At 43.5% G+C, this 216,673-nt stretch overlaps 6 protein-coding genes and 1 long non-coding RNA gene across 24 annotated transcripts; 1 reads left to right on the forward strand and 6 right to left on the reverse strand.

Moving 5' to 3' along the window:
- Positions 1-900: 900 nt before the first annotated feature.
- LOC309372193 (vitellogenin-2-like) lies at positions 901-27,388 on the reverse strand (the record flags this gene model as incomplete). The annotated part of the gene is made up of 37 exons (XM_081915490.1): positions 901-1,165; positions 1,952-2,113; positions 2,707-2,857; positions 3,404-3,498; positions 3,850-3,941; positions 4,681-4,867; positions 5,560-5,671; positions 6,297-6,435; positions 7,581-7,723; positions 7,820-7,996; positions 9,079-9,162; positions 10,549-10,599; positions 11,230-11,964; positions 12,333-12,424; positions 12,517-12,682; positions 13,390-13,510; positions 14,164-14,352; positions 14,459-14,528; positions 15,172-15,358; positions 15,444-15,557; positions 15,913-16,014; positions 16,169-16,293; positions 16,746-16,831; positions 17,201-17,418; positions 17,746-17,949; positions 18,493-18,618; positions 18,779-18,956; positions 19,202-19,356; positions 19,474-19,612; positions 20,581-20,735; positions 20,827-20,988; positions 22,327-22,578; positions 23,881-24,029; positions 24,835-24,855; positions 25,504-25,524; positions 27,203-27,223; positions 27,349-27,388. The coding sequence occupies 37 exons, from the start codon at positions 27,386-27,388 to the stop codon at positions 1,053-1,055; spliced, it is 5,334 nt and encodes a 1,777-aa protein (XP_081771616.1). The 3' UTR covers positions 901-1,052.
- Positions 27,389-34,634: 7,246 nt separating this feature from the next.
- Positions 34,635-52,884, reverse strand: SSX2IP (SSX family member 2 interacting protein). Of its 5 annotated transcripts, none has more exons than XM_081914218.1 (15): positions 52,755-52,884; positions 50,209-50,319; positions 49,533-49,666; positions 48,417-48,580; positions 48,053-48,253; positions 45,855-45,965; positions 44,429-44,564; positions 43,616-43,691; positions 43,337-43,514; positions 41,775-41,925; positions 40,789-40,925; positions 39,992-40,165; positions 37,729-37,840; positions 37,305-37,425; positions 34,635-35,561 (listed from the first exon to the last, which is right to left on the reverse strand). In XM_081914218.1, exons 3-15 carry the CDS (start codon positions 49,573-49,575, stop codon positions 35,390-35,392), a joined length of 1,776 nt encoding a protein of 591 aa, XP_081770344.1. In that variant the 5' UTR covers positions 49,576-49,666; positions 50,209-50,319; positions 52,755-52,884; the 3' UTR covers positions 34,635-35,389. The 5 variants fall into 5 exon arrangements, with proteins under 5 accessions (XP_081770344.1, XP_081770347.1, XP_081770343.1 ...); XM_081914221.1 differs by having other exon boundaries at positions 39,992-40,162; positions 52,730-52,873; XM_081914217.1 differs by having other exon boundaries at positions 52,730-52,873.
- Positions 52,885-92,664: 39,780 nt separating this feature from the next.
- On the reverse strand, positions 92,665-118,691 carry LPAR3 (lysophosphatidic acid receptor 3). 2 transcript variants are annotated; one of them, XM_081914282.1, is made up of 3 exons: positions 118,208-118,691; positions 104,632-105,388; positions 92,665-94,477 (listed from the first exon to the last, which is right to left on the reverse strand). In XM_081914282.1, the coding sequence occupies exons 2-3, from the start codon at positions 105,365-105,367 to the stop codon at positions 94,149-94,151; spliced, it is 1,065 nt and encodes a 354-aa protein (XP_081770408.1). In that variant the 5' UTR covers positions 105,368-105,388; positions 118,208-118,691; the 3' UTR covers positions 92,665-94,148. The 2 variants fall into 2 exon arrangements, with proteins under 2 accessions (XP_081770408.1, XP_081770409.1); XM_081914283.1 differs by lacking the exon at positions 118,208-118,691 and adding an exon at positions 107,535-107,571.
- A 6,360-nt stretch (positions 118,692-125,051) lies between these two features.
- Positions 125,052-147,874, reverse strand: MCOLN2 (mucolipin TRP cation channel 2). 3 transcript variants are annotated; one of them, XM_081914225.1, is made up of 14 exons: positions 147,735-147,874; positions 144,785-144,944; positions 140,400-140,573; positions 140,008-140,161; positions 138,980-139,055; positions 138,794-138,890; positions 137,008-137,107; positions 136,353-136,465; positions 135,228-135,377; positions 134,974-135,075; positions 134,636-134,758; positions 133,635-133,841; positions 132,028-132,143; positions 125,052-130,119 (listed from the first exon to the last, which is right to left on the reverse strand). In XM_081914225.1, the coding sequence occupies exons 1-14, from the start codon at positions 147,851-147,853 to the stop codon at positions 130,083-130,085; spliced, it is 1,728 nt and encodes a 575-aa protein (XP_081770351.1). In that variant the 5' UTR covers positions 147,854-147,874; the 3' UTR covers positions 125,052-130,082. The 3 variants fall into 3 exon arrangements, with proteins under 3 accessions (XP_081770351.1, XP_081770350.1, XP_081770352.1); XM_081914224.1 differs by having other exon boundaries at positions 144,785-144,947; XM_081914226.1 differs by lacking the exon at positions 147,735-147,874 and adding an exon at positions 145,232-145,490 and having other exon boundaries at positions 144,785-144,947.
- A 162-nt stretch (positions 147,875-148,036) lies between these two features.
- Positions 148,037-214,758, forward strand: DNAI3 (dynein axonemal intermediate chain 3). 7 transcript variants are annotated; one of them, XM_081914150.1, is made up of 24 exons: positions 160,139-160,356; positions 167,600-167,703; positions 190,062-190,219; positions 191,946-191,987; positions 193,485-193,666; positions 194,564-194,668; positions 194,774-194,920; positions 195,710-195,912; positions 198,231-198,347; positions 198,996-199,186; positions 200,314-200,438; positions 200,563-200,652; positions 201,389-201,478; positions 203,212-203,340; positions 204,186-204,259; positions 205,277-205,424; positions 206,288-206,375; positions 207,492-207,622; positions 207,935-207,998; positions 209,393-209,523; positions 210,383-210,587; positions 211,470-211,561; positions 212,218-212,340; positions 214,257-214,758. In XM_081914150.1, the coding sequence occupies exons 3-24, from the start codon at positions 190,078-190,080 to the stop codon at positions 214,401-214,403; spliced, it is 2,766 nt and encodes a 921-aa protein (XP_081770276.1). In that variant the 5' UTR covers positions 160,139-160,356; positions 167,600-167,703; positions 190,062-190,077; the 3' UTR covers positions 214,404-214,758. The 7 variants fall into 7 exon arrangements, 5 of the variants coding, with proteins under 5 accessions (XP_081770277.1, XP_081770276.1, XP_081770274.1 ...); XM_081914151.1 differs by lacking the exons at positions 160,139-160,356; positions 167,600-167,703 and adding an exon at positions 148,037-148,053; XM_081914148.1 differs by lacking the exons at positions 160,139-160,356; positions 167,600-167,703 and adding an exon at positions 181,987-182,093.
- Positions 153,158-176,020, reverse strand: MCOLN3 (mucolipin TRP cation channel 3). 5 transcript variants are annotated; one of them, XM_081914235.1, is made up of 14 exons: positions 175,826-176,020; positions 171,214-171,446; positions 168,709-168,876; positions 165,754-165,907; positions 164,955-165,039; positions 164,774-164,870; positions 162,935-163,034; positions 161,406-161,518; positions 161,148-161,297; positions 159,938-160,039; positions 159,682-159,804; positions 158,630-158,836; positions 156,605-156,735; positions 153,158-153,741 (listed from the first exon to the last, which is right to left on the reverse strand). In XM_081914235.1, exons 2-14 carry the CDS (start codon positions 171,442-171,444, stop codon positions 153,735-153,737), a joined length of 1,668 nt encoding a protein of 555 aa, XP_081770361.1. In that variant the 5' UTR covers positions 171,445-171,446; positions 175,826-176,020; the 3' UTR covers positions 153,158-153,734. The 5 variants fall into 5 exon arrangements, with proteins under 5 accessions (XP_081770361.1, XP_081770360.1, XP_081770359.1 ...); XM_081914234.1 differs by having other exon boundaries at positions 175,817-176,020; XM_081914233.1 differs by lacking the exon at positions 175,826-176,020 and adding an exon at positions 175,664-175,754.
- Positions 210,307-212,726, reverse strand: LOC309371555. The gene is made up of 3 exons (XR_014169192.1): positions 212,684-212,726; positions 212,205-212,269; positions 210,307-210,502 (listed from the first exon to the last, which is right to left on the reverse strand). It is a non-coding gene; the product is annotated as an uncharacterized lncRNA (long non-coding RNA).
- Positions 214,759-216,673: the final 1,915 nt, after the last annotated feature.

The following is a 216,673-nucleotide window of genomic DNA, read 5'->3' on the forward strand; positions in this document are numbered from 1 at the left end:
GATTGCAGCATTTAGCATCTAGAGATGCTTTGAAGCTCACACCTGTGCTTTGTAAATGTGGTGCCAAGTGATGAGGCTTGGTTTAATCATTGCAGTAGTATCACCTGATTTTTCATATTTAAGAGGTTTTGCACACCCAAAAGGGATGAGTAAATATTACTGAACTCAGCAGAAGTCTTTTTTTCTTTTTTTTTCTTTTTTCTTTTTAGCTGGTTTGGGGTAGCATGTCAATGCTTTGCTTTAATTTTGGTGGAATTAGAAGAATGTCTTTTACTGTTCATTGTGTGGTCTTAAAAACATAAGAATGCTTCTAGGGTGAGGTTGGCAGGGTTGGCATTGATTTATATTTTTATGTGAATAAATATACAAAATGTGTAATTGCATCATTACACATGCTTACAGGCCCACAGATAATTATGGCACAGACAGTTTTGGGTGCTAATCTTACTTCCAGCAAACTAACTCCCAGGAATTCTGATAAGATAATTTTTCAGTCTTGGTTGCATATAATGTTTATAAAAAAGAAAGTATAGTCCTCTCCATGCTTCCTGATGGGACAGAAATTGTTCCTTTTATTTTGATGCATTTAACACTTTTCCTACCATGAAAGAAGGGTGGGAAGTCAACTTTTAAATTATGTATTCAGTTTGATATTAAACTTGATGTTAATTTGGTGTGGTTTTTTAATTGAAATTCAATAAAAATTAATTGGAAAAGAATATTTCCTCCTGCCTCTTTACGATTAAAAAATTAAAACATAGTCACAGTACCCAAATTTCCAATCATTCATTCATGCATACAAACATATCATGTCAACTTTTTGCATAACTAATGAAAGGAAGAAACCACCACTTTATTTTTCTGAATGCAAGTGTTTATTAGAAACTCATCCATTTCATTCATAATTGCCTTTGCTTCTGCAGGGTTATGACTCGACTTCAGATGGCTCAGCAGTGCTTTTTCAATTAACTTCTGTGTGGCTGCCTAGAATTAACATACTGGCCTCCCACAGTAAACGGTATTACGGGCTTCTAATCTGTTCAGTAGGAAAGTTAAGCTTCACATTGTTCTTCAGCACAACTGCATGTTACGTGGGCTTCAACAGAGGAAACCAGGTCTTCTGATTTTGAAGCGAGGGTAACCAGATCAGTTGGCAAGGTTGCCCCTAGAAGAAACAAAAGGAAATAAGTAAAAAAACATGAAAAGGATTAAACTTTTGCAAAATGAATGGTGCTTCTTATGCCTACACCTGAAGGGTTAGCTGGAGCTCCCAGCTACAACTTTCAAAAGAAAAAACCTTCGCTCTAGAATTGCTATTTTCAAAAGGCACTGCCATTGAACCCTTGGGAGGGAAGAGAGCAGTATTGTCCCCCTGCATCCCCCATGTATAGTTTCACTCACTGATGTGCTTCATATGGGGCAAATTCATTTCAAATCATGTTTCCAGTACAGGCTACAATGCTAGACATTCTCCGTTGGACTTATATCTGAGTAAACTTCCTTAGAGATGCTGTTGATGCACTCTAGAGCAATTTTCATTATTATGACCATAGTGAATAAACTTTTATTAACGCAAGCCCATGTTTAACCAGTTATTAATATAAAAGCATATGTTATACACCAATCTGGCAATCCGTGAAAGGATAAAAAGCAAGTTTATTTACAGTGCTTACTGATGCCAGAGAGTTTCAGGTGCTTTAAACACGATACAAGCAAGAGCCTAATCTTTCACAGAAGCAAAAAACCATGAGCCTAGGCTTGCTGTTATAGCACTCTGAACTCCAATAAAATCAGGCTCCTTGCTGCTTCCTTCTTTGATCCCCCTAAAGGAAAGATGTTTTAAACCCTGGGGACATCCAGAAAGGTAGCAAAATGTCATTCTGCAAAATTAAAGCATGACTAGTGTAATTTTAGTGTGTAGTCCAAACCAGTAGACATTACATGGACTTACCAGCTGAGAGACAGTGGAAGCTAGAAGACACCTGAGTTGTTGTGGTGGGTCTGCACTTCTCCTTACAGCTCAACACGGGCAGAGTAGAAATACATTGCATATCTTCTTCTCCAATCCGGATTGGTTTCTCGAGTCTCCTAGTTGAGTGTTTCAGTTTGCAGGCTGCAACAGATAAAGTACAAACCTTTTAAGACGCTGATTTAAAAAAAACAAAAACTAAAAAAAGCCAGAGGTTCTACAGCATAATTCCATATTTAACAGTGATAAAGTCCAACAAAACAATGAACTGGGCTTCATAACCCAACAAGAAAAGCAACGTTTATAGAGTCACCATCTTGATGCTTGTCACTTAGCAGGTATATGGATTCGAGCAATTTAATTCAATGGTTGAAAGTTTCTATTCATTTTCCATGACTATCTGACTGGCAACCTTGGGCACCTGTGGACTCCCCACCACAGTTGCCTACCTCATTTATTGCTGCTGCTGTTGTTATCCTAGTGCTTTGAGCAATGATGTGCAGCTGGTTTTAGCCGCGTTTAAATTTTCCATCTCTGATCTGGCATTGCTCTGGGGCATTATGGGAAATTAAAATGGCAGCTAGACCCAACTGCCTGTTGCTGCCCTCCACTGCTGCAGCCAGGTTAAGTCCACCAAAGCTTACTGATGGAGGAAGGGCTAAATTCTGCATGATCCCTTCAAACCCAGACCTAGCTACCTTAGTCATAATTAAAACAAACTATCAGACTCTACCTACCTCCACCACATTCATCGGGGACCAGCCAGGACTGAGCAAAGCTCTCTAGATCTTTAGCTGAGTAGCCACTTGGTGTTCGTAATTTTTCTGCATTTCCGCCATATACTTCACAAAGACCACAGGTATATCCGATAGTGGGAGTAACAGTTACCTTTATGAAGAGAGGAAAAAAGAGGGGGGAAGTAGTTGGAATTGAGTTGACAATAAGAATTTGGCTCATCCTGCCAAAGCAAGCAGTGAAAATATAATACACAGCAAAGAGGAGCATGTTTCAAATTCAAAGTCTACTAGATCTTTACAGCTATGTGCCTCAGTCCAGCACCACACAGGGTCCTAATGGGGATTTCTCTACCCTCTCTGTGTTAATTCCATAACTGCATTAGTGACACATTCAGTAGCTAGAGGGAAATAATTCACTTTAAAGTTTAAAGTTATCTTGGAGACTGGAGAGACTTAAAACTGGCGTTGATGATTATAACTTCACACATCTGTTCTTCCAGCCACTGCTTATCAGAAAGGCACTGGGAACATCCCAGTTATGTTTTATTGATTCGAAGAGTCTGAGACTGTGAGCATTATCATTATTAGCTGAAGAGGGCAATATACTTTGAAGATCTGATAGGCAAGCACAGGTTTTGTTTTGCTGTTTGCAAATCGTTTTAAAACCTTGAAAGCATTAGCTGCAGAAGGAAAATACCTGAACATTACGTCCATTGTAGATCAGCTCGTGAATACCAAACAATGAAGAAAGTACAATTTCGTTATCTTTGCGGTCTGATTTAATGGTAAACTCTGTAAGTTAAAGAAAAGACAAACTGATGAATCCATTGAGAATTGGGTAAACATATAAAATAAAATATTCTTTGGATTAAGCTACTGATCCTGTTCAACTGAAAATTCCTGTTCATCAATGCCTCCGTTATTTATTTCAGTATAGTTTAAAGTGAGAGAGTATACATTATTATTCTGTTTTTTGTGCATGTTGATCTGTGTAAATACAACATCCTAGCCCTGAATTGCAGGAACAATAAACTCTCATCCAGTATTTATTTCATACTGGTGTTATACTGGTGTTTTATTTCTTTCTTTGCCTGCCACCTTGAGACAACAGATGACTTAACTTCTAAAAATACAATTACATACCTTCATGTCTGACTGGGAGACGTGCCATTGGTATTACAGAACCATCAATTTCTACTATGTTCTTTCCATTGCGATTCTTGAGGGTAATTTCACTTGTTAAAAAAAGGGGGGGGCAGAGAAGCAATTAATGAATTCTCTCTCAATGAGTTTCAATTACTTCCAATAAAATAGTTTATATTATGTTTTTCTCTTATCTAAGTACTATTATTAAAGGGACAAAATAATTGAATCCGCTACTGTGCATCCTTTCATGTTTTTTCTTTCCAGATATTAATTTCATCCAAACCCAATTCTAAGCTCATCAGATTCATTTAAAACTAAAGTTGCATTCTGCTAGCTACTGATTCTTAGTTAGAATATCACTCCCTGTCCTGTCCTGTGATTTGTCATTGTTTTAATTCTTGAAAAGCAAGTAAGCTTATTTGGGAAGCTAGAGAATTGTTTGTTTACAGTGTTAAGAGGAAAACATAGAGAACCAAGGGAGCAATAGATAAAAGGCTTGAACAGACTGCATATATTCCAGAAGTGTTAATACTGCCCAAATTAGCCACTTGGCACCTTCAAGTAAACATGTGAGATTCAGCTTTGGATTCCGTCACCAGCTGAAGCACATAAGGAGTGGGATTGGTAATGATATCAGTCTTGTAAAATGCTCTCCCTTTGAAGGCCCACCCAACCCCTACACTTCTTCTTTTGGAAGAAGAGTAGGGTTAAAATATTTTACAACAAACCGTTAAACATGCACTTTTTTCTTTTGGAAGCTAAAACTTTTCCTTTCACCCTGTGACTGGATTGGATTAGTGCAAAGATACTGTGGTTAAGAGTACTTACCTGCCAGCGATGGTTATCTTGAGTAGGATGTTGTTTGCATTATTAGATTCATATTTCATCAGCACCATAAACTTCTTCTCACAGGTACAGTCTTGTAACAAAGTCATGAAACAATCTGGAGGCAATCTTTTGTCAAAGTTTTGTCCAGTGAAGGTTGTGATCTTTTGACCATCGATTTTGCAGACACCTGATAACAGAGAAATAAATATGAGTAAGAGAGAGAGAGGGAAAAACATTTTTTAAATATTATGTACATCATGGAAGCAATCAATAACCAACATATTGGCCAAGGAGATAATGAGCTTGGAGAATAGCGTGGGCATTTTGTTAGGGTTGCCATATTTCAAAAATTCAGAGCTTTTTTTGGCCAAAGTTGTTCAGCTTTTTTGGCAAAATCACAAAAGAAAATTGATGTTTTTTCAGGAAAATCAGCAAAAACAACACTGCCAACATGGGTGGCCATACGTCCGGATTTTCCCATAAATGTTGCTGATTTCTGCCCTGAAACCCTACATTTTGTATATAATTTTAACAGAAAGATTTTGGTTTTTAATCGTTTGAACATCACCCAGGACAAATCTTGTTAAGTGATAGATTTGAATTAGCTGGCAGTGGACTGGGTTTTAAGTAAAAGGCCTCTGAAATAGGATTTAAAATTATGGAACTATGGTGAATATGCAAGAAGTCTTGGTACATTTTACCCCAGCTAAGAAATAAATACTGAGAAAACTGGATCTTGCAGCTTTCACTGTTTCTTTTCTGCATTCACAATAATCTGAGATAATTGTAAAGAAAAATACTTAGAGGCATTCAAAGAAACTGATTCGCTAAAAAAAATTATTATTATTTTGATGCTATGGGAATGGTTTAGCTACTGACCATTCTGACTAGCAAGTATCACTGAAGGAACATCCCAGAGTTTTGAAGGTTGGCTGGAGTCGCCGATGGGCAGTGAAAATGGAATCATGCAGTCTTCAGCATAGATGGTCACCTGGAAAGGAATAGGAAAACAAATTAGAAATTGGCTGTGTTGTCTTTCTCTTTGTTCTTCAAACAGGCACAAGGATGTGTTATTTTATTATTAATATTTATTAAATTATATACCGCCTCTCATCCGTAAATCTCAGGGCAGTTCACATGTCAAACCCTTACGTTGTTCGCACACAGTTCAGCAACATCCTTATACATGATTGATTTCTCACTTCATCCTCAAGTATTCCTTCCTCTTTGTATGATTGGTCAACTAAGATCATACTGGCCCAATAACTTGTATTGCATTGTATCTCAGAAGTTAATAGCTGAACAACTTTAAATGTACACTTTGGGGACAAATGGATATGTACTAAGTGCACACAGGAAGACTAGTATACAAGGCTTCCTCTTTACACATGACTGTAAAATCAATTCTGGGAACAACAACCAGAGGTCATCTTAAAATGGTCAAGAATTTCACCTCTGGTGACACATTATAAATGCCGCCAGCTATCCCTCTTAATTATGGTCCCAGATCGAAAAACAAAGGGTCATAAAAATGGTGGACATGTACACCCCTGAATTTCATTCGAAATAATACTTTCACACCTGTCACATCTCAAATAATGTCATCTGCAACTCACAGTGGGTGTCCTCATGATCACGGCGTAGCTTCTAGGATCAGTTAGAGCTATAACCAGTGTAACCTGTTGAGAGGGATTTCTTTGAACTTTGTATGAGTAGCCCATCATGTAAGCAGCTCCAGGAATCACTGTAGTTATTCTTTTTTAAAAAAGAAAAGAAAAGAAAATCTGTCTTAATTGGCTGTAGTAACATAAAAGGTGTGATTAGCAGTAATACTATGCATGGGGGTACATATATGAAGAAATAATTAACAGTAATAATGGCCGGGCAAAATAAGCAGAAATAAGAATGTAGTGGACATAAAATTTAGGTGTTATTTAAGAATAAAAAACTGAGAGGTGATGAATCTTGGCCATATAAGACTGTCTTAGACATGAAAAGAAGCTAAAACAACAACAACAACTATAGCAGTCTCATTCAAATAGCCTTCAGGACTAACATAAAACCATCATAGATGACCCACCACAAAGCAAATTCAGGCTTCAGGGCATGTTGATAAATTTAAAGAAGATTTAGGCAGCAAGGGATCCTGAAATTACAAGCCTGATTTACATTTGGTGCTGAGGATTGTGTTTTTGTTGTTCAAACGGTGGGCGGGGAGGACTTTCCCACAGAAATCTTCCAGAAATGTAGACTCTGGATTGTGACTGACTTGATGGGCAAGGATGATATTATCCCAGAATGCTGCACACCACACTAAACGAAATAAGTGTAAGGCAGGCCAAAGAGGTGAGGGACTGAATCTTTGTCACCCCTTCTCTTTGTTTGTCCTTTGCCAATGTACTCAGAGATAGCTGCCTGTCCTGAGATGGAAACTATGGCAACTACTTGGTTGAGCTTTCCAGGGAATGTCTTCATATCAACAGCAACTAGGAGGCTTGCTAGGGCTAAATGTCTCCCATTTTTTATTGCCAGAAAGACATAAAGGGATGATAAGTAGCAATTGTCCATAGCCCTGATTTGGCTTCTGCCCCAAAAGTGTCAGTTTGTGAAGAAAAGCTAACAGCTTTTTGAAGGCTGTTCCTCTTCAGCAGGTATTCACACCCTACTTTCTATGTCCCAGGCCTTCAAAAATAAAAAAGTATAATAATATTTATACCCCATTCATCTGGCTGGGTTTTCCCAGCCACTTTGGGCAGCTTCCAGCAACATGTCTGAGATGGGATTTAGATTAAAACCGGACATCTCCTTTTTGGCCACAGTAAACACACCCATATGCTTGGCTGCAATACACTTAGCAGGGATGTCATAAGTGAATCATTTGAAGATGCACAACTACTCACTGTTCCACAAAGTTCGTCACTACTGCAGGAAGCCTTTTGTGTTTAGCCTTGAACTGAACTGCTGGCCTTTTAGCAAACCAACCCGTCTCGACTTCTGCAGCGACCTGGTAGTCTTTGCAATCCCAGCCTGCTTCTAGAGTGGTCTAAGTAGCAGAGTACAGCACAATTTTGTTAAAAAGCAGCATTAGCATTTGGATTGAATGCTCTGTGAGGGGTCGACACGCTTTGAAGAGACTCACCCTGAGTTTGTGAGGGGTGACCATTATGCTTTCGAAGCAGACAACTGGCTTGCTTGGCCGTGTGATGTTTCTTATAGTCACTTTCAGCATGGAGGAGCCGTGGTAAACGTCGCCGACGATTCCGTATTGTCTCTTATTGCGAGTGAGGCATTTGACAGCAAAGGATGCTACTTTTTCCTGGGACCAAAAAAGAAGGAAAACAAAATTATTTAGATTGTTGGCCTAGTCAAAGAAATTACTCAGACCTATTAGTATCATCTACTAGACAGATGCCAGTGGCTCCAAAACCTCTAGATCGGATTACTGCAAACGCAGGGTTGCCTCTGAAGACGGTTAAGAAACTTCAGCTGGTGCTGGATTCAGTGGCCAGGTTGCTCACTGAGACAAGATGGTTTATTACACCGATTGTGGCCCAACTGCACTGGCTGCCAATTAGCAATTCTGGACCCAATTCAAAATGCTGGTTCTGACCTATAAAGCCTCAAACACCTCAGGACCACAATACCTCAAGGGCTGCCTCTCCCCATATAAACTGTCCCAGACTCTGCATTCATCATCTGAGGCCCTTCTATGTGTACCTCCTCCACGTAAGGTCTGGGAGGGCCTTCTCTGTAGTGGCTCCCCATTTGTGGAATACTCTCCTCTGAGAGGCTCGCCTGGCACCATTATTACATGCCCTTAGGCTTTCCTCTTTACCCAGGCCTTTGGCCATTAAATAATATATGGGTTGTTAAAGCTGGGGCGGGGGGGGGTGTTATTATGATTATTTTATGATTATACTGTTTATTGAGTTTTTATTATCGTGCCCTGTAAAATGTGTTCTTAATGTTGTACACTGCCGTGCCATCTTTCGATGAATGATGGTATATAATCGAATAAATAAAATGTTGGGGGGAGTCAATTGAGTCTCTTCTGAAACCTTTAGAAGGATGATTAAGTTATTTCTTTGGCCCTTTCAGAAATGGCTCATTGAGGTAGCCTCATCATAACAGATTTCTGTTCTGCTCTAGCCTACTCAGTCTAGATACTAATTTATTACTCGGGGTTTTTTTGTATTTTAATTTTAATCTAAGACATATTTTATCAAGAACTACTTTGATGTCCCTACTGAGTGAAAAGGCAATGAATACATCAAAAGATAATTAAGTATATAAAAACCCAAATAAGCTATAAGCGATTAATATATTTTCCAATTTATTCCAACTATGCCCAGCTTGTAAATTTCCTTCAGCCTTGCCATTTTCCAAAGGGATACTGACCGAAGAGCCTTTTGTGTATTCTTCATTGCTGGAGCTAGAGGAGCTGCTGGAGCTGGAGGAGGAGCTACTTTGCTGTTGTCTTCTCTAAAAAAATGAAAAGAAAAAGCATCGTCAAGATTTAAAGTTAGTCCCAGATTAAACAGTGATGAAGGCAGTTTTCTTTGCTGCGGCAACTGGCAGAGGGAAAGGTGGAGAGGCTAACGATAGGTGGAGACGGACATGCAGAGCGAACTCATTCTAGTCCCACCCCCATGCTCCCTGCTGTGTTCTAAAAGGGTGACATTGCAACTAAGAAGGATAAAGCTGGCAGTCAGGGCCTCCTCCTGTGCTGGATGCAAGTGAGGCAGTGTGGCAGGGCTCCATTCACCACAATGGACCAGCCTCTACAGTTTCCTTGTGGGTGTTAAACGCTGTGAAAGTATATAATTGTTATCTCCTGGTCTCCATCACGAAATTGTTTCGGAATATACCACCCTATGCATTTTAACAAAGATGGTGGGAGTGGGAGGGTGGGGGATGAGTATCATTAATGCTGAAAAAGTCACCAAGCACTCCTTCACCCAGAAGATTACACTATCACCTCACACGGGAAAGGGCAGGATTGCAACTGCAGTGTGATTTAAAAATACTAGTCTTAGCAATACTGAGAAATCAGCAATCCAGCAGGTTGAGAATTTCGTCATCTGGCTTTTGCAAGAAAATGGCGTGGACAATTTGGTAGAAATGGTGCAATGGGAGTAGAAAGGTGGTGTTATGAATTGGGGGAACCCCCCCAAAAAAAACCCTAGAAATTGTGGTTTTGATTATTTGGAGTATTAAAGGGAAGATTTGAGGTCAGCGGAAAACTACAGACTAATATTTATTTCCAAGCCAGGGCCTCACCTGGGATAGAGGCATTAACATGACAAGGGGGGTTGATGGCCCATCTGAGAGCCTGTGCTTGGGTTGCCATGGTGATGAGGTATGAGTTTGAGGTGACAGGAAAAGAGAGTCTTGAGCAAGTTATGCCGGGAAATAAAAGGCAGAGAAAAGACATGGCATCCCTGTTGGGCAGGCTGGCTGAAGGCTGGCAGGGAGAGATGCTTTGGACTCCAGGGCTGCACTGCTGTGGGGGACAAAGCCCCTCTTGAAACGACGATGCTTTAAGTTCTGTACTCCCTCCATGCAGACAGGAGATGTAAATAGGTGAATAAACCACATTTCTTAAAGCTACAACAGTCTCCGCCGTGTCTCAGTTCTCCACAGGAAAGCAGACCCTGGGTGAGTGCCTGGACAATAATCTTGCTGCCACTCAGCAGAAAGTGGGGATGGCACCCAACTTTTTGCAACAATTTTTTTTTAAAAAAACTGTATTGCTGCTAGTACAAACGCTCTAGTGGTGCACTTCTGACACCCCTTTCTTTCTGTGTGTGCAATCTGCCTTCTATGTCACCCCATAAATAAAAACGAACAAAAAAACAAAAATCTTACCTGCTGTTTCACTGACAGGAAAGAATATTGAAGAAGTTTGGAATGCCTTCCCTGAGAAAAGAAAAAAGTTTAAGAGTTTTCAAGAAAAGGGATTGCTTTTTTCAATGGCACCAAAACAGAATAACAAAACTTAAAAAAAATAACATGACAGATTTAACCCCATGAACAATGTTGGTTTTTAAAAATTCAACAGTGGGGGCTTCTGAGGATCAACCTCTTGGAAATATTGTCAGAGAAAGTGAATATTCATTAACATAATTAGCAAAATCCAAGCCTTTTCTGTTGGCATATTAGCTAGAAACAGCCAGCCCTGCTTGTTTTGTCACCTGAGGCAGAGCCTGTCGGCACCTTCACCCCTGTTGCCACCACAGAAAAGTCACCTCAAGCATCATTAAGCTTCACCAAAGTCTCCTTTCAATCTTTGTGACATCTCAGGAGACTTTGGCGGATTTGGGGGTGACTTGGGAACAGTCTATATGAGACCTCTCCCATGTGGCTCGGCCTCAGAGTAAGAACAGTGGCTGCTTGGTCTGGCGTGCCAGTTGCTGCCTGCCCTAGCCAGACATGCTGGCGTCCATGAAGCAGTGCTGCTTGCTTTCTCTTTCCTTTCAAATGTGGTGGCTACGGCTGTATTCCAACCACACTCATGCATTCGACTGAGAGCAGTGACAAAATAGTTACCTTTTCCCGGGAAATGTCAGAGCTTTCACTGCTGCTGCTGCTGCTACTGCTGTCGCTGCTGTCGCTGCTGCTGTCACTGCTGTCGCTGCTGCTGTCACTGCTGTCACTGCTGCTGCTGCTACTGCTGCTGTCACTGCTGTCACTGCTGTCACTGCTGCTGCTGTCACTGCTGTCACTGCTGTCACTGCTGCTGCTGCTGCTGCTGTCACTGCTGCTGTCACTGCTGTCACTGCTGCTGCTGTCACTGCTGTCACTGCTGCTGCTGCTGCTGTCACTGCTGTCACTGCTGTCACTGCTGCTGCTACTGCTGCTGCTACTGTCACTGCTGTCACTGCTGCTGCTGTCGCTGCTGCTGCTGTCACTGCTGCCACTGCTGCTGCTGCTGCTGCTGCTGGAAGAACTGTCTCTGGACTTTCTCTGTGGAGAATACTTGGTTTTACGGGGATGTTTATCTTTGATGTCACTGTTGCTGCTATCGCTGCTGCTGCTGCTGCTGTCGCTGCTGCTGGTGTCGCTGCTGTCACTGCTGCTGCTGCCACTGCTGCTGCTATCACTGCTGCTGCTGCTGTCACTGCTGCTGTCACTGCTGCTGCTGCTGCTGCTACTGCTGCTCTTTTTGCTGGGCCATTTTTTAGTAGAACCGGGTGGTGGAGATGGGAAACGATCCGATTTTCTGTAATGCTCATCATCGTGGCCTTTGGCATCCCTTGCATCCTTCTGCGTTTTGTCTCCACGCTGCAGCATGATTCAGAGGAAAGCAAAGCAACACCTCGGTTAAATATATATACATCATGACATCATTCACTTGCTTTCCTTAACAAGGGGCAAATAATAATTGCTGTTCAACTGGCTGTATTTGTTATAACACATGCATAGCTATGTTAGTCGCTGCAGAGAAGAGGAGGTGGGCAAAACAGAGGTGCTCATTTGTTCAGAAATACATTTCATCTCCAGCACCTCCTACCCCATGATTCTTATGTGGACGGCTTCGACCCTTTAAAATGGCGCAGTCCCAATATAGCCCCCCTCTATAGATTGTTCCACAGAAATATTTAGTTTGGACAGTAGAAGTGACACCTTAAGATCAAGTGTCGTTTACGTACCTTTGCTGCTTCAGAAGCTCTCACATCCCTTTTCGTCCTCAGTGCTCCAGAGCCTAGTTGGAACTCGCCTTGAATCTTCTCCAGAGGAACAGCTGTATAGATTAGAAAGCGTGCATAAATGTTAGAAGCGGAAGGCAACCTTGTGGGTGCTTACAAACAGAATGTCTTGGTCATATGATAATACCTGGTACATAGAGAAGCTCCACTTGATGTTCTTCACACAGGTAGTGCAACCAAGAAGTCACTTTGGGCATGTCTTTTGTTTTCTTGATGGTCTTCAAACACAACTGAGTCATACACCAAGGCACCCATATGCAAGTGGGCTTATATTTGTAGGAATCACTTGATTGCTGAATTGAACAGAGGCTTGTCAGTATTTAGAAATATATCCCAGCACATACTCCAAAACCAGAAATGGGCACCATACAATAATAATTTTAAAAAACCCAACCCTGTGGAATCTGGGGGGGGGGGTGTTCTAGGAGGGCTCTGGAAACATTTGATTATTATTATATTACTATTATTATTATTCCTATAAGCCCATCTCATGAGTGTGCGTAGTACCTTTTATAAAATATCACCTGTGGATATAAGTTATGGGAAAGAAAAGCATTTCTTCTTCTCAGAACTATGGCTTTGATCCATAATTAAATTGATTAATTAATGAGTTAAAAGTCATACGATGACTTAAGATTTCTCTGCTCAGGTGACACCTTTAGCCTTTAGCTAATAATTTACATCTTTACCATGGCACATTAACTTTTGCAAAAGGCATGTCTGTATTAGTTGTAAACTTAGCATGGAGCCACCATCATTTGACTTTTACCTGTGAATATCCACAGTGTCCAAGCACTTTCAAGAAAGAATCTAATTTTGCTAAATACACAAGGACAATTTCCCCCAGATTTCTAAACAATGCTAACTAAATAAAAGGAGAGTTATAGAAGAAGAAAAAGACGACATATCTGTGGTTCAGATCAGCTAAATACAAGGACAGGGTATAATGGCATTTACCGCAGAACACATCTGCATGCACACACACACACACACAATTTACCTTAATGTTGCCTTTTTCTGAGTCGAAATCTCCATCCAAAATATCGATTTCAGGTCTTTCTGGAAGTACTGAAGCCTTCTTCTCAGAATGTATGTATCTTGCAACAGTATGTGCCTCATGGCTGTGTGGATATGCAATGAAAACTTTTCAACATGCAAATATGAAGCCGTGCATATCAAAAAAGAACTCATTTGTGCTAGGAACACAGCAAGAGGAGAGAGACTAGCTGAGAAGTAAGAGGCTGACTCTGAAGATACAGGATGCCGGGGCTCAATTTTGGATTCTTGACATTGTTAAAAGATGGTTTGGGCTGCACGACTGGGGCACATTTCTGTCTGAAACCTTGAATTGCTAGTCATAGGAAATGACACTGGGCAAGTTAAGCTTATGGCCTGACCCAATTTAGGGCAACTTCATATATTCATACTAATCCTCCCTCAAAATGGAGAATTATATCGCAAAACAGGATTTTGGGGAAGCCAATAACAGAGAATGATATAAGCCTTGATTTTGCGTCTGGCTCTCAGTGGCGTAGCGTGGGGGGTGCAGGGGGGGCCGGCCGCACCAGGCGCAACATATGGGGTTAGGGTTAGGGGGCACAAATCCACAGGTTATGAGGCACAAATCCACGGGTTAGGGGGCACAAATTACATGCCTTGCCCCGGGTGCTGACAACCCATGCTACGCCACTGCTGGCTCTTACCTAAAAATCTCCTATGGTCAAGTTGTATGTATCCTTACTTATGTGGAAAAATGATAAAATAGCCACTCTACCTTGCCATTGCCAACTCAAACTGATCATCACGGGGTGGGGCAATGTCAAATTTGAAGTTCTTGTTTCTGATGTCCACTGTGGCATTCATGTTGAGTACGCCTTGTGTACGGATCTGGGCTCTCATTTCCAAACCATGTTGCATGTCGTATGTGTTCACTCCCCAGAAAATCATTCCATAGCCCTGGAGGCTAAAAGGCAGTGAGAATGAGAACATTTTAGTAGGCTGGAATAATCTGTCCATTTCGTTTCTCTCGTTTCCTTATTTTTCCAATCTAACAATGTTCATTTACTTACGCAAGTTTGCTGTCAACTTGAAGGTGGATATTGGCTTCTCTGAGATCACCATGAGATAACTCTGTCCTTGCTAGAGAGATAAAAGGAAGACAAAAAATGCTCAAAACAAAGACAAACATCTGTGAAGTTTCTCTTAACCATTTACTAGTGAACCATTTACATTAGTAAATATAGGGCTCTTAAAGATATTTGCTAATGATTTGGTATATCAAAGAAATAGGCCATCAACTGATGAAACATTGTGGAGAAAAACAGAGTGCCTTCTGCTTACAACTCAGGCAGGGATGTTAGTGTACTCTGGTGCTATTAACTAAGTTGTCATGAGCATGGCAGATGATGCTTCAATGCAGCAAAAGACAGACCTTTGTTGTGCTCTCATTACACCTTAGTAAATAGGAAGTAACTTCATTGAAATTAGGCTAGTGTGAAATGCAGTAGATCACATCCACACACCTTAGATTTAAAGCACGTTTATACCAGTTCAACAGCCATGGTTTCCCCCAGAGGATCACAGTAACTGCAATTTGCCCCTCACAGAGGCACAATTCCCAGAACACTTCTGAAATGACACTTCCGATTATTTTCTGGGGGAAGCAAAGTAATTAAGCCTGCTCCCTAAAACCTGGGTCTCAGATCAGTCATGCTCTGTGATTTTCTCCAACGTATGTGATTTCCAACAAACCATTGTGAAATTTGATTATCTCCAAGCTTACCCTTTAATAAACCATGTGCCATGATGATGCTATTGGCTCTTGCTTGGAATGGCAGACCAATAACTGTTGGAACCACATACTGAACATCTAGCATCACAGCTTTCATAATATGTTGGTTGATGTTTTTAAGGCTTTCGATAACCTTATGCAGCATGGGCAGCTGATCTTGTCTTTGCTGCTGCATGTTCTATAGGGCAAAGATACAATAGGTTAAAAGACAAGGAGACAAAGCTGATAAATATGTTGAGGGTGGGGGACACAAACTTCCATACCTTCATAAATGCCTGCATTTCTTCAGTGGTCATAAAGATCAATTCTTGGTCAAACATTTTGACAGAGGCAGATATCACAGGAATCTCACGAGGGAACTCCTTGAATCCCGGCAGCTGAAAATCAAGCCCATGAGGGTTATTCAATACTGAGTTTATTCAAGTAAATTTAAGGAAATAAAGAGCAACAGAAATGGTTTTGCTATTTAATTCTGCAGCCCTCAGTACACTCCCATTGCAAATGCTCACAGCTTTCCTTGATTTCACAATGCCCTCAGAAACAGCTCCATTTATTTAGCTGGGAATGGGTTATCAGGTTATTCACTGCAGCTTTTGCCACGCTGTGGATCTCCATTCGAAGTGGAGAAATGTGGCACCAAATCGAGTGGTTCACTAGTGTAACCACCCTGACAAGGACCTCCTCCATCATTCCCCTATGGCGAATACACTGAGAATCTGGAAATATGCATACTTTTGCTTCAGTGTCCCTTATCTTCTGATATGCAGGGTATTTATCGAATTGGTGTGTGTTCCTCCAGAAGAGTTCCTTGAGGCCCTGAGTTCTCACTCTAACCTTTAAAAAAAAACAAAAAACAGAGGAAAAGTTTTGAGAGCAGTTTGCTAACGTTCAGCACCTATGTAGCAACATGGTAAGATAGAAAACAAACCTCTCAAGCGTCCCCACCTCCCAACCCCTAGAAATGAACTGAATAAAATGTAACACAAACCTCTAGAGGCCGAATAGTTGAACCTGCAAAGTTTACTTCTGTTTTCCAGATTATAGTCGAAGGGAGCATTGTTTGGGGGCTTTCAATCATAAACCATTTCATGAGGAATCCCGCTCTGTGTTTGCCTGCGGTGGAAAAAGCAACAACAATGGGCCATTGCTGTATTATTAATCCTTATGAATCAAAATGGGATCCCTTGGCTACTAATGCTTGGAAAGATTTTCCCTGGCAGAAGCTTGCAACCATCCATAGTTTTTTTATTTGTGAAATTCAACAGGATGTTACTGCTGCCAACACAACAGAATATTTGAAATTTCAGTTTCAAATATTTGGTTTATTTCTACTTTTAGTTAAGTATTTTTATTTATTTGCTTGATTTTTTTGGGGGGGGGGGAGGAACCTGCCACCCCCTGCTACGCCCATGTCCAACATAGTGTGTTAAAGGGTCTTTAAAATCATTGAGCCCTTTGGAATAGATGCTTTCTGTTCCAAAGTGCTAAGGTGCGGGTTGTGATATCCAAAAGATGGTGGCTCGTTTGGATAAAAGCCGGGAAATGAACCATTGTCTGCTACTTACTGCTGAAGCCACTGACAAATAAAACTTTGCTCTGATGGAGGGGTCTGGGGTTCAGAAGTTTAAGAGCCATACTGCATGCAGAAGACCTAAATAAAACAGGTTTGAAATTAGCAGCAAGTAACAGCAAAAGTCTCTACATGCATGTTTGCTTTTTTGTTTGTCTACTTAATGCATTCATGTTCTGCCCTTTGCGCAACAAATCCCAAGGTGGTCTTCAATGAGAATTTGATGATTAAAATACTATGAAAACACATATAAAAATGAAAGCACTTCCCAAATTACAGTGAATTGGATCCAGATTTAGTTATGCTTAGAGCAAACCTGCTGCAATAAATCTTACTAACTTGAGTCCCACTGAAATGTTACCAGTTTAGCAGTAGGACCAGAACTAACTCTAATGAATAACAGCAACAGATTTATTGCATGAAAGGTGATCTGACTGTAGATCGACTTACAGGCTGTAGTACAGTGGGATCCTGACATTTGACCAAGCTTTCATGTGAGAGTAGGCAAAATTGACCAATTGCAAATTGTTCTCTTTGAGCAATACATTGGCAATAGCTGTCACTGTTGGGATGGCAGGGTTGGTTTCGAAGAGGCCAATGCAAGCCATCATTCGGATGGTCACATTATATGAAGGGTCTGCAAAGATCTGGAGGAGAATGCCTTGGACCTACAGAAAGAGAAACACACCATGTGGGGGATCAACTAATAATATTTACCTGGCAGCAGTTGAGTGCATTGGAGGGATGAATCAAAATCTCAAATTTAAATGGATCTGCCTTGGGGATCAACTCACAGACAGGAAAACAATGTATGGGAGAGTTTTAAATAGCTTTGAGAAAGGGGTTGTTGCTGCTGCTGCTGCTGTTTTAAAAAGATCTTTATCAGATGTGACTGTAAGTTTGCAGTCCATTGACAGCGGTAAATCTCAGTCGCTTCATAATGCCAAATACTTTGCAATCAATATATCGAGGTGACTTTCCTTTGCTCTTCTTACCTTTGTAGGTTCCTGTTTGCCAATTCGCGCCATAGTCTGAACAGCAGCTGCTTGAATGTATTCTGCATATCTGTTGGAATCAATCACGGTTTTCACTAGCTTCAGGCTGGCTGGCTGAGCTGCATTGCCGATGGCTTTCAGAGCCAGAATAATTTTGTTTTCATTGTGTTCCCTGGTTGCATCAGTTAGGAAGTCATGCAGAGGCTGCAGACAAATGAGATGAACACTTTTAAATTCCATTCAGAACTCCATAAATGTTGTACATGTCACTATCCTCGCTCAATGAGGAAAAGATGAAGAGTGAGATTGAGAAGGACCATAGATTACTGGAACCGCCTATAAGTGTCTCTATGGTTTCAGAATATGTTAAGTGCTGATTGCAAAAGTATAGGAACGTGGCACTGATGGCACTGAAAAGACTTTAGGGGCCCAACAGTCCATTCACACAAAGAAAACTAAAAAAAAAAAGGCAAGAACTATTTGTTGACAAGCTAACCCAAGATCCCAAATGTTTCACAAGCACACAACTGGCCTTCTTGAAAGGCACAGGGCAAAATTCACTCAAGGAAAACTATACATCATTGTGTGGGAAGCTAAACAAGTCCCTGTGCGGAGCAGGTACGTTTTGGCTATGGTGGGATTTCAAAATTAATAGTTTAAGGTGTGTAATTCTCCCTTCTCTCTGGGAAAGGCATTCTTCTTTTGATTGGGGGGGGGGGGAAATAACTTGGAACAAGGACCATATACCTCAAGCAATTTGCTGGAGCAGGAGCGAGAATGAACACATTGTTTGTAGACGGTGGTACCATATCCCAGGTAGAAAATCTTCACAAGCCAAACTGATCCGGTATTCTTTATTTTGGGGAGCATTTTCTGTGGGTGAAAGAAAGATTTCCAATGAACCAGAATTTGAAGGAAGCTTCTTGTTACTTTGTGATAATTTTTTCTCCTGTAGATTTTATAACTAATGTGATTTCCTATGTAACACATTTTTCATTCTGATACACTCAATTATAATTTTACATGTACTTACGATTAGCACGTCAGCAATTTCTTCAGCTTTATCTACGTTAGGCTTGACAGAGTGTAAGGCTAGGGAAATTGTCCAGTACAATTCCAAATCGTGCAGTTCATCTTTGACAACTTTTTCTTTGAGGAATGTCAGTGATTCTATAGTGCCAACAGAGGCGACTCCAATCAGGAAGGCATTCCTGCAGTGAGCAGAAAAAGAACATTCTGAAAATTTCATTCTTCACTACGGAGCAAACACGGACTGGTTCAGAGTCCATCCACCCTTGTGGACAACAGGATCTAGAATCAATCTAGATTGAAAGAAGCATGCTGATGATGAGCATGAATGATTCAGGATAGGCGATGGGGGAAACCTATGTTTTGGTGCTAGTGTGTTTGCAACCTATGATGCTGCTGTGTCTTATGTGCTAGTCAGCCAACGTACCTGGCGTTAGGTTTGTTCGAAAACTTATTGTAGAGAAGGTGCAAATTTTCCAGATTCAAATAACGGAGCAGCTGGCTAAGCTGTAAGTACTTTTGGGCATTGTCTCCACGGATGTCTTGTGGGAAACGGTCAAGCTCAACCAATAGCTCTTCAATCTGTAACAAGAAGGAAACAGTAACTAGAATATATTCACTGTGATGGAGAAAAGCACACTGCTCTCTTATCGGCTTTATGAACCATAGAACTATTCCATACGCCAACACATTCCCTACCTGTTGCTTAACGTCTCCAGTTCTGACAAGCATTTGGGGAAGAACCTCTGGGAACTCGTAATGAATGTTTACATTCCGAAGCTGAACCTGCGGCAGTTGGGCATGTTCATTTGTCACCTCAGTCAGTGTGAGCCTTAGCCTGGAAGGGAAGAGAAAACCACAGGTACCATTCAGGGGTAAGTGATTTGTGCTCTTGCTCATCCGGGCAGTTTCTAGATCGGCCCAGGGAAAATTAGGAGGAGGACAACTGGGAGATATGGGGAAGCTGATGGAAATGTAGCCAAGACTGAGTCAGAATTGTATCTCTAGTGGATGACGGGGAAATATTTGATTGGATTGTTTCTGCTTGCAGGCCTGACTTCCATTCCATGTGCTCATACAACAAACTTCTGTTGCTAATTTACACTCTGTGCAATGCCTCATTTACTCCTGAATGGAAGTCTGATGTATTAAAGTCTGTGGGGATACTGAAATCAAGAGAACGTAGACCACACAAATGACACCTGTCCCCATGTAACGGCAAGCATTTGATTTCGCACCCCAAACCTTTTTTTGTTTTTCCCTTTGCCATTTGTAGTTTGCCATATACTCAACAGCCTTAATTTGTCTCTTTCCTCCAAATGAATGGCAGGAAACGCGTCATGCTATGTTAAATGTTTCACCAGCTTCCTCATTTCAGTTGGAATTATCTCTCCCTCTCCTCTCCTGCTCAGTGTTCTGGGGATTCTCCTGATACAGGAAGGCATGAGAAGGGCATGGGGTGAGGAACAGAGGTAGGGGGGAACCCATTGCCTAGGTGGAAGTCCTTACACAGGGCTTATGCTGTTAGGACTCATTAGGTTTATTGTCTCCAGGCCCAGGACTTTAAAACTAATATTTCATTGGTGTAAAGCAGTTAAGTGGACATGCACAGCCTTTACCTACAGACAGATAACAGCAGCGATTATTTGGGAGGATTTTCTTTATTTTATTTTTATTTTGCAATGCTGCAAATGCTTTTAGTAGCAACCCAGTTGCTACTAAGACCGACTCTTGCATAGCCTAGCTGGAACCATGGCTCACTTGCAGACTCTTTAAAAAGTTATCATTTAAGCTGTGGCTACTTACGTAGCTTTCATAACTCCGGCACCCTCAGCTCCACTGAATGGAGAAAGCTGGTAGACTTGTTCGGCATCGACTTGCATGATCTGAGCGTCAGCTCCAGAGGGATTATATTTCAGTTTGAAGGTGAAAGCTTCAGTCCCTTGAATCATTCTGTTTTGCTATAGAACAGAAGGAAGCGCCTCTAGTTAGCTTGGCTTTCAGGCGGACGTTACCCTCGCTTGTAAGCAAATCACGTTCCAACATTCTTACCAGCAGGCAGTTGGGGTTACGGTGGATGAAGAACGTTCCAATGCTGCGCTCCATTTTGTTCCTGCAGTTGTTTGAGTCTTTGGTCTTAGAAATGAGGACTGTGCTGCTCCTCCTGTCATCTCGGAAGACGTATCTTGTGTGGCACTCACCTCCAATTCCATCCTGCAAGGATAGATTTAGTCACTCTGTAGAATGGCACATGATAAACTCCAGGGGGTTTTATTGTTTTTATTTTTTAAATGAGAGGAAGGAGGCATGCAAAGGAATTTGTGGAGTGTGTCCCAGGACACTGGAACTAATGTTAGGCATGTACAATTTCCGCAGCTGAGTGTTTCATAGAATCATAGAATTGTAGAGTTTAAAGGGACCACAAGGGTCCTTTGGTCCAAATTCCTGCAATACAGGAATCTCAGCTAAAGCATCCATGACAGATAATGAGCCATGAATGGCAGGATGCACATCCATGACAGCATTCATTTAGTGGCTTCTTAAGGGGCTGGACTTGAGGGCAAAGATCCAGGGCCCCACACAATGGAATGATCAGGAAGGCTGGCTTACCACATTATGAAATAAGTGAATTAATACACTTTAATACACTTTACCGTCTAAATAGACCCCCGCCCTGGTTAGACTATTAAGTCTCCAGAGAATAAGATTACCTAACTGCATGACTTATCTCATTTATTCTGTTTTTAAACACCACATGTTATTTATTTATTGATATTTTAGACAGCCAGATAGAAGTAGGCCTTGCTGTTATTTGAGTAAGCCCCAAACACTGACATAGGCCTGTGGATTTCATGGTGAGGGAAACCCAAACTGTGGGAGTCAAACCCTACCACCTGAAATCCCTGGGAACTTGCTGAAACTCAGTTCCAGCACCTCTCAGGTAGGCACCAGTGCCATTACAAGAGAACAAGGGAGGTGTTTGTGATGAGTTCTGGCATCTCTTTTTCTAGAAAAATAGCACTGTCCAGGGAACCTCAATTGCAAATTCAATTACTCAATGAGAAAGTATCTAACTGAATAGCATTTCTAATTATCTAGGTGGAAATGGGAAATTTGGTGGCTTGGAGTGAGATGGGAAAGGGGTGGCATCACACATTTTGCTTCCTGAGGTGAACAAAATGTTGCCTCCCTCCTCCTACAACATATAGGTGCTGATCAGGTTGGCTTGTTTCAGCACTGGTGACAAGAGGACGAGTGTCCACCTGAGGCCTGCAGGCTAACTTAAGGGGCAGAGGGCAGGCCGTGTGATCCACACAGCTCCACCCTCCGAGGCCTTGCTACTGCTCCCCACCCGCAGCAACTGTTGCCTGAGGCAGCTGCCTCACTCTGCCAAATGGTAGGGCCAGACAGAAAAGCAGAAAACTGCATTCCGGGGAAAAGAAAACAGTGGGGAAAGTAAAAAAAAGTGAGATAGTTCAGTACTGAGGTAAACTAAAGCTGCTCAAAAAGACGAGTCCAAATGCATATTAAATGTACATGGAGAAAACAAACCTCTTGTAGCTCATACTCTTTCTGGTTTTTAATTGACATGGAAAATCCGTTCAGGAAGCCTCTGACAAGATTCACACAAGGCAGAGGTGGGTCTCTTGGCACACGGATGTTCTGAACCTTGCCATTGACGTAGCCAAACAGGAAAGAATATTTGGTGCAGGCAATAAGTGATTCAGGTTGCCTGGGGGGTGCTGCAAATGGAGGCTCTCCCGGAAAGATTCCGACAGCATCTTCAACTTTCAGAGATACGATCTGAGGACAAAGATGAGAGAGAGTAAACAAATTGCTTTTCATTTTGTTTCTGAAACGAAGAACAGTGTCTCAATCCAACTGAAGCGAAGCACCTGTAAATCCAACTGACTTCAGCGGGAGAGATAAACAGTGCCATCTAATACACGTCTACCCAGAAGTAAGCTCTACTGAAGTGTGTGCAGATTGCAGGGCAACAATTATTAGTTTCGGCTGCATCGTGCCCTTTCATGTTATACCAAATAACGTGTTTTAAATACAAACAGGATGCCCTAAAAATGATTATACTATCTTTCCTTTTTTGCATTAGAACTATATACTTTTGCATATAATATCTTCAATATATTCAAGCAATAAACATATTGTTCTTACTATTATTACATTTCTATCCCACTTTTGCTCAGAGGAGCTCAAGGTGGTCTACACAGTTGTTCTCCTCACAACTACCCTGTGAGGTAGATTAGGCTAAGGGACTGTGGCTGATCTGAGTTCACCCCGTGAGCATCACACAGTCACCTAACTCCTAGTCTAACACTTGAGCTACTGCACCATGTTGGTGTAGTAATCTAAATAAAGAGCTAACTTAATTCCCCCTTCTTTCCTTGTAACTAAACTGGCTCCCCAGTTATTAGTTATATAATGTAGTAGAGATAAAGCAAACATGTGCATAGGAACTCTTTTATGAACTATAGCCCCAGAAACAATATTCTGTGAAAACTATTTTTTTAAAAAAGTTGTGTTGTCAAAGAGTGAAATGAAAGCCAACTTAGCTTTCACCTTTGCAATCCATGGGTGATTTTAGTCCCATGTGAACATTTAGTCAATATGATTTGCTGCCCTTTCATGACTCCCCAAAACAGCTGCCTCTCTCTCTCTTCTGCCCAATACTAGGGCTGGTCTAGTTTCACCTCTTCATTTCACCTCTCCTCATTCCTCTGATCGCTCCTTTCTCTGGGCCACCACAATAGAAATTTGAGGAAATCCAAGTTTGAAAAAAATTTAAAATGTTGCTGTTGGTAAATAGCTGCTTCACTTTTTCATGTTTAATCTTTAACTTAAGGTTAATTTAAAGCTCAGCATACATTTACTTTAAGGTTCATAAAGAACGTCACCTACCCTCTCCCCTCCCACCGATTATATTTTGGATACACATTTGATTTTAGGATTGCATGATGGGTGGAGAGCACTGGAGTTTACAGTGAAAGCTAGATGGCACCTCCTTGCTTGCAATGCATCAGGAATTCTAGAGGGGATGCTCTGCAGTCTGATGGCTATTTAAAGGGACTGCATAATGATGACGCTTACCTTGAGCATATTCTCCTGATCGCCTCCATAGATATCTAGCCCTCCAGTCAGTCTCACAACAGATCTTCCCATCTCGTATCCTTGCACTGTGGTGACAACGTCGGCGACATACTTGTAGTGGTAGCGTTTCCCATGTTCAAAGCGTGGCTCTAGAAAAAATAAGAGAGAAAACTATTTACACCTGCTGTATTCCATATATGCACACCCAGTAGGGTGTCAAGATTTAATCAGCTTAATCTATGTTGTGATTAGTTTAACACTTTAATGGATTAATTGCAGGGTGATGTTTCGCTCTCAGGGCTACAATTTAAAATTTTGCCCTGCAATAGGAAACAGGCAAGAAAATGTTTCGTTTAAGCATGAGTGCTGCTTTCGCTTACTACTGTTGCTTTATACTTCCTTCAGCATCTTGAAAATGTCTCCAATCCTGAGCTTTGGGTGAGATGTGGATGCATTTAAATGTCATTAAATGATTAATCTAAGATGTTCAACGTTTAGATAGGACTTGAGCGTTCAAAGCGCTTTAGGTCGTTTATTTTGTAATACTGATTTGGTCAGTATTATTATCCTCATATTGCAGATTGATTCATGGCTGAGGAGCAAATAGGGTGGTGCGCCTAAGGATATACACTGGGAATTTTCAAATTTGTAGCTCAGCTGCACAGTGCAATCCTATGGCTATCTACTCAGAAATATGTAAATTCTCTTGAGTGCAATGGAGCTTACTTCCATTGGTAGGTGTGTATAATAGCAGGGGTGATGCTGGGCTTCAATACACGTCAATGGGCAAGATAATGAGCCTGTGGTCTAAGAAGATCTGTAGGGCCACAGTTTCCCCACCTATAGGACTGAAACTGTTGGCAATATACCAGCTCAACTAATTCCCCCCTCGGGTAGCCAACTGCCCTAAAAGTCATGTTAATCAGTGTTATGACATGTTATAGATAGACTTACTGATTTCGACAGTCTCAGTCCCTGGGGAAAGAAATTGGATAGGTTACAAATTGTGTATAACAGTAGACCATAACCATTTCACTGTGAAATATACAAGTGGGTCCAGAAACAAAATGTTTTGGTGTATCCTCATGTTCTAATAGGAGGGTTCCTGTCTAAGAATCTCGTCAGCCAGCCATGCCCTTCTTTGCCTCACTCCATTCCATTCGCTCTCTAGTTTCCCCACCACCACCTCAAATGGCAGCCAACATTCCATAGCTATTCCAATCCTGATGGGGCTCCTTTAAGGCATGTGTTTTTGTTTGTTTGTTTGTTTTAAAGAATTTGTATTTCTGGAAACCTCAGGGGTTCACCAAACACACTTAATCCCACCCTCTTGTTTCTCTGTTGCCCCATTTTGGTTCCTATTCTGTCACCACACTGGCTGCAGTAACTGATTATCAGTTAAAGAAATTCATGAATTAAAAACATTTCGTATTGTGAATCAATAGTGCGGGGCACTCTATAGTGTTCACATAATGATCTTGCTGCCATCTTTACAACAACTGTCTAAGGCTGGCCTGCACAATTGTCCCTATATTCCAGATGGAGACACACCCGAGTTTGGGGGGGTGGGGGTGGGAATTAAACTGGAGATTTTCAGTTAGTTTAAATTCCTCTCAGACTTACCAGGTTCTTGCGTCTGGCCCTCTGAGGGAAAGAAATCAGATAGGTTAATGTGAGCATAACTGCACAAACATACAAGCACAAGAAGAGTCTGCTGGGTTAGGTCATTGTCCCATTTACTCCAGCATCCTGTTCTCACAGTAGCAAACCAAATGCCTGAGGGAAACTTGCAAGCAAGACCCAAGCACAAGAGCAGCACTCTCCCCTCCTGTGATTTCTAGCAACTGGTATTCAGAAGCATACAACTGCAAATCGTGGAGGCAGAGCATAGCCATTATGGCTAGCAGTTGCCAATAACCCTCTCTTCCATGAAAGTTTTTAATCCTGTTTTAAAGCCATCAAGACTGGTGGCGATTGGCACCTCCGGTGGGAGTGAGTTCCAGAGGTTAACTACTGTATGTGCTGTGTGAATAATTTCTTCTACTCTGTCTTGAATCTTCCAGCATTCAGTTTCAGTAAAGTACAACATTTTTATCTATCATCTATCTATCTATCTATCTATCTATCTATCTATCTATCTATCTATCTATCTATCATCTATCATCTATCTATCTAATCTATCTATCATCTATCTATCTATCTATCTATCTATCTATCTATCTATCTATCTATCATCTATCTATCTATTTATCATGTATGCAGTTCATTATCAGAACTCCTGTTCAGGATTCCAGCCAGCCAGCTATGCACTTTTTCAGGTTGCTGCAGACCATATCCCCTCTCTCCTGGTTTTCCAGGTTTATTTTATTTTCCAACTGACACTCAATATTCTCTGGCATCTGAGCATGCAGTTTGGAGATTTCTTCCCCACACACACACACACACACTTTAAAACACTTTAAAATACCTCTGGGTTTTCCTGAGCATGCTGATAACACTCTCACACACAATGCTTTCCCTGAGCATTGCCCTGTTTCAGCTCCATTTCTTTTGGCACCTACCATCTGAGTTTGCTATTAGAGCGGCTTAGCTAAAGTGTATGCTGGAAAATGCATTCATTACTGGAAAAGCTTTTTGCTGCTCAAATCTATATCCACAAAGGTTCATTTACACCCATTGTGTTTCATAAATGTATTGCCACTAGAACTGCATGCAACAATCGGATTAATTACTCAGTGATGATCACACTAAAACTTCACTTGATTAATAAGGAGAGAAGTTTTAATTAGCAGAGCTGTGATTTATGTATTTGTGAGCCTCTTTGGGCTTTAGTATAACACTGCAATAGGAAACGAAATTTCCTTTGAACAGTGAGTTGTTGCTTCTGCTTATTAATTCATAAATTACTTCATACTTCCTTCAGTATCTTTAAAACGTACTCATATTGAGCTTTGGGTGAGATGTAAGTGCATTTAAAAATCATTAATGAATGAATTAATAAAGCTTAGAATTTAGACAGCCCTCTATAATTTTCAAGCTCTTCTCATAATTTAATTTTGTAATTCTTACAACAAGCCTGCAAGGTAGGTCATAATTATTGTTCCCCATATTTCAGGGCTGAGGCTCAGAAAGATTTAAGCATTTTGGGTCACTTAACAATACTTAAACAAGGAACTTCAAGATTTTGCAGTTCAGACACTACGCTACACAAACTCAACTAATCTCTCCCCACTCTAACCTTAGTGGTTGACTATCATAAATGCAACTTCAACAAAGGTACTATGGTGATTTTAAAATAAGGTTAGAATACTGATGAACTTACTGTATGGAATCTTCTGGCACGCTAGAAGAGAGAAAGTGAATAAGTCACAATGTGAGTACTGACAGCAGAAAATAACCTTCTTCCTTTTTTGCTAAACTCTACAGAGTTCTGCAAAAGGATAATAGTAAAAGCAATTGCTGACTTACCCACAAGGGCGAACAGGAGGGCTAGGACTATTCCCCTCATGGTGAAGGCGAATGATAGCCCTCAGCCACAGTGGGCTTTTTATAGGGAGATCAGCAGCATCACGTGATCCATACTGATCAAGATTTTGCTGAGCGTGCAGATGTTTATCTCTCTCAGCAAACTTTTCTTTTGGCAATCGCTGATTTTTTTAAAAAATAATAATTTTGGGGGTGTAGATTTCCTCATGTCCAGCAGTCATCTTAGGCATCACTTTGACCTGGTCATTCTAACCTAACATATGATGCAATGGTTTACCTACTGACAAATACGGATAAGTTATTTTGAACCTTGCACCTACCATTGTATAGTCAAACATCTGGTTAACCACTGTGAGAGCAGAATGCCATACTTTCCAACATTTCTCTGATGAAAATAGGGACATCCTATTATTATTATTATTATTATTATTATTATTATTATTATTATTATTATTATTTATTATTATTATACCCCTCCCATCTGACTGGGCGGCTTCCACCATATATAAAAGCAGAATAAAACATTAAAAATTAAAAATTTCCCTATAAAGGGCAACCTTCAGATGGCTCAGGGGTCAGATAACTTCATACCCTCCAACATTTATCTGATGAAAATAGGGATATCCTAAGGAAAAGCCAGACATTCTGGTATCAAATCAGAAATTGGGATGGCTTCTGTAAATCTGGGACTGTCCCTGGAAAATAGGGACACTTGGAAGGTCTGGGATGCTGGATTAGATGGGCCTTTGGCCTAATCTAGCAGGACTCTTACTCTGCTATAATAATAATGTTATTATTTATCCCTCACCCATCTGGCTGGGTTTCCCCAGCCACTCTGGGCAGCTTACATCATATTAGTATGACCCTCTCACTCCACTGCAGCCAGAGCTCTGCCAAGACATTTTGGTGCCTTAGGAGAACCCATTCTGCCAGAGAAGAAGGAGCACCTCCTCTTTGCCCAGAGGCAACATTGTGGAGGGAGCTGCTGAGGTGGCAGCAGATGTGGCCTCCAAGGAATGCACCACAGCTGAGATTGCCACTGCAGCAGCAACAGGGGGCAATACATTCCTTAGGGAATGGATCTTCTGCCCCTGAGGCAGTCACCTCACCTTGCCTTATGGTAAGAGGTAGCCTCCTTATGGAGAAGGTGCAGAGCTGTTTGATGGAGCAAGACCCTTTTCTTAACATGTTGAAAGTGGATGGACTGAGAAATACCAAAATATAAGAACTGAAAGGTGTGGCACAAATAGATGGACAAGACCATGGAGGGCTTTGAAGGAGCCTGTGAAAGATCTGGGAGATGGCAAGAAACCTGTGCTGGGAGCTTCCTGGGACATCCTGTAGACTAGACCATCTCCTGTCTGAGGCAAAGGTCAAGATGGTGCTCTATCCACTCCTTGTTCAGAAGCCGGCTGGATTAGCAGTTGATTATTACTTGAATATCTGGAGTCTCTTCCACCACTACTGAAGACAGCAGGTTAGGTTAGGGGGAGCAGGTCAGGCACACAGCTCTGTCCTCTGTCCTCCATTGCTTCCCGCCTCATTGCACCCACCGCCTGAGGCAGCTGCTTGACTCTGCCTGATGGTAGGACTGGCCCTGATCAGCGCAACACAATAATTATTTTGGCTTACGTTCTGGACAGAGGCAAGAAGACTGAGGTGAGCTAATGGATTAACAGAGAGGAGGAGGAGGTTGCAGGAGTCAAGGGTGAGGAATGAACAGGAGATGTCAGTTTGAATGGTTGGTTTTCTTTAGAGGGGTGCTAAGGGAACAGGTGGCGGGGCATATTTTGCTATGTTTTAAGGAGAGAAGTGACAAAACTTGTTACAAGGAAATAGTGGCATTAGACATAGAGAAAGCCAAGTCAATGGTGTTATTCTCAAAAAGGATGGAGAGATGAGTGGAAGCCTTGTGCATAAAAAGGAACGTTGTAGTTTGGGACATAATGAGTCCATACTCTCCAACATTTCTCTGATAAAAATAGAGATGTCCTATTCTATAATAATAATAATAATAATTTTATTATTTCTACCCCGCCTACCTGATTTGGTTGCCTCAGCCACCAAATCTGGGCGGCTTCCAACATACATAAAAAACATAATAAAACTATACAGGACCGCATTCAGATGTCTCCTAAGTGTTGTAGTTACTTAACTGCTTGGCTCAGGGGTCACATAACTCCATACCATCCAACATTTCTCTGAATAAAATAGGGGCATCTTATCAGACCCTCCAACATTTCCCGGTTGAAATTCCTAAGGAAAAGCAGGACATTTCAGGTTCAGGTCATAAACCGGGATGGCTTCTGTAAATCCAGGACTGTCACTGGAAAATAGGGACACTTGGAGGGTTTTTGAGTCGGAGGCAGGCAGTGGACAGGCATTCAAGGACCATGTTAAATGATGGCATGGCCAGGCAACTGCCCAGACCCACAGTCCAAGAATGTCCACCACGGACCATTGGCCATCCTGGCTGGAGCTGATGGGCATTGGGAATTCATCAACATCTTAAAGGAAGATTTGTGCATTAACTTGTTGTTTTTCTAAAGAATGTACTTTAGATCTTCTACAGCATCCCCCTCTCCCCCCAAAAAAGATCCATCAATAGTACTATTGCAAAAATATGAAGATATAGGCAAGGGACAGGGGGGTGAACAGATATTTACATGATTTTAAAATTTGATATATAAATTCATAATCTGCCTCTCTGGGTTATTTTCCTCTTCAGCAACATTGCTGCAATTTGCAGTGTGTCCTTCTATCACCGGTCACAGTGACCAAGGGATTACTTTTTTGTCTACAAAAATATTGACAGTGATGAGCAAATATTGTATCTTCCGTGAATGCCAGGTTATGTAGGTTTCCAGAAGAAAGGGGTATTGGGGCAATAGCAGGTCAGTGAAAGCGTTCTCTGCCCCCCCCCCCAAAGGAAGGTCATTCCAGGGAAGCAAAGAACCAAGACAAACCAGAGTCGTTTGTCCATCCAGCTTCATTGCAGCTGAATATAATTGCTTGCGGATTATTCAGTGTTAATAGTATGGCTAAATTAAAATTCCATCCCAATATACAGGACTCCTGTTAGAAATATCCAACCTTTAAAATGAATGTTTTAACTGGTTGAATTGGCATCAAGTGGGTTCCTTTATTAGATAGGAACATGTTGAGCAGCAATTCCTGAAGGATCTTTAAGCTATTGCATGGGTAGGCAAACTAAGGCCCGGGGGCCGGATCTGGCCCAATCGCCTTCTAAATCTGGTCCGCAGACAGTCCGGGAATCAGCATGTTTTTACATGAGTAGAATGTGTCTTTTTATTTAAAATGCATCTCTGGGTTAGTTGTGGGGCCTGCCTAGTATTTTTACATGAGTAGAATGTGTGCTTTTATTTAAAATGCATCTCTGGGTTAGTTGTGGGGCATAGGAATTTGTTCCTTTCCTTTTTTTCAAAATATAGTCCAGCCCCCCACAAGGTCTGAGGGACAGTGGACCGGCCCCCTGCTGAAAAGGTTTGCTGACCCCTGAGCTACTGTTTCCGAGCACTGAAGGTGAAAGGAAGGAGTTGGTGTCTTGTGCTTAAAATTTACTTCTTGGCATTGATATTGGCTCTGAAGAGGGCCTGAAACGGATGTAAGAGTCCAACTGGAATATTTTGATCGAAGACCATTGTTAGAATTCTGTGCGGTTAAATTTCTCATTTAAATTGATATAATCTAGTACGTGGGAACAAGCATTAGAGGTCATATATCATTTTTGCACTGTGAGACAGCTTCCACTGACTATCTCTAATTCAAGGTTGTGTAAGGAACCAGGGTCATTTCAGCACATGTGGTGGACTTTAAAAAGAAAGAAATGTTGCAGTTTTGTACTGGGGTCTTTGCAGAAATTACTAAAATGCCTGGACAGCAACTACTGAAATCTCTGGAACTGGTGGAGTTAAAGATTTTTTTTCAAAACAACATGGATTGTCATTTCAAACCTCTAATGGGCTGTCTTCTTGTAGCTACCTAGCTGGTTGTTGCTCAATATTGGAATATTGGAAGGTGCCACATTAGCTAGTCGTTCTGGTGGGAGAAGTAACAAATATGTCTGGTTAAAGGAGCGAAATATAAATATACTTTTGTGACGAACTGGCACTCTTTTATTGTTTATACAAGCAAAGATGAGATACAAAGACTTTCTGGCTGGTGTGAACATTCTGTACTTGAATTTTAGTCCTTCCTGATGGGCTGTATTGACAGATTAATGGCCAGGGGTAATGGACCTGTAGCCCACATTTGCAGTCATACATCCTCTACCTCTGGACTAAAGTGTGACTAATTTACAGCGACATCCTACACGTCGATTCAGAAGCAGGCCCCATTCAGTTCATTGGGGTTTACTCCCAGGTTAACTAGATATAGGAGTGCAATCTCAGACTGTAATTCTTAGTGGGGTGGACTGTTGTTGTTGTCAATTACATTTATATACTGCCCTTCATCCATAGATCTCAGGGAGGTTCAAAATGTAAAATTACAATATAAAAACCACCAAATACATAATAAAAATAAGAACAAAGGGAAACCAGTAATCCCCCTGCACTCCCACAAACAGATTTGAAAGGCCATAGGAGATTAATCAGCCAAAGGCCTGGTTCAAGAGGAACATTTTTGCCTGGTGCCTCAAGGTGTATTATGAAGGCGCTACTCAGGCCTCCTTGGGGAGAACATTCCACAAGTGGGAAGCCACTGCAGAAAAGACCCATTCTCATGTTGTTACCCTCTGGATTTTTCGTGGATGAGGCTCATGAAGAAGGGCCCCAGATGCTGAACGTAGGGCCTGGGTAGGTTCAAATGGAGAGGCGTTATTGAGGTCCTGAGCCGTTGAAGGTTTTATAGGTCAAAACCAGCCCTTTGAATTGGACTCTGAAACTAATTGGCTGCCAGTGCAGCTGGACCGGGATTGACATTATATGCTCTGTCTTGCTCCTGTAAGCAACCAGGCTGCTGAATTCTGCACCAGCAGGTTTCCAAGCTGTCTTCGGAGGCAGCCTTATGTATACACGTTGCAGGATTCTAACCTTGAGGTGTGTGGAGCAATGGGATTGGCAACTGTATCTGAAGTCCTACCAGCACTTGCTGGCTAAGTTAAATGTGATGGGGGGGGTTGAGGTGTCTTCACTCACCATGTTTCCATTTACCTTTTGGGTTTATCAAGTTTGCAGATTATCTGAGAATGACCTAAACTGAAAGCTTGACTGATGTCAGTGTTGTGTTGGCAAGTTGGGGTGCTGACAGGTCAAGAAGTGTCAGTTGACCAGTCAACAGATTGCCCGTTGTTTGATCACTGTCAAATATTTTCAAGCATTCCATGAAGCCAAGAATGTCACTATGTCAAAAGCAGGCAATGTGCTCTCTTTATTTAATGTTCTGAATAAGGAGCTTCCCTGAGCACGATGATGGGTGATGTAGCTGCCTTTCCCCCACACCGGAGGGTGAGGCATGTCCACAACACTCTGCTGCCTTGTCTCTTGTGGTGCTCTTTCAAGATGTGGGTGTTATTTTGTGTTACAAGTCACACCCTCACAACTGCTATTCCAAATGTGGTCATTGGCCCAATACAATGAGTGACCTCTGCAGTAGGCATATGCCTGCATGCACACCATTAAAAAAGTACAGTGGTGCCTCGCAAGACAAAATTAATTCGTTCCGCAAGTCTCTTCGTCTTGCGGTTTTTTCGTCTTGCGATGCACGGTTTCCCATAGGAATGCATTGAAAATCAATTAATGCGTTCCTAGGGAAACCGCCTTCAGACCAGGTCCGGGGACAGTCTGTCCCCGGACCTCTTCTGAAGGCTGGGGGGCGGGGACAAGGGCTTTTCTTCCCACCCCCAGCATTTTAAAAAACCTGGGACAGCGGAGGACTTCTCCGCTGTCCGGGGCGATTTAAAAGCCCCTGGGAAGGCAGGCAGGGGGGACAAAGACTTTCGCCCCCCGCCCGCCTTCAGAAGGTGTTCCCGCCCCCCCCACCCTGCTTCGGAGCAGCGTTCCGAAGCGGGGTGGCTGGGGCAGGTGTTCCCGCCCCCCGCCCGGCTTCGCAGCAGCGCTACGAAGCCCGGCGGCTGGGGCAGGTGTTCCCGCCCCCCCCTGCTTCGGAGCAGCGTTCCGAAGCGGGGTGGCTGGGGCAGGTGTTCCCGCCCCCCCGCCCGGCTTCGCAGCAGCGCTACAAAGCCCGGCGGCTGGGGCAGGTGTTCCCGCCCCCCCGCCCGGCTTCGCAGCAGCGCTACGAAGCCCGGCGGCTGGGGCAGGTGTTCCCGCCCCCCCCCCACCCTGCTTCGGAGCAGCGTTCCGAAGCGGGGTGGCTGGGGCAGGTGTTCCCGCCCCCCCGCCCGGCTTCGCAGCAGCGCTACGAAGCCCGGCGGCTGGGGCAGGTGTTCCCGCCCCCCCGCCCGGCTTTGCAGCAGCGCTACGAAGCCCGGCGGCTGGGGCAGGTGTTCCCGCCCCCCCGCCCGGCTTTGCAGCAGCGCTACGAAGCCCGGCGGCTGGGGCAGGTGTTCCCGCCCCCCCACCCCGCTTCGGAGAGACGCGATCTCCCCGCAGCCGCTTGCTTCAAAAGAGGTCCGGGATCTCTTTTGAAGCAAGCGGCTGCGGAGAGACGCGATCTCCCCGCAGCCGCTTGCTTCAAAAGAGGTCCGGGATCTCTTTTGAAGCAAGCGGCTGCGGAGAGAAGCGATCTCCCCGCCGCCCCTTGCTTCAAAAGAGAAGACCCGCTGTCCCCGGGGCAAGCTTCATTTTGCGAAGCAAGCCCATAGGGAAATTCGTCTTGCGAGGCAACTCGAAAACGAAAAAACCTTTCGTTTTGCGAGTTTTTCGTCTCGTGAGGCGTTCGACTTGCGGGGTACCACTGTATATCGGGTCTTCTCTCATGTAGAAAAAATAATTTTGTGTGAATTGGCTCCAAGTCTTTAGAAACCCTGGAAACTTGCAAAAAAGAATCGCGTAGTTCTTGTTTGTTTTGCTAAAATGCATTACATAATGCAAACTGTGTAGCAGGGAGATACCGCAACGCCTTTTCGCGGAAAGAATCGATTCTAAAAATTATGTTGCATACAAATAAACACAACTTTGATTCTTCAAGCATAGATTCATGAGCTGATGAAACACTTAACGCTTAGCTGTTAGAATTCAGAGGCCAGATGGAAAACCTTGGCAAGCCAGAGGGGGCTCCATCGTAACCTACCTCCGATTTGGTACAGTGCTTCCAACTGATAAATAAAACACCAGAACCCATTCATCTGTATTTTGCAGAATACACTTATTACATTTATTTTGCAGATGCATTATAAGGTTCTTTTTCTCTGAGCATTAAAAAAAAATCCCCCACCTGTAAACATAGTATCACAATTTTTTTAAAAAAACACCTCTGTGACAATTGGCATGTAAAATACTATGATTTTTTGGGACCTGTGAATTTAATTTCATGGCATTGACACGTTATAGTGTGTGTGTGTGTGTGTGTGTGTATCCATCTATGTGCAAGCTAATACCTTGCTTTTTAATTTATGAAAAGAGGTAATCCCAAAGTCACACAATAAATATAGAGCCTGCCGTGTTAATCACCTGCAATATGCTGTACATTCAAGTTGGGGGGGAAAAGAGTTTCAATGCCAGTTACACTTGTAGACGCAAGTGAATATTCCCCCATACTAGTGCTAAAAGCACTACTAGTACCTGAAGTAAAAAATACAATTTCACTATCAGAAGATTCAAACATTCCTTCCGTCCAAGAACGTCTTCTGTTCTAAGAATATAATCTGTTTCAAGACATATATTTTTAAACAGCCTTTCAAAAAGGGTACAGACAGGAAAGGTCCAAAGTGAGGGCTGGGATGGGGGGGGGGATCCTTAAAAAGCCACACATACAGCACATACAGCGCTATCAATGTCCGCTGATTGATTCCATGAAAAACAAACACCCTGTTTCGCCAAACGAACGTTTATGGACACATCCAGTTAAGCAAAGAGAGAGAGAGGGGGGGGGGTCCGAGAATCTAAGGCAAGTTATCTATGTGCTCTGTGCATATGTTTGCTGGCAGTGGCATGTGCAAGCTGTCCACATCGTCTTGCGCAACGGGACTGGCATCAGTAGTCTGCATCTTTCTCAACTGTTCTTTTCTAACCTGGCTTGGCTTTCGGTCATCGGGCGTTTTATCCAGAGGAGCACTTGAGGTGAAGGAGAAACAGAAACAAGAAGAGAGGGTCAAGCACATTAATTTGGAGGAGGAGCCCTGGCTCACGCCATTTATGACACCTACCCCAAGCCAGGCACTGTTTACCAATTAGATACGGCAATTATATATGGCAATGTACCATTGGGTTCTTCGTTTTCTACCTCCATGGTGCAAGGAATGGCCCATGCCAAGCAAAACGCAGGGCTGGTGGGATACAATCGGCTTGGTCTACGTTGTGTAGACTTGCCCTGCCCTGAACAATTCCAACGACAGCTCTACGGCCAGGTGTGTGACAAAAAACTTGAGGGACAACAAACTTGAGGGCCGCTGATGGGAGTTTCTGGCCGAAAACATGGGACACCATTGTTAAAACAGCTGCACTGACTGCCCATCTACCACCAAGCCAGGTTCAAGGTTCTTGTATTGATTTACAAATCCCTGAACAACTTAGGTCCACTCCAAGCCAACTCAGGGAGCAACCTGAACCCTTATATCTCAGCTCAGTCACTGAGACCCTATGCAGGAGAACTGCTGACCGTTCCCCAAGTTAGTGAGGTTCGTGTGACAACAACAAGAAACTGAGTTGTGTCATTGGCCCAGTCTTGCGGAATACTCTGTCAATAGAGATTCATCAGGCACCTTCTGTGCCAACTTTTAAACGCCTGCTGAAAACTTTTTTAGTCTGCCAGGCCTCCTGTGCAGGCAATTAAGAGTACTCCCCCCCCACACACACAATGGTTTGTCGCTGCTTGTTTTAAACTCTTTTTTAATTTTATATCTTTTTAATGTTGTAAAACCACTTTCATGTGATTTAGTGGTATTTAAATACTTTTATAAGTAAATACAGTCATACCGCAGAAGTCAAACGCCCTGCGAGTTGAACGTTTTGGCTCCCAAACGCCGCAAACGCGGAAGTGAGTGTTCCGGTTTGCGAACATCCTTTGGATCCTTGGTTTCCAAAAGTTTTGGAAGTCGAACGGACTTCCGGAACGGATTCTGTTCGACTTCCGAGGTACGACTCTAATAAAAAATAAACATATGTTGGAATGCCCCAATTCATTGCAGAATTAACCCATCTCCCCGTCAGACTTCTTGCAAGACCTTGTGAGACTGGAAAACTGTTAGGGAGGGGAAGTATTATATTTACTATTATATTCATACCCCACCTTTCAGAGTTCAGAGTGGCAAACGTGGGTTATCCACCTTCCCGTTTTAGCCTCACAACAACCTCCCACTTGGGCTGAGAGAAGGCAACTGCCTCAAGACCATCCAGTGAGCCTCATGGCTGAGTGAGGATTTGAACCCAGATCTCTCAGATCTTAACCCAACTGTCTAACCATTATACTTGTTGAAACCAGGAAACAGCTAAGAACAGATTACATAAGAGAAAGAACAAGGGTGCCAACTTGAATAAAATATTGTGGGGGCCCAGGGAAGCCCTGTCCTGTATAACCAATCACATGACACAGTGCACACACCCCATTTGGAAATGCCCATCAATTTTATCGGGGGCCCACCCCCTCAAATATTTTGTGGGGGCCAAAGCCCCCAGGGCCCCTAGGAGTTGGCTCCTATGCAAGAGAGCAATTATTACACAGAGTCAAGTGATTCTAACATCTCTTGGAACAAACATCTAATCCAAAAACTTCTGAGGTTCGTGAATATTTCTACCTCACAGCCTGTTAACTTTTTAATGCTGTAGGGAAGGGGAGGCAAAAGTGATAAACGCGGGTACCTGTTCTCAAGGATATGCAGAGCTGCCTGACAAACATCTGAGAATTTGGAGGCATTGGTCATGTGGTTCAGTTTCTTTTGGCGATACCTGAAATTTGCTAATGAATAATCTGAGTCGGTACCTGCAAAACAAATGTTGCTTCTTAGGAAACAATAATGCCAAATGCTGTCAGAGCCGGGAAGCTACTAGAGGTTTGTTGGTGCAGTGAGCAGTTCATTAGAAAGCAAAATAAAATCGTTGCAGTACACCGCATTGTCCTTTATCATGTCCTTTACTTACACTAAGTGTATACAACAGAAATCCAGTAAACAATATCGCACCTATCACCACAAATTTAGTCGTAGAGATTTACAGCTAAAGGTAGGCATTTCTGCTGTTAAAGGGAGAACGAGTTTGTGAAGAGTTTTTTTTATAAAAGTCTTACTTCCCCAGAAGGCACTTTGAGGTTTCGTGTGATCGCATTTATTTTGGTCAGGAGTCATACTCAAGAACTGTTGCTTCAGCCACGTCCCGCGATCCTCCTCAAATGCCTTCCTCTACACCAAGAGAAAACCCAAAATTACCACAACAAATCAACATACATCTTTAACGCAGGCTGTTAAAGAAGATCATAACATTGGCCTTCACCTGGAGGTCCCCTTCTGCTTTGGTTAGTGGAGGTATCAAAGGTGGGTTATCTCCCACTCACACAGGACAGCATGGACCATGCAACTTCAGGCACTGAACCTAAGCTCTCCCCACCCCCCACCCCCACATAAGTTTCACATCATGGCCAAGTCTGCAGCAGAAAAAGTAATTTAATAACATACATAATGACCTGGCTAGGAGACCATGAAAGAGCCTCCTGCACAATTTGGTAGCCAATTTAAGCTTAATACATGTGCGCCCCAAATCAGAAATGAACTTCCCTGCAAGTACCAACATTCCATTCTCTGTTTGGTGAAGGAGTTCTCTCTCCCAAGATGGAATATGTAACAGGCTCTATTAAATACTGGGTGGGCAAGTGGCTATTTACAAAGGGAGGACAACTCTGGGCTGAAAACACTGCCTATGGCAGCAGTTCTCAACCTGTGGGTCCCCCAAATGTTGTTGGACTACAACTCCCATCATCCCTGACCACTGATCATGCTGGTTAGGAATGATGGGAGTTGAAGTCCAACAACATCTGGGGACCCACTCAACACTGGCCTATGGGGAGATGCCTTAGTCCTGATTGTAGCATCTTGTGAAGGTGCTTATCCAAGGACCAAATTGCTGCCTGGCAGCTTTCCGAGATGACAGAGGACAGTGAGGCGGCAGCCACACTGGTGGAATGTGCTCCTATGTTCAGAGGTGTTGGGATGTGCTGTGCTTCATAGAACAAATCTAAGCAGGCTTTGGTCCACCTGGGAATTGCAGGGCTGGTGACCTTTTCCACCAAGGTGGTGAGATGGAAGGAAACAAAGATATTGTCTCTTGGAATGATATGTACGGCAATTTGTGCCAGGTTTTGCTCAGCAGCCAGAGAACATTTGGGGCAACAGAAAAGGTTCAGGACATGAGGGAGTAAGAGCAAGCTCCTTTGAAAAATGTCCTGTGAAATATGGTGTCGACTTCGAAGACGAAAGAAGGATCTGACCTAAGGACTATTCTGCTCTTATGAAAAACACACGAACTGATCATAGTCTTCTAACTTGAAGGACGCAGAAGCTTTAACATCACGGATTTTCATAGGTTCAAAAGATTATAAGGCAAAAGGAAAGAAGAAATGAAAGGTGGAGAGGATGCCTGAGAACAAGCAGCAAAGAGAGAGAATTTGGATCCACTCTGAGCAAGCGCAGGAAAGAGTGAGAAAGGAGCTTCTAAGAGATCTTAATGAAAAGAAGAAGAGGAGGAGGAGGAGGAGTTTGGATTTGATATCCCGCTTTATCACTACCCTAAGGAGTCTCAAAGCGGCTAACAATCTCCTTGCCCTTCCTCCCCACAACAAACACTCTGTGAGGTGAGTGAGGCTGAGAGACTGCAGAGAAGTGTGACTAGCCCAAGGTCATCCAGCAGCTGCATGTGGAGGAGCGGAGACGCGAACCTGGTTCACCAGATAACGAGTCTACCGCTCTTAACCACTACACCACACTGGCTCACTGGATCTAAACTCACACAATCTCTGCTTTCCTGTAGAAAGAGGAATTAAATAATCTGCTTGCGTACCTCCCACACTAAACAGAGAAGGAACGCTATCACAAAGTTTTAGAGCTTTTGCAGAGCTTCACCTGGAACTGTGGTGCTGCTGAGCACTAACTGTAAGCTTTTAAGAGAATCCGAGGTAGATCAGGTCCATGGCTCTTCTAGCTCAACATGCCCTAAGCCAACCTAGGGGAACCCACAAGCTGTAATACTTGGATGGTTGGAATTAGAACCAAAGGCTGACCAGACATCATACAGCAGGCATGTTTTAGTGGAGGGGGGCAGATCTATAAATACAAAAAAATAAATGCAAAGAAGCTGTAGCTATCCGCAGCTCCCCTAAACATGCCCTGCCTGCTTTTGCTTTCAAACATTTGAGTGTTCATGGTGTGGTAAACAGTGGACACAATATGAACAAGGCCTGCTACACAGATCAGCTCTAGTTCCTGGTAATTTGATTTACCTGAGAAGCACAGGAAAAGACCGATCTCCAGCCTTAGAAAGCAGAGAATCATTTTGAGTACCTCAAGTCCTAGCCTGATAGCAGCCTCTGTAAAACTTTTGCGCTCTCTCTCAAAGTTCTTCTTCTGTTCCCGGAACAGTTTCCACTCCTCCTTCAGCCTCTCCTTTTCTTCCAGCAAGTAACAGTCCTTTAGCAACATATTGGTGTCATCATCACATGGAGAAGTTAGCTGCTGCTGCACATAAGCATGGGGAGTAAATGAGAAGTGATTATTTGGAAGCTACTACCTGGGCCAAAATAAAGTTATCTTTAGTTACCAGAAAAAGTCAAAATAAACTTGACAATTAACTAGGTGTTCTACTAGGCCCAAAAGTCAGAAAAAGATGTTTTGGTGGAAAGGAGAACTCTATAAACTGAACTGAGCATAAGAAAAACATTCCATTTCAATTCAGCTGCTCTGTACTTGGAACATTATGTAACCTGCAGCATGCATGAAACTAGTCAATTCAAAGTGCAAGGAAGCAGAGCAGCTAGAGTTTTGTTTTCCTTGCCCTCCTTCCTAAAATTAGTTCTGAAGCACACCAGGATACAAAAGCCTGCATAACCCCCTTCAGGAATTTGTGACCTTGTTCTTTTCCATTTGAGCCAGGATCCAACAATGCACAGGGCAAGGCAGACTTCTTAAAATCATGTTAAAATGTGTACTTTTTAAAACTGTTTGTAGATCCGTATTATTATTATTTAATTACTACAGACCTAAAAGAACATGAGGAAATTGTTAAGTGGAAAGCTATGTCTGAACTACTTGATACCTCTTGCACACTTCATCTAAGACCATGTATCTGATAAGATGCTAACCTGTAAGAGCTGCTGCTGAGTTTTTACCATCTCTTTGCACTGCTGAATTTCCAACTGCAGCCTCTCGACTTCTAGCTCATGGCTCTCTCTTGAGATTGTATCTTTCTCGTTCGGTGACCCAGAATGCACATGCGATACTGCAAGTTTGAAAAGTGCCTTCTGTTAATTTCTGCCTTTTTATTAAGAAATAGTTACGGAATTTGTTCTAGAGGAGAAAAATCTACAATCAACCACAGAAGTCAATAAATTCTGGAGGTGTTGTAGCACAGATCATACTCACCAGTCCTCTGTATAATGAAAATGGAGAAAACCAACACTCAATTGTCTGTTAAATTGCTCAGGTTCTCTGAGGCTACATGGACTCTCTTAGTCATTAGATAAATGGCCAGCATTTCTTTCAAAGCAATTATGCCAAAAGTCCAATGAAGGCATTAGCAAGGCTCCAAAAGACTTGAATGGAATCAGAATGTGATTGTTTACTTAATGTACAAAGGAAAAATAATAAAAAAGATGGACACTGGACATTACTGAGTTTGTTAGGGGCTGTAATATATAGAAGGAGAAAACTTGAGAGATGGAAAGCAGAAGAACACAAAGTGCCTGAAAATACAGGATAACAGAAGCACTATTCTCAAAACTTCTACAACTGAAAGAATTGAGACAAAGTGTTTGGGGACAAAGGGAGACCAATAATTTTCCATTAAAGTCAAACCTGCTAATAATGCTTGTGTGATTATAAAATAAGTGATTTGTAAATAGACAATGATGTAAGTTTTGTTCCCTAATTCCTGAAGGGTATAATGATTTTTTTCTGTCATAATATATCTTAAATAAAATGATTGTATTAAATGCAGCTTTCTTCTAGCTGTTCCCCTGTAGTAAGGAAAATCCAGTTTCTATTGCTTGAGATTTCCATAGCAAGTGCTCAACCAACATTACAGAAGAATTAAAGATGTCACAAGAATGATGCAGATCTCTATTTTTACCTTGGTTGTCCAGGTTTTCAACATGATTTTTCAGCATTCTCCACTGTTTCCGAATGCTGTTAGCAAGCTGTTCACGCACTGTTTCACAAGAAAGTTCCCACACATTCTCTTTATTTGCTTCTCCAGAGTCGTCCTCCATGTCTGAGAGAACCTGAAAGGAAATGCTTGGTTAAGAAGATATCCAGGAAGCAGCAGTGGTTTCCAAAACTGTATGAGCTAATTGTGGGATTGTTTGGTTCATATTATCCTACTTTTAATACTGTCAATTTAGTTTGTGTTTTAACGTAGATGGTTGACTGTAAATATTTAGCTTTTAGTGCTCCTGTCTATTTTGAGAACTTTTTTTGAGTTGAAAAACAAAGATAAATCTTCAAACAAATATACCTAAGTTTATTTCTTGCAGAAATCTCTCTTACTGTTACAACATTATGCTTTCCAGCATAGGCTATTCATCTACACAGCTATTTATATACACAATGTGTACACCTCCTCTAGAAAACCGCTTAAATAAAAGGATATTTCCATAGCCTTTAACCAGCATCTCCTACCAGTTAAGGCAGCTCAGAATTCTAAAATCCTGTTTTTCTGGACACGATGCACTCACAACTGGTTGTGAAATTGCACGGGCTCCAAAAACTTTTTTTTTTAAAAAACAACAACATGTTTATGTCAAATATACTGCAAAGGCAGTTGAAAAGGCAGCATAGAACATTTCGGGAAAATAGTACCTTGGATCATATTTTTTTAAAAAACACACACACACAAAATATGATTCTTTAAAGAAGATACATGAATTCAGTCCCCAAGAATCTCCCAATTTCTCTCGTGCTTTAAGCCTGGCACCCTAGGTCACCAGTTCCAATCCTATAAACCAGGGTGTTTCTCATGGCAAAATAAAGCAATAACTCCATCTACTGAAAGTAAAAAAGAATGACACAATGTGTTCAAATGTTATAGTGTTAAATGTTATGAAGACTGTCAAGTGACGGTTTAATAACTATGGAAGCAGTGAAAGTAACAGGCAGATACAAACAGAATAAGGGGAGCCAAATACCGGGGCAGTTTAGCTGGAGTTAATCTGTTTTGCAAATCTAATCTAGCTCTGAAGTTTGTGTAATAATGGGAAGTATAAAAAAATGAAATGCTGCTGGCAGGAATTTAATTTCTGGTTTAAGAGCAACAATTCCAACATGCCCAAGTTAATGAAAACACACCCGTATATATAAACTATGCTCTCCCACAAGGAACAGAAAACTGCTATTCCTGTCTTGCAGAAAATAAAACATGTGGAGTTAGAGCCTGACTATGGCACATTCTGAAGTCAACAGGAGAAGTTAGGTTACTTGTGAGTAATTCCCATTGACTGTATGGTTATCTTAGTTTGGAACTACTCAAGTAGCACCTGGTGGAAGATGCAAGTCTAACCATTTAAAAGATGAATCACAGAAGACAAAAGTGAAAAACAATTCATACGATCTCATGGTACAACACCTTACGGTGCCATTTTGTTTTTGCTGTGTGTGTGTGTGTGTGTGTGTGTGTGTGTGTGTGTTAAAACTTACAGTTCCATTGCCATCTTCAGCCTTCTCCTTAGGTTTCTGCTTCTGTGATGGAAGGAGAGAGATTATCTCCTTCTTCATTTGCTGAAGCAGCTTTTTGAGCTCAGCATTTTCTATCAGAAGCTGTTTCTGACGCTGTTCGTACTCGTTTAAGAGAGCTTTGAACATCTCCTCTTCGTTTCTGAAAGCAGAACACGCATAGTAACCAAGCATGAAAAATGCAAAAATAAAGCAAAAATAAGGCAGTAATAGCTCTTTAACATTAGACGTTGACCGGCTCACCTCGCTTCTGTTTTCCCAGTTCTCCATGCACCTCTCTTGCCATCAACTCTACCTACATAGTTTAGAACATCCATGGCTGCAAGAAGGAGAAATTAAAAACACATTTCAGACACCCTAGAAGATGACAATTGACCATACATTTTGTACTGCATTACGCTGTGTGAAGTACAGAAGCCCAAGTGAGTGAGACTGTGTCATTACACTGTCCACTTGCAGCCTCGTGCAGATGGACATTGGCAAGTTGGCACTGGTTGTCGTCCTTGCTATGTCCAAACCTAAATGTACCAGAAACATCCATTGCCGTCTACCTGCCAACCCCGAGTTAGGCTTCATATCAAGTTAGGTTCTGAGAAAAGCAATATACAGTCGTACCCTGAATCCCAAACACCTTGGTACTCGGATGTTTTGGCTCCTCAACTCCGCAAACCCGGAAGTGATTGTTCCAGTTTGTGAACATTCTTTGGAATCCAAACATCCGATGGGGCTTCCACAGCTTTCGATTGGCTGCAGGGCCTTCCTGCAGCCAATCAGAAGCTGCACTTTGGTTTCCAAACGTTTTGGAAGTCGAATGGATTTCCAAGGTACAACTGTACTGTGTTTCTTCGAAGGTACCACTTTTCCTGCACTATACATCATGTTTGGACAATGCAACCTGAGGAACAGTCTTCCCTAAACTGCCAGGATTTACCAAAATTTAGGAGTTTCCATGCCTATCAGTTTGGAAACAAAAAAGGGAATGACTGATAAATTAAAACTAGAATGGGGAACAAAACTGACCAGCCCCACCCCTAGAAAAAGATTTAGAAGACATACTCATTTTTTTATCTTTCTTGTTCATAAGAAGTTGATGAAAGCGCTCCTTCAGTTTGTTGTATTCTCTTTCTTTTCTCTTCATATCATGATTGTACTGGGTGGCTCGACTTGCAACGATGCTCTGTAGTTTCTGTACCTACAAAATGCATGTTTTAAAAGAAAAGATTACTCTTGATTTTGAATTAAAATTCCTGCCTAATATGAAACTGCTTAGGTCAGTAATTCTGCTACTGATGCAGCCAGAAAATCCAATTATTGGTTTGGATGCAATTGCGCCACGGCTTCTGGAAAGCTCTTTGATACGGTGGAAGCTTCCTTGAGCCAAATAAAAGGGGAGGGGTGACCCACAAATTCTCTTTTGCCTACACAACCTTCCCTACTGTTCCAAGGGGTCCTTCAAAGTAAGGTTACCAGATTATTTTCAATGAATCTGGAGACACTTCTCAACTTCAATGGATTTTGTATGGGGTCTGATTTGTAAATCCAGGGACTGTCCCTGGGAAACGGGGACGTCTGGTAACCTTACTTCAAAGCTCTTGAGCAGATTTAGAATGAAAAACTAAGATGCTAATAACCCTTGAATCACCTCCATTTCATTTCAGAGTTAATAATCGTGAAAACAACTTGACTACCTTTTGTGTGAAACTGAAGATGCAGTGCAGTTTCCTAGAAATGTGTTTATTTAACACAAAACAGGTGGGCTGCTGGGTTGAGTGAAGGTAAAAGGTAAAGGACCCCTGGACAGTTAAGTCCAGTCAAAGGCGAGTATGGGGTGTGGCGCTCATCTTGCTTTCAGGACGAGGGAGCCGGCGTTTGTCCATAGACAGTTTTCCAGATCATGCAGCCAGCATGACTAAACCACTTCTGGCACAACGGAACACCGTGACAGAAACCAGAGCACACGGAAACACCCTTTACCTTCCCACCACAGCAGTATCTATTTATCTACTTGCACTGGCGTGCTTTCAAACTGCTAGGTTGGCAGGAGCTGGAACAGAGCAAGGGAGCTCACCCCGTCGCGGGGATTCAAACCGCCAACCTTCTGACCGGCAAGCCCAACAGGCTCAGTGGTTTAGACCACAGCGCCACCCGCGTTGAGTATGCCAGCTGTAGCCCCTGGTGAGGTCACCTTCCAACTTGCGGAAGGCAACCATTTGTACTTGTGCGGGAAGCTTTCACATTTTAGAACCCCAGAAAATCAGCAGCCAGTGCTGGTCAGTGATGATAGTTGTTGTAGTCCATCACCATCTGGAGGGCTACAGCTTCCACACCGTCAATTACACAAGCCTGCTGCAAACACAGGTTTCAACAACTCCACACCTAGTGAATTTCCTCTTAAATGATAGGCTGGTAATATTTTTTAAAAGTTCACTCTGTCTAGCAAAAATTATCCATGCCACTGCCATCAACACAGAGGCTGACTAACCTCATCTTTTTCCGTTTTTAGCAACTGGTGTAGATTCCTGTTTTTGCATTGCAACTGCCTGTCCCTTTCTTGAAGTCCAACTATTTCTCTTCTAGAGGTTTCCAGCTGCTCCTGTTTAAAAAAAAAAAGAGGGGGAGCGGAGGTGACCCACAATTCAGTCTCAGAAGTTTACCTGAAACACAACTGGCTGCTGCCAAACTACTGAGATTGTAGTGTTCGGTCACAGAAACAAACACTTAGTACTAAGCGATTGGCTTCATTAGTCTGAACCCCAGGGCATTAGCACAACAGCTTACCTTCACGGAATGCATTGAAATAAAGTTCTATGTTCTTCTGTATTTCAATGAAGTTATTCAATTTGCCTCCAACCTGCAGACCTGGAATAAGGAGGATCTAATCCTAGTTGTGACCATGTGCGTTGCACAGCACACTCTGCCTTCTGGAATTAATCCATTAACACAAGGCTAGAAGTGGTAAGGCTGAGAGCCGTTTATACTGCATGCAAAGTGTGCTGTGTTAACCATGCTGTGTTAAAGAGAGAACCACCAGGATAACTACCATAGCAAGTGGTTTTTTAAAAGAGAGAGAGAGAGAGAGAGAGAGAGAGAGGGGTGACCATGCTCACATAGTGATAAAAGTGCCATGAGTGCCTGCATAAAATGGCTGGCATAGGCAGCAAAAAATATAAATAAAATATAAATGTTCCAGTACTCCATGCCCGTGAATATTGTTGCAAAAAGGCCCTGGCCGTAGCGCTGCTCTGAATTAAATAAAGCGCAGTGCTATGAAGACCCAACCAAAGGGATATGGCAGTAAAAGGCGCCCTGATGTGAAATGCAACTTCAAGAATTTGCTCTAATCGCTATGAGTTTTTCATCTGATATACACACACAAAAATACATGCCTATTTGTGGCACACAGGGAAGCTGAATGTTGCGTCCATGACAAGGCTGAAGTGAGTTCCCTTACAAAATACTGAGGGCATTCTAAGCAAGTCAACTGACATAAAAGCACACATTTAAAATCTTCTATTTACCTGCAATAATAAATCCAAACTCTACTTTAGAAGATAAATAGAAATCAGACCAGGTGATCAGCTCAGTATCTCAGAATAGTCTTCACCTATTGTATGCTACCAAGTCCAATTCAAGGTGTTAGCATCAAAAGCAAAATGATACGGGGCACAAATATTTGAAAGAGCCACCTTTTCCTATTTGTGCCCCTTGCACTAAGGTTATCAGGAAAGGCCCTCTTGATGTTCCATTTCTTAGGGAGCAATCACTGCAGAATGGCATGAGAAAGCACCTTCTCTAAGATGGCACCCTGTTTATGGAGCTCCCTTCTCCTTGGAAAACAGTTTCCACCATTATTAATCTTTTGGTGCCAGATAAACACTGAGTTGCCTGGGCTTTAAGAGGGGGTTGATCCGAGGTGGACTAGTAAATGGTTGGTTGTCCGCTTGGACTACTGCCATGCGCTCTACGTGAGGCTACCTTTGAAGGTGACCCGGAAACTGCAATTAATCCAGAATGCGGCAGCTAGACGGGTGACTGGGACTGGCCGCCAGGACCACATAACACCAGTCCTGAGAGATCTGCATTGGCTCCCAGTACATTTCTGAGCACAATTCAAAGTGTTGGTGCTGACCTTTAAAGCCCTAAATGGCCTCGGTCCTGTATACCTGAAGGAGCGTCTCCACCCCCATCGTTCAGCCTGGACACTGAGATCCAGCGCCGAGGGCCTTCTGGCAGTTCCCTCATTGCGAGAAGTGAGGTTACAGGGAACCAGACAGAGGGCCTTCTCAGTAGTGGCGCCCACCCTGTGGAACACCCTGCCTTCAGATGTGAAGGAAATAAGCACATATCCTATCTTTAAAAGACATCTGAAGGCAGCCCTGTTCAGGGAAGTTTTTAATATTTAATGCTGTACTGTTTTTAACATTTGAATGGGAGCCGCCCAGAGTGGCTGAGGAAACTCAGCCAGATGGGTGGGGTATAAATAATAAATTATTGTTATTATTATTATTATCATCATTATCATTATTATCTGCTGTAATGCTGCATTCTGATACTGTACACAGCATTCCTTTTTACGCGTTGGTGGCGTTTCAATTAATTTTATGGCTGTAACCTGCCATGGAATCAAGAGCAAATGAGCAATCCAAATAAAATAAAACAATTAATAATAAAATGTTGCACCTTTAACTTAGTATAGCTGTTCTGGAGGTGGTCCATGTCACTACCCAGTTTTAGATGCTGGGTTTCTGTTTCTTCCTGAGCTCGTAGAGTCTTGCGCTGAAGCAGCAGCATGTCATTCACACAGTTTAAAACCGATACCACGTTTAACTCTTTGCCTCTTGAGTCTGCATAAAGCGAAGGGAAGCCCAGCGTGGTCAGCTCCTAGCGCAACAGAACAAATTCCTTTTAAACCAATCTCTGGCAACATCCAGATCTTTATCAAACAGAGTACTATTTCTGCCATAAGGAGCAAATGGTGGGTGGAGTGGGGCATTCATTCCACAAAGAGTATGCTTATATTTGCTACACAATTAAGTCAATTTACCCTGTTAAGATAGGAGAGGCTCTGTTCAACATTCTCTTCTGTGCAGAAGGCACTGAAAAAGCTGTGCGCACTTTTGGACAAAGGCAGTGGTGAGCAATGCGTTTGCTGTGCACTTAAGCTTGAGGGCGACATGTTTCTGCCTGAGGTATACCAAGTGATATTATCTGGAGAGGAAAAAGCAAAACATTACAAAAATATTACCAATCGTTTTTGTTTTACTCAAACATGTATAGCCATCATCAGAGACCATTCAGGAGACTGGTTTCAAGGCAAGTGTAATTCCTGCGTAACAAAGATAAACAATACACAATTGAAGAATTTGGATGACTAACCAACGGCAGCTAAACGTTGGAAACCGAGAGCTATGACATCCAGCAAGCTAATTATAAGAACAATTCCAAAAGATTTGTGGCAATATCTCTCACTGTGAAGCTTTGCATCTGATTAAATAATGAATGTACCGTATTTTTTGCTCTATAAGACTCACTTTTTCCCTCCTAAAAAGTAAGGGGAAATATGTGTGCGTCTTATGGAGTGAATGCAGGCTGCGCAGCTATCCCAGAAGCCAGAACAGCAAGAGGGATTGCTGCTTTCACTGCGCGGCAATCCCTCTTGCTGTTCTGGCTTCTGAGATTCAGAATATTTTTTTTCTTGTTTTCCTCCTCCAAAAATTAGGTGCGTCTTGTGGTCTGGTGCATCTTATAGAGCGAAAAATACGGTACTTTCCTTCTTTCTTATGTATAATCAATACGAGTGACCTTGTAGATACAGCGTCTTATGCCTCAACTTTCCCCAACAAAGCTTACTACGTTAGCCACAACACTCTGAACATACAAGACATTACAATAAATTTACTGTTGATTGTTAGATGGAAATACTTAGCTACCTCCCTCTCTCTACATATATATCTCACAATCCTGCAAAAACCAACTTTCTTCAGCAAAACCTGTTAGAAGCAGTTACATAGTTATGCATTTCCATTTTAAAGATTAATTTAACTATTTTGTATACAGACGGTCAGTCTCGACTATCAACTGCTAAGCTCTTTTAATAATTATAATCAACCCTTCCTGCATTAAGACATCCAAAATTTAACTTATGACTTCAATAATTCACCTGGCGACAGTGCTGGCACTGTAACAGTGTTCCAATCTCCCATAGCAACTAACGCATCCAGAGAAACAGATCAGCTGATTCAGCGGAGAAGCATTATGAGCCACTGTGGGTTAAATCTCCTACGTAAGCATCTCCTAAAATAGAAAGAACGTTTTAGATTAACGTGAGTATTTAAATCAAATGAGAGGCTAAAGCAGGCACAGAAGGCATTCTATGTATGTTAGAAGCCACACTCGTTGATTTTCAGATCCATGGGCCTGGCTAACAGTTCATAAATGCATCACCATGCAGACGTTTGCGATAGTTAGGTAAACCTCAAGTTACAAATCAATACTTAATCATCCATGTGAAAAAAAGGAAAAGTAACAGGGTTGCGTTAGACAAATTGCCTTATCATCCGTGTATGACAAATGGGCTCTTATAGGCAATGAAACGGTTTTATACATTCGAAGTTTATCAATATGCAATCACATCAACTCTGTATTCTTCACGGACGGGGAAAAAATAGAAACATTCAGGAATCGGTGTTAATTCCACCCCAAAAAAGTGTGCTGCACAAAGAGGGAAGAGACATTACTGACAATATTTCCATGATTTTCAAAACTAGGAAGAAAATCTGATTCACTCGAGTTCAGAATATCACATCAGAATTGAACAAAGTTGTTAGACGATTTACCTCTTTCTTTCTTTTTATGCTACCAAGCCAATTTCGCGTGGTGATTACTTCATCACTCCATGTAGCAAGAAGTATTGACGGCGTCAGGGTACAAACTTCAGAACTAGCTCCCTGAAGTGGAGAAAAACGTCAGCTTAAGCCACATTCATAGGAAAGAGCAAAACCGCCTTAAGGAAAATAACCCCGTGGTGACTTTATAATATGATAAAAGTGAAAATGGAAATCATGAGCCAATCCTCTCACAAATAAAAGTTTATAGGGTCCAAAGTCTCCTCTACCCAGATACCTCACCTCTGGTTGTAGCAAACTCGCTCATTTACGCAGCCATGCTCAAAAGATGCATAGTGGCTTACCTATATTTTATGTAAGAAAAATGCTTTCTTGACATTGACATGCCAGTAGCTATTACATTTTTAAGCCCACTTCCTCCAAAGAAATCAAATTATAGGTGAAGAGGCAACCACTGACCCATGGTGGCCCAGTACGTTTTGTGGCCATATAGTGATTTGAACCCAAACACTACACCACAGTGGCTTTTAGTATCTCTAGAATGAATGTATAATTTTGCGTAGTACAAAATTCAACCCAATTTAACAGTCACCAGCACTAGATGGTATTTAACTACCGGTACATCTGTGCTGTACTGCCCATCTGAGTTTCCAGTCACTCTATATAACATGCAACACTTGATTGGTTTGCTTCAGTGTGGATTTTCGATTTGTGCCTTAGGATTCACTCCACAGGAATAAATATTTTCACAGAACAGAGTGAACACAGGTAAACACAAGGTTGAATTCAGACTATGAGAGTTGCAAATTTTAACTGTAGGTTTAAAAACAAATTCATATTGACAGCTTTACTGCAAGCCTTTCCATGCAGAACAGCTTGATTATAAGCTCATATGGTGCTATAAATTATTTAGACTTGATAAATAGGTTTAAAGTGAGATTTTAGAACCCCGGCTAGTTCAGAATTAAGTGACAGAAGATAAATAGGTTCCTACAGCACTACAGTGCAATCACATTACACCATCTGCCTTTTCAATACCACATGCTGTGTCATCCCAAAAAAAGAAAGAAAAGAGGCTTGTTCCAAGTTCTTAAAAACACAACCCCCTTTCCACAGCAGCATATGTACCTCCCCTAACAGGGCTCAGATTATTTTGCAAATGTTGAGACAAAGCATCCATAAAAGAGTTGACATCACGTAACTTTATTTCAAGTCATTACAGGACGGTCCTGCACACCATAACTAGAAACAGCACATGGAGAACTGTGTTCTAAGATTAGATTGCAAAGAGAGTTTATAAAAGCTTAAGCCTTTCATTTGGCAAGTAATCTCCTTAATAGACAGCTCTGTTATCCGGATGAAACAAAACCAATTTTGCAAAGGATAATTTAAGGGGCCACAGAAATGATGCAATTATACAACTCTATAACTAACCTTAAAATTTTCTAACAAGCTCTTTGTTTGTCTCTTGTATTTTTATACTAGATGTCTGGGGAAGCATTAGTACTAAGCGTAAGGTAACAAGAGGAGGGGACAATAAACAGCTTTTCTGGAACTGATGGACAATGTCTTTGCGTTATAACAAGAATCAGCATGCAATCTCCGGAAAGATCTGGGGAAATTGGACTGCATAAAGGCTATACAACCACACTTTTAAAAAAGCCTGGTGGATAAAAATAAGTTTAGCAAGTACAACACTATCATTTCCATTTCTCCTTCTAATACTAGATGATGTTGCTATTTTTTTCTTTTCACCAGAGCTAAGAAAACGCACAAGAACCACACTTCGCAGCTCAAGCACAATATGAACTGGAAAACAAACAGGTGTAATCCCTGTGACATATACCAAACTAGCAGACAACCTTGACTATCCCAAGCAATGATTAACCAGATCCACAAACAGCTCGCATCAACTTAAGAGGGGGGCTGGACTTAAATCTCCAAAAGCTCGGGTGGGGGTGGGGGAGGAGAGGCAGGGAATCCAGTTTGGCTACTTACAAGCAGACAAGAGATCAGAACTGGACGAGACAGACAGAGAGAAAAAACAACACGTCACCACAGGGGATTTAGGGATTAACGCTGTAGGCGGAGCCCCACCCCATCCCACCCCGTGGGCGGTGTAAGCGCACGTGGGTGCTTGAGACCCCTGTCCCCAAATTCTTAACCACAGGGTCGTGAGGGTTCTGCGTTGCAAAGAGAGTCCTGCATTGCAGAACGGGGTTGGACTAGATGACCCTCGTGCTCCCTTCCAAAATCTACAATGCAGTTGCAGCTCGAGCTAGCACCCCCCCCCAGGCCCGCTTCCACGTGTGCACCGCCTCCCTATGCATCTGTCTCCCCCTCCCCTCCCTTGGTATTATTTCCTATTCTCCTTCCCTTCCTACCCCCCCCCCACCCACCTCGGGGTGGGGCGGGTGAGCTGCCGCCCCCCAAGCCCAAACCTGCTCCTGGGGCAACTCCGTCCCCTCACCCCACCCCCCGCTGGGCTGAGTGGCAGCTGCCCTCCCCTCACCTGCCAGGCACCTGGCGCTGCCCACCTGCTGCTGCTGCGAGAGGACAGGGGGGCGGGGCAAGCTGGCGACCTCGGCTGCTTCTACCTCTTTCGCCGCCGCCGCCGCCTCCGGCACTAACCGACCTGGCCCCGCCCACGCGCGGGCTAACTGCGCGGGCCCCGCCTCCCCCTTCCCCACGCGGCGCCCCATTGGCCGGGAGGTTGCTAGGAGACCTTTCAACAAGAGGCCCTGGGAGGCTCTGCAGCTGCTGCTGAGGCCGCCGCCGCCACCGCCCACCCTGCGCGCCAGAAGCGCCTTTCTCACCTGTTGCAGCGTTCCTCTGAGAAAAGGGGCCACTTTGCATTGGGAAGCTAAGGCTATATAGAGTTTCCCAGGCTGCAGTCAGAAGAGATGAATGTTCTGGAAGGACTAGGGAGCGTTTTAGGGGGTTTTTTTTGGGGGGGGACCACAGGATTCAAGTGATGGGGGGAGTGGATTTTTATTTAATTTTATTGAGTTTATATACCGGCCTATACCGTCTCAGGGCGGTTCACAAAATAAAATCAAGATGTAAAACCACAAAACACAATAACAAGCCAACAGCCCTCACCCCACAAAAAAGGAATTTTAAAAGGGCATAGGATGTGTATGTGATGTGCTCGCAGTTTTATCATGATTAAAAGCTCTCCAGGGAGAAAGGAGGTGGTGACTGATTTCTGTAACCGAAACTCCTCCCCTCTGAGAAAATTTCTAATAATTTTTGTTTCACTTCCCAATATAAGTACAGTGGTACCTCGGGTTAAGTACTTAATTCATTCTGGAGGTCCATTCTTAACCTGAAACTGTTCTTAACCTGAAGCATCACTTTAGCTAATGGGGCCTCCCGCTGCTGCCGCGCCGCCGGAGCACGATTTCTGTTCTCATCCTGAAGCAAAGTTCTTAACCTGAAGCACTATTTCTGGGTTAGCAGAGTCTGTAACCGGAAGTGTATGTAACCTGAGGTACCACTGTACAGCCGTTACCTTGAATTTTATTTTATTAATTATTATTATTATTGCATTTAATGATAAACTTGTAGAGTTGGACAGGAACCCCCAGGGTCATCTAGTCCAACCCCCTGCAATGCAGGAATCTCACCTAAAGCATCTGTGGCAGGTGGCCATCAACCTTCTTACTGAAAAACCTGAAGAGAGTCCACAACTCAGCCACCCAGTTCACTCTTTCACACATATAAGATGCTTTGCACCAGTTTTAGTACTGGAGCATTGCAGCAAGAGCAAAATGCTGGCCAGATTGCCGACTGTTGCCACTGTGGTTGCTTGCAGTGTAGCGAAAGCAAACACCACTAGCCTGGTGGGGCATTTCTGTGGAATTACTGCTGTGTTACCTGGGCAGGTGGAAAAGTCAGTGCAGTGCAGGCACACTTGTCAGGACCACCAGATTTGGCTCCAGCAGTGTGTTCCCTCCATCCTGACCTTCCCCTGCTCACCTGGTCTCTCAGCATCCAGGTAAGTGGCAGTCACAGCCATGGCAGCTGCTCCTGCATTGGGGGGGGGGGAGTTATGTCCATCACGCTGTTTAACAGTGAGCCCTTCCTCCAAATAACAGTTTGGCAAAACTCCCCCAAATTTCACCGCCCATAAAAAAATGCAGAGAATTTCAGAAGGTTATTTTTTGCTCTGTTCTAAACTGAGATCCAGTTTCTGAAGATCAGGACCACATCCTACTTTTGACCTGGCAACTGAGTTTAGTGTAAGGTAACCAGATTTTTTCCCCAATGAATCCGGGGACACTTTTCAATTTCAATGGATTTTATATGGGGACTGATTTGTAAATCCGGGGACTGTCCCCGGGAAACGGGGACGTCTGGTAACCTTAGTTTAGTGGGAACGACTTCCGAGTAAAGCTGCAATCCTATGCAGTGTTAGGCATGCTGTAGGCTCTGAGATGCATCTGAGACCCACATGTCCATAGGAATGCAATAAGGGTGCCAGCTTTAAAAAACAAAAGAAAAAAACATAACATAACTGTCTTTTGCATAGTGCTTGATCTGCAGCAGTTAGCAGGTGGTCTTGTTTGTCTCCATGCTATGGCAACTTGACTTGCTAATCTCTGTATATCAAACTCCCTATAAGTGGGCAATGCTATTGTTTTCTTTGTTTTGTCTGGCAGCTCTATATATGAGTCACCCATTACATTCTGGAAGAGTGAATAACTAAGGTGTGATCCCTGTTTTCCTTAAGGAACTTTTAGTTCTAGAATAAAGGAGAATGCTTTAATGTTCTTCAGTCTGAGAGCCACCTTCAAGGTTAGCCAATCCTGTGAGAGCTGATGTATGTGTACACACTACATATAGGTTTAAAAAAAAAGGTAAAGGACCCCTGGACAGTTAAGTCCAGTCAATGGGGACTATGGGGTGAGGTGCTCATTTCGTTTCAGGCCGAGTTAGCCAGTGTTTGTCTGCAGACAGCTTTCCAGGTCATGTGGCCAGCATGATTAAACCGCTTCTGGTGCAACTTGCACTGGGTGCTTTCGAACCCCGTTGTGTGGACTCAAACCGCCGACCTTCTGATTGGCAAGCCCAAGAGGCTCAGTGGTTTAGACCACAGCGCCATCCACTCCCCTTACACACTACATATGCACACCACACATATGACACACACACACCCTCTAGCTGGTACTTTTTCAGGGTTTAAAATATTGTAAGTAACAGTACTGTACTTCTCTTGCCACATGTCTGCATGGCATTTAATAGAGTAGGAAAGTGTAGGAGAAACGGCATATTACTTAAGTAAGAAAGGGTACCAGAGAAGGCACTGGCAGGCAAGCAGAGGTGCCTCTGACATTCAAGCAACCTTGTGCTCTGCAGATAAAGACTAATTTGTTTGGTTGTGATTCTGCAACTAGTGTTTCAGTGTTACAGCACTGAGCCTCTGTTATCTTTAAGGTCATGGCTGCTTGTTCTTACAAAACATAAGGGAGTTTACTTTTCCAGAACTTTTTTTTTAAAAAAACCAACAACTCATATAACACTTAATTAATGGATTGCGGACCATACGATTAATCAACTAAGATTTATTTAACTCGTTAATAGTCTTATACTTTGTACATAGCAAATTTCTGCACCACCCCATGGCAGCTGCTTTGTGGCATGTTGCAAGTTCCATCTTGTACCCCATGCTATTTAAAAATCTGCATGAAATCACTGGGTGAGGTAGTCCGGAATTTGGGGGTAAGGTATCATCAGCACATTGCTGTTACAAAGCTCAGCTTCTTCCTTGGTCTCATGAGACCATCTCGGTTCTGAGTCAGGTTAGGGGTGGGCTAGATGAGGTCGAACTGAGTGAAATGTAATCCAGAAAACATGGGTGCTGATGGTGGGAGTTGCCTTGTTCTAGATAGAATTGCATTTGCCTTAGGGAGCAAGTCCACAGTTTGAGAATGTCTGGATCTGGCATTGCTTCTGAATAGCTCACATGGCAATTAGGGCTAGGAACACTTTTCACCATCTTTGTTTGGTGTCTGCTGCTGAGAAATAACGGCCCTCTAATGTCACGCATGCCTTGATATTCTTCACATTAGACTATCGTAATGTACTACACACACACACACATATATATGGCTGCTTTTAAAAACCATTTGGAAACCACAGTTGGTCCAAAATGGGTAAGACATAACAGAATAATCAGTAGCCTTCCTTCTACATACATAACATTTGTGTCTGAATATTTGCACTGGCTCTGAATTAGTTTCAATCAGTGCTTTTTTAAAAAAAAATGCTTAGGGGTACTCTCATTTTGACTCAAGAATATCACCATTTTATAGTTCAAATCGGGAAAAATAAACACAGTAAATGGACAAAAGTACAAAAGATTTGCAAAACGTTTAGGGGTATGCGTACCCCTGCGTCCCTCCAGAAAAAAAGAACTGGTTCATATGCACAACAAACATTGCAGAAGCGGATAAAAGGGAAGAGGTCAACTATGTGAACACAATGTGAAATTTAATCTGTCTCTTGTTCCACACTAGAACTATTAGTTTCTGTTTCTTAATTAAAAACAAAAACAAAACAGAAAATTTGTCAGCATGTTAGTGCATCCCTCCCCCCCCCCCACCCCATACATACATTTATGTATGTGATTCTAAGTAATATACACATTTCGGCAAGCAATTTTCACTAATAACATGCATTATTATATTTTATTTTCATTAATATCTGCATTTTGTGGGCATGCACACTAACTAATACATGCTTTTTTGGTAAATGTTATTTGGCTGAAGAACTGCATCACAATCTGGAGAAGAGCAAATTTCAAAGGATAATTGTGTTTTACTTTCCTAATTCCCACTTCTCCAACCAATATGCAGTTGTTATTAAAATTCCAACCAAATCTAATTTCTTCATCATCACTACTTTCTGCTAATAAAAAGCCTCCACAGAATGCATCTCTGTGGTTATAAAGAAATCCCAGGCTTCCGGGTTCAAGTCAGGATTAGAAATTCAGACTGTGAAGGGTTTGTATTTCACAATCGCTGTCTTAATCTGAGTGTGCATGTTTTATGGTTACAGTTTAACTCTACCAAAACTACCTAGGATTTCGTGCCCCTTGCTGAGACTGTGATATTAGTGATGAGAGTAATTTTGCAGAGGACAAAAAGGATTGTCCAAAAGGCCAGTTGAATAATTATTCCTAACAGAATAGCGCATGAGCAAGATACACTTGAAATAGCAGATTCAGTGAAATGCAATCAGTGCTGGCAAAACAGACTTCGAAAATAAGAGGCATGTGGCACAGAGAACAATTATTAACTGTTCCAAGTTTTCTCCTGCAGAGGCTGAGGTCCTAAACATGGGCACTCAACCATTGAGAAACTAATAGAAGGCTTTTGCATTTAAATTGAAGAAAGGAATCCATATAATCCTGCGAAAAGAATGCACTTTCAGAAAGTGCTATGCTCTGTGATCAGGGGGGTCAGTATCGTTTATAAATGCTTCTGCAGTAATCTAGAAGTCTATGTTCATTTTACAACCCTAGAGATTAAATATATGGCCTCATGGTCTTGCAAATGGAAAATCCATACAGTATTTTGATAGAGTTTTTAATACTGCAGAAATACTAATCTCCTGGAATGGTCATTGGATATTAAATGCTTTGCTCTCTGAACTTACTCCCTGAGCTACACAACATTATAGCTATTCTTGCACCAGAGGCAAGAATTTATGCCCCAACAGTTTGGACCAGCTGGCCTAGTATATTTCTATGAAGTAGGGTATCATAACCTGATTCCTTCCAAAGAAATTTGTGAAAGCCTCACAGTTCATTGTGCTAGTTGTGTGATCCATAGAAACATTCCTTTCTAACCACTGTTATCAGCTTACACTGAAGTGTAAGATTTGATTACCCTTGTACTACAACTGTATGGGAAGCCAGTGAGTTAATACAGTACAATGTGGGAGTGCAACGGGGCATGTGGACAAATGATATAGCACAGCTATAAAATCCAGCTGTGTGTGTGTGTGTGTGTGTGTGTAACATTGCATTTTCCCGCAAAGTATTTTGCAAGTCCTTTGTGTCTTCCGCCTGTGTTCTGTCACACCATAATTATTTCAAATCATACTTATACTTTCTTGTTTTCTACTTCGCACAAAGCCGTTTCAAATGTTTCCTTAACTTTACTGTGTGACAAGGTTTTGTTATTTAAAATAAGCTCTTTATAACAGCCGTTGAAAGAGCTCATAGGTACATAGGTACACTTGATCTGTTGAATGTGGCTGTAGGTGTCTGTCCATGATCACAGCACTGTACTCTGTTCGAAGGCTGTCAACCCAGATGGATGGTTGGTGAAGGAACAGCGGGGGGTGGGGGAGTTGGAAAGATGTAGTGAGGGGGTAACTGTGCCTTAGGGTAGAGTTCTATACCCATTTACCTGGAAATAACGGACCTTAAGTGTTCCTATTTTCCAGGGACACTCCCAGATTTACAGAAGCCATCCTAGTTTCTGATTTGATCCCGGAATGTCCTGCTTTTCCTTAAAGGTAAAGGGACCCCTGACCGTTAGGTCCAGTTGCGGACAACTCTGAGGTTGCGGCGCTCATCTCGCTTTATTGGCCAAGGGAGCCGGCGTTCAGCTTCCAGGTCATGTGGCCAACATGACTAAGCCGCTTCTGGCAAACAGAGCAGCGCACGGAAACACTATTTACCTTCCTGCCGGAGCGGTACCTATTTGTCTACTTGCACTTTGATGTGCTTTCGAACTGCTAGGTTGGCAGGAGCAGGGACCGAGCAACGGGAGCTCACCCCGTCGCGGGGATTCGAACCGCCAACCTTCTGGTCAGTATGCCTTAGGCTCTGTGGTTCATCAGATAATCCTTCCGCCACCCGTGTCCCTTCCTTAGGACATCCCTATTTTCATCTGAGAAATGTTGGAGGGTATGGAGTTATATGTCCCGTCCCCCCCAGAGCCAAGGAGATAAGTAATTATGCAACCGTCAGAAGACATCTGAAGGCAGCCCTGTATAGGGAAGTTTTAAAAAAATGTTTAATTTTTTTAATATGTTGGAAGCAGCCCAGAGTGACTAGGGCAATCCAGTCAGATTGGTGGCATATAAATAATAAAAATTATGATGATGATGATAGAACAGGACGTCCCTATTTTCATTGGAGAAATGTTGGAGGGCATGAAGTAAGCCCTACTGAAAACGATAGGAATTATTTCTGAGCAGGCTTGGATAGGACTGCACTATTAGGAGACAATTCTATACCAATTTACTTGGGACTAAGCCGCTTTCACTTCTGGAATTTCTTCTGAGGGGATGAGTTAGTGAATAGGTTGCTTTCTTCCAAGTTTGGCGTATACTGATGATTTATTTGTATTTTTTTAAGGGAATAAAGTATGGTACATTGTGTGCAATACTCAGCAATATAATAATTAGCAAATAATCTGTAGAGTTTGAGATGGACCAATTTAGCAAAGAAAGGAAAGATCTAGCAAATTAGTAAAAGAGAAAATTTAGAGGATTCAGGAATGACTCGCTGGGGTCACAGACAAGTTATTTGTACAATTCACCATACCTGTAACCCACATTGTGTACAGTATTCTGGAATAATTTGTAAGGTCATTAACACCATTCTCAATGGTGTGGATTAGGCCAAAATGAGCTGCCCTAAACAAAATTGTTTTGGGAAAAGGTGGCATTTCCTGTTTTCCATTAGCTTCTAATATGAAAAGCAAATTAAGATGCCATTTGTATTTTGTCTTCAAAGCTTGGGCTGTTAAACATTTCTAAATCAGCTTTAATTATTGTTGCATAAGTACAGTGCCATTTCTCACAAATAGCATGTATTGTTTAATGTCTCTTGGCACTAAAATATTATCTCTCCCCTCCCCCCGCACACACATACTTTTGACTAGAACATGAGAGGTATTAGTAAGAATTCCATACTTCCTAAGACTTGGCAGGAGTTTGCTAAAAGCATTAGAACGAGAGCCAAAGGCCTGCCTAGCATAGGGATAGGCACCATCTGTGGTGCCGGGGCACCCACAAATTTTCAGTGAAGGGGGCTGCCCCCCCCAAATTCTACTTCAGAAAGAGCTAGTTCTTTCCTGCCACTCCCCAGTTAGTGCATGTGGATCATATGACACAGCATTGTCATTAAATCAAGGTTTGCAGGATTATCTGATGGAGAATGAAGTGTGGTTATGGCCCAATTTAATCATGCAGAAAAGCCCTACGGGTGAACAGCTTCCTAACAAAGATGTGAAACACGGACATGTGAATCCAAGTAGCTACATATAAATGAACTAAAATCACCTCAGACATGCTTCCCAGTTATTTATTTGTTTGCGGAACTGGAAAAGGGGCACCTTCTCTAGAGCAGCATGCAGCTAAGCCTTACCGGGCTGTAGTGTAGGCAGAGGAGGTCCCCATGCAGAAATCCCTTAGGTTACGCAGTAATTAAACAATGCACCCAAATTCTGGAATGTTTGTTGACACAACCTTCCAGATCTTTAGTCACATCCTTAATTGAAGCAGCATAATATACTGCAGATGTCACGTTGTAAGTCCAAAACTAAAATATGAAATATCCACAATATCATAAAATATATTTAATTAAGATACCATGGGTATCTCATACTTTAGTCCTTGGTTTAAGAAAACAAATCAGTGTAGAAAATGGGGGAAACTAAGGAATTTCATACAGAGGCCCAATAACAAGCTGCCAAGGAAACCTTCATTATAAGCTCCCTGGGGCTACGAAGAAACACTCCACAAATAGTTCGTTACCAATTATGCTTTGTGAAAAGAATACATTGTTCAGAAATATACCACCACCACTAACCCAGTTAACAGAACAGTCATTCCTTTGCGAACTTGGCTTCTTACAGCATTTCCTATTGTTCAATTAGAAGTTGCAATAGACACATTCCTCAAATATCTAGAGGTCTGCCACATGGAAGATGGAGCAAGCTTGTTTTCTTCTTCTGGGAGCCAGTGGATTCCAGTTACAAGTAAAGAAATCCTGACTAAACATGTGGGAAAACATTCTGACAGGAAGAGCTGTTCAACAGAGGGACAGTCTCCTTCGGGAGGTTGTGGACTTTCCTTCCTTGGAGGTTTTTAAGCAGAGGTTGGATGGCCACCTGTCATGGACGCTTTAGTTGAGATTCCTGCATTGCAGGGGGTTGGACTAGATGACTCTTGGGGTCCCTTCCAACTCTACAATTCTATGATTCTACATAATGCAGTATTAAACTATTTGGGGGGGTGGGGTAGGTGACAGTGCAAATCTACAATGGGATTTCTCTCCCCACATGCAACCTGTTTTGTTCCACAATCTGCTCCCAGGGCAGGTGGAGAAGAAGGGGAGAAAGTTTGCTTCACACAAATAAATCTGTGTTCTGAGAGAACATTTGCCTGAGTGGTACATTGGATACACACCATACTCACAAAATTACACAGTCAGATTGCAAACCAGCTTTGCACTTGGAATTTTCATGGAAGTGCAACACTGAAGACTGGACGTTCCTAACAACCCTGGCGGCCCTACCATTATTTAATACCTCAGGGCAAAATTTTGTTATGAGTTTTGGGGGAGGGGGAATAGGCTACATGTGAGACCCTTCCAAGCCCTGGATCCAGCAAGTGTTAAAATATAAGCCAGGCTAGCTTCCTTTGTTGAGGTGATTGCCTGAGTGTTGGGCCATTAAGGGGAACAAAGGAAAGGGGCTCTCTGTGAGACAGTGGCGTAGCATGGGGGTGCAGGGGGGGCCGGCCGCACCGGGCGCAACATCTGAGGGTTAGGGTTAGGGGGCGCAAATCCACGGGTTAGGGGACGCAAATCCATGGGTTAGGGGCTGCAAATTACTTGCCTTGCCCCAGGTGCTGACAACCCACGCTACGCCACTGCTATGAGATGGCAAATGGGTGGTTAGTTACAAGACAAAACCAAGGTTTAGAGTTGAGTTGCAGTGATATGACTTAGAAGAAAAGCAGCAAGCTGGAGAGAGAATCTGAGCAATGTTTGAGAGCAATGCTTGATTTCTGTTTGAATCCAAGGCTGTGTCTATGGGAGAAACAAGGCTCTCTAGTGGCATTCATGCTGCGAACCCCTCCATCGTAGGCTCAGGTTGTATATCTGTGTAAATAAACCATTTATCACAAAGACACCACAGTCTCTACTGTGCCTTATTCCAAAGGAGGTTCAAGGGATGAATTCCTCCCTTCCTGCATGCATTCCTATTTCCGACCGTCCCTCAGTGGTTGCTAATTAGATTTCTTTTTTTAAAAAGGTGTTAATTGGATTCCCACAACTAATGCTACGTTTATTTTGGTCCTTGGTTGAGGAATGAGCAATCAATAATATATGTGTAGCTTTGGCTCCGACGTGACAGAACTTGCCGGTAAAAGGTGTAAAAAGTTCTGCAAACAATTAGATCTTTACACTTACACTTGGCAATAAAATGTTTTCGGAAGTGAGAAAAGATGCTTTTATGCATCTTGTTAGATTTGGCATATTTTATCATCTGTTTGTCATGCAGATTTAGAGCAGCAAAATCAAAGCATTGGAGAAAACAGACAATTATTATTCTTATTTTTAAAAAGACCTAACTCCTAGAACAACTAAAATGGTGCTATTAATAAATTTGTACATTGGAAAGGTATTATAACCTAAAACGTGTACAAATCAAACATATCTAACAACTGACCTTTGAGCCTATGACATGTCCCATCATAGTACACATGACATAATTTTGGTTAGTGTTGGAAGATAAAAATACTGTGTAAACAGAATACTCAGGGCAAATTAACTTGGGACAAAGACAAACTTTCAACATCAAAACCTCTGGATACGTTCCATCAAGTTCATTCCACCGATTTGATTGGCAATTGGTGGAATAGCACTTCATATCCATGACTGAAAAAACAGGAATATGTGGAAGCGAATATGCCAAATTTGTGTGTTTAGTTTTTGCATGAAAAAGGCCATTTTCCCCAGTCTGACTTGGGTTCCACTATTGAACAGGGTGTTTAAGATATGCCTGAAGGAATAAGAATACATGGAGTTTAGGAAGGGACCAGGTGTGTGTTCAGCTTCCATCGCCTGCATATCTCTTTCTCCAGATTAAAGATACCCAACCCCTTCCATTTTCCCTCTCATTAGACTTGGTCTCCAAGTCCCTCATCTTATTTGTTGCCCTCTTCTGGACATGCTCCAGTTTGTCACTATCCATCTTAAACTGCAGGGCCCTGAAATGGAAACAATCCTATGATTTGGACAAGGTCTGAACAAAGCAGAATTGAAGGACCTTTTTATTTGGGTATCTTTTCCTCACATTCGAATAGCAACTTACTGCAGTTGGGAAAGTGTTGCTTCTCACCTGAAATTGCACATCCATTGCAATCACAATACTGCATTGACTGAAGCTGACCTGTTGACGAGCGCCTGTGATAGCAACAGTGATCAGAAGGACACTTATTTCGCTACCACCCGGAGTAACTTCCCCCTGCTACCCCCCAAATATTTGGTTGCATATTTCCAGCAGCAGAGATGGTGACTGGCACCCAGATTCCATCCAACCAAATGCATAACGATGCGGTGAGACGTTGCCTATTCGCTTTTTACAGTGACAAAATGAATCTCTCGCAACACACATATTCGCTTCTGCATCTGCAGACGTGGGCAAGCTCAGGAAAATAACCTGTACAACTCATCTATTTTTACTGGAGCAACAGTGGCCTCCTGTGGCCAGCAAGCATCAATGAGGCTGTCCATTCCCCCTAGGGATCGAAGGAAATTCAGGGCCTTAGTCATCATAGCTTCCTGCATACCTCAGCCTCTGCTTTTTAAAATAAGGGGAGCAGACTTTAGACAGGAATGAAAAGGAAGTGATACTTTATTGAGAACGGCAGTTCGATAGAGGTTATCTTTGGAAGAATTGAACATTTGTAAAGGGGACTGTTTCTCAGTTGTGTACTGGCTTCCACTAAGATTAGGTGGAACAAATTTCAGACTGCCAGAAGCAGAGATGAGGGAGAATTTTGATTCTGTTTGCATTTTAATGAGAAACTATTTAGTTTACACTTTTTAAACTGACGTGGGAACCAAATCACAATTATCCTTTGAAATCTTTAAATTTTGCAGTGCAGTTTTTCAACCAAACAATGTTTCCAACCAAAAATACACATACCAGGGAGAAATGTTCATTAAAAATTGGACATGAGTGAAAATAGCATACAGATAATCATTACCTTGAGGGGGGGCTGCTTGGAAAATGTGTTTATAGTCATAAAAGCATGCAAAAAATGTGTATATTGGGATAAATCCACACAGAAAATGCTAGTGAGGATTAATTTACATGTAAATTACTGCAGAAATGGAATGAAAGAAACCATGTTCATCGTCAGTTGGACGTAACACTAAGGAATGCTTGCACAATGGGTGGAGCAAAGGCAGAAGCAATTTTTGTAATTAGAATACAGTGGTACCTTGGTTGTCGAACTTAATCCATTCCAGTAGTTCATTCAACTCCTGAAACCGTTCGAAAACCAAGGCGTGGCTTCCATTTGGCTGCAAGAGCTTCCTGCACTCAAGTGGAAGCTGCGTCAGACGTTTGGCTTCTGAAAAACATTCACAAACTGAAACAGGGTTTGCAGCGTTCAGGAGCTGGTTTGTTCAGGAGCCAAGCTGTTGGAGTACCAAGATACCACTGTAAACCATAATCTGTGGTTTTCTGTGGCATGTGAACTGGGCCACTACTAGGGCCCTTTGCCTCAAAGCGTTGACATGATGCAGATTCCTTGGAGTGTTTGCCCAAATCTCTTCCTCAAAAGTTTTCATCAAGCAACTGTCATATATACTAAAAGGCTAAACAGGCTGATCTGAATGTGCCTCCTCTTCCTAATGTAGTCAATCGGCTTAAGCCCAAATCTGTTTTTCAGCAGGGAAGGAATGCCATTATTGCTTGCTACACCCTCTTATTAGTAACTCTCGCTGAACTGAAAAACAGAGTGAAGAACAGCATGTACTCCCTTCTGCTGAGTTAAAATGAAAATAACATCGGATCATTTGCATCCATCCGTCACAGTTAACATTTGTGAGACTCAACTAAGGCAGCGATCCGAATCTTATTTTGATATCGAATAAAGCAACAGACATGGCAATCTCCTTGCTGCACAGAGTAAGGAAAATTGATCTGACTACACAATCAGAATCAGAGGCCAGACAAGAAAATCATTTTACACAACTTTGAGGGTGTGTGGGAGAGAAGATAGCATAGTCATAATATATGTAATAGTCCTAGTTGTACTCTGTGTAAAAAAAAAAAAAATACCCCAACAACCTCCAAAATGATTTCCCCAGAGTTGTGGAGCTTATCTTTCTGAATCAGAGTTACAATTATCCATTGCTCTTATTACATAAAGAATCAGAGTTTATATTACTTCCCTATGACTGTAAAACTGAGTTGAGGTTTAGTATGGCAATATTCCTTATTTATTTTTAGAGCCCATAAGTATGAACTAATGTTGGCACTGCTGCAGATAGTACCACAATAAAATAGCCAAAAATATAGCAAATTCATGACCCATATGTAAGTGTTGCCCGGAAAGTGCTGTTTATACCTGTTGTCTGTATTATGCCCTTGGACATAACACAATTCCTCTGTTTGAAAGAAATATATTCCCAAACTCTGGCCCTGTGGTTGTTTTTATCAGTTTTAACCTGTTTGTGCTAAGGGCTAGTGTTTAAACAGCCTCGTTCCAGTACACCTGAAGGAGCATCTCCACCCCCATCATTCAGCCCAGACACTGAGGTCCAGTGCTGAGGGCCTTCTGGCAGCTCTCTCACTGCGAGAAGCAAAGTTACAGTGAACCAGGCAGAGGGCCTTCTTGGTAGCGGCACCCACCTTGTGGAACGCCCTCCCATGAGATGTCAAGGAAATAAACAACTACCTGACTTTTAGAAGGCATCTGAAAGCAGCATTGTTTAGGGAAGTTTTATTGTTTGATCTTTTATCATGTTTTTAATATTCTGTTGAGAGCCGCCCAGAGTGACTGGGGAAACCCAGCCAGATGGGCAGGGTTTAAATAAATAAATTATTATTATGATTACTGTTATCCCCCAAACTTTTCATACTTAAAAAAAACACGATTCTTGCATAATATTTGAATTTTACTTAACTAAAAAAATCAAATCAATATAAAAATTGTATTTACAGTATTGAGATGCCAGGTAAACTGTGGAAGTGTCGTTGGCATGCGCCTGAGAGACAGTGGAGTGCTCCTCCGAGGGTGAAGTCAAACTGCTGCGTTAACAGCACCAAAGCAACCACTTGGGGGCGCAAGCCTGGGCAGTGTGATTGGAGGTCCTAGGCTTCCCAGATAACAAGACTCACTGATGATAACTCCTAGCCTCACTGATGTAGTCCAAAGGTAAGCAGAGCCATACGTTTGACACCAGCTTGGCTGCAGGAGTTGCCAGAAGGAGGTGTACAAGACGCCATCCAAGTGTGTTGGGGACTTCACTCTGGTAGGGGTTACTCCTTAGGCTTAGCCTGTTCTTCTCCTGAAGATATCCCTCAAGGCTCCCTCAAGGAGGTTTAGGATCAGAGTTAAACTTTCCCAGCTTGATGAGCCCCATCTGCTGATCACTTCCCTCTACAGCACATGCAGAAAATGCCATCTTGACCATTGACCCCACTATTGATCTCATCTGCTCAATCCACCAGAGCCTGTCTTCACATGCAGGGGAAAGCCTTAGCTCAACGAGGGTTCAAGACTCATCAGCTACCCTCACCTGGTTTTGCTGGCCAGTTCCTGGGGTATGGCTGCTGCTGCTGCTGTTGCATGATGACAGCTTCTAGAAGCCATAGGTGAGAACTGAGTGCAGCTTGAGGACCAAAGATGGACAAACTACCCCACCAGAGGTACTACCCCTCCCCTAACACCCCACACACCCTGTGAAAGTTGTTGCATATATTCCCCACTTTTCCAAATCAGCGAGATGTTCCAACAGAGTCACTACTGTGGAGTTTAATTTCCCAGTAAGTTCAATGCTGATTCTAAAATTATACTGTTTCCCAAGAATCTGCACAAAACACCCACATACCTAGAAATTAAGGACCCAGGCTAAGGCAATATACATGAAAAGGGGGGGTATAAACATCACAGTATATTTATTAGTAACATAATAGAGAGAGGAAATACTGTAGCTACTAAATTTAGCCTGGATGAAGAGTGGGAAATTATTCTCTAGAAAAAGGCAACATGAACATACTTTTTAAAGAAATTAAGCTTAATTCGAGGAAATATTTATTTGGGTCCATGCACTTTGGAAATTATTTCATTTTCGCTAACTGGGAGGGGACAGGCTATGCCTTCTCCTTGCCCAAGCACTGCAGAAACTAAGCTTTCAGTCCTCTGTGGTGCCATGGTGATGTTCAACATATGCATTCAAATAGATTAAATTAGGCAGATAAGTCATAGTCAGAGGAGGAAAATGAAATGTGAGGTTAAAAATAGCAACGTAAGATGAGTTACGGGAACATAACACTACAGATCTATTTATTACCTGCCTTGGTTTCGTGCTTTTTAAAAAATATACTCAAAACTGTGCTATTGCCAATCTCTATGGCAACAAGAAGCAATAGCTCTCAGCAAACTTTTCACAATGCCTTTTAGATTCCTTCAGGGTGACAGGTCTGTTGGTGGCATCCGAACAATAACAGCCCAGGCAATTATGGGGTTAATTTCCAGTACAAAGGCTTCTGGCTCAATACAGACCCTCCAAGTGTCCCTATTTTGCAGGGACAGTCCCAGATTTATAGAAGCTGTCCCAGTTTCTTATTTGATCCCAGAATATCCCACTTTTCCTTAGGATGTCCTTATTTTCATCAGAGAAATGTTGGAGGGTATGGAGTTATACAACCCCCAAGCCAAGGAAATAAATAACTATGCAACCCTTAGAAGACATCTGAAAGCAGCCCTGTACTGGGAAGTTTTTTAAAAAATGTTTAATGTTTTGTTATGTTTTTGTATATGTTGGAAGCTGTGCAGAGTAGCTGGGGCAACCCAGTCAGATGGGCAGGGTAGTAATAATAATAATAATAATAATAATAATAATAATAATAATAATAGGCCATATTTTTGGGGGGGTTACAGAATATTGCATTAAGCAAATGCTCTCCCCACTTCCCAATTTTCCCACCACTTTTGACAAAAGTCCGATTTTAGGGAGAAGATGGTTTATTCTGCAAGAGCACCAAATCATATTCAAGTGTGCAGCCTGAATTCGCCAGTTTGTGGTGGAATCTCACTGAAATTAGTGGCAGTCTGGAAGTGCCCCAACTTTTCAGTATAAAACATTTAGCACCCCCAGAAAGAGCATAGGGTTTCTGTCAAATATTGGTTTGCACTGTTTTTAGATTATTGTCTTGGCACATATTGTTTTTTTTAAAAAAACCAGCCTCTTACTTTGAACACTCACAGCGTTTGGAAAATAAAGATTCAACGTTTTAGAGATGCCAGGTACACATAATTTTAATGGGAGTCAGCGATAGTTGTTAAGTACACATTTGCGTGTTCACACCCACAAACCTCCCCCCTAAATAAATTCACACTTGACTCAAAATTTTGGTTTTGGTGTTTGGCAGAATTTAGGCCACAACTTTATTGATTACAGAAAGTGACTGGTTGCATATGCAGGTAGCGCTAACCCAGGTTTCCAGTATAGGTCAGCCTAGGGTGAATACCTCAATAAGCGGAAAGCCGGGAATGGGCTAACTCTGCCACCCAAATGCCCCCCTGGACTCAGGCACAGGCACAACCCCCTCTCAGGGGTTGACCAAACCATTGAGTCCCTGGATTCCTTTAATGGAATACCCTTCACATAGGGATGGCGAGAGCGTTCTCCCATCCCTATCACCTGAACCAGAGCCTATCTGCAACCTTACAAATTGTGACAATTTGCTATGTGGCAAGTGAAACCCAAATGGCAACAGCCAATCAGCCAAGAGGGCGAAATTCCTGCCGTGCCCCTGTCCCAACGACAGATGACACACAACGGCATAGCAAGGTCAAGCGCAAAGCCCTAAAAGTAGGGAGAGGTGGGCGGGTGTTCCGAATGCACCAAAAGAGGAAGCTCTGGGTCACATGCATGGGCATAAATAGGTCCCTCAAACCATTTGGACTCTGTCCCATTGGCCAGATTGCACCCAGCTTCAAGGGACCTACCAATCAGGTGTTATGCTGACCAATTGTACCCACCCACAACACAGGGTGTCGGTTTTCCAGGTCTCACCACAATATGTGCCCTCTTTAAGGGAGGACCCGATTAATCCCTTCAGATAATTTATGAACCAGAGATTAGCATGAAAAGAGAAGGCAGAGAATACCACATGGAAATTGCGCAACAATGTAAGCTTCTCTCGGAAGTGAATAGCTTCATAATGTCATTTAGAGAACACCAAGAAGTTAACAGATGTGTGAAAAGCTACCAGGCCAAAGTTTATATTTCTATCCCGTTTTTTTAATGTGATACATTACTCAGTGCAACATACAGCAAATAAAAATATCACAATTCTTCATAAAGCTACAGTATAAACCACAAGAAATTACTATAAAATAGAGAAAGGCTTGGGATGCAGGTGGCACTGTGGTCTAAACCACAGAGCCTAAGGCTTGCCAATCAGGTCGGTGGTTTGAATCCCCAAGACAGGGTGAGCTCCCATCGCTCGGTCCCTGCTCCTGCCAACCTAGCAGTTCAAAAGCACGTCAAAGTGCAAGTAGATAAATAGGTACCACTCCGGTGGGAAGGTAAATGGCATTTCCATGTGCTGCTCTGGTTCGCCAGAAGCGGCTTAGTCATGCTGGCCACATGACCCAGAAGTCTGTGGACAAACGCCAGCTCGCTCGGCCAGTAAAGCAAGATGAGTGCTGCAACCCCAGAGTTGTCCGCAACTGGACTTAATGGTCAGGGGTCCCTTTACTAGAGAAAGGCTCAGCAACTTAAAAGCAGTATTTATAATCTAAAAGGTTTAAACCAAGAATAGTTTAAATGTAGGTATTGCTAGATTACAATTCCAGTGGGATGATGGGAGTGGTAGTTTGCCCAAAAGTACCTGGAAGACCACAGGTTCCCCACCCCTGGTGTAGATACCAAGAAGACACTTCTTAATGAAGACACTTTGGAGGATGACCAAAAAGGGTTAAGTTCATTATACAGCCTTTCCCAACCCGGGGTCCTCCAGATGTTCTGGACCACAACTCCCATCAGTCCCATCCACCATGGCCAATGGTCAAGGATGCTGGGAGCAGTAGTCCAAAATGGTGGTGGTGGAGAAGCTGCATTAATGTATATATGTATTCATCTACAAAGGACTATGACAACCGCAAGCAAGGAAGTTTAGGAACCTTTCCCCTTACTTCCATTTCCCTTACTTCCATAAATGTATTATCCCAAAGTCCTCACGAAGCCAATAAGCCTGTTCTTCCTTCAAAATGTGGTGAAGAACACCTTGTGCTAGGCTGGCAGGACAACCAGGCCTTTGTTCCTTTCTCGAATCCATCATTCTGAAAGGCAAAAGTAAACAATTACACCCACTCTCCTTTCCCTGGCAATTTCATGCCGGCCGCCAGGAAGTTAGTCACAAAGTTACATAGAGGATGAATGGCCTTTCGCTTTGCATGTGCAGCTCCCACCATGTGAATCTGTCAAGGCTGCGTTCTCGTTCCTGACATATGACTAGCTTTCCATTCTTTCTGCAGAGGAGCCACCGTCACTGAAACTCCTAAAGCTTCAAAGCTTCTGTCGGGCAAATTCACAATGGAAAAATACATGCACAGAGAGAGATAGAAACACACACACACACACACACATTGTCTCCCATTCAGTATACAGTGGTACCTCGGGTTAAGTACTTAATTCATTCTGGAGGTCCATTCTTAATCTGAAACTGTTCTTAACCTGAAGCACCACTTTAGCTAATGGGGCCTCCTGCTGCCGCCACGCCGCCAGAGCACGATTTCTGTTCTCCTCCTGAAGCAAAGTTCTTAACCTGAAGCACTATTTCTGGGTTAGCCGAGTCTGTAACCTGAAGCATATGTAACCTGAGGTACCACTGTAGTCCTGTTTTAACAATCTCATGCTTAATCAAGTCATTTTTATAAATATTGAACTCGCTATCCTCACTGATGCAGAATGACTGCATCATTCCTTTCTATTCGCATCCCTCGGTTTTAGGTTCCAGTGATACAAATGTTTATATCGGGTGTAAGTTTTAGGCTCTTCATAATCACGAACTGCAACTGATGTAAGCAAAGTTGCATTTACTCAAAACATTCTTTGTTGTTTTCAGTTTTATTTATTTATACTTATTCAAAGGTATTCAAAAACACAGACCCATTGCAAAGTATCTTTTGCAATTTACTGAGATAAAACAGTACTTAATCCAAAGAGAGAGAGAGAGCAAAGTCGGAAGGAAGAAAATACAAGAAAAAGAGAAATCTAAAGAAGGGAGCAGGAGAAAAGCTGCTGTGTCAAAACTGCTGATTAAAATAATTTAAAATATATTAAAATTGTCCCAAAAAACCTTCTGCAGAGACATGGAAGCATGCAGGGTGACCCCCCATGTTCTTTTAGGGTTATGTATGTGAGCAGGTGGGAGAAATAGGTATAAGTGCAGCAACTACATGATTAGGAAATATGATAAGGTTTGCCTGATATCTGTGGAGCATCAAATTCATGTTCTCAACAGGATGAAACTACAAAGGTCTCATGACAGAAATGACCATATGTTGCAGCATTTATTCAAAACAACAAAGAGACAGTTCACAGTATGAATATTTGCAATGAGGTGAAAGCTGGAAGATACTACCGTCCAAAACATCACCGGGTACCAGTGATCTCTGTGTGATTACTTTCCAACAGATGTCGAGGAATGACTATGCCCTTCCGCCCATGATGTTTATCCGAAAAAGAAATGTCAAGCAAACATCCTCTTAGAAGTGGGAAAATTCAGCCTCACCATATTTTCCACCCTCTCCTAGATCTGCCTTCCTCACTTGAGTGTCATCGGGATTGACCTTCATCTTGCATTATGTCTCGTCCATGAGTCATTCTCCTATAAACACTGGGCTACATAATGACTAGATGCTGACAAGAGGTTGTAACGCGAAGGTCGTCAACAGCTTTTGAAGTATTGTCAGACAAATGGCCTCAGGTTAACTCGCAGGGCCAAGGCACTTTGGCACCTGAGGCAGGAAATTAAGTATCTACTAGCATTTAATCCATGGGACGCAGGTGGCAGGTGGGTTAAACCACAGAGCCTAGAACTTGCCGATCAGAAGGTCAGCGGTTCAAATCCCCGCGACTGGGTGAGCTCCCGTTGCTTGGTCCCTGCTCCTGCCAACCTAGCAGTTCGAAAGCACGTCAAGGTGCAAGTAGATAAATAGGTACAGCTCCGGCAGGAAGGTAAACGGCGTTTCCGTGCACTGCTCTGGTTCTCCAGAAGCGGCTTAGTCATGCTGGCCACATGACCCGGAAGCTGTACACTGGATCCCTCGGCCAATAAAACGAGATGAGCGCCGCAACCCCAGAGTCAGTCACGACTGGACCTAATGGTCAGGGGTCCCTTTACCTTTACCTAAAATAATTGAACACAGAAAAGCAGCAGTAATAAACAAACACAGTAAAACAGAAGCAAAACCCACGACTCAGCTTGCATCATATGAACCAGGGATACCTGTTCCTGTTCCTTTTCTATTCCTGTTCCTGTTCCTTTCTTAAACCAGGTTTGTATCTGCTCATTCTGAATGATAGCCTTTTGTCATGTTGCTATTTGGAACCGCCAAGGCTGGCAAAACTTCCTCTGGTGGATCAGCTGTCAGGCAATCCTTCTTAGAGCTAATGCCTTTCCCAACAGCTCGTTGTTTGGGGGCCTCTGATAGGCCTAATGAACCGAGGCTCCCAAGAGAGCTCCATTTACACAGCCACTGAAAACTAAACAGCACTGAGAAAACATATTACAGGGAGCCGTCCATTGCGGGAGGTGAAAAGGAATGGTGAAAAGAAAAGGGTTATTATTCAAATGAATAAAATTCACTTTGATTTCTAATGCTTGCAGTCTTTATGTTCCTGTTGGCTATGTCCAACCTCCAGGTTCAGATTGAAGCAGCATACAGCTGAATATAGGGGACGCGGTTGGTGCTGTGGGTTAAACCACAGAGCCTAGGGCTTGCCGATCAGAAGGTTGGCAGTTCGAATCCCCACGACGGGGTGAGCTCCTGTTGCTCGGTCCCTCCTCCTGCCAACCTAGCAGTTTGAAAGCACGTCCAAGTGCAAGTAGATAAATAGGTACCACTCCAGCAGGAAGGTAAATGGTGTTTCTGTGTGCTGCTCTGGTTCACCAGAAGTGGCTTAGTCATGCTGGCCACATGACCCGGAAGCTGTACACCGGCTCCCTTGGCCAATAAAGCAAGATGAGCGACTGGACTTAATGGTCAGGGGTCCCTTTACCTTTACCTTTATAGCTGAATATCAGCTGCCAGGGAACAATTGCACGAGAGAGCCTTCTGCCTTCATGTCCTATTTGTGTGGATTCCACCAAAGTCATCCATTCAACTATTTCAACATCTTCCACATAGTGCTTCTCACCTCCCTGATTCGTTTGCAAAGGAAACCATACCGAAGCCATTTTGAACCATTGCAAGCCTGCAGGTTGGGACTGTCTTCTTTCAGTTAATTGCCTGGAAGCCACTCTGGGAGTCTTTGGGCCTGAATTGCGGGGTACAAAAGCTCTAAATAAATAAATATAGGCAACAGTGGAGCATCATTCCAAGCTCTTAGAGATAGCAGCCTGCCAACAACAGGGGAATGGCTGTTGCTCATTGGGAAAGAACCTGCCTTGCATGCAGATGGTCCCAGCAGTGGTTTTGCATGGGCTTCCGCTGCCCAAGGCGAGGCAAGCGTTGCACCCCCTAGTGGACGGGGCAGCTGGGGTGGGTGTCTGTGAGCAGAGCCCGCAAGGCACATGGCTGCCACTGCTGATGGCACCTTCTCAGCTTGGTGGCTCTGCTGCCTCCCAGCTCAGCCATCCCAGGAGTGGGGTGTGCTGATGTCCCTTCATTGGCCAAGAGGAGAAGGAAGTGGCGCCCCAGACCTGAAGGCCCAGACTGGGCTCAGCTTGCCTTCCTTTGGCTCTGGAAGGTGGCAGGAGCTAAGCCACGTAGCCTTGATGAGGGGTGCCTGGATGCGCCCCTTTCAGAATTTTATGCCTGGGGCCACCCCCCCTCTGCCCCCACTACCCTGCCACTGCCTAGCTGCATCACACCTGATGTCCACCGAGGACAAAAGTCCCCTGAGCACGCAGGGTGGGTGGGTGGGTTTTGGAAGTAGGCACCCATTACGATGTGCATTGATAGTACATGCCTGCTTCTGGTGCCCCACCAGGCACAAAGAGTGGCTCTCTAGCGGCTATGCAAAGGAACCCAGCGTTCCTTTGTAGTCGTTGAACAAAAACATGCAGTGGTAGACTTTGCCCACTGACTGAACACTCCTGAGTTGAGAAGTAGGAACGTGGCGAGGCGTGAGTGCAGCAGTGACCCTACACCCTGCAAAGGTTATGTGTGAACTGACCCACAACTTGTGATCCATTTTTAATTCCATTAATATGTAAGTATTCTAAAATCTGTTTTGGAGGACGAGAAACTCAAACGTGGATAAAGTTTCTCCAGGTCTTGCTCAAGCTTACAGAGACATCTTGTGGCTAAGGTTGGAACAAATTAGAAAGGCAAAAGATGGTTAGTAAGTCAATAGGTTCCACCCTTATGGTGGAATGTTATGGCACTTTGATTTTTTCAAGAGTTAAAAACTGGATATACAATTAAGATGGCGGTTTCGAAATAGAAGCGAATGAGCAATTCACTCCAAAGGTTCCACCTCTCTTGTTTCCTTGAACATATGTATATTAAGTACAATCTACTAGGAAGATATGGGATGCGGGTAGCGCTGTGGGTTAAACTACTGTGCCGCTTGGGCTTGCCGATCGAAAGGTCAGTGGTTCGAATCCCCGCGACGGGGTGAGCTCCCATCGCTCAGTCCCTGCTCCTGTCAACCTAGCAGTTCGAAAGCACGTCAAAGTGCAAGTAGATAAATAGGTACCGCTCCGGCGGGAAGGTAAATGGCATTTGTGTGTGCTGCTCTGGTTTGCCAGAAGCGGCTTAGTCATGCTGGCCACATGACCTGGAATATGTCTGTGGACAAACGCTGGTTCCGCAGCCTATAGAGCAAGATAAGCGCTGCAACCCCAGAGTCATCCACGACTAGACCTAATGGTCAGGGGTACCTTTACCTTTATTAGGAAGATATGCACATACAAATGAATTTAGTTAGACTGTTCGACGGCTAGGATGAATGGTAGAGAATCAGAGAGTGATCTCAATTAATTTCAATAGGAGCTCTCCAACTCATTATCTGTTCCTATATATTGTTTTATTGTTATATTTTAAGGACAAACCCAGCTTTATGAGTTATGATATACAGGATCTGGGTGTTTCCAGCAAAAGTTTGATTGTCAAGAATTGGCAGATCATCGTAAACACACAGGGATTTGATCATAGAAAGAATAAAATCATAAGATCATGCATCACAGCGACGAACGACAACAACATCTGACATCTCCAAGAAGGTAAATGCTTTGTGTACTTGATAGCAGAGCTCGTTTTGAAATTTCAAGTTGTAGCTAAGAGGATAACGTGCTTTCCACGTAAACAGTTTGGGAGCCAAGAGTTTTAAAGATGTCCCTCTGTTTGTTCTCCTGTAAACAAAGAGGACCACACTCAGCTTTGCTAAATTGAAGAGTAGAAGGCGAACACTCACAGAACCATCGTCCACATTTATTTTTTTTTTTTTTATAATAATATTTTTATTTGCTTTTTTCCAAGGTCAGATACATCGTCAGTTATTCAACAAAGGCAGTTTTACAGAAAGAAAAAGAAAAAGGTTATAAGCAAAAAAGAGATCTTACTTTACAAAACAATTTTTCATGATCTACTGGACTTCCCCACATCTTCCACCCCCTGCATCTTTTTCAATAAAATAAAGTTACAGCAAATTAATACCTTGTTTCCTGTGTTTTGTACTTTCCTCAATTGTATATTAGGTTTAGGGGAAGTATTGTTAGTTCACAATTCCAACCGTCCTCAATATAGAAACTTTACCCTAGACTTTAGTCATTTCATCATCAGAACTTAAATTCAGCAATATCAAAAATTTGAAATCTGAAGCTTGTTGTCTAAAAACTTAACAAATTCTCAACATTCACATAACTTATAATGTTTTTGTAAATAGTCCTTAAATTTTTTCCAGTCCTCTTCCACTGCCTCTTCTCCCAGGTCTCGGATTCTGCCGGTCATTTCGGCCAGTTCCATATAGTCCATCAGCTGCGTATGCCACTCTTCCAGCGTGGGTAGCTCCTGTACCTTCCAATATTTAGCCAATAGAATTCTTGCTGCTGTAGTTGCATATAAAAAGAAAGTTCTATCCTTCTTTGTCACTCTCTGGCCCACAATGCCCAGGAGAAAGGCCTCTGGTTTCTTAGTAAAGGTATACTTAAATACCTTTTTCAACTCATTATAAACCATTTCCCAGAATGCCTTCACCTTCGGGCATGTCCACCAGAGGTGAAAGAACGTTCCTTCAGCTTCCTTACACTTCCAACACCTTTTATCAGACAAATGGTAAATCTTTGCAAGTTTGACTGGGGTCATGTACCACCTATATATCATTTTCATAATGTTTTCTTTCAAGGCACTACATGCCGTGAATTTCATATCGGTGTTCCATAACCTTTCCCAGTCTTCAAACATGATGTTGTAACCAATGTCTTGAGCCCATTTAATCATAGCTGATTTAACTAACTCATCTTGTGTATTCCATTTAAGCAGCAAGTTATACATTCTTGAGAGCACTTTCGTCTTAGGTTCAAGTAGTTCTGTCTCTAATTTTGATTTTTCCACCTGGAAACCAATCTTTTTATCTTTTTTAAACATCTCTTGAATTTGGGCATAGAGAAACCAGTCTCGCACCTTGTCCTTTATTTTTTCTAAACTCTGCAGCTTCCAATTATCTCCAACTTTTTCTATTATCTCACAATATTTAGCCCAACCACTCTCCATGTTAAGTACTTTGGTGGTCTTCGCCTCCGTTGGTGACAACCACCTCGGTGTCTTATTTTCAAATAAGTCCTTGTATCTAGTCCAGACATTAAACAAAGCTTTCCTGACAATATGGCTCTTGAACAATTTATGTACCTTTACCTTGTCGTACCACAAATATGCATGCCATCCAAAAGCATTGTTAAACCCTTCCAGATCTAGGACATCAGTGTTTTCTAGTAGAAACCAATCCTTCAGCCAGCAGAAGGATGCTGCCTCATAGTATAACCTTAAGTCCGGCAGGGCAAACCCCCCTCTTTCTTTAGCATCTGTTAGTATTTTAAGTTTTATCCGGGGCCTTTTGCCCTGCCAGACAAATTTCGTAATGTCCTTCTGCCACTTTCCAAAACACTCCACTCTATCCACGATCTGCAGGGTTTGAAACAAGAATAACATCTTTGGCAATACATTCATCTTTACAGCTGCAATTCTTCCCGACAAGGTAAGTTTTAGTCTTGACCAGATTTCTAAATCCTTTTTAATTTCAATCCAGCATTTTTCATAATTATCTTTGAATAAATTCAAATTTTTCCCAGTCAAATTCACCCCCAGGTATTTCACTTTTTTAGCCACATTTAACTCCGTTTCTTTCTGAAACTCATCTATTTCTAAAGAAGTCAGATTTTTCGCCAAAACCTTTGTTTTTTGTTTGTTCAACTTGAATCCTGCCACCTGACCAAACTCATAAATTAATTCTAAAGCTCTTTTAGTACTAGATTCTGGCTCCTGTAGTGTTAAAACCAAATCATCTGCAAAGGCCTTCAACTTGTATTGTTTACCTCCGACCTGTATTCCTTGTACCTCCCGATCCTTCCTAATCAAGTTCAGCAATACCTCCAGGACCGAAATAAATAGCAGGGGTGATAGGGGGCACCCCTGTCGTGTTCCTTTTTCAATTCTGAACTCTTCTGTCACCACATTATTCACTATCAATTTAGCTTTTTGCTCTGAATAGATTGCTTCTATACCATTTTGAAACGCCCCTCCCACTCCCATCCCTTCCAAATTTCTCTTCATAAATTTCCAAGATATATTGTCAAAGGCCTTCTCTGCATCTATAAAAATTAATACAGCTCTTGTGTTCAAATTTGTCTGTAGTAGCTCCAGAACATCTATAATGTTCCTAGTGTTGTCAGACAGATGTCTACCAGGGAGAAAGCCTGCTTGGTCTTTATGAATTACTTCATTCAGAACTTTTTTAAATCTACTTGCCAGAATGTCAGCAAAAATTTTATAATCCACATTCAGGAGTGAAATAGGACGATAATTCTTGAGTTGAGTCTTTTCAGATTCCAATTTTGGTATCAAAGTGATGAATGCTTCTTTCCACGATTCCGGAGCCCCCTTCCCCTCCATAATTTGGTTACACACCTCCACTAATGGTTGAATCAAATAATCTTTTAAAACCTTGTAATATTTGGAGGTGAGTCCATCTGGGCCTGGGGATTTCCCCAATTGCATGTTCTGAATGGCACTTTCTATTTCCTGCTGTGTTATTCTGTAATTCAGGGTTGTTTGTTTATCTTGGGATAATTTTTTCAATCCGTTACTTTTTAAAAATTGAATAATCTCCTCCTCCGCCTGTGGACCTTGAGTAAACAGTTTTTTGAAATATCTCTGGAAACACTTTCTAATTTCTTCTGGTTTCTGAATACTTTCTCCATCAACCTCCAAGTTGGTAATAGAATTCAATTTGTGTCTCTTTTTCAGCTGCCATGCTAATAATTTTCCACATTTGTTTGCTGATTCAAAAGATCTTTGTTTCATTTGTTTAATTTTCCATTCTACTTCTTGGTTTATCAATTTGGCATATTGTGCTTGATGGAACTTAATTTCTCTTAACACTTCTTTTGACTTTGGGTTAAGTCTAAGTCTTTTTTCACCCTCTCGTATCTTCTCTAAAATCTTATCTCTTTTCCCATTCCAGAGTTTTTTCTTAATAGAATTTTGTTGAATCAGAAACCCCCTCATTACAGCTTTGCTTGCGTCCCAGATTGTTCTCTTGTCCACCGGGGTATTCATATTGATTTCAAAATAATCCTTCAACGTTTTTTGGGCCTTCTTCACAATCTCCTGATCTCTGAACAAAGTGTCATTCATTCTCCATCTGAAGGATCCAGCTGGCACAAGTCTCAGATCCATTTTCAATGCGTTATGGTCGGAGCAGGTTTTAGGGCAGATCTCTATTTTTTTTGTCTTAGGGGCCAGCCCTCTAGTTATCCAAATTTGGTCAATTCTTGTCCATGATAGGTGAGCCTCAGAAAAGAAAGTCCCTTCTTTACCTAGTGGGTTTTTGGTCCTCCAAATGTCGATCAAGTCCATATTGTCTGTCAGTTCAAAAAAAGATTTAGGTAGTCTGCCATCTTTAGTCAAATTTTGGTTTTGTGACTTATCCATATGTGTAGAGACGACTCCATTCATATCTCCCATCAAAATGATGTTAGTGTAGTCTATATGATCCAACATTATCTCATGCAGCTTTTTGTAAAATTCCGCTTTCCCCTCATTTGGTGCATATACTCCTACTATCAAAAATTTTTCTCCTTGTGTTTGGATTTCAATCGCCAAAATTCTTCCTTGTTCATCTTTAAATATCAACTTTGGTGCTAGGTTCTCTTTTGCATAAATCACTACTCCTCTTTTCTTAACTTTGTCTGAGGAAACAAATTCTTGGCCTAATTTTTTGTTAATTAAAACTCTCCTATGGAGCCTAGTCACATGTGTTTCTTGTAGGCATATGATGTCCAATTGTTCCTTTCTCAATATGTGAAAAATCTTTTTCCTTTTCTCAGGGGAATTTGCACCATGAATGTTCCAACTAAATAGCTGCAGAGACATCTTGAATCAAATTGTTAGCCAGTAGGAGTGTCTTTCTTGCTGTCAAGATCTGGAGGTAATGCACCAGGCGGAGGTGGTGGCCAGGCACCTGCTACTCCTTTCCGAAGGTCCTCCCCGTAGTCGTTCAAAAATTTTTCTTGGTCTTCTGCTGATCTAATTCTCACTTTTTTCCCTTTAATGCTGAAGGATAGTCCTTGAGGGAATTCCCACCTATAAGGGATTGTGTTGTTTCTCAGTAGGCTTGCGAGGTCTTTATATGCAATTCTTAAATCCAACAGCTGTTTCGGAATGTCTCTGAAGATTTCTGCAGTTCTTCCCTGAATCACCAATGTATTTTTAAAATGAAGGCCGAGTATGTTATCTTTTTCTTGCTTAGATCTCAAAATGACCAAGCAATCTCTTGGTTTGTCCTTCTTTACTACTCTTCCCAGCCTGAAGGCGGTGACAATTTTAAAGTCCTTGTCTTCTGCGATACCCCAGAACTTTGATATTTCTGCCGTCAGGTAGCTGATCAAATCTTCTTTCTCAAGTTCTGGTATATTCCTAATCCTAAGGTTGCTTTCCCGGTTTTTCAATTCTGCCATGGACAGGTAGGCTTGCTGTTCATTAAGCTGTCTGCTCAGTGGTCTTACTTCTCCTCTTACTTCCTCTATCCTCTTTTTATTTTGGTCTGCCTTTAAATTTGCTTCTTCGGCTAATTTACGATTTTCTGCTGTTGTTGCCTGCAAATTTCCAATGGCCTCTAAATTTTTAGAAACTTGGTCAGTCAATTTGTTGATTGTGGCTGTCACCTGATCAAACTTAGAGGCCTGCTCATCTGCCTTTTTATTTAACGCTGCCAGCTGTTCCAAAATTTCCTTAGATACAGGATCTAGTCCTCCTGCAGCCATGTCCCGAAAAGCTGGCTGTTTAATTTCTCCTTCTTGCAGACCTGTAACTATTGGAACTGATGATCTGCGAGGCTGCACCGGCAAGGTTGTTTGTATTAGCTCAGATTGTTTTGCTTTTTTGGCAGCTCTTGTTTTTGCGGCTCCACTCATTCCACAGCTGTCCATGTAGCAAGGTCAAATTGTAAATCCCATGGGAAAGACAAACCGAAAGGTAAACATCCAGGCAGAAGCTTTACAAAAAACCCTGCAGTTCCCAGAGACTATATATTCCACAATCCAGTAGGGGGAGCTTCCCAAAAGTTAAGAGAAAACAAAAGTGAAAAGTTTCCACCATTAAATTCCCCTCTTTAAAAGTTCCAAAAAGTTCCAAAAGTTAAAGAAAAACCGAAAACCAAGGGGTAGAACCTTCAAAAGTTCATTTAAACTAGCAGAGAGTACGTGTTCTTTACAGTGGTGCATGCACAGTTCCTTATTTGTAACCACAAAAGTAGCCCCAAAGTAACTTTAAAGTCTTATATACAGTTACCGCAGTCTGATGATTTTTGTATCCAGACAGCCCGAGAGCTGTTTTGAAACTTTGTAATCCACACAAAAGAGAAAGGAAGAGGTTGCTGCCTATATCCTCTTGTAAAAAAGAAATTCTCAACTTTTCTTAACTTTCCATGCACTTTAATTCGAATTTGCAAGGTGTACTCCAACTTCTTAAAAGTCCCTCTCAGCGCTTCAGATTTATAGCTCTTTGCTTGGTGTTTAAACAGAGCCGGAAGACGGACTTCCTTTTTAACGTCTCCCGCTTTCAGCCAAATTTCAGAAATTTAGAGTCCCAAATCTCAAAAACCTTACTCACGAGTAAGTTGATTCCAATCGAATGTTCAAGGAAGAAAGGTCAGCGCTCATCAGCAGCAGCCGCGCGGCTTCACTCCCGCGGAAAGAGCGATGAACTCACAGCACCGCTACCCCCTCCACGTTCCGGAGCCCCTTACGGGGTCCCTTCTTCGTTTCCGAGGTCGCTCTTGGTGCCCGCCGAGTCCCACGACCACAGGCTCACTCTACCTGTGGTTTTTCTTAACGGGTCTCCGCTTTGCCGTAGCGGACGACCCTTTTCCGCGGAGCCCCTCTTCACAGCGCGAAGAGGACCGCCATTGCTGTTTCGCGCCGCCTCCGGAAGAACCATCGTCCACATTTAGACATGCCGAAAAGTGTCCGTGGCACTTAAGGAGGAAATGTGTTTATGGCTGTTTGATATTGTGCCGTGACCTCAAATGAACATCTTTATAAACATGCATACATCAATAAATTATCTCTCTCTCGCGTGCTTGCACAAAGATGCGAGTAACCGGGGGGGGGGGGGGAATCCCATCCCTCCTCGGCAAATTCTGTAGCAGCAGGCATATGGAAATTGTATAAGGTTTTCTCTACCATCTCTGGTATGGCCTCCTTTAAGGGGATATCCACAAACCAAAAATAATAAATAAATAAATAAATATTTATATGCTGCCCATCTGACTGGGCTGCGCCATCCACTCTGGGCGGCTTCCAACAAATTAAAACACAGCACAACATCAAACATTAAAAACTTCCCTTCAGATGTCTTCTAAAAGTCAGATAGCTGTTCATTTCCTTGACATCTGATGGGAGGGTGTTCCACAGGGTGGGCGCCACTACCGAGAAGGCCCTCTGCCTTGTTCCCTGTAACCTCACTTCTCACAGTGAAGGAACCACCAGAAGACCCTCAGAGCAGGACCTCAGTGTCCAGGCTGAATAAATAATTCTCGTCGGCCTGCTAAGTCTCCACTCCTGTGGCAACAGGGTGTGGGGGGATAAAGGTGGTTGAACGACCACATCTAATGCTCTACTAGGCTTTTCCCAACAAGGTGAACGTGTGGGTGGAGAAGAAATGCTTTCCCCTCCCCTTCTCATTTTGATATTTCATTCTCAGGGTCATAGGACTGCAACCTAGAGAACTGTTTTTCTGGGCATGTTACAATTGCCTTGAGCTAAACCTGCTGGAAATATATTCAGGATCAAAGCAAAAATAATGGTCTTATTTACTCAATGGGGGGGGCTCCAGAGGAATGTTCTTTCTACGAAACCTCTGGAGTCAATTTGGGGAGGGTATGGGGCGCACATGAGGGAGAAGAATGGTGGAAAGTCGCTCAGTGGTACCTCAGGTTAAGAACTTAATTCGTTCTGGAGGTCCGTTCTTAACCTGAAACTGTTCTTAACCTGAGGTACCACTTTAGCTCATGGGGCCTCCCGCTGCCGCCGTGTGATTTCTATTCTCATCCTGAAGCAAAGTTCTATTTCTGGGTTAGCGGAGTCTGTAACCTGAAGCATCTGTAACCTGAAGCATCTGTAACCCAAGGTACCACTGCATTGTGGTAGAAGTAATCCTTGCAGTAACAGGATGACTTAATTGAATGCTGCTCAGAGAACAGCCAGGATGTCCATACCTTGCTTGTGGACATCTGCAAGTTTCTGGCTAGTGCTCTTGGACACAAACCAATTCCTTTCCATGGACTTTGGGTCTGATCCTGCAAGGCAACTCTTGCGTGAGGAGGGACATTCTTGTTTTTGTTTAGTAACCGTTGGGTATTTGATGAATAATGTGCAACTTGGGAACTATATGGACTGTTGGATTTTATAGATATATTTACTGAGGATTATATTGTCCTCTTGGGGATTTTCCTTTTTTAATGGGAAACTCAATTATGAACATAATAAATACCGTATTTTTTGCACCATAACACTCACTTTTTTCCTCCTAGAAAGTAAGGGGAAATGTCTGTGCGTGTTATGGAGCGAATGCCTGCGGGTGGCAGGAGGGATCTGCTGCAGTCGTGAGCAGAGGATCCATGGTTCCTCTTCCTTCCCTCCTCCGTGGTTACAAAGCATGGATCCACATGGATCCTCAGGATTTTTGCATTGGGCTACTCCAAACTCACTGTCAGATCACATGTCTGTGGCCACAGCATGAACCACCAAAATCATATATCCACTATTTCGTTTAGAATATTTTTTTTCTTGTTTTCCTCCTCCTCTACGTGCGTGTTATGGTCTGGTGCATGTTATAGAGCGAAAAATATGGTATATTACAACAGAAAGAATTTTGGAGTGGCAGATTTGGAAGGTGCAAATGACAAGAGAAAGATCCTAGGGAAACAATGAGAGTCATTGGGGGGGGGGGGAGCAGAGCACCTACTCCTAGAAATGGCAAGGCAAGGATGCAAGAAATGTCCAGAATCAGGGTGTACTACAAAGAGAACATTTTGTGACCACTTCCTGGCCAGGACATGAGACACACATCCCTTGAGTGCACACAAATGTCTCCCTGCATCTCACAGTGCAGACCAGAGCTATTTTCTCACATCCGCATAGCACCGCATTCTTATTTTCCAGCAAAGAACAAAGGGTTTTCTCCCCACATCCTCCTGCTTTTGCTAACCGGCTCCCTGGGCTGAGCTACCAGAACGAATGCCGGACCTTGTGTGGCAAACTCCTGGAAAGGGTTGGCTGCTCTGGCAGGCCTCCCGGTTTAAGAAAGAGTAAGCTCAGCAGGCTTCAACGCTTTTTTGGTGTCTCTCTCTCTACACACACACACACACACACACACACACACACACACACACCATTGCTTCAGGGAAAATTATTACGCTTTGACTTAGTGAAGCTCTGATGGCCAGAGGCCGTGTGCCACATTACTGACTTAAAACACAGCAAGCCTGGTTTCTCTCTCTCTTCTGTGTTTCAAATCACATCTGTATGTTGCTGTACCCACACAGGTAGGCAGAGAGCAGGGCCATCTTTAGCATATGCGCCGCTGGGGTGCAAAGATCCACTTAACACCCCCAAATTTAATTTAAAACAGGTAAAGGGACCCCTGACCGTTAGGTCCAGTCGCAGACGACTCTGGGGTTGCGGAGCTCATCTCGCTTTATTGGCCGAGGGAGCCGGCGTACAGTTTCCGGGTCATGTGGCCAGCATGACTAAGCCGCTTCTGGCGAAACCAGAGCAGCGCACAGAAACGCCGTTTACCTTCCCACCGGAGCGGTACCTATTTATCTACTTGCACTTTGACGTGCTTTCGAACTGCTAGGTTGGCAAGAGCAGGGACCGAGCAACGGGAGCTCACCCCGTCGCAGGGATTCGAACTGCCAACCTTCTGATCGGCAAGTCCTAGGCTCTGTGGTTTAGACCACAGTGCCACCCGCATTATATTAGTGAACTCAAAGTGGTTGAGCTTTTTTGGGCGCTGGGAGAATTGCTCACCTGTAACAACAACGACGCAGCAGAAAAAGCTGCTTTTGTTTCCTGCCTTGTCAAAAATATTTGACACTACAGAGTAACAGAGGGACGGGGGGGCGGGCAGGGACTTTTGCTCCATTGCTTTTCACTGCCGCTGATCAAGAGTGACCGGTATACAGTAGGTATACATTTGGCGCCCCCCAGAATTTGGCACCTGGGTACCCCAAGGTGATGACAGCCCTGGCAGAGAGGGCTTGATAACAACTTCATGTGACTTATGCATTCGTACCAGATCAGATTGGGGGAAATGTATCAAAACTCAGTACTTCTCAAGAAGCTACAGGATAGATGCGGATTGTGGCTAACACTATGTGTACATACTAGTGGTGGAATGAAGAGTAAATTGGGAGTGCCAGAAGCCAGATGTACTTCAGTGGGGAGGGAGTTCCAGAATTTAGGGGCTAAAAGGACTTTGGGAAATGATATATAATGAATTGGAAAAAATGTTTAAGATAACTTTTTCTAAAAGACCAGAAGCCTTTCTTTTAGAAATTGTAGGTGCCAAAATTCCAATGGAGCAGAAAAGACTTTTTATGTATGCAACCACAGCTGTGCAGATGTTATTGGCCCAGAGGTGGGAAGAAGACAAAGTCCCTACCAGAGAAGAACGGCAGATGAAGCTGATGGATTATGCCGAAATGGCAAAAATGACCGGAAGAATCAGAAATCAAGAAGACCAAAATTTTAATAAGGAATGGGGAAATTTTATAATTTATCTTGAAAACCATTGTAAACAGCTAAAATGGTTAGTAGGATTGGAATAACACTTGTAGTTTAATGGTGACCTTTGGAAATAATGGAGATATAATAGATTTGGATTATTATAAAAGATGCGGGAGGAAATGATTAACAACAGGATCCACAAGGGGGAGGAGGAGGAGGGAAGTCTAGGAGATTCTTTGGAATCTTGTTTTCATGGTGTATGTTGGTTATACGATTGTAAAACTTTAATCTGAAAAATCAAATAAATAAACTTTTTAAATAAAGAATTTGGGGGGCTACCACAGAGAAGGCCCTATCGTGGGCGGCTTTTGTGATCCTGAAATTCTGAGGACAGTGAAACTACCAAGAGCAGAGGCGCCAGCTTACAAGGGCGATTAGGGAGGTTAATGTCATATGCGTGACGTCAGGACATTGGGAGGAACTGAGGGTGGAGGTGCCAACATGGCAGCTGTGAGATTTCAACGGCTGGTGGCTCCTCCCCCACCTCCTCCTGGTACTACCACTGGTGGGAGGCTGCTTCAACCCTTCTTCCCTTCCACAGAAGGAGGAAGAGGAGAAGGAGCCAGGCACAAGTCAGCTCTGTGCTTCGCCTCTGCCCTTTTGGAATATTGAGAGGGGCTGGCCCAAACTCAAAAATATAGGGGGGCCAAATAGGCTCAGCCCCCTGGAACTGGTGGCCCTGACCAAGAGGGACCCCTCGGCTACTCTTTACACCATGAAATAAGGCCACCTCTAATAAATTTGATCATTTAGCCATTGCACCTTAAATTCTGCATGTAGCTTATTTATTTTTTTAATATAGCAAACTAACAAACTGCTTGCTCAAAAAAAATATCTCTCTCCAAGTGATGTACTAATCCAGTGCTTATGGTGGAAGAACAATGACAGCATAGCGATCAAAGCTCCCACTCTCTTCGAATGGAAGAATCCCCCACAAATGTATTTGCATGTGATATATATTGTTCCTTATTGTCAGTGAAGCAACAGGGTGATTAAGGCATGATCCCTGCACACAAGTAAAACTGGTCTGGTTGGCGGATTGGATTGCCCGTTTTGGAAGCCTTCTTTTGTTTCATTTTACCTACCTGTAAAATGGCAGAAACTCTGATGGTTCTATTGTGCCCCGTACGTGATTCATAAGCTTGCCTGCAAGCGTGCAGTCCCAACAAAAGCAGGCAGTAAGTTCCAAAACGGTGTCTTGACAACAATGATATAAATTGGAGCACTAACTTAATACTGGCTGCTTGCAAAAGCATTAGGTAACCGAACATCAAACTCTTTGCTCTTGGTTATTTATTTTCACTTAATGAAGGCAGGGAGTCCATGCTTAGATTTCCCACAGAGATCTAGCCAATGAATCAAATGGAGAGGTGCTGTCGAACACAATACACAACCTTCAACGTTTTGCGTTGTAAGCAGACGCAAGTCCTCGGAAGCGGCGTTTGTTTCTGGAACGGCATCTTGCAAATTTGCCTGCAGCGGAACAAAAAAGAGGCAGCGTTTCCCAGGAACAAGGATGAATAAAAAATGGTAAATCGATTATACAAATGTGTCTGACAATACAGGGAACACACGGCTTCCCTCTTTCTCTGTGTCTGTTTTATTCTTTATGGGGCAACCTACCTTTAGAGGCAATACACGCATTCGGCATTGCGAGCCAGATTTATATAGGGGAAATATATTTAGAGCTTGAAGCTAAACAACGGCCACCCCACCGCTTATATTAGGAGTAAGCAAGTAATTCTGTTTACAAATATGGAGCAGTTGCTTCTGCAAATGGAAGCCAATGGCCTCCATGACGACTTGCACCCCGCAAAGCATCTTTCCTAACCGCTAAACTTATGTTATTGTTTTAGAAAGAGGCAGTTTTCTCCTCATCTTCTTGAGCTGCCCTTTAAAAAGGCATGTCTACTGTCAGAGAGAAACGCAGGTGGCGCTGAGGGTTAAACCACAGAGCCTAGGACTTGCCGATCAGAAGGTCGGTGGTTTGAATCCCCATGACAGGGTGAGCTCCCGTTGCTCGGTCCCTGCTCCTGCCCACCTAGCAGTTCGAAAGCACGTCAAAGTGCAAGTAGATAAATAGGTACTGCTCCGGCGGGAAGGTAAACGGCGTTTCCATGCACTGCTTTGGTTCGCCAGAAGCGGCTTAGTCATGCTGGCCACATGACCCGGAAGCTGTACGCCGGCTCCCTCGGCCAATAAAGCCAGATGAGTGCCGCAACCCCAGAGTCAGCCACAACTGGACCTAATGGTCAGGGGTCCCCTTTACCTTTACCCTTACCATCAGAGAGGACTTCTCAGGGATAGGGTTGTGGGAGAAGGGATGGGGGTCTGTGCTCTGCAAGGAGGTAGTGGTGTGTTGGCAGCCAAAGTTCCCACCAGATAGTTTTGCGCACGCACGCACGCACACACACACACACAAACAATTATGCAAGGCATGGTGAAAGCGGATAGAGAAAAACTCTCATAAGACCAGAATTTGGGGACATTAAAAGAATGCTGAAGGTTGGGAGATCCAGGACAGACCAATGAAAGTACTTCATACAGCTCATAAACTATGGCATTCGCTCCCACAGGAGACAGTGAGGGGCAAAAGCTTGGATGGCTTTGAAAGACTAGACAAATCCGTGAAGGAGAGGGCTATCGATGGCTACTAACCTTGATAGATAGGTTCCACTTCCACAGTCACAGGTAGTTTATAGAAACCACAAGAAGAGAAGTTGCTCTTGCACCGAAGTCCTGCCTGCGTGCTTCTGCCTGTAGGCATCTGGTTGGCCGCTGTGAGAACATGGGGCTGGACTGGATGGTGTGCATCGGCCTGATCCAGTTGTCTTTTCTTATGTTCTTACATGCCCTCAAAACTCAAGCTCACCACAGATACGCACACTGCGCATTATTGTTCGGTGGCAGGCAGAGAGACAGGGCTTTGCCGGTTTCCACGTCTAGAGAGTGGTCCTCTACTGAATCAGCACATTGGTCCACCTAGCCCTGTACTGCAAAATCTGACTGGTTACCACTCTCCAAAGGCAGAGCTCTTTCCCACCAGTGCTGATTAGAGAACCTTTTACAGCCCTGTTAGCTATTAACATCCCACAGGGAATAGAAGTGGCAATCAGGAATGGCAAAAAACACAACTTTCTCACTCAAGAAGCATCATTTAAATAAATATTTTCCCCCTCTGTGTTGAATCAACTCCTCTTTTGCCCTAACTTGGACTCTCCAACACTGAACACGCTCCCTTAAACATGCCCATATTTCATTGGATGCCAGGATAAGTCACTCATTCTCCACTCTATTCCAGAGGGAGGCAGTGAGTATCTCTATCATGAACAAGTGTCATGGTGGCTGATGAAGGTTTCTTTGCCAATCATGGGAGACCGGGGTGTGGGGGGGTACATGTCCACACCATTTTGCATTCCTGTCTCATTTTCTGCTCTTTTAAAGATGTAGCAGCCATTTTGTGTGGTGTCACCCGCAGTCCCTTTGTGACTGGCACCTGTGGCGTTATCACAAAATTTCAAATGTGCCATAGGTCCGAAAAGGCTGGCGAACCTTGATCTGTCTTGTGTATGAAGACTTGACTATTTAAAGACCCAAAACAGGATTTTGACAAATCAATGCAAGGAAGTATAAAATCTTTCTGAACAGTAGAGGAGGGACACACACACACAAACATTTAGGACCAGGTGGAGAAGGCTGTTCTGAGGAAGGGAGGTGAAGTGTGATTCCATACCCCGCAAGTGTCTCAGAAAAACTGGAGCATCCCCATTTTTCTTGCAAGATAATAGCAGCCAATTTGGGTGCTGCGTTTTTGGGCACCATGCCCAAAAAAGCGTGAAATCATGCGAGAACACAACTCCCAAAATGGCCGCCGTGCTCTCACAAGAAAAAAACAGGAAGATGGCGTCCAGGAACTTGGTGTCCCACATCTTGCTGGCACGGTACTGGAGGGTATGTGATTCTGTTGAGTAATAAGTCAACAATTCATTAACAAAGAGTGTCGTTTTTTCTCTTAAATAAAGAGTTAGCTCTTGTAGCATGGATATATTTTTATTTCCGCATGCTGCACCATTAGTGTGCATGATGGTAAATCTTGCAGATTTACACAGGCAACATATATGAGCCCCTGCTCCCAAGGAGCTTACAACCTGAAACAAATCACATGGAAACCACAGACAAAAGAAACAACAGACAAGAGAATGGGAGGGAAGAACGTGGACAAGTCTCATTGTTATGTATTTGAAGCTTGGTAAGGAAATTTAAGAAGACAAAGGCCACAGAGAAAATGTTGGTTTTCAGGAGGGATTGAGCCAAGGGAGAGAAGCAAGGCCCTGTATATGTTCATGGAGCATATTTAAGGAACAAGAAATCTTATCACTGGCCAAGGGTAGTAAATGTGGGGAAAGTCATAGGATGGGCCAATTGCTCGCTCCACCCTATACTTCAGCCTTGTTTCTCATCATTAAAAAAAAAGTTTTGCATGCTGGTTGATCAAGAACAAACCATGTCCTCCTACCAGAGCGAGTCCTACATGGCAGTCAGCAGTGATTTATTTGCTGGAAAGCACAGCCAAATATTTGAAATTGAGACTTCCTGCTCCCACCTACACCTGCTGCACAGATTCCAGTGGTAGAGCCCTCCGTGCAGAAAGTCTCAGGATTAGTCCCTGACATCTCCTGGCAGGGCTGGGAAAGACCAGAACCTCCAAGTGTCCCTATTTTCCAGGGACACTCCTGGATTTCTGATTTGATCCTGGGATGTCCCACTGTCCATTAGGATGTCCCTATTTTCATCGGAGAAATGTTGGAGGTTATGCAACCCCCAAGCCAAGGAGATAAGTGACTATATAACCTATGGAAGACATCTGAAGGCAGCGCTGTTTCGGGAAGTTTTTAAATGTTTGATTAAGCTTTTATATAATGTTGGAAGCCACCCAGAGTGGCTGGGGCATGTTGCAGGATACGGAAGACTCCCGCCAGAAACCCCGAAGAGCCACTGCCATTCAGCATGGACGATGCAGAACCTGATGTGCCCGCATCCCAGGATTTGGCAGTGAGGAGTTTGTTCGGGGGTCTTGGAGATTTCACAGGAGCTCAAAGAGCAGAAGCTGTGTTAAAATGGGTCACCGGCATGTAGGGGTGGAGGAAGGGGTTGCGGTGGGGGCAGACCACCCCGGGTGTCTTCACTGAGGTGGGTGACATTTGGCACGCTGCCCACCTGCGACTCCCAAGCCTACCCTGAGCCGTCGGGGTAAGGGGGGAGCTACGCTGCTTTCATGGCGCCATTCCCCCCTTCCACTTTTGTTTTGACAGCTTGGGGGAGGCTTGGGAGTCATGGGCAGGTGGCACACCAAATGTCCGCCATCAGCGGCTTGCTCTGCCCCCATGGGCGGCTCGCTCCGCCCCTGGCTGCAGGGCGCGTGCACCACTCCATGCACCCAAGCTGCTATCCCGCGCCTGGGAGGGCACCCTCTGTGCCCTGCCCCCTCTCAGGTCACGCTCTGCCCCCCTTGGGAGCGCACCCGCCCTCGGCAGTGCGGGCATATGCATGCCCCAGCAGTTTGGAGGCAAAAGGGAGAGGCGTGACCAGGCAGTAGTTAAGAGGATGAAAATCCATCAAGAGAGAGGATGTGATCTTTGTACAGCAGGCACCTGAAACGGAGAGACAGGTTGGTGATGCTACAGGATAATAGTGAGGGATATGGCAGTCAGGAGAAACTGGACCTGCAAGGGCGTGCACAGGTATTAGATGAGAGCAGCAGACTGACACATAGATGTATACAATTTTAGATCTTGGTTACACTAATGCGAGCCAATGACATGCCTAATAAAATAGGAACGGGGCATCCTGCAATTAGGCTTTCAAATTTTCACATTGCACCGTAGGCTGGCGTTGTTGTTTTATTCACTTCTAAGTTAGCTAGCTGTGTGCAACTGGGCAAACTGTATCATGAACAATGTGCATCATTCCTTCAAGGCTTAGCCTTCATCTCCTGGGCCCCAGGAGATCTAACATCAAATTCCGGTCTTAATTCTTCTTGCCACAATGCCCTGGTGCTAATTATTTGGCAGCAGTGACTGCAGATATCTCTGAACACAGATAATGACACCTGCTTGCAAAACGATTGAGTAAGAGAAAAATACTGGACTGATAGACTGATTTAGGCATGCTATTAAGCCAGACCTAAGTAGGCCTGGAACTTTGTTTATTTTTGTTTTCATGCAGGGAGCATGCAAGAGAAAGTGCAGTTTTCTCTCATTTGACATATTATTTTGCAAGCCTAGGAGATGCATAATTTTAAACATTCATGAATTTGATTAAATTAGCACATGCTAATAAGAAGTGGTATTTCTCTCGCCAAGGTAGGCGGCAAATTCTGGTCCTGTTTTCTGGCAGCATTTAGAGGGAAAGGTGTCTGTATTGCTTCTAGAAAAATCCCAGTGTCTGAAGATGGTCCCCCAAACAATGAGGTACCCAAACTCAGATATAAAGCATTGCATTTATTTACAGTTCTGGACCACCGCCTGAAGTATACCACTGATCTCACACACAGTCCACAGGAGATAAAACCACTTAAAAAGTACAGTGTGAAAATTAATCTATGCACATAAAAAAATACTTTGAAATAACAAAAAGTATGATCCCATGCCGTTGCAAGAAGTTTTTCCCTCACTAACTTGAAAGGATTCAATCCATAAATCACAAAGTGCACATATATTATGTCTCTGTTACACAGGTCTAACTTTCACCACACAATAGTCTAAATCCCCCCTTTTTTTTAAGCCGGGACTTTTCAGAAACTCAAATTTAATAACCAGACTTCCAGCATCTTTTGTGCTAGCAACTCAGGCCTGAACTTGTGACAGCTGAAAGGTAAGACCAGAGGCTTAAAAATACCGCCATCAATCCTCATTGCCCCACCTTCAGCTGAAACCGACAGTGATTATTTGGCTTGTTTCTTTAAGAGCAAACAGTTCTGTCCCTACGAACAAGTCACAAATGTTGCACGGAATAATATGTTATTGGGAGATTGGCTGCTTTTGCATGCACTTAGTTTATTGCAGAAATCTCCTGAACTCCCCCACCCCATAATCACAGCTTGGAAGGAAAGTCAGGATGCTCAGAAATCATTTCATTTACTGGGATGGGGCAGGGGCACCAGATAAACATGAAGAAGAGCTGTTTTGGTTTTGCAACCCTGTTACGCCATGAAAAAGAAAAATGTTTACTGGAGGAGCACAAACACCGTACCACACAGGAGACTGAAGAGCCCAGTCCGATATATGGTTACTCGGGAGCAAGTCCCACTGAGTTCAAAAGGGCTTTAGGGCTGCAATCGGAAGCAATGCATATCATTTGGAAGCAAAATGACACATACTCCAATGTAAACATGCCTAGGGACAGGCTGCAGCTTTGGTCTGGATCTCACAGTATTGAATAGCCCTCCATACAACAACTAAAATAAAATAAAACAAAAATATTTCCACAGAGAAAATTAAAAAAAGGAAACAGAAAGCTAGTTTACAACTCTTCTCCCTGATATCCTAGTTCTCTATGTGGAGATGATAGATGGATAGATAATAGATGTAGATAGATACGGATTTAGATGTGAGAACCAGCCTCATCTCAGCAGTCTGTAGTGGTAAATGCCACACACATTGGGAACTTGGCCTCTGAAGAATGAGGACTCCACAATGCTGGTTGTACAGTTTTTCCAACTTAAAAACACACACTGCAGAATAAGTCCGCTCCTTCTATTCTTCTCCATCCCTTCCAGCATATTCCCCCTCTCATCCAATAATTATTTACAATGATGTCAGGCCACACTGGGGTTTAGGTTTCCTGGCACACAGAGTATGTACTTCTGCTGTTTCGGGATTATGAACTCGGCTGGTTCAGTGCTTGGTCCGTTTGCATCCGCCGCACAAGCCACAGTCCACTTCTTAAGGAGGAAGAACGAGAGAGTGTGACTCAGGTGTTTCCTTTGCCACTGATCGTCCCTTGGGTGATGCCATTTTCTAAGTATTGACTAGAGGTGTCCATACTCCTGTTGAGCACCGTGGAGGGGATCCGCGAAGACCGGCGCTCCGGCCTCTCCTCAAAAGAGCAGCAGATCATGCGCCTCATCGTGCTTGACATCTCGTCGTCTTTGTACGAGTAAATGATGGGGTTCATGAGAGAGTTCAGAAGGGCCAGGAGGAGGAACCACCGCTTCACATTCTGTACCTCACAACGAGTGCAGTTCAAGCCGTCGAGAAGAAGGACGACGAGGCCGGGAGTCCAGCACACAACAAAGGCACCTATCAGAGAGAGAAGCAGAGAGAGAGAGAATGGATGTGTTTGTTTGTTTCAATTTGTTTGGATTTGTTTGTTTGTTTGTATTGTGCTGCATTAAGCATTTGGGCTTAGGACAAGACAAAGAGGACTACATAGCCTTCAATATCCCTCAGATGAAAACAGGAGCATTTCTCACTCGCCCCTCAACTGACCCCCCTCAACCTCCCATTTTTTGCCACACAGACCTGCCCCTGCCGCAGAGCACCACTACACCAATGGGACACAGAACACCCACCCTCCACTGTCTTGAGAAACCCACTTAATCCCGATTTTATTTTATACTTTGGTAGATTTACAAAATGAAAAACACGTATCAATACAGTGGTACCTCAGGTTAAGTACTTAATTCGTTCCAGAGGTCCGTTCTTAACCTGAAACTGTTCTTAACCTGAAGTACCACTTTAGCTAATGAGGCCTCCCGCTGCTGCCGTGCCACCGCACAATTTCTGTTCTCATCCTGAAGCAAAGTTCTTAACCCGAGGTACTATTTCTGGGTTAGCGGAGTCTGTAACCTGAAGCGTACGTAACCCAAGGTACCACTGTACATAAATTTTAGGAAGGAGCAAGATTAGACATGGACATACAAAGCATTAAAAGAAGAAAAGAGACTCTGCTCCACTCCCCCTTTCTTCCTGCCCAGGGCAGCCCTACCCTCTGCCTGCTCATCAGAGCCAGCACATTAAGTGGGACTGGGCCTTGCTGGCGATGGCAGCCTCTACTCCTCGTTGCCTGCTCTCCAGCAGTTTCTTCGAGCTGCCCAAGAGAGGAAGCTGGCAGCTGTGGCCATGGAGAGGCCATGGGATGCTTCCTTCGCAGCCGTCACTGGAGGAGGCAGCTGCTGCTCAAGACAAACACTGGTTCATCCTTCTCCCCGACCTCAGCAAACCTGGTATATGCATGGAAAACCACGTTGCAAAATTCAGAGAAATTTGGGGTTTGAAGGATGGCTATGTTTCAATTTGAGCATTGTTTCAAAAAGTGCAAATTTGGGAAGCTCACCTTCAAGTGCAAACCGAGTCGAATTTCTTTCTTGCAATAAGTTGAGAAAAACTGTGGTTCGTCGCCCATTTGTGATAGTGCAACAACCGGTTTGCAATATTTATCTCCTGTCTCGAAACACCTCCCAGAACAATGTGCAGACCAGCCAAGCATGCAGGTTGGTGACACTGGTCAGAATCTATGAACCACCACACGCAAGCACTGCATTTCTTTTATTTCATAAATTTGTATTTCGTCCATCAACCCTGCTGGGTTCCCAGAGCAACTAACAAATCAGGGAGACTAAAACCACACAGTAAAACAGACAAACTCAATTAATATTTATGGAACAGGCTAATTGTATCGCTCTTTCATCTCTGGTGCCAGCATTGCCGGTTTGTCATTCCATGCTTCTTAGTGCAAAAAGAGAGAGAAAGAGAAGGAGGGAGGGAGGGAGGCCAGAGCTAATGCACAAACTAGCATGTGCTTAGCTCAAGCCACAATTGCTGCCTAGTTTACAAAAATAGGAAAATTACAGCTCTGCACAAAAGGCAGGCTGCAGAAGACGCACAGAGGAAGTGCTACCCATTTATGTGTTGTTGTTGTTGTTTAAAAAAATCAAAGTCAAAAGCTTACATTTTAGGAAGCCTTTTCCCTTCTCCCCTAAAGCCGGCAAAGAAATATTCCAGCAAGTTATGCCAGCGCTGTTTCCCCACCCACCAACCATGCAAATGTAGGGCAATGGAAACCTAATCTGAACGGGGACAAGAGTTCAAATCCCAATCCCGCAGTCACCTTGAAATGGGCAGCTTTATTTCAATTCCCCTATCAGTGTTGCAGGCATTGTAAGAAATGCATATGGCGGTGAGACCTAACTGTGGGCAGATCAATGCCGTAAATTCAAAGCACATGGCGTTCCTCAAAGAATCCTGGGAACTGTGGCTCTATGAGGTGAAAACTACAGGATTTGGGGGGGGGGGTTGAGGTGCTTTAAATGTACTTCAACTGTATGGTGTGGCTCTGCCCTGTCCCTCCCTGCATTCCACGTACAGGACAAGTCCAAGGCCAAGTACATCTCGATCACTTTTGAAACAGCTACTCAGTTCATTTGCACAATACAAAAAATGTCAGTGTAAGCTATATAGACGTAAGGGATACGAATTTATGCGAAGAGAGAGACCTTTTATTTGCTTTTTGGTTTCTGCAAGCATCATTTCTGCTCAAATATAAGCATGTTAGGACAGACTGCCGATCACTCTTCAGCTTAGCAAAAACCAAGGTCATGTGTGGACTTGCCTGGAATGTCACCTCCTTTCCTTTCAAAAGGCTGCTTTGCATTTTTCACTGCGATGCTTCTGCGCAAGCTACATGCAGTGAAGCATCTAGACCATGGGGGAAAAACACTGTCTTACTGGATCAGATGAAAGATTCATCCAGTCCTGTCCTGTGTTTTTAAGAGCAGCCAACAGGAGACCGCTGAAAGCTCACTCAACATGACCTCCTATTCATCCTTAGATGTGAATTCTTACCATAGGTGACATTTCCATTTACAATCATACCTTGGAAGTCAAGTGGAATCCGTTCTGGAGGTCCGTTTGACTTCCAAAACATTTGGAAACCAAAGCAAGGCTTCTGATTGAAAGCCACAGAAGCCCCGTCACACGTTAGGCTTCCAAAAATACTTCGCAAACCGGAACACTCACTTCCAGGTTTGCAGCGTTCGGGAGCCAAAACGTTCGAGAACTAAGCTGTTTGAAAACCAAGATGTGACTGTAGCTGCACTGGCTAAATAGAGCTTTCCACCATGGGTTTGTAGCTCAACAAGGTCTGAGCATGCTCATAAACTTTTGAGAGTCTAGAAGAGTATGGAAGAGTAGTGAATTTCATGAGACAACAGCACATTGCGTGAAGATACACTTTATTTTCTTGCCTGCAAACCTATAGTCAACAGATTAGGTGATCCTGAGTTCTACTATTATAAGAAAGGAAGAAAATATTTTATTTTATAAACCTCTATATCATGATCCAGCTGCCACTTAAAACACCTACTTGTTAAACAAGCCAGCCTCATATCAACCCATTGTTTGAAGTTGGCTTGTTTTAAAATTGACGAGTGCGCCTTTTAAACCACGATTCCTAGTTCACATGGCAAGGAATGAAACTGAAAGCACAGTGAATTCCTGATCACCTGGATTGCTTAAAGTGCAACTGAATACTGATTTATTCTGCCTCCTGACTGCAGGGGGCACACAAGAGGAGAGTGTTTGAGCCCAAAGTATCGCCTAGGTTTGCAAAGGCTTGTGCACTAAACCATGGCTTGGCATTACGTGCACATTGGACCACTGTGCCTCTATTCATAGATTACTTGTGCAATTGATTAATTGTACTTATTAACTACTTTAGGCTTCATTTCAGAGGAAAAAGGAGGGAACAACACAACCATAAAACGCAATGAAGCCTCTGTTGAGTGGATACTTGAATAGACAAGCAGTTATCTGGATCACTTTCTGCTAAATCTGGATCTGATCACGTCAAGGACAAACAAAAAGCTGGGGACTATGGAATTGTGGGTTGGGATCCATGCTGTGTTCTTAAGGGAAACTCAAGTGGGAGCGGGGAATCACGAGGGGAAAGGAGCAAGAAGAAGAACAAAAGGGTCAGTGATAGGGCTCTCCCCTATCTGTCCAAGGGTCAGAGTAACACAGACATTGCACACGTAGGTCAATGGAACTGGCAACCACAGCAAGTAATTTCTGTCTAACGTTATCTAAATTTCTCCACCTCTCAATTGGGTAAGCCTCCCAAGAAGACAGCTATCATTATCCAAAGATATGAGAGCACATGATAAAATTGACTCGGTGGAAATATTTGCTAGTCAATCGTAATAATAAGACAATGAGCGGATAAGAGTTTTTCTTCTTTTTCTCGTAATTCTGGGACACGGGGTCAACCTGTAAACCTGAAAAGTGGGGATGTGGGCCAGGACAGAGGAAGTGCCTCTTCCCACTGAGCACAGCTAAGCCAAGGAGCTCACTGCCACAAGATGTAGTGAATGAGGAAGTGTAAATTAAAGGATGGTGAACTTTTCCACATGTGGTGGACATGCAAAAAAATGAAAGAAAATGGTATACGATATATAACGAAATGAAAAAACTGTTTAATACACATTCCCAAAGAAACCAGAGGCTTTCTTGCTAGGGATAATAGGAGATGAAGTAAGAAAAGAGGATTGTAAGTTATTTATGTATGCCATGACCGCTGCTAAGATTCTCGTGGCCCAGAAATGGAAAACCCAGGAGATTCCAACTTCAATAGAGTGGCAGACGAAAATGTTTGAATATGTTGAGTTGGCAAAAATGACTTATAAGATTAGATACCAAAAAGTAACAAAGTTTGAAGGGGAGTGGTGTAAATTTGTTGTGTATATACGGAATAATTGTAGAAGCTTAAAAACTGTAGCAGGGTTAACATAAATCTTGTGATGTGGATGGAGTGTAAATAAGAATCTGTAAGAGTGGACGTTAATTTGTGAAAGCCGAAGCAGGGAAGGAAAGAAGTCCAAGCGCAACAAAGCGCAGGGTGAATAAGAAAATACTAAAATGTTGAATGTAAGAGTTTATGTTTTATTTGACTTTGTTTCTGAAAATTTATTAAAACGCATTTAAAAAATAAAAAAGATGTACTGAATGAGGACTATCAAATTGGAAAGTTTTTTGTAGGGGAGGAGGATACAACTATTGGTGGCTGTAAAACAAGATGAGAGGCATAATGGCTCTGAATGCCAGCTGCTGGAGAACAGCAGAATAAGAGGGTCAGCTAGCCCTTATTTATGGATCAAGTTGGCTGCTCTGGAAAACAGGGTGCTGAAAAAAGGCAGCCTAGAAAGGGTTCTTGTAATCTAGATGATGGTATCACATTGGAACAGAAAGATGCAGGCAGACTGGCAATAATGCAGAACCATTTCCGGTCTGTTTTCTAGGAAATGGAAATATGAAATGAATTCTCCCACAGCCTACAAGTCTAAACATCTTGAACGGCTGACAACCAGAAAACCGTTTCAGATAAAAAGGAAGGCACTCAAAATAAATTGAAGGCATTGTGACTAAAATACGTAGTTTCCAGAGAGTGGAAACTGTCATTTAAAGAAACCCAGCTAGATTCTAATCTCCCAACATAATAGGAGAAGGAATCAGAAAAATCTGAAAAGCAACTGGCATGACGTCTGACTGGAGTGAAAATGCTGCTCTCCTGAGCAAATTAATAGGCTATAGCTTACTGCGAAACTAAGCCCTTATCTGGCCCTGCCAAAATTTATGGAGAGCGTTGCCATCCATTTCGGTATGAGCTGGGTAAAGTCACGGCAGTGCGTTATTTTACAAGCGGTTTGCACCAGCGGGCTCTGCTTTCCCACTGAAAGGCAGCAAAACATACTTGAATCAGTGCAAATATGTGCACTGGGAACCTTTCATCCAGAGGCAACTGCAATTCTTGTTAGCAGTACTTATTTGAGGAAGGCTTATTGGGTATTCGTTCTACTTGCTTTCCTGCTCAGGTATCTTTAAAAACTAAGTAATAAAAACCAATTGCCGCTACAAGTTTTCAGAATTAGGGCTGAAGCCCCCTTTCCCTGGCAAGACTCTTTGCCCCTGTAATCAGCAACTGAAGTTCTTGGTATCACTGTGTATTCAGGACAGGAAAACAGTATTCGCTTCTTAAATTTCAGCTTGCCACGCCGCTGGTAAAAAGTGCAATAGTTTTGTGGGTGGGTGGGTCGTAGATATGTAGAGTTCAAAAGCTTACGGTAGGTATTTAGGGTTGCATCTTCTCTGTATTTAAAAACTAATTTTTAAAGGTTATGCCTCACTGTAGCACAGGGGTAGCAGTCTTAATAGGATCTGGAGGGGCGGTCCCTGATTGGCACCACAATCTGAAATGGCATCAGAAGGCCTCAGGCTATGCAGAGAAAAGTTAGCTCTAAGCAAGGATTCTCCACTGACAAAGTAAAAAGGGCGCAATCAAGGTCACAGCCAAGATATAGCAAAAGCTGGCCGGAACTCTAGGAACCAGAATCACCAACGGCAAGTTTGATATTGACCCAAGATAGTGCTCCACTCCCCACTAGGTGTACAGTGGTACCTCGGTCTATGAACAGCCCTGTTAATGAACTATTTGGGCAACGAACTCCGCAAAACCAGAAGTAGGTGTTCCGGCTAGCGAACATTGCCTTGGAAGCTGTACGGTGGAAGGGCACCAGCCCCTGTAGGGAAAGCGCACCTTGGTTTAAGCATGTTTTGGGTTAAGAACGGACTTCCAGACCAAATTAAGTTCGTAGACCGAGGTACCACTTTACTTCTTTGTCCTCTCCCTTATAAGTGAATGGATGACGTTCCCTCATACAGGAAGAGGAAGTACTGCACTGAGGGGGTTGAAGATATGCCCCTCACAGTGGACATGTTCCAGCCATCAGGAGATGGGAGGCGCAATGCATCTGTGCACATGCACGCGCACACACACTCACACATGAACAAACAAACCACAAAGCCCCCAAAATACAATTATCTAGGTACACACACACAACCAAACCATAAAGCCCTTCTTCCATTTGTAACCTGTTCCTTGTAGTTAAAAGTCACTAAAAAGAAATTCCCACACCCTCTAACTTTAGAAAGTCTTTCTTTGATATCAGAAGCGTGGTCATTTATTGTGGATTACTCAGCAGTAAGAGAAAGGTGCTGTTGCATTTTACTGTGACTTCGGCATTCCTGAAGAAAAATGATGGGGCTAAGAAGCCTGAACAAACCATGGCTCAAAACACATCTTGATGCTATAGATGCGTAAGATTTGACAAATAAGAGAGCAAAGCTTTTGCTGGGACTGTGTTGGTTCTGGTGTCCTGTAACCTGTCTCCCAGCATGTCCAAACAGGCAGGGAAAAGAAGGAGAGGAAATGTAAACCACCCAGGGAAGAAAAGAGAGAGGCGTGGGAGGATTTCTAACCTCCCAGAATGCACATCATGGTTTTAAGCAAACAGATTGTGTTGCCTCCTACCAATGGTAATAGTCAGTAATATAAGACTATATGGGGTAGGGACATAGCTCAGGGGTAAAATGGTAAGTGTGCTTTGCATACAACAGGTCCCAGGTTCAATCCCTGACATCTCCAGGTAGGGCTGGGACGAACCCCATCTGAAACCATGGAGAGCTGCTTCCAGCCAGAGTACACAGTACTGAACTAGATGGGCCAATGGCCTGACTCAGTATAAGGCAGCTTGCTATGTCCATCTACCCCAGTGTTTCCCAAACATAGATCTCCAGCTGTTTTTGGACTACAACTCCCATCATCCCTAGCTAGCAGAACCAGTGGTCAAGGACGATGGGAATTGTAGTCCAAAAGCAGCTTGAGCCCCAAGTTGGGGGGGGGAACTGCTCTACCCAAAGCTATCATTTTGTATCTACTAAAATCAGCTGCATTGACCCAGTGGAAAAACAAACGTGCCTCACAATGGGACAGCTGTATTGTAGAAGACAATCCCTACTTTGAATTCACTATGTCAACCACAATGTATTTGTTTAGATCTAATAGCTGGGTCCCCGTCCCCGTCCGCCTTTCCCACACATACTTTGTGTTGCGCTACGAGAAAACAAGGCCTCCTTGAGAAATTCTGATGCCAGACCTAAGCAGCGGAGTCCTTGGGCCTGGCATTCAGTAGATAAATGGGCGAAGCATTCAGACTATGAAAAGAGAGGCTGTCCTCCATGTTACAGATATCTTGCAATGTTACAATAGGGTCAGTAGCGGTCTCCCCCAAGCCAGAGCAATGCTTTCTTTTGTTACCTCCTGTGAAAAGGACATGGCATGGTTATGAAAGAAGCTATTCGGTGTCTGACAGGCAATTGCAACATGAATAACAGCCAAGGCAAGATGCTCAGGGTCACCTCATCTCACTTAGCATTCCTTGACTGTTATAATATTTGCACTGCACACTGTAGATGCCCAAGCAGGTGAGAATGAAAATTCAATACTAGATTTGGTTTGGATATAAAGGCGTTCTGTAAAACAGCCTTCCCCAGCCTTCAACGTGGTGCCCTCCAGATGTTCTGGCTTGCAGCTCCCATCAGCCCCTTAGCTAGCATGGCCAAGGACAACAGGAAGTTGTAGCCCAAGATAAACAAGAAGGTACTACATCAGGGAAGAAAGCTGTATTCGGAGTCTTCCAACCATGGGAGAGGGTTCACCTGCCAGTAATTAGAATAGAGGCTCCATCTCAGCAGGTTTTCAGAACCTGGGCACTAGGGACAGAGCAATATAATGATTGTGAGGAGAATGAGCTCTGGGGAGAGGGAATGGGTAGAAGGTGATACGCTTTATAAACAGGGGAAGTTAAGATCTATCACAGTGCCAATAAACCACCAGGGAGATTCTAGACTGGCCTTACTTATAAAAGGACTGCATTTCAAGTTGGAAGGGACCAAACCTTCTTCTTAATACTGTGGTTGAATTGCGGTAAAAGGCACTTAATGAAACCCCCAAGTTCCACACACACCCAACTCCCATCCCCATTTTACTCAAATCATACCCATCCTATAGCCTTCCTAAAGCTGTGGCTGAAAGGATAACCACAAAAAAGGGTTAAAGGGCCAATCTATGGAGTAGATTGAACCCATCTCAATATTTTGGGACGCAGTGAACAAAAGTTAACAAGCCCACAGATTGGTTGGTTTATTTATTTTTAAAAACCAGGGCATCAGCCCAGCCACATCATTTATGGCCAGGACGTTAGAGTGAAGGGTGTGTAAGAAATTTATTATTATTACTATTATTATTAGCCTGACAGAAAGAGTGAACTAGCTTCTCTTTCCCTACCCACCCACCCCCCAAGTTTACAAGAGTTGATGTGCCTGGAGGCAATTCCAACTCATCTCAGATGACCATATATTTAGGTTAAAGCCTGATTCCAACCTAATTTTTTCCCTTGTACTACTACCAAGTATACTAACAAGCTTCATATAGTTTGTGAGACTTTGGGCTTCCTCTTGGGATCTTTTGCTCTTTGTTGCAAAGCTGTTGGTGCCAATTAATGCAATCAGACATATTGCTGCTATTCCTAGTTCTTAGGTTTTCCGTCAGTGTATCCACCACCTGTGCATGACCTAGGGATGGGATTAAAATTCAATTCAGCTTGTATTTAAAGCTATCAAATTCACACTTTATGAAACAATATGATAACCAAAACGCAACTTCTACAAATTTTGTGATGCAGTTCACTAAACAAATGCTGACTAAAATGCATATATTAGAGGAAAGTGTGCATAAAATGAACATACAATATTAATAAAAGAAAAAAAACACGCAAACGATGCATTGTATTAGGAGAAAATGATTGCAAAGAAGTAGTCAAAACTGCATGTAAAAATGTGTTTATGAATTCACACTAAAATGCTAGTGAATTTTCCTGGTGATTTTATTTTTGGCTGCAGAAATGGGGAGAACCGAATTTAAAACTGGAAAAACGAGGAACTGAGAGAGCCAAAATTGACAGATCTGTCCATCCCTGTGCATGACTACCACAAACCCTAGAGCAGAATAGTAGGGTTGGGTGTGAAGTCAAGCTATCAGCATGAATGTCAGAAACCCTAAAGGAGGAGAAATGCACAAGCCACCTCCTAAGATATTGCATTTGAAGAAGGGAAGGTGTTGTTACCATACCTCACATTTATAATTTTTCAGCATGCTGGGAATGCAAGAAGCTTGCAGGTAGATACATCTTCCATCTGCAGTTTAAATGGCTCTGCTTACCCACTTTGTAAACTAAAGCTGGTTATGATTCATAAGCAGCCTAATGATTCATAAGCAGCCCAAGCCCAATAATGAGGTCAATGGCTGTGTAGGCCTCCCATGGCACCACGAACATAGATCCAAGAGAAAGGATGAGGCATGGAGTAATAACACCCTCTTGCGGCTGAAGACACATGGTGAGTTTCCATCCCAACATCCCAGAACCCCCATCCTACGATAAGGACAAAGTGGGCCCTAATCACTGGAAATGTAACCACAGGTGGCTCAACCAAGATCTACCATCCTTCTCAAACTGAATGATGATGATACAACACAAGCACATCTGCCCTCCACATCCTCTTACCTAAGACCGCCATGACTGTCTTCATAAGTTTCATTGGAGTCCTCCTGCGGCTGATGGATCCACTTGTGTGTGGAGATAAAACATTCGTTTTCCTCTGGACGTACATGTAGATTCTTATGTACACCACCACCATGATGAAGAAAACCCCCAGGTTGGAGACGGTCCAAAATATCAAGTAACTCCTGCTATAAATAGGAGCCAGCGAAGAGCAGGTTGAGATGTCACACAGGCAGTTCCAGCCCAAGGTGGGCACTGCGCCCATGAAAATAGCTATGGCCCAGATCAACAAAATGAAAAAGGTGACCCTCTTCTTTGTGAGGTTGCTGTGGACCCTCATCCGAACAACAGACAGGTGGCGCTCAACGGCAATGACTAGCAAGTTGGCCAGAGAAGCTGTCAGGCTAGTGTCCAGAAGTCCCTGTCGCAAAAACCACCTGTTAACAGTTAGCGTTTTGGAGACTGGGCCGGTGTTGAACATCAAGAATACATAAGCGATGCCTGCAAAGAAGTCCGCAGCTGCTAGGTTGGCTAGCAGGTAATAGAAAGGGAAGTGGAACTTCTTGTTTTTGACCACAGCGGCTATGACCAGTGAATTGGAGATGAAAATGAAGAGGCAAAAGAAGGCCCCAAAACATAAGACAATGACAAGAGTTGTCCCCGTCCACTCATCTGCTGTGGCTGTGTTACTCATGTTATAGAAGAAGTCCATGCGTTTATCATAGTGACATTCATTCATCCTGGATTAGAGTATGGCATCCTAAGGGGGAGAGAAAAAGAAAGGAAGGTTAAAAAAAATGGAGGATAGGAGTGGTGCCATCTTGGAATTGCCATGGATAAGGAAGCTGTCCCAAACAAATATTTCTCACCTTCAAAAGTCAAATCATGCAACTACACAGGTTATGCGAAGCAGGCAAGCTAAATCCATTTATGTGCACATTTATGCCTTTTACTCCAGTTTCAAAACCTTGATGTTTTTAGGTAGAGTCCTTATGTGGACATGCCCCATTTTAAGAGTTCCTGTACGCCACAAGCAAGCCACGTGTCAGACTCCAGATCCAAGCACATTCAACACTCTTCCAAACGAATCAGATACTCTTTGTCATTTTATGGCAAGACATTCTGAGTGCCCGTTAATATATTTAAAAAATTTAAAAACCCAGAGCATAAATTAAATATATAAATGCCTTTACAAATGGCTTATTTATGTAATTAAATGTCCCAAATGTCCAGTCCATGGATTTAATCACATGGAATTTACTAAATTTATTACATTTCTATCCCACCGTATTGGTCACAATATCAGGCACATATATTTCATAGAATCATAGAATCATAGAGTTGGAAGAGACAACAAGGGCCATCGAGTCCAACCCCCTGCCAAGCAGGAAACACCACCAGAGCACTCCTGACATATGGTTGTCAAGCCTCTGCTTAAAGACCTCCAAAGAAGGAGACTCCACCACACTCCTTGGCAGCAAATTCCACTGTCGAACAGCTCTTACTGTCAGGAAGTACTTCCTATTGTTTAGGTGGAATCTTCTTTCTTCTTCTTTCTTTATTTGATGTGATGAGCAAGAGGCCCCTGAGCCTTTCCTAGTTTTACTAAGGAGTCCTGCCCCGTTCTTTAGGAACCCCCAAGCCTCAGGGGAAACATTTGGAAACCCTTCAGGGCAATCAATCAATCAATCAATCAATCAAATGTTTAAGAGATTAGGAGTGGCAATTCTGCCGCAACCTTAAAAGCAAGTTCTGTTTCACTAGGAGTCGTGTTTGTTATGTATATTTGCATATACTGTATTCTCTATACGGTAATTTATATGCTAGGTAATAATTTTCACTCTCCTAGGTTGCTAGCTTTATTTGGGCACACAAGAGTCAGCTAAGTAGGCATCGCTCGCCGTTTCTAACTTAAAATGTGCACACTGTGTGCTAATTGTGACACAGACACCCAGGTTCTCCATTCCTCCCAGTTTATACTGCAGAGCGCATGGGTGGTCAGTTGAAAAAAATTAACAGAGCTCTCGCACTTCTAACAGCTGTGTGGAAGAGAGGTGAGAGCAGCCTTCAGTTTGTAAGAACCAACTTCATTTCACCGCCCCCCACTGAACCCCAAGATCTAACTGGAGCCAAGTACAAAAGATGTCCACTTAGAATTAAAGAACTTTGCGACCAGGAAATAGTTCTAAATCCCGGAACTGAATGGACCTTGCAGCTCTTCCACACACCAATCCAATCCTGGTAACCTTTGCTTCCGCTTCCTTCATTTCAGCACTGTAATGTGGAGGGACGGGGGCATTTTGTTGTTGTCATTGTTAAATACTGGGAGTTTAGCATCCTTGATGGTCAACTTCAAATCATCCAAAGATCTACCACCCTACCTTCTGTCCACCCCAAGTATAGGAAGTGGCATTTCAGCAGATGTAGCATATAATGCCAGGTAAACCTGCTGAAATCCCTTCTGGTACACAGCGGTGAAAGGTGCAAGATGGGAATGCTTTGCTAAGCTTGAAGCCGTCACCTTTGAGTCAGGTAGGCCATTACTTTTGGGAAGAGCAGCAGACCTGCCACAATTTATGCAACCAAGGCCTCTCCTTATCCCTCTATCACTTGCGAACCATAGAACTCACAATTTTCCTCCCTAGTTGCTATAGCTACTCAAATAGCACTAGTGTTGCTCATTCCCTACCAGTCTGATCCTGTCCTCTTCTTGTTCCTGTCAACAGTGTGTTGGCAAGCGCATGAAGAATCAGGTTCCCTGTGAGGTAACTTCAGAGTTTGAAGACTTAAAGGAAGAGGAAGGAATGCAGTAGCCAATGGTGTGTCAGCCAGAGGACTGCATTTTTTTTTTTTGGTTTCTGTACAAGCTTTTGTGCAGAGCCAGAGGCAACAAATTTACAAGTTACCTTTGTATCATATGCTGGTTTCTACACAGACCTCCCACCCGTCATCTAGGCAAGCAAAAGATATCATCAGAGTTCAAGGGCACATTCCAGTCAGGCAAAAAACACACTCAAGGAGGCTGTGAAGCAAGACTGCTGAGGGTCATGGCCTCAGGAGAAGTGGCGTGGTCTGGGGAGAGTCCTGAGGGCCAGACAGAGAGGGCGGGAGTCGCCTTGGGATACGAAGCCCTATAAACAGAGACGATGCTTTGCTTGCTTGATCTACCTTGCTTGATTGAGCAACCCAATTATAAAGCCTTGCCCAAGGTAAATGAACAGAGGAAGGAGGCCTCCAGCAACCATGTCAAGAATCACATGTGTGCTGTTAACCTTCCCTGGGTCAGTCCACACAAACATTTTGGCCCTTTTTCTGGGCCTCAGAACAACTGAATCAAAGACTAGCTGCTGGCTTTTGGGGCTCCTCTGAGCCAGAACCTTTCTTGTTGAGGAAGAGCACTGGACCTCCATGACTGTGATCCGTTGGAGCTCCTCCTTACCCAAGGAAGAATCGCAAGGTTGGAAAAGGACGGGCTCATTTGTTTCATTGTGGGATTCCACGAAAAATCTCTGCCACCCCTTAATTTCATCTCACTTTACCCCTCCTTCTCTCACCCTCCAAAACCACACACTCTGCTCATCCACTTCGGAGCATCTTCGGTTCACTAGCAGCAGTCCTTTGCATTTTGGCCAAAGCCTTATCTGGGATTTCAGGGAGATAGGCTGCTGTCGTCATATTCAGACCTGTGTGCTTGTTTCTCAAAGCAGCACACTTGTTTTACCAAGTCTGCTCACCTCTGGCAGTTGAGCATTGGGGCAATCCCTTGTTTTGGATGGAGGGGAGGTTTCAGTCCCTGCCTGCCCCTCCAAACGCTAGGGTATCCCATTAAAGGGATCCAGGGGGAGTGGTCGTGTCCACATGCCCAGGGGGCTGGGGCTGAAGACACTCCCCCAGAAGGCGGTCCCTGTGGGGGTCACCCTATTTGATGTAAGTCTTAGGAACCCCCTCCTGGATTGACCACGCATCACTTCTGGCTGGCGGGCCAGAAGTATTTAGATTGCCCCATGCCCAAGCCAAACCTCTTTCATCTGTATTCAATAAAGTTGTGGCCTGTTTTTACCTTAAAAAACCAGCCTCATTTGTCTCTTATTTATATGTGTTGGGGTATGGGAAGTCCGATGCCTTGTCCTGCAAATGGACCAGCAGTTGAAGCAAAGGGGAGCCAACATGCTGCCTTCCAGATGTGAGACTATGGCTCCCCATCAGCCCCACTCAACATGGGCAATGATCAGGGATTGTAGCAGCTGTAGACCAAAACATCTGGCAGGCACCATACTAGCTTCCCTTGAATTAAAGGGTTGAGTGAAACAGAGTAGTGAAGCCTACACAAACATGGCGAATATAGGCAAATATAGTTAGTAGAGATTCTGCCCCCAAAACACTTTTATATACCCTCGCTTGACTTTCCTATACAGGGCTGCCTTCAGACGTCTTCTAAAAATTGTAAAGTTACTTATCTCCTTGGCTCGGGGGGGGGGGTGTCGCATAACTCCATACCCTCCAACATTTCTCCAATGATATTGGGGAAGTCCTAAAGAAAAGCGGGACATTCCGGGATCAAATCAGAAACCGGGATGGCTGCTGTAAATCCAGGACTGCCCCTGAAAAAGAGGGACACTTGGAGGTTCTGATATTGGTGGGCATGTTACGGTACATTTTCCAGAGGTGTGTTTGAGTGCACAGCCTTTAAGGTCAGGTGGAACTTATGTTATTTGCAGAGGAGGGTATAAGCAATCCCTGTCCCGTCTAGTTTTCAGGACTCTGGGTAATTCTGTAGATAATGCCTCACCAGGACTTTCCCATGGCAGAAACATCTTGCCTGCATTGTTATTCGCAGGAAAAAGAACATGCTGCCTGTTCTTTACAGACACTGTGTACTCAACTTTCTGCTTTGCTTCTGCTGTATTCTCACAGAGCCACCGACCAGGATTTCAGCTGAAGGTGTGGGTCTCACCACCCCACATGCGTTTCAAGTCCTGAAGTGCACAATGGATAATGACATCCTCTCTGGAAAGGTGCTCATCTTGCACAGTAGTGCTTTATACCACCCACATCCCCTGCAAACGGCTTTGCAGGGTGGGTGGGTGGGTCATTCTGTCTGGCAAGCCGAACTGCTTGCACAGATGGAACAAGTGCAATGTTGAATTGCACCCCCTGACTTGATAAGGAGCCTTCCCAAGATGCAAAATTGGGAGATGGGAAGCAGCTATGAGGTTCAGTGTCCTTGCATTCTCAGCAACATGGCCAAGCTCATAGGTGCGATCATGGGCGTACGAAGGGGAGCGGAGGGGGTGGTCCGCCCTGGGCACCACTCTGGAGGGGGGTTGACAAGATGGCCAGCTGCCCCCCTCCAGCTGTAGAGCAGCCTAGGGCGCACACACAGTTAGTATGGGCGCCACTCGCGTGGCGTCTGTACAGGTTGCCGTGCATGCGCAGTCCATACGGACGTCACACGTGCGCCGCCAGGTGGTTCGCCCCATCCCTCGGTGTCCCACCCTGGGTGCCGGAAAGGGTTCCTCTGCCACTGGGTGTGATCACACCTTTTAAGTCAATAGGTAACTCGGAAGAAGCAGCTGCGTGGAAGTAGAGGAGCTACCAAGAACGCCAAGAAAACAACAACATGAATGTGAAGTATGAAGACAAACGTTTTGATTGGGGTTTGATAATGTTCCCTTCACATAAAGAAGTGCTTGCTGGATCAGGCCAAAGGGCCTCCTCTTGCACAGCATCCTGTTTTCACAGTGGTCAACCAGATGCCTGTGGGAAACCCTCAAGCACAAATAATGTGGTCATCTTATACACACAGCAATGAATCATTAACTTTTCACTTAGTGTAACAATGCAAAACGCAAATTGATTTGTAGGGAAAGGGTTTGCAACCGGATCTCTCTGATGGAGTGCTGGTTCACAGAATTAATGGCTCCCCTCCCTATTTTTTTTTTACACTGGAACATGCAGGCTTATTCTTTAAGAAGAAGAAAAAAAGATAAGTATATCTTTCCTGAGCTGGAATAAGCAAGGTTTCTGGTAAAAATGAAGACACAAAACATTTCTGGATTCCATACATACATACATACATTCAAATATCTCAAGGACTGTCACATAGAAGAAGGAACAAGCTTGCTTTCTCCTGCTCTGGAGGGCTGGACTTGAACCAACAGCTTCAAGTTACAAGAATGACCACTCCCAACATTAAATGGGGGGCGCCCTTTGCGTGGTCGCGCGCAGCCCCCTGGACCCTATGCAGCACCATTAACACAGGCTTGGCTTCGCCTTCCCCAGGTGGAATACCTGGAGGTCTCCGCCTACCTCAACCAGTTGCTCAATCCCACCTGGGGAGGCGTTGCCAAGGTGATCAGGCCAGGTAGGGGGAGGGACAACCCTGCCCACACAATAGGGGGAGGATCTTACCTAGGAATCGTGACTAAACATGTGGGGAAACTTTCTGACGGGAAGAGCTGTTCAACAGTGGAACAATCTCTCTTGGGAGGTTGTGGACTCTCCCTCCCTGGAGGTTTTTAAACAGAGATTGGATGGCCATCTGTCAGGGATGCTTTAGCTGAGATTCCTGAATTGCTGGGCTTTGGACTAGATGACCCTTGGGGTCGCTTCCAACTCTACAATTCTCTGATTCTATAATTTATAAAAAGATAGAGTTGGGGGGGGGAATACTTTGTGAAATATTTATTAACATTTCCAAAAAAAATAACTACCTATGAAAGTGTGCCAAGAGGAATAATAATAATAATAATAATAGGAAAAATAAATTTATAAATAGAAATAATGGAAAGCAATAGCATTTTTTTAAAGCTGGTTTTCAAAGGCACTTCTGCCAAGTTAGCAAAACCTCAAGCATCATCAGCTGTTTGAAAGACTGGATAATATTTGACCATGATCACATAACATCTGACAAGTTAGTTTGATTGGTGTGTTGGCCAATCGTAACAATGTCTATTGAATACTGCGACTATTTAAATATATTGTACAGAAGATACCTTTGAATAATCCAAGTGAAAAGCAGTCCACAAGTGTGTCTTATCATCACTTTATTACTTCCCAGGCATGAGTAAATAATTAAAAGTCAACAGAGGCAAGCCACACACGGAAAGACAATATTATGCAATGCTAATGTTAGACATTGTGGGCCATTTTTGTACCATACTCCTCTAGTTCAAAGCTATTGCAGCCATGCTAAAACCTGTTAAGGGCAGACACCCAGTACATCTCTAGTTACCACAAATTTAGACTCTGGAGGCTTTCATAATTTAAGATCTTCTGAAATTACGGTTTAGGAAGTCTATACATGGCATCTAACCTAAAAACGTCATGACAAAGCTTTCATTTAAAGACTCCCGGAGTTGAGGACTAAAGAAAGAGTTGGCATCTCAGCCTGTAATGAGGAAATAATCTCAGCATTTAAGACATTATAAAGCCGGTCTCTATACTATTTACTAAATATGTATGTGCCAACTCCTTTCGTCACCATCATATCCTTTCCCCCTTAAGCTTTGCTCTTCACCCGGGCAGTATATACCGAGAGCAGGATTGGAAGTCAGCAGAGATTACTGGATTGAGCCTTGATTGGGATGACTGGATACTTCAACATGTCGGCCAACAAAACAATACACAGCTGTGCAGAGTCACCATATCTCAGCCTCTTGTCTTCTAGTCTAGACAATTCAATACAGAAACAGTTGCGAAGATATTGGTACTGGGAATGCAATGCAAATGAAGCTTTCCTCCCCCCCCCAAAAAAAAAGCATACAAGATTTTAGAAGAGCAACTTCATTGACCTGTGGCAGCAAAAGCACATTTGCCAAGATCCAGAGGGGACATTCCATGCTCAGAAACTGCGATGTACACCTTGAGGAGCCATAGTTCAATGGTAGCGCATCTTGCTTTGCATGCAGATGGTCACAGGTTCAAATCCCAGCTGTCCCTCCTGCACTCCGTTCTGCAGCATTGTTTGGCGCCTCTGCAGTGTGGCACCCAGCGCGACCACACCGGCTCTGTGGGGATGATTGGGCAGATAATACAGCAAATAAAAGTGTCTTCTGGAGGGGCTGGTGGGGAGCTGATGAGCAGAGTAGGCGGGGGCACAGCCCCTCCGGTATTCCTATATCTACACTGCCCTCATTACAGGAGTCTGTGCCTGCATGTTTGGACCAGTGCAAAAGTTGCACCAACCACGCCTGCGAACATTGTTTGCATTCTGAAAGCAGGAAAAGAGCCAAAGTGATTTTTGATCTCGTAAAGCCACGAGCAGGCCCTTTCAAAGTCCCTGAAATGTCTTGATTACAGTGGACTGAAAGTAAAATAAGAGTCCAACCTAGACAAATCTAGGATTTGCAGCCTGGTACAGGGTATATTTTCATTTCGCTTTCCAGTGCACATCCAAAACTTATATAAAGAGAAGAAAGATAAAAATACCCATGTTGCTATCAATAGCCATCAAGCCATAAGCACTATATCAAGCATGTTTTCCTCCATTTCACACATTGCATAATTAAGTATCTGGAATGAGTTGGGAATAATGTCCAGAATATTTCATTGGAGAATGTGACACGTGGTGTAGAATTTTAATTCAGAATGTTCCTAGGTTGTGGTTGCTTTGGCTTTCAGACAATATCTTAATCCAAATCACAGGTTAGACAAATAAAAAGTCCAATATCAATGGAGCAGATAACAGAAAAACTTCATTTGAGTTGGCTGGGCATATCCACACCACACATGGCTTTCCACCAAAGTATCCTGGGAACTGCATTTTGCCAAGGGTGCTGGGAATTGTAGCTCTCTCTGTGTGGGTAAAACTAAAGTTCCCATAATTCTCTGGGGGTAGCCATGTGCTTTAAATGTATGCCATGCATGTGACCAATGTCACATGTCATGGAAGACTGCCATATTAAAGCAATTCTGAGTCCTTTCTCATGGTGGAGAAATTTTCTACCAGTTGAAACTATTTTTTACATGTGTGACTAATTTTCTGCTGCCCCAGTAAGTATAAACAAGAATAAAGATAACATCAACTGTTCGTCTCTAAGGTGCTACTGGAAGGATTTTTTTTTTTTTTTTTTTGCTTCAACTACAGCAGACCAACACGGCTACCTACCTGTAACATCAACTGTTCTGACACAAATTAACAGTATCGGAAGTACTCTTGTTCAGATTGCTGTATGAAAAATCTTATTCTTACTAGACTGGAAGAATGAAGGGCATGTAATTTAAAGTGGAAAAGTTTACACTGTTGACTTGTTCTCTTAAGCCCTCTTGAAGCAGGAGAGGGGTGGGGACCCTTCTTCAGCTGAAGCACCACATTTTTTCTCACAAGTAACCTTCTGAGCGTCAGAAGCAAACGGCTGGCAGGGCTAGAGGTGAAGTGGGTGGGATCAGAAGCAAAAGTGGGTGGAACGATGGGGTTGACTCCCACCTTTGCAAAAGACGTTGCAATCAAGCGACACAAAAGCTTGGCGCTTCCACCTGCCTGCCAATCTTGCACCACGGCAAACATGCAAACGTGCATCATTGCCATAGTACGGGGCGTATTCCAGCTTGAATGTGGACTATGAGGAGATCTGGCCAGAGGGAACTTGGGGCGGCATTTGGCCCATCATCTACAGGTACCTCAGTCAGTAGAGCATGAGACTCTTAATCTCAAGGTTGTGAGCTTGAGCCCCATGTTGGGCAAAAGATTCCTTTCATCGCAAGGGGTTGGACTAGATGGTCCTTGTGGTCCCTTGCAGCTCTGTGAAAATTGTGCAAATCCTGATGTAGGAAAAAAAAGGCAGGAAGAATATGCTCAGCAGCAAAAGGATGATGTGCGTGAGGAATGCCGAATCCTGACCCAAACCAATGACTGCCTCCTCACTGCGTTCTCTCTCCAAGCACTTTATTCGCAGCTGGGATGAGGAAAAGGAACACCTTGAGACATAGACTGTAGGCAAGGAATGAAGTCCACAATCCCTGAGGCCAGCTAATTATGCTGCCAAGTTCTGTCCCCTTTTTGTTTAAAAAGAGCCCTGTTTAAACGAACGGTTCCACTGCCATCACATCTAGCCTGGTCCTCAGACTTAGGACTCAGCTACATGAGTCAGAAAACAGCGTTTTGAATGCATTATAAGCATGCAACACAGGATGGCGCTGGAGAGCAAAAAACATTCTTTGCGATTTTCCTTAGTGTTTTTTCCCCTTTCGTTATAAAAAATTAATTTCTGACTTATTTATAGCGTCCCGTCCCCCCGTGTGTAGATCCACCCTTAGTGAAGGGGCAATTAATGCTGTGAAGAAGTAACATCCAGCCATCCCCAGTAACACACTTACGATGAAAAGCCACCACAGGCTGCAAGTATTGTGTTACACTGTGTTACAGAAATTTTACTAAAAATTTCTCAGACAAGCATGTACTTTATTTAGTACTTTTTAAAGGTTATTAACACACCACCCTTAATTTAGAAAATCTCAGAACAGTTGTCAAATCCAGAGCAGTTTAGAGGGTAGACACAATGCAAGTAGCAAAACACACACACACACAGAGAGAGAGAGAGAGAGAGAGAGAGAGAGAGAGAGAGAGAGAGAGAGACTTTAGCTCCTGGCTATATTTGATAACACAGTGAATTCATCACTGTTATCGGCCTCAGCAGTGGCGAACCTTAGAGCATTTAATCTCCACTTGGTGCCACTCTATTTCATGCATCGATTAGCCAACAATTTGCCTTGCAATAGGCATTTGCCCACAAGGCTCAGTGACTTCAAACTCTGGCTTATAATCAATTACGTCTATTTGCTAGCCTTCCCGCTCAACAGTAAATGGAAAGGATTGCCGTGAATTCATTGGCGTTGTTATTATTGTTGTAGTAGTCACAATTATTATTTTATGTTATGTACCATTAGCCAACTTCCAAATGAATATAGGTACAGAGGTTAGGTTAGCACGGCTGCTCAAGTGTATAATACTTTGCATGGCTGACAAAAAGAGTCTCATCCTTAGGGACACTGTCCCTCTGATTGTCACAAGGGAGGTCCAAGATAAGGGAAGAAGCCAACCCTTTGCATCTTATCTGGGGCCCGACAATGCAAGAAGAGCCCCTGCTAAGTCCCAGTCTGCAATCACCCAAATGAATGATTAGGTTTCAGCCTTACAAGTCACCCAGGATTATTACTGGATCCTGGTTTAAATATATCTGGCTGTCCAGGCGCTCTTGTAAACATATATCCCGAAAGAAGGCAGTTCCACTCCTGTTAGTAATATTATCTCTCAGGGTTGGAGCCTTATTGCAATTCTTTCCACTCTCCAGTAGCCAAGGATTCAGCCTTTTCCAGTGCTACTGCCTGCCCATGAAGTGAGCTGGCTAGGGATCACAAAGTGATTGAAAAGGCGACTGGGACAAGGCACTCAGCACAAATACAGAGGCAGCGCCGCAGCCCTAACTTAAGACAACCTGTATATTGAGCATTCGTTCTGATTGGTTTGCACAGAGTTTGCAGGGAGGTTATACAACACCAGCTGTTTATTGAGCATTTGCCAGTACAGTGGTACCTCGAGTTAAGTACTTAATTCGTTCCGGAGGTCCGTTCTTAACCTGAAACTGTTCTTAACCTGAAGCACCAGTTTAGCTAATGGGGCCTCCCGCTGCCGCTGCGCCACTGGAGCACGATTTCTGTTCTCATCTTAAAGCAAAGTTCTTAACCCGAGGAACTACTTCCGGGTTAGCGGAGTCTGTAACCTGAAGCGTATGTAACCTGAAGTGTATGTAACCCAAGGTACCACTGTAGTTCTGTTGTGCAAGAGCACCACGTTCACTTTAATTGCACAAACTGAATTTGCCAGTCTGTGGTTGAATACCACCCTCAAATTAGCAACCGTCTGGAATGACCCACTGTCTGGATGAAGATGAAGAAGAAGAAGAAGAAGAAGAAGAAGAAGAAGAAGAAGAAGAAGAAGAGTGTATGATTTCTAGCCAGATAACACGTTGCAGAGGAAAATCAAAATGGCGGTGCTCAATGGATTGTGGATGAGGAATACCAAAAAACCCCCCAAACAACTGCCCTGGCTTGGCTGCATCAGAGTCGGTCACAACAACAAACAGGCATTTAGTAGCCCAGAGACATGAGCGTATGAACATGGGCAATTGCCTGCTACAATGATACACTTACTCTGAAGTCCATACATTAAATTAAACACACTTCTTCTTGGTGGTGGTGGTGATGAGAAGTTCATTCTTCCCTTGTTGGCAATCCTGCCAGCTTTGCTAACAAGGCAAGGGCAGGTCACGGCTGCTCCCATCTCTAATTGCACACCTGCCCTCTCCCTCTGAAAGCAGGGGCGGATTTTGGTAATACGGCAACCTGAGCAAGGACAAATTTTGGCACACACACCCAATATGACAAATAGGTTTCGTTATTATTTTGCGCCCCCTTGGCTCGGCGCCCTGTGAGGGGGGAGGACCGCCTGCACCACCCTAAATCCGGCACTGCTGGAAGGCTCTACCTCAAAGGTGACGAAACCTGTGGCCCTTCAGATCAAACATCTCCCATCAGCCTCAGCCAGCATGGCCCATGGTAAGGAAAGATGGGAGCTGGGGCCCACAGGCTCCCATCTTTGCTCTACCTTCTGGAAAAAAGCCTTCTCTCTTTAGCCAGTGCTGAAAGGAAGCCTGGCTCTAGCTGGGTCACCTAGAGGGAGCGAAAGGTGACCCCAGGAACTCCATGGAAGAGCAGCCACCATTTCCATCTCCTCACTCGTGCTTTCTCACTCTGTCGGGGCAGGGTGATGGGGCCCAATCCCCTAAACAGCACCACCCAGAGGCATGGGCATAGCCAGGGGAGGCAGGGGGTGGCTGCCCACCACCACCACCACCACAAAAATCAAGTAAATAAATAAAAATACTTAGAAATTGTAGAAAGATTTTGATAAGATTTTTCTGGGTTCCAAAGAAAGTAATTTGAAACAACTGCTGTTGAGACATTTCCTTCCGAATATGCTAGACAGAGGAGGGCGACAGGTGGGTGTCCTGCCCTCCTAGTTACACTCATGCTCAGAGGGAGAGTGCAAGCAAGGGTCATTAAGTCATGCAGGAATCTCAGGCACGGTCTCCCACCCAACCTGGAGCCACACCGGACCCTGCTTAGCTTTGCAACTGTGCTAGCATCGCTAGGAGAAGAAGGGAAGCTGCTCCTTCAGTGGCCCAAACTCCGGAGAGGAGAGAGGAGTCCCGCGTTCCCGATCCCCGCTGTTCTGTCGCTCCCCACTTCCTTGGAGAAAACTCTTTTTCCTTGCTTTGCACGTTGTCCACCCTCCTCCTCCGCGCGCGCGCGCGCCTCAGCACCGCGGCGGAAGCTGCTGGGCGAAGCAACAGTTTGGTCTCCGCGCGAAGCCAGAGGCGCTTGAAGAAGGCGGCGGCGGCGGCGGCGCTCGAGTCCGGATCCCCTGGCAGTTCAAAGCTTCCCACGGGGACCCCGCTTCCACAAGTGGAAAAGGCGCCGAGAAGGGAGCCACATTGCAGGCGTGTCAGTCACCCTTCCCTCCCCCCTGTTACCTCCCGACCCCACTCCCCTCACGGCAGGGCGCAAGCCCCTCACTCACCGCAGCAGCCCGCGCGCGCGCGCCTCAGTTGCAGCCTGCCCGCATGCCCGGCTGGCACCCGCCACGCCGCCCGCTCGCTCTCCGGCGCCGGCTCCTTCCCGTCAAGCCGGACGGTGCACGGCGGACGTTTCTGGCGGCGGCGGCGGCGGCCCCCAGAGCCGCCGGCGTGGGCGTGGGCTGCCTCCTTCCCCCACCGAAGGCGGTGCGAGGGCGGGGAACCCTGGGGCGAGCCGAGGCGCCCTCCGTCGGTCAAGGCTGCCTTCGGGGCCGGCGCCGGGTACGTCGCCGCGCGGTTTCTTTCGCAACCTGCCGCTCTCGGGTCCTTCCCATTGGGCCCTCGGTAGTTTGTTATGGTTTCAGTCGCAAGCGAAGAGCTGAGGAGCTTCTCGAGGCGCTGCTGCTCTTCCCGAGCGAATGTGGAGCAAGGCGCAAGGGCAGCAGCGGCACTGGGAAAGCCCAGTCGCTGCTGCTTGGCTTCCCTGCCTGCTCCCGCCTCTTTCCTCCTCCTCCTCCTGGCTGGCTGGATCAGTCCCTCACAGCCACGAGTGAAAAACTCCTGCTCCTCCTCTACATTTTCTTCTTCGTCTTCTCCTCCCCTCCCTGCACTCCACATGCGTGCATACTCAGTGAAGACTAGCCCCCCCCCCCAGGGCAAAGGGGGCAGTGCCCCACCGAGACCTGTCTGCCCTCACCTTTCAGGATTCTCAACCTGTGGGTCCCCAGATGTTGTTGGACTACAACTCCCATCATCCCTGAGCTCTGGCCTTGCTAGCTAGGGGTGATGGGAGTTGTAGTTCAACAACATCTGGGGACCCACAGGTTGAGAAAGGCTGCTCCAACTGGTCCAGGGATGGCACTTCCTTGACGTCAGTGTTTCCCTTGTGAAGGATGGGGGCAGAATTGGAATGTGTGCCTGTGGCTCTGGCGCCACCTCCTGTAGGGCTTCCTGCCTGGATGGGGCATCTGTCAGGGACGCTTTAGCCGAGATGCCTGCATCACAGGGGGGTTGGACTAGATGACCCTCAGGGTCCCTTTCCAACTCTTTAAGATTCTGTGATTCCACCCTACCAGCCCCCACAGGCATGGGGATTGTGGTAGCGTACAGATCTCCAGACTTTCGCGCACATGCACACACAATTACTTCATGCGACAGAAGTCCTGCCTTAGCCTCTGGAAATTTGCATGGATGGCAGGTGTGCCTTGCTGCCCCTAATGCAGCAAGATTTGCAGCCCTGCAGAAAAGTTATGAACCAGACAGGGGCTGAATTGGCCACCCCTGTGCAATCAGCTATGCCCAAAGGGCACTCTGATCCTTTGCACCTTGCCAGGACTTTGAGGTCATCAGAGGATGCCCTCCCCAGGTGCCACAGAATTTGGGGACCCATGCAATAGTGACACCTGACTCTGGACTGCCCTCCATTCTCAGGTGCAAACAGCAGCAGCACCCATGCGAGTTTTGCCACTAGGTAAACATGGCCCAAGTAGTTGACTAAAGTGATACCCTTCGCTTGGCTGCTGCAGATATTAGTATATTGTCTGTTTTTACATTAAATTGTATGTGAATGAAATGTTGTTTTATTGCAGAGGTGAGGAACCTGAAGCCCTTCCAGATGTTATTTGGACTCCAGCCCCAATGGTAGCCCAGCAATATCTTTGCGTGCCGCAGGTTAGCCACCCTTGTCTTTTTGTGTTGTTTTAATGCTGTTTCTCATTCTGGGGGTTGTGTGAACAATGAATAACATGTTACAAATAGTGTAAACAGATAAGCAGAGCAGCCATGCCCAGAGGCAGTATGGCTCTGAGTACCAGATGTTGTGGACCAACTATTGGAACACAGAACGTTTCACTAGCTAGACTTTGGTCTGAGCCCTCACACAGCTCCAGTCAATATCATCAGGTGCTTGCTACAAGCAACTTCTGCCTGAGACCCTGAGGAGCTGCTGCAAATCAGTGTAGACAGTATTGGGCTAGGTGGATAAATAATCCAACTTTGGCCCTGTTCCCCACTGGAACCCTTTTTATTTCTGTGCATTAGTTCTGTTACATAGAATTGCCTTGGCAGCTTCCAATGTTCCTAAAGCAATTCTTATGCCTTTCCTCACCCAACACAGGTATCTCTTTTCTTTGAATTTCTCCTACCCCACCTCCCTTTTTAAAAGCCACTTCTGTTTTCTAATTCCTTTCCTGCTTTTTACACAAATTACAATTTTGGTTCTGAGATAACCCATAGAGACTCAATGAACGAAGGGAAATGAGCGCTCATTCTCAGAAAACTTGTTAAGTGGCCATATTGATGTCTGCCTCCACTTGTAGGACAGCTCGCAGCATGAGCTAACCAGAAATCTGCCTTGCTGGTTCTTGTCATAGGCAGAATTAAGAGCTGATCTAAGCACCAGGCATCTTCTTGACTTTGTACCACCACAAAACGTAAAGAGCTGACACGAGACTTTTGGCAGCCTACCTCTCGATTGTTGTTGGAAGACAGACAGCAATGAACATGACAAGTGTTTTCAGTAAAGCATTAATTTCCAGCTCTTCCACAATATGGCTTGAAACATTAATCTTGCCAATAAGCAGCAAATCAAATCAAATAAAGGAAGATGCTGTGTCTTCGCTTTTCAGCAAATTCAATTAGGAAGCACTGAAAGAAAGTATCGGACATTTGAGCTGAAATATTCATGCGCTGGCGTTTCAAAGCAAATATTTGTAGAGACCATCCATAACTTTATCTAAGCAAGAAAACCATGAGCACTAGAAACCTAAATAAATATGAAAGCTGTGCTCTCGAAAACTTCAGCAAGAAATTTCAGGTCTCGTAAAAGTATCAACTTTTCATATCCCTCTAATATAGAAGGTCCTTCTCAAGTCTGACACCCAGTGCTTTTTTTTCTGGGGGGACGCATACCCCTAAACATTTTGTGAATCTTTGTACTTTTGTCCATTTACTGTATTTATTTTTCTCAATTTGAACTATAAAATGGTGATTTTCTTGAATCAAAATGAGAGTACCCCTAAACATTTTTTTAGAAAAAAAAGCACTGCCGACGGGCTGTAGAAACATAGAGCCAGCAAAAGAGGTTTCAGCTCCCCAAACCCGTGTGCCTCTTTTTGAAGCTAACAACAGACACACCCTATATATGACTAGGCCAGACATGCAGTCTGATACAACCATCAAGCCCAGTTAGCCCTGTTGTAGACCCAAACAATGACTCGCCCACCTGACCAGTATCTCAGTGATCTTGCCCTTGCGTTTATTGCTCTTATAAAGTCAGCAAACTGGATTTGATATCTTTGCTGTTAGGTTAATCTGTAGTTGAGTCGTGATAGAATCATAGAACTTGTAGAGCTGGAGGGGATTGCCAAGGGTCATCTAGTTCAAACCTCGGCAGCAGTGCAGCTCCACCGTACGGCACGTGAAGCTACGGAGAATCAGTTGTGCGTGAGCTGTACTTCTGCAAGATTCACTCTTGCTCGGTTGGCAGCGAGCAATCTTGCCCACACCAATGTTTTACCTTGCATTATTACATGCTTTACCTCAGAGATGTTTTAAGGCACTAAAGAGAGATGAAACCTCTCCATTTATCTCTTCAGTGGAAGTAGCTTCCAGTAAGTTGGAAAATAATAATCATAATTTTTTATTCATACCCCACCCATCTGGCTGGGTTTCCCCAGCCACTCCTCAGATACCTTTTTTGCCATTTGTTGAGGATGTAATGCTGTGGGCAGAGAACCTGCATGTGACTGCTTGGCGGGGGGCTGAAATTCAAGGGGGGCAGAACCATCCCAAGCTATCCACGTAGCAGCAGAAGGTGGGTCAGTGTCAAACAGGTTCCAATATACACCCAATTCTGGTTGCCACAACATCCTCTTCTTGTTGTTTAAAACATTGTGCAATCAGGGTATAGCCACCCAAGCATATGCATGATTACAGTTGCTCAATTTTATTATTTTTACTTTTAATATATATTAACCTTTGCTGCAACAAAGTGATGCTTAATCTCAGCTACGTGTCTATGAAGTTGAAATGAAGGTGCAAAAATGGTGTGTGTTTTTTTGTTAATCTGTATATACACACCACAGGGATGCGGGTGGCGCTGTGGGTTAAACCACAGAGCCTGCCAATCAGAAGATTGGCGGTTCGAATCCCCGCGACGGGGTGAGCTCCTGTTGCTCGGTCCCAGCTCCTGTCAACCTAGCAGTTCGAAAGCACATCAAAGTGCAAGTAGATAAATAGGTACCGCTCCGGCGGGAAGGTAAACGGCGTTTCCGTGCACTGCTCTGGTTCGCCAGAAGTGGCTTAGTCATGCTGGCCACATGACCCGGAAGCTGTACGCCTGCTCCCTCGGCCAATAAAGCATGATGATCACCGCAACCCCAGAGTCGGTCATGACTGGACCTAATGGTCAGGGGTCCCTTTACCTTTTTATATACACACCACGAAATAGCAATTGGAATATATGCCAAATAGGAATATTCAGGTGGATACTAGCTATGTGTATGAGAACTCAGAATCTACATTGAACTTCAAATCAAGGAGACTCTGTCTTAACACACACATAGAGGGGGGAGAAACCCCTGTGTGCTATGGTACGTAATTGTTCCATTACATATTGTAAAACAGAAGGTCATTTTAGTTATTAAGATGGAGAGGCTGAGAAGACAGCTTCATTGCCAAGGTTTGTTCAACATTCCATATATAATTTAATTGCCCCTGAGAACTTTGTGGAACTTCAAAAACAGAGCAAAGCCAAATTTAAGTCACTTGGATCAGCCGAATTTACGAGCATGAACTTCACTGAGACTACTTGGCTCAGATTTTAAAAATTAATCTTCAGCGTTTCTTAAAATAAAATAAAAAGTAATGCAAGTCCCCACTTGGTGTTGTGGAATCCAAAGACCCTCCCCTTTGAAAAAGAAACTATAGCACAGAGGTTTGATAAAAGTCACACACACACACACCCCAGGGGGTAAACTTCACAACTTTAAAACCTTATACAGCTTATACACATTCATTTTTCTCTTTTGCATTTGAAAATGTAATGACAAAATACTAACTAGTTTGTGAGGAGCAGGTAAATAAGCCTAGCTTGCATTGTGGTTTTCTCCATTATCACCTCCAGTCTCATCTGTCAAGTTTGCTTTCAATAAGCACCATTTCAGCCACTTAAAAAAAAAAAAATCATTTTCTCTTCCATTAAGCTGAATAGTGTAGCTCACATTACTTAAAAGCTGTGCAACTGCAAAGCATTTTTTTGTTTGTTAGTTAGTTTCAGCAGGATGAGAACTCTGGATTATGAATTCTTCTCAGTGGAGACAGACTTTTCAAAAAATTGCAAACTTATCCGCTGTTTGCTTATTATTATAGGCAGGCAGGCAAAAGGCTCATGGATTACACAGAGTCACTTTTATGCCACTCAACATTTCCTGTTGCCACTCTGATGCCACAGCTTTCCTATTTATTTTAATGTTTCTAGCACTCATGGTTTCCATATCTTGTTTGATAAAACTGACAATAGCAATACCAAAAGCTGGAAGCGAGAGGGTATAACGTAACAGTAATTGAAAAGCCATAATGATTTCCACACTGTAACAGGGCTGGATAATATACTCTTTTGGTATGTATACAATTATAGGTAAGTGGAATGCTCTCCCCAGGGAGGTTCGCCTGGCGCCTTCATTATACTCCTTCAGCCGCCAGGTGAAAACATTCTTCAACCAGGCTTTTGGCTAACATCTTAAACCCTTTTAAAATGTGTTTGTGGGAGTGAAGGTTATTGATTTGTGGTGGGGGTTTTTTGGTTATTGCTTTTATCATGTATTTTGTGCTTTTATATTGTGTTTTTATGTTGTGAACTGCCCTGAGATCTGCGGATGGATAGCAGTAAATAAATAATAAATAATAATAATAATAATGGCGCTGTGGGTTAAACCACAGAGCCTAGGACTTGCTGATCAGAAGGTTGGTGGTTCGAATCCCGCGACAGGGTGAGCTCCCTTTGCTCGGGCCCTGCTCCTGCCCACCTAGCAGTTCAAAAGCACGTCAAAGTGCAAGTAGATAAACAGGCACCACTCCGGTGGGAAGGTAAACGACATTTCCGTGCACTGTTCTGGTTCGCCAGAAGCGGCTTAGTCATGCTGGCCACATGACCCAGAAGCTGTACGCCGGCTCCCTCAGCCAATAAAGCGAGATGAGGGCTGCAACCCCAGAGTTGGCCAAGACTGGACCTAATGGTCAGGGTCCCTTTACCTTTATCCGTTCAGGTATTCTGTTCAGAAGAAATTCTTATTAATGGCAACAAAGAGAGGGCTTCGTGTAAATTTATCTCAGAAATTTCATGTTACTTAACTTATGAACAAGCGGGGTCTGCAACAAAATGTTGCAGTCTGGAGTGCTGTTGTTGAAGATTCCAGCCAGTTGTGCCCTGTTCTGGAGATCTCCATTCTGTTCGTCCCTACCCTGACAACAACCAGTCAGAATTCTGTGGCCACTGAGCATTCTCAGTCATGATTAAGCTGCTGCTCTTGTTCTAAAAGATTTTTGTAGTTCTGCAAACCTGGCATTTTCCTGAACCTGTTAGAACCTTCCTCTCGTGCCCGAATGCTGCGACTCTGGCTACATTACACTATCAGCGTATAGGAAACTTGCTATCAATATATACAATAGTATTTTAGTTAGTTAGTTGATAAGTGGTCCAGCCATACTACATCCCTATAATTACATCTGAGAATGATGAAATCTGTGTATGTCTTGCTACATGAGAAATATTCTTGGAGTATTTTCATTTGAAAAACTGGGAGCATCAAGTAGGCTTCCAATTTGAAAAAAGACACAAGAACAACTGAGTGAATTAACAATGTCTATTCTGGAGAAAAGGGCTACTGTGGAAGCAATCAAGTCAGTAGAATACTACATTTTTCCAGAGTCTTTTACAAATATGTAAGATAAATGGACAGTTATAAGAATATATGATCAATACTGAATCATTTGAAGACTGAAATTCCTAACTCTGGAGGTTTAGGGTACTCAAACTCTTATGGTTAATGACTTGGTCCTGAAGATAGCTTTTCCTCTCTGTCATTAGGCTTAAACCCAGATCATTTATCTTTTCCTTCCTGCAGCTGATCCAGTAAAAGGCTTTCAGTAAAAAGGCGGGGGGGGGGGACAAGAACTGGACTAGACCAAATGTACTCACAACAAAGAGCGTCACAGAATTGCACTCCATCACTGGAGTGGAAACTGCACATTTATAAATACAACTGATTTGGGACACACATGTGGTTGTGTTACGCCTTCCCATCTAAAGCTACTAAAATGAAACTGTCTAGAATTAAATCAGTGGCAGAATGACCCCACCCACCCAATCTTGCTACTTGGTTATAACACTCACCTGTACTGCTCACCTCACTAAGGCCATGTACATTAAGTCTGTTGTGTGTCTCCCCCACCCACCCAAGATGGCAAATGACAGCATCACTTTCTGGTGTAGCAGCAAACTAGGAAAGTTGGTTTGCAGAGTTCAAAGCTGTCTTGCCTCTCCCCTCCACTGCATCTTAGGCCACACTTAGGTCTAGTTCTCAGATTTCTTGCTGCTACAGGGTGCTGAGTCATTGCCATCATTTCAATTAAACTAACGACTTTCATTCCCTCAACCTTTGAACATGATTCATAGTAGGACTGCAACACATTTCTCCACAGTGGCCTCCAGCTATTGAAAGCATATTCCATGTGGAAATTCACAGCATTTCCGTTGTGCACTGGGTACAGCATTTTTTTTTTTATTATTCCTCCTAGTTTTTGAAGGAGGACACGCAATGCTAACACTAAATTAGATTTTTCTTGGGGGTAGAAAAAAAATTATATACTCTTCTTTGCTAGATTAACCTGCACTCACACTTGCCCAGATCTCATAACACAGAATCATGTTAATTATTCAATAGTGTGTGTACACATTATCCTAAGTCACCATAGACAGTATTTACATTGGAGGGCAGGGATACAAGTTTATAAAACACAGTAACAGATCAACCCATCACCCAAACATTATAAAACATAATATTTCCCTGAAGAACATACCAATAATTCCGTTTTAGAAGTCTCTGGACTGCAATTCCTAGAAATTATAGTTTGGAAATAATCTGAATAAAAGCAATTGCAAAATTGTTGATTTTTCTTAGATGTGATCCAGACCAATACAGCTAGAAATTACTGAGTTCAGCTCCTCTACCACTTTAATGTAAAGTGTTAAGTAGCAAGGTTGGTCAGTATGATGCAACATGCTCTCAGCTTACCCCCTAGCTTAGGTTATAACTACTCTTTTGAACCACAGTCATGTTTCTAGCACGCCCTCCTCTGTCTATTAAATAAGGTATAAGGCGCTCTAAGTGCTTTGTAGAAAAGCACTCAAAAACCGATCAGGTCAATGAGATTTTCAGCTTATTAATTGCCTTTGCACTTTCTCCAGTATTACTTTGCCATTTAGGTAAGTTACGATCCTCCAAAATACATTTGAAATTAACTTGGAGCATTTCATTTCCCTCCCGAGTCACTGCTTTTATATAACAGTGCATAGTACTTGACAAATCTTCCATTGTTTTCGAATCTAAAGTCTTGGCTCCATCTTGGTTCCAATTTTTGCATTTCTTTTTAAGGCCAGTTTCCTTCATTTATTTTAAGGGCAGTGGCATGTTTATTTACCTGTTCAAATTACTTCTAAGATACAACTGAAATCATCTTGTATCCTTCAGTTCTGTTTTATCTTATCTAGTTCTTTACACAGATATATTTTATCTTCCATTATTTTATCTGCTGCTGGAGAACCAGGTAGATTATGCCTTCATTTAAGATCCTAATAGTTTTTATTTGTCATGCTGTTTATAATTGCAACTTCACTAGTAATTGCTGCAACCCCCTTGTAACAGATTTCCTTGTAGTCCCATACCACTGTTGCCTTTAAGGTAGTACAGTAGTGGATTGTCTCTCCCATGTTCTTGCAAAGTAACTTAAAATTAAATCTCCAATTGGGGTGTCATATGGAGACTGAAAATACAGAATTCTGCTGTCATGAGGCATGTACTAATATTTTGTATACCCTGGATGCAGATTGGGGACACCAAAAGGTTTATAGAGGAAGAAACAACTTATTTTAGAAAAGGATCTGTAAGTGCTGAATAGAAGGCATATACCTAATGATTTGACTGGGAGCCCTCATCTGCCAAATCAAAGCAGCAGTTTTGTAATAATAATAATAATAATAAATAAAATTGTAAACATTTCAGCAAACTACCATTCCTCATTAGGGCTGGGCAATATATTGATACCTATATCATCCAAAACTGGTTTGAAGTCCATTATCTTGATATCAGTTTCATAATTTTTGACCTAGCAACATATATCTCAAATCATGGTGTGTGCGATGCAAAAATCACAATGAGGGAAAACCATGAAGCCAGCCAATGTTTCTCTCAATTTTCCCATTAACTCTTGTTGGTTCAACTCTCCCCTGGCTCCTACAGGGGGCAGCGAATCATAAGAGCAGGCGCCAGCAAAAATCACAATGCGGGGAAAACCGTGAAGCCAGCCAATGCCTTTACATAGCTCCATCCTTATTTCAGACATTGTGTACATGGAGATGTTTAACTGGTGATATAGCACAATGTTGAAAACCAGATATGGCCCAGCCCTATTCCTCATTCAAGGTTAGTCTGCATGTGGTCTCCAACTACCTTTAAATCACCTCCCGTTAATATTAGCAATTTTTGTCAAGGTCTTTCTGAGAAAGTCCCATTGTGTTACATTGGGGCTGTATACCAAAGCTATTGTGATGTGCTTTCTCCCATAAACCCTTGATAGTGACAGGTACCTGGAGGGGTGCCAATAACTGTATGGCACTTAAAAGGGGAAATTACAGTATAATATGATTGCTATCCCATGAGACTTATAAGTGCCAGATGCAGAAAAGTGAAGTCCTAATTGTTTTTGTTTCGATGAACATTGCCAACAGTTAACACGGCAAATTTCCTGAAGGCAGATCATGCTAGGTTCTTTCCTTATGTACTAGGCAATAGGATCTCTCTTGGCTGGGTATCCTAGACCTTTCACTTTCCAATAAACCCGTTTTCAGTCGCTCTATCCACTGTCATTATTGGGAGTTGAACTGAGCTCGAACATAATAAAATCTACAAGAGTTCACTGCCTGATATATAGCAAACTTAGAACAAACACCCACCCATGTAACAAACAAAACGGAAAACCTAATTTGCTCCAAAAGATACCAAGGGCTTTCACACCTCTTGCAAGCATCTGGCTAAGCATAGGCTAAGCATAGGCTAAGATCAGCAGGTCCTGATCTTTCCACAAAGCCAGTCCCACCTGCTATGCAAGTCCGACTCTCAGATATTAGCGCGTGAGCATTATCAATACATGTGTCGTTTTCACTTCAATAAAAGGTTTTATGTAATGGGAAAGTCCTTGCATTCAGGGTTTTCTAAACTAATTTTCTCGAAACAGCTTTTTAAGCTCGTTGCCTTTTAAAGCTTTTAGCAAAAGCATGGGTTGTTTTGGAAAAATCTGGTACGAAACCTGGTTATTATTCACCTCACTATGAACTGTCATTCCACTCTACCTAATTCAAAGGGCTATTTAATGGGGGCAGCCTAAGGAAAAGGGGGTGGAAATCACCCTCTGCCACCAAATGGATAACAAAGAAAAGGACCCCAATTTGCCTGGTTTGCTTGCCTCCCTTCCTTCTTAGGGTGCAGGCTGTAGCCTGTGCTGTTGGTCCCCCCCCCCTTTTGAATTTACTGCTAGGAGTCACACAACCTGCCTTGACTTGCCATTATTTCTACTGCAGATGCCAGGAAAGACTTGGGGCTCTAATACCAGCTTTGAGGGTTTATAATTGCCTTAAAGTTCAAGCGGCTCACCCAAAGTTCCACCCTCCTTCTCAATCCCGCATTGTCCTCACCTGCACTACTGCTTTATACCCGGTGAACAGTGGTTACAAGCAGACAGTGAGAGGTGAAGGAAGGCAGGGTAGATCTTGATAGGAGGCAAAACCCCGTAGGCCTTCCTGGCTGAGAGGGTCCTGGTGGGGCTCTATCATCCGTTGATGGTTTTAGGGTGCAGCCTCTTTTCTGCTTCGGAAGCCAATGAAGAGCGAACAGGCCTCCCATTGCCATGGATTTGTAAAGGATTTGCAGGCAAGTCTCATCTCCTGGCCAACGTAAAGAATTGCAGCCTCATTTAGATGCAAGGGGACAATAGGGATGACACACACAATGATTGATTCTTTGTTTGTTTTAAAGGGGGGGGGGAATGCACACCTGGCTGAGTGAACCTCAAATGACCAAACAGCTTTTTAGATCAATTTCATGAAACAAAATCCAGAAAGAAGAGAAGACATTGTGGTACAAGTTTTGCATAGGTTTAAAGGGAAAACCTACATTTGTAATTCCAAAAAAAGAAACCTTAAAAATGGTACTGTCACCAAGAACCGCAATATTCTGTGTTCTTTTAGGAGGTGAGTTTCATTTAAATATTTTAATAAAAAAATACCTAGAAAGCAGGTTGCAAATCAAGAAGTGACCAAATGATAACCGATTCTCTGAAGTTCATTGACCACGACTTGCAAGATGAGCTATTTACAACTGAAGCAAGAAATGGTCATCAGCTGTTGATGAAAGATGTACAGTTTTTGAGCTTTCCAACTGTGGACTGCAGGACGACTCCACCACTTCTCTTTATAAAGTTGTAGTCGTTGGTTCGTAGAGGGGGAAAAGAACCATATAGCAGTGGTTCTACTGCCGTTCAGGAGGCTCAGCTTTTCCCAGCAGTTACCTCCACGTGTGCAAAAATTTATGCCAGCACCACCCATCTTCAGTTAATAAGTATCAAGTTGTCATCGCTCTTCCGTCTGCAGAAAGAAGAAGTTCACCGTTTCAGATGGATAAGAATGAAAAGACAGGATAAAGCGCTAAAATCTGTAGCTGCAGCTGTTTTCTGCGCTTCCAACCTCCTCAGTTATCCTGGCAATGATGAGTCCCAGGCTCTGCTATCATCAGTCCCCTTTCATATATTTAAAGCTCTCTTTGGGTGTTCCCTGCGTCCAGAGTTCATGAAAAGAGGCAAGAGGGTCTCTCAACACATTCCAGATGTTCAGCAGGAATCGCAGGTGGAACATCAGAAAGTTGCCAGTCAGGCCATCGGTCTATCTAGCATGGAGTAGTCTGCATCAAGTAGCAGCAGCCCCAGACTAGGTTACCTCCCAACAATATTTGGAGATGCCAGCAACTGAACCTGCATACAAGGCAGACCCTTTCCCGCTGAGCCACAGCCCTTCAGTTATGTATTAAGCTTGGATCCTAGAACAATAGAATTCTAGAATGCAACAACTGATTGGCTTGCAGGAAAAGACCAATCGGGCTCCAGGAGGGAAGCAGAATCAGCCAATCAGACGGGACTCATTGTGTAAATAATGTATATAAAAGCCTGAGGTTTGGGGGGCAATTCAATCACTGTTTTACAAGCTGCATCAAAGAGCATGAAATTACTACAGAACTCCGAGTATATTTCACCTTCCATGCTATGTGCCTACTATGAGGAGCCAAAGACTGGCACAACACCTTGGTGTAAAGAGAGACAGCCAGCAAAGGCTGAATACTGGACAACATGCATCTCCGGGGGCACTTGTGCGCCCTCTATTTTAGTTCAAGGCTAGCGCATACATGTTCAGTGTCAGCAAACGACTGCTATACTCGAGAGAGATATGCAAGGATAGAAGTGGGGCAGGAAAACAAGTCCGGTGCGCTCTGCCCTTAACCTCAAGCTGTCCTTGGACAATAAATACAGGACGTGTCCATATGGGGCTTTTAAAAAAGTTATCCAAAATGGGTGAATATTGCTTCAATATTGATAAGCATTTCCTTTCGTTTTTGTAAAAAAAGAAGACAACTAGGTCTTTAGGGATATTGAAGGATCTATTTAAAATGTGGCATTCTTCAGCTGCAGCTTGGAAGTCTTGCTTGACGGAGGTGGGTTTGTAAATATTAATACTCAAGACTAAAAAAGACTTTAGAAGAAGAAAAAACTGGTTAGTTCCATAGGTGAAATCCTGCACTTACTTCCACTCAACCCTTCTGCTGCTTGGTCCTAGTTGCTGCTTGAGCCCCAGTGCTAGAGCAATATTAGATGCCACAGCACTCTTAAATTTCAGGGTTTTAGGTTTGATCCTTTTTTTCCTATGTGATCACTAAGAGAGGCATTCTGGACAATACACCTCACAACCATATGATCCCTGTTGGCTTCCTGGTGGGCAGCCCTGTCCTTAGCACAGTTGCTCCACAAGAGGAGAGATTTGCATGTGATCCCTTTCTTCCCCTCCATTGCTAGAAGAAGCCGCTTCCAAATAGTTTTATTTTATTACTTATTATAAATATTTATCTACAGCTATACCAGCCGAACGTATCAAAACAGTTTGTAACAGTGAGGTAAAACAATACAAAAACAGTTAAAAAAAACCCAACAAGGTTCAAAACAAAGACCAGTAACCCATTGTGGGGGGTGTACTCTTCTGTCATGGAGACTTTAGTGGCGATCCCTGCATTGCAGGTGCTTTGAAGACATGACCCTTGTGGCTCCCTTCCAACTCGTATGATTCTTAACTGCTTGCATAAGCCTGGCAGAATTTAAAGTTTCCAGCAGGTGTTTAAAAGCTGGCACGGAAGGTACGACAGCAGAAAAGCCAGGTGGATACCTTAACCTGAAAGCTCTTTGCAAAGAACTCTATGGAATTTAAAGGAATCTGAAGAAACAACACACTGACCTCTTGCAGCAGCAGAAACTCCTGAACGTTCGTGGCTCTTTGCTGTATTCTTCACTGTTACATTCTTTTAGGAATTCTTGTAGGTCTGTGTCTGGGAAACCAATCAGTTGGTATTTCTGAAACAGGAGTTGGGGTGAGGGGAACAATCTGTTTAGGAAGCCACTCTACGTTTCATACTGCTCTCCCAACCCTGTATATCACAGGTGGAGAGGAATGGGTGAAGTTACAGCAGAAGCTTGCAAGGCTAAACCAAGTTGTAGGGTTGCGATCAATTTTTTTTCCTTTTTATAGTGCACACTGTAAGGAGGGAGATAAAAATGCTCTCCCCTTTGCGTCCTCTTCTAAATAGAACAAGCTCAACCTGCAACATCAGTACAAAACTACTAATGTACTTATGCATGGGCTTGACAAAATAATCACACAATTTGCTGTTCCTGCTCCCTATACCCTTTCCAAGACACACTCTGCCAGGCTACTTTAGTACAGGGTTTTCAATACTACTGTTCAAAACAATCAGGGCAGGGAAGACAGTGCTATCTTCTGGCTTTCAGTGTCTTTTGAGGCTGTGCAGCCACAACAGGACTGCCCAGGCCCATGCAGAGGTGGGGGGGGCAGCCGAGTACACTTGCCCTGGGCCACGGAGGAGTAAGCTGGCCAGGGGGCTCCCGTCAGGGACCGACCACTTTTTTTTTTGCGTTTATAACTTTATTCCAACAAGACCTCAGATAAACTCTACATGGGCCTGGGACTGCCCTTTACCTGCCTCCCGCCCTGTGGAACGCCCTCCCACCAGATGTCAAAGAGAAAAACAACTACCAGCCTTTTAGAAGACATCTGAAGGCAGCCCTCTTTAGGGAAGCTTTTAATGCTTAATAGGTTATTGCATTCTGGTGTTCTGCTGGAAGCCGCCCAGATGGGCGGGGTATAAATAATAAATTACCGTATTTTTCGCTCTATAAAACGCACCAGGCCACAAGACGCACCTAGTTTTTGGAGGAGGAAAACAAGGGAAAAAATATTATGAATCTCAGAAGCCAGAACAGCAAGAGGGATCGCTGTGCAGTGAAAGCAGTGATCCCTCTTGCTGTTCTGGCTTCTGGGGTAGCTGTGCAGCCTGCATTCGCTCCATAAGACGCACACACATTTCCCCTTATTTTTTAGGAGGGAGAAAGTGAGTCTTATAGAGCAAAAAATACGGTATTATTGTTATTATCCCTGCCTTATTATTACAGCAAAAGTTGGAAGAGCTGAAGTTTCATATTCTATGTGGAGAAATAGCTGTCAAATAGCTTAATAAAATGGAACATTACCATTCCCAAAAATAGAGAAGCCATAGTTTTGCAACTTACTACAGACAGAGACTGGAAAGTTCCATCACCGTCACATATGGTGCATGCCCGGGCAAGCGAGTGAAATTGAGAGGAAGCCAATTTTCATGCCCCTTTTAACAAACTCTACCCACCCAGTCTACACAGTTACATACTTTTAAGGAGCAACAACAAAAGTTAGTAAATGTTATTGAAGTCCAGCTCACCATCTGGAAACTCCTTGTTACTTCTTGAACAATAGCTCATCTCTCTTGATAAACACAAACTCAATAAATTTACCTTTATTGTATCATATGCATCCGTAATAAGGGCAATGAAAAGGCTGAGAATCATGTATATGAAGAGGCTAATGAAGGAAAACAAGTAGAGTCGGCTGAAGAGCCACACTAAAGTACTCTTCTGCTGGATTTGAGCAAATGTCGCGAACATGTCATCGCCGTTGACCAAAGAAAACAGACACTCGGCTACCGTGTTCAGATCTTCAAACTAGAACGCAGGAAAAACTGGCATTAGAGACAACTGCACTTGAAGGAATCAAAGGCTCGCTTTGTAAAATCTTTTTTTAAATCCACTATAAATTGAACTGCACAGGCCTAAATATCATTCAAACCTCTTAAGTCTGAACTAAAAAGCCAAATGCCATCATATAAACGGTGTGAAAAATAAAATAAAATTCTTTGTTCAGAAACCGCCTACTGAGTTAGAAAATAGTGCCGGGACTCTGCATAATGCACGTGCAAAGTTTTATAAAGAACAATGCACCTTTTCTGTCAGCGATTTCAGCAAGATCAAATTTAAACTGCTGTTTGAAGGTATTTTGGACCAAAGAAGAGGATGAAAACGCTTGAACTTCTGACCTAACTACCAAGACCGGTCTTCTTTCAGTGAAGAGATCATGTTCACAGTTGATGGGCAACAGTGATACAAGACTGCCCTCTTGTGAGAAACCTGAGGGTGAGCCACGGACAAAAAGCCCTACTAGTTTTCAGTTCCCTCCTGAGCAAACCGTTATTTCCTTCAATGTTCTTTTCCAGTAAAGAGTTTTGCTTTACAAAACCAAGTGTTTCGAGTTATTTAGACTCCAAGACATATGCGCTTCATTCAGAATGCAGAGTGAAGCATGCATATACAAATAAGTATCTTGAATGCAGAGTATGCACAGCTTAATTTTTTTTGGCGGGCTTTGAGAACTGTGCTTCAGCCAAACCTGGAGAGCACCGTGTTTGCTTACATGTACTTTTTACATTATCCCAGTTACACAAACTCAGACACCCACATACCTTGTCGTGGTATGGTCCTAAAACAATCCAGCCACAAAAAGTATATCCAAGGTATATCATCCCAGCACAGCAACAGAACCTTAGCACTTTGGGCAATGATGCTTGCATTGTTAAAATGAGCACCTATGAAAGGAGGAGAGTGTTACTTTCTTTTCTTGGAAGAAAGGCGGAATGTAATCCATCATTGTACCCACGGTTGTAAACATGTTGTTCCCAGGGAGTCTCCCATCCAGACGTTGACCAGACCCAGACCCGCTTGTCTGAAGTAAGGTGGTGTTCTCACACGCATTAAAAGAAAGGAAAACTCCACTACTGATTTTTTTTACTCTAGTGCTTACATTATAGGTCTGGAAGTAGCCTAAGTACCGAATGACTCCAACCCAAACGAATAGAGTAGATGTGCCAAGCAAAATACTGCAGACATCATAGCTTGTAAGATTCTGGAAGAAAACAAAGGAAAACAAGATTTTGCACAGTTGATTCCTCCAATACCTCCAAAGCATGGCTTGGCAATTTAGGATTCCCACAGCCGCTGCTCCAGAACAGGCCAAAATATTTATGACTGGTTTTTTGTTTGTTTTTTAAGGCTCACCTTGGCTTTTATTTCCATTTTCATGATGGAGCCTATGATAGTCATCACATCACTGATAATCACCAGGACGTACCACCCGTTTAAGAACTCCAGGCGGTCTGCATTGCACACGTGGCGATTATATCGCTCCAGGAAGAAATTCACAAATCTCTGTTTTTAAGCGTTGAGAAGAACAATTAGAAAGCTCCCACTCATTCAGAGCAGAAAACCTATTTACTTCACATTACTAGAGTCCACCAGGTGACTATAACAGGTATTGCACTAAATTGTAGAGTGGTTTTGTTTCACGACTATGGATGGCCACCAGAAGATTGCGAAAGATAACTAAATTTTATATTTGCCATAAATGTGTGGGCAATAATTCCTTTACACAGCGCATGGCTCCTTACCGGTCTTGTTGTCTAGTCTAGCATACTGTTCTTACAGTGGCCAACCAGATTCCTCAAGCCCAGAAGCAGGGCATGAGTGCAGCAGCAGTACTCCAATTCTGTTCTAAACTCCCCAATTGAAATATACTCGGAGTTGAGATTGGATTTCATGCTCTTTATTCAGCTCATAGTGATGAGGAGGAATGGAAGTTCCCCCAGAATGTCTGCTTTATATAAATTATTTACACAATAGGCTCCACATGATTGGCTAATTCCGGAGGATTCTCCTGTAGGCCAATCAGGTTGCAGATTCACTTCCACCTGGAGCTGGATTGGGTGGCTCCTGTGAACCAATCAGACTGCTGCATTCTGGATCCTATTATTCGAGGACCAATCAGACTGCTGCATTCTGAATCCTATTATTCGAGTACCAATCAGACTGCTGCATTTTGGATCCTATTCAACTCGGTGCATAACACCAATTCTGTTCTAATCAACTAGTATTCAAAGGTATGGTGCCTCTGACAGTGAATGACAGCCTTATCCTCCATGTTGCTTGAGAGACAAATCCAAAATTGCCAATAGTACAGCCACCATAGAGAACTCCTGACTAAGCTACAAGGCAGATAATGCCAGACAAATTGTTCTTACTTTATTTCTTGTAGGTTCAGCCCATCCTTCCTGTTTTAGGATAGTTTTTTGCTTGTTTTTTTTTAAGCCAAGCACACATCTACTACAAAGACAAAGGTATGCTTACTTTTTGCAGTTTCAGAGCAAGAATGATGGATCGTGTGCAGAGGATAAGGGAAGCGATGCAGATGACAATGACAGCCCCATCAAAAACCAAAAGATACTGCGTGTTTTTCTGAACTATTAGAGGAGATTAAAAAAATGCAAAATTTAATCAGCATAGGGGTGCTCAAGTAATTTAGAGAGAAAGTCTAAATTACATTCCCCTTTCTTTCAGTAAGTCTTAAATGAAACAGAGGGCTGAGAAGCAAAAGAATGAACAGGGAAAAGTTATTGCACATCTGTAAGTGGACTACCTCTTCCAAAAAGCAGCCCTCCAACAAGAGTGAATAGAATTCAGTCTTATGAAGAGGGCTTGCAAAACAATCCAAGTAGTGTCCCGCTTGAGCTAAAATTTTAACATTATTATAGCAAAGTAAAAATGCAGACATGGGATCAGGTTTATTGGCTAGCAGGATCACCTTTGCTAGCTGCAGCACAATGTCGCTGAACAAGCCTGTCCCTGTGTAAAAATTGCTGCTTGCAAGAAAGTTAGCTCTGCAAATTGCCACAGTGCCACCAACCCCTACGCCAACTCATCAGCGAAACACACACAAAAATCCCAGGCTTCTTTGTGCTCATCTTCAAACATGGATATAGTTCTCTCACACACAGATACTTACTAGAGCCAGTTATGTTCCAGTCTTTACATTCTTCAATATCAGCATCCGTATCAAAAAATATTTTCATTTTACCACTGTGGGCTTTATTGTTAAAAGTAATCTGTTGAGATAAATGTTGTTGTTTTTAGTTTACTTGCTTGAAGCAATACAGCATTGGTGTGCATTACTCACACACAGTGCTGTTTTTTTCCAGACAAAGAGGTGCCGGAGCTCACCATGAACTTCTCCCTTGTTCTCTTAGAAGGGCAATGGTGCCCACCTGAGATGTGTCGGAACAGAGCTTCTGGAAATAAAGGCCCTGCTCACACATATCAACTTTTACGCATCTGAAAATTTTAAAATCAATATACTTCGTGTGCAAACACACAGACAGACACGCACCTTCCAAAGGTCTGACAGTCATGTTGTTCCAAACCTACTGTGGCCAGAAGACAGAACCAGCCATCAATACCCTGAAAATTGGGATCTATAAATTGGATGCTAGGTTAGACCCCTCCCCTTCCACCACACAAGCCAGAGCATACGTGTAACACACACACACACACACACACACACACACACACACAGAGCTTTCCTAAGGGGTCTGGATATAAGTAAGAATTGAACTGGGATCTTTTTAAACAAACATGATTTCACATGGTGTCTCCAAAGAACCACCATCCGATTTAAAGACTGCGCAGTAAAAAAAAAAAAATCACACATCCAATGCTTGCCAATAGCACATAAGCATTGATGGAAGGCACATATACTATGTAAAAAGAAAAAATTGAGGATCCATGAGGGTAACAACAAGGCACAGAACACATCTGTGGACACGTGATCTATAAATTTGATGGCAACCCTTGTAAATAGTATGGTGATCTGTAATGATCCATGTCATTCATTCATTCATACATACACATTACACACACACACACACACACACACACACTTTGGCAGCACTGGAAAACACCACATGTGCTATTTTTTTTGAAGTGGCATTACAAAATAAAATAATATATTTTTTTGTACATGTCTAATAGGGTCCCTTTTGAAAACACTGAGGATGCTGGCATAAAGCTAAAAGTTGTTCATTTTCTTAACAGGTGTAATAGAAAAATACAGACAGAACCTTTAAGACACTCTGTGCCCAATTATGGCAAATATGCATTTGGAATGAGGACTAAAACTGAATTAGACAATATTTACAACGAGAAATAGGCAGAAGTGTTCTCATCCAATATTATATCACAAGGTTGGTGTAAATATCAGTGATTTTTACTGTTCTGTCAATGGAAACAATTGCAACCTGTGATTTGACAGTGGTTGAGGGAAGTGGGGGGCGGGGAAGTATGCACTTTATGTTACAAATGTTTCATTGGATCCAGTGCGTACATGTTCTTTCTTTCCCTTGCCCCACCCTGATTCTTCTGGAATTCAAATTCCCACCCACCCATCTCCTTTTTCAGTGTCCCACATTGCTCCCCTTTACCTCCTGTCCATAGCTGTCAACTTTTCCCTTTTCTTGCGAGGAATCCTATTCGGAATAAGGGAAATTCCCTTTAAAAAAGGGAAAAGTTGACAGCTATGCTCCTGTCCTCTTGGCCACTCTTTGCTGATCCAAACTTGGAGCTAAAGAGGAAGTGTAGAACTCTGCCACTCTACCAACTTCCTCCTTCAGCTCTATGTACTTTTCAAGGTGGGGGCGGGGAGCCTATTGAACTGAAAAGGAACTGAAGCCCATTGTAAGTAATTTAAGAGACAGGATCATATTGTCTATGTGTATAATAACAAGAACAGCACTTACAGTATTTTCAAACTCATAGCAGTCAGGCAGTTCACGAGAATGGATGGTTTGTAGATCAATGCCTTTCAGTTTGAATGAAATTATCACCTGTATCAGCCTGGGTGCAAGAAGATACTGTATTATGTTAGGTTCTCCCCACTTCTTTAGAAACACAAATAAAACTGGTGTCCCCAAACCACACTTTACCTATAAAACTCAAAGTTGAAAAAAGACGAATTCTTAAAGTGGCCCGTTTCGTCGTGTGGTTTCACAACAATGCATTCTGGAAGTGAAAGGAAAAACCAAAAGACATAAATGCATTTCTAATTGTACCACAAGGAACCTAGAACTGTGATCCTAGAGACATCTACTTGGGAATAATTCATTTAGGACTATTAAGACTATGGAGGATTATGCAGCAAAACAGCAACCTTTTTGACCCCAGGGTTTGACCCCACTTTGTAATGCCATGCAATGGCAAATCTCAAAAACAGTCTGTGTCATCTTCTGCATGTAAATAGCAGGCTACTTCTCTATCCATACAGCCCAAAGCCTATGCATGTCTAATTCCCACCAAATTAGCTATGGGGAACAATAGGCTCTGTCTGTATATAAAGCGAGTCCATGCAGACAGTGAAACTGCTCCAAGAATTTGTTCATCTGTATTAGTTTGCCACAATGGTAAGGAGTTTTAATATACATTGGGGGCGGAACGGTCATATGCACGGGCTCACAGAAGTATACTGTAGCTTTTGATTTTATACTGGTACCTCCATCAAGACACAGGTGCAACTTTTAGTGCATGTGTTCAAATATAAACCCTAAAGAAAGAAATCTACAAGGTAGCAAGAGCAAATTCACTGGAATACCTGGAACTTCTCTACAGGTTGGTAAATTGTTGTGTGCTGTAATCACATCAAGGAATGGAAGACTTGTGGCAGAGAGACGCCACAGCTGCATATTTTTTTACAGATAGGAGCATTCGCAAGAAGTAACATGATAAAAGCACTTGTAAACAGCCTCAAAGTATAAAATGAGTTCCCTGGTGGAATGGGAAGCCTTGAAGATTCTACACCTTCATACACCTGTTGTTTTTAAAAACATTGGCAGCTAAACTGTACAAAAAGATTACAAAACCTGTATAAAAACAGGTGATATAATGGGATTCAATTCCTCCTTCGTCAATGAAATTAGACCGATTTTCTCCCAGAGGAAAAAAAAAATTAGCGCCATACCTTCTTCAACCGTGCTGTCTATGTGCAGTGTATCATTGGAGGAAAGTACTGTGCCTTTCTTATACTCTTCTTTACAAATCTTTAAGCCTCGCAAGTCATCTTCATCTTGCTCATAACCAAGTGTACCCAGGGATATATTCTTCAGTTGCCGGTACTAGTTGAGAAGCAAACACACAAAACGAAAACACTTCTTCAGAAAGGCTGCAAACCCGTAATGGCAAAACCGTATTTTCAAGTGATATGCGAAGAGTACCTGTTCACATCTGGAACGAGTCGCTGGTGAATATGGATTTGAAAGTGGTTGTTGCTACAACCCAGAAACTGGCACATCTAAAGCAATGTGAACTATGATATTAAACTCTGTGTGTGGATGCCATATGACAGATGCTTACCTGATCGACCACAAAATGTATGCTATCGTAAGCATCTTGCTGTGTGTACACACTGCAGCTGTAGTCATCCTCATCAATGCCAGGGTAGTTTCTCAGAAACAAGTGCTTGAAAGCCATAGTGTTCTCCTCTTTGAAAGAAACCACCAACTGGTTACTCAGACCAAAAAGGACGAGCTTTACATAAATGAAAAAAGAAAGAAAAAAAGAAAGAGGTAGATTCTGTCATACATAACACAATGCATCCAATGATGGGCCCTTTCAGATGTAACACACCCTGGATCACTAGAACATGATTCAGTAATGTGGGAGCAAATATTAGGCCTGAAAGGTGCTGCTTCATTTCAGGTACCAACATCAACAATTCAGTCCTGCATTTGCTAGCCAGGATATTAAACTAATTTGCTCCAGATTTAAGATCCTGGAGAGTAAGCAGACTTTGTAAAAACAAGGATTCCCCACTTAAGAACCCTGACATGATCAGAACACAAAGTAAACATGTGAAAGGGAAAACATGCAATGGTTTTACAGCTAAACTATGGTTCTACCACTGAGAGAAACTATAGTTTAGCAAGCTTGGATTGTGGCACATTGCTTAGGAATTTGACCATGATCAATCTGATGCAGAGGGAATGATACGATCAGGTCATTCATTTCTTGATCTCAATCCCCATTATCATATATTGTAAAAAAAAAAAAATGTTGCGTCTCATCTTAAGTTGCTATATTATTTGCTATGGCGTGGAAAATGTCAAGACTTTCTGTTAGAGATTGGGCACCGATTTATGAAGAACTGTATTTACCTTACTGTAAAGTCTTTACTGTTAGCTACTGTAAATGCTTCCCTTTCTCCCCTCATCCACACAAATCCAATTAGCACTCCACAAAGTTCCAGGTAGAGGCCATGCCTAGCATGACTGTCAAAGAACTTTTAAACTGGAAAAGCAGGGGAATGTACCGTATTTTTCGCTCCATAAGACGCACCTAACCATAAGACGCACATAGTTTTTAGAGGAGGAAAACAAGAAAAAAAAATCTGAACGAAACAGTGGATGTATGATTTTTGTGGTTCATGCTGTGGCCACAGACATATGTGATTTGACGGTGAGTTTGGGGTAGCCCAATGCAAAAATCCTGAGAATCCATGTGGATCTGTGCCATTGCGGCCCCACGAAACAGTGGATGCATGATTTCTTGATGCAGGCTGTAGCCATGGGCATGCTATGTGATCTGATGGTGAATTTGGGGTGACCCAGTGCAAAAATCCTGAGGATCTATGTGCTTTTACCTCCCCCCTGCCAGGCAGCCTCCTTTATCTCTAGAGTCCCTTATCCTTCCTGATCACTTGCCAATCAGCTGCTCAGCGGTTTTGTTTCAACACCCCCTTCCCTCTTTCTAAAAAAAAGAGGCATGATCTGCTTTTTGCCCCTGGGCAATTCGGCTCCAGGGACCACACATTTGTTCCATAAGACACACAGACATTTCCCCTTACTTTTTAGGAGGAAAAAAGTGCATCTTATGGAGTGAAAAATACAGTACTTGGATTCTAATGAACATAAACCATGAGCTATGGCTCCCCCCCCCCCCGAATCATCTACAAATGATCTGAAGGAACATAAGGAGTACACACAGTGTTGCGTATTAAATGAAATAAGTGGTTTTTTAAACCACTTTAGGCATTTAAAGTTGCTGGCCTTTTAAAGTTTTCATAAGGGTAAAAAGATGCTTGGTTGACATCTCTTTGATGTTTCATGACCAGCGAGAAGTGAACATCTTCAGAGTAGCAGGGAGGAAGTTTTGTGAATCTAGAGAGGCTTTCCCATAACTAAGTCTTCAATAATTCTGAATGTAGTCATGTAGGCTTAAGAATCCGATGAATACCCCCAGTGATCTTAAATATCTGTGTAGAGCTTAAATAGATAAATAGCACTTGGGAGAATCCATCTCTACCACGGGGCAAAGCAGCTGGGGAATTGAATTGGTTCTACTTCTGCTATTCGCAGTGGCCAACACAAACTAAATTAACTCAGGTTTGTACAGCAGCTTCTAATAATCTTTCTCTCTTCCCCTCTCTTCCATCTTCAAATCCCCACCAATCTTCTGACAGTAAGGTAAAGGTAAAGGGACCTCTGACCATTAGGTCCAGTCGTGACCGACTCTGGGGTTGTGGCGCTCATCTCACTTTATTGGCCGAGGGAGCCGGCGTACAGCTTCCGGGTCATGTGGCCAGCAGGACTAAGCCACTTCTGGCAAACCAGAGCAGTGCACGATAACACCGTTTACCTTCCCACCAGAGCGGTACCTATTTATCTACTTGCACTTTGACATGCCTTCAAACTGCTAGGTTGGCAGGAGCTGGGACTGAGCAACATGAGCTCAGCCCGTAGCGGGGATTCAAACCGCCAACCTTCTGATTGGCAATTCCTAGGCTCTGTGGTTTAACCCACAGAGCCACCCATGTCCCTTTCTGACAGTAGCAAGCAATAAAAACCAGAACATCCAACAAGAAACAAACTTGTTATAGTTGTTTTCCTAAAATTAGCATTACTTTTAAATTATCACAATGCATTTGAGAAAATAAGAGCCTGCAGGATCACGCCAATGGCCCATCTAATCCTGTATCCTGTTTGCACAGTGACAGCCTGTGAGAAACTGGAAAGAAGGACTTGCACACAAGAGCACTCTCTCCTCCTTTAACTAGCATTCAGAAACACAATACCTCCGTGGTCCATGGATTTTACATCTTTCCTGCCCAATCAAGAACTGACAGGTAGGCAGAATATTTTTATTTATTTTTTTAGTCTAAGAGGTGGCCTGAATGTGCATTCATTTTATAGCTCTAGGTTTATAATTCAAAGCAGCACATGCTAAAACAGGGCAATCAATTCACTTGACCACAAGAGATTAAAAAACACTTTTTGCAATGCAAAGCTACCGAGGCTGCAAGAAAGTGACCCCAGGTAGAAAAACACAAAGTACGGTATAAACTTCATCCTTCATACTTACATGGCAGCATACTGCAATCCAGCATGAAGGCAAAAAGGAAATATTTTATTACTGTAGTGATACGTCAGCACTTCCCTCAAAACTGTTCCGAGATTAAAAGTCAGCATGTTCTTACACAAACTGCTCCTATGACTCTTTAACTTCAAAACTCGGCACTTGTATATTCACATAAATACGTTGCACAAACTTCTGAACCCTCTTGCCTTTTGTAAAAGTTTGATGTCCCCGAGAAAGTGCCAGAACAATAAATACACTCAAGTGGGGGGGGAGGTGCACAGAGAAACACAATGAGAAGCTACAAGGGGGAGAAAGGGGTATTTGTAGGATACATGAGCTCTGCTTCCCCCCTAATGGCAGGAGGCGGAGGAGGAGGAGGAGGAGGAGGAGGAGGAGGAGGAGAAGAAGAAGAAGAAGAAGAAGAAGAAGAAGAAGAAGAAGAAGAAGAAGAAGAAGAAGAAGAAGAAGAAGAAGAGGGGGCTTTTTGCAAATTCCTCACTGGCATTTTCGAGACATTTTCCATGGCTGCTGAAAACAGGGCATGAGTGCAGCAGCAGTACTCCAATTCTGTTCTAAACTCCCCAATTGAAATATACTCGGAGTCGAGAGTGGATTTCATGCTCTTTATTCAGCTCATAGTGGTGAGGAGGAATGGAAGTTCACCCAGAATGTCTGCTTTATATACATTATTTACACAATCGGCCCCACGTGATTGGCTAATTCTGGGATTCTCCTGTAAGCCAATCAGGTTGTGGATTCACTTCCACGTGGAGCTGGATTGGGAGGCTCCTGTGGACCAATCAGACTGCTGCATTCTAGATCCTATTGTTCTAGGACCAGTCAGACTGCTGCATTTTGGATCCTATTCAACTCGGTACATAACAGCTGCAATTCTGTTGACCCCACATGTTTACAAAAGTGTGCAGAGCCTTCTAAGAAACTAGCATAGCTCTATCTTGGGTTGATTCTGTGCACATGGCACTGCTCTCCATCCGTACATTTCAAGGCAAGGCTATCAAGACAATCCTTCGCAACATCTAGCAGTTTATTCTTACCCAGCATCCAACACACAGGTTACTCCAATAATAAAGGAGGTGCAAGGCTGGAGGTCCCCCAAATGTGGAAGCCCATCCCTGTATGTGGAATACCTTTCAGGCATAAAGCACAAGGAACTATCAGGAACTAAGGCTAAAGTTCCAGCAGAGTGAAGTTAAAGGAAGAAGGGAAAACATGCATAAACAGACAAATTATCATGATCTTAAGCTGAATACCATCCAAAAGAAACATTAGCAACCTGGAGTCACCGATAGGACTGTTCATTTACTTATTCATTAGGCATGAAGAAACAATATCCGATTCCGTGGAAGTAAATTTTTTAAAGTTACCTGGGTAGTAACCAAAACTATCTTCAAAATCTGAAGTCCCAGTTTCCATGGTATCTGACGTCTAGCTCGATATTTATCACACGGATTCATGAAGTAGAACTTTAAATCCTCTTTTAGGGACTGTTCTTCTTTAAAATCCATATCCAGCTGCGTCATCATACTTCTGCCACAAACAAAAGGAATGAGGATTTAAATTTAACACATCTTAACATTGTGCATACGGATACTCCATACCATCGTTGAAAAGCATTAAAGAATAAGGCCTTCGCATTAAAGAGAACGAAGGCACATTGCCCCAGGTTCCAAAGGGAAGGTTTGTTTCATCACACCTTGTCAGCCTGCTTATACATCTCTGCTGGCATTTTAAAAAATAGCAGCTAGTAAACATTAACATAAAGTAAATCAGATTAACCCAAGATAAGCCGAAGTCTTCTGTAACCTAGATACCTTTGTAAGAAGACTTGAATTGTTCTTAGGATTTTTCAGACTTCTTTCTGCAAAGCAACTTCAGTATAACCAATCTGAGCTATGGGCTAAGGTCCAAATTACGTATTATCCACAAGGGGAGGGACGCTTCAATCCATCTCCCAATCCAAGACAACTTCCTGCCCTTGCCTGCAAGATTCCACGCTTCTGAGGGTGTGCAATAGGGGAAGAGCAGAAGAAAAACAGAACAAGGGGAATGTCATTCTGCTTTCCCTATTTCGCCACTGAGAATCATGTGCATCGTTCACTCCCAAATCTGAGGCTTAGCAAAAAGAAAAAGGAAAAAGAAAGAAAGCAGGCTGTGAAAAAATTCCTTGCATACAATTGCATAAGGTACAGTTTGGTTCCTAAGACACTGGGAGGAAGGGTTCTCGCAGCATGTTGTTGACACCTTACCAACAGAAAAGCAGCCGAGACAATTTCGTTTCCTCTAACCTTTTTGCTATAACTAGCCCTGTAAAGCTGCACAAACGTCAAAGCTATAAAAACATCCCGCTGTCGTAAAAGGAATTATTGAAGCCAAAGGTCTCTGTGGTTGTGCATTAGCCAAACAAACCCAGAACTTGCCACCTATCTCACGACTAAAAATAATCACACTGAAAGACCCACTGTAGTCTCTGGTGTGAGAGCAAACACAGCCTTCCGGGAAAGTCCTAAATAAGTACTTAACTCAGTTCTGCCCTGCTAGTTGCAGAGCACTGAGCTGTGAGCACAGGAACAGCACTATCTGCATGGTGCGCTGGGCAGGAGATATGCATGGATGGAGTCTCAAGCAGAGTTTTGGTATGTCACAAAACACTAGCTGGACAACTGCAGAATAAGCCAAAGCCGTTTTGAAAAGTCTGTGGGTTCCTGTGTAGTTTTCATCTTGTAATGCCCACGTCACTTAGCTTCAGAGGCAAACGCATCCCATCCAAACCCACCGGTTTCAAAGATGTGAAATTATCCAAGATGCCAACTCATGGCTTGTAGTAAAGATCTGCGGTGGCATCACGGTACTGTGTCTTCTGATGGAGAATTTGAAAGGTTTGAACAGAAGCATTCACATGTTACATTCGTGACTCCAGTCCTGATCCTGTTACAACTCTCACCTACTTGCAAGACACCTATTTGAGTAGCATCACTTGGTGCAATTACGGTATTTCAGTAAAGCATTACATAAATGCCCAAATCTTAACTATGGGAGGAAGATCTTACAGGCCTCCTTGTGGGTCTCCTGCTTCTTCTGCCTTATCAGGCCAGATCCAGATGTCATCAACCTAATCAGGTAGGTTACCATTCATTTACCAGCTTTCAGGAAGGCTGCCAAAATCTCTGAAGCAGGTAGCTTGAGTTTGCTATACTCTCTGCGTCACTTTTTTAAAAAAACAGGAAAACAGGAAAACAACCACCAAAACAACAGCCGATTCAGTCAGTAGAGCAATAGGCTGCTAATCTTTGAGTCGCAGGTTTGAGCCCCACATTGAGTAAAAGATTTCTGCATTGCAGGAAGTTGGACAAGATTAGCCTTGTGGTCCCTTCCAACACATGGAAAGCATAATGCTGGTGGTCAACAAAAGAGGTTTAAAGACTGTCGCAAGGCAAATCTAAAAAAATGTAGTATAAACACTGACAACTGGGAAACACTGGCCTGCGAGCGCTCCAGTTGGAGAACAGCCTTTACCAATGGTGTCATGGGCTTAGAAGACATTTGAACTCAGGATGCAATGAGAAACGTGCTAGGAGGAAGGAACGCTTGGCAAATCTACACCGTGATCAGCTCCTGCCCGGAAACCAATGTCCACACTGTGGAGGGATGTTGGATCCAGAATTGGCCTCCACAGTCACTTATGGACTCATTGTTAAAACCGTGTTTATGGAAGACAATCTTACTCGGCTACGAGTGATCACCAAAGAAGTAGAAGAAGAAGACAATTCTATTATTGAAACACCAGGTGAAGTTTGGCACACTCGTTCTGAATAACCCCAAGACACTAAAATCAACATCTGGGTATTGTTATAGATTTGGGGGAGACCCCTCTAAACTCTAGAAATTAATAAATGGGAGGATTTTGATTAATTGTGAAATAGATGAAAGTACAAGTTGCAGAACTGTTCCAGTTGAAATAGTATATTAAAGTTAGCTAACTTGAAAAAGGGTACCATAGCACCAAACCTTTATTAGGTTTATTTATTAGCTGTCCTTGTACTTCTAAATTCTACTGCATTTTTAAAAAAAAATCCCTCTCCCCATGAACCAACAGTATTGCCTACATAATTTAATGAAGTCTTGATTTCAATTTGGAGAGGGTGGGGAGGGCAGTTTAAAAATAATAAACGAGAACAGATCACAGCGCAGCCCTGTCGACGTCTACTCCGGAGTAACCCTGCCAAGTTCATGGGGGCCAACTTGCCGCTTCTGCCCCTCCGCTTCAAGGAGCGTAGTTTCCGCGAACCCACCTCCCCGCGCCCGCTCTGCGCTCACCTGGTCACCCCCGTGGGCAGGTAGCCCAGCGCCATGCCGCCGCGCGGAGACGGGGGCTGGGCGCCTCCTCCTGCGGCTCTGCCCGCGGAGACGTACTCAGTAAGCCGCGCGGGACTCATCGCGGAGGAAGAGCTCGGCCGGCGAGGGCGTCACGTGGAAGGAGCGAGGAAAAGCGAAAGCTGCCGGCGCCCTCGGCGGCCGCGCAGCCCCGCGCCGCCTGCGCGCTTGGGCGAGCTCGGAGCGTCGGAGGACCCGCTCCGTGCGCGCCGGAGGGGACTCTCCGCCATTCGGCTTTAAAGGCGCCCTGCCGCCGCCCAAGGTGAGGAGCTGCTGCGGTCAGCTGTGGGCGAGACGCCGGCTTGGGCTTCCCTCGACGGGGCGGGAGGCTTTTTCCCAGGTGAGAGGGAGATCGGAGGCCCGTCGAGTCGGGAGAAAGGAGGGATCCCCAGCGGGTCTTGGCCAGTCCTAGGCGTGCATAGGTGCAAGCAGGGGCGCCAACTGGAATAAAAAACGTGTGTGTGTGTGTCAGGTAAGCCCCACGCTGTATGATTATCACGAGGCACAGCGCATGCACACCTTTTGAATGGGAATGCCCATCAATTTGCTCCCCTCCCTTAGCACATTTTGCCAACTAATGCACCTTAGCTGTTTGGAAGGGAGCCCCCATGTTATGTAATGAAGTTCTCACCCTGGGCCAGCAGGGGGATACTGTAGATAGTTTTCACTCAGGTCCACATATGCAAATGAGTCGAAAGTGACGTTCAGTGATTGGATAGTTACAGAAAGTTGTTACAGTTGTGTTGTAGTGGAGCTCTATCGGAGGCTGGCTGAACCCTTCAATTCAGTTCAGTTTAGGCCTGTGAATAAACAAGAGTTGTTTGAAGAATCGCTGTGTCTTCTGATATGTTCACCCACAACTTAACACCCCATAAGGCCGTTTCAGAAGCCAGAGTCTAAAATGTCCTGAGGGCACATCTCGAATCAATTCCCATTTGGTTTAATGGGGTTTGCCATAGTGGGAGGGAGAGGACTACTGTCTTGCAACCTATGTGGGAGCTTGTTGGACTGACTGGTAGATGGATCTTCTGTCTCCGACAACAAGGCTTTTGCATTCTTCCTTGGGCCCAGGACTTGAAGACTTTTAAATTGCAGAGATAAAATAAATAAAAAAAGATCCATGTGCTTAAACCGTCCACTCCTACCATAGATGCAGCTACATTAAGAAAATCAATTTAAAAAGTATAACTGAGGTCATGCCCCTTTCATAAATCCTGTCTACACCTGTGGCTCCTGGCACCCATGAAATAGGTCTAAGCAGAGTTTCCCAAATGTAGGTCTTCAACTCTTTTTGGACTACAACTCCCATCACCCCTAGCTAGCAGGACCAGTAGTCAGGAATGATAGGAATTGTAGTCCCAAAACAGCTGGAGACCCAAGTTTGGTAAACCCTGAAAAGACCTAAAGGCCCCAAACAGAGTGTAACATTGGCCTGTTAGGCAACTGTCTTATGCATACTTTATAGAAATCACAGGGTGTTTTTAAAGTCTTGTATGTGTGTTTTGGAGAACTCAAAAATAATTTTTTGAATGCAATGGTTAATTAAGTTAATCTGTTTTTAAAAAATAATAATAAAATTGATCAATTTGTATTGCTATTGTCTGTTAGGAGACAGGATGTTTTGTGTTGCTGTGTTCCATGAAGTGGGACTATTGTCTTTTGTTCTTTCTCTCTTTGCTGTCTGATGAGAAAGAGGAAGGAGCTAAGTCAGAATGCTCTGAGTGTATTACAGTGGTACCTCGGGTTAAGTACTTAATTTGTTCCGGAGGTCCGTTCTTAACCTGAAACTGTTCTTAACCTGAAGCACCACTTTAGCTAATGGGGCCTTCTGCTGCCGCTGCGCCGCCACTGCACGATTTCTGTTCTCATCCTGAAGCAAAGTTCTTAACCTGAGGCACTATTTCTGGGTTAGTGGAGTCTGTAACCTGAAGCGTATGTAACGTGAAGTGTATGTAACCCAGGTACCACTGTATATGTAAATAAAGTAAATTAGCCAAAATGCTGAGCTACTGAGTTCTGTTACACAATCTGCGGATCCCTAAGTGTGCTGATGCTTCTTGGTATCAGACGCTGTGATGTTTGGGTTGGAGAACGCTTTTGAAGCTCCAACCGACCAGGAGGGAGAGAACATGCCAGTCGGGCATGTGTCTCTGCCAGGGTCCTACATGAGAGTACAATGATCCTAACATTGCCTACACTGACTGGCAGCGCTTCTCCAGGATTTCGAATAGGGGATCTTTCCCAGTCCTTCTACCTGGAGATGCCAGGGATTAAATGGGGAACCTTCTGCATACAGAAGAGATGCTTTGTCAAAGAGCCGTGGCCTTTCTCTGATTAGGTATCCGTAATACAGCTGCTGTGGGACAAGATGGTTGGACAGTGTTCTCAAAACTACCAACATGAATTTGACGAAACTGCGGGAGGCAGTGGAAAACAGAAGTGCCTGGCGTGCTCTGGTCCATGGGGTCACGAAGCATCAGACACGACTAAATGACTAAACAACAACAAAATACAGCTGCATCTAAAAACTGCACATGGCAAGTGTTATTTTATGAAAGGCCAGGATGATGATTGCCTCTTCTAAGATGCTGCAGTATGATGGATAATTCATCACGGAACTCAAATGACACAAGATGTGATTGCAACAGCTTTCCAGATGGATTCCACAAATGATGGTTTGTGGCAATGCTTCTATTCTTCTGCTTAGTGTATGTATGTGTGGGGTTTTGTGTCAGCGTCACATGTGTGGGTTCTCTTACTATTCGCTTGTTGTATTTCCTGGTGGTAAGAGAGGTTGGGGCGGGTGGCCTAGGCTGTGGTTGGTTGTCTTTGGTTGGCTGTAGTGAGATTTGTTTTTGTGTGAGGGGGGTATGTATGTGTGTGTTTTTGGTTAGCCGGATTGATTTGTATGGTGCCGGCCAATTCTCCTTGTTGTCTTGTTGGGCTGTGTATGTGTGAAACGGGCACCTAACCTAACAATGTATGCAACACTAATGTCTCAAAACAAATGAAACTGATCTGTAGAAAACACAACTTGAAAAAAGAGACAATGCACGTATTTTTGTAAACTAAGAAATCTTTAATAAAAATATATATTTTTTAAAAAAGCACAAATGATGGTCGTCAACAGCTAATAACCATGATAGGCTAACAGAGCATTTCTGCTTCAAAATAGAATGCATGGGGGCAAACAAATAGAGGTGCTGCATTTAATTCCTTGAACAGGGTTTGAAATTGTGTGTGGTGCCTACATGAGTAGAAAGGACTAACTTGCCCCAGAACATACAGGAAGTTAGCATGAGTTCATGTTACCTCTTTGTAAAGCCTGTGTAAGGCATTTCCTTCCATTCTCAAGGTCTTAGTTGGAGTAAATAACCTGTAAGATACCTTCTCACTCTTTAAGACTTCTATGACAAGCAGGATTCAGCAGGTGCCACTTTTCATGGTAGAAAAAGGCACATCTTTTTTTACTTTTAACCTGTTGGATAGGTGTTAAGAGCCGCAAGAGCTGTGTCAGAAAGTGGGTGAAAACAACCCTAAAATTGGCAGTGGTTAAGTGATGCGTGATGAGGCTTAAGCTTGCCTGGAAGACATGACTTTGAAGTCTTGTTCCTTCATTCCAACCAATAGAGGCAGCTCTGCTTACTTAGTGATAAGATAAAAGTTCTATAGCCTTAAAAATCTAGTCAAAGGAGGAAGGTCATCAGGAGGCACCAAAAAGACAACAGAGAAGGCAGCTGCCTAATATTCTGCTGGAAGAAATCCCAGAGGCTAGGTGCCAGGGTCCTGTAGTGTGGTGTAGTGGTTAAGAACGGTAGTCTCCTAATCTGGACAACTGGTTTCGCATCTCCGCTCCTCCACCTGCAGCTGCTGGGTGACCTTGGGCTAGTCACACTTCTTTGAAGTCTCTCAGCCCCGCTCACCTCACAGAGTGTTTGTTGTGGGGGAGGAAGGGAAAGGAGAATGTTAGCCGCTTTGAGACTCCTGAAGGGGAGTGAAAGGCGGGATATCAAATCCAAACTCTTCTTCCTTGAAACAGAAAAACGTTTTTTTTCTGGACTTGCCCCCAAATAAAGAAATTCTGGTGCACAGTGACATTAAAAGCAGAAACAATTGTTTTTGTTCACTGTTGCTGCTTTCTTTTGGTGGGTTGCAATCTGTATGGTAGGCATAAAGGATTTTAGTGGGAGGCGGAGTTAATCTTCTTTGTAATAATGCAACCCTGCAGTTTTATGATTCCGCTTTCTTTTACCATTCTCTACAAACTTGGTTAGATCCATTTCAGCCGAACCGCAACGATAAACATTTTCCAAAATACAAGAAAGAAGCAACGAGAAAGTGCAGGTTGAACAAAAATTTATTCTCAGTGTCAATATTAATTAACGTTAAATACTAAACCATAGCATCCTATAAAATGTGAACAAACAACACATAATGTTTTCCAAAGTTTGTACACAGTACATAAAAAGTCTTTCTGCTCATTCAGTAGTACTCTGTCATGATTGTTGCTTTTACATTTGAAATATTTAAAAGTCTAAAAATAGATTTCCTTTATTTTTTCACATTTGCTTTCTCAGTAAATACATTTTAGCAAATAAGGCATCTATAAAAGTCGGGTTCCACATAAAGGTTTTGGACCAGTGTTTAGCAGTTCTAACATCTAACACAAGTTGCAGAATTGTTTTAAGAGCTATATTTAGAGTAGTTCTATGTGCTTGCCCACTCTTACGTTATTGCAAATAGTCTGCACTTGTTTAATATAAAGGCTTGAAAAATTACACTACATTTGCAATGAAATGTGTTCACATCTCTGACCACCTTGTTTCGTGTTAATGGATGTGAAACACAGGAATGTCCCTCCTTCTTTCGAGCAAGTGTCAATCCTGGCCCCTTTGTCCACTTAAATCAAAATAATGGCAGAGAACACCAGCCACTAAGACTTTGTTTACACCACATTGAAGAAACCTGAACATCTGTGTAGCAAATTAGAAAGTTTTTTTTTGCGGTTTCATCAACTAAGTTGATCAAACTCCTTTTTCAGAAGGATGGAAATCCCATTTTCCAGCTACTGTTCCTGCTAAGTGCTATCAGTTCATTTGAGTGTTTGAGAGGAACTGCCTCCTTCCTGTGAGTGGGACCCTTCGGGGGGGGGGGATCTACCAGCAGAGATTGGGGACCTGTAGCCCTCCAGATGTTGCAGGACTATAACTGGAGGGCCACATGTTCTCCAGGCCTGCCATAAAAGAAGGCAAATTCTATATGCATGATTTCTGGTGGAGTGTATAATACTCTGCCTTGCCAACCCAGTTCTCACTGTCATTGGTTTAATCTTTTTTGTCTAGCCAAAGACTACAGCAGTTTCCAGTGCTCTTGTTCTAGAAAAAGAAGTGCCAGAACCCACCATGAACACCTACCTCGTTCTCACAGACTGGCAACAGCACCCACCTGAGAGGTGCTGGAACTGAGTTCCTGTGAGTTCCCTCTGAAAAAGGCCCTCCTGAAGCCCATTAGCTTTTTAAAAGTTTTGATAGTCTCTGCACCCTCACTTTGGCCCTGATCCCTTGGCAGCATCAAGAAGGCCACTGCCTCAACTTGTAATGCAGATGTGTACACAGAACTAAAACAAACAAAGCAGTTTTGAAAAACAACTAGTGTCCTTAATCATTAGTGGACAGTATTCACACATGGTGCCTGTAGGACTAAGATAGTAATATACCTATATTCAACAATGCTTCTAAACCCAGGCAATTCTGCTTTGATTTTTGCTGAAGTTCTAATGAATGCACTAGGAAGTAATTAAAGTTAGCTAATCTTGCAAGGACCTTCGTGGGTGTTTCGTGCCTTGTGTACAGGAATTTTCTCTTTGATGGTTCAGTTAAGTATTTGTAATGAGAGCGCCGTCCAGGAATCTCCGAATATATTGAAGAATTCTTGCTATTCTCATTAAGACCTTGAAAAGCGGGGAGGGATCAAGATTAGTTCCTTGGAACACAACTAATGGAACAACTAAAACTATAGCATAGTTACCTGGAAATAAAGTCTCAGTGAACTCAATATTTATTTCTAAGTAACCTTGCCGTATTGGGACGCGGGTGGTGCTGTGGGTTAAACAACAGAGCCTAGGGCTTGCCGATCAGAAGGTCGGCGGTTTGAATCCCCGCAATGGGGTGAGCTCCTGTTGTTCGGTCCCTGCTCCTGCCAACCTAGCATTTCGAAAGCACGCAGTGCAAGTAGATAAATAGGTACTGCTCCGGCGGAAAGGTAAACAGCGTTTCCGTGCACTGCTCCGGTTCGCCAGAAGCGGCTTAGTCATGCTGGCCACATGACCCAGAAGCTGTACGCCGGCTCCCTCGGCCAGTAAAGCGAGATGAGCGCAACAACCCCAGAGTCGTCTGCGACTGGACCTAACGGTCAGGGGTCCCTTTACCTTTAAACTTGCTGTAGGGTTGTACTGCATGTCTGATAATTGAATTGATTGTGCATGTAAGCAGTTTCGGCTGAACTTGGTGTGCTCAAAACACCGTATCATTTGGTTTCATGAAGCAATACTTCTTGTTTTGTGCGAAAGACATTATGTGTACTGCATTTTACGGGCAAGATCACATTTCTAGTTCCTGCCAAAAGAGTGCAGTGGTACATGTACATGCTGTGGCCCATTGTTATGGCCCTGCATTAAAACCCTTCCCACAACATGTTTCTTCTTAATGCATCGTCTGGATCCCTCATGAACATGCCTTAAGTTTGGGGTCATCAATGTGGTACCCTCCACTCCTTTCTTTTGATACCTGCCAATCCCAATTTTTGGATTTAAAAAAATTTACCTCAGGCTACCTTGCTGGAAGGGACGCGGGTGGCACTGTGGGTTAAACCACAGAGCCTAGGACTTGCCGATCAGAAGGTCGGCGGTTCGAATCCCCGCAACGGGATGAGCTCCTGTTGCTCGGCCCCTGCTCCTGCCAACCTAGCAGTTCGAAAGCATGTCAAAGTGCAAGTAGATAAATAGGTACCACTCCGGTGGGAAGGTAAACGATGTTTCCGTGTGCTGCTCTGGTTCGCCAGAAGCTGCTTAGTCATGCTGGCTACATGACCCGGAAGCTGTATGCCAGCTCCCTCGGCCAATAAAGCAAGATGAGCGCCACAACTCCAGAGTGGCCAGGACTGGACCTAATGGTCAGGGGTCCCTTTACCTTTACCTTCCTGGAAAGCTCAGATTTCCAGTGGCACCCCCTTTCCAATTTGTTTCCCCCTGGATGCCTCTTGGCCCCACACAGGCCCAGAGATATTCCAAGAACATGAAGCAGGCAGGGCGATTTGCTGCCCTGTTTGTTGGCAGCCCCAGTTGCCTTTGAAATGGGGGTGAGGAGTGAAATGTTGTTGTGCTGCAACTCCCAACATCACTGAACTATTGACCAGCACCGGGGAGGGCAACCTGCCACTCAGGGCACATTTCCCCATTCACACACCCATACCTCATTCTGGGCCTGCATACCCTGATGCAACTGGGAGACTTTTGCTTTCCAGATGCCCAAGAATCCTATCCTGCTCAATGGTTAATTTTTTGCTACTCTCAGATATGCTGCTTCAATGCAAATCTGTGTGAATATAGGTATAAATGACTATGGAGTGTGTGTTATGCATTTCTACCTAAACCTGGTGTCATTTGGAGCTGCCCAAAGCACATTTCTGGATGGTTTTTAAATCCACAGGCCCTTATAGCTATACTAAATCTGCCGGGGGGGGGGTATCACATTTAATAACATATCAGGCAAATGCAATAGTTCAGGCATAGGCCTGATGTTTGGGGACTACAACTCCCATCATCCCTAGCTAACAGAACTCAGTGGTCAGGGATGATGGGAGTTGTAGTCCCAAAACATCTGGAGGGCTGAGTTTGCCTATGCCTGCAGTAGTTTGTGTTCAAATAGAACTAAGTGCATCTTTGCAGAGGGTGTTTAATACAGAGTGGCTCAATGCTTATTTTGGAGTATAGAGTAATACAGGCACTCCCCCCACTCCATATGTTTGACTCGTGCATGACCACACATACACGCGGCACCGGGAAATAATTCAATTCATACCCAGAAATGGTAGAAGAGAGTGTGAAAGTCCTTGTGGCTCACAGAGACACCCTCTCCAGAGCCCAAAGAGTACATCAGTGTGGGTGGAGGAAGCTTATGAAAAGACAGGCGGCACAGTAGGGCTTTGTTTACGCTGCTTAGCCTCCCCAGCTAGCAGCTGGCGTTCAGGGGAGTGCAGCAGCAGAAGCTGTTTTCCTGCATGCCCCCCAGCCTCCTGCTGACACCAGAGCTTCAATTCTAGTTGTGGATATTTTTGGATACAGTATTTTTTTTGTTGTGGATTGAAGAGAGAGCGGCAGGGAGGGCTTTTAGAGGGTGCTCCCCACTTCACGCAGGTTCAGTGGCGTAGCGTGGGGGGTGCAGGGGGGGCCGGCCGCACCGGGCGCAACATCTGGGGGTTAGGGTTAGAGGGCGCAAATCCACGGGTTAGGGGGCGCAAATCCACAGGTTAGGGGGCGCAAATCCACGGGTTAGGGGGCGCAAATTACTTGCCTTGCCCCGGGTGCTGACAACCCACGCTACGCCACTGCGCAGGTTCATTTATGTGCATGGGGCCCCGGAATGTAAGTGGGGAGTTGCCTGTATAAACTTCAGTTCTGTAATCTGGCAACTGCCAAATTGGAAACTGTAGCAACCAGTTCAGTTTTGCATAATTGGGGTGGAGCAGAGAGCACAAACTAGCAGTGATACTTTCTGGAAACAACTCTCCGTATGGGTTTGCATTTAGTTACTAACCTTTTACAGCAGCAGAAGATTGTTACAGGGCCTTCGTCTTCTAACCTGTACCTCCCAGAATTTGGTAGATCTTTGCACTGTGCTACGAATGCACGGAGCTCTGTCTCTGGAAAGCCTTCTTGCTGGTAGTGCTTTAAAAAAAAAGTGTTGTTGTTAGCATCAATGCACAGAATCTCAAACAAACCACTGTACGCAAATCAATGGAGAGGTGTAATTTTAATTGTTATTCAGCATACCATTTCACCTGTTGTTTTTTTAAAGGGGGGGTTTGGAGTGCTGTGGGTGGACTTGCTGGGTAGAAAAATTGGGCTAGGAGAGAAGGATAAAATGGTTTATTTTATTATAAAATATTTTTATATACCTGTCATGTAAACGTGCAAAATGCACTTTCTTCAAACCATGGGAGACGAATCTTCAAAGTATGAAGGAAAATCATATTCTTGCTAATGCTTTCCCACCTCCCCACAAAACTCCCAAAACAGGCTAGAGATTAGGGCAGCACATGCACAGTGCCTTGATGCTTGCCTTTAAAAAACCTGCTGGTACTAATTCTCAGCTGCAGACTCCAAGGTCTTTCTTTAATGTCTGATGCAGATAGATGCTGGAGATGTAATGCTGAAAATGCATTGCATATGATGCAGGTGTGTCCAGTGATATATTCCTTTGGGTCTGAAGTTACTGTTGGCATTAATTTTGTCCTGGAGAAATCCTAGATATTTGCAGTGTCCACGTACTTTTAAATTATATTCCCGTGGTATGGGAACCAACAGCAGGACAAAAGTGTATCTAGCAAAACCTTCTGGTTGCTGGGACTTCAAGCGTTTGGGAAACCCAAAATCTACTATGCAATTCTCCAAGCACCTCACTGCAATTGTTGCATTGGAATGTATTCCCTATAAACATCGAATTCATTTGAATATCTATTGGGACGTTTGGATGGCATAGAAACATATATGTTTAAACTGGGGCTGATTTATTTGGTGGCCCTTGACTGCTTTATGTCAGTTGGTGTTTTCTTCTACGTCTTCTCTTTTTCTTTCTCAACTCCAACGCTAGCAGATGAGGATTTGTATTTAAGTATTTACATTTTTAAATGGCAAGTTTAATTAATAAAGAAAAGAAATACAAATTCTCAGCTGATAAAGAGCTGGAGAAGTCTGAAGTGAAACAGGTAGCCTGCCATCTACTTCCCTTCAAACCTAGAGCCTAAAGTGGAAAATAATGGGGCTCCTTCCTTCCACAAGAGACCAGCTGCGAACCTTTTTGCTGAAACAAGATGTTTTGGCTCAAGCAGCCAGACTGCAGCAGTTGTCCCCAGGGCTGGCCCCCTCTATAGCAGTGGAGAAGTTTAAGGGAGAAGTTTCTTAATAACTGGGGAGTGGGAGAAAAACATTAACACTGGTTCCCTACAAGGAAATAATAATAATAAATAATAATACATAATATTTTATTTATACCCCACCCATCTGACTCGGTTTCCCCAGCCACTCTGGGTGGCTCCCAACAGAATATTAAAAACACGATAAAACATCAAACATTAAAAACTTCCCTATCAGGGCTGCCTTCAGATGTCTTCTAAAAGTCAGATAGTTGTTTATTTCCATGACATCTGGTGGGAAGGCATTTCACAGAGTGGGCGCTACTACCGAGAAGGCCCTTTGCCTGGTTCCCTGTAGCTTCACTTCTTGCAGTGAGGGAACTGCCAGAAGGCCCTTGGAGCTGGACCTCAGCATCCGGGCAGAACGATGGGGGTGGAGATGCTCCTTCAAGTATACTGGGCTGAGGCCATTTAGGGCTTTAAAGGTCAGTACCAACACTTTGAATTGTGCTCGGAAACCTACTGGGAGCCAATGTAGGCCTTTCAGGACTGGTGTTATATGGCCGCTCCCCGTCACCGGTCTAGCTGCTACATTCTGGATTAATTGTAGTTTCCGGGTCACCTTCAAAGGTGACATAGAGCACATTGTAGTAGTCCAAGAGGGAGGTAACTGGAGCATGCATCACTCTGGAAGGGTTCACACATACCTTAACTGTTTCATAGGTGTCTGTAATGAGGGCAATGAAGAGACTCAGAACCATGTAGATAAAAAGGCTAATGAAAGAGTAGAGGTAGATTCGACTGAACAGCCAAACCAAGTAGCTTTTCTGCTGCATCTTTGCAAAAGTAGCAAACATGTCGTCTCCGTTTATCAACGAAAAGAGACATTCGGAAACCATGTTCAAGGAACGGAACTGGAAGAGAGGAACCAGAACAAAACAAAAAAAGATTGGTGTTTGTTTTTGACAGATTAGTGAAGCAAGTTCAAACAAACATGTTATATACCTTATTGGGGATGTGTGGGTCCCTGCCACACATAGTGTACAGGAAATACAGTGGTACCTCGGGTTACAGACGCTTCTGGTTACAGACACTTCAGGTTACAGACTCTGCTAACCCAGAAATAGTACCTCAGGTTAAGAACTTCACTTCAGAATGAGAAGAGAAATTGCGCAGCAGCGGTAGCAGGAGGTTCCATTAGCTAAAGTGGTGCTTCAGGTTAAGAACAGTTTCAGGTTAAGAACGGACCTCCGGAACAAATTAAGTTCTTAACCCAAGGTACCACTATAGTAGATCATTTGGACAGTACTTTAATACTATCTCCGTATACAGGGCCATACATAGGAATGGATAGGCAAAACTGGAGTCCCAATCAGAGGTAAACTGGGTGTTGTGGGCATAATCTAATTTTGTGCAGACTGCCCCTCGTGCAACAGAACTCCTCTCCTTTTCCAGTGTGCCTCCAAAATATGTTACAGAGAGTCCTCCAACTCTTCACAGCAGATTCTGAGGCTGCACACAAGGCTGCAGGGGAGAGGAGAGGACAGTGAAGTCTTGTTACACAAGCTGAATGCGATTCTTCTTCTACACAGACAGCTTTGGAAACTACTCTGTGTTTGGGGCATGCTGCCCTAAATAAAATCCACGGGTGGCTTTTTCATCTCCCTCAGTAGGTATGGTTTTTTATGGGGCAGAAGGAGCTAAATAAATTTATATGCAAGGCTTAAACGAACAAACAAAAACCCCTAGATTGCAATACCTTGACGTGATATGGGCCCAGCACAATCCAGCCGCAGAAACAATAGCCCAGATAAATCATAGCAGCACAACAGCAAAATCGGATGACGTTGGGCAAAGCCGCACGTAGTGTCAAAATAAGCAGCTGCAGAAAACAAAACAAAAAGCAAAACAATCCAGTGCTGCCGATCAGACTTCAGCCCTGCATTCAGTACAGCTAGATAGCAACAGGAAACAAAATAAATGCCAACAGCATGGAGGTCCTAGGTAATCCTTACATTGTACTTCTGAAAGAAGCCTAGGTAGCGAATCACTCCAAGCCACACGAGCATGGTGGAGGTTCCCAAGAGGATGCTGCAGACATCGTAGCTTGTTAGACTCTGTACGAAACAGAATTTTGGAACGTTATTAGTTGTTTTGTATAGCTACCCAGATTAGGTATAATAGCATTGAATCTTAGTCACATTATGGTGGTGATTGGGAGGATGGGAGCAAGGTAGATCTGGATCACAACCTGCCTCCTTATCAAACACCTGTCTTGGTGAGATGTAGCATTTGATAAGATACGTGGACTGCATTTTGTACAAGCTGTCCTAGATAAAACCCTCTCTATTCACTATAAGACAGGAGGCACCCCAGATTTGCCAGACAAAAATCAGGGGGAAACATCAACTACTTTTGCAGCAATAGCAGACAGGTAAGGCCATTCTTTTCCTGAGGGGTGTCACTATGACCCAGGTGAACAAGGAGCCTCCAGAGACTCAAGGTGCACTGGAGAGATAAGTAGAGCTGCTTCTAGATCAGGGTTCCCCATCTGTTTTTTGTACAACTCCCATCATCCCTAGCAAGCAGGACCAGTGGTCAGGGATGAGTCCAAAAACAGCTGGAGACCCAACTTTGGGGAACCCTGTTTTAGATGAAATTAGTATTTGGAAAGTGGTGTGTATTAGAACATTAATTTAATATACATGCACAACTGACGATATTCCTCCACGTGCCCAGAGATGCTTCTGGCTCCCACTTCATACATTAAACTATGGAACTCACTCCTACAGGAGCCAGCAATGGCCTCCAAGTTGGATGGCTTTAAAAGTGGATTAGACAGATTCATGGATTAGATAGATAAATGGCTACTAGATATGGCATCTGCCTCCACAGTTATAGAAGCAGCAATGCTTCTGAATACCATCTACTAGAATCTGGTCAGCCTCAATGTAAGAACAGGATGCTGGTCTTGATGGGCCATTGGCCTGTCCAGCAGCATCTTCTTATCATCACAACATGAACGGGGGGAAAAGCAGGCAAAAAATATTTAGGCAGCAATCCCTAGACCTACAAAGCTGGGAGTACGCCCCATTGAACTTAAGACTTATTTCTGAACTGACATGTATAGGATTGCTGTTAACCTAGGATGCCAAGAAATTAAAGGCCAGTTGAAGAGCAGAGGAAACATTTGTTTCCTGTTCAGCATACAAGCCTGCTACCTACCTTAGCCTGTATCTCCATCTTCAGCGTAGAACCAATTAGTGTTAGAACATCACTAACTATGATCATGATATACCAGCCATTCACAAATTCCATCTGATCCGTGAAAGAGACTTCTTTCTTATAGTGTTGTTGGAAGAAAGATACAAATTCCTGAGAGAGGGGACACAGACATAGAGGAAAAAAGGGGAGGAATTATTATATGAGAAGCTGCAAACGACAATACACTGGGAAGTGCCGTCCAGCAAACCCTAAACTCACCCTCTGCAGACGAACTCCTTTAATCACAGATCGTGTGCAGAGAACCAGGGATGCTAGACATGTCAATATGACAAAGGCGTCAAAGATCATCATGTAGTGCGTGTTCTTCTGTACTGGAAGAGAAAGAGGGGGAAAACCCTAACAAACTTGCAGGTAATTGTCATTCCCTCCTCCACCCCATTCTCATTCACACCAGTACGTTTGTGTAGGTCAGAGTAGTATCTTACAAACGTAGACTTGCCATGGAAGGATATAATGATATTTGGAATTCATTTTTATAAATACCATATTAGGCTAAGGGCTAATAACTACAATAACATTTCATTTTATTTTATTTTTGTAATGTATACAATTTCGTTTTCATTTTTTGTCCTTTTTCTTTTCTTTTGAAATTCATTTTTATTAGATTTTGCAAACAAACAAAAAAAGTTTATAACAATTCCAAATACATATCCATTTAAAGAGATTTCTCTCTTGTGACTTCCCCCCAGCCCTTCCATGGGTTCTAATGTGAACATTTTTAGCTACATATTATTTCCTAATCTATATTTTGTATCCATCCATATTATGCATAATACCTGTTACATTACAAGTGATATTAAAATCCTGCTAATGTTTTCATCTGCTTACAGTGGTCTCCTAAGTAAGTTATAAATTTTTCCCATTCTTTTAAAAAGTTTTTGTCCTCTTTGTGCCTGAGCTTTCCAGTCAGCTTTGCCATTTTGACTAGTCCATCAGCTTAGTTTGCCATTCCTCTCTGGCAGGGACTCTTTCTTCCTTTCATCTCTGGGCTGGTAGCATCTGTGCAGCTATTGTCGCATACATAAATGTTTTGTTTTCTACATGGGTACTATTCATCTTTGTGTTTTATCTTACTCTGTACACTTGTAATTATGTACTTTTTATTTTTCAGTAAAGTGTGCATATTCTCTCTCTCTCTCTCTCTCTCTCTCTCTCTCTCTCTCTCTCACACACACACACACACACACACACACACAGAGTGTGTGTGTTTGTGTATAAAAGCCAGACACACCTTTATTGAGGTCCTGGACTTCAGCCCCAAAGCCAATGGCAATAGTTTTTTATTTTAAGAGAGTGTTAAATGTCATCTTGCTAAATAGTTTTATGCCTTCCTTCTCCTTCTCAAATATGTAACACCAACAATATCCATAAACTGCTTATCTTTAAAAAGTGCTAAATGAAAAGTAGCCCTTAGCAATGATGCTAAGTGAGAAGTCGATTTCCTATTGGGAGACTTGTTCTCAGTGGAGATGAGGTTTCTATTTTTCGTTAATATTTGGATCATGGTGCAACTTGGGTTGGCCAAGCAATTCTACTAGTCAAAGTTTTCAGCGAACTTGAGGGAACATGCTCATGAATATGAAACCTTCAAGGAAACAGTCAAAGCCGATACAGGGTGGAATTCATCCTTTCCCACCTGTTGCACTGATTGAATTTGCATTTTTTTTAAAGACCTGGACATTGAAGAAGATGAGACAAGAAACCTTGAATATGAGATTTTTACTTACGTGATCCAGAAACATGCCAGTCTTTACATTCCTTGATGGCAATATCGTTGTCTAGGCTAATTTTGATTCTCCCACTGTGTGCTTTGTTATCAAAGACTATCTGTGGGGTCAGAGACAAAAAAGGAGTTATCTATTTGGAGAGAAGGCTCTGAAGCTATATATCATACTGACGTGCCGTTAAGACAGGCTGGATCTGACAAACATTCTTCTAGCAAGACACATCAGAATGAAACGTCTTGTGATTCCCAATTGTTTGCTCGAAAGCAGTTAAATGGAAGCAAAGATGAATAGTTGGCTGCAAGCAGAATTTGAAACACAGCGGACAAACACAATGTTTTGCAACTTTTCATGCCATTCTCAGCATTAGAGAGCTTTCCACGGAGATACTACACACCACTCCTGGGGTAATAGCATTCACTTTTAGAAGATAAGCAAGTATCTAGCATAGGGATAACCAACACGTAGTGTCTGCCAGATGTTGTTTGATTATAGCTCCTGTTGGCCCCAGCTAACACGGCTCATGGTCAGAAATGATGGGAGATGGGCCACGTCTGGAGAGTGCCACCTTGGCTATTCCTGGTTTAGCTATAACTGCTGCACCATGACTGCTGCACCAGCTGCAGCTATAACTGCTGCACCAGCCAAAATTATATTCTTGAAAACAGGCCTGGAGCTGGCACCTGGAATCCTTGGGCAGCTGGCAATGCCCACAACGGATGATTGACCTGGAATCTTCTTTTTCAAAAATCTCTTCTGTGCTTCAGTTGACACTAGGAAACTAGGCTTGGAAGCCACCATTTTAATTTCCCACAGTGCCTTGGCAAAACATCAGCTAGTGGGAGGAATTCAAACAGCAGCTCATTGTCTAGCACTGATTGGAGTGCTGCTGTCCAACACCACCAAGTTGGCCTGCCAGGACCCAACATATAAGTGGTTCCCCCCTCACCACCCCCCCAGTACGTCTGCAAGGATGCCCTTAGCACACTGATGAAATCTTTGAAGTCAAAATGGCTGAACTGCCTCAAGGAAAATGGGGCTTCGGTGCTCTGCACATCTTCTCAACATCTCCCTTGGCTATTGTCACTTTGTCCATGCCTCTGTCGGCATCCTTCAGATCACGCCCTTCCAGCCATGACAATCCCCCGATCCCTGGTGCGACATAAATCAGCGACTCAAGACTTCAAAAGTCTGAGCACGCTATATTAGCAGAGCATACTGTGCAAACAGAACAGGCATGAGGCTTGTGGAAGCATACTAACAGCTAAAGATTTATTAAATCAGGACAAAGAAAACATGTCGCCTCCCTTTCTTCTCCTCAGAGAGACAGTAAAAAGCAAAAGCTACACACACAATGGAAGTTCCCAGCAACTGTGCTGGTATGTAAACAGACATGTGAGTTGCAACAGTTCCATGTCTGCAACTAAAGGTGGAATGGAATTTTCCAACATCCTCATCCTCCATATACTCCACCGGCAAAATCCAAGTTGTAATGGAAAAAGAAACATGAATTTATAATTCATAAACTGGATATCCCTGAAGTGCAAGTCCATACACTTTACCTATGTTCCATATGCCTTAATATTGTTTAGTAAGTATTTGCAAATGGTGAACCAAACTATTGATGTTAAAATAACAGAAATGATCCCTGCCACGTGACTTGGCATCTGGTGCCCCTTGCAAGGGATAGCTTCAGCCCCATGATTTGCTAGGCCCTTTCTGCCTCACACATCTTCTTGAAGCTTTGAGTTCACCATCACCCCTTCTTCAAGCTGCCCTTTGGAAAAACTGGTTGGGGCCCTACAGCAAATGGGAACATTTCAACCTGAAGCCTGTACTTACTGTCAGAGTGAAATCATAGCAATCTGGTAGTTCATGATGACGAACCGTCTGGAGATTGATAGCCTTCAGTTTGAACGTGAGCTGCAGTGTCACAAGTCTAGAAGAAGAGTTTGGGGATTTTATTTCACCATTACCAACAACAACATGCGAGCGCACCAGCAACCGAGAACTCCCGCCTCACCTATGGAAGTCTAGAGTGAAGTTGAAAACGCTCTTCCCCAGTGTCCTGTTTTCCAAAGGCAGCATGGGTTCCACATAAAAGCATTCTGTGAGGAAAAAACAAGACAGATTTTGTGGGAAGTACTCTGCATCTCGCAAGGCAAAGAAGAGTCTAGATCAGTGTTTCCCAAACTTGGGTTCACAGCTGTTTTGTGACTACAAATCCCATCATCCTTAGCTAGCAAGATCAGTGGTCAGGGATGATGGGAACTGTAGTCCAAAAGCAGCTAGAAACCCAGGTTTGGGAAGATCCTGCTGTCCACAAGGGTAGGCATGTTTGATTTGACATGCATTGGGAAGCTCTCCCTTTGATTAAGTTACCCACCATGTAACTTTTTCTCCCAGAAGGAAGAAGGAAGTGGTGGTTGTGATCTTGGTATATAGCCACCCACAACTTCATTGGGCAGTTAAGGATAAGCCCCTCAGTGTCAGGACTGCCGACATCTGTTTTTCAAATGTGGGGCAATGCTGAATCAATGTGAAATGGGCTCTTATTTCAGAATGAACACCAGTTTCTCAATAAATAAATAAAAACCAGGGGAAAACAGCAACACAATGGATCTAGATTATGTAGTTGGGCTATATAGGGGGGAAGGAAACCAAGTACTTAAGTCTCCATTGATTCTAGAATGAGATGGTGTGTGAACAAACCTCAAGAGTAACAGTTGGTATTGCATATGAGTGATGACAGGAAATTGACCTCTTCCCCACCCCCTTCTCTCTCTCAAACACAAGACTTGAGTAATAAAAATATATATTACCAGTTTCGATTTCTGGATCAATATCAAAAGTGTCATTTCCAGGACAAATGGTTCCTCGCTTGTAGAAGTATTGGCATATGGCCATAGGTGTCTCTTCGGCTCCTTTCTTCTCATAGGCGTGATTTCCAACAGATATGGTACGCAGCTGTAAATACTAACCCAAAACTGACAGATGGTTAATGAACCCATATGAACCTGCCTGACAATCAAGAGAAAGCTCAGATGGCTCTCTCTCCATCCTGTTGATGCACGATATCAGATAAGCAGCTACCGGAGGCAGGATCATCCCAGTGGTGGTTCCAAATGTGTGTGGAACGTCCTCCCTTTGGAGATATTCTGGTCCCCTCTCTTGGTTTTTAGGTGATCAACTGGAGTCTAAGTCTACAAAAGTTTATGCCATAATAACATTGAGCTGCCACTCTTTGTTGGTGTTGCTGCAGCAGACCAGCACAGATCACCTCTCTGGAAATATTATTTAAAATACCTTCGTTTCAACATGCTTTTAATGTTTAATTTTAAATGTGCAGCTTTGAATGCATTTTATGTTATTGGCTGCATTAGGTTTTTGTAACTGTAATTATAAAATAACATTTTCTATTGTTTTGTCTTTGGTGTTTATTCATTTTGTAAACTCTTCTGATTTTCAGAAATAGGTCATCCTCCTGTCAGGTCAAGGGAGCATCTGAGGGCATCCAGATAAATGATTAAATCTACATAGATAAATTTAGTGTTGTTCCCTATGTTTGGTTTCACTGGGTTTAGTTAAATTTGTATGGACAAAGTCGAGATCGGAATCTGCATTTTATTGAGCTTCTATTTGCCTTCTTCCCTTAAATAAGCAAAGAACAAGGAATTAGGACAAAGATGAGCAGTTTCTTTGCCCTTTAAGGATTTTTCACAGGGAGTTTCACAACAGAAACCCAAATAGTTGAAAACCAGCAAGTGACTACCAGTGACTCACAAAAAGCACACTAAGGCATGTACCAATTTGAATGAGACTGTATCTACTCTCTCTTGAACTATGGTAGTTTATAAGTGGGAAGGAGTTTCTGGAATTCTGATTTGGGAATTAAGTTTGGCTCATGAGGATGGTGTTATCTATTAACTATTACTATGCTCAGACGCTGAAGACAAATAACAGGGGTTAGCCTGCCTGTGACCCTGCAGAATTACTACAGAGCCGGCCCTATCATTAGGCAGGATGAAGTGATCGCCACAGACAACTGGTTTGGGTTTCTTGAAAGGCCAGCAAATGGTTAGGTATTTAATCATTCTTGGATTTTTACAGCCAGAGACAAGGAGGAGCGCTTTGCGGGGGGGGGGGGGGGGTTGCCTCAAGAGCCAAAATAACTTGACTGGCCTTATGTATTCTGCACCTAGATTGGCAGCATTTGCTACTCTGCCTCAGGCAGTACAGTCTCTTGGGCCACGTGGAAACAAGATGGGATACAAGGAAATCCTTATACTGTTAGCCTTGCCAAACAGGTAGGTAGCCAGACAAGGCCAGAAGCAGGTTCCACATCTTAGCTCCCAAATGTTGTGGTAAGAAAATGGTTTTCAAACTGCTATCAAAACAAGTACATGTCCCAGATTTGGGCTCAAGTAGACTTCTTCACCTAAGCCCAAGGGTGGGGGACTAGATCAATCTGGCAGGTGGGTTCCTTCATCTTGACACAGCCATCCATGAACTAAGCTTAACAGGTGGGTGGGGCCAGTCACCTGACATCATGCCCATTTTTAGCCTGCATGGTTTGAAATCAAATTCTGAGGGGCAAAACATTCTGCAATGCATAGACATTCATCTGACTGTCGGCACTTGAGAAGCCTTGTGCAATATGTTTTTCAGGGACCACGGATCAGCCATTATCTGCCCTACACCATACAGCTGACCCAAGTCCTTTTTTAGCCATTATCACTTGAGGTGTGAACACTGGTACGGCAGATCTGCAGGTACATTCTTTTGGCCTCACTCTCTGTAGCCATGCAAGCTAGGTGAGGGTCCCTACTTCTCTGTGAAATGTGCAAGACACCTCTGCATGATTTTGCTGAAAACAAAGCAAAAAGCTGAATGAGTCATGCAGCTCTGGGGCAGGTTAAAGGTCTCCCTCTTCAGACAATAGCACAGAGATGGAGGAACCTGTGGCGCTCTAAATGCCCATCATCCCGGACCATTAAGCTCTGCTGGCTGAAGGGAGCCAGAGTCCAAGAACACGGGGAGGACTAACAGGTTCCCCATTCCCTGCAGAAGCACCTGAAAATAGTTTTAGTGTTGACTACTTTTGTTGCGCAATTCTGTCTGTACAGAAAGTCTGTATGGTCAGTGTAGTGTTGGACTAGGAGCAATCCAACAGGTTCAAATCTCTACTCCTCTATAAAGTTCATTGGGTGACCTTGGGCCACTCAACCCAGCCTGTCTCACAATGTTGTTTTGAGGGTAATGTATGAACAGAACCTTGTACTTTGTCAGTCTTGAGCTCCTTCAAGTAAAAGGTGGGAGAAAGGTGTAAGTAATAATAATAAATTTTATTTATACCCTGCCCTCCCTGGCCAGAGCCGGGCTCAGGGTGGCTAACACCAGCAAAAATACAATAAAAAATAATGGGGGGGACCAATTTATTAAAATATGGGTTAAAATACAATTTAAAATGCAACCTCATTTTAATAGTACCCCATAGATCAAAACCATCAGGGGAGGGAAACATAAGGGTCAGATTGAGTCCAAACCAACGGCCAGGTGGAACAGCTCCATCTTGCAGGCCCTGCGAAAAGATGTCAAGTCCCGCAGGGCCCTAGTCTCTTGTGACAGAGCGTTCCACCTAGTCGGGGAGTAGTTGCTTGGTTTTTTTAAGCCAGCTTTAAATTTCATGGGAAACGGCACCCTTGTAGAATAACCCCAGCTGCTATATTTATTGTATTGTAAATTGCTTCTAGATGACTCGTAGGAAGTGAAGTTACCTGATTTATTGCGAAATAGATCTGATCATAGACATCCATCTGCGTATAAACTGCATAGGTGTCATCCAGTCTGTCCGTGTAGCCTTTCAGGAAGAGATGTTTAAAAGCCACTGTGTTCTCCTCTTTAAATTCCACTACCATTTGGTTGCTTAACCCAAACACTACCAGCTGACGGCAACCACACACAAAATGAAAGAAAGAAAGAAAAGAGAGCAAAAGTTGTTGTTTTTTATATTCCAAATAATTTCAGCTGGTTAAAAGCTGCACGTTTCTACACAGGTCATTTCTCTGCTGTGTGGACAGCTATGGCAAAGGCCATATTTATATTTATCAAATTTATATCCCACCCTTCCTCCCGAAAGATCCCAGGGTAGCAAACACACATCTGTTATTTAAAATAAAAATGTATTTAAAAACAGTGAAAAACATCCTTTTGAAAAATGAATTGCAATAAAACATGTACCGCATTTTTGCTCTATAAGACTCACCAGACCATAAGACGCACCTAGTTTTTGGAGGAGGAAAACAAAATATTCTGAATCTCAGAAGCCAGAACAACAAGAGGGATCGCTGTGCAGCAAAAGCAGCGATCCCTCTTGCTGTTCTGGCTTCTCGGATAGCTGCGCAGCCTGCATTCACTCCATAAGGCGCACACACATTTTCCCTTAATTTTTAGGCAGGAAAAAGTGACTCTTATAGAGCAAAAAATATTGTAACCAATGATGTGTCTGGATAGGCCCGTCGAAAACGTTTTCAGCAGGCATCTAAAATAATACAATTATGGCATTTACCATAAACTTGGGACGCGGGTGGTGGACTTGCCGATCAGAAGGTCAGCGGTTTGAATCCCCGCGACGGGTGAGCTCCCATTGCTCAGTCCCTGCTCTTGCCAACCTAGCAGTTTGAAAGCACGTCAAAGTGCAAGTAGATAAATAGGTACTGCTCCGGCGGGAAGGTAATATGCGTTTCCGTGTGCTGCTCTGGTTTGCCAGAAGCAGCTTAATCATGCTGGCCTCATGACCTGGAAGCTCTACGCCGGCTCCCTTGGCCAATAAAGCAAGATGAGCGCCGCAACCCCAGAGTCATCCGTGACTGGACCTAATAGTCAGGGGTCCCTTTACCTTTACCTTGACCTTTACCATAAACTTATAAGGGCTGAGTTCAGAAATGCAACCTTATTATTCTCTTCGGTTCTTAAATGATTTGGCAAAGAAAAAGTTGGCAAGGTAGGAGTATATTCTTAGTTTACTGGGTGTATCCCTCCCTGGTTCCAATCTGTTGTTGGGCCTTGAATGCAAGCAGTGGATTTACTGCAAATTTAACCTTCACATCTCTCTCATTCTATTTGCACATAGAGCTTATTATGTGGGATCTGCAAAGGTGAGGACAGTGCAATGGCTATAAAACTGACTCTAAATATATGTCAGCTGGAGGTGCTTTGCAGCCTGAGAGAAAGGACAGTATGACACCCCCTCCCCTCTCCGTGTGAAGAAGCTGACTAGCCTGAAGGTTGGATTTTACTCCCAACACTGTTGTGGAGGGGTCAATTTTGCAACCAAAAAAATAACCATTGGTGACAATTCAGGCTGCATACACGCCATACATTTCAAAGCACATTGCTTCTGCCAGAGAATCCTGAGAACTGCAGTTTGTTGAGGGTGCTGGGAATCTCTCTGAAGATACAGTCCCTAGGATTCTGTGAGGGGGAAATGTATGGTGTATAGTTGTATACTGTCCACCATGCTTGATGCAACAAGCTAGATTAGGAGGCCCAGGGCAGGTCATGTGACAACAGAAGGAAATGTCTAGAGCAGGGTTTCTCACACTTGGGTCTCCATCTGTTTTTTGGGCTACACTTCCCATCATCACTGACCACTGGTCCTGCTAGCTAGGGATGATGGGCATTGTAGTCCAAAAGCAGCTGGAGATCCAGGTTTGGGAAACCCTGATCTAGAGGGCTCCGAAAGAACAAGCGGGGGTAGCTCCCACCTCTCACTTTGCTTAGTGGCATAGCTGGGTGTTTATTGGGCCTCCAATATCAGAGGAGTTTATTTTTCTGGCAAACTTTCATAATTTGAAACACTGAAGCCATTTCCATTTTATTTCAAGTTTTGACATTTTCCATTAGTATTAAAAGTAATTCCAGAAATGTATTTCTCAAATGAGTACAGTGGTACCTCAGGTTACATACGCTTCAGGTTACATACGCTTCAGGTTACAGACTCCACTAACCCAGAAATAATAAGAACTTTGCTTCAGGATGAGAACAGAAATTGTGCTCCGGCGGCACGGCAGCAGCAGGAGGCCCCATTAGGTAAAGTGGTGCTTCAGGTTAAGAACAGGTTCAGGTTAAGTACGGACCTCCGGACCTAATTAAGTACTTAACCCAAGATACCACTGTATCTCAATTCAGTATCAATAGGATCTTGCAGTCACGTCCAAGCAACATAATACGGTTTGGGGCATTTCTAAAAGGCAACCTGCAGCTTTCCCATTGTCTCTCACCTGGATAGTAACCATGGCAATTTTCAGAAGTTGTATCCCAAGTTTCCAAGGCTTCCTCCCCCGGGCCCAGAATTTTTCACAGGGGTTCATGAAGAAAAATTTAAGTTTCCTTCTCAGCTGATCTTCCAGAAGCAACTCCTGACACATCGAAGGGCGCCTCTTGTAGCTGTAGACGTTTTCATCATCATGGGAACTGCAGCTGCTTACAACCACCACTTCAGGGTTTTCCATTGCTGGAATGTGCAACCCAGTGATTAAACCAAAGAGACATTAGCAAGCTCAGAATGACTAACAGAAAATATTACACTTGTGGTTAGGAGCATCTGTACTATATGAGCTGGACTATCGTCTCCATGAAGGAATCAGACAATCATAGAGTTGTAGAGTTGGGAGGGACCTTTGAGGGTCATCTGGCCCAACCGCCTGAGGCAGTGGTTCTCAAAGGGTGTGGCAGGTGAGGAGGGTGTGGCAGGAAGATTCAAGGACCATTAAAGAAACTTAAACATTTTGGTGTAGCATCGTATCAGAATTTTATTTTATTTTTTAATTTGCAGAATCTGGACAGGTACATTTTCAAAATGAGAGCGAGAACATCAAATGATATTGAGGATAATCCTCGTTTAGACCCTGAACTGCCGTGTTGTGCTGGAGAGAATAGCATTAGCTATTACGATGCAATTCTCCACAACATGGTGTTGTGAACAGGGATTTTCAACTCTTGACAAATATGAAAGATCAGAAGAGAGAAAGCCTTCTTTGTGTTGATGAGGAGATGAGAGTTTGCTTGTCTCAAATTAGACCTAATATAAATGAGATTACCCAGCAAAAGCAAGCTCATGCCTCTCTCATTCAGTTAGGAATACGTACATAAGGTACATATGTAAGAGGCTCGTTTACAATTATATTTTGGGAATGGTCCCATGTTCTTATGTAGCTGCATTGTTTTTATACTTTCTGGATGTCCCATGATCATATTATAAAGGAGTTGTGTTCTATGTTATATATCAAGCACTGCCAGGAGTTGGTTTCTTTTTGTTTTCCAAAGTATTTCTTATCAATAGGAAGATTTGGTGTGGTACGACCAAATTTTTATTCTGTGCCCGAGAAGAAAGAACCACTTTGAGAACCACTGCCCTTAGGAGTGGCACAGCCCAAATGTGTACGGTGTAAAACAGAAACCAGGTATATACACTCATCCCAAGGACCAGCCAACCCATATGATCAGGCTTATTAGGTCATCAACTAAGCACAGCAGGGAAGGGTGAATTAGTTAAGAGTACAGAAAAACTAATTCACACACAGTTCCCATGCTTCACTCACAGAAAGCACTATTTTTAGAGATGAGCAATGGAGGCATTTTCCATAAACGCAGTATTTCCACATCTTGGTTTTTTTTTTCTGGTTTTCCTACTAGTTTGGATACAATAGAAGACAGATTTCTTAAAAAATTAAAAGCTATGCAAAAAAACACACCCTTGCATATAAATTCTTAATTGGAACTTATCTGTATTTCTTATAATACGGGTCATCAGATCAGAGTGTTCTTTATTTCTTACCCACATACAGTTCCAAGATACGGATTAACTAAATCAGCAATCCTGCGGTTCTCCGGGTATTGTGCTCCAGTCATCAGCTTCAGCCAGCATAGACAATCATCAGGGAATGCTAGGAGTTGTAGCTCAGCAACATCTGGAAAGCCTCAGGTTCTCCATCCTTTCACACGGGGTTTCCCAAACATGGGTCCCCAGCTATTCTTGAACTACAAATGCCATGACCCAGGTACAGTGGTTGGGGATGATGGGAACTGTAGTCCAAAAACAACTGGAGACCCAAGTTTGCGAAACCTCGCTTTCACTAAATACAAATCGGTATCAAGATAATTATTTGCAGAATGCAGATTCTTTAAAGGTGAGGAAACCAAAGGGAAAGCATCTCTTTACCCCTGAGTTTTAATTTACTAACTTATTTCTCTGACCAGCAATGAGGCTGTCAAACAGGAAGCCTGGTGCCTTCCGGATATTGTTAAGGCTAGGGTGGCCTGTAGTCAGGGATGAAGGAAGTTTCCGTCCAGCAATTTCTGGATGGGCACAGGTTCCCCAACCTTGTAGTAAAGGGAAGGAAGGTACTTGGAAGTCTTAGTTGCAACTGTGCAGCTGATTTATATTTGAGGTCCCCAGAAAGTAGATTACATCTGGCCAATGGAGAACATCCCCTTTGCTCTACTTGTTACACAAATGTCATAGAAGTGCTTACAGCTTGACCGATGACATTGCTTCTAGTTCTCTTGCCCCTATCTCTTGCAAATGGTATGTGAATTATTTAGCGTTTTACCTGCAGCAGTGACCAAAATATGCCAAGAGCCTACAAGCAGGGTGCAGTGCATTCATTTAAGAACAGGTATAGCTCAATCCGAACGTATGCTTAGAAGTAAATCTGATGGTGCTTTTCCCAAAGGAAATGCACATTGGATGACTGCTTTCAGCAGGGAAGTAATCCCAATAGGGGCCTTAACTTTCAAGTAAACATACATATAATCAAGTTGTGAAAAACATCACAAAACGCTGACCTGATCTCTTTGGGTCATTTAGGCTGCAATTCTATACACATTTACCTGAGAGAGTATGTTCCATTAAACCCAACAGGACTTACTTCTGAGTAGACATGTATAGGGTTACTGTAATTGCCATTATAGAAAACAAGAACAGCTCAATTTTTGGAAGAAAATTCTGCACACGTGAGAAACCAGCTGCTAATCTACAAAGTAGTGACTTTGATTCACTTTTTGCCAAACCAGGGTCCGTAACTACAGACAAATGCAGCAAATTTCTGCACTAGATTTAAGTCCCTAATTTAGCTCTTATAAAAATATGTTAACATACAACCTGAGCTTGAAAAAACCCACAAGGCTGGCTATGCAGCTGATAAGTGCCAACCTATGTCGACTCTCTTGTCTCCCTCACACACCAATTGATGGAAACAAGGGCATTGCAAGAGTGGCACACATTTACACAGGAATTGATGTTCTGTTCATTTTCATGGCTGATAGCATGACAAGATACACAGCACGGATACATGCAAAAAATTGCTAACTAACAAGAGCATCACACAGAGTCCCTAATGTATCCATAAATGACTGCAATTAAAATTGCCAAATGCGTTGATCAGGAACATTTTCATGTCCAAAGTTTCCACATTTTGTGTTACTGTTTGAACGAGAAACTTTGTCATGGCCACATGGGTAAAATCATCAGGCATTTGGAGTGATTACTCACATTTCTGCAAGGTTACTGGATATACCCATATCAAAGTCCCACCAGTGGCGTAGCGTGGGGGGTGCAGGAGGGGCCGGCCGCACCTGGCACAACATCTGGGGGGGCGCTCGCACTCGCGAGGGGATCTATGGGGACCCTGCTGCGGGTTAGGGGGTGCAAATTACTTGCCTTGCCCCGGGTGCTGACAATCCACGCTACGCCACTGAGTCCCACATCTACGGATCTAGAGATTGTAGGTGGAGACAACAAGCATGTTTCTGTTGACTTCATCTTCACCATCCCAGCCTCTCTTAGGAAGGAAGCAAGGAAATCAATGGGGCATATTCCCAGATACGTGTGGTTAGGATTGCAGTCAAACTTTCAAGTATAAGTCATTGTACAGATAAATCAAATTGGTTTTAATCAGATATGTGATTAAATCTGCATAAGCTTACATGACTAAAGAATAGTTTTGAAACAAAGGGGAAAAGCTTGGGTATAAATTATCCAAAATGCATGAATAAAACAAATTGATACTTAACTTGCATTTTTAATTGTCCATTTAATAAGGGTCTCCTTTTAGTCAATTGCAAGATGCTGAATCTAATATATTAACCAATTAAAGTTTGCAGCCCCATCTATTTCCAGTGCCACCCCTCATCCCTGAAAATCTGACCAAGCAGGCTATGCCTCTGAACATGCACAAAGTGCCTTTCCCTCTACCAATGAGTTCCCTCTAAAGCACTGGAGAAGAGAAGCAAGGATCCCTGGGGGCATAGAATTGGAAGGTACCCCAAGGGTCATCTAGTCCAACCCCCTGCAAAGCAGGAATCTCAACGAAAGCATCCATTTCCATATACCAACTGATCATGGGAAAGAGATTCATTTAAAAATCCTTGTGCGCGTCCACCTGCCTGTCTGGTGCTCAGCTCCAAAATCCAGCATCTTTGAAGAAGGGCCACAAAACGAAGCGGGGAAGGTCTGTCTCCTCTCCCTGCCCCCACCCCGGGTATATGACCTCCGCGGGATCTTCAACCAGGAGGAGAGCCTTTCCTTGCCTCGGAGAGAAAGCAGGAGCGCCCGGACTGACCTTTGGAGGGACGGCGAGAGAAGCAGCGCATTGGGGCGCCTGAGCCTACCGCGCCTCTCCCTTCCATGCGCTCCCCCCATCCGTGAACCAGCCTCTCCGGGCGACTTACTCATTGAGGCGGCCCCGAGCGCTTACGGACGCCGCCAGCTGAACACGACACCACCAGGGACGCCGAGAGAGAGAGAGAGACCTCCTCGCGCCCGGGCGCAAAGCGACACCTGATGCCCGCGGAGAGGGCAACGCGCCACCGCCGCTCGCTCACCTGCCCTACCTGCCCGGGAAGGGCGCGCGCATCGCCAGGAGGAGGAGGAGGCGGCCGGCGCCTCAAGGGGAGTCCGCTTTCATCCCTGCTGCCGCGGAGGAGGAGGAGGGGAGCGTCCTCCTCAGCAGGAGGCGGGAGGGCGGCCCCTCACTCCGAGCTGGTGCCGGCGAAGCTGCCCGGGCGCAGGAACTGCAGCGGCGAAGGCGGCGCAGGAGGAGGACGCGCCACGTGACTGGCGAAGCGCGCTCCTGCAACAGCAACAGCAGCTTGGGCCTCCGCCTCCCTCAGGGGAAGATAGCCAGTGTGTGCACAAACTAGACCAGAAATGCCGCCCTACTTACCTTTCTTCATCTACAACAGCAGCAGCAGAAGTCCAAGTTGAGACACACACACACACACAAATGTTTGAAGGCCCTGGGTCCCCCAAAGTTAATGGGCATTGCCCAGTGCAAAATTTACGTATAACCAAAAAAAAAAAAAAAAAAAGGGGGGGGGGGAAACTGGATGTACATTTCCAAGTGTTTTGTGTTGTGTATGTAGGCTCCTACAACTTCTTCATGGATCAGTGCCTTGTCGTGGCGAAGGGGCTTGAATAACTCAGAGAAGCTATGAGCAGGGCCACCCAAGATGGACAGGTCATAGTGGAGAGTTTTGACCAAACTTGATCCACCTGGAGGAGGAACTGGCAAGCCACTCCAGTATCCCTGCCAAGAAAACTCCATGGACAAAGACAACAGGCATATAAAAGTTACGACGCAGGAGATGAGCCTCTCAGGTCGGAAGGCGTCCAACATGCTACTGAGGAAGAGCGGAGGACAAGTACAAGTAGATTCAGAGCTGATGAAGCAGCTGGGCCAAAGCCGAAAGGTGGCTCAGTTGCGGATATGCCTGGAAGTGAATGGAAAGTCCAATGCTGTAAAGAAAAATATTGCATAGGAACCTGGAATGTAAGAACCACGAACCTTGGTAAGCTGGATGTGGTCAAAAACGAGATGGCAAGAATAAATATTGACATCCTGGGCATCAGTGAACTAAAATGGACGGGAATGGGCGAATTCAGTTCGGAGGACCATCATATCTACTACTGTGGGCAAGAATCCTGTAAAAGAAAGGGAGTGGCCCTCATAGTCAACAAAAGAGTGGCGAATGCTGTACTGGGATGCAATCTCAAAAATGACAGAATGATCTCGATACGAATCCAAGGCAGACATTTTAACATCACAGTATAGTGGTACCTTGGGTTACAGACGCTTCAGGTTACAGACGCTTCAAGAAGAGATGGCAAGAATACACAGAGGAATTATACCAGAAAGAAATGGATGTCTCGTATACCTCAGGTAGTGTGGTTGCTGACCTTGAGCCAGACATTCTGGAGAGTGAAGTCAAATGGGCCTTAGAAAGCACTGCTAATAACAAGGCCAGTGGAAGTGATGATATTCCAGCTGAACTATTTAAAATTTTAAAAGATGATGCTGTTAAGGTGCTACACTCAATATGCCAGCAAGTTTGGAAAACTCAGCAGTGGCCAGAATATTGGAGAAGATCAGTCTACCTCCCAATCCCAAAGAAGGGCAGTGCCAAAGAATGCTCCAACTATGGCACAATTGCGCTCATTTCACATGCTAGCAAGGTTATGCTTAAAATTCTACAAGGCAGGCTTAAGCAGTATGTGAACCAAGAACTCCCAGAAGTGCAAGCTGGATGTTGAAGGGGCAGAGGAACCAGAGACCAAATTGCAAACATGCGCTGGATTATGGAGAAAGCTAGAGAGATCCAGAAAAACATCTACTTCTACTTCATTGACTACGCAAAAGCTTTTGACTGTGTTGACCACAGCAAACTATGGCAAGTTCTTAAAGAAATGGGAGTGCCTGATCACCTCATCTGTCTCCTGAGAAATCTCTATGTGGGACAAGAATCTACAGTTAGAACAGGATATGGAATAACTGATTGGTTTAAAATTGGGAGAGGAGTACGACAAGGCTGTATATTGTCTCCCTGCTTATTTAACTTATATGCAGAATTCATCATGTGAAAGGCTGGACTGGATGAATCCCAAGACGGAATTAAGATTGCCAGAAGACATATCAACAACCTCAGATATGCTGATGACGCAGCCTTGACGGCAGAAAGTGAGGAGGAATTAAATAACCTTTTAATGAGGGTGAAAGAGAAGAGCGCAAAATATGGTCTGAAGCTCAACATCAAAAAAACTAAGATCATGACCACTGGTCCTATCACCTCCTGGCAAATAGAAGGGGAAGAAATGGAGGCAGTGAGAGATTTTACTTTCTTGGGTTCCATGTTCACTGCAGATGGTGACAGCAGCCACGAAATTAAAAGACGCCTGCTTCTTGGGAGAAAAGCAATGACAAACCTAGACAGCATCTTAAAAAGCAGAGACATCACCTTGCCGACAAAGGTCTGTATAGTTAAAGCTATGGTTTTCCCAGTAGTGATGTATGGAAGTGAGAGCTGGACCATAAAGAAGGCTGATCGCCGAAGAATAGATGCTTTTGAATTATGGTGCTGGAGGAGAGTCTTGAGAGTCCCATGGACTGCAAGAAGATCAAACCTATCCATTCTTAAGGAAAGCAGCCCTGAGTGCTCACTGGAAGGACAGATCCTGAAGCTGAGGCTCCAATACTTTGGCCACCTCATGAGAAGAGAAGACTCCCTGGAAAAGACCCTGATGTTGGGAAAGAGTGAAGGCACAAGGAGAAGGGAACAGAGGACGGGATGGTTGGACAGTGTTCTTGAAGCTACCAACATGAGTTTGACCAAACTGCAGGAGGCAGTGGAAGACAGGAGTGCCTGGCATGCTCTGGTCCATGGGGTCATAAAGAGTCAGACACAACTAAACAACAACAAGGCTCCTATGATGTAAGCAATGGACCCCACTTGCTAGCCTGCTTCCTAAAATATCACTGGTTTGCTCATTTCTATATATAAGGTGCCTACATTATGCATGTGCAAATGGCTTTAGATAGGTATTAGGTCCATAAATTACCATATAGCATATATTCAACACAAAAAACAGTGACAATTTGTTGTTGACAAAGGAAAGCTGGACATATAAAGGGCCCCATTACCTTCACTAGCTTAGGGCCTCATCAAACCTAAATCCGGCCCTGGTTCACACACACACACACACACACAAATATTTGAAGGGCCTGGGTCCCCCAAAGTTAATGGGCATTGCCATTCAGATGGTGTGTGTGTGCCACATCTTGCGATTGATTATGTGAAGTGGGGTTTACCTGGGCCCCACAATATGTTATTCAAGTTGGCACACCTGGCTTAAGCTGCTAGTACAGTACAGCTAGATTGCTGCCTGCAGCGGATCTAGCTCTTATCTTATGGGGTAATGGACAAAGGCAGCATGAGGTTATTTTTATTTTTCTTCCACCCAGAGGGTAGCCCTCTTGGTATAGACCAGGGCGGTCCAACTTTTCATACCAAGGGTACTTTGGCACAGAATCTGCGGGCCGCACAGCAAATTACATTTCCATGCTGTAAATTCAAGTGTTTGCAATATATTTAATGTTATTTAATATGCACACAATCAGTATATTGAACTTATATTATTAAATGCACCATTAATATCTTTAATAGAGGTAGTCATTAAATAAATTTGATACACAAACAGATGGATGAGTTTCATTAGCAAAGCTGACTCAAAAAAATATATCAATTTTAAGGCTTAAATATGTTTTTTTCCTGAATGTTGCCACCATTCCAACAGAACGCAGCAAAACAGGTAATATAGACTGGAGAGGTGCTGCAATTCTGTTCACCTGCTTTTCTCCATGAGGTGCACAGGTGGGTGGGAGAGAGGAAATTTATAGCACCCTGGGAATACACCCATCCTTGCAGAACGTGAGCTGCATTTACTATTGTAGACTAATTAAAAGGTACTTCCAGCAAGTATCGAGAGTCAATACTTTAATAATAGACCTCTGGGAGAGGGGAGTGCCACAATGATTGTTCAGTTAAAAATAACTTTCTAAATCCCTTTTGCTGTTTGAACTTGTTGTACTGATGTCATAAGGACACTCTAGTGGTGGAAGAAATGAGGGAAGGCAGTATCTGTGGTATACATAGTGCCTAATAGACCAAGATCTGCCCCTTCTTGAATGGTGCCCAGGGGGTCATAGGTGGTCAGATCCTGGAACAAAGGCATAGTGTTCCCTGTGACCTGTCTGGGTGAGGTGGCAGGCCATTATTCTGCCTGGATAGCTCAGTGGTGCTAATAACGCCAGGGTTGCAGGTTCAATCCTCATATGGGACAACTGCATTGCAGGGGATTGGACTAGAGTGAGATGATTCTCAGGGTCCCTTCCAACTATGCAGTTCTGTGAATGAAACATACTCAGTGGCGTAGCGTGGGTTGTCAGCACCCGGGGCAAGGCAAGTAATTTGCGCCCCCTAACCCGTGGATTTGCGCCCTCTAACCTGTGGATTTGCACCCCCTAACCCTAACCCCCAGATGTTGCGCCCGGTGTGGCCGGCCCCCCCTGCACCCCCCACGCTACGCCACTGAACATACTATAGCTACGGAGCTTCCCGAGCAGTTATCAAGGGCATCCCCTCGTGTTCTGCATTAAAGCAGCCATGCCTCAAGTTTATGACCTTATAAACCCCGGGTTTTAGATTATGACTGGATAGCATTACACACTTGCACTTTTCTCATAAGATATGGGCTGTGGAATGCATATCTCGCCATCACTGGCATCTGAGCTTCTTCCAGGCACACCTGCAGACCCAGAAGCACTCCGAAATAGCAAACATGGGAGCATTCAAATCCTGTCTCCTCATCTACACACAATGATTCTTATGACTTCTATTCAGCTTTAGTTATCTCACCTACAGCTGGTGTCCCACCGTGGCCAGATTTATTGTTAAGCTCGTAATGCGCAGTATGTTTCCACCTCATAATTATTAAAATCCCAGAGGAATCCAAGAATTCCACAGGGCAGAAAGGTGTGATTTCAAGAAGGCTGAAACCCCCACACTTTGTAGTTTAGAAATTAAGCACAAGATGGATAAGTACACAAAACTTCCTGTAGTTCTTGCTCTCTACCCAGGAAATTTGGATATGGTTAGAGTTATTGAATAGTGAAGGAAAGGCTCTCTACACAGTCTGTATTGGCATTACCGTTACTTCGTAATTAATGTATCAATGCAGCATAGCTTTAGGGAAACTTTTAATGAATGTAAATCTTTCTTTCTTTTTGAGCTGTAGGTTATCGCATTACCCATTACAATCAATTTAGAAATTCAAGATCAGTCTCACTGGTACCAAGATGTCATTTTATTCATCATAGCTACCGTTTTAAAAGATGGTGACCAAATTATAAGATTAGAAATATAACCCAAAATAAGTATCAACCTGGGCACCTTGGAATTTGTTTTTGTTATTAAAAAGTCTCTGGAAATACTTTGGTGTTATAAAGATGTCTGGAGACACGTGGTGTTTTTTTAGGATGTACAGTTTTTGTGAAAACATTTTATGTAACAGCAATTGTGTCAGTCGTTCCTCGTTCTCTCTCCCTCCCAAATTCAGGAAAGAAAACTGCATGCAAGTTTAGTTCCTGAATCTTTAATGAAATCTCCTTTTCGGTCACAAAGTAACAATTATAGGGAGCAATCTCTTGCTAGGGGAGAGCTACTCTGAATAGCTTCCTTTGACTGCATCTCCGCAGATGTAATCCAAATAACGCTCAAGTATAATTAAGCTCTTGAAAGTTATTAGATGAACAAGTCAGCCACAGACGCGAAGGCATATTTTGCTGCAGTGATCCAGCCGCCTTCTCTTGCTTTCCCAATGGCTCAGCACGTTTTATCTTTCGAAATAAAATTGAAAATAAAATACAAACGCTTTAAGGATAGGAAAAAAAGAACTGCAAGCTGAAAAGTGGACGTTTGGTACTTCAAAGCAAGCGCCAACAACGACCTCCAATGAATCGCACCCCAAACCTGCGCAAAAAGAAAACTACAATTCCCCCTCCTCTTTCCACCTGTGGCTGCGAGAAGGCCAGAGCAAGTGCATGCTGGGAGTTGTAGTCCTCTCGATTTTTCCCAGCGTCGTTTGTCGAAGCGTCCAATGGCTCTTTCCTCCGGGAGGGACGGGTTAAGCCCTTCGAATGCTTATTGGCTCTTTCAACTGCCAGTCTTTAATAGCAACTGTTGATCATAGCAACTGAACGACGCCGGCTGTAGGAAGGCGGCATTCAGATTGGGAAGCGGACGGAGGGTGGGGGACGCTGCAAAGCAGGTAAGGAGCGGGGACAGTGCAACTTCGGGCGGGGGGGGGCAGCTGCGTTGGGGCACCCCAAGTCTCCCATGGAGCCAGCTAGGTCGCTGACCGGGAGCTTGCAGGTTGCAGCCAGAGTGTGCAAGCATGCCCTAATTCTTTATCCGAGCTACTCCTTCAAAGTCTTTCGTTTCATTGGCGTCTCATCTAATTCCTTAGAAATGCACCTTCAGCCGTGCTGTGCATGCCTGGTCACCAATCTGAATATTGCACCCAGTGCTATTTTTCTAGGGAAAACAAGTGCTGGAACTCCTCATGAACGCCTCCCTTGTTCTCTTGTAATGGCAATGGCGCCCACCGGTGAGTTCCAGCTGGGGGGGGGAACCCCTGATTGCACCCACTGCATAGATGGGGAACTGATGGCATGCTCTCATCCTGCCCAGATCTAAACACTCAGCTAGCCCATAATTATACTTCAAGTTTAGCTTGGCATCTGTTTATGTGAACTCTGGGCCAACCTACACTGTGCTACTTCCCTCTGGCTTGAGGAGGAAGAAGAAACAGAATTGCTTGGTTCAGGGTTTCCCAAACTTGGGTCTCTGGCTGCTGTTGGACTACAATTCCCATCATTCCTAGCTAGCAGGAACTATGGTCTGGGATGATGAGAACTGTGGTCCAAACACAGCTGGAAACCCAACTTTCGGGGTTTGGGAAACCCTGCAGAGGCCACATCCACACCCTTTAAAGCACGTTACTCCCCCAGGGAATCCTGGAAAGTGCAATTTACCGCACTCACAGAGCTACAGTTCCCAGAATCCTTTGGGTGGGGGCATGCTTTTTAAATGTATGGTGTAGATGTGACAAGAGCCGGAGACTCTTCATTCATCTGGCGAAGTCTTTTCCAGAGCTACCGACTGGGAGAGGCTACCGTGGAGGCTTATTGGCTACAATGACAGCACATTCACACAGGGAGTTTACTGATTAGTTCAAGACTAATCAGCTGCACCTGCAAGTGAAGTGATCATTTTCAACACATGTGTCAGGGTAGGGGAATTACAGTCAAGAAAAGTGGTAATCTGCATAGGACAGGTTTGGGGAACCAGTTCCTCTCAAAATGTTGCTGAACTACAACTTCAATTATCCCTGGCCATTGGCCATTCTGACTGGGACTGATGGGAATTGGTGTCCAATGACTTCTGGAAGGTCACACAAGTTCCCCTGTCCCTGACACTGAGGAATATTACACAAAGCCAGGGCTTTTTTTCCACTGCAACTCAGGTGCAGCACCTCTCAAGTGGGCACCATTGCCATTATAAGAGAACAATGGAAGCATTCGTGTTGAGTTTTGGCACACCTCTTTTTCTACCACTGTGCAAAACTGATCCTAAAGGGAGGGGGAAATAAATAATTAAATCACACATTATGGTTGCGGGATCAGTAATAAGTCAAGAGATATAGCTAGATAATGGCCCAGAAAAACTGGTTGATGTTTTCTCAGTCAGAGTGACTGGTTGGGAGAGAGATGAAGATTTCTCAAGCATTAATTTTGCATGTGACATATGCCTGTCGTATGGAGCAAAGATGCTTCAAAGAGACAGAAGGCAAAGTTGTTTTTTAAAAAAAGAGAACTAAAGAATATTTAAAAAAATAAACATTGTTTCGATGTGCACTCAAAAACCCTTACTGTTCTCTACCCCACATGGCATCTATAAAACATATATCTGTAGTGAAAGTTGCTTAAATTTGTTTTTGGGTAAATCTGAAAAAAATGTACAAGCTGATTACTTCCAGAGCGTTAGTGATATTTTGCTGCAACAAAACAAACCAAAGAAACTTGTGGCGCTTTAAAGATTGACAAAAGTATGGTGACACAAACTTATGTGGATCGCAGTGCACTTCATCATATGCTTCTGCTTGTCTGGTGGTGATACTCTGAGCATATTTCCTGTTGCAAAGGCACAAAGTAGCACAGCAGTCCAATGCACAATGTAAATCCATTCAGTAACAAACATGTAAAATGATTATCACCTGCAGGATTACTGTGTGCAATTGTGTAGAGAACTACAGCCTAAAATGATGTGACCATGGTCTGCAGCCTCTGATAATTAGTACTAAACCCTCTCTTTCATACAGACCATGGTGAAGATCCCCCACTTTCATTTCCAAATGATACAGGATTCCGTTCCACATGATGCAAAATATTGAAAAGATTAACCTGACTTGAGTACTGTTATCACCTTAAGTATATTAGCAGCAAGGCCTTCCTAGGGCAAGTACACAGCAGTTGTCTTCGCAGGAAGCTCATTGGAGGAGCTGGCTGGCTAGTTGAAGGGCACCTGTCTTATTTTGTAGTTTTCTGCTTCTGTAGAGATTATCCCCATAGCAACCTTGTGAGGTAGGCCAGGCTTGGGAGACTGTGGCTGGCCCAAAGTCACCCTGGTTGAAACCTGGTCTCTCCGGTTCTGGCCCAACACACTAATCTCTACATCACACCGACTCTCTTTACCCCAGTTTTTGACAGCGCTCTCTCTCTCTCTCTCTCCTCTTCCATTCATGATGCGCTCACTGAAATTGTTGAGTTTCTCCACATTCATATCTTAATTTCCCATTAACTGGATTCACAAACTGGGTTTTTAGAAATTATGGGCTTTCAGAAAAAAACAAAACCAGAGGAGTCATAGAAATATATTGTGTGGCTGCTGTACAATTTTCAAGGTTAAAATTAAAACTATCAGATAGTAGATCACTTCAGTACTCAGATATTATATATTTTCAGGCTTTAGCTGTAAAAATATGAGGCAGTTTGTTTTCTGACAGAAGCATGGATCTTCAAGGACTGAGCTATCAAGCACATTTGTTAAAAATAACTTCATGTTTTACACCTGTGTATTCTGATGATTCAGTTCTTTTGTAATGAAATAAATTGCAGTCTTTAATGGGTACTGCACATAAACATGATGTTTAAATACTTCAATCTGGTCACTGATTAATCTTTCTTTCTTCTTGATACAGACATCATCCATGTCTTTGCTGATAACTAATTAACTTTCCTCCCCTTGAGCACCTAGCAACATGGTAGTTTAGTTTCATAACGCTAACTATTTCAGCCCATTAGATAATTAGAAGAACATACTTCTCTGTTTTTGTTACTTTTAAGTTAATATAAAATACTTAGATATAAAGTTAACAGCCGCCTGTAGTTCTGCTAATGCACTGTCAGTTCTAAACATTATTTCTTCATGACTCAGGATTTAGGTTGGCTAAATGCACAACTACAAACACCTGGGCTAAAACACTTAACAGTTACCTTTCACTCAGATAACAGTTTCATGGAAAAGTGTTTTTAATTAGCCCAAACCGGGGGGTGTTTGAGCAAAATATAATTATATTTTTGAGCTGCGGTTCCAAAAGACCAAACATTGTCTACCTAAATAAAGGTTGTAGGGAAAGAGTAGAGGCCCTTAGGAGCCTTGGTCATAATCTATTGGGAATTTTTTCCACCTCAAGTGAACTGCATTAATTTTTATCATTCTGTTCCACAACACTCATGTCAAAGAGTGCAGGAGGGGTTTAAAGAGCTGTTCCCTACTATTGACTCAGAGTAAAAAGATTGTGGCAGGACCTTTTCATAAACCACACCCTCAAATCTAGATGTTCTTCTGTAATCTTGGTTGTGTCATGTCTGGCTGTGGTTACTGAACTAAGGGAGTTATTTAACAAGCACAAAGCTATTGTGATTATTTCGCATATTACAGGGCTGAAGTTCTAGCACTTAAAATAGGTCCTGATGGCTGAGGGTTCACATATAATCCTGGGAAGACGCTCCTTTGTGGCTTCCACCATGGGCCAAAATCATCACGCTTCTAGAAGGCTATGTCTGTATTTGAGCTTTTGAGGTGCGGTTCGTATGATCATGCAGTTTGTTCAGATCACATGTAAAAAAAAAAGTGGACTGATTTGTTCTCCGCTTCCATGTTTGTTGTCTCAAAATGTAGCACTTTGTCGTCTCAAAATGTAGCACAAATGAATATGCACCGAATTTGCCCATGATTAAGCTTATTGGCTTATTGGCTGGAGATTCAGAACCGACAAAACGAAGGCATTTTTAAAATCATGTGCATAATTTAAGGCAGGGTTGGAGAGCCTACAGGTTTTTTGGTGTGGTCCTTGGCACCCTCCCCAGGCTACATTCCCTTTTTCCCAGTGCCACGCCTTTCACTGGTGCTGCTTCATGCCCTAAGTGCTGGGATCATAGACTCATAGAATTGTGGAGTTGAAAGGGACCACCAAGGGCCATCTAGTCCACCCCCTGCAATGCAGGAATCTTTTGCCCAACATGAGATTCAGAGTCTCCTGCTCTACCAACTGAGCTATCTCAGAGTTGCCAAAGCTATCCCATTAGTGGCCAGTCACTAAAGGCTCATCCATACTTTTGCTTGGGCCATATTTTGATTGTATCCTCCTGCCCTGAGAGCTTTTCTCATTGTTCTGATGCTGTGCCTTGTGAAAATCTGATCTTACCCGCTGCGTCTGATTTTTATCGGGTAATCCAAGAGAGATTTTGCTTAACCTAGCTTCAATTCAGCAGCCTCTTCTCTCATAGCCATAATTTCTCCCCCATTTGTATTAATCTCCTGTCTAAAAAGCTTGTGTGTATTTTTTTAAAAAATGTATTTATTGATAGAATTCAATTGAACTAATAAAAATAAAATGGACGAATGAGCAAATGTTGGCATTTTTGCTTTGCAAAGAGGAAATGATGGACGAACTGGAAGGAACAGGAAATGAAGGCCCAAGGTCCATTTCAACTAGATACTTTTGCTGTTGAGAATTAGACAAGACTTAGTTCTGAGTAAACATACTTAGACTCTTGCCAGTGGAGGTTGGCCACTGAATGTTTTTATGGCAAATGTAGCATTTTATTATTTAAATACAATGTGGGACCACAATTTTAATTCTACAGTGGTACCTCGGATTAAGTACTTAATTCGTTCTGGAGGTCCGTTCTTAACCTGAAACTGTTCCTAACCTGAAGCACCACTTTAGCTAATGGGGCCTCCTACTGCCACTGCGCCACCACTGCACGATTTCTGTTCTCATCCTGAAGCAAAGTTCTTAACCCGAGGTACTATTTCTGGGTTAGTGGAGTCTATAACCTGAAGCGTATGTAACCTGAAGCATATGTAACCCGAGGTACCACTGTACTTCCATCAAGTTGTAAAACAGCAACACTTTAGCAGCTCAAAAAGGTCTTGGGGTAGAAAGATCCTTGTTTTGGTTTTCTATTTTGCCCTACTTTACATTGCTCTGGCTATTTCTTAACAGTGTGCCCAGCCCTCCAACATTATTGATTGTAGCCATTAGCTACTGATGCTGTATTAATGAGCTCCTCTCACTCATTCTTGATATCTGGTATTCTCTTTCCACTTTCCAAAGTTTCAGCACTCAGAAAGAAGGATCATTTTAATAAGTCAACAAAAACAATACACCATAGGTTTAGGGCAATCAGTTTGATAAGTAGCTGTTTTTAGGAACTTTCTGCCTTGCCTTGTAAACCGCTTTTCTAAAATTAGCTCTGTGATTAATCTCAGAAATGCCAGTGTTGTCTTTGTTCATGTGACTGGACTGTTTGGATGACTTGAGAGAGAAGCAAATCACATGTTCCAATCTGTGGTTATTTCAGTTCCCTGTAAAGTGGCGATTGACAGCTTCCCTAGCTACCAATTTGATGTTTGGGTCATCCTTTCTGATTTTTCCAGACCCTGGAAGTTGCCATCTTTCAAAAAGTGAAAAAAAGTTGTTGAGCTTTCTTTGGCAAAGTTTGTCTGAGTTTTCCTGGGCGTTTCAGCAATTTCCACTGTTTCTGGGGCTGAGTACCACCTATGTCTGGGAAATTCTGCACATATGGCAAACCTACCTGAAAGTCACACAGGGAAAGAAGCAAGCATTTGCTCAAATCTCTCCATGTGACATCAGGCTTAGCACTTAACTTGGGTTGGATTGCATCCTATGTCTCCCATCTCTTTTGTTATCTGCTTTGTTAGAATTTGGTTTCTGGTATAGCATTGGGTTAAACACGGTGACACTTTGAAAAATAAAAACAGTGACTCAAATTATGAAGTTGCTATTTTGTTTCCTGTTATGCACATCATCTCCACATGATGGTGCTGGAGTTATTCCCCCCCCCCCCATACACTTTTAAAAAATCTTCCTCCATTCATCTTTTCTGTTAAAGCAATTCATTAATGCTTTCTTCTTAAGAACAGAACTGGCTGCTTTAGCAGAGCTATGATTTCTATTCAACCAGCTTGATGACTTTAGCAGCACCTTGCCTAGACCTCAGTCTTATCATCGTAGAATCACTGAGTTGTAAAGGACTGTGCAGTCAGTCATTTAGTCCAACCCGGTTTCACATTTAGGTGTGTTGATAGTCTCGGGAGTGCCAATGAAACAGCATGTAACCTAATATATTTGTCCTAAGCAACCTTGCAAGGTTACAGAAGGACACTCAAATGGCGCATAGCTATGCTCTACCCAAGGAGGATCCTCTTTATTTTTTTATTATTATGCAACCCCTGCAAGCCAAGGAGATAAGTAACTAATACGGCCTTTAGAAGACATCTGAAGGCAGCCCTGTATAGGGAAGGGTTTTGGCTTTTTTAAGTTTAATGTTTTGTTATGTTTTTATATATGTTGGAAGTCACCCAAAGTGGCTGGGGCAACCCGGGCCTCTGATGGACTGGGTATAAATAATAAAACTGTTGTTGTTGTTTGTTGTTATGGAATAGGACATCCCTGTTTTCATCAGAGAAATATTGGAGGGTATGTTACAGTTGTATCCCACCCTTCCTCCAAAACTAGCCTAGAGTGGCAAATCTGAAAAGCAATTTCAATACAGATTCAGACTTGGAAAAATCAGAGGGAGGCAGGAAGGCTTATTGGAAGTGGAAGGTATCCAAAAGAAAACAAAGATGGTGTCTTTCAAGGAAGGGGGAGGGATTACACAGCACTAAAGGCCCAATTTCTTGTGCAGAGCCGACCTTCTGTTAAGATGGCATCTGCAGCATAGGGCTTTGTTCACCAAAGCAGTATCTTCAGCTTAACCTGGCAGCTAATTGGCAACCAGTGCAAGTCTTTCAAGAGTGGGGTGACATGTTGGCAATGTCCCGCCCCAGTGAGGAGTCAAACCACTGCGTTTTGGGTCAGCTGAAGCTTCCAGACCAACCTCAAAGGCAGCCCCACAAAGAGTGCATTGCAGTAAACCAGTCTGGAAGGGACCAGCACAAGGATGACAGTGGTGAGGTAAAATGTACTCCTAGTCATGGAGGTCATCTGGGCCTCTAGTGATAGATGTGGAGCCAGGAACAACAAAATGACTTGGGAGCAGCAAAATGACTTGGGCTAAACTGAAGCAAACATCATTCTGCCTCAGTAGCACATAAGGCAACCTTTTGCCAACCTGGTTCCATTCAGCTGTTTTGGACTACAACTCCCATGTCTCACAACTAATGGGATGTAACTACAGCACTGTCTCACAACTAATGGGATGTAACTACAGTGGTGCCCCGCAAGACGAACGCCTCGCAAGACGAAAACCCGCTAGACGAAAGGGTTTTCCGTTTTTGGAGGCGCTTCGCAAAACGAATTTCTCTATGGGGTTGCTTCGCAAGACGAAAAAATCTTGCGAGTTCCCGCCCCCCCCCGCTTTTTTCCGCCCTTTCCCTAAGCGCTAAGCCGCTTATCAGCTGTTCCGCTGATAAGCCGCTTCTCAGCTGATCGCTAAAAGCCGCTAGACTGCTAATAGCGCTAATCCGCTAAGCTGTCAATGGGCTTGCTTCGCAAGACGAAAAAACCGCTAGACGAAGAAAATCGCGGAACGGATTAATTTCGTCTTGCGAGGCACCACTATATCATGTTATGAATGAGTTTTTAAGCCACCCCCCTGAATTCCGCCTCATTATCCACATTGATGTGCCACCTATTTTCCAGGCAGAAATCTTTCAAAATGGCTGAAAGCGCAGACACTCCCGTACCGCGTTCTGCTCCTGGTTCAGCGAAGAAACCTAAAGCTAAAGGATCGCCGAAACCTAAAAAGTCGCCCAAAGGATCGCCAAAAGGCTCACCCAAAGGGAAGCAAAGAAGTGCTGGTAAGTATAATACTGCAGAACTGTGGAACTAAAGAAAGTAATTTGTCAGGAATTTGGATGCCAGGCAACAATACGTGTGACAGTATGCCCAACAACATTTCTCTGTGATGTTTTCATGTACAGTCGTACCTTGGTTGTCGAACGGAATCGGTTCCGGAAGTCATTTTGACTTCCAAAAATGTTTGACAACCAAAGCACGGCTTCTGATTTTCTGAGTTTCCTGCAGCCAGTTAGAAGCCATGGAAGCTGTGTAGGACATTCGGGTTCCAAAGAACGTTCACAAACCGGGACACTCACTTCCGGGTTTGTGGTGTTCAGGAACCAAAACGTTCGAGTCGCAAGGCATTCGGGATCCAAGGCATGACCGTGCTCAAAAGCTGAAGGTTTTCAGCTATTGTTGATGGCTCCCCCACCCCTCCATTTCAGCTAAGGCAGCTCCTTGAAAAGGCCGGGGCGAAACTCAACATGTTGCAGAAGCGAAAGTGGTAAGTTCAGTGGGTTGGGTCCTCAGAATAATCAGATGAAGGAAGCACACGTGGAAGTAAGTTGCACCTTCCCCCAACCCCCTCTTCACCAAATCCCCTGCACTTCCTGAAAAAGTTGGAGGATTGGGCAAAATTGGGTAGCTTTGCATTGGCTTTGTGGTTTTAGACAGTTCTCCCTTTTCCCCTACGGAGTCTACCATACCCCATCCCAAGCCATGCCAAGTTCTGTGATAGGAAAAGAGGGCAGCAGTAGAGTTGGGAGGGCAGATGCACACATGACTCGCCCCTCCCCCCCAAAAAGAGCCTGGAAACTGTGGCTTCCCCTTCACAGAACTACAGTTGCCAGTACCCTGAACAAACTAAAGCTCCCAGGATTCTTTGTGAGGGGTGTCACCTGCTTTAAATGTGTGTTGGTTGTGCTTTAAATGTATCAGTGTAGACCTGCCCTCCCGAGTTTTTAAAACTTTCCTTCCATGATTTTTCTTCCATTGTGTTTTTGGGATCCAATGCGTTGTTGGGAATTATTAGGAAAGGGCTGAAAATGTATCTGCCAGTATTATGTACACACACACACACACACACAGAGAGAGAGAGAGTGTGTGTTTGGCCACATTTGGAGTAATGTACATTTGGCTGTTATTATCTTGTCTGGGGAATCATATAGCACTGGCTATGAAAAGAACAACCGAAATGATAAAAGTGCAACTTTAAAGTGTTTGGGGGCCTTTTGATTCAGGAAAAAATATTTTGTGGGGAGCATGAGAAAGGTTTATAAAGTTGCGAATGGAAGAGATTTTAGCAGCCGCAGCCCCCAGGCTAGAGCTCACCCACTGAAATTGATTGACGAAAGGAGGTTTTAAAATGGAATTCAATTCATGGGGTATACTAGTCCTCATCATTCTATGAAACCTCCAGGTGAAACAGAATTATAGCTTTTTTATTTTAAAGCGCCTAAAAAATGTACTGTACACAGATCAGAAGCATGAGATCGTGTCCACAGGCTTACAATCTAAAAGTCATGAGGGGAAAAAGGGATGGGGAGAGAAAAGGAAAACAAGCAAACTCAGATAGTGTAATACAGTGTGACCTCTGAATAAGAGATACTGGAGAAGACAATGGTGTGAGTGGGTTGTTCATGCCTTCGGTTCCAGAGGATACTTGACAAGAATTTGCCCTTGGTCTGCTTCAGCAGGGCTCTTCTTAATGTTCTTATGCTAAGACCCCACTTTATCTCATTTCAGCAAAAAAAGATGAAGAAGTGGATTTATCGATGGCAAGCATGGGTAAGTTTGACACGGAAAAAACACTTTTTGAAGAATATGCAGCAGACATAGAGTCTTAAGGCCATAAGACTAGCTATGAAAGGAAAAAAGAAATATTTCTCTTCAGAAGCTGCATCTTCTGCCTTTTAGCTATGGGGAAAATAACACACAACACATGTCCGTTTGAGATTTTGTAGGAAAGAGGAGCAGATCATTAGCTGGGATTCATAAGTGCTAAGTAGAATACAGTAGAATACAGTGGTACCTCGGGTTAAGAAATTAATTCGTTCTGGAAGCCCGTTCTTAACCTGAAACTGTTCTTAACCTGAGGTACCAATTTAGCTAATGGGGCCTCCCGCTGCCGCAGCCACGCAATTTCTGTTCTTATCCTGAAGCAAAGTTCTTAACCCAAGGTACTATTTCTGGGTTAGCGGAGTCTGTAACCTGAAGCATCTGGGACTTGAAGCGTCTGTAACCCGAGGTACCACTGTATCTCATAAGACATTTGGTATGTACAGTGCAATGGTTGGGCTGGGATCTCAGAGACTCTGGTTCAAATTCCCTTTTGATCATGAAGCTCAGCCAGCGACCTTGGGAAAGTCACTGTTTCTCAGCCTAAACTACCCTACATGGTTGTAGTGAGGAAAACATGGAGAGGGGAGAACCATGAACTCCTTGGAGGAATGGTGGGATAATATCCATCTATCCATCTATAGGGCCCACCATTTTTGTCCTACTCCATTTGCAGAAGGTTTCTGGCCATTTGTGTGGGCTTGTGGGTACTTTCTGCCTCAAGCGAAAATATCTCCAAGCCGATTTCTCTTGGGGCTCCTGGTGCCAAATTTACGAATGTGCCAGATATCTCTCTTCTCCTTTTGTAGGTTTTAATGAATAGCTGCAGTTGAGCAGGTGCAGTGGAGGACCAGAAATGACAGGGCTTAAGGGATAAATGTAGGGTTTATGAAATGTAACATATTAAGTGAGAGACGTTTGCTGAGGGATTTAGATTTCTGGATGAGCCGGATTAAAATAGGATTTAGCATTTTGTCAGTTCAAAAAAAAAAAAGGATTAAGTGAGTGAAGACTTTCTCCCCAAAGCATGTGTACGTTAAGCTTATCAATATTCCCAAATTTATATTTCATTCAGCTTTGTAAATGCCTAAAAATAAAGAAGCCTGTCCTTGACATCTTCACGGACATAAATTCCTTCACCCTGAGCCACTGAGCTCTTTTCCATCCATAATATATCCACAGTGGTTGCCTCGTTAACTGCAATAAAGGGGTTTCGTTTTAGGGCAGCGTACATCAAGTATGGAAAGAGTATATGGCAAAAGAAGTAAAAAGGTATTGCTCTGAGGGGGTGGGAATCTCGTTTAATTTCACTAACACTTGTAAGGGTACTAAAAGTATCTAGTTATACTTGTTGAAGAATTCTAGAGTGTGTGGGATAAATTGGTACTTGAAACACAGCAAGCCTTTTAAGAAGAGGTGTTTCTATATTGTTCTTTACGCTTTCAGGCCACCCGGAAATCTTCCCCTTGGTCCTCACTGAGAAAACTCAGGAGATATTTAATTGCCGTGCTGACATCGATGTCACGGCGGAAAACCCTCACAAACTTTTGAAGAGAGAGGACATCATTGATGACATGAAAGCAAGAGCTGCAGTTTCTGACTTCCACCCTTTCAAAAAAATTATCTTAGTGAGTTACCCTGTCGGGGCATGTTGTATACCGGGGGTTGTGGTGGAATTCGGTAAACTGATTGCCTAACTTTATTGCACTTAAGATTTGTTACTCCTCCTCCTGGCAAACAAGCTTAGAAGTGGCTGTGATGGAGGCATGAGGTTCACAAAAGGAATGCCCAACATTAACCCGGACTATGGTGTATGTGTTGCCCACAACAGTATCTCTGGTTTGTAAATGTTCCTATGGGCCCCAGAAATGACCCCTAGTATATGGTGTGGGGTGAGCAGTTGTGATCTAGAAAGAAATCAGTTGCATTGGCAGGCAGAGGGCATTCTAGAAAGTAATGGGAAGAAGGAGGATACATTGAGGAAGAAGCTTAAGGGACCCTGCTCCTCTGAAGCAGTTAGTGCTAGACCAAAAACGTAAGCGGAGAACCTTCCAATCCATCAGTATTAAAGTGATGTCATGGAATCGTAGAATTGGACGGGACCCCAAGGGTCATCCAGTCCAACCCCTGCAATGCAGGAATCTAAACAAAAGCATCTATGACCCATGGCAATCCAACCTCTGCTTAAAAACCTCCAAGGAAGGAGAGTCCACAACCTCATGAAGGAGGCTATTCCACTGTTGAATGGCTCTTACTCTCAAGTTTTTCCTAATGTTTTGTTGGAATCTCCTTTCTCGTAACTTGAATCCATTGGTTCGAGCCCTAGCCCTCCAGAGCAGGAGAAAACCAGCTTCTTCCCTCTGCCATGTGACAGCCCTTGAGAGATTTGAAGATGGCTATCAGATCTCCTTGGTCTCCGTTTTCCCAAGCTTAAACCTATCCAACTCCTTCAACTGTCAGCTATGGTTGGATGTAGAAATCATTCAAAACTGCTTAAAACTTTTCAACTGTTTGTATTCACACAGGAATATCCTGGGGAAGAACTTCTGGTAGTCTTTGACAGGGAATTAAAATATGGGCAAATATTTTATCTTATTGCAACGGAAGAGGCCAAGGAAAGCATTTTACATGTAAGGCATTTTAAAAAATAAAATAAAAAATTACTGCATTTCTCTTTATTTGTATCGTATTGATACACTTTGTATTGATAAATTTGCAAATATTTTTCCTGATAGCCTCCCGAGCCAGAGGAAGAGGAAGGGGAGGTCAAAGAGGGCACCCCGGAAGAATATGTGTACAAGCCTCCTGTGTGGAAACCTTGGGTCTCGCTTGGAAGTGAAAAAGAAATTGAAGAAGAATCGGTTAAGGAAAGAACGACAAAGGTCAGTCTTCCTAACAGTGTCTTATACAGTCGTACCTTGGAAGTTGAATGGAATCTGTTCTGGAAGTTTGCTCGACTTCCAAAACGTTTGGAAACCAAAGCGCAGCTTCTGATTGACTGCAGGAAGCTCCTGCAGCCAATCGGAAGCTGCGAAAGCCCCGTCGGACGTTCAGCTTCCGAAAGAACATTCGAAAACCGGAACACTTCCGGGTTTCGATCATTCGGGAGCCAAGACATTTGAGAGCCAAGGTACGACTGTCTACTTTAAATAACAGTCTTAAATATACTATATTTTTAAAAGCAATAAACTGTAGGATCCTGGATTGCCCAATTTTGACTAGAAATCTTTCAGATTTCAAAGCCTGAGTAGGGAGTGGATTTAGAAAGCATCTAGAAAAACAAAAACCTAACTCTTACAGAATCTTTGCTAGCCTTGGCCAAAGTGTGGATTTTAAGCAGAGAAAATGAGGTGGTAACCTGTGAAATACTCCACAGAAGAGGACCTCTGGGTGTGAATGAGAAGTTTTGGTGAGAATACTTGAGACTACTCCACCAACAAACTGGTCCCATAACAAGCACGTCCCAAGAGTTCAGTTGTTTCTTCCCATGGGGGAATGATGAGCATGTTGAAAAATGGTCGTAAAATCAGATCAAACGCAGGTCCCGTAAGAGAGCTTAAAGATCTGTTATTCTCTATTTTATGGCTGTGTGCCATACCCTCAAGACAATGCACAGTCAAACATATAAAAACAAGAGTTTCCATTGAGAAATATTTTGGCTGAAATTTCAGGTTAAATATAAGATTTCTCGGCGGCAGAGAGAATTTGGGGCTCGGGTTAAATTTCACAACAGAAACGCTTCGGCTGACCCCAAACACGGCTATGTGGAATGTACGAGTTATTTCGATAAGAACTTTACCATTCGGCAGCTTGAGAAAAATGTTGGCACTCAGGTTGTCCCGATAGTAGAAGAAACAGGAACTCAAACAAAATGGTAAGTATAAGACTCTCTCTCTCTCTCTCTCTCTCTCTCTCTCTCTCTCTCTCTCTCTCTCTCCCATTTTAAATAATTGTTAAAAAGAAACAATGCCCCCATTAATTTTGGGCCATGTTATTTTCTTTCGTTATATGAATGGAGGAAAACCTAGAATTGGGCACCTTTCACTCTTTAAAATTTACTTTCAAGCAAAGCAGTATGAAGCAGGGTGCGCCATTTCAGATTATTTATTTTTAATTACATCCTGCCTTTCTTGCCTGATGCAGTTCAAGGCAATGTACATGGGCTTCCTACTTGGCCGCCCATCCAGTTACTGACCAGACTTATACCTGCTTAGCTTTAACAAGGATTGCTAACCACAACATACTGTTATAGCACTAGCATAGCACTTTAATAGTCATGGCTCCTCCCCATTAATCATGGGAACTGTAGTTTGTTAAAGGTGCTATGGACTGTAGCTCTGTGAGGGTTTTCCTAACAACTCTCAGCATCTTTAACAAACTGTATTTCCCATGATTTATTTTTTGGGGGGTGGGGGGTGAAATCCATTACAGTGGTACCTCGGGTTACATACGCTTCAGGTTACAGACTCCGCTAACGCAGAAAATATTACCTTGGTTTAAGAACTTTGCTTCAGAATGACAACAGAAATCATGCTCTGGCGGCGTGGCGGCAGCAGGAGGCCCCATTAGCTAAAGTGGTGCTTCAGGTTAAGAACAGTTTCAGGTTAAGAACGGACCTCCGGAACGAATTAAGTTCTTAACCCGAGGTACCACTGTATTGTTAATGTGTTATAATAGCACTTTAAAGGTATGGCGTGGTTTCTATATTATGCAACTTCAGATCATTCCCAGGGATATGTCTTCTGACTATTCCCTGAGATTATGTACTTCAAACATCACTTCCTAACAAACGACTACATTTTCTTTTGTGAGGATGGGACTAGGCACAATATTAGATGGGTCTAATGCAAAAAACAAAAACAAAAAAGAAGTTCTTCTCCACTCCTCATATTTTTTACTACTACAGTGGTGCCTCGCAAGACGAAATTAATTCGTTCCGCAAGTCTTTTCGTCTTGCAAGTTTTTCGTCTTGTGAAGCACGGTTTCCCATAGGAATGCATTGAAAATCAAAGACCTCTTCCGAAGGTCTGCCTAACCGGGGGCTTTTAAATGGCCCCGGGACTGTCCCGGGGCGATTTAAAAGCGCCCGGACGGCTTTTGAAGGCAGGCGGGGGGGAGCAAAGACTTTTGCCCCCGCCAGCCTTCAGAAGAGGTCCAGGACCTCTTCCGAAGGCGGGTGGGGGGCAAAAGTCTTTGTCCCCCCTGCCTGCCTAACCGGGGGCTTTTAAATCGCCTTCCCGGGAAGGCAGGCAGGGGAGACAAAGACTTTTGCCCCCCGCCCGCCTTCGGAAGAGGTCCAGGACCTCTTCTGAAGGCTGGCGGGGGGCAAAAGTCTTTGCTCCCCCCTGCCTGCCTTCCCGGGAGAGCGGGAAGGCAGCGCTGCTTCTCCGCTCTCCCGGGAAAGCAGGCGGGGGGGAATCAAAGACTTTCGCCCCCCGCCAGCCTTCAGAAGAGGTCGGGGGACAGACTGTCCCCAGACCTGGTCTGAAGGCGGTTTCCATAGGAACGCATTAATTGATTTTTAATGCATTCCTATGGGAAACCGTGCTTCGCAAGACGAAAAACTCGCAAGACGAAAAGACTTGCGGAACGAATTAATTTCGTCTTGCAAGGCACCACTGTACAAAATGCGGACACAAAATACATAACGAAACAAAAACAAACCCAATACCCCACCCCCAACGCATTCAAAAGGCCAAAGGATGTTAATCAGCCAAAGGCCTAGTTATAGAGCACCAGGCGAGCCTCCCTGGGGAGAGCATTCCACAAGTGGGGAGCCACCGCAGAAAAGGCCTGTTCTTGTGTTGCCACCCTCCGGACCTCTCGTGGAGGAGGCGCATGAAATCCTTCTCTTCGCTGCCACCGGTGGGTCAGGTTTAACAGGTCCAAGCATGACTTTGCCTGCCCCACAAATGATGTCTTATATGCCTTCAAGCATAGGCCTAGTTAGGCCCACAGGTCAGAGAGGCTGCCCACAGCTGGTTTCGCCAGACTTACCTGTATGCTTTCTCCCATCAGAAACAGATGGTGCTGTGGAGCAGGAATGCGGGAACACTGGGAAATGTGTGGCATACACAAATCTGGCTAAAGGAGGAAACACTCTGTGAAGTTTCATCAATCCTGCCTTCATTGTTTTGGATTTTCCTTTTCCCTCCCAAATTTTTCTGAACAGTATGTTTTCACTCGCCTTAGGACCTACCCCAAAAACGCAACAACGCAGTATTTTCCAAGGGACTTTTCAGATGAAGAAAAAGAAAAGTATTTGTCATCGGAAGACCTGAAAGACTTCATTGTCTCTGTGGCTTTAAGGTGAAGTATCAAGGTCCACTGAAAGTTCTGTATGGAGACATAGGCAATATTTCTTGCAGTCATAAAGTATGAGGCTAGGGTGACTTGAGGAATACTCAGCCCAAGAAATTATATATAAAACTGTTGATCTTGAAGACTTCAGCTTTCCCTCCTTAGGGTTCTTAATCTTTAAACCAGACAGTCCTTCAAACAGAGAACTGTCCTCTGTAAAGGAGAGCACATGACCACTCTATAAAGCACCTGGACATATTTTTTATCTCCAGCATCTTGAGCAGCTCCTGGTGTCATGTAGAAAATGTCTTTCTCTCAAACGTGTGCCTAAAATCTGTATAATAGTTCTGGTCCAATGTTTCCCAAACTTACTGGGAGGTCTCCAGCTTTTTTGGACCACAGCTCCCATCATCCCTAGTTAGCAAGACCAGTGGTCAGGGATGATGAGAATTGCAGCCCGAAAACAGCTGGAGGCCCAAGTTTGGGAAACACTGGTCTACAGTATCAAATAAAGAAGCCATGGCACATAATCCTTTAGTGCTAGTGACACTATTTTTAAAAATCCCCCAAAATAACAAATCTACACTATACCATGATTTGAGATGCAGTATCTGAATTTTTTTTTATTAAAAACAAAAAAACATGTCCCCGTTCCAGAGTTGAAATAGCACTGCAGCAGAATGAGATCCTGAATGCCTTCTTTGACGACTGGAAAGCCCTTGCAGAAGATGAAAGTGGCTTTGCAGGCAAGTCCGACGTTTCCCTCAAGGAGTACCAGTCATTCACAGACCTGCATTACCTCAAGGACAGGACCGTGAGCTGCGTCTGCTGGCACCCAACCATTTATGGTAAAGTTTGCAGAGCGTTCGGTTTGTGGGCAGAAACGCTGTGAGGGTTGTTCTGAAGTCTTGGGTTTAAAGATTAGCCACTGTGCTCGTTCCACTGACCCTTTCTCTGAACAAATCAGCAACACGAAGGAAAATGAGATGAGGAAATCTTTTGTAACGTGCTAGCACAAGGGTAGTCAACGTGGTGCCCTTCAGATCTCCCACAAGCCCCAGTCCCCAGTCAGCAGTCAATGGCTAGGGATGCTGGGATTTGGAATCCAACACATCTGGACTGCACCACATTGGCTACCCCCGTTTTAGCAAACTTGGGTTACCTCACTCTAGGCAAGCTGTAACAGAAATGAAAGTAAAACGGGTGTTATTGCTGCAGTCCCCTTCTGCTTCATTACCATGATCTCTTAAGAGTCAAGCTGCATGTTAACACCAGTGGCGTAGCATGGGGGAACCACGGGGTGGTTGCCCCAGGCCCAAAATGGTTAGGAGCGCAAAATTTCAACACCCGACACTGACTCAATACAGGTGTGGGCTTCCGTTGAAAATGATGCAAACCAGGAAGTGAGCAACAGAACGACTTCCTTTTCTTATCCCTGAGGCTGCAACCTCTTGGGTGATACAGACACTGTTAGGCTGTTGAATGTGCATGCATACTTGCATCCATTTCCCTCCCTCGCAACCCGCCTTCCACACGGCCCTGGGCACCGGCAACCCATGCTACTTGAAGACTCCTGCTGCAGGCAGGCTAGAGCCCTGAGCAGTAGTGCTCCACTTAGGAGGCAGAATATAAAGCAGTGTCTGTAATGACTAGAACAATGTCGGCAGAGCAGATAAGAGAGTTGTTTCTTCACTGCCACTCCCCACCATCGCATTAGGTGGCCCAGAACCTTGATTAGTAAAAGGCTGAGGACAGCCAAAAGAGAAACATCTCTTCACATAATGCTTGTGGAATTCACTGCCATCAAGAAGTGAAGGTGATGATTAGCTTTTAGGATTTGTACCTCCTCTAAAACACCCCTGGACAATTCTTGCCGCAATTTCTGAGAGCATGCTTGGGTGTGGATGTGGACTTCTTTAAACGGACGCAAAGTTTTACCATTGCAAAAGGTGAAATGACATTTGTCTTCAATCAGGGATTATCGCAGTGGCAGTAACAGAGCGACTGTCTTACGAGGAGCGGGTGAACAACTCTGGGCGACTGCTCTTGTGGAAAGCACCAATTCTCTTTTGGAGCTTCGCAGACCCAATTCACCCCCAGGTATTTCAAGGAGGGCTTGAATGTTTCTGAGGTGTTTAAAGAACAGAACCAATAATTTCAGCATAAGACTGTCCTCAGATCTGATCTATTCCTCCCTCCCCATGTGGATATTTATGTTTTCTAGCTGATGCTGGAGTGCCCTGAAGATATCTACTGCTTTCAGTTCTCCCCAAGCAATCCCAACATCATTGCAGGAGGCTGTATAAACGGACAGGTTAGGATTCCGTTACTTTTCAGCTACTTGTTTGCATTTGCAACATACCTCTTCTACATCAGTATTGTGGAATAAGTTGCTCCAGCAGGTTTGCAGATGTTTGGGGCACCAGCAAGGGCTAAGGCCCATGCAGGGTCTGGTCATTCTCATCTAACCCTCGAAATCGGAGGTTGCCAACCTTTTTTGGGGTCTGTGGTCACATTTGCAAACTGGAGAAAATGCCAGGGGCATCACATACACACCACAACCAAGCACACACTACAACCTCTTCTTTTGGTGAAAGCAGAATGCTTCCTTCAAGCCTACTTTCAGCACAGGAGTGGGATCCTATTGGTGCCAGGGAAGACAACTGTGGGGGCGCTGCATTGGCCAAGCCCTGCTCAGAATGCTAACTTTGCCTACATGAGTACTTTGAGGCCTCCCTAGATGTTGCACCACACCCTCGTTTAGATAATTCAGGGTTTATCGAAGTACGCCTGGAATCCCCATGCCATTGTGTGGGACTCCTCAGTACCGGAGACATGTTAATGTTTTTGGTTTTTTTAAAATAAAATAAAAATGATTCCCTTTCTATTAGTACAAAACAGATTTCTCCCTGTGAGCTCAGCTAGCCCTCTCTGCATATTCTGTAGAGTCATATTCTACCCTTCCATCACGTGGCACATTAAAGTGTCCATTAAAACAGGACAATCTTCCTTCTAACGTGTCGTTTCCCCTCTCTGCCCTCCCATTCCAGGTTGTACTGTGGGACATTTCAGCATACGAAGAGAGGTTACGAAATGCGAAGTCCGGTACAGGCGGGAGCAAGAATGCCACAGTTAACATGGTTGGTACTTTTAAAGATTCTGCTTTTAGTGTCCCGTATCATGAATTCCTCAAGGAACCACTGAGAATAGCTTCACGTTTTCTTCTGTGCATGGATGAAGTTGCAGGCTTTCCAGAGCACTTGTGGGCACACAAGTGTAACGTAGGAATAAGGGGCTGGAAGTGGGGCAGATCTACCACGCTCGCTTTCTGGTAGGTGGGTTGCTTGTGGCTTGCCAGAAGGGGAGAGGAGGTGGCGGGAGAGAAGCTAGCATGCTGCAAATGCCCCACCAGGAGCATAAGATGGACTGTTTTGGTGTGCTCATGTCACACCAACGTCCCTGCCACCACATTCCCTTCCCTTTCCCCTCTCCTTCCTGGCCCACCTGCCAGGAAGCTAGTGTAACAGCTCGGCTCTGCTTTCTCCCCTTCAGCAAGATGCTTCTGCAAGGCACCCCAAAGCTATAGCCCTTAGCAATTTCCATTTTTGTGACCACCGGGGAAAGTGAATGCCCAGTTCCCACATTGCATTTGTTTATTGCATGCAGTATGTGGAGCAAAGTACCATAGGCCTGAGAATGTACACATTGCACCGTTTATGATAGTTTATTGAAGAAACAAGTGTTTGAAATTTGCAACGATCCTTTCAAGGGATCTGAAAGGGACTACTGTATTTTTCGCTCTATAGGACGCACTTTTCCCCCTCCAAAAATTAAGGGGAAATGTGTGTGCGTCCCATGGAGTGAATGCAGGTTCCTTGGCTTCAGCAATAGCAACGCAGAGGGAGCGCTCCCTCCACGCTCCGGAGGCTTTGTGTTGCTTTCACTGAAGCCTGGAGAGTAAGAGGGGTCGGTGCACACCGATCCCTTTCGCTCTCCAGGCTTCAGGGATAGCTGCCTGAAGCCTTCGGAGCACAGCGCGAGTTCCTGCTGCGCTCCACAGGCTTCAGCAGAGAGGGAGAACTGAGCAGCGCCCCTTCAGCCAAGCGGGAGGAGAAATGGAAGGGGCTCCGTTTCTCCTGCTGCTTTGCTGAAGGGGCGCTGAGCAGAGAGGGGGAGATTTTTTTTCTTCTTGTTCTCCCCCTCTAAAACAAGGTGCGTCCTATGGTCGGGTGCGTCCTATAGAGCGAAAATACGGTAGTTCAGGTGTGAAAGGAAACTGTGGCTTTGTGCTTTTAGTTGCCCCTGAAAAACAGACGCTCATACAATGTAGAAGTATTACCACATTTTTCCATGTATAAGTTTTTCCCCTAAAAAATAATGTCACTCTCCTCCTATTTTCTTAAATCTGAGTCCCCCCCATATACATGGGGGCGACTTATAGACGAAAATATGTGGAATTTTTTTTCACTCAATTCCTAGAATATGGGCTAGCTTGATAGGTCAGGTTGTATCAATGAATGCTTGGCAGTCCCCCCCCCCCCCCGCAAGATGTATCAAAAATTATTCACTATAGAAACAGGAATGGCAAGTGGATGCAGGAAGCAATGCCCACCAGGAAAGCATGGAAAAACTAGAAAGAGCTGGGTCATGCAATGGATGCAAATGATAGCTCAGTTGGTAGAGCATTAGGCTCTTAATCTCAGGGCCGCAGGTTCAAACCCTGTGTTGGGTGAAAGATTCCTGCATTGCAGGGGGTTAGATTATATGCAGGGCGTTGGATAACATATGACCCTCATGTCCCTTCCAACTCTCAGCATTCTATGATTCTGTCATGTATGGAAATTAGTGGACACTAATTTGTGTTCAATTTCAGCCAAGTTTCATGCTGGAACAACAAGTTGGGAAGGAGCCACACTTGGTGAGATACTGTGCAGTCTCTTCCATCGAATATGGCCATAAATCAGTAATAACAGATATACAGTGGTTGCCAGAGTTTTTTGAGGTAAGAGTCCGGATAAGTATTTCATATTTGTACCATTAATGCAAAAGAGAAAAATTACAAATAATGCCCTATTTGTTACATCTGTATAACTGTCTGGGACCAACACAGGAACAGTGATCTATACTAAGCAACCCATGCATATTAAGCTCAGTATTAATTACCCGTGTAATTTCAAAGGGCTGCTTCACACCATACTTCTTCGTTGTGTTTTGGTGAATGAGATAAATTAAATTATTGCATGAAAAACTCTGCATACGCTTGTAACTCGTGTTTGTGTGTGTGTGTGTGTGTGTGTGTTTCCCTTGTGCCCTTTAAAAAAAACGTTGTGTGATATGGATGTTGAGTGTGAATACGGATGTTGAGTGTGAATTTCTAGCCTGTCCTCATGACAGCAACTATAGATAATTCCCCAGTGTTCCAAACACTTTTTACGTACATTATTTCAACAACCCTTTCAAGAGCTTTGTAAGGTAGGCCAAATGACCGTCATGCTGCAGTCGAGGGGGTATGGCAGTGGTTTGTCTTAGGCGCCCTAGCATGTTTATGAAAGAGGCAAGATTTGAATTAGGCCCCATCTGCTCTATCCATTGATAGCAGCATCATGCCAGTTTAAACCTTCATGGCCTCCTCCAGAGAATCCTGCGAACTGTAGTTTGTTAAGGGTGCTTGGAGTTGTTAGGAGATCCCTATTCCATCGCAGAGCCACAATTGTGTTCTTAACAGCGGGGGGGGGGCACAGTTTCCCCATCCCTGCTGTTGAGCATGCCTTCTCCAAAGTACTTGTATAGCTACTGCATTTTGTATTTTTGTTTCTAATAAACGTTGCTTTACTTGCTATTTCTAAGCTCAACAGAATGGGCACTATGTTTGAAAACAGAGCTGGAGTTTGTGTACAGCTTGTCACCTGCTCACCAGACTGGTAAGTATTTCTTCTTCTTCAAGGTTTATTACGCAAGGCCCAGTTCAGATGTCACAATCTCCCGACTTTTAAACCATGGTTTATTGGACCAGGAATGAGTTGTGTGCCTGCAGGCTCCCTCCTTGCCCATCCTCTTTGCTTCTGCTCTCCTGTGGCTTGCTTTGGCAAAGATACCTCGATTTCCTAAATCAGTTTCCTGTGATACCATAACCAGGAAACTGTGGTTTGGCAGTGTCTTCAAACAGATTGTGACTTCTGAACCAGGTTGATAAGGTACTGTCTTCACTCTTTCTTCAATTCCCCCTCTTTCTTTCCATTGTTTGGTGTAACAACTACTCCTTTTGTGTAATAACTACTGAATACCAATAGATGAGAGAAGAGAATCCTGATGTCCCATACTACCAATTAAGCTGTTGAAAAATGTTACCTGCAAGGTTTCGCTTTATGGAATGTTGCATAACTTTTTAAAAAATAAAACTTACTTCAGCACAAGCATTTTCACATAAGAGTATTCTTCAGCAGCTCCATTACCATTGAGTTTGCACATGCCGTGGAGTGTCTAGATGTTAGATTTTGTGGCTTGAAAGATATTTTGTTTCATGCTACCTACCTGAAACTGCAAAAAGGGGATTATCAGATAGCTAAAATAGGCTGCGTTTGGCTTGGAGGATGAATCACAAGTTGCTCAGGGCTGGATGAGAGTAAGAATCCTTCCCTTTTATTGTAGATTAATCGGTGGATTTAGGGCTTTCTTCTGCTCATTTTACTTCTCCACCACCTCCCATCTTGACCTGTTTCTGGTTGGCACCCCAGTAGGGACTCACCTTTTACCCTGCCGGATGCTCTCCGTTTGTAGCGTACTGTAATCCTTTTGACACCCCAAGGGGCTCCTTTTTCTGTGACATCTGCTTACCTGATGTATTCGGCCATTCCTAAACAACTGCTATCTCACTGAAAGTGGATGAGGCAGGCTGGATCTACAACCTAACTTTTCTATCGTTGTCTATTCCTCCGCAGCACAATATATTTTTGGGATCTCCGAGCCCACAGGCCTACTCTCCAGCCTTCAGGTGAGAAGAAAAAGGAGGATAAGCTGATTTTGGCTCCGCCTGATGTGCCTACTACCTTCAAACACCTGGATCTCTGCTGGAGGCCTCTCATTAAGGTACGGGGCTGTGAATTTAGGAGAACCGCCAAGGTCTATTGATAGGGATGATGTGGCTACAGCATATAGTTTTATTGTTAATTTCTCCACCGTACTTTTCATCTCCTCAAGGCAGTGAGGTTTCTCTCTGAGCAATCTTATGTTTTAGAAAAAAAATATTTAAAATTGCATGTACAAATTGTCCCACTCTGCAGCAGGGATGGTGGATAAACATGATTCATTTAAAAGCAAGCCCTACCCAACCCACATGTTCCAAAAGAAAATGCAAACTGAAACACAGCCGTCCTTCTGGTTTCTCTTCAGATCGTATAAATCTTTCTGCCTTTTACGAAATTCGCACAGCTCTGAATTTCGCAGTGCAATTCTCCAACCGGGGAATGTTTACCAAAAAAACCTGCATCCCTAGGGTAAAGTGTGCATTCGTGAAAATAGCAGGCACAAATGCATTATTATGGAGGGAAACCTGCTTGGAAAAAATGTGTATATTAGGCAAAATGACATAGGAAAACGTGTTCGTGGGGAGAAATTCATACTAAAATGCTGATGAGTACACATAAGGGCTTTCCTTTTTTAAAAGAAAATGCAATCTGATGTGGAAATGGAAAGGAACTGAACTTATGAATGGAAAAATGATTTGGACAGCAAGCCCCACAGGGACTGATGGGAGTTGTAGTCCAAATCGCATGGCAGGCACCAGGTTGGTGAGGGCTCACATGGCACAACGAACGCTTCTGACCTCTTATCTCAGTACCACTGAATGTGTAAGCTGCCTTTCTGTCTGGTCACACCAGAAGGCGATGTAACTTTTAACTCAAGTTTCTTTGTGGAGTATACAGTCCAATGCTCTTCATATCTTAAAACAGGTGAACCTGCCCAAGACAGATACAGGTGCAGAGTACAGCCCTATAAAACTTAGCTTTAGAGAAGAGCATTACCATACCAAAATTCAAGGTATATATATATTTACATTATATATGCATGCATTATATATACATATGGACTGATGCCAGCATATCTCCCTCCACCTGGTTTCTACACCATTCAGGGTTGCCCCTAACCCTCTGGGGAGAGGTTTGGGGGAGCACAGGAAGCTAAGCTTTCTGCTTGCAAAACCTCTAAACCCAACACTATACCCGTAATGTGGGTGCTTATTAAATCTACTTTTAGTGGAGAGAGGTGGGGGGGGGGAGAGGGAGCAGGGGTGCAAACTTGAATATAATATTGGGGGACCAGGTACACCCCACCCCACATAATTGATCAAAAGACATGTCGCGCACACACACCATTTTAATGGCAATGCTCATCAACGGGGGGGCGGGGAGGAGGCTGGTTCCCTCAAATATTTTTTTGGGGGGGAGGTGTCCTTGGTCCCTAGGAGTTTAAGAGAGCACATTCATTAAATGCCATACATTCTTTTCTCGGGGCATGTCTATTCGGCGTAACATAACCTGGTGAAACTGACAGCAGTTTCTCTCATAAAACACGGAGAAACATACCCATTGAGGGAGTTAGATAACAATTCTCTATTGAGAACTCCTCTAATTCAGGGGTGGCCAACTCCCGAGAGACTGCGATCTACTCACAGAGTTAAAAACTGGCAGTGATCTACCCCATTTTGGGGGGTTTAGGTTAAATTTGCTGAGGTATTTTTTGGGAGGGCGAAAGCCCAGTTTTTTAGGGGTTCAGGGCAAAAATGTTGTGCTTTTCTTCGGGGAGACAAACTTGTTGAGCTGCTTTGGGGGAGCCAGTGATCTACCGCAGACGTCCAGTGATCTACCAGTAGATCACGATCTACCTGTTGGACGTGCCTGCTCGAACTGAATAAACTGCAGGACAATGACAATTCTGGAATGTGGATTTTCCATAGCTTGCCACCTTCTGCCCACCTGAGCTTAAAGATGATAGATGAAAGGCATTAATTAATGGGAACGATTGCTGTGCTTAGTAGTTGTTGTTTTTAATGCAAAAGACGTAAAATGATAGCAATGAGTGAGTAGGAATGTGGAAAGTTTCGAGTTTTTTTGTTTATACAATTTGCATAGTGATTTTATCCACATTCTTCCAAAGACAAAACACAGCCCCAAGTCAAACAGGAGACACTTGTGGAAAAGCTGCCATATAGCGAGATACAGGCCACGTCCATGAAACCTCTGAAGCTGCTAGAAAATGTCACCAGCAGCTTTTTTGTTGGGACTGAGGTAAGTTGGACATTTGGGTGTACAATTGTTCTTTAAGGTGGGGGGGGGGAGAGACAATTGGAGAATGCAAGGCCTGAATTTAAAGGGAAAGTAATAACCACACCATAAAGTATTTTGTTTTTTTCAAAGCGCCTCTTATACCATCCCGGCATTTCTTCTTCATTCTCTCAGCTTGTGGCCCATCTTAAAAACAAGGCATCATGCAGGAAATGGTTTCGATTTTGCAAACACTTTTGTATGCTTCAAAAGAGATCAAAGCTCAGCTTAAAAAAAACAAAATTGTGACCAGTATTTCACTTTATGGCATTGCAGGATGGTGAAGTCCTTTATACCGACTGGAAGATGGAGAGAGATGGGGACTCAGGAAGACTGCTTAGTATGCTTTGAATTTCTCTGGGTGGACAGGGATGGCTGTGGGATTTGGGTGGCTTTTGTTTTGGTTTTTTAAACTAACCAAGGACAACACAGTTCTGAAAAAAATCTGCATGTAACAGTTTCTTCAGTCAATGTTAATGTTACTCAGCTGAACAGGATACAGTAGTGAGTTTGGCATTAGAGAGGTGTTGCTGAGTAAAAGAGGGAGAGGGAGAGGTAGAAAAGGCGAATAAATGCTGAGAACACTACTACTAGCAATGGGGCATGGGGGATAAATTCAATTCTCTTCGCATTTCCAAAGCAACAGTTAAAACGAAACCACTGTTGAAAATTTACACTTCTCCAAATTGTGCTGTGTGGTTTTCCAGCCAAGCAATGCTTTAAAAAGTGCATGTCTTCAGGGTAATATTGCTTTGGCAAAACATTTATATCAGGAGAAATCACGTGGGTATATTGGCAGAAACTCCTGACAAATTTTCATATGGACTTTAAATTCTCCTCGCACACTGCAGCGAAGGTTTATTACTCAAGGAGATACAGTGGTGCCTCACAAGACGAAATTAATTCGTTCTGCGAGTTGTTTCGTCTTGTGATTTTTTCGTCTTGCGAAGCACGGATTCCCTGGGTATTAACGGTTTTAAGAAAAAGGAAACAAACTCGCAAGACGTTTTCGTCTTGTGAAGCAAGCCCATAGGGAAAATTGGCTTACGAAGCAACTCAAAAAACGAAAAACTCTTTCGTCTTGCGAGTTTTTCATCTTACGAGGCATTCGTCTTGCGAGGTACCACTGTACATGCACGTATTATTGTGCTGTGTGGGGTTCAGATGAGAACAGATTAACAGAGCATCTTTCAAAAAGTAGATGTAGGTAAAGGAAGTAGTTAGATTAGGTTAAGGGGCAATGCAAGGGGGTTGCCTAGGTGGGGTGTCTGAGTCCTGGGAATTTTTTGCGCAGGGAGGGACCTAGATCTCCTGACCCTCCTTTAAAACACAAACAAAAACTTTGCTTAAAGGGCAGCAGGGCACACAGCAATGTGTGGGGGTGGTAAGATCCAATCTACCTTCTTTAATTTGCACTCAGGAACTATATGTATTTGTGCAAATATGTGGCATATGGGCCGGTACTTTGAGGCCTTATTCACATCTGCACACATGCCATTTTAAACAATCATGGCTTCCTCCAGAATCCTAGCAACTCTAGTTCATTTAGAGTGCTGGGAATTGTAGCTCTGTGACGGGTATCCTAGCAATTTTTCTCTTTATCCTGACCTCTTTAAAAGGCACAGAATAGTCACTTACCAAGTAGTTCAACACCTTGCAAGAGCCAGATAAAATGTGACAAAGAGACAAATGTATGCACATGCAAAACACGAGTCTCTCTCTCTTTCTCGTAAGGTCAAAAGCCATCCAACACATACATCATCCATGATGGACTTGTTCATACTGTACAGAGGTCTCCGTTTTTCAAAGACATAATTCTCACCGTTGGAGGCTGGAATTTTGCAATATGGAAAGAAGGTGTCACGGTATGTTCCTCTGGAATGGGAAATCCTTAAGAAAGGGGTGACAAGCCCGTTCCAAATGTAGCACAAGGTGATTCAGAAAGGTGTGAGGAACAGGTAGGAATGTGTTTTCAGCTTTTTGGGGGGGGCTGTTTACCTATTTCCTTTGATATTCTTCAAGGGGAGTTTCCTGCAGATGGTTTATATGTAGATGACTCCTCTCAGTGAATATAACAGAATATTTTAAAACCAGCCATGATTCTCTAATCAAGAGCTGTTATAGCTCGGAACATATTGGATATTTTTTGCAAGAAACAAAAACATGAAAATACCCCTATTTCTTGCACCTGTTTGAATAATGTTGTGCCCCACTGATTCAGGACATACTGAAGGATATTCTTCAGTTCCCCACAGGTGTAGAGGTTTCACTATTTCAATGTATATGCATAAATTCACGATGCAAGCGTAGCTTCTTCTGCCAACAGAGTGGAATTTATCAGTTATGAATATCTGATGAATTTATCATATCCCCGTGCACCTGCCATAAACTGAGGATACAGATCCCCAATAAATTTCTATTTTAATCTTCCTGTATTCTTCAGTTGCGGTTAAGCTACCCAAATATAACAAAATCCTTTAAAAAGCACTCTCACGTAGAATTGTAACTGGTTGTACAATGTGTAAGACCTGTCAGCATAATGATTGAAAGTTGATGAAGAGTTTAATGGGGATTTCCCCGCAGCCACAGTTTTAATGGGATGGGATGGGAAAAGGCAGGAATACTAAAAAAAGACAGGAAGATGGAAGTGTTAGGTGAACAATTTTAATCTGGTATTTGTTTCATGTAACTATTTTCCTTTTGGCCTTTGCTTTTTTAATGAAGAGCGGTCCCCTCCTTGAGTCAAGTTGCACAGCAAAGAGATACACTGTTGGGCAGTGGTCCTTATCAAGGCCAGGTGTTTTCTTCATTGGGAGAGAAGATGGAAATATTGACATTTGGGACCTGTTGGAGAAGACTCATGAAGCATCTCAGACCCAAAACGTCTGTATTGCACTGATTACTTGCATCAAACCCTGGATTTACTCTTGTATGTCAGTGTACCATATTTCTTATTTCCTTACTTTGAATGTAACTTTGCAGTGGGTGGGCCAGGTTAGAAAGAAAGGCAATGTTTAAAAAAAGGAAGGCAATTCAAATGGAGATATCAACTTGTATCACATGCACAGTTGGCTATAAGATGGCAAGGGAAAGGAAGAACAGGGAAAGCAGCAATGAAATTTTGCCTAAGCCTGCTAGTCTAGCATTACCCTCCGTCTTCAGCAGTTGAAAGCGGAATGAGTGCTGGAAAAAAGGCCTTGGGTGAACTACATATTACAAGCAGATGCATGAAACAGAGTCCAGGTGCCATTTTTTAAAATATGAAAAGCTGCTTCAGGAGCCACTCCCAGGTGGTTTTCTAGGGGAAATCCTTTCCTGACACCCCATGTGGTTTCACATTCCTGCTTTCCCCCTTGTTTTGTCAGCACCAGTTTCCAACCTCCCCAAATGGCCTTTTATTTTGTTTTTAAGTAGCACTGGGACTCAGTTGCACATATGAATGTAGAACATGTAGTTAGCTCTGCAGTCAGACACGCAGAGAGTTAATCTTTTATCTTTGGATGTCAGAAGTTGTAATGTTTTGTTGTGATATTTCTGTATGCACACTGAGATATTTGCTCCTGCTTTTAGCTCTCTAGTGCCAAACTCTGAACAAATAGGCTTATAAACTGTATTTGGGGATTCCAGTTTAATAAGGTTTGGGGGAGGAGCCAAACAGGACAGGCAAGGTGGCTAGGAAGAACATGCAAGAGATTGAGTTCCCAAATTGACCCTTACAGCTCATTTGCTCTCTGCCATAAATACTAAACACAAAAAAAATCTTCTGTGTTTTGTGTACAACTCCTTCTGCATTCTCTGTCTTCTCTTACAGCGAAGCAACACTTCTTAGCGGTATCCGACGACTTTGGCACCCTGCATGTTTTGGAAATTTCGTGGACATTAAGCCACCCTTCCCTCAATGAGGTTTGTAACCTGTTCCAGAAACTTGGCTGGGGCAGGGGAGCCGCAAACAAGATTTCTTGCATGCGTTTCTAAGAGTTACATGTTGTAGTTGGCTTGGCATTGCAGGGGGTGGACTGGATGACCCTTGGGGTCCCTTCCAACTCTATGATCTGGTGGCATCCTGTTGACAGAGAAAAATGGATGTGCCATTCATTTAGGCAAGGTATGATCGGAGGTGCAAACACAATGGTTTGTTGCATTTGTGTAACAGTCATATCAGAAAGCCGGCAATTGTGTAGTGAGGCTGGAATGTGAGGAGAACTCAACTGGAAAACAGGCAATTACCTTGGCCAGCCACTTTAGTCGGGGAAGAAGACCTAAATGCAGCCTCTGATTGGCATAACTGACAAACTTCTGGCAGCTGGATTTGCGGGGAAACTAATTACCAAGAGACTCATTCGTTCTTTTCTTAAATTAAAATTTAATCCAACTATTCTTCTGAGCAGCTCAGATTAGGAAGGTACATAGTTCTCTCTCCTTCCTTTCCTCATTTTCCCACACATCTGTAATATGGAAACCTGGTTCGGCTCCCATGGCTGGAAAAGGGGCAACTGTGTTTTCGTTGATGGATATTTAAAATGCCTCTGTCATAACCTAAAAATGCCTTGGAATATCAGCGTTCTAGTGTCCTTCATTACTTTGAGCGAGAAGTCAAACATCTGGAGTTTTCTGAAAAGCGGCGAGAATTCAGAGAAGCAGAAAGAGAGAATATGGAGCGTGAGAATATGATGAAGAAAACGGTAAGATTCTTTTTAAAGTGACAAAAAAAGTTAGGAGTGCTAAGGTTTTGAAAAATGTGCCTATTTTCCATGTATTCTATTTATTTTCCATTCCTTTAGCTTATAAGCAGTCCGTAGGGCAGCTAAATTTAACCACAATCATAATTTAAGGAAGGTTAGGTTTCCCCATCTTCCCTTGTGCTTCTTCCTCTCTTCCTTCATTCGGACGTTACACAAAACCATGGTTTGTGATAGCCACAGTTAAGAGCACCATGGTTAGCACTAACAGTGCTTTTGTAAACTGGCTTCAATTAATGGTTGGCTCCAGTGCTATTTTTCTAGAAAAGGAGGTTCTGGAACTCACCATTAGCACCTCCCTTGTTCTCTTACAGTGGCGATGGTGCGTATTACGTGAGGCCAGCCCCTACTGATTCCATGTCTGAGGTAGCAAATTCAATGAAGGATACCTTTTAGTACAGCATGTTTGAGCTGCTGTACTGGTAAAGTGTTCTTGTTTTAGAAGCAGGGTTTGTACCCTGAATATGAACACTTACCGTATTTTTCGCCCTATAGGGCGCACCGGCCCATAGGGCACACCTAGTTTTCCGGGGGGGGGGGAAATCAAGGGAAAAAATATGAACCCCCCCCCCTGCAGCTCTGGGAACAGCAGACAGGCTGCACGCAGCCTGTGTGCTACTCCAAGACCTTCTCCCTGCTTTTGCGGGAGGTGATGGAATTCCCCCACATCCCACAGGAGCTGTGCGCGACTCCTGCGGGCTTTTCGACCAGGAGGGAGAAGGGACTGAAACGGCCAGTCAGTCCCTTCTCCCTCCTCATGGAAAGGCCCCCAAGAGCGGCGCGCTCTTTAAAATATCCCCCCCACCGTAGAAAAGCCAGCAGAAGCCGCACAGCCTTTAAAGAGCGTGCGGCTCTTGCGGGCTTTTCGACCCAGCTTGTGGGGCTGGCGGTGGGGGGAAGCGCTGCTTTCCCCCACCACCAGCCTCAAAGAGCAGACTCTCCTGGCTTCAGCGAAAGCAATGCACAGGCTTCGGAGGCTTCGCGTTGCTATCGCTGAAGCCAAGGAGCCTGCATTCGCCCCATAGGGCGTATTTTTCGCTCTATAGGACGCACTTTTTCCCCTCCAAAAATTAAGGAGAAATGTGTGTGCGTCCTATGGAGCGAATGCAGGCTCCTTGGCTTCAACGATAGCAATGCAAACCTCCGAAGTACAGAGGGAACGCTCCCTCCGCGCTCCGGGGGCTTCGCGTTGCTTTCGCTGAAGCCTGGAGAGCAAGAGGGGTCTGTGCGAGCAAGATTCTCCTGGCTTCAGCAAAAGGAACCCAAAGCCTGTGGAGCACAGCAGGAACTCGTGCTGCGCTCTGAAGGCTTCAGGGATCTTTGAGGCTGGCAGTGGGGGAAAGCAGCACTTCCCCCACCACCAGCCCCAAAGAGCAGGTCGAAAGGAACCCGAAGCCTCCGGAGCCCAGCAGGAACTCCCACCACACTCCTGAGGCTTCGGGTTGCCTTCACTGAAGCCTGGAGTGTGCACTGACCCCTCTCGCTCTCCAGGCTTCCAAGGAACCTCCCACTCACCTTGACCGCACAGAACGCACCTTGTTTTAAAGGGGGAAAACAAGAAAACAAAAATCTCCCCTCTCTGCACAGCGCCCCTTCAGCGAAGCGGCAGGAGACATGGAAGGGGCTCCATCGCTCCTGCCGCTTCGCTGAACGGGCGCTGAGCAGAGAGGGGGAGAATTCTTTTCCTTGTTCTCCCCCTCTAAAACAAGGTGTGTCCTATGGTCGCGTACGTCCTATAGAGCGAAAAATACGGTATATCATCGTCTACCTAAACAGGCTATATTTTAAGGCTTTGAGAATTAACTTTCCCCCTCCAACTCAGAAAATGTATTTATAACTTACCCCCTCCTTCCTTGCAGAGAGCACTAGGTGGCCAGCGGTCAAGAGAATTAATGGAAGAACAGACAAATCAAGATTATACAGAGTTTTTGGATCTAGAGAAGACCATTCTGACTCGTCTTGGGGTACTGAAGGGGCCAGACAGATACGCCTCCAGGACCAACTAGCAGCATAAGACACCACTGTCATATTCAGGACATTGTAACTTGTTGTAAGCAACATATTTAGAATGACACTGATCCAAAGACATGGGAGCACCTGAGGAGACCCTTGTGTGGTTTTGAAAATTTGCAATGCAGGAGAGCTCCCGCAAGCCAAAAGGACCTGCTGCTGTACTGTTCAATTTGCAGCTTTTTTTTTTTACTGTAGGACTGTTGAAAATGCCCCCCTCCCCAATATGGTTGTAGGTGCTGTTCCTCCATACCTCTACACTATGTATCATAATAAATATACAGGTAAGCAACATTTTCACACATGGCCAAAGGTGCGTATTGACAATAAAATAATAACTGGTTTTGCATTTGAGATTAATTAGAACCTGTAGCGCCTTAATGCAAATATTGAAAACAACACTATGTTAATATGTGTGCCCTGGAATACAGCATAATATGGAAACAGCAGCAACGCCAGGAAGCATCACGTGTAATCATTTCGGACATCTGGAAGTGCACACAAAGATCAGGCTTCTTTCCAGATCTACTACATATTCAGTCGTTATCACATAACATTCTCTGGCCTCAGCAACACTTCAGTTTTCAAAGTGACTAAGGTTGATTTAGGCCAGAGCTTTTCCAAACTTTTCACATTGGTAACACACTTTTTAGATCTGCATCATTTCGCAACACAGTAATTCAGTTTTACTAGCAAACTGGAGGTTAAATGAATGCTGAATGAAAAAGTGGGTGTCATAACAGCCATGACTTAACGATTAACAGTAAGCAACCAGCCACACAAAAGTCAGCGGTTGCTACAACCCCTCCACAAACATATCATCTCCCCATGTAGCCAAGCAAGAGGCATAATCACCATTCAAACTCACCTGCAGACACTGTGCCATCAACTTGTTTATTTACATAGTTCTTCTGTCCAATACACATTCTCAACATATGAACATCGGGATGCACCAACTGCAATAGTAAAAAGATTTGTGTTGAAGGGAGCACCTTTCCCGTGACACACAAAAGCAGGTCACCGGCTGCTTGTGCTGCAGCAGGAGAGCACCTTTCCTCCTGGAGGAGTTAAACAACAGCTTGACTAATTTACCTGTGCAAAGGAACAGCAGCTGATTAATATTAATGTCGCTCTCTTATCAGTTGGGGTGACATTTTTCATCATGCAGTACTCTGCCTATTGCTATGTTACCAGGTCAGGTGCCATCAGAGACCATTAAGCAGAAATGAAAGGCTTCAGAGAAGGGCAGGTTAGACTCTTAAGAGGGTGAATCCATACTTTCCACAGCCTGCTATGGTAGCAGAGGCTCCTGCCAGACAAGCGTCCATACGGCCAGGGCAGAAAGTGGAAAGACACATGGAGACAGTTTGCAAAGCGACTCTTACTGGTCTGCAATATTCACTGCTCCTGTCTAGCTTTGATCAGTGAAAATAACAAATCGGGAATCATAGAGTTGGAAGAGACCTCAAGGGCCAACTAATCCACAATGCAGGAATCTCCACTAAAGCATCCATGACAGACGGCCATCCAGCCTCTGTTTAAAAGCCACCAATGAAAGGGAGTCCCCAACTTCCCAAGGGAGACCATTCCACTGCCAAACAGCTCTTACCCTCAGAAAGTTCTTCCTGATGTTTAGTCAGAATCTCCTTCCTTGCAACTTGAATCCATTGGTTCGAGAAGACAAGCCTGCTCCACCTTCCATGTAAAGCCCTTTAGATATCTGAAGATGGCCATCGTACCTCCTCTGATTCAACAGTCCGTAGTAGATGCTAACCTGCTTGGGGCACAGGAAAGTGATAATTAGAAGAAAAGCTGGGAAGAAAACAAACAAACAAAAAGTAACAGAAGGTCTAACAGAATACAGTGGCCAAAGACCATTTTAGGTCTCTGTCCTCCTTTTCTCCCCAGTCCAAATGATCTTTCAGTCACCAACTCTTAGATCCTCTCACACACACCTGGTAGCAGCATACCTCTGAATGCCAGTTGGGAGAGGGGAGGGCTCTTAAGCTCAGTTCTTGCTTACAGGCTTCGTATAGACATCTGGGTTGGCCACCGCGAGAGCAAGACAAGTTAGCCTGTTGCTCTGATTTACCAGGGCTCTTTTTATGTTCTTACATGACCCAGACTGTATGCCCAAGGCATGGTTCCAGACAGCACATTCAAATATCACGAGATGATGAACAAGTAACCCCTTAAAATATGTTTACCCACCCTTTCTCTTACATACACAGGCAGGCTAAAGAGCAGCAAAGGTGGATTCCTGCCA

Source organism: Podarcis melisellensis (assembly GCF_964234715.1).
Source record: "Podarcis melisellensis genome assembly, chromosome: 6".
Classification (NCBI taxonomy): domain Eukaryota; kingdom Metazoa; phylum Chordata; class Lepidosauria; order Squamata; family Lacertidae; genus Podarcis; species Podarcis melisellensis.

What these genes read in the sequence shown, in the direction of transcription:
- MCOLN3 (XM_081914233.1), bottom strand. An exon ending in CTGGCATGTTTCTGGATCAC is followed by an intron (nt 161,519 to 162,934) that starts GTAAGTAAAAAT and finishes TTTCTCTTCCAG; the next exon opens with TACAGAAGAACACGCACTAC. An exon ending in AAGGAGTTCGTCTGCAGAGG is followed by an intron (nt 161,298 to 161,405) that starts GTGAGTTTAGGG and finishes CCCCTCTCTCAG; the next exon opens with GAATTTGTATCTTTCTTCCA.
- DNAI3 (XM_081914151.1), top strand. Translation starts at nt 190,078, where the DNA reads ATGGCTGAAAGCGCAGACACTCCCGTACCGCGTTCTGCTCCTGGTTCA. An exon ending in AGAATGCCACAGTTAACATG is followed by an intron (nt 201,479 to 203,211) that starts GTTGGTACTTTT and finishes GTTCAATTTCAG; the next exon opens with CCAAGTTTCATGCTGGAACA. An exon ending in GGACTCAGGAAGACTGCTTA is followed by an intron (nt 207,999 to 209,392) that starts GTATGCTTTGAA and finishes CTTTCTCGTAAG; the next exon opens with GTCAAAAGCCATCCAACACA.
- LPAR3 (XM_081914282.1), bottom strand. Translation starts at nt 105,367, where the DNA reads ATGAATGAATGTCACTATGATAAACGCATGGACTTCTTCTATAACATG. An exon ending in GACAGTCATGGCGGTCTTAG is followed by an intron (nt 94,478 to 104,631) that starts GTAAGAGGATGT and finishes TCTCTCTGATAG; the next exon opens with GTGCCTTTGTTGTGTGCTGG.
- SSX2IP (XM_081914218.1), bottom strand. Translation starts at nt 49,575, where the DNA reads ATGGGAGATTGGAACACTGTTACAGTGCCAGCACTGTCGCCAG. An exon ending in AGTGCCAGCACTGTCGCCAG is followed by an intron (nt 48,581 to 49,532) that starts GTGAATTATTGA and finishes TTTCCTCTCCAG; the next exon opens with ATAATATCACTTGGTATACC. An exon ending in TCAAAGTGCCTTCTGGGGAA is followed by an intron (nt 37,426 to 37,728) that starts GTAAGACTTTTA and finishes TTTGTTTTGCAG; the next exon opens with GTACCGACTCAGATTATTCA.
- MCOLN2 (XM_081914224.1), bottom strand. Translation starts at nt 147,853, where the DNA reads ATGAGTCCCGCGCGGCTTACTGAGTACGTCTCCGCGGGCAGAGCCGCA. An exon ending in TTCAACTTTGAGTTTTATAG is followed by an intron (nt 138,891 to 138,979) that starts GTAAAGTGTGGT and finishes TCTTGCACCCAG; the next exon opens with GCTGATACAGGTGATAATTT. An exon ending in CTGGAACATAACTGGCTCTA is followed by an intron (nt 136,466 to 137,007) that starts GTAAGTATCTGT and finishes CTCCTCTAATAG; the next exon opens with TTCAGAAAAACACGCAGTAT.